The sequence below is a fragment of the Sphaerodactylus townsendi genome, linkage group LG07 (assembly GCF_021028975.2).
Source record: "Sphaerodactylus townsendi isolate TG3544 linkage group LG07, MPM_Stown_v2.3, whole genome shotgun sequence".
Classification (NCBI taxonomy): domain Eukaryota; kingdom Metazoa; phylum Chordata; class Lepidosauria; order Squamata; family Sphaerodactylidae; genus Sphaerodactylus; species Sphaerodactylus townsendi.
The window spans coordinates 27266944-27555301 of record NC_059431.1 but is presented as its reverse complement, the minus strand read 5'-3'; the positions used below and the strand labels follow the sequence as shown (position 1 = coordinate 27555301).

General features: G+C 46.8%; 3 protein-coding genes across 4 annotated transcripts; all 3 read right to left on the bottom strand.

Moving 5' to 3' along the window:
* Positions 1-101297: 101297 nt before the first annotated feature.
* ITGA2 (integrin subunit alpha 2) lies at positions 101298-168966 on the bottom strand. 2 transcript variants are annotated; one of them, XM_048502614.1, is made up of 30 exons: positions 168808-168966; positions 148320-148443; positions 144401-144510; positions 142724-142815; positions 138207-138321; positions 137061-137188; positions 135368-135516; positions 134081-134231; positions 133271-133436; positions 132529-132602; positions 130814-130952; positions 129920-130065; positions 129543-129686; positions 126734-126937; positions 124564-124700; positions 123286-123425; positions 122517-122668; positions 121546-121656; positions 119430-119512; positions 118095-118236; positions 116581-116658; positions 115701-115777; positions 115484-115567; positions 113845-113947; positions 113242-113352; positions 112795-112899; positions 110978-111091; positions 109706-109795; positions 104672-104788; positions 101298-102356 (listed from the first exon to the last, which is right to left on the bottom strand). In XM_048502614.1, the coding sequence occupies exons 1-30, from the start codon at positions 168866-168868 to the stop codon at positions 102267-102269; spliced, it is 3537 nt and encodes a 1178-aa protein (XP_048358571.1). In that variant the 5' UTR covers positions 168869-168966; the 3' UTR covers positions 101298-102266. The 2 variants fall into 2 exon arrangements, 1 of the variants encoding a protein (XP_048358571.1); XR_007244979.1 differs by lacking the exons at positions 101298-102356; positions 104672-104788 and having other exon boundaries at positions 110539-111091.
* A 9646-nt stretch (positions 168967-178612) lies between these two features.
* On the bottom strand, positions 178613-261617 carry ITGA1 (integrin subunit alpha 1). The gene is made up of 30 exons (XM_048503682.1): positions 261392-261617; positions 238726-238844; positions 238153-238265; positions 234959-235047; positions 232747-232861; positions 229838-229965; positions 227426-227574; positions 225626-225776; positions 225016-225181; positions 216493-216566; positions 214987-215125; positions 209362-209504; positions 208305-208448; positions 207364-207621; positions 205446-205576; positions 205008-205171; positions 203767-203903; positions 202836-202946; positions 202008-202093; positions 200919-201054; positions 198950-199030; positions 195918-195994; positions 194321-194410; positions 191494-191596; positions 189858-189971; positions 186919-187023; positions 185268-185372; positions 183495-183587; positions 182356-182472; positions 178613-181530 (listed from the first exon to the last, which is right to left on the bottom strand). Exons 2-30 carry the CDS (start codon positions 238797-238799, stop codon positions 181486-181488), a joined length of 3438 nt encoding a protein of 1145 aa, XP_048359639.1. The 5' UTR covers positions 238800-238844; positions 261392-261617; the 3' UTR covers positions 178613-181485.
* On the bottom strand, positions 248448-252308 carry PELO (pelota mRNA surveillance and ribosome rescue factor). Its single transcript, XM_048503683.1, has 2 exons — positions 251125-252308; positions 248448-249250 (listed from the first exon to the last, which is right to left on the bottom strand). Exons 1-2 carry the CDS (start codon positions 251848-251850, stop codon positions 248819-248821), a joined length of 1158 nt encoding a protein of 385 aa, XP_048359640.1. The 5' UTR covers positions 251851-252308; the 3' UTR covers positions 248448-248818.
* Positions 261618-288358: the final 26741 nt, after the last annotated feature.

Genomic DNA, 288358 nt, shown 5'->3' with positions numbered 1-288358 from the left:
GGGGGGTGGGGGGGGGGGGGGGTGGGGGGGGGGGGGGGTGGGGGGGGGGGGGGGTGGGGGGGGGGGGGGGTGGGGGGGGGGGGGGGTGGGGGGGGGGGGGGGTGGGGGGGGGGGGGGGTGGGGGGGGGGGGGGGTGGGGGGGGGGGGGGGTGGGGGGGGGGGGGGGTGGGGGGGGGGGGGGGTGGGGGGGGGGGGGGGTGGGGGGGGGGGGGGGTGGGGGGGGGGGGGGGTGGGGGGGGGGGGGGGTGGGGGGGGGGGGGGGTGGGGGGGGGGGGGGGTGGGGGGGGGGGGGGGTGGGGGGGGGGGGGGGTGGGGGGGGGGGGGGGTGGGGGGGGGGGGGGGTGGGGGGGGGGGGGGGTGGGGGGGGGGGGGGGTGGGGGGGGGGGGGGGTGGGGGGGGGGGGGGGTGGGGGGGGGGGGGGGTGGGGGGGGGGGGGGGTGGGGGGGGGGGGGGGTGGGGGGGGGGGGGGGTGGGGGGGGGGGGGGGTGGGGGGGGGGGGGGGTGGGGGGGGGGGGGGGTGGGGGGGGGGGGGGGTGGGGGGGGGGGGGGGTGGGGGGGGGGGGGGGTGGGGGGGGGGGGGGGTGGGGGGGGGGGGGGGTGGGGGGGGGGGGGGGTGGGGGGGGGGGGGGGTGGGGGGGGGGGGGGGTGGGGGGGGGGGGGGGTGGGGGGGGGGGGGGGTGGGGGGGGGGGGGGGTGGGGGGGGGGGGGGGTGGGGGGGGGGGGGGGTGGGGGGGGGGGGGGGTGGGGGGGGGGGGGGGTGGGGGGGGGGGGGGGTGGGGGGGGGGGGGGGTGGGGGGGGGGGGGGGTGGGGGGGGGGGGGGGTGGGGGGGGGGGGGGGTGGGGGGGGGGGGGGGTGGGGGGGGGGGGGGGTGGGGGGGGGGGGGGGTGGGGGGGGGGGGGGGTGGGGGGGGGGGGGGGTGGGGGGGGGGGGGGGTGGGGGGGGGGGGGGGTGGGGGGGGGGGGGGGTGGGGGGGGGGGGGGGTGGGGGGGGGGGGGGGTGGGGGGGGGGGGGGGTGGGGGGGGGGGGGGGTGGGGGGGGGGGGGGGTGGGGGGGGGGGGGGGTGGGGGGGGGGGGGGGTGGGGGGGGGGGGGGGTGGGGGGGGGGGGGGGTGGGGGGGGGGGGGGGTGGGGGGGGGGGGGGGTGGGGGGGGGGGGGGGTGGGGGGGGGGGGGGGTGGGGGGGGGGGGGGGTGGGGGGGGGGGGGGGTGGGGGGGGGGGGGGGTGGGGGGGGGGGGGGGTGGGGGGGGGGGGGGGTGGGGGGGGGGGGGGGTGGGGGGGGGGGGGGGTGGGGGGGGGGGGGGGTGGGGGGGGGGGGGGGTGGGGGGGGGGGGGGGTGGGGGGGGGGGGGGGTGGGGGGGGGGGGGGGTGGGGGGGGGGGGGGGTGGGGGGGGGGGGGGGTGGGGGGGGGGGGGGGTGGGGGGGGGGGGGGGTGGGGGGGGGGGGGGGTGGGGGGGGGGGGGGGTGGGGGGGGGGGGGGGTGGGGGGGGGGGGGGGTGGGGGGGGGGGGGGGTGGGGGGGGGGGGGGGTGGGGGGGGGGGGGGGTGGGGGGGGGGGGGGGTGGGGGGGGGGGGGGGTGGGGGGGGGGGGGGGTGGGGGGGGGGGGGGGTGGGGGGGGGGGGGGGTGGGGGGGGGGGGGGGTGGGGGGGGGGGGGGGTGGGGGGGGGGGGGGGTGGGGGGGGGGGGGGGTGGGGGGGGGGGGGGGTGGGGGGGGGGGGGGGTGGGGGGGGGGGGGGGTGGGGGGGGGGGGGGGTGGGGGGGGGGGGGGGTGGGGGGGGGGGGGGGTGGGGGGGGGGGGGGGTGGGGGGGGGGGGGGGTGGGGGGGGGGGGGGGTGGGGGGGGGGGGGGGTGGGGGGGGGGGGGGGTGGGGGGGGGGGGGGGTGGGGGGGGGGGGGGGTGGGGGGGGGGGGGGGTGGGGGGGGGGGGGGGTGGGGGGGGGGGGGGGTGGGGGGGGGGGGGGGTGGGGGGGGGGGGGGGTGGGGGGGGGGGGGGGTGGGGGGGGGGGGGGGTGGGGGGGGGGGGGGGTGGGGGGGGGGGGGGGTGGGGGGGGGGGGGGGTGGGGGGGGGGGGGGGTGGGGGGGGGGGGGGGTGGGGGGGGGGGGGGGTGGGGGGGGGGGGGGGTGGGGGGGGGGGGGGGTGGGGGGGGGGGGGGGTGGGGGGGGGGGGGGGTGGGGGGGGGGGGGGGTGGGGGGGGGGGGGGGTGGGGGGGGGGGGGGGTGGGGGGGGGGGGGGGTGGGGGGGGGGGGGGGTGGGGGGGGGGGGGGGTGGGGGGGGGGGGGGGTGGGGGGGGGGGGGGGTGGGGGGGGGGGGGGGTGGGGGGGGGGGGGGGTGGGGGGGGGGGGGGGTGGGGGGGGGGGGGGGTGGGGGGGGGGGGGGGTGGGGGGGGGGGGGGGTGGGGGGGGGGGGGGGTGGGGGGGGGGGGGGGTGGGGGGGGGGGGGGGTGGGGGGGGGGGGGGGTGGGGGGGGGGGGGGGTGGGGGGGGGGGGGGGTGGGGGGGGGGGGGGGTGGGGGGGGGGGGGGGTGGGGGGGGGGGGGGGTGGGGGGGGGGGGGGGTGGGGGGGGGGGGGGGTGGGGGGGGGGGGGGGTGGGGGGGGGGGGGGGTGGGGGGGGGGGGGGGTGGGGGGGGGGGGGGGTGGGGGGGGGGGGGGGTGGGGGGGGGGGGGGGTGGGGGGGGGGGGGGGTGGGGGGGGGGGGGGGTGGGGGGGGGGGGGGGTGGGGGGGGGGGGGGGTGGGGGGGGGGGGGGGTGGGGGGGGGGGGGGGTGGGGGGGGGGGGGGGTGGGGGGGGGGGGGGGTGGGGGGGGGGGGGGGTGGGGGGGGGGGGGGGTGGGGGGGGGGGGGGGTGGGGGGGGGGGGGGGTGGGGGGGGGGGGGGGTGGGGGGGGGGGGGGGTGGGGGGGGGGGGGGGTGGGGGGGGGGGGGGGTGGGGGGGGGGGGGGGTGGGGGGGGGGGGGGGTGGGGGGGGGGGGGGGTGGGGGGGGGGGGGGGTGGGGGGGGGGGGGGGTGGGGGGGGGGGGGGGTGGGGGGGGGGGGGGGTGGGGGGGGGGGGGGGTGGGGGGGGGGGGGGGTGGGGGGGGGGGGGGGTGGGGGGGGGGGGGGGTGGGGGGGGGGGGGGGTGGGGGGGGGGGGGGGTGGGGGGGGGGGGGGGTGGGGGGGGGGGGGGGTGGGGGGGGGGGGGGGTGGGGGGGGGGGGGGGTGGGGGGGGGGGGGGGTGGGGGGGGGGGGGGGTGGGGGGGGGGGGGGGTGGGGGGGGGGGGGGGTGGGGGGGGGGGGGGGTGGGGGGGGGGGGGGGTGGGGGGGGGGGGGGGTGGGGGGGGGGGGGGGTGGGGGGGGGGGGGGGTGGGGGGGGGGGGGGGTGGGGGGGGGGGGGGGTGGGGGGGGGGGGGGGTGGGGGGGGGGGGGGGTGGGGGGGGGGGGGGGTGGGGGGGGGGGGGGGTGGGGGGGGGGGGGGGTGGGGGGGGGGGGGGGTGGGGGGGGGGGGGGGTGGGGGGGGGGGGGGGTGGGGGGGGGGGGGGGTGGGGGGGGGGGGGGGTGGGGGGGGGGGGGGGTGGGGGGGGGGGGGGGTGGGGGGGGGGGGGGGTGGGGGGGGGGGGGGGTGGGGGGGGGGGGGGGTGGGGGGGGGGGGGGGTGGGGGGGGGGGGGGGTGGGGGGGGGGGGGGGTGGGGGGGGGGGGGGGTGGGGGGGGGGGGGGGTGGGGGGGGGGGGGGGTGGGGGGGGGGGGGGGTGGGGGGGGGGGGGGGTGGGGGGGGGGGGGGGTGGGGGGGGGGGGGGGTGGGGGGGGGGGGGGGTGGGGGGGGGGGGGGGTGGGGGGGGGGGGGGGTGGGGGGGGGGGGGGGTGGGGGGGGGGGGGGGTGGGGGGGGGGGGGGGTGGGGGGGGGGGGGGGTGGGGGGGGGGGGGGGTGGGGGGGGGGGGGGGTGGGGGGGGGGGGGGGTGGGGGGGGGGGGGGGTGGGGGGGGGGGGGGGTGGGGGGGGGGGGGGGTGGGGGGGGGGGGGGGTGGGGGGGGGGGGGGGTGGGGGGGGGGGGGGGTGGGGGGGGGGGGGGGTGGGGGGGGGGGGGGGTGGGGGGGGGGGGGGGTGGGGGGGGGGGGGGGTGGGGGGGGGGGGGGGTGGGGGGGGGGGGGGGTGGGGGGGGGGGGGGGTGGGGGGGGGGGGGGGTGGGGGGGGGGGGGGGTGGGGGGGGGGGGGGGTGGGGGGGGGGGGGGGTGGGGGGGGGGGGGGGTGGGGGGGGGGGGGGGTGGGGGGGGGGGGGGGTGGGGGGGGGGGGGGGTGGGGGGGGGGGGGGGTGGGGGGGGGGGGGGGTGGGGGGGGGGGGGGGTGGGGGGGGGGGGGGGTGGGGGGGGGGGGGGGTGGGGGGGGGGGGGGGTGGGGGGGGGGGGGGGTGGGGGGGGGGGGGGGTGGGGGGGGGGGGGGGTGGGGGGGGGGGGGGGTGGGGGGGGGGGGGGGTGGGGGGGGGGGGGGGTGGGGGGGGGGGGGGGTGGGGGGGGGGGGGGGTGGGGGGGGGGGGGGGTGGGGGGGGGGGGGGGTGGGGGGGGGGGGGGGTGGGGGGGGGGGGGGGTGGGGGGGGGGGGGGGTGGGGGGGGGGGGGGGTGGGGGGGGGGGGGGGTGGGGGGGGGGGGGGGTGGGGGGGGGGGGGGGTGGGGGGGGGGGGGGGTGGGGGGGGGGGGGGGTGGGGGGGGGGGGGGGTGGGGGGGGGGGGGGGTGGGGGGGGGGGGGGGTGGGGGGGGGGGGGGGTGGGGGGGGGGGGGGGTGGGGGGGGGGGGGGGTGGGGGGGGGGGGGGGTGGGGGGGGGGGGGGGTGGGGGGGGGGGGGGGTGGGGGGGGGGGGGGGTGGGGGGGGGGGGGGGTGGGGGGGGGGGGGGGTGGGGGGGGGGGGGGGTGGGGGGGGGGGGGGGTGGGGGGGGGGGGGGGTGGGGGGGGGGGGGGGTGGGGGGGGGGGGGGGTGGGGGGGGGGGGGGGTGGGGGGGGGGGGGGGTGGGGGGGGGGGGGGGTGGGGGGGGGGGGGGGTGGGGGGGGGGGGGGGTGGGGGGGGGGGGGGGTGGGGGGGGGGGGGGGTGGGGGGGGGGGGGGGTGGGGGGGGGGGGGGGTGGGGGGGGGGGGGGGTGGGGGGGGGGGGGGGTGGGGGGGGGGGGGGGTGGGGGGGGGGGGGGGTGGGGGGGGGGGGGGGTGGGGGGGGGGGGGGGTGGGGGGGGGGGGGGGTGGGGGGGGGGGGGGGTGGGGGGGGGGGGGGGTGGGGGGGGGGGGGGGTGGGGGGGGGGGGGGGTGGGGGGGGGGGGGGGTGGGGGGGGGGGGGGGTGGGGGGGGGGGGGGGTGGGGGGGGGGGGGGGTGGGGGGGGGGGGGGGTGGGGGGGGGGGGGGGTGGGGGGGGGGGGGGGTGGGGGGGGGGGGGGGTGGGGGGGGGGGGGGGTGGGGGGGGGGGGGGGTGGGGGGGGGGGGGGGTGGGGGGGGGGGGGGGTGGGGGGGGGGGGGGGTGGGGGGGGGGGGGGGTGGGGGGGGGGGGGGGTGGGGGGGGGGGGGGGTGGGGGGGGGGGGGGGTGGGGGGGGGGGGGGGTGGGGGGGGGGGGGGGTGGGGGGGGGGGGGGGTGGGGGGGGGGGGGGGTGGGGGGGGGGGGGGGTGGGGGGGGGGGGGGGTGGGGGGGGGGGGGGGTGGGGGGGGGGGGGGGTGGGGGGGGGGGGGGGTGGGGGGGGGGGGGGGTGGGGGGGGGGGGGGGTGGGGGGGGGGGGGGGTGGGGGGGGGGGGGGGTGGGGGGGGGGGGGGGTGGGGGGGGGGGGGGGTGGGGGGGGGGGGGGGTGGGGGGGGGGGGGGGTGGGGGGGGGGGGGGGTGGGGGGGGGGGGGGGTGGGGGGGGGGGGGGGTGGGGGGGGGGGGGGGTGGGGGGGGGGGGGGGTGGGGGGGGGGGGGGGTGGGGGGGGGGGGGGGTGGGGGGGGGGGGGGGTGGGGGGGGGGGGGGGTGGGGGGGGGGGGGGGTGGGGGGGGGGGGGGGTGGGGGGGGGGGGGGGTGGGGGGGGGGGGGGGTGGGGGGGGGGGGGGGTGGGGGGGGGGGGGGGTGGGGGGGGGGGGGGGTGGGGGGGGGGGGGGGTGGGGGGGGGGGGGGGTGGGGGGGGGGGGGGGTGGGGGGGGGGGGGGGTGGGGGGGGGGGGGGGTGGGGGGGGGGGGGGGTGGGGGGGGGGGGGGGTGGGGGGGGGGGGGGGTGGGGGGGGGGGGGGGTGGGGGGGGGGGGGGGTGGGGGGGGGGGGGGGTGGGGGGGGGGGGGGGTGGGGGGGGGGGGGGGTGGGGGGGGGGGGGGGTGGGGGGGGGGGGGGGTGGGGGGGGGGGGGGGTGGGGGGGGGGGGGGGTGGGGGGGGGGGGGGGTGGGGGGGGGGGGGGGTGGGGGGGGGGGGGGGTGGGGGGGGGGGGGGGTGGGGGGGGGGGGGGGTGGGGGGGGGGGGGGGTGGGGGGGGGGGGGGGTGGGGGGGGGGGGGGGTGGGGGGGGGGGGGGGTGGGGGGGGGGGGGGGTGGGGGGGGGGGGGGGTGGGGGGGGGGGGGGGTGGGGGGGGGGGGGGGTGGGGGGGGGGGGGGGTGGGGGGGGGGGGGGGTGGGGGGGGGGGGGGGTGGGGGGGGGGGGGGGTGGGGGGGGGGGGGGGTGGGGGGGGGGGGGGGTGGGGGGGGGGGGGGGTGGGGGGGGGGGGGGGTGGGGGGGGGGGGGGGTGGGGGGGGGGGGGGGTGGGGGGGGGGGGGGGTGGGGGGGGGGGGGGGTGGGGGGGGGGGGGGGTGGGGGGGGGGGGGGGTGGGGGGGGGGGGGGGTGGGGGGGGGGGGGGGTGGGGGGGGGGGGGGGTGGGGGGGGGGGGGGGTGGGGGGGGGGGGGGGTGGGGGGGGGGGGGGGTGGGGGGGGGGGGGGGTGGGGGGGGGGGGGGGTGGGGGGGGGGGGGGGTGGGGGGGGGGGGGGGTGGGGGGGGGGGGGGGTGGGGGGGGGGGGGGGTGGGGGGGGGGGGGGGTGGGGGGGGGGGGGGGTGGGGGGGGGGGGGGGTGGGGGGGGGGGGGGGTGGGGGGGGGGGGGGGTGGGGGGGGGGGGGGGTGGGGGGGGGGGGGGGTGGGGGGGGGGGGGGGTGGGGGGGGGGGGGGGTGGGGGGGGGGGGGGGTGGGGGGGGGGGGGGGTGGGGGGGGGGGGGGGTGGGGGGGGGGGGGGGTGGGGGGGGGGGGGGGTGGGGGGGGGGGGGGGTGGGGGGGGGGGGGGGTGGGGGGGGGGGGGGGTGGGGGGGGGGGGGGGTGGGGGGGGGGGGGGGTGGGGGGGGGGGGGGGTGGGGGGGGGGGGGGGTGGGGGGGGGGGGGGGTGGGGGGGGGGGGGGGTGGGGGGGGGGGGGGGTGGGGGGGGGGGGGGGTGGGGGGGGGGGGGGGTGGGGGGGGGGGGGGGTGGGGGGGGGGGGGGGTGGGGGGGGGGGGGGGTGGGGGGGGGGGGGGGTGGGGGGGGGGGGGGGTGGGGGGGGGGGGGGGTGGGGGGGGGGGGGGGTGGGGGGGGGGGGGGGTGGGGGGGGGGGGGGGTGGGGGGGGGGGGGGGTGGGGGGGGGGGGGGGTGGGGGGGGGGGGGGGTGGGGGGGGGGGGGGGTGGGGGGGGGGGGGGGTGGGGGGGGGGGGGGGTGGGGGGGGGGGGGGGTGGGGGGGGGGGGGGGTGGGGGGGGGGGGGGGTGGGGGGGGGGGGGGGTGGGGGGGGGGGGGGGTGGGGGGGGGGGGGGGTGGGGGGGGGGGGGGGTGGGGGGGGGGGGGGGTGGGGGGGGGGGGGGGTGGGGGGGGGGGGGGGTGGGGGGGGGGGGGGGTGGGGGGGGGGGGGGGTGGGGGGGGGGGGGGGTGGGGGGGGGGGGGGGTGGGGGGGGGGGGGGGTGGGGGGGGGGGGGGGTGGGGGGGGGGGGGGGTGGGGGGGGGGGGGGGTGGGGGGGGGGGGGGGTGGGGGGGGGGGGGGGTGGGGGGGGGGGGGGGTGGGGGGGGGGGGGGGTGGGGGGGGGGGGGGGTGGGGGGGGGGGGGGGTGGGGGGGGGGGGGGGTGGGGGGGGGGGGGGGTGGGGGGGGGGGGGGGTGGGGGGGGGGGGGGGTGGGGGGGGGGGGGGGTGGGGGGGGGGGGGGGTGGGGGGGGGGGGGGGTGGGGGGGGGGGGGGGTGGGGGGGGGGGGGGGTGGGGGGGGGGGGGGGTGGGGGGGGGGGGGGGTGGGGGGGGGGGGGGGTGGGGGGGGGGGGGGGTGGGGGGGGGGGGGGGTGGGGGGGGGGGGGGGTGGGGGGGGGGGGGGGTGGGGGGGGGGGGGGGTGGGGGGGGGGGGGGGTGGGGGGGGGGGGGGGTGGGGGGGGGGGGGGGTGGGGGGGGGGGGGGGTGGGGGGGGGGGGGGGTGGGGGGGGGGGGGGGTGGGGGGGGGGGGGGGTGGGGGGGGGGGGGGGTGGGGGGGGGGGGGGGTGGGGGGGGGGGGGGGTGGGGGGGGGGGGGGGTGGGGGGGGGGGGGGGTGGGGGGGGGGGGGGGTGGGGGGGGGGGGGGGTGGGGGGGGGGGGGGGTGGGGGGGGGGGGGGGTGGGGGGGGGGGGGGGTGGGGGGGGGGGGGGGTGGGGGGGGGGGGGGGTGGGGGGGGGGGGGGGTGGGGGGGGGGGGGGGTGGGGGGGGGGGGGGGTGGGGGGGGGGGGGGGTGGGGGGGGGGGGGGGTGGGGGGGGGGGGGGGTGGGGGGGGGGGGGGGTGGGGGGGGGGGGGGGTGGGGGGGGGGGGGGGTGGGGGGGGGGGGGGGTGGGGGGGGGGGGGGGTGGGGGGGGGGGGGGGTGGGGGGGGGGGGGGGTGGGGGGGGGGGGGGGTGGGGGGGGGGGGGGGTGGGGGGGGGGGGGGGTGGGGGGGGGGGGGGGTGGGGGGGGGGGGGGGTGGGGGGGGGGGGGGGTGGGGGGGGGGGGGGGTGGGGGGGGGGGGGGGTGGGGGGGGGGGGGGGTGGGGGGGGGGGGGGGTGGGGGGGGGGGGGGGTGGGGGGGGGGGGGGGTGGGGGGGGGGGGGGGTGGGGGGGGGGGGGGGTGGGGGGGGGGGGGGGTGGGGGGGGGGGGGGGTGGGGGGGGGGGGGGGTGGGGGGGGGGGGGGGTGGGGGGGGGGGGGGGTGGGGGGGGGGGGGGGTGGGGGGGGGGGGGGGTGGGGGGGGGGGGGGGTGGGGGGGGGGGGGGGTGGGGGGGGGGGGGGGTGGGGGGGGGGGGGGGTGGGGGGGGGGGGGGGTGGGGGGGGGGGGGGGTGGGGGGGGGGGGGGGTGGGGGGGGGGGGGGGTGGGGGGGGGGGGGGGTGGGGGGGGGGGGGGGTGGGGGGGGGGGGGGGTGGGGGGGGGGGGGGGTGGGGGGGGGGGGGGGTGGGGGGGGGGGGGGGTGGGGGGGGGGGGGGGTGGGGGGGGGGGGGGGTGGGGGGGGGGGGGGGTGGGGGGGGGGGGGGGTGGGGGGGGGGGGGGGTGGGGGGGGGGGGGGGTGGGGGGGGGGGGGGGTGGGGGGGGGGGGGGGTGGGGGGGGGGGGGGGTGGGGGGGGGGGGGGGTGGGGGGGGGGGGGGGTGGGGGGGGGGGGGGGTGGGGGGGGGGGGGGGTGGGGGGGGGGGGGGGTGGGGGGGGGGGGGGGTGGGGGGGGGGGGGGGTGGGGGGGGGGGGGGGTGGGGGGGGGGGGGGGTGGGGGGGGGGGGGGGTGGGGGGGGGGGGGGGTGGGGGGGGGGGGGGGTGGGGGGGGGGGGGGGTGGGGGGGGGGGGGGGTGGGGGGGGGGGGGGGTGGGGGGGGGGGGGGGTGGGGGGGGGGGGGGGTGGGGGGGGGGGGGGGTGGGGGGGGGGGGGGGTGGGGGGGGGGGGGGGTGGGGGGGGGGGGGGGTGGGGGGGGGGGGGGGTGGGGGGGGGGGGGGGTGGGGGGGGGGGGGGGTGGGGGGGGGGGGGGGTGGGGGGGGGGGGGGGTGGGGGGGGGGGGGGGTGGGGGGGGGGGGGGGTGGGGGGGGGGGGGGGTGGGGGGGGGGGGGGGTGGGGGGGGGGGGGGGTGGGGGGGGGGGGGGGTGGGGGGGGGGGGGGGTGGGGGGGGGGGGGGGTGGGGGGGGGGGGGGGTGGGGGGGGGGGGGGGTGGGGGGGGGGGGGGGTGGGGGGGGGGGGGGGTGGGGGGGGGGGGGGGTGGGGGGGGGGGGGGGTGGGGGGGGGGGGGGGTGGGGGGGGGGGGGGGTGGGGGGGGGGGGGGGTGGGGGGGGGGGGGGGTGGGGGGGGGGGGGGGTGGGGGGGGGGGGGGGTGGGGGGGGGGGGGGGTGGGGGGGGGGGGGGGTGGGGGGGGGGGGGGGTGGGGGGGGGGGGGGGTGGGGGGGGGGGGGGGTGGGGGGGGGGGGGGGTGGGGGGGGGGGGGGGTGGGGGGGGGGGGGGGTGGGGGGGGGGGGGGGTGGGGGGGGGGGGGGGTGGGGGGGGGGGGGGGTGGGGGGGGGGGGGGGTGGGGGGGGGGGGGGGTGGGGGGGGGGGGGGGTGGGGGGGGGGGGGGGTGGGGGGGGGGGGGGGTGGGGGGGGGGGGGGGTGGGGGGGGGGGGGGGTGGGGGGGGGGGGGGGTGGGGGGGGGGGGGGGTGGGGGGGGGGGGGGGTGGGGGGGGGGGGGGGTGGGGGGGGGGGGGGGTGGGGGGGGGGGGGGGTGGGGGGGGGGGGGGGTGGGGGGGGGGGGGGGTGGGGGGGGGGGGGGGTGGGGGGGGGGGGGGGTGGGGGGGGGGGGGGGTGGGGGGGGGGGGGGGTGGGGGGGGGGGGGGGTGGGGGGGGGGGGGGGTGGGGGGGGGGGGGGGTGGGGGGGGGGGGGGGTGGGGGGGGGGGGGGGTGGGGGGGGGGGGGGGTGGGGGGGGGGGGGGGTGGGGGGGGGGGGGGGTGGGGGGGGGGGGGGGTGGGGGGGGGGGGGGGTGGGGGGGGGGGGGGGTGGGGGGGGGGGGGGGTGGGGGGGGGGGGGGGTGGGGGGGGGGGGGGGTGGGGGGGGGGGGGGGTGGGGGGGGGGGGGGGTGGGGGGGGGGGGGGGTGGGGGGGGGGGGGGGTGGGGGGGGGGGGGGGTGGGGGGGGGGGGGGGTGGGGGGGGGGGGGGGTGGGGGGGGGGGGGGGTGGGGGGGGGGGGGGGTGGGGGGGGGGGGGGGTGGGGGGGGGGGGGGGTGGGGGGGGGGGGGGGTGGGGGGGGGGGGGGGTGGGGGGGGGGGGGGGTGGGGGGGGGGGGGGGTGGGGGGGGGGGGGGGTGGGGGGGGGGGGGGGTGGGGGGGGGGGGGGGTGGGGGGGGGGGGGGGTGGGGGGGGGGGGGGGTGGGGGGGGGGGGGGGTGGGGGGGGGGGGGGGTGGGGGGGGGGGGGGGTGGGGGGGGGGGGGGGTGGGGGGGGGGGGGGGTGGGGGGGGGGGGGGGTGGGGGGGGGGGGGGGTGGGGGGGGGGGGGGGTGGGGGGGGGGGGGGGTGGGGGGGGGGGGGGGTGGGGGGGGGGGGGGGTGGGGGGGGGGGGGGGTGGGGGGGGGGGGGGGTGGGGGGGGGGGGGGGTGGGGGGGGGGGGGGGTGGGGGGGGGGGGGGGTGGGGGGGGGGGGGGGTGGGGGGGGGGGGGGGTGGGGGGGGGGGGGGGTGGGGGGGGGGGGGGGTGGGGGGGGGGGGGGGTGGGGGGGGGGGGGGGTGGGGGGGGGGGGGGGTGGGGGGGGGGGGGGGTGGGGGGGGGGGGGGGTGGGGGGGGGGGGGGGTGGGGGGGGGGGGGGGTGGGGGGGGGGGGGGGTGGGGGGGGGGGGGGGTGGGGGGGGGGGGGGGTGGGGGGGGGGGGGGGTGGGGGGGGGGGGGGGTGGGGGGGGGGGGGGGTGGGGGGGGGGGGGGGTGGGGGGGGGGGGGGGTGGGGGGGGGGGGGGGTGGGGGGGGGGGGGGGTGGGGGGGGGGGGGGGTGGGGGGGGGGGGGGGTGGGGGGGGGGGGGGGTGGGGGGGGGGGGGGGTGGGGGGGGGGGGGGGTGGGGGGGGGGGGGGGTGGGGGGGGGGGGGGGTGGGGGGGGGGGGGGGTGGGGGGGGGGGGGGGTGGGGGGGGGGGGGGGTGGGGGGGGGGGGGGGTGGGGGGGGGGGGGGGTGGGGGGGGGGGGGGGTGGGGGGGGGGGGGGGTGGGGGGGGGGGGGGGTGGGGGGGGGGGGGGGTGGGGGGGGGGGGGGGTGGGGGGGGGGGGGGGTGGGGGGGGGGGGGGGTGGGGGGGGGGGGGGGTGGGGGGGGGGGGGGGTGGGGGGGGGGGGGGGTGGGGGGGGGGGGGGGTGGGGGGGGGGGGGGGTGGGGGGGGGGGGGGGTGGGGGGGGGGGGGGGTGGGGGGGGGGGGGGGTGGGGGGGGGGGGGGGTGGGGGGGGGGGGGGGTGGGGGGGGGGGGGGGTGGGGGGGGGGGGGGGTGGGGGGGGGGGGGGGTGGGGGGGGGGGGGGGTGGGGGGGGGGGGGGGTGGGGGGGGGGGGGGGTGGGGGGGGGGGGGGGTGGGGGGGGGGGGGGGTGGGGGGGGGGGGGGGTGGGGGGGGGGGGGGGTGGGGGGGGGGGGGGGTGGGGGGGGGGGGGGGTGGGGGGGGGGGGGGGTGGGGGGGGGGGGGGGTGGGGGGGGGGGGGGGTGGGGGGGGGGGGGGGTGGGGGGGGGGGGGGGTGGGGGGGGGGGGGGGTGGGGGGGGGGGGGGGTGGGGGGGGGGGGGGGTGGGGGGGGGGGGGGGTGGGGGGGGGGGGGGGTGGGGGGGGGGGGGGGTGGGGGGGGGGGGGGGTGGGGGGGGGGGGGGGTGGGGGGGGGGGGGGGTGGGGGGGGGGGGGGGTGGGGGGGGGGGGGGGTGGGGGGGGGGGGGGGTGGGGGGGGGGGGGGGTGGGGGGGGGGGGGGGTGGGGGGGGGGGGGGGTGGGGGGGGGGGGGGGTGGGGGGGGGGGGGGGTGGGGGGGGGGGGGGGTGGGGGGGGGGGGGGGTGGGGGGGGGGGGGGGTGGGGGGGGGGGGGGGTGGGGGGGGGGGGGGGTGGGGGGGGGGGGGGGTGGGGGGGGGGGGGGGTGGGGGGGGGGGGGGGTGGGGGGGGGGGGGGGTGGGGGGGGGGGGGGGTGGGGGGGGGGGGGGGTGGGGGGGGGGGGGGGTGGGGGGGGGGGGGGGTGGGGGGGGGGGGGGGTGGGGGGGGGGGGGGGTGGGGGGGGGGGGGGGTGGGGGGGGGGGGGGGTGGGGGGGGGGGGGGGTGGGGGGGGGGGGGGGTGGGGGGGGGGGGGGGTGGGGGGGGGGGGGGGTGGGGGGGGGGGGGGGTGGGGGGGGGGGGGGGTGGGGGGGGGGGGGGGTGGGGGGGGGGGGGGGTGGGGGGGGGGGGGGGTGGGGGGGGGGGGGGGTGGGGGGGGGGGGGGGTGGGGGGGGGGGGGGGTGGGGGGGGGGGGGGGTGGGGGGGGGGGGGGGTGGGGGGGGGGGGGGGTGGGGGGGGGGGGGGGTGGGGGGGGGGGGGGGTGGGGGGGGGGGGGGGTGGGGGGGGGGGGGGGTGGGGGGGGGGGGGGGTGGGGGGGGGGGGGGGTGGGGGGGGGGGGGGGTGGGGGGGGGGGGGGGTGGGGGGGGGGGGGGGTGGGGGGGGGGGGGGGTGGGGGGGGGGGGGGGTGGGGGGGGGGGGGGGTGGGGGGGGGGGGGGGTGGGGGGGGGGGGGGGTGGGGGGGGGGGGGGGTGGGGGGGGGGGGGGGTGGGGGGGGGGGGGGGTGGGGGGGGGGGGGGGTGGGGGGGGGGGGGGGTGGGGGGGGGGGGGGGTGGGGGGGGGGGGGGGTGGGGGGGGGGGGGGGTGGGGGGGGGGGGGGGTGGGGGGGGGGGGGGGTGGGGGGGGGGGGGGGTGGGGGGGGGGGGGGGTGGGGGGGGGGGGGGGTGGGGGGGGGGGGGGGTGGGGGGGGGGGGGGGTGGGGGGGGGGGGGGGTGGGGGGGGGGGGGGGTGGGGGGGGGGGGGGGTGGGGGGGGGGGGGGGTGGGGGGGGGGGGGGGTGGGGGGGGGGGGGGGTGGGGGGGGGGGGGGGTGGGGGGGGGGGGGGGTGGGGGGGGGGGGGGGTGGGGGGGGGGGGGGGTGGGGGGGGGGGGGGGTGGGGGGGGGGGGGGGTGGGGGGGGGGGGGGGTGGGGGGGGGGGGGGGTGGGGGGGGGGGGGGGTGGGGGGGGGGGGGGGTGGGGGGGGGGGGGGGTGGGGGGGGGGGGGGGTGGGGGGGGGGGGGGGTGGGGGGGGGGGGGGGTGGGGGGGGGGGGGGGTGGGGGGGGGGGGGGGTGGGGGGGGGGGGGGGTGGGGGGGGGGGGGGGTGGGGGGGGGGGGGGGTGGGGGGGGGGGGGGGTGGGGGGGGGGGGGGGTGGGGGGGGGGGGGGGTGGGGGGGGGGGGGGGTGGGGGGGGGGGGGGGTGGGGGGGGGGGGGGGTGGGGGGGGGGGGGGGTGGGGGGGGGGGGGGGTGGGGGGGGGGGGGGGTGGGGGGGGGGGGGGGTGGGGGGGGGGGGGGGTGGGGGGGGGGGGGGGTGGGGGGGGGGGGGGGTGGGGGGGGGGGGGGGTGGGGGGGGGGGGGGGTGGGGGGGGGGGGGGGTGGGGGGGGGGGGGGGTGGGGGGGGGGGGGGGTGGGGGGGGGGGGGGGTGGGGGGGGGGGGGGGTGGGGGGGGGGGGGGGTGGGGGGGGGGGGGGGTGGGGGGGGGGGGGGGTGGGGGGGGGGGGGGGTGGGGGGGGGGGGGGGTGGGGGGGGGGGGGGGTGGGGGGGGGGGGGGGTGGGGGGGGGGGGGGGTGGGGGGGGGGGGGGGTGGGGGGGGGGGGGGGTGGGGGGGGGGGGGGGTGGGGGGGGGGGGGGGTGGGGGGGGGGGGGGGTGGGGGGGGGGGGGGGTGGGGGGGGGGGGGGGTGGGGGGGGGGGGGGGTGGGGGGGGGGGGGGGTGGGGGGGGGGGGGGGTGGGGGGGGGGGGGGGTGGGGGGGGGGGGGGGTGGGGGGGGGGGGGGGTGGGGGGGGGGGGGGGTGGGGGGGGGGGGGGGTGGGGGGGGGGGGGGGTGGGGGGGGGGGGGGGTGGGGGGGGGGGGGGGTGGGGGGGGGGGGGGGTGGGGGGGGGGGGGGGTGGGGGGGGGGGGGGGTGGGGGGGGGGGGGGGTGGGGGGGGGGGGGGGTGGGGGGGGGGGGGGGTGGGGGGGGGGGGGGGTGGGGGGGGGGGGGGGTGGGGGGGGGGGGGGGTGGGGGGGGGGGGGGGTGGGGGGGGGGGGGGGTGGGGGGGGGGGGGGGTGGGGGGGGGGGGGGGTGGGGGGGGGGGGGGGTGGGGGGGGGGGGGGGTGGGGGGGGGGGGGGGTGGGGGGGGGGGGGGGTGGGGGGGGGGGGGGGTGGGGGGGGGGGGGGGTGGGGGGGGGGGGGGGTGGGGGGGGGGGGGGGTGGGGGGGGGGGGGGGTGGGGGGGGGGGGGGGTGGGGGGGGGGGGGGGTGGGGGGGGGGGGGGGTGGGGGGGGGGGGGGGTGGGGGGGGGGGGGGGTGGGGGGGGGGGGGGGTGGGGGGGGGGGGGGGTGGGGGGGGGGGGGGGTGGGGGGGGGGGGGGGTGGGGGGGGGGGGGGGTGGGGGGGGGGGGGGGTGGGGGGGGGGGGGGGTGGGGGGGGGGGGGGGTGGGGGGGGGGGGGGGTGGGGGGGGGGGGGGGTGGGGGGGGGGGGGGGTGGGGGGGGGGGGGGGTGGGGGGGGGGGGGGGTGGGGGGGGGGGGGGGTGGGGGGGGGGGGGGGTGGGGGGGGGGGGGGGTGGGGGGGGGGGGGGGTGGGGGGGGGGGGGGGTGGGGGGGGGGGGGGGTGGGGGGGGGGGGGGGTGGGGGGGGGGGGGGGTGGGGGGGGGGGGGGGTGGGGGGGGGGGGGGGTGGGGGGGGGGGGGGGTGGGGGGGGGGGGGGGTGGGGGGGGGGGGGGGTGGGGGGGGGGGGGGGTGGGGGGGGGGGGGGGTGGGGGGGGGGGGGGGTGGGGGGGGGGGGGGGTGGGGGGGGGGGGGGGTGGGGGGGGGGGGGGGTGGGGGGGGGGGGGGGTGGGGGGGGGGGGGGGTGGGGGGGGGGGGGGGTGGGGGGGGGGGGGGGTGGGGGGGGGGGGGGGTGGGGGGGGGGGGGGGTGGGGGGGGGGGGGGGTGGGGGGGGGGGGGGGTGGGGGGGGGGGGGGGTGGGGGGGGGGGGGGGTGGGGGGGGGGGGGGGTGGGGGGGGGGGGGGGTGGGGGGGGGGGGGGGTGGGGGGGGGGGGGGGTGGGGGGGGGGGGGGGTGGGGGGGGGGGGGGGTGGGGGGGGGGGGGGGTGGGGGGGGGGGGGGGTGGGGGGGGGGGGGGGTGGGGGGGGGGGGGGGTGGGGGGGGGGGGGGGTGGGGGGGGGGGGGGGTGGGGGGGGGGGGGGGTGGGGGGGGGGGGGGGTGGGGGGGGGGGGGGGTGGGGGGGGGGGGGGGTGGGGGGGGGGGGGGGTGGGGGGGGGGGGGGGTGGGGGGGGGGGGGGGTGGGGGGGGGGGGGGGTGGGGGGGGGGGGGGGTGGGGGGGGGGGGGGGTGGGGGGGGGGGGGGGTGGGGGGGGGGGGGGGTGGGGGGGGGGGGGGGTGGGGGGGGGGGGGGGTGGGGGGGGGGGGGGGTGGGGGGGGGGGGGGGTGGGGGGGGGGGGGGGTGGGGGGGGGGGGGGGTGGGGGGGGGGGGGGGTGGGGGGGGGGGGGGGTGGGGGGGGGGGGGGGTGGGGGGGGGGGGGGGTGGGGGGGGGGGGGGGTGGGGGGGGGGGGGGGTGGGGGGGGGGGGGGGTGGGGGGGGGGGGGGGTGGGGGGGGGGGGGGGTGGGGGGGGGGGGGGGTGGGGGGGGGGGGGGGTGGGGGGGGGGGGGGGTGGGGGGGGGGGGGGGTGGGGGGGGGGGGGGGTGGGGGGGGGGGGGGGTGGGGGGGGGGGGGGGTGGGGGGGGGGGGGGGTGGGGGGGGGGGGGGGTGGGGGGGGGGGGGGGTGGGGGGGGGGGGGGGTGGGGGGGGGGGGGGGTGGGGGGGGGGGGGGGTGGGGGGGGGGGGGGGTGGGGGGGGGGGGGGGTGGGGGGGGGGGGGGGTGGGGGGGGGGGGGGGTGGGGGGGGGGGGGGGTGGGGGGGGGGGGGGGTGGGGGGGGGGGGGGGTGGGGGGGGGGGGGGGTGGGGGGGGGGGGGGGTGGGGGGGGGGGGGGGTGGGGGGGGGGGGGGGTGGGGGGGGGGGGGGGTGGGGGGGGGGGGGGGTGGGGGGGGGGGGGGGTGGGGGGGGGGGGGGGTGGGGGGGGGGGGGGGTGGGGGGGGGGGGGGGTGGGGGGGGGGGGGGGTGGGGGGGGGGGGGGGTGGGGGGGGGGGGGGGTGGGGGGGGGGGGGGGTGGGGGGGGGGGGGGGTGGGGGGGGGGGGGGGTGGGGGGGGGGGGGGGTGGGGGGGGGGGGGGGTGGGGGGGGGGGGGGGTGGGGGGGGGGGGGGGTGGGGGGGGGGGGGGGTGGGGGGGGGGGGGGGTGGGGGGGGGGGGGGGTGGGGGGGGGGGGGGGTGGGGGGGGGGGGGGGTGGGGGGGGGGGGGGGTGGGGGGGGGGGGGGGTGGGGGGGGGGGGGGGTGGGGGGGGGGGGGGGTGGGGGGGGGGGGGGGTGGGGGGGGGGGGGGGTGGGGGGGGGGGGGGGTGGGGGGGGGGGGGGGTGGGGGGGGGGGGGGGTGGGGGGGGGGGGGGGTGGGGGGGGGGGGGGGTGGGGGGGGGGGGGGGTGGGGGGGGGGGGGGGTGGGGGGGGGGGGGGGTGGGGGGGGGGGGGGGTGGGGGGGGGGGGGGGTGGGGGGGGGGGGGGGTGGGGGGGGGGGGGGGTGGGGGGGGGGGGGGGTGGGGGGGGGGGGGGGTGGGGGGGGGGGGGGGTGGGGGGGGGGGGGGGTGGGGGGGGGGGGGGGTGGGGGGGGGGGGGGGTGGGGGGGGGGGGGGGTGGGGGGGGGGGGGGGTGGGGGGGGGGGGGGGTGGGGGGGGGGGGGGGTGGGGGGGGGGGGGGGTGGGGGGGGGGGGGGGTGGGGGGGGGGGGGGGTGGGGGGGGGGGGGGGTGGGGGGGGGGGGGGGTGGGGGGGGGGGGGGGTGGGGGGGGGGGGGGGTGGGGGGGGGGGGGGGTGGGGGGGGGGGGGGGTGGGGGGGGGGGGGGGTGGGGGGGGGGGGGGGTGGGGGGGGGGGGGGGTGGGGGGGGGGGGGGGTGGGGGGGGGGGGGGGTGGGGGGGGGGGGGGGTGGGGGGGGGGGGGGGTGGGGGGGGGGGGGGGTGGGGGGGGGGGGGGGTGGGGGGGGGGGGGGGTGGGGGGGGGGGGGGGTGGGGGGGGGGGGGGGTGGGGGGGGGGGGGGGTGGGGGGGGGGGGGGGTGGGGGGGGGGGGGGGTGGGGGGGGGGGGGGGTGGGGGGGGGGGGGGGTGGGGGGGGGGGGGGGTGGGGGGGGGGGGGGGTGGGGGGGGGGGGGGGTGGGGGGGGGGGGGGGTGGGGGGGGGGGGGGGTGGGGGGGGGGGGGGGTGGGGGGGGGGGGGGGTGGGGGGGGGGGGGGGTGGGGGGGGGGGGGGGTGGGGGGGGGGGGGGGTGGGGGGGGGGGGGGGTGGGGGGGGGGGGGGGTGGGGGGGGGGGGGGGTGGGGGGGGGGGGGGGTGGGGGGGGGGGGGGGTGGGGGGGGGGGGGGGTGGGGGGGGGGGGGGGTGGGGGGGGGGGGGGGTGGGGGGGGGGGGGGGTGGGGGGGGGGGGGGGTGGGGGGGGGGGGGGGTGGGGGGGGGGGGGGGTGGGGGGGGGGGGGGGTGGGGGGGGGGGGGGGTGGGGGGGGGGGGGGGTGGGGGGGGGGGGGGGTGGGGGGGGGGGGGGGTGGGGGGGGGGGGGGGTGGGGGGGGGGGGGGGTGGGGGGGGGGGGGGGTGGGGGGGGGGGGGGGTGGGGGGGGGGGGGGGTGGGGGGGGGGGGGGGTGGGGGGGGGGGGGGGTGGGGGGGGGGGGGGGTGGGGGGGGGGGGGGGTGGGGGGGGGGGGGGGTGGGGGGGGGGGGGGGTGGGGGGGGGGGGGGGTGGGGGGGGGGGGGGGTGGGGGGGGGGGGGGGTGGGGGGGGGGGGGGGTGGGGGGGGGGGGGGGTGGGGGGGGGGGGGGGTGGGGGGGGGGGGGGGTGGGGGGGGGGGGGGGTGGGGGGGGGGGGGGGTGGGGGGGGGGGGGGGTGGGGGGGGGGGGGGGTGGGGGGGGGGGGGGGTGGGGGGGGGGGGGGGTGGGGGGGGGGGGGGGTGGGGGGGGGGGGGGGTGGGGGGGGGGGGGGGTGGGGGGGGGGGGGGGTGGGGGGGGGGGGGGGTGGGGGGGGGGGGGGGTGGGGGGGGGGGGGGGTGGGGGGGGGGGGGGGTGGGGGGGGGGGGGGGTGGGGGGGGGGGGGGGTGGGGGGGGGGGGGGGTGGGGGGGGGGGGGGGTGGGGGGGGGGGGGGGTGGGGGGGGGGGGGGGTGGGGGGGGGGGGGGGTGGGGGGGGGGGGGGGTGGGGGGGGGGGGGGGTGGGGGGGGGGGGGGGTGGGGGGGGGGGGGGGTGGGGGGGGGGGGGGGTGGGGGGGGGGGGGGGTGGGGGGGGGGGGGGGTGGGGGGGGGGGGGGGTGGGGGGGGGGGGGGGTGGGGGGGGGGGGGGGTGGGGGGGGGGGGGGGTGGGGGGGGGGGGGGGTGGGGGGGGGGGGGGGTGGGGGGGGGGGGGGGTGGGGGGGGGGGGGGGTGGGGGGGGGGGGGGGTGGGGGGGGGGGGGGGTGGGGGGGGGGGGGGGTGGGGGGGGGGGGGGGTGGGGGGGGGGGGGGGTGGGGGGGGGGGGGGGTGGGGGGGGGGGGGGGTGGGGGGGGGGGGGGGTGGGGGGGGGGGGGGGTGGGGGGGGGGGGGGGTGGGGGGGGGGGGGGGTGGGGGGGGGGGGGGGTGGGGGGGGGGGGGGGTGGGGGGGGGGGGGGGTGGGGGGGGGGGGGGGTGGGGGGGGGGGGGGGTGGGGGGGGGGGGGGGTGGGGGGGGGGGGGGGTGGGGGGGGGGGGGGGTGGGGGGGGGGGGGGGTGGGGGGGGGGGGGGGTGGGGGGGGGGGGGGGTGGGGGGGGGGGGGGGTGGGGGGGGGGGGGGGTGGGGGGGGGGGGGGGTGGGGGGGGGGGGGGGTGGGGGGGGGGGGGGGTGGGGGGGGGGGGGGGTGGGGGGGGGGGGGGGTGGGGGGGGGGGGGGGTGGGGGGGGGGGGGGGTGGGGGGGGGGGGGGGTGGGGGGGGGGGGGGGTGGGGGGGGGGGGGGGTGGGGGGGGGGGGGGGTGGGGGGGGGGGGGGGTGGGGGGGGGGGGGGGTGGGGGGGGGGGGGGGTGGGGGGGGGGGGGGGTGGGGGGGGGGGGGGGTGGGGGGGGGGGGGGGTGGGGGGGGGGGGGGGTGGGGGGGGGGGGGGGTGGGGGGGGGGGGGGGTGGGGGGGGGGGGGGGTGGGGGGGGGGGGGGGTGGGGGGGGGGGGGGGTGGGGGGGGGGGGGGGTGGGGGGGGGGGGGGGTGGGGGGGGGGGGGGGTGGGGGGGGGGGGGGGTGGGGGGGGGGGGGGGTGGGGGGGGGGGGGGGTGGGGGGGGGGGGGGGTGGGGGGGGGGGGGGGTGGGGGGGGGGGGGGGTGGGGGGGGGGGGGGGTGGGGGGGGGGGGGGGTGGGGGGGGGGGGGGGTGGGGGGGGGGGGGGGTGGGGGGGGGGGGGGGTGGGGGGGGGGGGGGGTGGGGGGGGGGGGGGGTGGGGGGGGGGGGGGGTGGGGGGGGGGGGGGGTGGGGGGGGGGGGGGGTGGGGGGGGGGGGGGGTGGGGGGGGGGGGGGGTGGGGGGGGGGGGGGGTGGGGGGGGGGGGGGGTGGGGGGGGGGGGGGGTGGGGGGGGGGGGGGGTGGGGGGGGGGGGGGGTGGGGGGGGGGGGGGGTGGGGGGGGGGGGGGGTGGGGGGGGGGGGGGGTGGGGGGGGGGGGGGGTGGGGGGGGGGGGGGGTGGGGGGGGGGGGGGGTGGGGGGGGGGGGGGGTGGGGGGGGGGGGGGGTGGGGGGGGGGGGGGGTGGGGGGGGGGGGGGGTGGGGGGGGGGGGGGGTGGGGGGGGGGGGGGGTGGGGGGGGGGGGGGGTGGGGGGGGGGGGGGGTGGGGGGGGGGGGGGGTGGGGGGGGGGGGGGGTGGGGGGGGGGGGGGGTGGGGGGGGGGGGGGGTGGGGGGGGGGGGGGGTGGGGGGGGGGGGGGGTGGGGGGGGGGGGGGGTGGGGGGGGGGGGGGGTGGGGGGGGGGGGGGGTGGGGGGGGGGGGGGGTGGGGGGGGGGGGGGGTGGGGGGGGGGGGGGGTGGGGGGGGGGGGGGGTGGGGGGGGGGGGGGGTGGGGGGGGGGGGGGGTGGGGGGGGGGGGGGGTGGGGGGGGGGGGGGGTGGGGGGGGGGGGGGGTGGGGGGGGGGGGGGGTGGGGGGGGGGGGGGGTGGGGGGGGGGGGGGGTGGGGGGGGGGGGGGGTGGGGGGGGGGGGGGGTGGGGGGGGGGGGGGGTGGGGGGGGGGGGGGGTGGGGGGGGGGGGGGGTGGGGGGGGGGGGGGGTGGGGGGGGGGGGGGGTGGGGGGGGGGGGGGGTGGGGGGGGGGGGGGGTGGGGGGGGGGGGGGGTGGGGGGGGGGGGGGGTGGGGGGGGGGGGGGGTGGGGGGGGGGGGGGGTGGGGGGGGGGGGGGGTGGGGGGGGGGGGGGGTGGGGGGGGGGGGGGGTGGGGGGGGGGGGGGGTGGGGGGGGGGGGGGGTGGGGGGGGGGGGGGGTGGGGGGGGGGGGGGGTGGGGGGGGGGGGGGGTGGGGGGGGGGGGGGGTGGGGGGGGGGGGGGGTGGGGGGGGGGGGGGGTGGGGGGGGGGGGGGGTGGGGGGGGGGGGGGGTGGGGGGGGGGGGGGGTGGGGGGGGGGGGGGGTGGGGGGGGGGGGGGGTGGGGGGGGGGGGGGGTGGGGGGGGGGGGGGGTGGGGGGGGGGGGGGGTGGGGGGGGGGGGGGGTGGGGGGGGGGGGGGGTGGGGGGGGGGGGGGGTGGGGGGGGGGGGGGGTGGGGGGGGGGGGGGGTGGGGGGGGGGGGGGGTGGGGGGGGGGGGGGGTGGGGGGGGGGGGGGGTGGGGGGGGGGGGGGGTGGGGGGGGGGGGGGGTGGGGGGGGGGGGGGGTGGGGGGGGGGGGGGGTGGGGGGGGGGGGGGGTGGGGGGGGGGGGGGGTGGGGGGGGGGGGGGGTGGGGGGGGGGGGGGGTGGGGGGGGGGGGGGGTGGGGGGGGGGGGGGGTGGGGGGGGGGGGGGGTGGGGGGGGGGGGGGGTGGGGGGGGGGGGGGGTGGGGGGGGGGGGGGGTGGGGGGGGGGGGGGGTGGGGGGGGGGGGGGGTGGGGGGGGGGGGGGGTGGGGGGGGGGGGGGGTGGGGGGGGGGGGGGGTGGGGGGGGGGGGGGGTGGGGGGGGGGGGGGGTGGGGGGGGGGGGGGGTGGGGGGGGGGGGGGGTGGGGGGGGGGGGGGGTGGGGGGGGGGGGGGGTGGGGGGGGGGGGGGGTGGGGGGGGGGGGGGGTGGGGGGGGGGGGGGGTGGGGGGGGGGGGGGGTGGGGGGGGGGGGGGGTGGGGGGGGGGGGGGGTGGGGGGGGGGGGGGGTGGGGGGGGGGGGGGGTGGGGGGGGGGGGGGGTGGGGGGGGGGGGGGGTGGGGGGGGGGGGGGGTGGGGGGGGGGGGGGGTGGGGGGGGGGGGGGGTGGGGGGGGGGGGGGGTGGGGGGGGGGGGGGGTGGGGGGGGGGGGGGGTGGGGGGGGGGGGGGGTGGGGGGGGGGGGGGGTGGGGGGGGGGGGGGGTGGGGGGGGGGGGGGGTGGGGGGGGGGGGGGGTGGGGGGGGGGGGGGGTGGGGGGGGGGGGGGGTGGGGGGGGGGGGGGGTGGGGGGGGGGGGGGGTGGGGGGGGGGGGGGGTGGGGGGGGGGGGGGGTGGGGGGGGGGGGGGGTGGGGGGGGGGGGGGGTGGGGGGGGGGGGGGGTGGGGGGGGGGGGGGGTGGGGGGGGGGGGGGGTGGGGGGGGGGGGGGGTGGGGGGGGGGGGGGGTGGGGGGGGGGGGGGGTGGGGGGGGGGGGGGGTGGGGGGGGGGGGGGGTGGGGGGGGGGGGGGGTGGGGGGGGGGGGGGGTGGGGGGGGGGGGGGGTGGGGGGGGGGGGGGGTGGGGGGGGGGGGGGGTGGGGGGGGGGGGGGGTGGGGGGGGGGGGGGGTGGGGGGGGGGGGGGGTGGGGGGGGGGGGGGGTGGGGGGGGGGGGGGGTGGGGGGGGGGGGGGGTGGGGGGGGGGGGGGGTGGGGGGGGGGGGGGGTGGGGGGGGGGGGGGGTGGGGGGGGGGGGGGGTGGGGGGGGGGGGGGGTGGGGGGGGGGGGGGGTGGGGGGGGGGGGGGGTGGGGGGGGGGGGGGGTGGGGGGGGGGGGGGGTGGGGGGGGGGGGGGGTGGGGGGGGGGGGGGGTGGGGGGGGGGGGGGGTGGGGGGGGGGGGGGGTGGGGGGGGGGGGGGGTGGGGGGGGGGGGGGGTGGGGGGGGGGGGGGGTGGGGGGGGGGGGGGGTGGGGGGGGGGGGGGGTGGGGGGGGGGGGGGGTGGGGGGGGGGGGGGGTGGGGGGGGGGGGGGGTGGGGGGGGGGGGGGGTGGGGGGGGGGGGGGGTGGGGGGGGGGGGGGGTGGGGGGGGGGGGGGGTGGGGGGGGGGGGGGGTGGGGGGGGGGGGGGGTGGGGGGGGGGGGGGGTGGGGGGGGGGGGGGGTGGGGGGGGGGGGGGGTGGGGGGGGGGGGGGGTGGGGGGGGGGGGGGGTGGGGGGGGGGGGGGGTGGGGGGGGGGGGGGGTGGGGGGGGGGGGGGGTGGGGGGGGGGGGGGGTGGGGGGGGGGGGGGGTGGGGGGGGGGGGGGGTGGGGGGGGGGGGGGGTGGGGGGGGGGGGGGGTGGGGGGGGGGGGGGGTGGGGGGGGGGGGGGGTGGGGGGGGGGGGGGGTGGGGGGGGGGGGGGGTGGGGGGGGGGGGGGGTGGGGGGGGGGGGGGGTGGGGGGGGGGGGGGGTGGGGGGGGGGGGGGGTGGGGGGGGGGGGGGGTGGGGGGGGGGGGGGGTGGGGGGGGGGGGGGGTGGGGGGGGGGGGGGGTGGGGGGGGGGGGGGGTGGGGGGGGGGGGGGGTGGGGGGGGGGGGGGGTGGGGGGGGGGGGGGGTGGGGGGGGGGGGGGGTGGGGGGGGGGGGGGGTGGGGGGGGGGGGGGGTGGGGGGGGGGGGGGGTGGGGGGGGGGGGGGGTGGGGGGGGGGGGGGGTGGGGGGGGGGGGGGGTGGGGGGGGGGGGGGGTGGGGGGGGGGGGGGGTGGGGGGGGGGGGGGGTGGGGGGGGGGGGGGGTGGGGGGGGGGGGGGGTGGGGGGGGGGGGGGGTGGGGGGGGGGGGGGGTGGGGGGGGGGGGGGGTGGGGGGGGGGGGGGGTGGGGGGGGGGGGGGGTGGGGGGGGGGGGGGGTGGGGGGGGGGGGGGGTGGGGGGGGGGGGGGGTGGGGGGGGGGGGGGGTGGGGGGGGGGGGGGGTGGGGGGGGGGGGGGGTGGGGGGGGGGGGGGGTGGGGGGGGGGGGGGGTGGGGGGGGGGGGGGGTGGGGGGGGGGGGGGGTGGGGGGGGGGGGGGGTGGGGGGGGGGGGGGGTGGGGGGGGGGGGGGGTGGGGGGGGGGGGGGGTGGGGGGGGGGGGGGGTGGGGGGGGGGGGGGGTGGGGGGGGGGGGGGGTGGGGGGGGGGGGGGGTGGGGGGGGGGGGGGGTGGGGGGGGGGGGGGGTGGGGGGGGGGGGGGGTGGGGGGGGGGGGGGGTGGGGGGGGGGGGGGGTGGGGGGGGGGGGGGGTGGGGGGGGGGGGGGGTGGGGGGGGGGGGGGGTGGGGGGGGGGGGGGGTGGGGGGGGGGGGGGGTGGGGGGGGGGGGGGGTGGGGGGGGGGGGGGGTGGGGGGGGGGGGGGGTGGGGGGGGGGGGGGGTGGGGGGGGGGGGGGGTGGGGGGGGGGGGGGGTGGGGGGGGGGGGGGGTGGGGGGGGGGGGGGGTGGGGGGGGGGGGGGGTGGGGGGGGGGGGGGGTGGGGGGGGGGGGGGGTGGGGGGGGGGGGGGGTGGGGGGGGGGGGGGGTGGGGGGGGGGGGGGGTGGGGGGGGGGGGGGGTGGGGGGGGGGGGGGGTGGGGGGGGGGGGGGGTGGGGGGGGGGGGGGGTGGGGGGGGGGGGGGGTGGGGGGGGGGGGGGGTGGGGGGGGGGGGGGGTGGGGGGGGGGGGGGGTGGGGGGGGGGGGGGGTGGGGGGGGGGGGGGGTGGGGGGGGGGGGGGGTGGGGGGGGGGGGGGGTGGGGGGGGGGGGGGGTGGGGGGGGGGGGGGGTGGGGGGGGGGGGGGGTGGGGGGGGGGGGGGGTGGGGGGGGGGGGGGGTGGGGGGGGGGGGGGGTGGGGGGGGGGGGGGGTGGGGGGGGGGGGGGGTGGGGGGGGGGGGGGGTGGGGGGGGGGGGGGGTGGGGGGGGGGGGGGGTGGGGGGGGGGGGGGGTGGGGGGGGGGGGGGGTGGGGGGGGGGGGGGGTGGGGGGGGGGGGGGGTGGGGGGGGGGGGGGGTGGGGGGGGGGGGGGGTGGGGGGGGGGGGGGGTGGGGGGGGGGGGGGGTGGGGGGGGGGGGGGGTGGGGGGGGGGGGGGGTGGGGGGGGGGGGGGGTGGGGGGGGGGGGGGGTGGGGGGGGGGGGGGGTGGACTACAATTCCCATCAGCCCCTACCAGCATGGCCAATTGGCCATGCTGACAGAGGCTGATGGGAATTGTAGTTCCTGAACATCTGGAGAGCCGCAGGTTCCCTACCCCTGTGATAGAGGCTAGCCCGGTCTTGTGACTGGGAGACGAGCATTCAGCTAAAGCTCTTAAACTGCTATCAGAAGTGCTCTGCAGCTGATCTCGCTGGTGTAATCTCACATGGGACTGTACAGAGACCACGACAATGAATCAGTTTTAACATTTCTATTCACGTTGTTTCCTTATGGCAATTTAAAATATAAATTATTGAGAAATTGCATTTTTTCCCTACTGCCCAGCCCTAGTTATAAGCGAATGCATTGCTTTTTTTGCTATAAAGTGTTAAATAAGTGAAATAAAAATATAGGCTATATGTGAAATATGGTAAGACTGGCCTGCAAGTAAACTGAATTATGAAACTTGCAAATGGAGGGGCTAGGGCACCAAGATCGGACTGAGCTTATGACCTCAGGTGGACTTAATCCAGTCCTGCCGCTACGAATCTTAAGCGTTTACTATCATAGTACGTTCTATATGGGGCTATTCTTGCAGACAGCTTGGAAACTTGGTAGAAAAAATTGCCTTTTGGCAGGAACAAGACAACTGGAGCATGCTGTGATCATTTTGAGCTGCCTGGGTTACCTGTTTCCATGCTCAGCAAGTTCCCACCTGTTGTCTCCAAAGCCCTTTGGAACCTGGGAATCCCCAGAGAGCATTTATTCTGCACAAGTTATGCTCTGCTTATCCACACTTACCTGTTGTATTAACTTCTGCCACAGTGAGAACAGCTGCGGCTGCTCCTTCTCAGGCTTTTCTCAGCTGTGGCTTCAACAATGTGGAGTCTTCCTTTGGCGGTCAAGAGCATTTCTATCCTTCCTGCTTTTGAAGACCTGCAGGGTCTTGTTAAAACGGTCTTTTGGCCAGGGGCAGCTGGAGTAAATTTTGTGGTTATTAAGGCTGCTATATTTTAACCTGTTTTAGAGGATTTTTATTGATTGTGGATTTTTTTTTTTTGGTAAGCATTTTCGGTTTCTGAGTGGTTTTTAATAAATAAATAAATAAAAATGGCAAAATTACAGGAGCCCTTGTAAGCACAATGATGATCTCGAAGCATCAGCTACATCAGTGGTTCTCCACCTTCCTAATGCCGCGACCCTTTAATACAGTTCCTCATGTTGTGGTGACCCCCGACCCTCACATTTATCCATTTTACAGATGGAGAACACTGATGCAGAGAGTCTTAGGCGGCCCCTGTGAAAGGGTCGTTCGACCCCCAAAAGGGGTCCCGACCCACAGGTTGAGAACCACTGAGCTACATGGTAGGTTAGCTGAGGTAAGAGAGTTGGATCCCATCCGTGTTTGCACTGGTTAAAAATGGAATGGGTCATTCTTGAATCCTGGCATTAGAAGAATGCAGTTTTTCCTAGCCCAGAGTTAAAACTGTCTTCTGAGGCCAGACCTGATAGAACCCCGCATAAATCTGCAGCCCTGAGAGTTTATTGTCCCTTGTTACACATCTGCTCCTTCAACACACTGGAAACAGATTAAGGAGATCTGTTTATTTATTTACAATCCATATTTCTTCCTTGGAAGGGACGGCAGAGTACACAGAGTTCCTAGGCAGTATCCTACTTAGCAGTGGTATCCTGGATCAAGCCCTTGAAGCCCCAACAAGCATATGCTCATCCATTGCCTGTTCTCCTGAACTGGAAGCCATGTGGAAGTGATTGGTGAGCTGACAGTGATCCTCACTGCAGCTAAGGAGTCTGAGCCAAGTGTGCCTTGATGAACCAGCAGAGTTGGTGGGGCCTGGCTCTACTTGTTACTGGCTGTCAGCACACTCCATGGCAGCAGCACTCTAGGAAATCTCTGGCAATTACATGGCCAGTCCACTAGTGCTACCCAGGCATTTTTCAAACCCAGATTTTTGTACCTTCAGTAAAGCTGCTACATTACATGCTTTCAGACTATGGCTAGAGATGACTATATCCCACCACAAAGAAGCCATACCATGAGATAGATGGATATTCCTGACCGGCTCTTTAATTCTGTAACAAATGCCACGATTAAATCTAATTTTAGACTGAAATTATTACTCCTTTTGAACATGGCCATAAGCTGGAGGGGGTATTATTAGAAACAAATTGTGCATTCATCTTAGCAGGGAAAAAATCCACGGACAAGTCTTTTTAAGCCTGAAATGCTAGAGCATTAGAAGATTCAAATTATATTTACACACAGCTTGAAGTAATAATGACTTTTCCTCTGAACCTGAAACCTGACTTAAATTTGTATTAAATTCAAACCTGTGATTTATTGGATAAACCAAGTAATTGCCAGTGTGTGTTAAAGAGTCTACTTGACTGTTGTTATGTTTGAACATAGACGAATTTGACTCATGTCTTGCTTGGAAATCATGAGCTGTTCATGGTATCAGAATGAATTTGGTTATACCTGATTTGCACAATTGGGATCTTTAGCATTAATGGTTAAGACTGTGGCAGATACGTTGCATCAAAATAGTCATGTCTTATTGTCAACCTTCTCCCCTCCCACAAACCATGGTGATGCAAGGAAGATGTATGCACAAATCTCTGAAAGTACCAGAAATGTCTGTGGCAACAGAGAAAAGCAAACTGCTGCTGTGGATATTCTACTACCATATATACCGGCCTATAAGACGACTTTTTAGCGCAGGAAAATCTTAACAAAAGCCGGGGGTCGTCTTATAGGCCGGGCACCCCCCACCCCCTGCTCGGTCTTGCCACCGCCTAGCCCAAGGCTCTTTCCTGCTTGCTGTGCGGCTCTTGCCCGCCTGCCCGCCCGCCGCCGCCGCCACCACCGGCCCCACACATCCCCCTCGGCTCAGGCTGGCTCCAGGTTGCCCTTCAGGCAGTCAGCCTGAGCCTCTGTCTATGATTTTCTTAAAAGGGCAATTCCCCAAAGACTGCTTAAAGGGGAAAGTTTCCCCTTTAAGCAATCTTTGGGGAATTGCCCCTTTAAGAAATTCAGAGCCGGGGAAAGAGAGACTGGCGAGGAGATCTCCCCTCTTCCCCAATAGCCAGCCAGGCACCCTCCGCGCAAGAGAGGCGCTCCAGCTAGCCGCTTCCACATGCGGCCTGCAAGCTGCGGCACCCCTCGTTTCCGCCGGAGGAGCTGCCTGGTTGAATGCGGAAGTATCTCCCCTCTTCCCCGGCCAGCCAGAGGCAGCCTCCCGTGGAAGCGTCCGTGTAATCCCGTCCCGCAACAATCCACGGCTGGCCTCCACGAGGCCAAGGAAGGCCACCGAGTGCGCCCGCTGCTCTGTCCCACCCCTGCGACAATCGGTCAGCCTCCGGCGAGGCCAAGGAAGGCCGCCTGGGGTGCCGCCGCTTCTGCTCTGTCCCACCCCCAGGACAATCAGCCAGCCTCCGCCGAGGCCAAGGAAGGCCATCCGGGGTGCCGCTGCCGCCGGGGCTCTGTCCCGCCCCTGCGAAGATTGGCCTGCCTCTCCCTGAAGGCCGAGGCCACACAGGGTGTGCGCCCGCTGCCGCCTCTGCCCGCAGGGGTAGTCTTATATGGCGAGTATGTGCCGAAATCTATATTTTAACTGGAAAAGTGGGGGGGGTCGTCTTATACCCCCAGTCGTCTTGTACACCGGTATATATGGTATGTTGGCTCATCTTTAGCCTAAAAGATTGTTGCTTTTCCCCATCTAGCCACTGTCTGAGTTTAGCTGAACCGAACTTTGACTCTGAAGTGATGTGGAATTCCCCTGGGTCTGGCTGTAGAAACAAAAGGATGCTTGGAACACTCCAAAGCCAAAGTGAAGGAAATTCTCACTACCACCAGCCATCAATGTCCACAACTTCCCCATCAGCTCTGCCTAAAACTTAATCAAGAGCTAGACTTTCCCCAGCTCTGATGCATTTGAGCCATTTCCCACAGTATTGTTATCTCCTGAGAATGGAACTCTGTTTTGTCCAGGAAGATCGCCTCTCTTAGGCCCCTTCCTCACAGCACAGGGATAGCGGGTTGCAGGTGGGATAAAGTAACCCACTCTCCTGTGTTCCCGTTTGCATGCATCCGTGCAGGCAGCAAACGGAGCTTGCGGAACCAATTTGGGTTGCTGTTGCGCCTTCACACAGAGGCGCACTTATTTTGTTTTCTCCCTCCCTCTGCTCTGTAGCTACATGGAACCCTGCAGAGCGGAGAGGCAGGACCTCACCAGGGAAGTGCAGCCGATTAAAGTGCTTCCCTGCCAGCCATTTGCTTACGAGAGGCTGTAACACAAAGTAAAACAAAAGAATCACAGATAGCACAATTCTCAATAATCCAGTGTGATGTAGTGGTTAAGAGCAGGTGCACTCTAATCTGGAGAACTGGGTTTGATTCCCCACTCTGCCACTTGAGCTGTGGAAGTTTATCTGGTGAACTAAATTAGCTTGTACACTCCAACACACACCAGCTAGGTGATCTTGAGCTAGTCACAAGAGTTGGAGATTTGGACCCTTTGAATCCGCGGTTCGGACCAAACCGCGCTGATTGGGAGGGGTTCAGACAACCAGAGTCCGAACCCAGGCCATTCGAATCTTGTCTGAACCGAATCCGTGGAATTCATCCAAGCCTTTTAAAAAAAAATTAAAAAAAACAAAACACCCACCCGCAGACAGTGCCTCACTCCCACCCCAAAAGACAGGAAAAACACTGGGGGGGAACCTAGCCACCCACCTGCTGGCAGCGCCAATCTGCAACCCCCCCAAAGACCCTCCCCCCAAAACTCTCTCCTCCAAAATCCAACCCTCCCCCCCAAAAATACCCGCCACACTCACCCACAGTCGCTGCTGCTGCTGCCTCAGCAGAAATCTCCAAAGGAATGAATGCAGCAGGAACAGCATAAGGTTGGGCTGCCATATGCTACTGCTGCCAAAAAACCCCCAAAGAATCTTTGTCAAATTTCTGGGGGTGTCTGTCAGGAGTGCATTTTAAAAGGTATTGACACCAAAAGTTCAGGGTATTGTTAGGAGACTGTCCTGATTATACCCCCCAAGTTTGGTGTAGTTTGGTTCAGGGGGGGCAAGTTATGGACCCTCAAAAGAGTAGCCCCATCCCCCATTGTTTCCAGTGGGAGCTAAGGTGACCTGACATTGCTTGTCCCTCACTGTGAGTGTTAGATCCTGCCTCCTTCGACCTTTCTTCTGGAATTGGTACTTATCACTTTCCCTACAATGGCCTTTACTATTCTCATCTATCTTTCACCTCTATTTATATCCTAGGCTCCTTGTTTCTGTGTGCTTTTCCAAAGCTACATGTGTACCTTTTATTATTTTTGTTCTTTAATTAAACTGCTAAACTTCACTTAAATTCTGATGTCCTGAAGTTTTCTGAAGGGAAAAACCCCCTGTAAAACATAGGTGGGAAAGATCCCAGTTACCTCTTCTCTCACAGTGCAAGATCTGTCCCCACTAATTCCTCCGCCTAAAATGGACCTAACCTTATTAATCCGGATAACAGTGAGACTTTGAGGTGTCTCTGTCACTTTTCCTTGCTGAGCCTTACTGCCAGCTGGCAGATCTCTGGTCTTTCAGTGACAAACCATTCGTCTTAGATACAGAAAAAAAGGAACTTTTCAAGATAGTCAGCTGACCTGACACCATAGGTGAACAGCAGGGCACTGGGCATAGGAAGGAGCTGCTACTAGTGCTCCGGCTACCTTGTTTGCTTATTTAGTATATACATTGGTTCTTCTCTCCTTTGATTTATTATCACAACAAACCTCATGAAGTAGGTTAAAAGAATGTGACTGGTCTAAGGTCACTGAGTGAACTTCTTTGCAAAGTGGGGATTTGAATAAGATTTTCCCAGATTAACTAGTCCAATCTACTAACCATTCCGCACCATAGTTTTCCCTCTTACTGAAACTTTTTTTCTTCCTTGCCATTGTCATGTCCTCCCCATCTGATGCAAAATAGCATGAGAAGGAAGAGATACAAATGGATACAGACAGGAGAATACACAGGGGTGAGAGAAGATTGGGAGAAGGAAGGTAGAAGCAAAGATGGAGAAAGAGCACAGTTGCCTGTTCCTGGAAATTCTGGGGGTGGAGCCTGATGAGGGTGAGATGAGGTTTGGTGAGGGGAGGGGAGGGAATTCAATGGGGTATAATGCCATAGAGACCACCTTCCAAAGAGCAGCAGTGGCGTAGGAGGTTAAGAGCAGGAGCACTCTGATCTGGAAGAACCGGGTTTGATTCCCCACTCTGCCGCTTGAGTTGTGGAGGCTTCTCTGGGGAATTCAGATTAGCCTGTGCACTCCCACACACGCCAGCTGGGTGACCTTGGGCTAGTCACAGCTTTTCGGAGCTCTCTCAGCCCCACCCACCTCACAGGGTGTTTGTTGTGAGGGGGGAAGGGCAAGGAGATTGTCAGCCCCTTTGAGTCGCCTACAGGAGAGAAAGGGGGGATATAAATCCAAACTCTTTTCCTTCTTCTTCTCAAAGCAGCCACATTCTCCAGGTTAATTGGTTTCTACTGCCTAGAAATCAGTTGAAATATCTCAGGAGGTCTCCAGTCACTACCTGGAGGTTGGCAACCCTAAGTAAATGAGATCGACTCGAAGGAAAATATCTGAGTTGAGAGAAAAGAAGAGGAGTTCCTTTCTTTCCTTTACCAGATTTCCTGCTGAATTAGAATGAATTTCCATAGAGACCCACACAGACACCATGAACAGTGTGTGTGTGTGTGTGTGTGTGTGTGTGTGTGTGTGTGTGTGTGTGTGTGTGTGTGTGTGTGTGTGTGTGTGTGTGTGTGTGTACATCATAGACAATTTGAGGAAAAATATTCTGCTTCAAGACTGTACTGTACAGCTTCTGATCTCCTAAGCCTATATTGTGGTCTGCTGGATTTTTCAAATACACATGTTTTGATAGACACTGACAAACTATAATACAAGAAGCGCCTGGTAGCTGCCATATCTGATGTTTGGGATACATTCAGCTTTGTGGGTCCCAAAATCATATGGCCTTATTCTATTCATGTCACAAGTCAGGAACAAACAGAGTGAAGAACGAAGAATGGAGGAACAGAAGAAGGAAGTAAAAGACTGGCTATTTTAGTTAGGACAGAAGTTATTTATCTTCTGGCAACTTGATCCCACTATTTAACCCCCATGTCACAACTGGAGCCATGCACAATATTTACCTCAAAACTCAAACCTGCCTGAACTGAGCCTCCGTTCCAAGGTTCAGCAAGTTCATGAACATCAGCCAACGCTCATGAAAGTTTGGCAAACATGAGCTGAGGTTATTCACTTCGGCTGGAAGCAGACAAGCCTACTGCCCTAGATAGCCTCCCAAGCCTATTTTCTCTCCCCCACCCATAGTAAATCTCAGCTCATCCACCACCCCCTGACATCAGCCAATCACAACCGAACACAAGAGATTCCAAAGCTTCACTGGAAGAGCCGGCAAATAAAGACAGAGTGATTTCAGTCCATTGTACGCTGGTGAGGAAAAGACCTCACTCACATCCCTGTCCCTGAGGGATAATAGACACACACACACACAAGAAAACACACTGCCCCAAAAGTCTGCCAGCTCAAAAAATTAATGTTGTTGGGGAGGGAGTTGAAGAAGCACCAAAGGGAGGGCCCAGAATTAGATAATGCCGTGTGTGGATTTGGAAACAAAGTTAGGAACAGTTTACTCACAAAGGCCAAGTCATTCTACGTAATCCAAAGCATCATATTCGAGGACACTGTGGACACAATACCAATTAGTGCAGTTATAACACTGCTGCCCTATTCTCCCTTGCTCTTAAAATGGGCACTTCTTCTTGGAAGCACACGCTCCATGCCATGGTGTTGGATTGTTTTTCTTTCGTGAACTTGCAGAACAGCAAGACAGACACAGTACTGTTCAAAAATCTTTTTAGGCAGAGGAACATTAAAGGAGGAAAAATGCTAAGCATCTCTTTACAGATGTACAGACAACAGTACAACGTTCTGTAGAGAACTTACATGTTCAAAATGACACCGGAAAGTACATGATGCGCCCATGTTGGTACAAGTTAGAAAATCTGAGTCAATGCTTTAATGGGGTACCTTCTGGAACCCTACTTGAGTTCCATAATGGAAGCAAGGCAGTCTTGGTGATTTAAAATAAATAAATACATCTAAGGGCTGCCCACCCTAACCTGAATGACCCAGGCTGGTCCAGTCTCAGAAGCTAAGTAGGATCAGCCCTGGTTAGTACGGGGATGGGAGACCACCAAGAAAATCTAGAGTTGCTATGCAGGCACAGGCAGAGGCAAACAACCTCTGAATGTCTCTTGTCTCGAAAGCACTGCAGAGTTACCAAAACCTGGCTGCAATTTGATGGCATGGTACATTCACAAAAGAGCTGCTCGCGAAGTTGGAATTCAGCAGACAAATAATGTCCGTCAAAGCAGCTCTGTGCTCAGACAAGCTTTCCCTTCTCTATTGCTACTGGTTCAGTTTTAAATGCAACAGTGGCGCAGAGCATGTAGGCCACTGTGGCACGTGGAAGACAGAGTCTGCCACACTTCAGAGCTCATGCTAACACCAAAAGGTAGAAGGAAACTTCAAAATTCTGCTACAGTCATTCTTTTATTTATTTTTATTTATTTATTTGTTCCACTTTTATACCGCCCTCCCCCGAAGGGACAAGATAGGGACAAGATAAGCATTATCCCATTCTAGCTGAGCCTAATCTGAGCAAACTAAGGAGGATACAGAGTTCCAGATGAGCTGATGAGTAAACAAGAGAGCGGCTCAGTCTCAGGTGGGCAAGCCATGTCAATGAAGGTCTCTCTGCAGGGCTGCTGCCAAATTGCTTTGTCAAAGAGCCAACAGAACTAAGGAAGATCTGTGTGTAACGCTGCGGAAACATGAGTGCAGGCTGTTCTCACAGTTGCCTCCACAAAGTGATTGTAAATCTCTCAGGAAGCATAATTCGAGAAATTGTTTGGTGGTGGTGGTGGTGGTGGAGGAGGAGGAGGAGGAGGAGAGTTCTGATTTATACTCCCCACCTCTTTTGAGTATTTTGTAAGACTCAAATGGGCTTACAAACTCCTTTCCCTTCCTCTCCCCAAAACAGACACCTCATGAGGTAGGTGGGGCTGAGAGAGTTCCAGAAGAACTGTGACTAGCTCAAGGTCACCCAGCAGGAACCTAGGAGTGGGGAAACAAATCTGGTTCACCAGCTAAGAGTTCACTGCTCATGTGGAAGAGTGGAGAATTGTTGTATTGCAATGAATTAGCAGAGCAAATAATAGGGCAGAGGTGCAAGTGTGTTGTTTTGTAGAACTTTACTAGATAACAAACACATTTACACTAAATATAGGAACCCCAAACTCTTTCTATGCAAGTGCTCAGTCTGGCTATCTGTCTCTCCTTTTTTGCTGAAGGAACAAAGCAGAGATCTTTCCAGAAGCTCCTGTGATTCTAGTCATGTGGTTTCAGCAGTTAATTTCTGCTTGACTGAAAGAAGCAGGCACTTGTAAAATCCTCACAGGAATCAAACCCGGTTCTCCAGATTATAATCCACCTGCTCTTAACCAATACCCCATCCTAGCAAGTGTATGAAACACCTTGCACCTGGGAAATCTTTGTGCTGAATTAATAGACCCAATCTACAGTCATGTGTGCAGTGCATGTTTCGTTTTACTCAACCTAGAAACATGTATGAGCTGGTATGAGTTGGCCTGTGACTGGCTGTACCTGAACCCAAACCTTATGGCTTGTTCTCCAGGCCAGAGTCCTTGAGGACACTTTTCAGGACTTAAGCCAGACACTATCTATCTATCTATCTATCTATCTATCTATCTATCTATCTATCTATCTATCTATCTATCTATCTATCTATCTATCTATCTATCTATCTATCTATCTATCTATCTATCTATCTATCTATCTATCTATCTATTTATTTATCACATTTATAAACCGCCCACCCCCGAAGGGCTCTGGGTGGTATACACTAGGCCAGACACAATATCACATACGATTGGCCAAAACAACAATACACAGAATAAATAAATTAAAACAGGTTAAAACAATTTACAGAATTCATAAAACAAGCAGCATCAGTACAATATATATAACAGTAAGATTATAAGAGCATGGCGCCCGAACCCAAGGCCAGGTGGGGGATAGCAATGTAGGTTAGATGTTATATTGGGCATGCCAATGATGGAACGGCACGCAACACAGGGGCATCCCAGAGGGGGAATCTGCGGCCAGCCTCATCAAAAGTCGGGTGGAACAAAACCATTTTACAGGCCCTGCGGAATTCTCCAAGGCCCCGCAGGGCCCACACATCTGATGGAAGGGTGTTCCACCAGGTAGGGGCCAGGGCCGTAAAAGCCCTGGCCCGGGTAGAGGCCAGTTGCATCATGGAGGGGCCAGGGACCACCAGTAGATTGGCCTCTGCCGACCGCAGAGGTCTACTTGGGACATATGGGGTGAGACTAGAAGCTCAGAGTAGGAGAGCAGCAGATAGAGTTGCAAACTCTAGCATGGGAAATTCCTGGAGACTTGGGACAGTATCTGGGAAAGGTGACGTTTGGGCAATGTGCAAGTTTGGTGGAGAGACCGCAAGATGGTGTGGGACTGGGCCTTGAGCCTCTCACCCAGTAGAAAGTCCAAGCTTCACTAAAATTGGTTGGGGGAAAGGTTTTTATAAGGAGAATCACCCACAGCTACGTGACTGAAATAAGCAGTTGCTTCTGAAAATGCTGCGGAAAAGAAAACAGGCTTCTAAAATTTGGGAGTTAAAAATTATCCCTGAGTGACAGAAAGCAAAGTTGAAAACATTTAGTTCTGAGTATTTCCAAATAATGCTTCTTAGAGTTAGCAAACTGAGATTCCCACATGCAATTGTAGTTTAAAAATTGTTACTCCGGTTGGTTGTTATGACTGATAAACTTACAAAGAAAAGAAATTTCTGAAAGGAACATTTGTGCTTGGGCAAAAAAAAGATAATAAAGGGTAGGAAAACCAAAGCAGTGTGCCTTAGTTATTCATTGTGTTTGTCTTGATCATATCGAGCAGCCTGCACCATAATTCAGATTCACAACATACTAGAGCCGAGGCTTTCAGACTTTCTACCTCGAGGGAAGCCTTTACATATTGAGTTGTCTGCCAAGGAACCTCTGTGTACTGCAGCGTACTCTGAGGCACAGTTTAGGGAACACACTCAGTGGACGCTGTTAGTTTCTGTTTCTGCGTGAACTGAATGAGTCCTCTAGAGGTTTGGTTTTAATTGAGGAAGGACAGGCTTCTTAGCCTGGAGAAGGTCTCTTGAAGGTTTCTTGCCCAAGGGCAAACAGTAGTCTGGAATATTCACTCTGCTACACCCTTTCTTTTCCTGCTCTTTTCCCTATTGCCCCTCCTTTTTTCTTCTAATACTGATCATTTGCACATCTTGGACTTCCTGGGAACGTGCATTAAAAGGATGGATCCTGCATCCTCTCAAAAAGATCTGCCCATGCAGGATAGGGGGTGAAAATTCCCTCCTCCCATGGCAACCCTTTAATTCCTCTGTTCCTAGAGTTCCTAGTATCCTAGGAACAGCATCTGGAGAGAGCATTTCAAGCTGCGACAGAAGGGAAGTGATAAGTAAGCCTTGTTTATGTGCTTGGAACTACTTCCACGGATGGAGATTTTGATGGGTGCCAACCTGATATGTGCCGGAGAAAGAAGAACCCATATTGTGTTGCTCAGGTACCACTAGAGTATTCCCCATGTGATTGCTTTTTAAAAAACAAATAGGAGGCCACGCAATGGTTAAATTTCTGCTCTTTACACTCAATTTCCCTGCTTGATCAGGTTCCAGTGGTCCTACATCCTCTTCTAGAAGTTTAAGTCCATAACTCATATGAATATATGAAACTACAGCCTTATAACGAGTAATGCAATTGGTTGATCAGTGTCACTATTGTCTACTCTTGCTGGCAACAGTTCTCCAAGGACTCTGGCATAGGTCTTTTATTTCAATTCTTACTTGATCCTTTTTTTGGAGATTCTGTGGGTTGAGCTTGGGTTCATCTATATGCAAAGCAGATGCTCTAACATCAAATCCTGAGAGCCAGCGTGGTGGACCTGGTTTGTTTCCCCACTCCTACACATGAAGCCTGCTGGGTGGTCTTGGTCTAGTCACAATTCTCTCAGAACCCTCTCAGCCCCACCTACCTCCCAACGTGTCTGTTGTGGGGGGGGGGGGAAGGGAGGAGTTTATAAGTCGCTTTTTATCTCTTGCAATGCACCCTTGTGTGTGTAAATTGCTGCCAAGTTACGGCAGTAGAGTTTTGCTGCCAAGTTACCAGTAGAGTTTTCAAGGTAAGAAACTACAGAAGCTGTTTGTCATTGGTTTCCTCTGCATAGCTACCATATTATTATTTGGTGGTCTCCCATCCAAGTGCTAGCCAGGACTGACCCTGCTTAGCTTCTGAGATCTAATGAGATCAGAATAGCCTGCGCCATTTATGTCAGGGCAATGCATTATTAGGAGGGGAAAATTATTAGTGTAGAAGCTGTAGAAAATCTCTCTCTTTTTTCTTCTTCTTCCTCGCTGCTTTGATAATCCCACCTTTGGGAATGCTAGGATGAGTGTTTCTTATTGATAAAAAAAATTAGTTTGAAAAAATACAGCAAATAATGCCTTAGTTCTCTGTTTGCATCTGGTAATTGCTTCACAGTTTCCCCCTTGTCCTGTTTTAAGCAAAAACAGAGTTTTCAGAAGATGTGCAGCTTAAAGAATAAACATCTATCCAAGTTTTGAGTTTGGCTTTTGTTTTATCTTTGTTTTGTTCTGTGTCTTTTGGAATAAACAATGGATTTTTATTTTTAGTAATGCACTAAGACTTCAAAATTAGCAGGTTGCCAGAATTCTGTGACCTTCTCTTGCAGGTTATATTGCAAGTAAACAAATGCCTGTGTTTTTCTTATAGAGTCCATCTGAATACTAAAGGTTTTAGTCGGTGCTGCAGAAAGACAGCCGCCTGGTGAATTACAGTGAATTTAGGCTGACTAGAGGTCCCGCTTTTGATGGGACAGTCCCGCCTTAAAACAATTTGTCCCGCGTCCCACAGGTTTTTTCAAGTGTCCCGATTTTTGAAAGGCTGCCGCACTGCCTTCTGGGGGGCAAGGCAGTGCGGCAGCCTCCCGCACGCGTGGCTGCAGGAGCGCACGGCCTTCTGGGGCGCTCCCGTTTCCCGCCCTGTCACAGGGCGGGAAACAGGAGCGCCCCAGAAGGCCGTGCGCTCCTGCGGCCGCATGCACACGCGACCTACCTGCCCGTCCCGGTTCACAAAGGTGACCATCTGGTCACCTTAAGTTAATTGCTGAATTCAAGTATCACATGACATGATGAGCTTCCTCACAAAATTTAGGAAGTCTTCAGCATAACCACAATCTTAAGTGATATCCAGATTCAGATGATTTAAAACACGGAGGTCTGCATCTTTCTCACAAACATGGCTCTGAAACCCAGTTTATTGGGAATAAACATCCTACCCTCATCAAGTTGGGGGTGTCACATTTCACCATCATTAAGTTTTGAGGATTTATTCCATACTAACAGAACTTGTGCAAAAGATATAGGGTTGGATCCTGTCAGCTTTTCCCATGGTGAAAAAAGGCGAAAAAGATTCCATTTGAGGGATCATGGGACCTGTGTGGAATAGGGACTGTAATATGGAGGGAAATTGGTCAGATTGAGTGAAAAAATCTCAACATGGCACCATATGTAGATACTTAGATCTAGAGACTGGGGCCATCAATAGATGATACGGATCTCTCTGAGACCTGAGAAAAGACCCAGGTTTGCAGAAAAATGTGAAATCTTTTTTAAAAAAAAATACATGAGCAGTTAAACATTCACAAATGAAAGGAGTGCCTGAAGCTTTAAGGAATTAATGCCCCTTATGACTGTTGTGAGGCAGCCCAACAATACTGCCAGCCTTCCAGCCTTACTTTACTTTTGTCTTCATGGACAAAATCACACCTCTGATCTCAGGCCACACAGCATGCTGAAACAGGATTTTTTCACAATATTGAGCATCTGCTCCTGGTCTTCATAAACAACTCCTCTCAAATTTTTCCATTTTCATCTCATTAAAGCAACATATTTACATCATACTTGCTCTTCTTATTTTATTTCTTCTTCATGATCTATCAGTTAACTGAAGCCTTCATGTTATGTGAGCATTAAAGTCTCATTCTCATTTCCAACAACCCTTATCCTCCCTCGCTTTATTTTACCACATTCCCCCCATACACAGTTTCACAAAATATCCCATAGATTAAAGAAGCTTTTAAAAAAAGAACTTTCCCAAAATTATTTTTGTTCACCTGCTCCACTCAAATTGCTAGACTCAATAACACTCATCCCTACCTCTAAATAGAAAACTCAAGCTAGACAAGTATAAACGTTGTTTTGTTGAAGCAAATACATGTCGGAAAATATTCTTGAGTTCTCCCCCAAATTAATTTGTCAAAGGCTCCTTCCCCTGAGGTGATGTTGCCCATGTTGTCACTGGTATACCATGTCGCAGCACAAAAACCCCTCCAACTTTCAGTGGCTTACCCCAATTACTCATGATTTCACAGTGGCACACTCTTTACCCTACTCCCTGTTTATAGCTCGGGAAGATTGTTGTTAACTATTTCCTCTTCCTCTGTCTGGGTTCAGTTTTAATATGGGTCACCTGGCCACTGTAAATGAGCTCATGATTTTCTCCAGCAACTCTTGCAGATTAGGTCAAGGTGCTCAAGATTGGCGGCTCCTGAAACTTTGTCCTTGTCCCACCTGGAGTGCATTAGAAAGGATGAAACCAGACCACAATTTCATGTATTTATTTGTTTTATTGGAAACACCTTGAACAAAAATGAGGGATGGTTACACAGCAACCTGCGGAGAATTATATGCCTATAGAACAATAGAAAGTCTGGCAGTAGATTGAATTTATTAAAGACATCCTGGAATCCCTGTTTTAATGGATCCAAGATGAATGTCCTAAGGAATCCATGGATAGTTGACTGGGTGGTTATATCACACATGCCTGTTTCATTTCATACCTAGATCAAATCTTGCTTTTTAGCTTTAAAAACTTTCATGACCTGGGCTCTATATATTTAAATTGCTGCCTCTCCAAATATGAACCAATGTATCACCATGGAAGATCCCAGCAGCTGTGGTTAGCAGACGTGTCCCACTCACAGAAGTGCACACATCAGCTGCATGTGCCTTTGCAATTACCACACACACACACACACACACACACACACACACGATCAAATTCCCTGTGGAGATTCAGTCCTTCTTATTTGACAACTTTTAAAAGGCGTATGAAGCTTCTTCATTTTGGACAGCATTCCCAGGTTGGAACTTAGCAATTGGTTCCATCCACTAACCTTTGAGATACCTGCACTGATTTTCAGGATTTACATTGTTTGTTCCTGGTTTCAACTGGGATTATAAATTCTGTGAATTTGCAGAAAGTGCAGGAGATATGAGTTTTAACATTCTGAGCATTCCTAATATAGATAATCTTTCAAAGCTGAATGATATGTTTCCAGTTTGGGATCAGGGACACAATGAATGGGGCGAGGGAATCTAAATTCTCTGCTTTGGTTGAAGACAGCAACGGTATTTCACCTGGGTTGCCTCTCTCTCCTCCCTTCCCCCTCTTTCTCATATATAGATACTTTCCCCCACTTTATGTGAATTCTATAATGGTTTATTAATTCCAATCTTAATTTTGGCACCAGAATTTTATAGTTTTATAACTGGGATTTTAATGATTGACAGGTGATCAAAATTATAATTGGGTTATTGTTGTAAGCCACCCTGAGCCTTCAAGGGGACTGCAACCTGGAAGTCCAGTGGATGAATGGACAGACAGACAGACAGACAGACAGACAGATATTCCTTTATAGTTTCACCTGAAGCTACGCTTTCCCCACACTCTGATCAGACATGGAAAGAAAAATTGTTAGGTGCCTGAATACATGCATAAGGAAGAAGAAAAGATTTCAGTGGATGAGAGGAGGAAATTAAACTTATTGTCTCATCTTTATATAGCACTGGTGCAAATTGGAGCCCCATGTGCCTGAATTTAGCTTTGAAAGATGCTTAGAAATTTGTTTTCAACCTTGATGGAAAAACCCCTCCCCCCTTTTGGTAATGTGTGAAATGGCCCTTTATTTTGCCGTGAAGTATGTCTGGTATTGCAAATGTCACCATCTTGGAAAACATAACACTTCTGTGTGTGCTTTTTTAAAAAAAATACATCTGGTGGCCATTTATAGTGAATACCATAAAGACTTGTTCCAATTATGCACACGGATTTCCTCTTTGAAGATTAAAAAATAGGTGTTACTTCATGCCCATATAAATTCAGCCTTTATGCCTGTATAAATTCAGTTGTAAAAAGAGTCTAAACCTAGACATCTCTTACATGCTGTTACTTGTACAGGCGTATCACATATTTTAGACAGGGCTCTATTCTGAGGCTCACATTAGGCAGACATTCCCTTCTGTCTTGCTGGAAAAAAAATACAGTATTACATTATGTTAAGCCTGTAGCATACTTTTCCATAATGCATTTCTAGAACTCATTCCTGAAATTCGTTCTATGTTGTCCTGATTTCAAAAAAAAAAATGTTAAAAAAATCGCATTAATAGAAAGATACCAGTTTCGATTTCCTTTTGTGGATCCCCCCCCCCCGCCCCCAGGAAAGTGGTTTGTAAATTTTTAAATGAAATAATAAAAACAGAGTACTGGTACTGAATGTGATTTCAACTGATCGATAGGTTGGCTAAATTGTTCAGCTTAACAACGAAGAGAAGCTGAAGCAGAGATGCCCGAAACTCCTGAGGCGTACCGACAAAAAATAGCGCCTAGAACAAGACCTTATTTTTGTGTGCCCCCTGTGCCCCGCCAAGCTTGCCATGACCTGCCAGCTGCTGCTGTTCCCCCCCCCCCCACCACCCCTGCATAACCTGCATTGGCAGCCGGGAGCCTGCTGTGGGCCCGCCCCACCCCACCAGAGGAAGGTGGCTGGCTGCCAATGCAGGTTGAGCTGGGGGGGAGCGGCAGCTGGCAGATCATGGCAAACCAGCCCACGGCTTGCCATGACCTGCGACTTTGGTGTGTGGGGGGCAATATTGTGCCCCCCTCTAATCAAATGGGGCACCCAAGGACATGTGGCACCCTATGTCCCCCTGGCAGTTACGCCCCTGCTGGAGACAATTTGCTAATCTTATGGGTCTATCCATGATCAGGCTTCCTTGGTGTTTTTTAAAGGCCAAGATTCATATTACAGCTGTGACAAAAGAGATTAACAATTTAACCCTTTCCCCTCTGCACACTGTTTTTCTAGCTGGACTTTCACACATGTTTCATACTTTTACTCCCAAAACACAACACAGTTATCAGTTATTATTAAAGATGTTCATATTTTATGTCTTGTCAAAGGCTTCAACTGGTTGTGGTATGTTTTCCGGGCTGTGCGGCCGTGGTCTGGTGGATCTTGTTCCTAATGTTTCACTTGCATCTGTGGCTGACCTCTTCAGGGGTGTATCACAGAGGGAAGTCTGTTACACACTGTGTTTTATGTCTATTTCTAGGGTTGCCAGGTTTCCCCTGACCTGATGGGTGGCAGGTGGTAAATTTGCCGACATTAGGATGGGAAACTCCTGGAGATCGTGGGATGGAGTCTGGGGTGGACAGAGACCTCAGTGGGATACAAGGTCATAGAGGCCACCCCCAAAGCATCAATTTCCTCCAAGGGAAATGATCTCCATAGTCTGGAAATGAATCATAATTACGGGGAATCCCTAGATCCCACGTGGAGGCTGGCACTCCTAGATACAAAACATTACAGACCTTCAGCTAGTCTCAGTTCTCTCATAACTCTCTCGGCCTTACCTACTTCACAACTGAGCCTTCGGGGAGGGCGGTATACAAATATAATAAATAAATAAATAAGGTGTCTGCTGTGGGGAAAGGAAGAGACTCCTTAAAGGTTGAGAAAAGCGAGGAACAAATCCAATCTCTTCTTTTCTTCTTCCATTGAATAGCACACTGTATTTTACAGATGTTTCCCATATTTGGCATTGATCCTCCCAGAGCTTCCTCTCAGAGTTCACTCTGTTCTTCCAACCTGACCTTGTCGTCCATTTGTGAGAGAGTGACAACCTACTTTGGGTCTCGGCCCACAGCCTGAGGGCTCCTGTTTTAAGCAGAATTTGGTGGCAACTCTAAACGGAAGCATTTTTAAAATAGCCTGTACTGTAACCATGCACACAATTAATTAATTGTGAATTAATTATTAATATATCATTATACTTCTAAATTTATACTCCCAAAGGCACCTGGTGGGCCACTGCGAGTAGCAGACTGCTGGACTAGATGGACTCTGGTCTGATCCAGCAGGCTTTTTCTTTTGTTCTTATACTCTGATTGCCCTTCTATTGCCTGTTCTTCCAAAGAATGCATGTTTCTAAAATCCACAAACCCCCCTTAGTACATTAAGAGTAGCATTAAGTATATTAAGAGTACATTAATGTACATTAGTACATTAAGAGTAGCTAACTAGACACAGGATCATAGCTTTCACAGAATGAAACTGGCTTCTGCAGTATTTCTAAAAGAGTTTTGTTGCCTTGGTGGAATTAAACACATTTGCGCTCCAATTAACTTTGCATGGAATTGCAAAGCTAACCATGAAACTGAAAAGTCAAAACAAAGTTTTGGAAGGTTTGAACAATTGCAAGGTTAGCTGAACGAAAGAAGACACTGTGCAGAACATTGTGAAAATATGGATAGTGGCGAGCAACTGTATGTTTGGAAATTTTGGAGTTTCTGCTTGAGGAGATAATTGAAGTTTATACAAACAATAGGCTGTGATCTAACGTTTGGGCTTTTACAGACAAATGCAGACAAATCTTTACAGAGAGGGATGAGACACATGCGATGTCAAAGTAATGCTTTTCACTCATGTAATCCAGTCTGGCAAAGCTTCTTTCCATCTTTCCACCAAGTCAGACCTGTAAAAGCAATTACCTTTCATCATAAGTTGAATCAAGTTTGAAAAACTTCTGCATTTCTGAAAAGCTTTGACAAAGTTAATTGAAATCTGGGCACTGAAGAGTTTGCATTTCCTGAGATAACGTGTGTTTACAGAGGAAGTTTGTTGCTAAGTTGGCCCGGCGAACCATCCTGAATCTCTTGTTAAAGGATTTGTGTTATTTCTGTGGGTGGATCATCAGCTCATCCAATTATGATTGCAGTAAAGCCAGAAATTGTGTCATATGCTTTACTAGTTCATACCAGTTTGCACATTCCTTTCACTTCACAACACACATGCAACAAAACAAAATAAAACATTCAAACAAAAAAGCAAGAGGGTGAAAGCCCACAAAAGAAATATCCACTTTTATGGAGGGCATTTTCTCAAAAGTATTCAATTTTAATTCAGGAAAATAGACTGTCAGATATTTGATAGCATTCTATATTGGTAATACAAGAAAAAAATGTGATTTTACTTCCCCCTGTGAACATAAGAACATAAGAACTAGCCTGCTGTATCAGACCAGAGTCCATCTAGTCCAGCACTCTGCTACTTGCAGTGACCCACCAGGTGCCTTCGGGAGCTCACGTGCAGGATGTGAAAGCAATGGCCTGTGGGGATTTACTATTTATTTTTCACACACAAGTCAATGCAGGCAACCTGATATCCCATTATCTGCTAACTTTTCTCTCTTAAGTCTATGCTTAGTACTATCTTTCTAGGTTTCTTGTACCTTATGAAAGAGATCTAAGACGTTTTATAACTAATATGGACCGAAGACCCCCTTTCCCTGGTTTCCTCCCCTCCCCTAATCTAGATTTACAGTCTGTCACCCCCTCACCTTCAGCTTGTCCACTCCCCTCGCTCAGTTAATTCAACAGGAAATTGAAATAATTCCATAATCTTAGAATCTCCTCAATTACACCATCTTGCTTCTGGTTGATTCCACACAGCATAAATAAAATGGGGTGCTGTGTGGTTTCCGGGCTGTATGGCTGTGTTCTAGCAGCAGGTGAAGTTGTCAGTTGTTGTCAAAAATGTCTTTAGGATGTTATAAAAAGAACCATTTTGGCATTTTGGGTTCCTATAACACGGGAGAGCACAAGCATTGCCAGTCAAAACGGATCTTTTTTCCCCCGCCCAGTGTACTGAGCTCTTGTCAATTTCGCAGTGGTGCCTGCCATTTTGTATGCTGCAGCAGATTCTCCGAGGAGATTCCCCACTGAGGTTTCCTCTGCTTGCAGCTCTTCTGTTTGCTATTTCACTGTAAAAAGTAAATGAATAAAGTTTGTTTTGTGATGTGATTGCATCACCATAGCTTCGCAGACATCCCCCTCAAAACAAAAAAAGGCAAAACCAAACATGCATGGCATCGCTAGGCAAAACAAAAAAATGTCATCTACTTTTTACAGTGAAATAGCAAATGGATAAGCTGCAGAGAAAATCTCCATGGGGAATCTCCATGGGCCAACATGGGGAAAACAAAATGGCAGGTACAAGGGGCAGAAATGAAGTAAGAGTTTGGGCAGGAGAACTAAAGCGTTTCCTGCCTGCTAGTGTTTGTTCAGCAGGCAGGAATCAACCTGGGTTGAGGAAAAAGATTTTGGAAGAATTCGAGTTGAGAGGAATATAACAAACTGAATTTGTTTTGGAGGAGAGAGCTATACGAAGTTCTTCCCCAAAATACTTTTCATAATGTCCAAAATACATTTTTGTGCTGTGCAGAATCCACCTCTGTTTCTCTTCCCCACCAGCTCCGTTGTGGTGATATCAACACTGTATTTCTAGGAACAGCACATTGTGCAAAATCATAGGCCCCTTCCGCACACGCAAAATAATGCGTTTTCAAACCACTTTCTCAATTGTTTGTGTAACCTCAGCTTGTGGGTTCTGTGGGGCAGTACTTGGAAGGAGTTGCAAAGAACCAAATTTAAACAAAACAGTTTACTTCTCTTTACAAATAACATTAAACATCAACATTTAACATTTACAATTCAAGGTCCTGTTCAGGTTTGCATTTCAAGTCCTTATATTTACAGTCTACTGATATTGCCAAGTCCAATTCTTCTTTGCTGGTGGTTGGTTTTGAAGACTTCAAAGGCTTGGTGAACGGGATTCAAGATGATGAAGGTTCCCAGAAAACTCTCACCATTTACATACACAAAAGAAACCCTTAACAAGGTGTTAAGGGCTTATAGAAATCAAGGTCCGAGTCTGGTAGCCTTGTTCTTCTGCAAAAGAGCTCTTTCAGCCTCTCTGCTGCTCCGAGTCTCCACCCCTTACTGGGTCAACCCATTCTGGGCATGGGGGTTACATTTGCAAGTGGATTTTGCTATTCTGCACAGCTTCAAAGAGAACTGAAAGCAGTTTGAAAGTGCATTACTCTGCATGTGCGGAATGAGCCATAGTTAATTCTGAAAACAAAGATTTAAAAAACAGAACAGCAGGAGGTAAACTTGAACGAACAGGGAATATCCCTGAATTAACTCCTGGGAGAGTGGGGGACAAAAGTAAAATGAAACTGAATGTAATAGATGTGCAAGTCTAGACTGACATAATTGTTTGAAATTTGGCATTTGCATTCATTTTGAGCCCAGAAGCCTTTGAGACTATTATCATAAAGCCATACTGAATATTTATCACATAATACATCTGCACTTCTGCCTGTTTTTACACTCAGCTGTGCTCTGAAATTCCGCAGTCGAGTTTCTCTGGTTCGACAGACACTCCAGAACTTTAGAAGAGTTTGTGCTGCTCCATATATGTACAATATGAAATACATGTCCCAGTACTGAACTGGACAGGCAATTCGGTCCACACATAGAACTTTCTGTGTTCACTGCAAACTGGCCAAACTATGGCTTGAAGCCAAAGAGTCAGTGTTATAAATGGGGCTAGCAGGCCTCTGGCCTCAATCCCTAGGAGATTTGGCAGTGGGACACTGTGAGGGAAAGAGTTGATCAAAGACCCTCTCGGAAGCCCCCAGAAGTGGCACTGCAATGTCAAATGGCATCCTATATTCTGTTACAATAGTAATTCAAGCACTGATGGGATTGGATCAATATGGGTGGGAGTTTGCCTGGCAGAACCAGGAAAATTGTAAGCTTAGTTATAAATTCAGCTGTTTAGTGTGACTTGATATTTTGAGACCACCCTCCACTTTACCTACCACATGCTAACTGCAGGTGCACCTATGAAGGTTCATGCCACAGAACCCACTAAGACTCAAAAGCTCCCACACACCCCTCCCTAGTCTCTCTGCTGCTACAATTGCTAAGCCATTTTGGAATTTGTGGCCTGACATTTCTCCAGTGGTGCTGCTACACCATGTCTCTACAGACAACCACCTGACTTCCAAAAATAGGGGCGCATAGAGCAGAACTTCCGCAGATACAGCCTCGGCACAGGTGATTTAAGCTCTGTGCAACTCTGTGCAGATGTGCAGCTCTGTGCAGATGATGCAAGGAATGATCTACAAAGAGCTACAATAAGTTCATTGCCCCACTTCCTGCCCAAACCTAGTGCCTGGGCCCCAAGCCTGCTCACAAATGTTCACTTGAAAGTTAGCACAGTAATTCACGGGTATATGAGTTACATGTTCTACATGCACAGGGTAGGCTTTTAAGTGAGGGATTCAGTCTATTTTTTTATTTATTTTTATAGATAAGCATTAACAAAATAGAGGCCCATTATACGTGCTCAGTCTCCCTCGCATTCAGGCTTCAGTCCCTCTGCAGCTAATTCCCCTGAATGCACAGTGTTTAGACTTTTTCATGCTAACCCCATCTCTGACTGTCAAAGCCTCACAGTTTTTCAAATCTCTTAAAGGGCAATGTTAACTCTCCCTTCACAGAAAAAGCAAAGAACTCTGTTGTATATTCTGCCCTCCATGGGTCTTTTTCCTCTACCTGGCTGTCCTGGCCCACAAAATAGCAGGAACTTTGGCGGGGAGAGAATCAGCCAGCAGGGGGTGAGGAATGGGGGTAGAGGTGCAGAGCTGCCAGGGGATTTGCTGCTAAAGAATTCATGTTTGCCCAGGGGTGGGAATACTCCATCTCGAAGCTCCCAGCCATGCTGCAGGAGGTCAGTGAATAATGGTCCAGGGACAGAAAAATGGAATCAAATCATCAGTTCTAAAGACTAAGGCCCCTTCCGCACAGGCAAAATAATGCATTTTCAAACCACTTTCACAACTGTTTGCAAGTGGATTTTGCTATTCCGCACAGTTTCAAAGAGAACTGAAAGCAGTTTGAAAGTGCATTATTCTGCATGTGCAGAATGAGCCTAAGAGAGGAAACAAAATTATACATATAATATTACATACGAATTAAAAAGAAACAATTATTGATTGTGGACATTACTGAGTGAAAATACAGAGAAAAACACTGATGAGTGGTTAACATAAATGTCTAGATTGTTTCTCACAAAATAAAAGTTATACTGGCATATTATTGTCATCTTTCATAGCGTGGTTAAGGATTTAATTATTTTCCTTTAATCCCCGTTTCAATAGAATATCATGAAGGTTGTTGATCATTTATGTACACCGATTCAGCAATGTCCTTCACATATTACTATTTTTGTTCTTTTCTTTTTTTATGTGTGTGGAATAATATAACTGATATGCCTACCATTTTTCTTGAACTTTTCTAGTTGGTCTGCTTCCAGCAAGTTTCTGGATGTTGGTTTATCTTGTTTTGATGCTACTGGCTTGTTTTTATAGTTTGTTTTATTATTGATAATGCTTATGCTGTTTTTAAGGATTTTATGGCATTGTTTTTACTTTATGAGCCACCTCAAGTAGGTCTCTGGGGAGGAAGCATTTACATTTTCTAAATAATTAACTTAGTACTGTGCTCAACTGCAGCACCCCTGTATAGGAAGAGGCAGAAGAAGCTGACTTACTTATGGGAGGAGACAAGGTAACGGGTATATGCTCCTGATTTACACACTTTCCCCTCCATTCACCAGTTTTAAGCATTGTACACTGATTCTAAATTCGATCCTAAGCTCCTTTGTGGATTACCCTGTCATTATTCAACAAAATATTGATTGGTGACATCACTGCTTGAATCCTTAGGTCTATTAACAAATAGGTTTTCCAGAAATGAATATTCCCTGCTTCCCCCCCCCACCCCACCCCAATGAGTCCCTCAGAAACCCTTCTGAAGCAAATACCATAGCTCTCGCACAAATGTGGTTAGCCTTGGAGCCAAAGTTTGCTTTGTGCATGTATTGTAGACAGAAAAGATGACTCCTTCCAATTCCCTTTCTTTTTCTGTGTCCACTGCCCACCATGCTTACTGTAATTTTTGTTCAGTTGGATCCCCTGGACCACAGCAGAAAATGTTGGGGGCATGTAGGGGGCTTCTGAAGATCCAGTTCAAAATCTGAACTTCCATGTATGGAAGTTCAGATTCAACCAGTGGTGGGATCCAAAAATTTTCATAACAGCTTCCGATGGTGGTGGGATTCAAACGGTGGCACCACCGCACACACGCACCTCCAGTCCCTATTGGACAGGGAGATTGCTTTAGTAACCCCTTCTCGGCACTCAGAAAAAATTAGTAACCACTTCTAGAGAAGTGGTGAGAACTGGTTGGATCCCACCTCTGGATTCAACCCATGAATCATCATCATCATGTCGCCTTCCACTCAGGAACAAGTGCGAGTAGTCTTCTGAGTGTCTTCCATGCCGGTCTGGGAGGGTCACAGCCTGGGAGTTTGGGCTCCACTGCTTCGCTTTCCAAGCAGAGGCAGTTGTTTTAACTTGCCACTGTCTGTGGCAAGTTAAACAGCGTCAGGCTTCCCATGTCTAGAATTCCATCACACAACTGTTGTAGTTGCTATGAGGCAGAGGCAGTTTTGATGTGTTTTCATCACATTATCTGCTATTAGGATCATTTCCTTGTATGAAAGTTAAATTCCTCCAAGTGCTCTAGATTTAAGCAAATAAATGTCAGAGGGGTAATACTTTGTGAAGGAAGACAAAACACTGTCATGGTTTATGAATATTTAGAATACAGTTCCTTAACAGGAAGATCCATTATTCTGTGGAGTGGCTCCCAGGGGCAAGTGATGGAAACTGACTTTGCAGGATTTTTAAAACCAGACAGGAGGGAATGCCAGACAAGATACTGTAGGAAACAATCAGCCACTGGTAAAAAGGGTGGACTGCATGATCTAATCTACTTTTCCATGTCTTATTCCTATTATGCTATAATTGCTGACAGAACACAGTCAAATGTGTTGGTGGTTCAAGATCTTATTGCCGTCCATTGGCAGTGGTGGGGAGGTGAAATTATGGTCTGTATTACTCCAGGCCTATCTTGGAGATGGGCCCAGACTCTTAAAGGCTTGCAAGTCACTTTACTCATCCTTGGTTTCTCATATGTAGATTTTGTGTGTGTGTGTGTGTGTGTGTGTGTGTGTGTGTGTGTGTGTGTGTGTGTGTGTGTGTGTGTGTGTGTGTGTGTGTGTGTGTGTGTGTGTGTGTTTTCAGATTTTAAAAGGTAGAAAAATATTTATTCACATAAACCAGAACCGCTTGACTCATGCCACATTCTCAAAGGAATATGCGTTGGATCCCATAATGCCCTTTAGCTAAGAGAGGAACCTTCTGTAGAAGAAAGATCACTTTCCTTACGAAAAGAGTCATTTTCTGATTGTGAAAGAATTCCTCCAACTCCTTTCTCCACTGATGAAATCTTCTTCCCATGAAGGACAGTTCACTTGGCTGAAGAGAACAATTGGATTTGATCCAACATGCTTCTAGAGCAGCAGTTTTCTTCACTTAAGTATGCTCAACAATCCAGGCACTGAAATAAAGTAATGATGGACTTCTTCAAGGTTCAGAAATTCTCAGAATTTAGGTACGATGCAACCCAGGTTGACCACTTGCAAGTTCCAGTTATTTCAAGAAAAGAGATTATATCTGACTTTGGACTTAAAACCCTTTATAAATGGTTGTTTCCCCACTTACCTGCTGCTGCGCGCTACTCTCCCCAAGTAGCATGGGGTCCCCCGGCACTCCCCACTACAGGGGCGGCGACAACGCAGCCGCCCCAACGCTGCCGCTGTCACGCCCCCTCAGCACGCGTCATTCCTGGCAATCCTCAAAACGGTGCCTTTTGATGACGGGGTCGTGGGGAAGCCCGGGAGCATGCCAGAAATTACACACGCTGGGAGTAGCGCGCATCAACCTTTGGTCGAGGTAAGTGGGGAAACGACCAATGTTCAGTTTGGGCAGGATGATACTTTTTTGCCGTTTCACTTCAGTGTCTCTTCAGATTTTGCTGATATTCATATCATGAGGCCTCTGCATGATCACATGAAATTATTTAACTACATCCTAGTATCTTAAAAACTTCTGGAACTCTCAATTCACTGATAACCAAAACTTCGACTTCTTTATGCCTAATAAAGGTTTACTGTACTGTACTGTAACTTCGACTTCATTGGCATAATTGGGATTGATTAATAGTTAAAGACCTTATGAAACTGAATGTATGATTCAGGGAAATAAGTTGCAATGAAAATGATTTGAATTTGGCCACAAAAGCATCATAGTGTTGTAAACTGGAATTTGTATGGGTAAATGGTGAACCAAAATACAGCTCTAGAGATGCCCCCCCCTCACCCACACACACAAAAGGAACATGTAACTGCACACCATAATTAATCGTTACATGTATTCCTATCTGGCCTTCTGCCATGAGATCAGACAAGGATCTCATCAGACATCATAAACTATGCAGGGTGAGGTTAGGCCACTTTTGGATGGAAGATCTCCAAAGAAAACTCAGGTGTTACAAAGGATACTTTCTGAGATTCAGTAGATGGTGCTCTTTCCTTCCAAGTTAGCACTGAACCAAGCATATGACATGCAACTGTATTTTGCATACAAATTTTAATTTGTGAGCCAAGTAGGAAACTGTCTTCCCAATCCATTCATATAATTTAAAATCTCATATATTTCAAACTTGATCAGTTCTATTTGTTAATCCTGCAACTGGTTACACTTTAAGATGTGCATATTGCATTTGTGTCTGTTCAATAAGGGTCTTTTTACATGTGCATAAACACAAGATCATAGAATCATAGAGTTGGAAGAGACCACAAGGGCCATCTAGTCCAACCCCCAGCAATGCAGGAACACACAATCAAATCACTCCTGACAGATGGCCACTGAGCCTCTGTTTAAAAGCCTCCAAAGAGGGAGATTCCACCACATTCCGAGGTAGTGCATTCTACTGTCAAACAGCCCTGACTGTCAGGAAGTTTTTCCTGATGTTTAGGTAGAACCTCTTTTCCTTCACCTTGAATCCATTACTCCTGATCCTAGTCTCTGAGGCAGCAGAAAACAAACTTGCTCCTCTTTGACATGGCATCCCTTCAAATATTTAAACATAGCTATCATGGCCCCCCTGGAATCTTGATTTTAAAGAAAGAGAGGGAAGGGGAGGGAAGGGAAGGGAAGGAAATGCAGGTTGCAAACTCGGCAATGGAAAGATGTTTTCAATTATGACTGTTTTGTTTTTTTCAACTGGCTTTTCTTTAGCTTTGTAACCCCTCTTGACTTCCTTTTTTATTTCAAAGCATAGTAACTATTGCACATCTCTTTTGCTGGAGACTGAGCCTGCTTTACTATTTCAAAGAAAAGAAATCTTGAATTTTCAGGTTCCCTTTCCTTCTTGGGACTTGTCATTTGGGTATCTGAAAATTATTTGAGGTACTTCTTTTAAGATCATGTGCCGGATTACAGTACATCTCTCTTCACCTTAATTTATTACATAAACAGCTATACATGGAGAAAGGTAAAGTGCATGTATTACTATAACTTGGACTTCAAAGGCAAACCAGTGGGATTTTTTTTTAACCAAAATTAAGAACAGGAGTGCCCTGTGTAGATGCTTCTATATTTTTCTGTGAACCAGAATGTTTTGAATAAAGGTTTCCAATAGAAGTATTTGAAGTGTTTAGTAAAGGATGTGCATGCTCTCTAAATGCATAGCTATGGAACTTTCTTTATCTTTCTCCATCGTCCAACCACATCTTTGAGTAAAGCTGAAAGATCCTATGTACATGGATCAAATGAAACTGAACTCTAGCAAAACTGTGGGAAGGTGATTCATATCATATGATCTGGATGGGAAGGATAGGGCCACCTGTCACCAATGTCAAGTTGTATGAGTCCTATTGTCCCATTGCATGAGTATAGTATCAGCTTCCCTTTCTGGGCTGACTCAAGATGTTTGCAGTCTGCCTGGGACTTAGGATTCTAACAATGTGCAGATGTGTTTGCTATCAGCAGCAGCAAACTGGAACTCCAGTGCCACCTGAATAAATCCATTTCCTTTCAAATCCTTGATCAGCTGATATTTAAACAAGCTGAACAATTTCAAACGGAGCCAGTATGGTGTAGTGGTTAGGGGGACTCTGATCTGCAGAACCAGGTTTGATTCCCCACTCCTACACATGGAGCCCGCTGGGTGACCTTGGGTCAGTCACAGTTCTCTCAGAACTCTCTCAGCCCCAAATACATCACAAGGTGTCTGTTGGGGGAGAGGAAAGGAAGGAGTTTGTAAGCAGTTCCTTATGGTTGAGAAAAGTGGGGTATAAATCCAAACTCTTCTTCTATCACACAATACACACGTATAAGTACAGTGGTACCTCGGTTTTCGTTGGTAATCCGTTCGGCAGGAGCCGACAAAAACTGAAACCAATGAAAACCGAGGCACCATAGGGCCACCTACCTTGCAGTCCTGGGTCGCCCTCTAGTGATGCGGTTTTGACGGACAACAGGCGACGGAAATCAACTAAAACCGAGGCAATCAGCGAAAACCGAGTCACATTTTTTGCCCAGGCCATCAACGAAAACTGAAACAAATGAAAACCGAGGGCAATGAAAACCAAGGTACCACTGTACTACATGAAGAGACCAAGTTTATTGCATACCTTTTAGTCTGTCTCATTTTTTCCATGCTTCTGTCAAAGAGCATCAGGCAGAGTTCATTGTTCTGCAGTCCTGGCTAAAGGCTCATTAATCAGTACCAGGGTGGGGAAATTGTACCACCTGGCCAACCATTGTTTTTCATGTAGAGAATCAGTGGATTACTTTTTATGCCTCAGATTGGTAGTGTGTCTATCCAGTACTAAAAAGTGGAAGATCTTGTATGAAGAAGAGGTAAGATGTTATCTAGGGTGGTTATAAAGCATGATGTATCTGTATAAATGAAACTGCTCCTCTCAGGTAAGTCACATATCTCATCCTCTTCCAGCATCTGTTTCAAATAATATAGTTGACAAGAGTTCGCTTGAAAAGGAAAGCAGAGGAGAAAGAAGATGTTGATAATGAAGACAAAACCGTACACTTGCCTTTTCATTCTCTGTTGCAAAGATTCCAGCTTCCTCATTACAATAAGTGCTCTAGAACAGAAGAATCCTGTAAGGATGCAAGGTGTAAAGGAGAGACTCGGGCGAGTCATTTTGAAGTGTGCAGAGTCCATGCCTAATTAAGACCCATCCAGACAGTGCTCCTACTAGGGATCTGAATTGCTGATCTGTAGCTATCAGCTGACAGCACTCAGAAGCCAAGCGGCAGTGCTAACAATGAAAGCACTTCACATGGGCAGATTCTGCACAGCACAAATGTAATATCTTTAGAGCATTATAAAGAGCATTTTGTGGAAGAACCTCGCACAGCTCTCTCCCCTAAAACAAGTTCAGCCCATTATATTCCAGGTTTTTCAAAAGTCCCTGCAGTGTTGGCAACACAATCACCATTTCATCTCTACCAGGATGTCCTACTTCTACATTCATGGAGATGAGATTCTGTTTCCCAAAGAATAGTTTAGGGTACAGAACTGCCAAAGTCCTTCACAGATAAGTAGTTCTATGGTTGATAGAAGTCCCTCAAAGATGGCTGATAAGGCCTTCACATGCAGCCAAATGGCCTAGTATTCACTTACTGTCACTTACACTCCCTTACTGGGAGGCCCTTAAGAAATAAATGGGTTTCCTGAAAGATTCTCTCAACAGACAAATTGGCAGTGGTCCTTTGTTTTCCAGAAAATGCATCAGACAAGAACATAATAAAAATGTATACAAAGAAACGTGAAGATTCATTACTTCTTTTCCTTTTAAGTGAATTGAGACGAGAGAGAGAGAGGAAGAGCAAATGCCTCATGTTGCTTATCCCCATTCTATACCGTGGCTTGGAGATAATCAGGAAAAGCAGAGGTCTACAGGAGGCAGAGGGAACTAACTGGTAAAGTTGCTCCTGTTCTGTTAGCAGAAATTGTCTACTGGACTGAACCTCATGGGAAGTTGGGATGGCAATAATATGAAACAGCAGCCCTTCATGCTGAGATAGATGTAGGTAGACACAGGTGATAGACACAGGTCATCTGTGTTCAATGAATTTGCATATGTAAGCATGCCACTCTGACATGTGTGTGTGCAGTGCATGTGATGCCATCTGATGAGATGCATGCTTTTAGATAACCAAAAAGACCCGCAGGACTTGCATACAGTCCCTTCCAATCTGTTATTCTTCAGGCAGGTTTGCATAACAGACGCCTTAACCTTTAGGTCATGTTGTGAATGCCTCATGCTTGTTCTTTTTCTGCTAACCTTTATATTGTCCTGTTTATATGTGGTTTTGCTGGTGGTGCTCTGTAGGTTAGGGATGGATTGCATATTATTGTCCTGAAAATGCATGAACACATGAAGCTGTCTTGTACTGAGTCATAGGTGTTTATATAACTCATGGTTGCATTGCATCATATGGCTATGTAGTGTTAGGGCTGCAAAAATGATAGAGGACTTCCTAGATGACTGCTCAGTGGAACTCGTGGAAATAATCTACAAACTAATTTATGAACAGAAGTGATAATTAGAGAACTCCCCAGCTTTTCCCATCTAGTGTCTTGGACCAGAGCTCCCAATAATTTCTGACTGTACCATTATTTTATGCTACATATAAGTCAACATTAAAAACGTACCACAAGGCTTGCCTGGAACAGAGGGAAATGTTCAGTGACTGCATCTACAATCCCTGGTGACCACATGTATAACCACAAAGGTGGAAGAATAATGGATCATCATGTTCATTACCGAGCCAAAGGAAGAATCTTAAATTTGTCAAATGTAATCTACACAAACTTGCATTCTTGGAGATTCAGCCCCTTGCCAAACCCCTACCACAACCATATGTCCATCTAACTTGTTCCTGTGATAAAGAGTCAACCATTGTTCCACAGTCATAGTTTTTTTCTTCAATCCAGTCCTAAATCACATAGATTACTCTTTGAGGTTTCTATTTCTGGTAGTCAGAGGGAACAATGGGTCTCCATTTCTCAGAAAAAGCTCTTCATGAATTTGAGACTAGCAAGTTTCTTCATCCCTATCTTCCCAACTCTTCTCTTTCCCAAGCGAAACACAACTCTTATGTCACATTTTCTTGGACACTGACAGTTTTTATGGCTTATTGTTACTGTTTATACCTATGCAGTTTTACCATCTTCTGGCAATATTTAAACTCAGAAGTTTTAACCAATAAGCTAAAGATTCAAATCAAGCTAAGTTGAAAGGATTGGTTGGCAATGGCAATTATTTTCTTCCACAACTCTGGAGACCATCCTTAGGCTAAAGGAAAATAAAGAATGGTGACAATTGACCCTAACTCACTGCTAGATTGTGCATTTTTGTGAAAAGAGGACCTGATGGTTACCAATCTTGATCCTCTTTGATCTGAGATTGCAAATGCCTTAACAGACCAGGTGCTCGGGAGCAATAGCCGCAGAAGGCCATTGCTTTCACATCCTAAGAACATAAGAACATAAGAACAAGCCAGCTGGATCAGACCAGAGTCCATCTAGTCCAGCTCTCTGCTACTCGCAGTGGCCCACCAGGTGCCTTTGGGAGTTCACATGTAGGATGTGAAAGCAATGGCCTTCTGTGGCTGTTGCTCCCGAGCACCTGGACTGTTAAGGCATTTGCAATCTCAGATCAAAGAGGATCAAGATTGGTAGCCATAAATCGACTTCTCCTCCATAAATCTGTCCAAGCCCCTTTTAAAGCTATCCAGGTTAGTGGCCATCACCCACCTCCTGTGGCAGCATATTCCAAACACCAATCACACGTTGCGTGAAGAAGTGTTTCCTTTTATTGGTTCTAATTCTTCCCCCAGCATTTTTCAATGAATGCCCCTGGTTCTAGCAAGGTATTGTGAGAAAGAGAGAAAGAATTTCTCTCTGTCCAGCATTTTCTACCCATGCATAATTTTATAGACTTCAATCATTATCCCCCCCTCAGGCGTCTCCTCTCAAACTAAAAGAGTCCCCAAAGCAGGCTGCATTGCCTTTCCTCATAAAGGAAGGGTGCTGCAGTCCCTCAATCATCCTTATTTTGCTTCTCTGCGCTTTTTTCTATCTCTTCAATATCCTTTTTGAGATGTGGCGACCAGGAGCTGAACACAGTTACTCAAAGTGCGGTCGCACCACAGCTTTATATAAGGGGAGCATGACAATGCTTTGCAGTTTATTCTCAAGTTCCTTTCCTAATTATCCCCAGCATAGAGTGTTGCCTTTTTCACAGCTGCCATACATTGAGGGTTGACATTCCCATGGAACTATCAGCTTAAGGCATTAAATCCCTTTCCTGGTCTGTGACTGAGTAGCACTGACCCTGTAAGCGATGTATGTTGAAGTTTGGATTTTTTGCCCTATGTGCATCACTTTTGCATTTTGCTACATTGAACTGCATTTGCCATTTCTTAGCCCACTCACTCAATTTATCAAGGTCCGCTTGGAGCTCCTCATATGATCGCTTTGTGGTTCTCACCACCCTACATAATTTGGTATCATCTGCTAAACTTGGCCACCAGCTACCCACCCTACTTCCAGGTCATTTATGAGATGGAGGTTAAAGAGCACTGAGTTGTCCCAATCACGGATCCTTGGGGGACACCACTCCTACTATCCTCTCCATTGTGAGAATTTCCACATTTACGCCCACTTTCTTTGGCTTCCTGTTTTCTCAACCAGTGAGTTTTAATCCCATAGGAGGGACTTCCCCTCTTTATTCCTTCATTGCTTTGAGTTTTCTCAATATTAGTCTCTGGTGAGGAACTTTGTCAAAAAAAAAGCTTCTTTGGAAATACCGAAGTAGACAATGTCCACTGGTTCCCCATATCCACAATGCCTATTTACATCCTCAAAGAACTCTATTTAAGTTTAGTAAGACAGGATTTGCCTCTGCAAAGAAGCCAATGCTGACTCTTTCTCATGCGGGTTTTGCTTTTTCACCATGTTTATAATTTTATCTTGCTTGTGACAGATTCTACTAATTTACCAGGAACAGATGTCAAAACTGACTGGCCTGTAATTTCCCGGGTCCCCCTAGATCCCTTTCTTAAAAGATTGGTGTGACATTGGCCATCTTCCAGTCTTCAGGGGATGGAGCCTGATTTCAGGGATAAGTTGCATATTAAAAGTGAGAACATCAGCAATTTCATGGCTTGAGCTCTTTAAGAACTCTTGGGTGAATGCAATCTGGGCCAGGGGATTTGAGTAGCATTTGGATTTATCAATGGCTGCCAGAACTTCTTCCTTGTCTACCACTATCTTAGATTTAGTTCCTCGGATTTGCCTCCTAAAGGAAGCTTGGTTCCAGGTTTGCAGGAATTTTCCTCACCTCCTCTTGGGTGAAGACAGATGCAAAGAATTCATTCAGCTTTTCTGCAATCTCCCTGTCATCTTTTAGCACACCCTGTTCCTTTGTCATCCTAGCAGACCTACCGCTTCCCTTGCTGGCTTCCCTGCTTTTGATGTACTTGAAGAACTGTTTGTTGCTGGTTTTGATGTTCACAGCCATGCGTTCCCTCATAATCCTTTTTGCCTCCCTTACCACAGCTAACTTGCTTCTCTTTGCCACTTTCATTTGTGTTTCTCTCTGGTATTCTTTATCCAGTTAAGTTGGACTTCTACATTTTTTCTAAAGACATCTTTTTTTCCCTAATAATTTCCTCAACGTCCCTTGTTAACCATGGTGAAAGCTTTCTTTTTTTGGACCTAGGCGCTGCCTTTCCTAACCTGTGGAACACATTCCAGTTGAGCTTTTAAGTGACTGTGTTTTTTTAAAATAACCTCCAAGCATACTTGGACATTTTTTTGACTCTCTTGATTTTTCCCTTTCCCGGCTTCCTAAGCACTATCCCCTCATCTTTGAGAAATTTCCCTTTCTGAAGGAAGCCGAATGTAACTACATTAGTAGTTGTCACTTGTTCGCATGCAGAGATACTGAATCTGACAGCATTGTGGTCACTGTTCCCTATCGGCTCAACAACACTGACTTCCCGCACCAGGTCCTGGGTCCCACATAGAATTAGATCTAGCATCACCTCTCCCCTGGTTGGTTCTACAACCATCTGCTCTAAGCCACAGTCATTTAGCATATCCAGGAATGTTCTCTCCTTACTATGACCTGAACATGCATTTTTCCAGTTTATATGGGGATAGTTAAAATCGCCCATTACCACGACATTTTTGCTTTTGTTGGCCTCTCTAATTTCTTTATATTGAGCTATATTGAATATTTCTTTATATTTCTCTAATATCATGTCTAATGGTTAATCCAGGGCTGAGTAGCAGGGATCAGCATTTTGCAATCGGCTGAGTCTAGAAGGGATGAAAGCTTTTGTGTCTAATAAAAAACACTATTTGCAACAACGCTCACCTGTTCTCCCATCAATGACAGGATGCAGTACCACAGCTAGGGCTGTAAGTTCCAGGATGGGAAATTTCTGGAGATTTGGGGGCAGAGCCTGGGGAGGGCAGGGTTTGGGGAAGGGAGGGATCTCAGCAGAGCATAACGCTAAACAGTCCACCCTTCAAAGCAGCCATTTTCCCCCAGAGGAATATATCTCTGCCATCTGGAAATCAGTTGTAATTCCAGGAGATCTCTAGCTCCTACTTGGGAGCTGGCAACCCTAGACCACACGCAGTGTTTACTGAATCATCTCGTGAAAAACCCACTCCTTCCATAAATGGCAAAAGAGAAAAGTCCCCAAAGGGAACAAAAACGTCAGGTTACTAGTCTCGGATATCCATTTTTAAGCCCCTTTCCCAATGCTGCTTGCGCTTCTGGAGTGCCTCTTGTTTTTGTGTCTGATCCCCTCTCCTGCATTTTTGCAACATACGTGCCTCAAGTATTCAAATCTGGTTTGCAAAGATAGGTTCATCTGAGGCTGACATCATCGTCAGTGGAATTTCCACTGGCCCAGTGTGGTCTGAGCATAGTAGCAAGGGAAGGCTAATTCTCTGCATTTTTGTACCAAGGGCATTCCGTGAGTACTTTGCTTATATTCCACATAATCCCTTGATTTAACATAATCTATTCTTTTTATTAAAATACTGTTTTCTGTTTTGAAATAAAGCCTCTCGACTTCCTTTCCTTCCATTCTTCAGTTTGGATTACTCCCCAGTCTTCTGTTTCCCACTCCCAATTTTTACTTTGGGCTAATTACACGTCTCCCTGTGTGTATACACACACACACGCTCCCAGATAATTCCAAGTTTACTCTGATACAGATGGTATTCATCCATAGCCAGAAACACTTTCCAAAATGTACCCTAGCTCTATAAACTAGTTCAAAAAACATCTTAATGAAAACAAACACTCAAATGAAATATTACTTGGATCAAAACAAAGATTAACAAGGCTAAAAAAAATCCAAAAAACAAAACCTTGGAGCATTATAACTGGCTCCCTTTCTCTCTCCTAGATTTGGTCGTAACAATTTAATCTAGTTTATAAATGAAGGAAACAAAATAGATTGCATGACTATATTATATGATTTAATGGGGTTTGGTAATATGATATGTAACCATTTGTGTTGCATTAAAAACAGGATTTTGTCTGTCTCCCTTTAACCAAAATGCAACAGGCAGAAATGATTAATATTCTACATTAGCAAAAATACAGTTACCCATGATGGCCAACAGGGGGCACTGGTGAGTTCCTTCCAGCTAACTGATTTTCCTTATGTTGGAATTTTGCCTTTGAATGTAGGCCATGAGGGTTTTTTTTAAACCACATCAGAATTACAAACAGACTTTTTTATTACTTAAACATGTCCATTTGGTCTCTGAAAGAATATCAAAGCTATTTGTTTGTTTGACTTATTTATTTGGCTAATGTATCTGTATTATATGGTGCACTTTTATAGTGTAGCCTTAAGAGCTACTGCACTGACTGAGCCAGTCTTCTGAAGACAGGACTCAATGTGTATTCTGCAAATCTGCAATCATTTACACATGTAGAAATTAGTCCTGAGTATGGAAAAGGCTTCCAAGATGTATTAGAAACAGGACTGGCTTTCCTAAGTACTTTATTACAATCTTCAAACAAAGCTGTCTTATCCTGATGACATATAGTGATTGAAAGTGCAGTCAAGTTGAAGTTGACTTATGGCAACTCTAGAGGATTTTCAAGACAAGACATATTCAGAGGTAGTTCCCCATTGCCTTCTTCTGCATAGGAACCCTGAATTTTCTGAGCGGTCTGCTATCCAAACAGTATTCAGGACCAACCCTGCTTAGCTTCTGTAACTTAACAAGATCAGTTTAGCCTGGATCACCCAGGTCATAATTCTGGATCTGTTTTTCTTGCTTGCTTGCTTGCTTGCTTTCAAGATAAGCTCAGGACTTTAGGAGAACTATGGTGAAAATCTCAAAAACTGAAGATTTTCAGTAATGAGACTATTGCCCAGAACACAGAAGCGTACCAGGGGAAAATGGCACCTGGAGACATCTGTTCTCTGGGCGCCCCACCTCGCTACTTCTGGGGTGGGGCCTACCCCTGGCCCATGACCCAACCCCCGCCCCCTCCCGGTTGCTGGCTCTGAGCTGGCAGTCCCTTCTGCCCTTCCCTCTGGAAGGCTCTGCACTGGGGCCTTTGGGGGAGCTGGCAGCCGGGAGGGGGGCGAGGCTTGGCTTCCTTGGCCCCACTCATGTCAATGATGACTTCCTGCTGCCTTGCTGTCTTCCTGGTCTTGGGGGGGGCAATTTTGCATCCCCCACGTGACCAGATCAGTGGCGCCCGGGGACAGAGGGCGCCCCCTGACCTTAAGCAAATAAGCCCTTGCCAGAACAAGTTACCCACGTCTATGCATTACTTTCCAACACTAAGATATTACGTATTATCTGGATGCAAAATGTTGATGTGCTTTTTTTCACTGCCAAGTTATGAGTAGTTCAGTTGGGACCAGATGTGGAGGAAAGACGCAGACCCACTATATATCTAATAGCTCTGCTGTGAAAGGAGTTTTCTATTGAGGGAGGATGGGAACATGACATTGATAGGTACAGCACAACCAGTGCAAGCAAGGGATCTGTTGAGGGGTCATAATTGCAGTTCATCAACCGGAGCCTGAAACAGCAAATCTGTCCCCTTGTTTTCTCAAGCGCCCCATTTCGGGGTGCACAGAGACTTTAGAGGGAGAGATCCAGACTTCTTGAGTAGGGACATCAGCCACAATGTAGGTAAGTACAAAACAGAACAAGATGTCTCTATCCACTTTTCTGCTTGTGCATTTCTACTGTGGGCAGCTAAAGCCAGTTCTTTGGATTGGATTGCTGGAAGAAGCTGCCTCTTCCCCCCCCCCCCCCATTTTGCTTTTGGTGTCCAGGATTCAAACAATAACAGTACTATATCTGAGCCTAAGAAGACTTTACAGTTGTTCTTCTTATTCTTAAGTGATGCCTCATAGTAAACTGTGATTAAAATGGAGTGGAATTTTTCAAGCAATATGGCATGGGGTGAAATTCCCTTATTCAAACAAAAGAAGTCAAGAAGCTCAAGTATCTCTCTCTTTGGATCTCAGTCAATACAGGTTGTGACCCTGTCTGGTCTCTAAAGTGCAAGTACAATTACTCAACTGTTTTAGCACGCATGCGCCTGCAACCAGTGTTAGCCGGTTGGTTCTGTGCTGCACTGCTGAGTGGGTTCAACTACATGCAATTTTTTAAAAGAGGAACTCCCCCATGATTCATAGGGGAAGCCGGAAACCTTTGCCATCGAATGTGGGCTCCTCTGCTCAAGCAAAAAATGATGGCCTCGGCCTGCAACAGATTCAGGGGAAAGGGGAGTGTAAAAATAATTCTACACATTGTGGAATCAATTAAATGCAACACTCATGGAGAGTCGTAAGTGCACAGAGTGGGATTTATAAGGAAGACTGCGTTGATAGTTGGAACCACAGTTTAATCTGAGCTGTTTAAAACCTGGAACACGTCGGCATGGATTTTGTACAAAAGCGTCATCAGCCCTCACTGTCATTTTCAAAGAACCCTCCATTGTTTTGAAACTTCTGCAGGGGAAGTTATTTATTAAATTTATTTTTTGATATAAAACTTAATATTAAAACGAGCCTTCTATTGCCTGTTCCTGCAACATAACGAAGGGCTGGTGCTTGAATAAAATATGTTTGAAATTAGCAGGATTCAGTTTTAAAAATTAATCAAGGAACCTTCAGACTTCAAATGGTGTTGCTAACATGTACTGCCACCAAATGGAAAATGGCAGAATAGCAGCAACTGGCCTGTTCAAGGAAAAGGAATGAGGATTGTGTGTTTTTAATAAATATGACTGAATTTTTCATACGAAGATCTCCAATCTCTTTATGACTTTCTTAAACCGTCTGTAATCCCATGGCAATCCACGTGTTGTAAGTATTTGAGATGTTAATTTGGGGAGAGTTATCAGAGAAGATGAAAACATGTTTATGCTTTCTAGTTACCTTTCCATTTTGTTCAGACAAAAACTGTGTGATTAACAGGATCCCTACCACACAGGGGGAAAAGGTGATAATATATATACTTTGGGACCCTCTTCTTTACCTGCGAAATAGTCCTTATTTTTTTAGTTCAAAGAGGAAAAAGCTTGATTTGCTGCTTTTTCCACCAAGGTAGGATGCCATAGACAGGGAGTGTATCAAGTGTCACACATTCAGATGAGAGCCAGTGTAGTGTTTAAGAGCAGATGGACTCTAATCTGGAGAACTGGGTTTGATTCCCCACTCCTCCACATGACACCCACTGGGTGACCTTGGGCTATTCATAGTTCTCTCAGAACTCCGTCAACCCCGCCTACCTCACAAGGTGTCTGTTAGGAGGAGAGGAAGGGAAGGAGTTTGTAACCATTTTGAGACCCCTAATGGATGAGAAAAGCAAAGTATAAATCCAAACTTTTCTTCTTCATCTTAAGCTTTCCCATATACCTTGTATTTGGTACTCAGGTTTCATTTGGCTGCCAGCTCCAGGTTGGGAAATACCTGGTGATTTAGGTGGTGAAGCCTGAGGAGGGAAGGGGCTTCAATGGGGCATCACAACAACAAAGAACCTTTATTGGCATGACTACATTATATACACAGATCCACTTAACCAAGTAGAGAGAAGCTAAAATAAATGTACAGGTAGAGAGGCCGATGTTCAGGATTTGCTCCTAAAGCGCTGTTTTATATACAAATCCAAAAATTTGGTGACTGCATCGTTTGCATCACTACTGGGGCTGTCCAACAGAAAGGTAATCTTTTGCAAGTTTCAGTTTCAGTTTCAGTAAACCTTTATTACCGCCCAGAGCCCCTTGGGGATGGGGCGGTATAAAAATCTAAATAATAAATAAAAATAAAATAAAATATTAGGCATAAAGCTTTTGCAAGTCAGATGCATACTCTTTTTTTGAGTAGCAGGGGTGACAAGCATTTGACTCTGGGTACTGTGTAAAGTGGACAATAAAGTAAAATATGGTCTATAGAGTCAACACAATTCCCGTTGCATATGCATAGCCTTTGATGGTAAGGGGTTTTAGTGAATCTCCCTGTTGATATGGCTGATGGAAGGGCATATTGCCATAGATCAGGGGTCCCCAAACTAAGGCCCGGGGGCCAAATGTGGCCCCCTGAAGGCATTTATCCGGCCCGCCAGGCATGGCGGCGATGGCTCCATTCATGTGCAGTGGGGGCTTGAGGGAGAGGAGGAACCGGCCCCAACGGCTGTTGATTGCAGTTACATGATGGCACCCCCAAATCTCCATGAATTTTCTGACCCAGAGTTGGAAACCTTACATGTGGCAACGCCTGCTCCGCCCTTCCCTCTTGGCTACTCCATGTGTTGCTCTCAGGCTTTCCGTTCCGCCTCACTCCCATTGGCATCAGCCAGGTTGCCGAATCGCTCGCTGCTAGGGAGGAAGATACCTGATCCTGGGTTAGATGGAATGCTTCATTGGGAAAGTTCTGCTTTTTTTTTTACAGGGGAAGGTATTCCACAGCCTCCCCAACAATATTTGGAGCCCACCCTGTACTTGACATACTTTGGTCACAGTTCTAAAAATAGACCATGACTGAAAGACTGAAAGGTGAAATCAAAGATTTTACAATCATTTGTGCATAGGAATTTGTTCATAGTTTTTTTTAGTCCGGCCCTCCAACAGTCTGAGGGACAGTGAACTGGCCCCCTATTTAAAAAGTTTGGGGACCCCTGCCATAGATCCATCCTAAAAAGCAGTCATTTTTTCCCAGGTGAACTGATCACTGTTGCCTGGAGATCAGTTGCCAGAAGATCAGTTTTAGTAGCAGGAGATCTCCAGCATCTACCTTAGTTTTCTGCAATTGTGCCATATTTGATTCTTCAGTAACCAGCATAATGTCTGTCGTCTTTTTTTCTCCTAAACTGAAAATCTCCAAAGTCGTTCTCCTTTCTTCTAAGGAAGGTCCTCCAATGTCTTGATTATTTTGGTTGTTCTTCCAACACTTTTCCAGTTCAACCTTCAAAAAAAACCCAACAATCCCAGACCTTCCTCCATTAATTGTGACACTGTTGTGCATTCAATTGCATTTTGTAATAGCACAACAATGTTGAGGATGACTCTCTCCATTTTGCATTTTAGCTTCATTTGCAACATAGCCAAATATACATGATGGTGACACTGTTAAAAGAGGATGCATTATTTTTTTTTAAACAAAATGGACAGCTGATGGAAGTAAACTAGTATTCAAAAGATAAGGTTTTGTGAGACCTTTTAAGCACCTTTTCTCCCCTTTCAAAAGTCTCTCCTTCACCCCAAAATGTTCACCAAAGAAAATGTTTGTTCATTCCTGAAGATAATGTCACACATTCTTTGTATGGCTAATATCCTCGTACGGAATAAGTTGCCTGTCGATTGGTCACCATCTGTCTTCGCCACCACAGGTGACAGAAGAGGTAAAATAAGGAAACTATTTAACTTTAAATCAAGACAAAAGAGCACTTTTGGTTTTAAAATTAGAGCTGGAGTTCAGCCAGGAAATACATATGCAGACTAAACATACACCTAAATCTGAGTGGGAGAGAGTGTTTGGAAGCAAAGTTTCATTTAGCTTATTAGTCATGGTCTAACTTCCGACTTTGTGTCCAATTTAAGTAACCATTTGTGTTCAGAAATGGAGCAGGTGGGTGTCAGAATGTCTTTTGGTATGTTGCTGTTATTCAGACCAGCTTACCACTGAGACTAATTCTCAATAACATTTATATTCTTGTCTACAAGAAGTAGGGAATCTCAAGAAGTCTGCTTTCCACTAGGGGATAAGAGGATTCCCTCAGAGCCACTCCATTATTATTCTACAGTTTTCTTATGAATTTTGTTCTATTTGGTTGTCTTCTAACAAGAGAGGAACATTTCTGAAAGTTAACAATGGGATTTCATGCAAGAAAACGTTTATTCCTTTGAAATAATCAAATATATTTTAAATATTAAAGTGATGTCTTTCCTCTAAAGCAGAAAACAAAACAAAAGCTTGTATTGCCTTTTGTAATAACAGAACAAAAAAAATTCTTGGCCAATATCAAATGAAAAAACCACAAAAGACCCTTCAGACTAAATTCTTAACTGCTGGGAATCTTATTTTTGATACACAGAGGGAGTTTTTTGCTTGTAAGTCTCAGAAAAATACAAATGCATTCTTCTGAAAAGGTGCATATAAAAACACCTAAAATATTAAATACCTGGAGATTTAGGTGAGGGTGCCTAAGGAAAGTTTCAGCATACGTATACTGCAAAGTCACAAGGATTTAAACTTCTACCAAGAGAACAGTCCCCGAACAAAATCTAGTTAATCAAACTGTCCTAATTCAATACAATTAACTTGCAAGGTTTTTTCACTGTCTTTTCATGGTTTTCAGCACAGAATTTCCAAAAACAAAAGTACACAAAACACTTTTAAAATCATATTTATAAAACCCGTGACCACTAAATGGAAAGAAGAATTAGTAGCAAAGCTATATAAAATCATAAAGATCAGATCACCCTATTAATAAAAAAACATACTTCATTTCTATTTTATTTCAATTTTTAAAAACAGCTCCATTATTTACATCATAAATTTAGGAAATGTCAATTGGTGCACCTGTGCAGCAACTATGTCCCTCGCACTCACTCTTAACTGTATGGGCATCAATTATTCACGTTTTGTTAACTGACACTGCTACAAAATGCAGCAGTCCATTTGTTATGGGGGGGATAGCCAATGGGATCATGACACTACTATTACAAAGTCCCTTCCCTTCACTGGCAAGAGCCTGGGACCACAAAAGTCTGAGCAAAAGAGGAATATTCTGCTGATAGGTGCATGAGGTGTTTTTAGATGTTTTACAAAGTGTTTTAATGTCAGATTGTTTTATATTGTTGCTACCCTCTTGGGCCCTCATATGCTTGGAAGAAAGGAAGTAGTGCAAATAAATAAATATTTTTGATTTCTGTAGATGGGATGTAATAGCTACAGCTACTGTTCAAGCAGAGTTATAGAAACTGATCCAATGCATATGTGAGAGGCTGTTTCTGCAGCCAAGTTTTTGCTCTGGGAATGTACTTCTTGGCAAAGGCTCCTTGCTCAGTTCTAGTTACCTCCTGAATCGAGGTGTATTCCCACCTGCCACCACGTGCCTGCCTGGTACAATTGGGGGGGGGCACAATTTGGGGGAGGGTGCCCAGTTGCAAATTCAGTACTTGCCCCAGGCACCATTATCTGCTGGTACACATCTGGAAACCAGAGGCAACACATGGAGTTGAAGACTACATCTAGCCAGGTAAGTGAGGGGGAAAGGGTTCCCTTTTAAAAAAAAGCATTACCGTATATACTCGTGTATAAGTCGACCCGTGTATAAGTTGAGGCACCTAATTTTACCACCAAAAACTGAGAAAACTTATTGACTCGTGTATAAGTCTAGAATGGTAACTCCAAAGCAGGCAGGGGCAGGGGCAGGGGCAGGGAAGAGCCAGGGCACCCTCTCCCTACCAGATCGCCCCCCCGCCTCCTGGATCCCCACAGCAGCCCCAGCCCTTGGCTGCTCTGTCGTTTCCTTGCTTGCAAGGATCCCCTGCTTTTGGGATTAAGCAATCTTTGGAGCATTGCCCTTTTAAGAAAGATAGAGACAGGGTGCCTGGAGCACCAGCTTCCCTGAAACCGAGCCTGTAGAGCCTGCGGGGAAAGAAAAAGATGGCTGAGTGAGTGAAGGGGACGACAGGTGGTGGTGGCTTCCAGGGGCTCGCGTATAAGTCGAGGAGGGCTTTTTCAGCACAAAAAATGTGCTGAAAAACTCAACTTATCCGCAAGTATATACGGTATATATAATTTTTTTCAGTTGACGCATGACATTGTTCGTTTGTTATTGTCACATATCTCTTTTGTTTTGAATCGTATCATGCTGATTACAAAAAAAGATCCAAGTAAAACTTATTCATTCATTTAATTTTTATTCATTCATTTTTAACTGATTTATTCATAAAATATACAATGCGGCCCTCATACTGACAATTTTGAGACCTCTAATATAGTGAATGGGACTGTTATTACTATGCTATTTATATATCTAGTGGTATGGAAACATGGCCCAGGCTAGCATGATTTCATCAGATCTCAGAAGCTAAGCAAGGGTTGCTAAGTCCCCCCAGCTACTGGTAGGGGGTGGGAGAATATGATTGCCAGATCCAGGTTGGGAACCTCCTGGAAATTTAAGGATGGAACCTAGGGAGGACAGGAACCTCAGTGGAATACAATGCCATGAACTCCATCCTCTCCAGAGGATCTGACCTCTGTAGTCTGAAAATGAACTGTAATTCCAGGGGATCCTCAGAGGGCTGGCATCCTTAGGGTCAGACCCATCTAATACTTGCATGGAAGACCACCAAGGAATACCTGGGTCGCTATGCAGAGGGCGGCAATAGCAATCCACGTCTGTTAGTCTCTTGTCTTGAAAACTCTACTTGGTTGCCATAATTATTCTAATACAGGACCAGGACTGGGAGTTCCTAAAATTCTTCATTATAAAGGAAGAACCCAGTTTATAATGCTTCCACAATTCACATCATATATGTCATATCCTCCAGGCCAGCCCTTTATAAAGGTAAAGTTTCCCCTTCAGTCATGTTTGACCCTGGGGTACCACTGCAAGCAGTGATTTCATAGGCAAGCTGCTTTTGTGGGGTAGTTTGCCATTGCTTTCCCCAGCTATTCTTTACCCCCTAGCTGTGTGCTGGGTGGTCATTTACCGACCAAGGAATAGATGGCTGAGTTGACCATGAGCCAGGTACCAGGATATCTGACCCACAGGGGGCTCGAACTCCTGACTGTGTGAGTGGCAGTGCAAGCACTTAACCACTATGCCACGCGGCTCCTCAGCTCTTTATAAGCACATATAAAGGGTTGGGTTGTGGATAGTCTCCAGTTATGGGTTTGGGTTAGAAACCAGTGAATAGAAAGGGAGAATAGTAACCACTGCTCCAAAATGTTTGTTGTAAATATTTTTAGTTCTGTCACTTCTATTACTTCCCTCAACCATTACTTCTTCCTCCCTCCTAAATTTGGCTCAAGAGTGGTATCACCTTATCATGGATCATGCAGTGATGCAACCTATCTTATCAAAGTTGATTACGTGATGACATCACTTATGGCAATTGAAAGTCTGAACAAATGAAGGCAGAGCTTCCTGGACTGGTTTTTTTGTGCTGCCATCAACTCAGAAAATCACATCAAAGGGATGATGGAATAGTGCTGAATAGGCGATCAGATTTGGCTATGTGAAGATGACTGAGAGCAAGAAAAAATGAAGGTAATGCAAATCTATAGGTAAGTGGTTTTGAAGGGAGTGCTAAAAATGGTTAAAAAAGTAAAGCAGTTACCAGCACTACTGAAATTATGAGTAGCATTGGCTAAGCTCTATACGAGGCCTAGGCCAACCAAGTGCACCTGCAGTTATGTGACGTAACTCTTTCTTTTGAATGATGTAAAGGGAGTTGACTGACTCAGAATCAACACTGGTTTGTAGACTTATATCTTGGCCCAGAGGTTGAGAATGTGAAGGCAAATAGTCATGTGCTGCCCTTAGATAAACTCACGGAACAAATCAAATGAGAGTGTTGTGTAATATCATTCATTGATCGCAGGTCGCTTAACAGAAAACACTTTGATCTACAAAAACAACACTAGGGCATGCCAGGTCATTGATATGACTGAAAAACTGGATACTAAAAAGCATTTAAGTCGTAGGAACGTCCTCATGTTATTGTCATATACCAGTGATGGCGAACCTATGGCACGGGTGCCAGAGGTGGCACTCAGAGCCCTTTCTGTGGGCACACGTGCACAGAGTTCATTGTGGGGGGGGGGGCAGAAAATCACCCCACCACACATACATCTAGGCTAGTCTGGGCACAATCCTTTACCTGGGAGTAAGCTCAGTTGCTGGCAATGGGGCTTGCTTCTGAGTAAACCCTCCTAGGGTCATGATTCACCCATTCGAAGTGTTGCACGGTTGCTTCACCAAACTTACTCCCGAGTAACGTGCGCCTCGGAGCCAACCATTTTTTTAAAACTAAAACCTCAGTATTCAGGTTAAATTGCCGTGTTGGCACTTTGTGATAAATAAGAGAGTTTTGGGTTGTAATTTGGGCACTCGGTCTCAAAAAGGTTCGCCATCACTGTCATATACTCTACCTTATAATGGAGAGACTTTGTCTCCAATGGAGAAAGGTTGTTTATGCCTTTTTTAATTGGAGGAATAGCCACTTAAGTTGGAGAAAAACTTCTTATTCTGGAGGAGGGCTTCCAACTTCATGCAGCAGAGTAGTAGAATACTGGCAACTGTCTAGTTGCTAGACTTTAGTAGTAGAATACAGGCAACTGTCTAGTTGCTAGACTTTAGTAGTAGAATACAGGTTGCTGGACTTTAGTATATGATAGTACAAATATCTGACTGCGGATTGGTTCCCACAACTTCTGCATACATAAAAACCATACAGGGAATTAGATAAATGAAATAAAAATGATTTAAACACAAATATGACAGCAAAGCATTGTCAGAACACATAAGCAAAGTATATATGATATCTGGGCTCAATATGGTCAGATGGGTAAAATGGAAAAGCTTCAAATAGAGAGACAAGTCCTTCCCCTGAGAAGGCGTAAAACATCTTTTACTTTTTTTTAACCCAAAGACAATGAATCAGAGATGCCAAAGCAGTTTCAAAACACTGATGTAGAAAGCATTTGTTATGCAGTTTAGAATGTTCAAAAACTTTAAAAAAAAAGTTTCAGGGTGCTGTCACAATTTCTGTTGAGAGAACAGGTTGATAAAACATCCCTGATGTAGAGTTTAAGGATTTATAATATACAAGATTTGCATTACTCTCAATAAAGCTATAGTTTGTCAGTTATTCAAACTATTGCTAGCTATCTTTTTGTGTCTTTCACTTTTGTTAATATCTTTTGAGAAATAGCTATTCATAAATTTATATTTTAGGGGTGTTGAATTACAGTTTGTGACTTCTAACTTATGTTCTGTTCCTCTTGCAATCTCTTCCAGTTTGGTAGTTTCCCTAGTTCGTATTTATAGCATCTTGTAGTCTTGTATTGTTTGCAAATGTGCTGATATAATTAGGAAATGCTGTTTCAATAGCGTATTCACACATGTAAACTCTCCACTTCCAGACAATCCTTCCAAAGGCACCTTTCAGGGAGGAAAATGTAGTCCAGTTGCAATTAGTTTTAGCATAACCATTATGTAGTCCCTCCTGAAGACTTTGGGACCTTTCCAAATGGTTGTATTCACATATTCTACTATGATAAATTAGTTGGACCGTTTGTGTATTTTTAAGGGAAGAATTTAATAGCAATGCAATATCTTGAACTGAAAAAATAGATGTGGCTTTCTTCAAAAGTTGGTTTAATATTAACAAGTAGATCCTCCAGCTAAGAGTTGTGGCTACAAAGAGGTACTAATGCACAATACAGACATATGTTAATAAGCCCACTGCAGCCCATGTAAATCAATACATTCACCCATGTGCAATGCGGTGGAGGATCTGAAGAGCAGTTATATTATGACACATGTTAATATTTCACACTTTGAATTAATGCCATTCTGCAGAATAAAGTAAACGATTGTTTATGTTATATTAGCTTACACAGATGGAAACTATTTGGCAGATTGTGAACCAGTTTGTTAAGCTTTTTAGCAGTCTAAATACAGTCTGTTTCTCTTCAAATGGAAAGTGAGATATGCTCTTAAGAACAGTATTTAAGAAATGAGTTATAATCACTTGTTACTGCCACCTTTTTGAAAAGCAGAGATTCAAATTCTATTAACTTTGGTAACCACATCTGTTTAATTTCTCCTTGTTTGCAATTACATACGTGTGTGGTATACCCCAGTAAAACATATTAGAAGACAATTTTAGAATAATATTAAAGGAAAATTTCAGTCTTAGACCACAAGCTTCAGAAAGACTAAAACATGAAACTTCAACTGTCTCTTTAATCTTTAGAGCATGGCCGTTCAGTGTGACCATGTATTTATTTTCAGAATTTGTATCTCCCCAGGTCAGGGGGATGGGTGCCAGCCGAGGTTTCTAGGGCCTCCAGCTCCCAGTGGAACCCTCACAAGCAGTCACCAATCAGAGATCTTGGGGAATGGGATCAGTTGGTATCCATCAGCCAGCTCCAAGATGCTTGGGCCCCAGGCATCTGGTGTCCAGTTATGGGGGTGGCTCCCAGCAACCAACCCAACAGCAACATCTGGGGAAAACAGGAGCAACAGGCCCCACCCAAGCATCCATTGGGGGGTGAACTTTGGGCCCCCTGGCAACGGGGCAATCAGCAGGACAGATGGAGCAGCAGTGGCGTAAGAGGTTAAGAGCTCGTGTATCTAATCTGGAGGAACCAGGTTTGATTCCCAGCTCTGCCGTCTGAGCTGTGGAGGCTTATCTGGGGAATACAGATTAGCCTGTGCACTCCCACACACGCCAGCTGGGTGACCTTGGGCTAGTCACAGCTTTTCGGAGCTCTCTCAGCCCCACCTACCTCACAGGGTGTTTGTTGTGAGGGGGGAAGGGCAAGGAGATTGTAAGCCCCTCTGAGTCTCCTGCAGGAGAGAAAGGGGGGATATAAATCCAAACTCCTCCTCCTCCTCCTCCTCCTCCTCCTCCTCCTCCTCCTCCTCCTCCTCCTCCTCCTCCTCCTCCTCCTCCTCCTCCTCCTCCTCCTTCTTCTTCTTCTTCTTCTTCTTCTTCTTCTTCTTCTTCTTCTTCTTCTTCTTCTTCTTCTTCTTCTTCTTCTTCTTCTTCTTCTTCTTCTTCTTCTTCTTCTGTATGTCTGGGTCAGCCCCTGCCCAGCATGCCAACAGGAAGGGGACAAGCAGCTGGGGTTCCAATCCTCACTCCTCTCCTGGTGGGGCCAACAGGAAGGGGACAAGCAGCTGGGGTTCCAATCCTCACTCCTCTCCTGGTGGGGCCCCTGCAGCTGGAGCCATCTCTGCGCACCATTGGGTAGATTGGCCTATTTCCTCATGCCCCTTCACCATCATGTGGCAGCCCCAGATACCTCCATAGGCAACACTAACAATGTCTTCTTCCAGGGCATTGCTAGGACTCTCATGCAGCTCTCACAGTGCATGGGCCAACTTAGCATGCCCCCCCCAATCCTCGAGCGAAAATCAAGAAGTGGGCTCCACAGCAAGGGGGCAGGATGCCAGCCTGGGTGTGGGAGAGGTTCCTCCAGACAACAGCAAGATCCTCAGACTATCATCAGGCGATGGCGTTGAGGCTCCCACCGAGCTCGTGATCATCGCCAGAAGGACAAGAGGTTGTGCCACTGCTCTTGCCGTCGATCCCCCAGCAGCTCGTTGTCCAGTGAGTCTTCCACAGATGAGGACACTGTCCACACAGGCGCCTCTTATTGGAGAGTGGGGGAGGATGTTCCAGGGTTGCCTCATTGGTTAGCCAGTGAGCCCTGGGCCCAGTCCTCACACACAACTCTGGGGAAAGTAAGGCCAGGGACTCTCTCAGATCCCATCTACCTCACAAACCTAGGGAGTGGGCTTTAGATGGCTATTATGTGGATGTTTGCCAAGCTGGAGTTCTATTGAGAGCTAAATATACATAGCAGGGAAAGTTGTGGTGATTGTATGCCTGTAGAGGATTAGGGCTGACGAATATGTCTAGCCAGAAGTAAGTTCCACTAAATTCACTGGTATTTACTTCTAGGTACATAAGATTGCAACCAAATGCTTCAATCAGATGAATGCTTGTTTTGAAGTAAGGTGTTTGGAAAAAGTGGGAGTTATATTCTTGAATACAAGTATGCATATGGGATAGGTTAGTACGTGCTCTGCAGAAATCAGTACAGTTGCGCTGTTAATGGGGGAATCTATCGTTTCACAACTTCCACATAACTTATGTGAAATGTTGTTTCATAAAGACACGTTCAGAACGTATTTTTGACACGATGCCGCTGTTTTATGTGGAAGTGTCTTTGAGGGGGAAAATGAAGACGGGAAACGGGACATCGACCGAGCAACAGAAAAATATTGCTTGTTTGTTCGTTTCTCTTCTGCTAACAGAGACATGAATTGGTGTTTTGCAATGAGCTTCTAAACATGGTATTCCGAGGTGGGAACAGGAAAACAAACACTAGCAGAGACGTCATTACCTCCTGTGATTTGTTGACATTCTGGGAACTTTTACTCACAACAACACCAGTCTGCATAGGAGTCATTCCAATAGAAGGTTAAAAGCTTTTCATAGTCTCAAGGCCTTGTGGAGAGCCTACTAAGTTGTTAACCTCTGGTGTTACTTGCAATGAAATGACTTGCTTGCCAAGGTCCGTTTAAATTGATCCCAGCACTGATAAGAATTCCCCTAATCACTAGCTCCAGTAAGTGCCTTGTCCTTACCATGTGCCAAACAGACAGAAGTTCAGGTTGTACCAATGCAAGATAAATGGAAAGCATCCTACTTATATTAGACCTAAGAAATGGGCAGCAGAGTAGGAGATTATTGAAATGATAAATATGAAGTATTAACAATCCTCTTGAGATATTGCATTGAAAGTGTTAAAGGGGGCAAATATTCAAATATATCATAGGTACAAGAGTTAATATTCAATATTAGGGAAGTATTTTTAGAAATAATAGAAATCTCAATTGCAAGAACTTTGGTGGCACCTGGTGCCGTGCTTTTCGTGGCTAAATGTTACTGACAAACATTAGGTGGAATCATTATCATTTTACTAGTGGGGACGAACACTGGGATAGCCATGGGAGCAGCTAATGACAGGGTGAAGGGAAAAGCAAAAGTATTCCCTCTCTACTTCTACATGCTAGGAATGGGAGGACTTCTCATTTTCATCCAAAATAAATCAAGGTTTCGCGGCCAGTGTGATATAGTGGTTAAAAGCAGTGGATTCTAATCTGGAGAACCGAGTTTGATTCCCCACTCCTCCACATATGTGGCAAACTCTAATCTGGTGAACCAGGTTTGTTTCCCCACTTCTACACATATCCCTGCTGCTGACCTTGAGCTAGTCACAGTTCTTCAGAACTCTCTCAACTCCAACTATCTCACAAGGAGTTGTGGCGAGAGGAAAGGAAGGAAGGAGTTTGTAAGCTGCCTTGAGACTCCTTACAGGATAGAAAGGCGGGGTGTAAATCCAAATTCCTCCTCATCCTCTTCTTCATATCTCAAACTTAAGGAATGTGATTGGTGCATGAATGCTCTCCTAGGCAGTTCTGATGCTGAAGGGTTTGAGTAAGTGGCTCTGAGGACGTGGCAGAATTCCCGGAGCCTTGGTTCTGCTCGCGCCTGGCTGTGAGCAACCAACCAAAGCAACAGCCAATCAAAAAATTCCCCTGTATGTTAAATGGTCAGTCTGTCCCTGCCTCTCTTTCCTTGAGATATGGTTGTTCCTATAAGAATGTGTAGGCTAATTCTCAAGTAATCTATACCAATCCCTACACCAAACTGAGGACCACTTGTATATTACTTTTATTACAGGAAATAGTGTATTCCCGTTTAATTTCTTCTGTCTCCTGCCCGCCGGCACTGTGGTTTGGATCCAGGCTAAATGTTCCACTCTCAAAAATACTTTGAGCACAATAGACAATTCCTTCACCTCTCACCCACTGATATCCTGGGAATCAGGGGACCCTTTGGAACACCATGTCAAGAACATTGAGGATCGGCATCAGGAAAAGGAAATTGGTGGAAATACCCACATTCTTTCCATTAGCAAAATCTTCTGTCTGGATCTAATCCACACTTACTATGAGTTTGAGGCCATCATATAAGATGTTTGTAACCTCTGTGAGGACTGCCATTGATGCGAATCAATGTGACTGGGAGAAAAACTTGTTTTCATACTATGGCCGAGTCCTATTTATTATTCTCAGATCTGAGTTTAATATTCAACCTTCCTTTAAAATGGTAAACTGATCTCTTGGTGAAAAGAATAGTCTAGATCAGAGCTGTGTTTTGACATTTCACATATAAATGTGAAGGTGATTGTTGTAAAGGTCTGAATTATGCCCCCGCCCCCTCAAATCAACAATTCAGTTGTTCTAGGATTTTCACTGAGGTTGGTGGTAACTTCATCCCTTAATGGGAACAGAGCAAAATATTATTTCTCCAGGTTCCATGAAAAATGCTGGCTGTGTTAGAAACTTCACGAACAAAGTATCACTTTTTGTGGCTTTATTCATGTATGTGATATATATTTCATTCAGGGTACTTAGAAATTTTTTTTACAGCATTATGATTAATTTTCCATGCTGATCTTAATAAGAAAGGGGGAAAACAGAGGTTTTACTGGCCCCAACAGAACTTCAGTCTTTAGTACAATTATTGTAGGTAATAGCTATATCAGTGATTAATCATCATCATCATCATCAACAACAACAACTGGACTCAGGCTGAGTTGGATGCATTGGATAGAAAAACTCGGAAGCTTATGACAAGACACCATGACTTACTCCCACGCAGTGATACTGATAGATTATACCCTCCCAGGAGATCTGGTGGCAGAGGCTTACTGCAAGTACAGCAAACAGTGGAAGAGGAGAAACATGCACTGGCTGATTATGTAAATGAAAGTCAAGAACAGGAATCGATTGCGGTGAAGAACAGACATTTGCTGAAGACCCAGAAAACCAAACAAGAATACAGAAAAAATGTGATTAAAATGAGGACTAAAAGCTGGCACAACAATGCACTGCATAGCCAATTTCTGGAGAAGATCAAGGACAAGGTGGACAATGAAAAGACCTGGCTGTGATTAACAACTGGAACTCGAAAAAAGGAAACTATGGAACAGTAAATATTAAGCGATAAATTTTCCAAGGTGATTCACTATCGCCCTTACTGTTTATCATCATCGTGATCCCACTAACAATAATTTTAAAGAAAACAAAGTTGGAATATCAAATAGCCAGAGAGAAAAAATCTCACATTTGCTGTATATGGATGATTTGAAGCTGTACAGGAAATCAGACAGAGAAATCTAGTCACTGGTGAACACAGTCTGAATATTCAGCACAGACATTTCAATGGAGTTTGGCCTGGAAAAGTGCGCCACTGTGGCAATAAAGAGGGACAAGATCACTGAGAGTGATGAGGCTCGAATTGTAATGAAAGGCCAACAACCAGCTAAAGAAATCAACCAATTATTATTATTATTATTATGTGAAATCAACCAATAATAATAATTGATGAGTGGCTAACAACTGGAAAGACATACTTAAATCAGAAAGATCCAGTCAAAAGAACAACATCTGGAAACTGCAGGCCAATAACATGTTGTGAGCCACCTCGAGCCCTTTGGGGATGAGGCGGCCTATAAATTAAATAAATAAATAAAATAAATGATGCTCAGACTGCTCACCGGCATAACAGCAGATAACATTATGGACTTCTTGGAACCAAATAACATCTGGCCAGTGGAGCAAAAAGGGAACAAAAGAAGGAACAGAGGTACAAAAGATCAACTCCTGATAAGACAATGATAACGGAGAACTGCAAGAATCGAAGAACAAACTTGCATATGGTCTGGATCAATTATAAGAAGGCATTCGAATCACTTCCCCATAGCTGGATCATGAAATGCTTGGAAACAATTGGTGTTAGCAAAAACACTCAAATATTCACTGAGAAAATGAGACAATGAAAAACCGAACTGACAGTCAAAAATGAAAACTATGGAACAGTCAACATCAAGCAAGAAATTTCCCAAGGAGATTCACTATCGCCCTTACTGTTTGTTTGTTTATTATATTTTTAGACCACCCTCCCCAGTAGGCTCAGGGCGGTGTACATCATAATTTAATATATAAAATAAAACATAAAACAGTAATTCAGTCTGTAATTTAAAACAATCCATATGGCGACAGTTCCCTCCCCCCAATCCCATCCACAGCGGACCTGGATGACACGAGGCTCTGATGGCTATCCCGGCTGGCCAACAGCCTGGCGGAACAGGTCCGTTTTACAGGCCCTGCCTGTTTATCATTGTCATGATCCCACGAACAGTAATTTTAAAGAAAAACAAAGTTGGGATATCAAATGGCCAAAGACTTGGAAAAATCTTACATTTGCTGTGTGTGGATGACTGGAACCTCTTTGTTCCTCTCTGTCTGGAAGTTCTTTCTCAAATTTAGATGAAACTTACTTTTCCAAGATGGCAGATACAGTTATATCTATATCAGACACATAAATCCAGTCACTAGTGAACACAGTCCAAATAGTCAGCAAAAACATTTTGATGGAGTTTGGCATGGAAAAGTGCACCACTGTGGCAATAAAGAGGGGCAAGATCATTGAGAGTGATGGCATAGAAATGCCTGATGGCCAACTAATCAAGTGCAACCAAAAGGAAGCCTATAAATATCTGGGCATTTTGCAAGTGGATAGTATCAAGCACGAGCAAGTGAAGACTGTGGTCAGCAGAGAATACACCCAAAGGGTCAGGATAATGTTGAGAACTAAATTAAATGGCAGGATTGCTATTAAGGCCATCAACACCTGGGCCATATCCATCATCAGGTACACTGCAGGAATCATAAACTGGACACAGGCTGATTTGGATGCAATGGATAGAAAAACTCGGACAATGCATTTCGGGAACACTAGGGCAGCACTTGAAACATCTTCAAACTGACAAAATCAACATTTGTCAGATTCAGAAGGCAGCCCTGCTGGGATCTGCACAAATTCTACACCGATGCATTACAACTTCCTAAGCCTCTGGGTAAGGCTCAAATTGTAATGAAGGCCAACAATCAGCTAAAAAACTGGCAACTGTGATATCAAACATAATAATAAGAGTTCGGACTTATACCCTGCTCTTCTCAGCCATGAGGAGTCTCAAAGCGGTTAACAAACTCCTTCTCTTCCTCTCTCCACAACAGACACTTTGTGAGGTAGGTGGGGCTGAGAGAGGTCAGAGAGAACTGTGACTTACCCTTGTCTTTCAGCAGATTTCATGTCAAGAAGTGGGGGAGTAGATGTCCTCTGGAATTTCCAATGGTGAAGAATCCACCACCTCATAAGGGATATAATTCCAGTGTCAAATATTCCTCACTGTCAGGAAGTTCTCTTTCAAATTTAGATGAAACTTACTTTTCCAAGATGGCAGATAACAGTTATTTCTATATTTAAAATTCATGTAGCATGTTCATCTTGGTGTTTTTTGAGGTGAAATTTTTGAGGCTGATAAAGTCAAATACACTATTAGTTGTAGAGACATTTTTTCCCCTGTAGCTGCCAATTTTCAAGATGGTGGATTTTTCCCCCACATCCTTGTTGGATGCTCATATTGTTGCCAAATCATATGTTTTAGAGGTCAATAAAACCACAAATACTATTCCATCTACTGTAAAAAAAACAAAAAGTGTTTTTAAAGATTTGAAATATTTGGGGTAATGATCCCTTAATATTTTGTTCTAAGACAGTGGTGGCGAACCTATGGCACTCCAGATGTTCATGGACTACAATTCCCATCAGCCCCTGCCAGCATGGCCAATTGGCCATGCTGGCAGGGGCTGATGGAAATTGTAGTCCATGAACATCTGGAGTGCCATAGGTTCGCCACCACGGTTCTAAGAGGTACAAATATTCCACATCATGAAAGACTTTGTGTACGCAGGTTAAATAGTTAGGAATCTACACACCATGTTTTGTTCCACTTTCCCCTATATGAGACAGCTTCTGCTACCTCTCTTGGCTGGTTCTGAAAGCTGGACTGATCAACAAAAGACATTGTTTCTTTTGAATAATATTTTGGGTGCATTGTTAGAGCAAATAGCTAGGTTTCTAGCATAATTATAAGTAAACACTCTTAATCAATTTTTTAATGTCTGGTCACTGTAAATTTATTTCTGGGTATTTGTGTGTGGGGGAGTTCATTTTAATGTAGGCCATTAAAGGTTTTTGACTTGAAAATATTTTGTTCTTAAATCTTTCCTGGAATTAATGTAAAACTAAATGGCTGATAACTTCACGGATCACCTTTTCTTCTCTTTCTTAAAAATAGGTACAATATCAGTCTTTTCCCCGTTCCCTGATACCTTCTCTGTCCTCCAAGATTTTTCAAAAGTTAGAGAGAGATGTTTTGAGATGACGTCTGCTAATTCCATCAACACCTTAAGATGCAATTCCTCAGGTGCTCTCGTATAGATTTAAAGCAAGCATGTATTTTCAGACTACAGCCCTACTTATTCTATATCACCATCCCTCTACATGATCATTCTCACACTCGCCTCCCTGTGGTATACTAGTTCCTCTGCAGGAAAAAAAAATAACAAAACAAAGTAAGAATTTAAAAGTCAAGTCATTTCACCATCATTAGTTAAAACCTGTCTATTGTTTTCCCTTAATGAACCTATCATTTCCTTCCTCTTCCTTCTCTGATTTTAAAGCAAATATTTCATTAACACCTTGGCAACGTGCAGCAAAATGGCAATTCTGTTCTCATTCCAATGCCACAAACTTCTTGTTCACTTACTATGAAAAAGGGTACCCATCTTCTGTCAAAGGTTAGAGGTCATTAAATCAAGAGGAAAAACAGGCACGAGTGAAATAGCAAAGACATCAGGTGTTAGGTGAGAGAGCAAATTTAGCAGCCTAATTGCCAAAGCAAGATCTTTTTAACATATTGCTCATGAGGTGTGAATCACAAGCAAGAAAACCTTATCAAAACTGTCTGTAATAAAAAGGCTCCAATATGCTGGTTTTCCCAGCATATCTAATCTGATGCTTTTAGCCTTATAAAGAAGATGACCATTTCAGCTTCAGTCCACAACAGGGCTGAGGAGTGAGACAGCAAACAGTGCTCTTAAAAGTGGATTGTACTGTTTACAAGGTTGCCAGTTCTGGGTAGGAAGTTTTTTGGGAGATTTGGGGTGGAGCTTGGGGACAGTAGGATTTAGAGGAAGGGAAAGGTACGCAAGTAAGGTATAATATAGGGCTGCCAGCTCCGTATTTGGAAATAACTAGAAATGCTGGGGGTGGACCCTGAGGAGGGTGCAGTTTGGGGAGAAGTAGGACTTCAGTGGGCTATAATGTCATAGAGTCCACCTACAAAATTGGCCATTTTCTTCAGGTGAACTGATCTCTGTTGCCGGGAGATCTCCTGTAATCCCACGGTATCTCCATCGATTCCCCGGAGGTTGACCACTCTAGCATGATTTCATAGAGTTCACCCTCCAAAGAAGCCATTTTTTCCAAGGGAAGTGACCTCCATAGCGTAGAGATTAGTTTTAATTCTGGGAGATCCCCAGACTCCCCCCTGGAGTTTGGCAACCATGATTGTTGAACGTGGCATTCAACCAGCCCTCCTTGACAGGTATTTAGGGAAGTCAGCAGGCTTACATGCATGGTTATGTCATCTGGAATTTAGTTTCAATTTGCATTTTAACTGCTAATGATCTGAATGCAAACCTTCTGCTATTTGGATTTACATGAATGTAACCCGACTAAAAACAGCTTACACCCCACAATTCCCCTTCTGGCATGAAAGCCCACAATATTTTAACAAGTTAGCAATAAACTGAGTGGTGGGATTCTAATGAGTTAACTACCGGTTCGCCTCCCCCCCCCGCTGCTCGCCCCCTCATTGCCCACTTACTTGACTGCTGCACCCCCCTTTTGATGTTGGGTTGGGGGGAGGTGAGGAAAGGCGGCAGCTGTGGCTGGTTTGGCCCGCATGCTACTGGGCCAGCTGCCTGGTCACCAAAGGGGCTGGGCTTCTTTCACTGGCTGGATTTGGTTGGCGGCCGATTGGGCTGCGTGCTTGGGCTGGCAGTGCGATCTTCCAGGGTGGCCTTCCCGGGCTAGGTCAGGTCTCCTGGAGATCCCTGTGGGGCTGGCTGCCGATTGGTCCATGTGCCTCCGCGGCCTTGGGGGAGGCCTGCTCACACCTGGCTGCTCCGGGGATCTGAAAGCCCCATCCTTCCCCTAGGAGAGGAAAGGATGGGGCTTTTAGCACCTCAGAGCAACCGGACGATTTTAGCCACCTGTTCTCCTGAACCGGTGCGAACCGGCTGAATCCCACCACTGAATAAACCTTACTTTTATTTTGATTGGTACATCTTTATTTCTATCCCATACAAATTGGCAGGAATCAGGGACACCATTTTTAAAAAACAACTTCCACTTAGGCTGCCAACCTCATTTTGGGGCCTGGAGATCTCCTGGAGTAACAACTAGTCTCTTGATTACAAAGACCAGTTTCCCTGGAGAAAATGGCTGTTCTGGAGAGCAAAATTTCACTGAAATCTCTACTTTACCCAAACCTACCTACGCTCTACCAAACATTATCCAGGAATTTCCCAAACCAGAACTGGCAACCCTTCTCTTTTACCTAACAACGTATGTGTATGCTGAAACTGGCCCATTCTAGGCCATGAAAAGTTGCTAATTTCTACAGAGCAAACTGCTTTGTCTTTACCAGAAGTAATTTGGTTGGATTGCCAAAAGAGCAAGGCCAGATTACGTTTTTCCTTGTCAGTTGACAATTTGATCAGGGATGTCCATTATCTCCTTGCCAACCAAGGGATGGTTTCCCTATCAGCTACAAAAGTGATAGATGTCATGTCAGATACAGAGACTCAAGATCATGCAGCCCTGGGAAGAATGGAAGGAAAAATTATGCATGGTTACAAGGGGCCATGTTATTTACCCGACACATGCTGTCTTGAGCGGTGTTCAATTTGTAACAGCAGTTAATCATCCACGACTCTGACAAAAGGGAGATCACGCTTGACTACAACAAAATTAACCTCTTCTGATTCCCAGTACAGGAGATCAAAACACAAAAGGGTAAAATTCTAATTTCAGGGCTCCCAAAGTTAAATTTAACCTGAGGGAGTTGGATGGTGATCACTCTGGTTTAACAGAGCATAACTGCCCTCAAACAGGCAAACATTCCTGGATTGCGGTGTTTTGTTTTTTAACCAGCTGCATATCAAAATAAGGATCAGTCCTATTTTTTGCCAGGATGGGGTTTTCTTACCATGCAATAGAATCATTTCCCACCCTTCACTTTCTGAGTTGAGAAATTAAAAAATCCCACGTAGTCCAATCTACCGATTTCACATGGAGCTGTCCAGTTATTGCAATACATAGGATTGAAGTTTTTTCAATATTTGTTCACATGTAGATGTTAAAAACATACTTATGGCTTAACCCAGAGGGGGAGGGCCAAATCCGAATTCATTAAATGGATCATACTTCATCCTGACAGCAACTTGTAGGCTGAGAGAGAATGCCTAGGCCGTGATCACTCCATCATGCTTGCTGAGTGAAGAATTGAACCCACATGTTCTGATTCTTCTTCCAGCACCCTAATCATTATGTCTGAAGAGCCAGCCGGCTGCCTCCTAACCACCCTACACAACTAGAACTTGATATCTTTTAAAGTATGTATTTAGCTACTTCCACAAATGTGTTCAGAAAAAGCCCAATTTTCCAGTCAGCAAACTGATAGTAAGAGAGTTTGACAACATTTGCAAGACAGAGGATGGGGAAGCTTCCTTTACCAGCAAACGTTGTCAGATGCCATTAATCCCACCATTCACTTTTAAAAAGTATTTTTTTTTATATTTTCCCCCCGTACAGACACTTTGATGTGCTCAGTCCTTTTCATTCTTTTACTGCAGACCTGAATATCAACAATTTAGAATGTGGACAGCGCATCGGCTGTAAATGTGCATCACAATTGGAGCTTCAACCAGAAATCAATAGTACAGTAAATGTCAAAATGGATAAATAAGCTCCCTAGCACCTGCGTTGTTAAAGCAAGCGATGACGGCCAGCAAAACCAGGGCAAGGGCCAAGCGTATAAAGGGATATATAGGACCGTGTTCTGGCAGCAGCACAAGCTACTTTAATTGAGCATCTCGACAGGACATTAGTCAATAAAATGGACCTGTCCACCTTCCCCCACTTGTAACTTCCTGGTTGTTTTGCTTCCATCATTCATTGCAATGAAAAGACAATAAAATATGTGGCTTATGAATAAACAAGAAAGTGGGGTGATGTGTAGTGTGTAAAAAAACTCACAGAGTCTGCTTATGTCTTTGTGTCTTTTATATTATCAGCAGCAAGAACCAAATTGCAGCCAAGCATCTATAATATAGTACATTTTTATCACAACCTTAGATGAAGGAGTTTTGGGATGACATACATGATTCTTCCCTCTTCCATTTTAACCTTCCAACAATCCTGTGAGGTAGGCCAGCGCTAGGCTGAGAGAAAATGATGGTGAAGTTTGTGGTAAGCAGAGTATCTGGGTCTCTCCAGACACAATCTAAGGCCGTTCTCGCGATTTAAGTTAGAAATTCGCCACGCAGGAGTTCTGTCGGCGTGGGGAGGCTCTTCGCCGCGCATGGCGTCGCGAGCAGGCGAAAGAACGACAGGCGGCAGGCGGCTCGCGCGGAGCCTCGCGCTCCCTCCCGCTTCACTCCGCAGTGTCCTCCTGCATTAAGCCTGCGGAAGCGTGCAGCAGCCCATGCGCTGCCCTCCGACCCTGGAGGTGGGAGGACAGTGTGGCGAACTCTGTTACCAGGCGGCAATTTGTGTACAGTAGCGAGAAACCGGGAACGGAGACAGCGCCGCCCTGGGGGGAGGGAAGGGGAGTCAGGTCGCCGCTGCTGCATTGCAGCAGCGGCGCCTGTGCGAACGGCGGCCTGGGGGCTCCTTTTTTGGCGCCCCCAGGCCGTCATAAATGGGCCATGCAGAAACGGCCTAAAACTCTAACCCCTGCTCCCATTTCGTGTTTTCAAACTTAAGATACAAATATCTGTTTCTTTCTTTGAAACAGGCTTGTTAACCAACAGGCAATCCTGGAGCTCATAAGAGCATAAGGATTTACTTGTGGGATTAAAAAAAAGTATTTTAAAACGGCTTGAACATAAAGTGTTTGGGTGCACTTTCCCTATGAGGACTGGCTAAAAAAAGTGGACGTTTTAGTTCTATTAAAAAATCCTTCAATGGTTAGGGGCAGGATCGAAGTTAACAAAATTACTTCTGGGATAGACAAAGCAGCTATTTTGCTCCCTCTCCCACAATAGTTGAACTTGACCTCCCTCCCTTTCGAACTTGCAGGGCTGTAAATCAAGGACAAACAAAAGAAAGGGCTCCATGTATGTAATTAATGTATGGGATTCACTGCCACAAAAAGAAACAGAGGTGAGGCTGGCTTATGAGAGCTTTAAAAGTAGATTAGACAAAATCCAGTCGGTGAGCCCTAACTGATGCTCCTGTCCATGATGGCCAAGCATATATTTAGAGATAAGGTGCTCTAAATAAGAGGTCTTTTGCCCTTTTTGCCTTACCTGAATAAATTCTATGGGTATCTGATTGGGAAAGCAAAGTGTTGGGGAAGTTGGACTACTGGTTTGATTTGGCAGGCCTCTTCTTATGTTTTTGGTGTAAACAGTACAATATTTCATTCCTGGATAAATCAGGGAGTCCACAAGCAGAACATTTCCACCACCACCACCACCCCTGCAAATGTGTTCATAGTACCTGCTGTTCGTTGAGATACTATGGCTCCTTCCGCACATGCAGAATAATGCCCTTTCAAACAGCTCTCAGTGCTCTTTGAAGCTGTGCGGAATGGCAACATCCACTTGCAAACAGTTGTGGAAGTGGTTTGAAAACGCATTATTTTGCGTGTGCGGAAGGGGCCTCTGTGTAAAAGTAGAGGTGCTGTGTAGCAATCGTGGCTAATAACCACTGACTCTCATACAATTCTGTTTTCTAAATCCCTGCAAGCTGGTGGTCATGTCATGCAGCAGTGAATACGGTCAGTTGGTTGTGCTTTCTGTATTTTCTCTGGGTTGGCCTCATCCTACGGCCTGTTTTCTTTGGAAGGTCCTGATTTCTCATGTTACAAGCAGGAAAAAAAATCTTTGCCTTTCTGCGCTCGCCTTTACTTGTCAATATGTATAAATCAAACTCATATTCTTTAGAAGACAATCTTAAAAACAGTTGCACTGTTCTAAGTCTCTTGAAATCAGCAGTGGCATCCTAAACATGTCCACTCAATGGGGCTTACTCAGAGGTGGGATCCAACCAGTTCTCACCACTTCTCTAGAAGTGGTTACTCATTTTTTCCGAGTGCCGAGAAGGGGTTACTACAGCAACCTCCCTGCCCAATAGGGACTGGAGGTGCGTGTGTGCGGCGGCGCCACTGTTTGAATCCCACCACCATCGGAACCTGTTATTAAAATTTTTGGATCCCACCACTGGGCTTACTCCTAAGGAAGTGTTCTCAAGTTCTTTACATGTATGCAATGTATTATATCCCATCTTATCTCTTTAGCTGAGCACAACAGCAACAGGGTGTGAGAGGCTAATCTTCAACTGAGAATTTTCAGCACACTCACAAAACTACAATCCCAGAAGATGCTACGGCTGTTGCAATCCAATGCTCAGTAAATTCACTCGGAAGCAAGCTTCATCAAATCCAGTGATATTTACTCCTATCTGCCAATGCCATTTTTAAAATCTCACCACTCCTTCAAAAGCTTAGAGCAGTATGCATGAATCTCCTTTCCCTATTTCGTCAACAACCATCCAAGGTAGGTCAGTCTGAGAGAGGTCAGTCTCTCAGGAAGTGAGAAACCATTCACAAGATTGCAGCTATAATAGGCTCTAAAATCAGTCAAGAATAGGTTCTAAAATACATTACAGGAATCCTTACAAAGTAAAAGACGCTCTGCCAGGCAAAGGTCAAAAATCCATACCCAGAAGAGCTGCTTTATTTATGTCAGAGTCTCACAACTTGTAACTAAGAATGCTGCTGTGCTGCTTCTTTTTTTCTAGCAAGTTGTTTTTAAAAAATCCTATCAGGACCCCCCCTCCCCCCAAGATATTTACACATATATTACTGTAACACACACACTATTTTAAGCAGTCAAAAAATCGCAAAGGTAAACTGTTTCAACAGTAAGAAATCTGGTGCAGGTCTGATTTTACACATGAAGTGGAGAAAAAATCGGAGAGATTTGTGGTGCTATTACATATTTACATAATTACAGCATCTATATTATATCCTGTGTACAAAAAAAAAAGGCAGCGAGTATCACTCGACTTCCATGCCTACCCCAAGCTAAAGTCCTGGCCCCTGCCTGGTGGAATGCTCTCCCTCCAGCTGTCCGGACCCCGTGGGACCTTTTCAGAGGATCTAAGAAATATGTGCCCCTTCATCTTGTATGTTGTTGGTTCAAGTTCTTTGAGAGAGTTCAAACTGACAGTCAAATTCTGTAATATAGAGTGCAGTCCAGTTGTTGGGGGAGCGCTGTGGCAGTCGAGGTTGGCATGGTGAAGGCCATGCCGTGCCATCTCCAAAGGGGCTTCAGGTTGTGAGGAAAAGAGGATAAGGTGCCCATAGCCCAAACAGGTGTATGCTGCATGAAAGTGTAGCATGTGTGCTTAAAGGAGGGCTGAGACGCTGGTGGAAGCTGACTAAAGTCAAGACCACCCTCAGAAATGCCCCCAGCCTCCACCCCCCTGCGCTTGTGTCTACTTGGATGCCAGTGTAGTTCTGCAGTGGCACCCCCAGTCTGCTGTGAAGCCATCAGATGTGGCCATTTGTTCCCTCTACTGCCATAGGTACCCCTTAGCCAGTGAAGGGATAAACATGTTGGCAGAGCCTCCACCACTCCCAAAGGCCATTTGTACCCCTCACCCTCAATCTGGATTGGACTGCCCTTCTAACCTTCCTCAGAAAAGTTGCTCAGGAGCCTGAACTGTTCCTGGCTGTTCTGCTGTTGCCCAACTAACAGTTTAATTTATCATTATAACAGGTAGTTGTTGTTGCAAGTTATCTGCTTTTCTTAATTTGTTTTTGTGCCGAGTCCTACCTTGCAAAGTACAACTGAGAGATGTGCAGTTCCCGGCTAATTTAAGATTCCTAGAACATGTCCTGCCTGTTTTCGTATGTCTGTGTAGCCTTTAGCAAAAAGGCCTTGGCTTTCTATTTAGACGTCTAAAGATTAAGCTAATGTAGCTAAAAGCAACAACAAATGTCTCTTTTCACTGTCTCTGTAGTACGGTTCCCATTAGCGAAGCGAGCGTGATTGTGGCAATCTCGACTCCTCACAGAATGGAATCCCCAGAGGCTGTTCAGTACTGCATCAGTACTTTAAAAACAACAGTACCTATCTGGAAAAAGGTACATGTTTTGCAATATCTCTATTTTCTGAAATGGTATCGTAAGTTCCATGTAGGGACAGCTAGTCAGAGGGGACAACAAATTGGCTGTTTGCCAAGGGTGTACTAGCTAATAATGATCCATTAAAAAAACAACAACAGGAAACCTTTTCCACAAGATGAAAAACACACATGCTTTGTTGTCGTTCTCGTAAATGTATTTCCGCATAGTGAGAGGGGTACAGGACAAGGTCATCCGTTTTCAATGAAAAGGCTTCATATAATACTATAAATTTGTATCCGTTTACAAAAAAAGCCCACACGATGTTGCGTTTTCTGGGGGTTTTGAGACTTGGATCCAAAGTGTCCTTTCCATTGGCAGGCATTTCTGATTTGGGGGAGGGTGATTTTGGGGGAAGTTGGGGAGGGTGATTTTCCCTAGTTCTCATTGCGTCCCCCACACTTTGACCCTCTGAGGATTTAAATGGACACAATTTGGGGAGGAACAGGAGGAACAGCAGACTGCTGTGAAAGGAAAGACACCAGAAAAATCACTGTTCATGGAGTGCAGCTCCATTCACCCAGTGTAGGATCCAAGCTATATAAGATCTCAAAAAGAGTTGGCTTAAGAGAAGGGGTAGGGACAAGGAGTTACCGATTGTGTATTACCACCTTTTCTGGCAAGTTTGGGGGTAGATTAAGGATGAGATTATCACTGGGGCCAGTTAGCCGCAGCCATCTCTGCCCCGTCCTTGCCCTGCTTTGGTGCAAAAGTTGTGCAGGAAGTGCTCTTGCTTTCTGCAAGGGAAGCGAGAATCACAGGTGGGGCAAGTCAGTGACCTCCGACTGGAATGAGTCTACACAGGACTGCCTTGTTATTTGGATATTTAATGGCTTTGATACCCTTTGGTTTACGACTGCCACAATATCCAGAATTTTGGATGGATGACTTTTGCTACCTGCCCAAGATTACAGGAATACTCTGGTTTTCAAATTCCTCTCCAACAGTGGAATTGGGCGACTTTTGCAGTTGGCTTGATCGTGTTTATCTGTCGAATGCTTACACAATGTGTGATTTAAGCTACCTAAATATATGCAGGTTAAACACTTGTACTTTGTCTACTTGTGTGAGGTATCAATCCTGGCTGAGTAATAAGGGTTTGGCTCATGGATGAGTGTCCTCCAGACCAAGGGAAGCAGACAGAACCTAGTTGACCTGCTGCTAATAATGGGAGTGGGTCCCTCCCACACCCACTTTTCCATATGATTCCCAAGAGAGTATCCAGAAAAGTCCTGATACAATTTCAGCAGTTTTGCTTTTGGCAAAGATATGCAGTATAACGATCTGGACCTGATATACAACCAATCAGGAAAGAATGGAAACCAATACAATACAATATCAATGATGCAGAGGCATTTGGTTTACTAATAAATATAAAGTTCTTACATATATATAATAGACTCTAAATAAATAATTCAGTGCCTAACCATTATTAGGTGCTTGTTTCTGCATGGCCAAGCTGCGGGGGTCCGCCGGCATAAACGACACCAACGCACCCCCCGGGACCGTTTACACGGACAGTCTCAGTAGGGGTGGGGAAGATGGTGCAGCCTGTGCAGAGGCTGCGCCGTCCCCCGAACACCTTACCGTCCCCTCCGGCCTTCCGGCACGTCGCACAGGCCAGGGGACACGCCCCCCTGCCCTGCACGACAGCTCTGGAGTCGTTGGGGAAGGGGGGCATGTCCCCTGGCCTGTGCGATGCGCTGGAAGACCGGAGGGGACGGTAAGGTGTTCAGGAAAGGGGGGGGGGATGGCGCCTTCTAACTGCTGCCGTTCGCACAGCAGCGGTTGGAAGACGCTGCTTCCGAAAAAGCAGTGTCTTCGTGCCGCTGAGGGGGAGCGAGGGCGGTGCTGCTGCATGCGAACCGCTCCCTAGGGATGGCATTTTTGCCATCCCTAGAACACTGTTTATGGTCTGTGTGGAAAGGGCCTTTGAAAAGTTACTTGACTCAACTGTACTAATAATGTGACATAATATGAAATATACATGTATATATATTCTAAACGTGCAGTTTGCTCTTGGTAAAGATATGCAGTATCCTGTTGTATTTTTATTTATTTTTGTTTCTTTCTTTATTTAAAACATTAGACTTATAACAATTGTTATAAAAATATGTAAAAGAACACAATTTGGATTGCCACCATTTTTTTAAAAAAATTAAACTAGTCAAATGTGCATCTCCCACAAGGTCATATCTTGTATGTCCACCAGATAAGCTTCTTTGGTCAGTAGACATTCAGGAGGGCTGTGTTCTTTATTCCGAGGAAGAAACATATGAGAAAAGATTATCCTTCAGATATCCCATTACCAAGCCATGTAGGGCTTTAAGGGACAAAACCAACACATTGAATTTATTTGTGAATGGATCTGTAGCCAGTCTAAACCAGTCATGTGTGCTGTTAGGTGGCTACAACCAGCAGTCTAGCTGCAGCTTCCAAACGCTCTTCTAGGGTAGCCCCAGAACAGCACATTGCAGTAGTCCAACCTTAGTGTAACTAAGGCATGAATCACTATGGCTAGGTTAGACTAAGCCAAGAATGGGCACAGCTGACATACCAACTAAAGCTACGCAAAAGCAGTCCAAACCACCACAGCCACAATAGCCATATATATCACATTTCTGCACCCAAAACATCCATGCTACCATCTTGTTTTTAACAGAGAGCCCCATTCCTATGACCCAAATATTTACATGAGTTGGAGAAGGAGGGACCATCCTTCTTTGAGTTCAGATGCACACCCAGTGGATTTTCCCCCTTTTGTAATCATCCACTGGCATTTCTCAGAATACGAGTCTGGCCTGAATAGTATTCTTCTGCAAATTTTGACTCCTGCATTCTGTACTCAGTCAATGAATCTGCTGTGGATTCACGCATGAATATTGCAGGATTTTTTATGCATTGCTTTTCTGGTTTTATATTGTAAGCATTTTGCATTCTCAGAGTGTTTGCAATCCTGAGCTATGTCACCCTTTAGTACAAAAGCATTTTTTTAAAAAATCCTCATCCACATTATGAACACTACCAATCCCATATGTGAACATTCACACATATCTTTTTACCACACTATGTGAGCAGTCTTGGGTTTTCCCATGCCTTGGGCTTTCCCATGTACTTATATAGATAATTATACCATGTAAATTGGGCAATTGAAAGTATGACTGGCAGGAATCCCATGATGGCAGTGGCCCACCTATCTAAATTAGAATAGTTGCCAGCTATGCATTTTCTACCTCACACGCTAAAGTTCTTTTCTAGTGATTGCATAAGAAAATAATACATAAAGCCACTAATACCCAAAATGCTCTCTCTCAACAAAATTGAGAAATATTATTGATGCTTTGATTAGAGTGGAATAAATAGGGTAAGGGGAAAAAACGGCAATATAAAAGAAGGCTTAGTGTGAGTTTTCTAACCATTCTGTTAACTCACATTGACAGCTGAACTGTGACACTGAGCATAATGAAGTAGACAAGAATCCAGTGGCAGAGACAAACAAAATATTTGCTGGCATTGGCTTTAATGAGTTAGAAGTCATATCAGTTGTATCGATTGAAGTGAGTTCTGACTCCTGAAAGCTTATCACAGAATAGATTTTTGAGCCTTTAAGGTGACACTCCAGTAGAATTAGCTTATTAAAATGTCGTGGCACCCAGAACTACCTTATGAGTGAATTGAGCACTTGTAGCCTGTTATTTGTTGTTTTTTATCTAGTCCTGATTCATTTGGGCAAAGTTAAACTCTGAGCCACAGCTGAGTGCTTTGTTAACTTTCCCAGTTGCTGTGGGGAGCAGGGGTGGGAATGAATGGATGAGGGAATTCTTGTAGTGTCCCACCTCTTCATATGTTGTGTCTGCCTTTTCCCTTAAAATGTGAGCTGGAGAATCTCCAGTTGCACCAGCCTGTTTCTCAGCTTCAGCCATTCATATCAAACATGTAGACAAAGACATAGGTATTGTAAGTATTATTGAGATACTGTATGGGAAGTGTTTTGGACACATGAAAGCACCATAGAAATGCTAAGCATAGATGAACTTTTAGTGCTTCTTGTGACTTTTTATTATGCAATTAGGTAGGCATGGCATACAGATTTAAACACTTACTGTTGATCTAAAAACCTAACTAAACGGTTTAAGATAGATTTTGTTAGGGTCTGTTACTTCTGTCGACAAACGAGACTCATGAAGGTTTCAAGAGCTTTATTGGAACCGTGTCAGCCCAAAGCTCAGATAGCCGAAACTGAAGTTTGGCTCTCTGACCTCTGGTATATACCTGTAAGTTACAGTTTGGTTCAACTCAGTCTTGGGTTTTCCTATTTCCAATCCCCCCCAACCCTCGCATTCCCATAATATCAGCATCTTAAAGGATGGTGGGAACAGAAGCATTGTTTAAGAGTGGACGTTTAAGCTCTATTAACTAGTTACATGCGAGCAGCGGGAGGCCTCCTTCGCCTTGGGCGATGATAATGGGTGGGCCAGCTGTGACCTTGATGTGGACGTGCAAACTGCCAGGCCGAGAATGGCACAGGCCTGACAGATTTTATTATTAGTATTTATTTGCATTATTAGTGGTGAGCACACAAATTCTGCACCACGTATTGGGTTGGATCTTGCCTATTTTTTCACCCAGTTCTTCTCCTCTTTACATCCCCTGTCTCATGTGGCTTTTGTCCAAGCAGGACCTGTGAGCATCAGCATGAACTTTTGGATGATCAAAGGGTGATTCCCCACTGCAGAGTCGACACGGTTCCTTTAACTGGTACTGACTGAGGGTCGACTCTCGTTACTCCCCACAGCAACTGAGTTCAACTGGAACCGAGCTCAGAGGGCGGGACCATCTTCAATACCTCTTTCACTCCTCATTCCCAATTGGCTCTTGTTTTACAGTGGGAAACGTGAAAATGCATCCTTTAAAAAAAGTTTTTATACGTCGCAGCTACGCAGAATTGGCGCCAAAACATAGATATGTAGATTTAACAACTAAGACCATGGTCGCAGCATCGTAGCTTCGAAAATAGCAGTTAAGATAAAAAAGGCGTGCTTTTCCTGCTGCCCCAAACACAGCTCTTGAAATGGCTGAATGGGAGAGTCGCCACAGATGATTCCCCACTGTCTAGCTTCCAACTGAGTTCGACCTAGGTTTGGGGAAAAAGCTGGACCTCAGAACTGGAATCAGAAATTCCAGTTCTGAGGGGGGCAGAACTGAAACGAACCCAGGTCGAACTCAGCGGCAGTGGGGAGTTGCTGGGATGAACCTAGGTCGAACCTAGGTTGACTCGGCCAGTGGGGAATTGCCCAAAAGAGGACCAACTCCTCTTTTTTTCTTTTTAACCTAAGAAAAAGCTGGTTGGATCCATACCACTACCTTTTTGATAGGTGTGCACCAGCCATTCTCACACATACAATCAAACCTTTATTAGCGTTAAAAAAGAATAAAATAATTTTATCATCATAAAATCAATATCGCACTTATCCTGAAAAACACTTTTTGAAGGAACAATTGCTAAAAATTCTGCTACCTTCATAGTCACCTCAGGATCATTACCAACTAAAATAAATTTACTACTTTGTCCAATCTTGTTGGGGCTTGTGGAAGGGATAAATCAATTGTGCTCTTTCAAAATTTGTGCATTGGAAAATTTGTGTATGCGCTGGGGATCTGGTATCAGTAATCACTGCCAGCGCACCACTACACTTGTTTTTTGGAGCTAGATGGCAAAACTTCTTTGATTAGAGAAAAGAGCTTATGCAAATTTTTGGACAATTGGAAGTGTAAAACAGAAAAAAATAGTTAATGTTTTGTGAATTCCGAATAGAAGATTAAAAAATAGATAACATAGAAAAGCATGAAACATTAATAGTAATTAAGAATTAATTTTAAGAAAGGTAATCAGAACAAGTAATGATTTCTTCAGGGTTAATACAAATGAAATTGGGAGTCCCAGTGTTAAATGTATTTTTTGTGGGGGTTTTTTTTGTAAACTGAAAGTTATAATAATTATAAAAAACTTTAAATAAACTTTTTTGGTGCTATGAGCTTAATGAAACAGCCTTCAAAATCCTCTCAGAGAGAACATTTTGGAAAGGAAAATAGAATCAGAGTTGGAAGAGACCACAAGGGCCATGAAGTCCAACCCCCTGCCATCCAGGAACACACAAAGCACTCCTGACATATGATCATCCAGCCTCTGTTTAAAAACCTCCAAAGAAGGAGAGTCCACTACTCCCCAAGGCAGTGAATTCCACTGTTGAACAGCCCTGACAGAAAGTTCTTCCTAATGTTTAGGTGGAATCTCTTTTCCTGCACCTTGAATCCATTACTTCATGTTCTAGTCTCCGAGGCAGCAGAAAACAAGACCCCACAATGAGATCGCTGTTGTTTTTCTCCCCCTTAATTTTTACCCAGATGCTCCCAACCTGGTTCCCAGGATTTACAGAAATCAGCTTTCTTAAAGTCTAGAATGCGTGTCTGACTAGGCTTGGCATCCCCTTTCCATTGTATAATGAACGGTGTTTCTTGTGGACAGCAGGAAGGGTGGAAGAGAGAATACTAGACTTTTACAGACTTATGCAGACTTTGAGTGAATTCAAGGCTGTATGGGTGAGGTTGGATAAGGGGTAATAAATTTGATACAATGGTGCCATATGAGATATATTTTAATTGTTTATTTAATTTATACCCGGCCTTTCCTCCCAAAGTGGCTTACATCATTCTCTCTTCCACACTGTTTCACAACAACCCTGTGAGATCGGTTAGGCTGAGAGAATGTCTGGTCCAAAGTTACCCAGCAAGCTTTCATGGCAGAGTGGGGGTTCGAACCTGGAAATTCCAAATTCTAGCCCAACACTCTAACCTCTGAAAATCTTTATTGAGCTAGCGATGCACTAATTTAAAGATATGCAGCTTTCACCATACAATTGTCCTACAATGAGTAATAATGCTTGCTTTTCGTGAGCACGAAGTTGCGCAATAAACATGGTAATTGTTACAATCTTCCATACTAGAACACCTCAAGAAAAATATTTTATTATCAAAGAAAAATGATCGTCAACACATCTGCCCTATTCACAGTGACGAGGTGATCTAACTGAATACACGCGATTTATTTTTTTACTTTTCTGTAGTTGAGTATTTTGGATGTCTTACTGAGCTCTATAGAAAGCCTGTCAAGGAACAGTGAAAGTGAAAAAAAAACCAGTTAAAAGTAAATGAGATTAAGTCAATGTAATAATTAAACATGAACCCTTTCCACTCTATGCTCCCAGATTTTGGCTATGCAAGCATTTCTAGGAAGCAATGCAAAATCTGCATCAAAGCAAAATTGCTGATACAACTTCCAGAGGATAGTCAGATCCAGAGCTCTTTGGTCTCAAACTGACGGTGACCTTCACTATGAAAATTTACAAAAACAGATTTTTCTTGCAAAACTTCTGAGGGAATCTGTATTAAATCAGCATTTTGGGCAGGCATTTCATAATTTGGCCAGTAGGTGGCAGTGGAGATATTTTAATAGTAGAGAGATTTTAATGAAAATAGGACCAGGGAATTAAATGATTAAGAAAATAACACTGCCACAACAAAATCAAAGTTAAGTCTCTGTATAAAGCACAAAACAGGCATTTATCATACCTGAAATGAATACTATCTTTCCCTGTGAAGATAAATGTGATCCACTGGAGAGTTATACAAATATTTTCTAGCTTTGTAGAAACTTTATTTGCACCTCCTCATTGCAGCACAGATTTAGCTGTATTCAGATGACAAAAGTTACGAGTTCTGTGTTTAGCTGTATTCAGATGACAAAAGTTGCGAGCTCTGTGTTGGGAAACTCCTGGAGATTTGGGGGTTTGGGGACGTGAGGGACTTCAGGGAAAATAAAACCACACAGGCAACTCTCCAAAGTAGCCATTTCTGCAGAGGGACTGATGTCTGTAGTCTGGAGATCATTTGTAATACTGCAAGATCTCCAGCCTCTGCCTGGAGGTTGACAACCTTACTGTCCAATCATAGTGTATCTGCAACAGGACAGGGCACCTTGGTTGTGTATGGGGGGGGGGGAGTTTTGGCACCTCTTACAAAAAGTATGCAACATGGTTTCAGATTCACTCAAACAGATCCAATCTTTATTTCACACACTCGCTTTAAGTACATTAATTGTTTTGATTGTGGAACAAAGTGCAAAAAATATACATAACAATGGAGTCAAAACTGGTAGCACTCTCATTTGCAGCAGAAAGGGGACATGTTACTAAAGACTACATTGTACTTAAAAAACAGTGGGGAAGAAAATATTAGCCACACAGGGACAGGCACAATTGATTAGGGATATCTCTTGGGTAACCCCTTCTGAGATGAACTTAAACTGCATAAGAGTTTGTCCTTTCTCTTGTGCAATTCCCCTTTCTCGGTCTGCATGAGATACATTCCCAGGGCATTGTGAGCTTCGTGAAAAAGATACAAGCATTTCTGCTTTAAAAAGACTCATACGCACAGCTTATGTATGTAAAAATTGAAGGGTCACTGCAGGAGGACTGAATATCCTTTTTTGTTTTTGTGAAACAACCAGCAAGTCCTTTGGCTGCAGGTTTTCGGTAATTTTTATGCTTATGCCAAGTGAAGTAATGCTCTCCTTTGGAAGAAAGTAATGCTCTCATTTGGAAGAAAATAGTTAGTTTGGCCTCTTAACAACCATCCTGCCAGAGCTTCCAGGCTCTCACAAATGTCCTTTTGCTCTCTACATTGCTTGGGGGAAATCATGTGGTTTCCTGCATAATGGGTAATTTTAAAAAATCTATTTTAAAAGCTGTTTTCAAGTATTGCAATTTCAAATACTGTAGCTGTTCAATCTATTAGTTGGCAAAGTTTTCTTTCAGGGACAATGCAAATATAAAGAAAGTTAGATTTTTGGGATCCTGGGTTCCAAAACCTTTAGATTAAAATTGGTCAGACATGAATTGTCCTTAGAAAAAAAGAAATGGTGGATTTGCCCATGAGAAGACAGGAACTTGAGAACACAAACTACACATCCTTGGGTTCCTTTAACTCCTAGTTAACAGTAAAGTAGTGGTACGTCTGCCTCATCTTTTAGTAATCAGCCACCCTCCACACTGTGCCATGTGGAGAAAACACATGAACATAAGAACAAGCCAGCTGGATCAGACCAGAGTCCATCTAGTCCAGCATTCTGCTACTCGCAGCGGCCCACCAGGTGCCTTTGGGAGCTCACATGCAGGATGTGAAAGCAATGGCCTTCTGCGGCTGTTGCTCCCGATCACCTGGTCTGTTAAGGCATTTGCAATCTCAGATCAAGGAGGATCAAGATTGGTAGCCATAGATCGACTTCTCCTCCATAAATCTGTCCAAGCCCCTTTTAAAGCTATCCAGGTTAGTGGCCAGCATCACCACCTCCTGTGGCAGCATATTCCAAACACCAGTCACGTGTTGCGTGAAGAAGTGTTTCCTTTTATTAGTCCTAATTCTTCCCCCCAGCATTTTCAATGAATGCCCCCTGGTTCTAGTATTGTGAGAAAGAGAGAAAAATTTCTCTCTGTCAACATGCCTCTGAAGATTCCAGCCAGAGATGCAGGTCAAACATTAGGAACACAAAAGACCATGGACACACAGGCCAGAAAACCCACAACAGCCGGCTACCCTGATTCTTTCTTGGCATTTAACATTGCTTCAAATCCCATCTTATTAAGATAGTGCTTTTTGAGAAACTTCTAATTCCTAAATACAATTTTAAATGCCTTTTTAAAATAAAAGTACACAAGCTATGGATGCTACAGAACTACATATTTATATCACGTCTTCAGCAGGACTGTATAGGTCGTACCCATTGAAAAGTGCAATAATAGAAACATCAGTTGAAGAAAATGATCCGTGTGGCATTGTGGCCTAGTGGAATATGTGAAAAGAAACCCACCTGCATTCACATACCAGGGTTGCAAACTGTATAGCTTTTGTCAGGACGGTCTTGACAACAGTCGGACTATCATTAATCACAAACAAATTATGACAACAGGAGTGGATGATACCAATTAAGTTACAGATGCATTTTTGTGAGTCACAACAGGTTATCTATTGATGACAAACCAGGTACGTAGGTTTGCATTACAACTCAGCAACAATAGAACAGTGCGTCAGTTCAGTTATACTTGGACATAGCAAAAGGCTGCTATGCAGATGTATAGCCGGTTGCTTACCCCTCCCCATTCCACCCAGTAGCCAAGGCTACTGCCAAAGAATTATGTTAAGCCTCAGGAACAAGGCCTTGAGCATCCACTGAGCAAGCAACCAGAGCAACATATGTCTCTATACTCTTTTTAATGAAAAGATGACAGTAAATTTGTATATTAATCCACCATTTCCTTGACCTTCATTGTAGTAGAACGCTCTGCAGGGATCCTGATGCTGAACTAAAATAATCTGTTGGAAGATCACTGCGCAGAAAAGCAGTAACATACAGATTAAAAGGATTAAACAGAATAGTTTATTGGAGAACTACATTTAGGATAGGAAAGAGGGGGACAGAGATAGCTTGCTGCTACCTTGCTAACTGGGGAGAAAGGCTGTACTCAACTTCCAAGAAGCAGGATGTTAGACCTAAAAGTAACCGTCTAAGGACAGACAGGAAGTGACACATGAAGGATGGAGGGAGTCTTTAACCTTAAAGCCCTACCTAGATGGCCACGTGCCTGCCCCCTGCTGGGTCTTTTTCTCAGTTCCTTTGCATGATAGACATTGCTCTTCCAACAGTTACAGCCTTCTGAGCTCATTTCAGTCAATGGGCTTAGTATGACACACCTAGATTAAGAATTGCATTGTATGTTGCCTGTCCTTGTACACAGATGCTGCCCAGGTTCATCCAGGTGGAGGATCTTGCTGTGATCCTCTGGAGCAGTGGTTCTCAACCTTCCTAATGCCATGACTCTTTAATACAGTTCCTCACGTTGTCGTGACCCCCAACCCTAACATTTATCAATTTTACAGATGGAGAACACTGATGCAGAGAGTCTTAGGCGACCCCTGTGAAAGGTTCATTTGACCCCCAAAGGGGTCGCGACCCACAGGTTGAGAACCGCTGCTCTGGAGGATCTGGCTGTGACCCATTCAGGGATGACTCAAGTCACATCCACAGCCATTCTAGTAGCTTATGGTTCAAGATGGGCCAGAAAGTACCATCCAGAGGTCTCTACCAGCCCACTAACACACAAAATACATTTTAATGTATAGCATTTCAGGATACAGAAAGTATCAAATCATTGCATATATTAACCTCAACCCCCCCCCCCCCCCCCCAAAAAAAAAAAAAAAACATTTAGGAAATCAGTCCTATAAAATGGAAAAATTCTGAACCAGGCTTAGCCTGAGCAGTCACCTCTAAGAGGAAGAAGAGGAGTTGGAATTTATATTCCACTTTTCTCAATCATAAAAAGTCTCAAAGTGGTTTACAAATTCCTTCCCTTCCTCACCCCACAACAGACAGCATGGGAAGTAGAGAGAGTTCTGAGAGGACTGTGACTAGTCCAAGATCACCCAGCAACCTTCACGTGGAAGACCAAGGAAACAAACCTGGTTCACCAAATTAGAATCCGCTGCTCATGCGAAGGTGTGAAGAATTAAACCCGGTTCTCCAGATTACAGTCCACGGCTATTAACCACTACTACGCCATGCTGGCTCTCAAATAATGACTTCAATGGGTGAAAGCAGAGGTTTGATTAATTTACCCCCAGGACCTTTACTGGACACCCTCAGTCAGCTGCACAACAGCCTGTATTGGCTTTCATAATGGAGTCTGGCCCTTTCTTCTCCCTGCCCATATCCTGTGAGGTGAGGTGGGCTCTCTGCTGAGCGTAACCTGCATGCTGTTTGGCATACAAAATGCCAAGTTGTGACAATCTCTAGGACATATTATGAAAAGATCGCATTAGGTTTTTACATAAAATATGTTGGCTTATAGGACATTACAGCCACAATGCGACCTATTGTTTGGTCAAGCCAACAGTGACATTTTATCACCCCCACTCCAAATATCTGTACTGCTCAACATCTCAAACTGTCTTTTAAGATAGAAAGATTTTCAATAACAGAATACAGTACAGGAAGGTAAAGGAGATGAAGGTGCTGCAGTCTTCCTAGATGGGCACATGTAAACCTTGTTGCGTACCCAAATTATCTGTTTGAAATACACAGTGCATCTTTCCACACAGCACAAGCAATTAGACCACGAATGATACAAATCACCACAGCTTTTGTGACACAGTTCAGGATTTGTGCCTCTGGTCCTGCCAATTTGGAAAGGCTTATAATAAAATTCAAACGGGCTAAGAATTTTTTTTTAAACCCCTGTAAACAAAACCCCAAACTGACCAGCAGCTATTTATAAAAAGGAAACAGTCCTGTGTAAAATATTTTCATCTATAAAAAAGCATAAGACATTTTCATTATTAGAAAAAACAAGAGAGGAGTAATCCTTTACAGTAATGCAAAGGCTGAACTCGTGTCACCAGAAGCATTGTTCATGGCTCAGTAGGTTGGTGTGCATAGCCTTGGTACTGTTAAGTTCATTCCGTCTCCTTAGTGAGTTCAGTAGCTTCATCCACATCTTCCGCATCCTTTGCCATTTTTTCGTATTTTCTTTTGAAAAAGCCAAGCTGTAAAAAGTTTTCAGAAGTGTTCTTAGTGCCATAATGACGTGCTACAAAGGGTTCCTAGATCAAATCCCCAACATCTTCATCTAAATCACAGGTGTCAAACCCGTGGCCCTCCAGATGTTATGGACTACAGTTCCCATCATCCCCTGCCAGCATAATGCTGGCAGGGGATGATGGGAACTGTACTCTATAACATGGGCACATGTAAACCTTGATGCGTATCCAAATGATCTGTTTGAAATACACAGTGCATCTGGCATAATGTTGGCAGGGGGTGATGGGAACTATAGTCCATAACATCTGGAGGGCCGTGAGTTTGACACCTATGACTGCCCAGAGCCCCTTGGCGATGGGGCGGTCTACAAATCTAAACAATAAATAAATAAATGGTCTCAGGAAAGGCCTTACTGTCCTAGAGATTCTGCTCGGCCATTGTCCATCGGAGGAGACAATAGACAGGGCCAAAGTACTTATTCAAGTATAAAGTGATGGTGGAAAGTGCCGTCAAGTCACAGTTGACTTATGGCAACCCTGTAGAGGATTCAAGGCAAGAAATGTTGGGACCTGTTGCCTGCCTCTGAGAGGGCTGAGAGAGTTCTGGTTTGTTCAAGGTCACCCAGCAGGCTTCATGTGGAGGAGCAGCAAGTCAAACCCAGTTCTCCAGATTAAAGTCCGTTGCTCTTAACTGCTATACTACACTGGCCACCCAAGTTTAAGGCAGCTTCATTTTTCATAATATCAGGCTTTGAATTTGAAGAATATCCTTGCATCCTTCCCACCCAGGATGAATGTTCTTATATATCAGGGGTGGCCAACTTATGGCACTCCAGATGTTCATGGACTGCAATTCCCATCAGCCCCTGACAGCATGGTCAATTGGCCATGCTGTCAGGGGCTGATGGGAATTGTAGTCCATGAACATCTGGAGTGCCATAGGTTGGCCATCCCTGTTATATAATGTTAACTATTTATGTTTTAGGATGTTTTACTTTTTACTTTCTTTGTGTAAATCACTTGGAGAACATTTGGAGGGAACACAACCCAGTCAGAAATTTCCTGCTTTATGTCTTAAATACATTGATCTGGAGGATAACAATTGAATTACTACTGAGCATTAATCCCAAAACCGACGTCAATGTGGCAATGACTGCGTGTATAACATGAACAGCATGTCTCCATTATTAGTCAGAACCAAAAAAATAAAAGGTCCAACTGATTCGTTACAAGTGCTATTGATACACTGGTGAAAACTAAACATCAGGTTTATGTCCCAGATGACTTTCTTGTACTTCGTGATGTCTCATAGCTACAATAGGAGCAATAATAGCCCAGACTAGCCTGATTTCATCAGAGCTCAGAAGCTAAGCAGGGTTGGTACTTGGGTGGGAGACCATCAAGGAGGGTAGGGTTGCTGGGCAGAGGAAAGCAATGGCAAACCAGCTCAGCTCGTCAGATGCCTTGAAAACTTCATAAAGTGCCCACTTCATGGGGTTGCCATGGGTCAGTTACAATTCCACTGCACACTTTATCTGCACGTGGCTACTGAAAAGTCCTTCCAGAGGGACAGAATCAGTGAGGGAAACATTAGGAGAAACACCTTTGTTGAGTATTTGTTTCCCCCTCCTACTGAAGGTAAAAAGGTTAGAAGCTGCCAAAGGGCAAAATCTGATTGATTGGTTCTCAGCCTGGTTTGCAATCCTGTGCCTGTGTGTGAGCCAGTCACTGAGTCCAGAACTGGTCTGCAGTTTTATTTGTTGAAGAAATAGAAAGGTTTGAGTTTATACTCCACCTTTCTCACCTCTAAAGAGACCCAAAGGGGCCTACAAGTGCCTTTCCCCTTCATCTCTCCACAACAGACCCCTTGTGAGGTAGACGTGGCTGAGAGAGTTCTGAACGAACTGTGACCAGCCCAAGGTCACCAGCAGGAATGTAGGCATGGGTCAACAAATCTGGTTCACTAGATAAGAGTCCACCACTCATGTGGAGGGGTGGGGAATCAAACCCGGTTCTCCAGATTGGAGTCCACTGATCTTAATCGCGACACCACGTTGGCTCTCACATTGGATTGTTTATTAATCCACTTGAGGAGGTAAGTGGGGTACAAATCTTTAAATAAATAAGTAAATAGGAGCAGCAGTGGCATAGTGGCTAAGGAACAGGTGTACTCTAATCTGGAGGAACTGTGTTTGATTCCCCGTTCTGCCGCTTGAGCTGTGGAGGCTTATCTGGGGAATTCAGATTAGACTGTGCACTCCCAACACATGCCAGCTGCGTGATCTTGGGCTAGCCAAGCTAAAGTCCAAATATTTACTTACTTTCCATAAAGCAGCAACCAGTGCTATCAACAAAAGGAGACCTGCCAAGATGCTTCCTATCACAACACCAATTGGGACTTCTGCTTTTGCATCAGGCTTTATTATTGTCACTGGAATCTGAAAGAAACAACATCATTTGTTACAAAACAGAAAGTGATGTTTATTATATGACCTCACTTGGAATACTGTGTCCAGTTCTGGGCACCACAATTCAAGAAGAATATTGACAAGCTGGTGCGTGTCCAGAGGAAGGCAACCAAAATGGTAAAAGGTCTGGAATCCATGCCCTACGAGGACAGACTTAAGGGTCTCGGTATGTTTACTCTGGAGAAGAGAAGGTTAAGGGGTCACAGGAAAGCCATGTTTAAATATTTGAAGGGGTATCATGTTGAAGAGGGAGCAAGTTTGTTTTCGGCTGCCCCAGAGACTAGGACAAGGAGTACTAGATTCAAAGTACAAGAAAATAGATTCCACCTAAACATTAGGAAGAACTTCCTGTTCAACAGGAACACACTGCCTTGGAGGGTGGCGGAGTCTTCTTCTTGGAAAATTTTAAGCAGAGGCTGGATCGCCATCTGTTGAGAGAGCTTTGTGTGTTCCTGAATGGCAGGGGTTGGACTGGATGGCCTTTGTGGTCTCTTCCAACTCTATGATTCTATTAAAGCAGTATTTGCTATCTACATGCAAACCATGTGCGTTGGGAGAAAGCTACGTGATGATTAACACAGTCCTATGGTGCCTAAGGCTAATTCTTTGCCTTGGATCCAGAAAGCCTGGAACGAATGGATAAGATCAAGACAGCGCCTTCGGTAGACAAAAGGCATTTCCATTTGTATCAGGAAGGCTTCTGAATCCCATACTACACTGAAGAATTCACTGACCCATAATAGTAGCTCTTCCGGGAATGCAGAGGGAAGGAAGCTGCAATAAAAGAATCAAATTCTGCAAACAGGACTCTGCTCACGATTCTTGGGAACAAGTAGCTTTTTAATGTCCTTTATTTGAAGATTGCAGAATTTGGAAGGACTCTTACAACTAACTTACTCTGTAGTTGAGTTCTTACACATAGCTATGGTGCCCATAGGCTGGAAAATCTGAAGTGGGTGCTGAAATGAAAGAACTGCCCCTTTCTGTTCTCTCCCAAATAGTAAAAAATTCACTGAGGCACTGGCCAATTTTTCATGAATCTGATTAGAAATACAGATGTGCCTGCTGGCTTTCGAAGATATTTAGACCTTTTCAAAATATATCAAAGCCCTAAATGAGCAATGAACATTTGGAAGAACATTTTCTTTTCAAGTGCAAGATGTGTAAAGAGTTGCAATGAAACTGATGTAATTTAAATTCATGACTTGTGGGAGCTCCACCCTGAAACCACTCAGATATTTGAGACTTTATTCCTGGAATTCATTTTTATTGTTCTGGTTGGAGTGTGGATATATCTATACATTTCAACATGGCTGACATCCACATACTTTGTAACGGAACCACTGTGGTAATGATTTTAGCAGGTGGATCAGTTTCCAAATGACAGCTTTCTCTGACAAGGTAGGAGAAAATTTATATCCAAATTTCCTTTACTTAGTGACTACATTTTTAAAGTCTAATCATGGAGCAATTACATTGAACAAAATTAGCTTAAATTACATAACTTGATAGTACAGTTTGTTTCTGCATATGGAAGAAAAAATGGCCACAATCATAGACACGTTATGTATTTCCCTTCCTAGTCTGTATAGTAGAAGACCTCAGAGATCAACAGGTAAGAACATTGCTAGCTGGTCTTTCCTTTGACCTAGTCATAGTGGAATAGCTGCTGCAGAAGAGCTCCTTATCATAAAATTTGCTTACTCTCTTTTCCTAAGTTCATTATGCAGACTATATCAGGGAGGATTGTATTTTTTTTTAAAAAATACTGTGGCCAGCTGCAGTTTGCAAAGTATTTATTGTGCTGCTGGTCGCAGCTACTGAAAAGCGCCATCCCTCCCCCCTGTGACCGGTCGACCTACCGTCTCTGCGGCCGTCCGGTGCGTCGCCGAGGCCTGGGGACATGCCCCCCCTGCTCTGCGACGCTGGAGCGGTCGCACAGGGCAGGGGGCGTGTCCCCTGGCCTCGGCGATGCACCGGACAGCCGCAGAGACAGTAGGTCAACCGGGCACGGCGCAGCAATTAGTAAACTGAAAGATGGGGTGTAAATATTTTTGGCACATAGCAATGAAACATTAAAACTGCAGGTAGCTGTGTTGATGGCATCAGAAGCTACAGCAGTAAAGCACAGGGCTCTTGGTAGGACCCCAAAGTAGTCACCAAATTTTCAAAAGATTTGCACACTTTAAAGTTTACTCACTGCCTCCTGGCTTCTAGTTGTTCCTAAGTAAGAGCAAATGCTGCTGTTGCGACAGAAAGATCCCTTCGGGGATTGGGCGGTATATAAGATTTTTTTTTATTTTTTTAAAATAAACTTTATTGAAAATTTAAAAGAAGTTACAAAATTAAAAAGTATATAAGATTGATAAATAAATAAATAAATAAAAGCTAGGCCCACTTTGATAGAATGACGTGTAAGCATTATGGAAGTGATACCTATTCCCAGCTCTGAGATGTGATGAATCGTTATGTTCAGGGCAGTACACTTTTGCATTTAAGATCTTGGGGATTATCAACACTGACACTGAAGAAACTGACACTGTTAAAGATTTTCTATTCCTTATCTCAATCATCAACCAAGAGAGACTACAACCAAGAAATCAGAAAAAGACTGAGAGTGTTGGAGCTCCCATACTTTTTCCACCACAGGAAGAAAAGTAGCTGCAGAGAAAAGTTTGACATGGAACGATGCGTCTTGGGTGAAATAGTTCCTTCCCTTGGATTTTCACAATTGCAATCAAATTCACATTTATCTATGACTTCACAACAGTTAAAAAACTGTAAAACCACAGATGTATCCTCACATCTCTTGTATCTACTTGGTGCAAAATGACAATCATTGCAGTATTAGATGCTGATGATTGGTGCAGACCTCTAAAACTTTCATGACCAATCCAAAATGCTATGATTGTAATCAGGGCTGGTGTCAGCATAGCCTGAAGTGGGTAAGGTGCATGGGTGCTGAAGATCCATGGGTGCTGCCTTCCTACTTACACATCCTCTGATACCTGGACTCATTCCCTGCTTATGAGTGCTTTGTTACTTGTGCTCCCAACTTTGCATGCTGCTCAACATTGCTGGAGAAGGACTTGTGAGAGTTGCACAAAGCACCAGCATTCCTGTGGCACTGGCATTCCTGGCTGCACCCAACACCATCCAGGAAAGGACGTGCAGACAATGGTGGGCAGCTATTACTGCAGGTGATAGGAGAGCTTGCACATGGGCAGGAGAATGCTGTGCAAGTGAGAGGGGACGCTGGGGTGGATGGGCAAGAAAAGGGCCCGGTGGTAGGCATAGGGAGTCTCTGGGCATTCTCTGCCCCAGGGCCCCCAAACCTGGAATGGGCCTTAGTTGTAATTATGCAAACTTGTGTGAAGTTTCCTTATTCTGAGTCAGGTCCAGCTAGTCCAGCACTGTCTTCTCTAACAGTGTCAGGCAAAGACTGACTCTCCAAAGTCTCAGGCAAAGACTAAACTTAGAATTTTCAATTATTTATTTCTGCATTTCCACACTGCAAGTGGAATCCTATATTTGAAGACCAAAACTCTCAACAATGGTAAGATTGTTTTTCTGAAAAAAAATCATGCCAAGATAAACTTACAAACTAAAAAAAATATAAACCTATCCAACTCCAATTGTCTTTAGTCAACAGTGAAAGTTTTCCTGAAAATCCCTGGCTGTTTCCACACAGGCAAGCAAGCGTGGGTGCACTGACATAATTGTAGTTGGTGCACCCCCTGGGGCCGTTCGCATGCCATTTTGCAAATGGCCCCGGTGCCCCAGCAGCCTGCGGGGCTGCCTTCACATGGGGCACGCCGCTTTCCCCCCCCCCTCTTACCTCCTCTCGGCTGCCGTTGCTGTAGAGAGGCCAGGAAACACGCCCCTGTAGCCATGGTGATGCCTGTAGGGATGGAGGCCAGGAGGTGTGTCCCCTGGCTTCTCTACAGGGATGGCAGCCGAGAGGATGTAAGAGGGGGAAAAAAGTAGTGTGGGGAAAACTCCGCCTTCCACCCGCTGCTGTTTGCATGGCAGCAGGTGGAAGACGCTGCTTTTTAAAAAACTCGCTCACTGAGTGAGTTTTGAAAACAGCGTTTTCGCACCGCTTGAGGGGGGCGAGCACAGTGCTGCTGCAATGTAGCAGCACCAGCTGTGTGAACAGCGCCCCAGGGATGGTGTTTTTACTGTCCCTAGGGTGCTGTTTTCTGCCCGTGCAGAAACAGCCCATGTTTTAACCAGACACAGAAGTGGCAACTGAGAGTGTTTCCAGTGGAAGTGTGTTCCAAAGCCTGGACAGTATTACAGAGAAAGTGTGACTTCATGTCCACAAGATCTGACCCAGTACGGAAGGTTCTATGGAAGGGGATGTCTCATATTTTTCCAGGCATTAACCTACTACTTCTATCCAGAGGTAGACTTTGTTTAGGGTAAAGTCAATACTGTGGGAACTGAACTCGCATATCCGTTTTTTTCAAGCAGCCTTCTTTTTCACAGGACACTTAATGTGTACAGCCACCTTCCTTAGCTAAGGTTTGGAAGTTTCTGATTTCTTATACTTCTTTTTTTGGGTAAATATTAATGCTTACTGGAGCCACTTGGTACAAAGCTGGTTAAATAAAAGTATTCTGGGGAGTTTTACATTTCCTTCCAACCAAATTTTGGCATGTGAAATTAGCTGAAATGTTCATGGTAATCCTTGGCAGGTCAATCTGTTCACTTTCCAATAATTTAAAAACCCAAATGATAAATTTTATACATGCAACTAACAGCAATTTAACATTTTTATAAGGAGAAGATATAGTGTTGTGGCATGCCATGTGGTTTTTTTAACAGCGATAAAAACTATGAAATAGCATAGTAAGATTGGAGACATAAAACAGTCCTACTCACAGATAAATTATTCTCTTCATCCACAAATATATCTGAGTCATATGTATCAATCTGTGCACTTGGAGATAATTGTAACATCTGGAAATTTGACTATAATAGAAAAAATGGCAATCTACAATCAGAAACCATCTTTAATTAGTTACATGCATATCTCTCCCATCCTTCTATTCCACTGGATTTCAAATAGTTGCCTGTCTTTATTGTTCCGTTATAAAATCCATAACATATAATACATACAACCAACAATACAACTGACAACTAGCCAAAAACCCAGTTAAATGCTAAGAATGCCAACATTTCAAACATTAATAAAAACTATTACTAGAGCCAATAAAACTACAATTCACCAACTGCATGAGCAATGGTTATAAAATAAGGATATACAACAAAACCCAGAAAAATAAAAATGTGGGACCCAGTGGATTTTGTTTAGGAGAACATCTATTAATTAAGCACAGTCACAATTATTCTGGATATAGACAACTAGAGCCAACTCTAGTTCTAAAATAGAGAACTGACTTGCTAACTGGTAGCAATTAAGACATTATACAAAAATAATGTCTATTTTTTAAATGAAGACACCACAGTGCTATATTGGTTCACCTTAGGAGCCAGTTTTAATGCTAATATAGTACCCTGCAGGGATTAACTGGTAATTAAAGTGCTCCCTTCTACCTGTTCTGGAACTACCAAAGCTGATTACAGAAAGTGGTTGAAAGGGAGGTCTATGACAATGGTTCTCAACCTTCCTAATACCACGACCCTTTAATACAGTTCCTCACGTTGTGGTGAACCCCAACCATAAAATTGGTATATATAAAATATAAAAAGACCGTTTTCTGATGGTCTTAGGCGACCCCTGTGAAAGGGTCGTTCAGCCCCCAAAGGGGTCGTGACCCCCAGAACCACTGGTCTATGAGGAACCTCTGGAGATCTGATGGGTATGGGCTTGAGCTCCCTGACAGAGGAATATGATGTACAGTGATGGATGGAATAAAAGTATAGTAACAACCAGTCCAAAGACAGCATTGTGTGGCCTTTGTTCATTTTATGCGAAGTGTGTTGCACACTTCTGTCTTTAGCAGTTCAATAGGTTGGTTACAATTTTACACAGTTCATAAGTTGAATTACTTCTAAGTCAGCATGTGTGACAATAGTTTCAATCCAGCATTTATGCCAGAAGGCATGATGAAGAAATTTCTTTGCTGTTTTATTTCAAAAATATTAAATATTCAGGAATTGGTCACTCATTAAAACATGGATGTTACTCACAGCTGCAAACGTCCCATTCCAGATTCTGGTAGAAATATTAACATAATACTCAGCTTTCAGTGCAAGGTCCTTTAACTTGCATGAAATTGTTTCGCACATGATATTCTTGCAGTTCTTTCAGAAAATGAGATAAGATAATAATTTAGAACAGAAACACATCTTCTCATTACTTGAAGAATGTTCAGTATGGTAATTAACATTAGGGCATTCATAGTTTCTAGCTAAAACTTACTGCACAATTCCAGCTAGGCCTGCTCATCATCAGAACAGCCCTACTAAATTAGATGATTGATCTAGTTTACAGCATTCTGTTTCACACAGATGAACCAGAAGACCCACATCAGGGATACTTCGTTATAGTTCTGCCTTGCGTCTAAAGGAGTATGCTGTAGGGCACAGAAATTTATACTGGAATAACATTTTGTTATGCTTTTAAGGCCACAAGTATCGTGTTTAATTTTGCTGCAACAGACCAAACCCTTTGAAATTCCCAGCAACTGTCATTTAGATGTATGCTACCTCTGAACATGAGAGTCTTATATAGTAAGAATGTACATTTGGATATATCCAGTTCAAATATATATCAGAAAAAAACCCATGTAAAACACACACACAGGAAAAATGTGCACAGGAAACGCCACACTGATGTGAATGCTCACAAGAAAAGTGTGTACACAGAAAAATCTCCACATGAAGAATTGCCACTATGGAGAGTTGTCCACATGGAAAAACACCGATATATTTAATTGATATTTGAATGTGATTAAATAATATTTAAATATTCATACATATTTGGGTTCAGGAGGTGCTGGTAATGGCTGAGGTAGTGCGATTGATGTAGTTACCTGACAGAAAAAAGTGATGCCTGTTTGCTTGATTGGGCTAATGTTTTCTTGATGGCCCTCTACTGATGTGAGGAGAAATCACCCTGGATATTTATTATATCAGGATTTAGATAATATGTTTAAAATCAAAGCAAAAACTAAAGCTCCATCAGGTCCTGATCCCCAAAATTCAGGAGTTGGAATTCTCATTTAGCCAGGATGATGGGCCTCTAACTTGACACAGATGACAGGCCGAAGTGGATCTCCTCTTAGAGAGAATTCAGAATCTCCAGTTGGTGCAGAACACAGCAGCCCAGTTTCTATTGGCCACCAGGTGGAACATGAATGTCACACTCATTCTGCAGACACTCCTTGGTTTACCGATCAGTCACCGAGTTCAATTCAAGGTTTTGATTATCACCTACAAAAACTTTAATGGCCTTGGACCCCCTTACATGTAGAACCACTTCTTCTGCTGCGCTCCAATGTGACATTTTCACTAAGCCAAGCAAAGCCATCTGAAAGGGCCATCTTGCAAAAAGGTAAGATCAACAGTGGCCCATTCATATGCATTCTCAGTAGTGACTCCCACCTTCTGGCACAGCTTGCCTGAGGAAGTCTACCATTTTTCAGAATTGTGTAATTACTAGTCCTACTGCACTGGTTGTCTGGGTGCACTGTTTATGTCCTGAAATCTGCCTCGAGTCTCAGCTGGAAATGAAGACTACAGAGTAAGTAAATGAATCATGCAAAATGACCCAATTTTCCTAGTGAATATTCATCAGTGAATTCCAGCCCTTAAGAGACAGGAGCCCAACAGCAATCAGATCTGCTTGCTAATTTGAAAAAAAAAAAAAAGGGGGGGGGGTATTTGCATGCCTCATGCTATACAATACATGGCACATTCAGGCAGATCACACTATAGTTAATAATTCACTGAGTTACAAAGCAGGAGCTAAACAAATAGATTCCGAAGTTGTAAACTAAACCCACCAGCTCTTTCATGGCTTTGAAGTTTTCTTTCTGGAATGACACATCATAGGGTCGCTCGCCTATTCTAAATGGATTTATCTGTGCATCACAGGTGATGCCGCTGCCCTAGAAAGATTATGCAAAATAAATATAAAGGAGCAGAAGGAATTTTTGTACAAGTTACTACCGAACATATACACATACTATGATCCACAGAATGCGTTAGAAAAATATTTGACGTTCATGTATTCAAACCAGTATTACAAATAAATGAAAGAAGCATACTGATCCAGGACCAACAGAAACTGTCCCTGTTCTGCAGTCTCTAATGCATTATGGGAAGTTACGTCACAAGCAGCGCAGCCTCAGTCACATCATTATCAGTTCTTGATGCACTGTTTTGGTCTCATGCTGTGTACACTGTGTATGTTGTAAATGATAAGTGATGTTGGTAAACCATGGTTTCACCTGACTGGAATGCACTGCCGTCACATACATCAATGGATTGTTCCCTTCAGTTTGTTTTGGAATATGGATTTTCAAAGACGCCGTATTTACTGGAATACTTCCTCTCGTGACCTGAAAAACACAAGAGACATTTAACTAGATAAACGCTGAATTTTTAAGAAGAGAACACACACATTAGAATCTGCTGCACAGCCCTGCGGCGGCTGAACCTGGAAGTGGATGTTGCCAGGAACTATGCTGGCATCCAAGCAAATGCTGGGGGTGGGCCAGAAGGCATTTCTGGGGGTTAAGTTGACTTTCGTCAGCTTCCACTGGTGTTCCAGCCTCGGAATGCAACCCTCCGAGCCCACCACAGAAGTGTGGCATAAGCCCGTTTCCCCAATGGGGCAATTCAGGCGGCAGGAGGGTTTAAAAAAATTTCCTCCTTTCCATGCCAGAGTTTGACATCTGTGCTCTAGGGCAACTGGTCGGTAATCATATGAAAGAGGTTCCTGGATTTGATGGACCACTGTGCGGTCCTGAAGAGCTCTTCTTCTTTTCTCTAAACAAACCAATCAGGTAAATAAATCATGTATTCAGGAAACAGAGGAACCGTTTACTAACCTTGACGGAAAAATTAAATGCTGGTCCAATTTCATCATAATTGTTCACAGTGGAAGGAACACTATGATTGGAATATACCTCGTAAAAATTCATGCTGGTAACCCTGAACAAAAGCAGAAGTATTATGTTATTAGCATCATACTAATACTTAGAAGTTTAATTTTAAAATCACATTGATGGATTCCGCACAGCATATGTATAATGGTTGCAGTTGTCGTCAAGGAACTCGTTTTCTTTTTCCCATTTGCATGTGTGCTCTTCACCTATTTCAGGTAGTGATTGGAGCCCATGGAAACAACCCAGGTTGCTTTCATGCTTTCGCATGGAGAAGCGTTTCTTTTTAAATTTCTTGCAATATGCACAGCTATGCAAGCATGTAGAAATGAACCCTCGGAGCCATGCTGATCATCCCATAATACATTCAGCTGCATCTGCGTAGCTGCACATGTGCAACACACAAAAGAAAAAGAGACCTTCCTGCAACAGCTAGGCAGTAACAAATGTGTTGCTGTAAATCAGTCATACTCGCTGCCACGGGGAGAAAAGGTGCTTGGGGGACTTTGCACCCTGTGAGGCTCTCAGAGAATCTGCCCACAACCTAATGGGCGGCCTGCGCAGGATGGCAGGCAGTGGTGTGGATCTTAAAGTGAACAGCAGGAAGGGAGGGAAATAAAGTGCCTCCTGCCTGTCGTGTTCACGCGAGAGCTCCTCCAACCTGGGCTTGTGCAAAAGGATCACTGGTTTAGCGATCTTCGAAATCACGTGTTGAGGGGAATAAGATGGGCCAAACTCATTTTGTGCAAAGTCCCTCCCCCAGATAAAAAAACCCAGTTTATATAACATCCGACACCTGTTATATTTTGCCTGTGTGGAACCCACCAGTGTTGAAGTCAATGTCCAAAACATGACAGGTGTTTTGGGTGCTGTGTGGTTTCCGGGCTGTATGGCCGTGTTCTAGCAGCATTCTCTCCTGACGTTTCGCCTGCGTCTGTGGCTGGCATCTTCAGATGATCCTCTGAAGATGCCAGCCACAGGCAAGCCAACGTCGGGAAAACGTAGAATGCTTCCATAACCTTGAAACTTTAACATGCATGCTAAAGTGATAACCTCGAAACGATGAAAGTAGCGTCGACAATACATGACAGGTGTTGTTCCCTTGCAAATGCTGACATTCCCATGAGATTGGTGAATGCTCCAACATTTTCCTGACTTTTCAAACAGATTCAACTGGAATGCTTACAGTAACACTGATGTTGGTATAAGCAGTTCATAACTGTCAATAGTTGTTTTTTTAATGTCAAGAAATTGTGAATTTTTTAAATGTTCAGTGAGCCAGTGGCATAAGAGTTCCTGTGACGAAGCAGTTACAGAGCAGGACTAAGCCTGGATAGTCTCATTTACCTCACAAAGTTGCTGTGAGGATAAAATGGGTGATGGGAAAATTACAAATGCCTTGGAGAAAAGAAAAGATACATTCTATCCCTTCCTCAAAACTAAAATCCTGAGTAACTCCAACAACTGTATGAATTATACCCAAGATTTTTGCTTCAAGTTAATGAGTCAAAGTTATTTTCTGCACCCAGATGTTCATGCACCCTGACAGAATCACTGCAGAAGATCTCGGATAATTTAGGTTTACCTTGATAGGCGAAGTTCTGCATCATAACGCAGTGGAACCGTGACGTTAATCTGATTGTCTGTATCATCCTCTTCAACGCTGGCACTATATATGTCAAGCAGAAATGTATATTCTTAAAATGCTTTAATGAAACAACTGCATTTACACACCCAGCTTGGTAGTAACAGTTAGCTGTTGCTACGAGCTGCAGAAAACACATGAAAATATTATAGCTTACCTCAATGCTTGAAAATGTAGAACTGCCAGATTCTGAAGACTTTTCAAATTGAAGTCAAAATTAATATCAAATGATACCTATGCATAACAGAAATGCAATATTAAGATAATACAAGCAAAGTTACATCATTTGTCATTATAATCACAGCTTCTTTCAACCCTTATATACTAGCCTGAGCTTATGAAAGATGCTGAACATCAAACCACACTGGATTTTGCTTTCTGTGAGTCCCAAGCACAAGAGTTTGAACATCCAGTTTTTTTCTTCTCCTTAATAGAAATAAAATCTGACAGAATCCCACATAAAGAGGCAGAGGATGAACTCAGTAAGCTGCCTTATACTGAATCAGACCATTTGGTCTATTGAAGATTGGTAGTATTGCCTGCTCTGACTGGCAGTGCTTCTCCAAGATGTTTCCTATCACCTATTAACTGCACATGTCAGAGATTGAATAGGGGACCTTCTGCATGCAAGACAGATGTTCTACCATGTTCTGCCACATCCCCTTTTCATTGACACAAATGTTATACTTCTATCTTCCTATATTGGAACATGAATCTACATGATGACTATGGCATGAAATATGATTCAAATATGAAATATAAGAACATAAGAACTAGCCTGCTGGATCAGACCAGAGTCCATCTAGTCCAGCACTCTGCTACTCCAGTGGCCCACCAGGTGCCTTTGGGAGCTCACATGCAGGATGTGAAAGCAATGGCCTTCTGCTGCTGCTGCTCCTGAGCACCTGGTCTGCTAAGGCATTTGCAATCTGAGATCAAGGAGGATCAAGATTGGTAGCTATAGATCGACTTCTCCTCCATAAATCTGTCCAAGCCCTTTTTAAAGCTATCCAGGTTATATGAAATATAAGAAATACCTGTTGCCCTTCTTTAAAAACAGGATAGCTGATCTGGCAGATAGTGCTCACCCGACATGAAACTTCAGTACCATTAACCTAAAGGTAATACATAAACATCTGTACATATTGAACTATATTACAAAATCGAAGACTGCTTACATGATGATCTTTAAGGAAAGTTCATATGGCAACAATACTTGAAAGATGGTCTTGAATGTATCACATACTTGTTAGATTTGGTTCATATAGACAGCTTTAACAAATACCCTCAAATCTGTTTCAAACAAGTTAGAAGAATACTTCCTGGATGTTTATCAAACAAGAGAAACTACTGCAATGAGGAAAATGTGCGACAATAGGTAGGATACAGGGAAATGGACCCCACTAAAGAATTTCCTGATACTTTCCTATCCTTTATCATACAAACCAATGTATGTTTACCAATACAAGTAGATATGCCAAAGATCTATGCAAAAGTGGATGCTTTAGCACATGGGATGATGTACTTTCCTAATTACAGCTTCATTTCTATTCCCATACAAACCAAAACAGTCAAGTAGCTTGCATGAGATGAAGGGCAAGAAGAAGAATTGATAAAACCCACTGGAAATGAGGAGTCACAGGGCCCCCTATCATATACACTGTCTGGTGGAACAAGCACATTTCCTCCAAAACACTTCCTTGCGGCAGCTCCAGTCATCCCAACCAGCTCCAATCAGCACTTTGCACTGTTCCAAATTGGGCTCATGATGCAGAAAGACTGAAATTATGGTTAAGTTCTTCTAGGAGTATTAAAGGCATCTCATGGTACATAAAATTTATGTTATTTAAGCTGATATATATCAGCTCTTGCAATGAGAAACAGAGATTTACCTACTAAAAAATCGTAAAGGCAAAGGCAGTTACCATGGGGTGATGTCACATTACAGCCTTTGCTAGGCAGACTTTTGCCGACCTTGGAAGAATGGAAAGTTGAGTCAACCTTGAGCTGCCTACTTGAAACTAACTTCTGTTGGGATCGAACTCAGGTCGTCAGCAGAGCTTTGAATGCAGTACTGCAGTTTGCCACTCTGCCACAGGGCTCTTTTATCTACTAAAGGCAGGTGCAAGCCAGAAACAGTAAGATGTGGTTCATACTTAAAAGCAAAACCAGAGTGAATGAGACCTGGACATAGGTAGGGAATTTCTTGCTGTTCCCATCACATACAGAATTTCCTTTTTTTTAACTTTCTATATGGAGCACACAGGAGGGAAACAGAAAAGAAACCCTTGCATGATGCTATATATATGTCGAACCAATGTGACCTGTATTTATCTACTTATGTGATACATGCAACTGAACCATAAATATCTGACAACTTAATTCTACATGCATAATCTCTGTTGAAATTAACAGGAGCAATACAATAGCAAATTTGTAATTAATGCTAGTTAACTCGAGGGACCACGTACTTAAGAGAAATGGTTAATCTTGCAAAAAATTTCAAATGCCAGTGTTAGCAGGAACAAAAGAAAAATCAAAACAAACATACAGGCGCAGAAGACGAAGCAAAAAACAAGTTTTCTGAAAAAGCAATTTGAATTCTGGTGTTGTACGCATTTTCTTTCTTGTTTCTCAGTTTCACAGTGAATGTTAATCTTTTGTTCTTACTGCTGACAATAAAATGTTCTTTGCTGTTACAAGGAAGAAAAGAAAAATACTGTTCATATGGTCTGCAGTTTAACTTCAGGCTAGTGAAAGAGAACCACATGCACTAAAACAAAAAGCCAGGACTGAATCCAGCATGCAGTTAAAAGACTCAAGTCTCATGAAATCAGTGGGCCTTGAGCATACTTCATTCACAGCTTGGTGACACCTTTGATTTATCTCTATCTGAAATGTCTGCTTGCATTCATTCCAGTGACTGGTTCATCATTTATTCTGAAGGATCATGCATGCAAGAACAGTACTGACAATCACTCATATTTTGTAACAACACGGCACTCTTCGGTCCAATACTCCAGTCTAAGCCACTGACTGGAGTTAACACTGCCTAGGATTGCATTGTACATAACATACATTTTAAAAAGCCATTTCATTGGTGGTTAACAATATTGAATTGATGACCAACCCACGGTCAACCATTAAAAGCACATACATTTGCCAACTTCGAGGTGGGGCCATGGGTTCTTCTAGTGGAAATGGCACCTTTGCAAGGCAGGCACTATGGCATTGAATCCTTGCTGAGCTCCTGAGGCATCCCCCACCCAAATCTCCAGATACTTCTCAAGCCTGATGCTCACAAACTCTGAATCTCTGCACAACTTCTTAGTTCACTGCAAACAATATTCAAATCTGGTCACTATAGTTTGTACAAAGTTCAGCGTGACTCAGATCAGAAATGGTAACAATGTTTGGAAGCAGACTGCACAATTCTCGTGTAATGGAAAATGACTGTTTATTGTGAAGGAAGTAGAGGGAAGAGGTGGTAAATGTGTGTTTCAGCTTTGAGAATTTGTGTAGTGGTTAGAGTCCTGGACTAAGATTTGGGAGATCTCTGCTTTGGCATAGAAACTTGCTGAGAGATCTTAAACCAACAACACCATTTGGCCTAGTTTCCCTCACAGATGAAGGTGGGCAGAATGGTTTAAGCCATTTTGGGTATCCATTGGGATAAACGGTAAGGTATAAATGAAGTAAAAATGATAAATGAATAATATGTGAAATAAGATTCTGCATCAGTGTGCAAACTGTGCCAAAATAATTGAAACCAAATGAAATCATAGCAAAAACATTAGACATGTATTTTCTCCTTAATTTCTGTTGCTAACCAAAGTTAGAATAGTTGACCCCTATTTAAGAGAACTGAATAAACATCCCATCTTACTCATTATTTGTTTTCTGTTGAACCTCAAGAACAAGGTCAGCACTGCAGATGTCGTCTTCACCACAATCTTTAACAAATGGGATCTACAAAAATAAAAATAATAAATAAAAAGCTTTGCTCCTTCTAACATAGAATCTGACTTCTTAAAAATATCAGAAAAGGGGTACCAGTGGTGTTGCCTGTAATCAAAACAAACAAAATACAAAAGTGTGGCGTGCTTAACTGTTGTACAAATATATTTCAATTTTCTGTGACTTTCAGGGGTCTATAAATATTGGCTTGGGATACTAGTCTCCTTTTATTTGTGTTTGCCACCAACTATTCTGCCCCTGTCCCCCAATTCCTATGGCACACACCGAAAGTTTGATAAAAAGGCAGAAGTTTCTCTCATGAGTGCTATGGTACAGAGAAGGCAAAATGTGCAGGGTTTCTCTTTTTGAGTCATCTTTTTAAAGAATCAGTGCAACTGACTCTCACTCCCACTTTTCAAGAGGGCTTGGGAACAGACAGTTTCTTCTCTCCTTTGTACTGCTGCCTGCAAAAGGCAAGAAGCAGCAAAGTGCTCCTTTTGTTTCTGATAAGCTACAGACTTCAGTGCAAATGACCCTCCCTCCACCTTCTGCCACACACAGAAGAAAACAAGGGTCTGTCTTTTTTCATAAGGACTATGGAGATGATTAAAGATAATGGTCTTTCTTTCCTCTGCCAAACCACTGCTCAGAGGGAGGAGTGTGAACTACTGCTGGACATCTTTCAGACCAGAAGGAAAAAGCATTTGCAATGGTGAGTGCATTTGTGGATGCCTGGTAAGCATTCTTTTGCTTAATTTGTGCAATTTACTCTGCATTTGATAATCAAGAAGGAAGACAATGTAAGGTGCAGAAATCTCTGGAAATTCTCCTCAGCTCTTACAACTTCTGAGTTCTGATTAGGCTGAGTCCTCATTACATGATTTAAACCCAAGCTCAGACTGATATGCAAGTGAAGACACACAAAATATTCAGTTTAGCACTTGTTTGGTCTAATAATGAAAGTGAAGGATTCCCACAGATTAAGCAATCACTTCTGTAGTGTTTATACAACCCTGCCATGACCTCAGGCAATTGGGCAACACAGTAACACAGAGATACCCACTCGCTCCAGTCTTATCTGCTCACAGGACCCTCTGCTGCAGATGTGAAAAGTCACCTTCAGCAAAAGAATGTCAAACAGCAAAGGAGTCTCACACTGTTCCCTTCAGGACAGAACAGGGCCTTGGGATTTTGAATGCCTCAAATTTTACATCCATTGCAGTCATTAACAAGCTTAACATTATTAGTGAATGGTCTCTGTCTATTTCTTGAGCAGATTTAACCTTGCAATTATGCTTCAAGCTCTGCTGAATTTCAGGACTCCTTGACCATGCTCTTTTTTCTTTACCTGCTGAACCTAATGCAGTTTCGCAGGGCATGTAAGATGGAGCTATTCCACCAGGCATATGGTCGAGGCAGCTACGGTTCACATCTGAAGCCTCCCCATCATCTTATACCAACTTGTATCAATTTTTACCAACTTTATTTAACTAACTCTAAACCAATAATCTATTATTATTATTGTTGTTTAATATCACAGCTGCCAATTTTTTTAGCTGTTGGCCTTTCATTACAATTCAAGCCCCACTCAGAGGCCCAGGATGTTGCAATGTATCAGCCTATTATTATTATTGTTGTTGTTGTTTGATCCATCACTTAGGTTCCTAGGTGTGTTAGTTCTAAAACTATACTGGGCTGGAACTAGTCACCACTTAGAATTTTGGACTATGGTGATGATATATTTAAATATTTATTGTTTTTATTTTTTATGATTATTGTAAGCTGTCCAAAAGGGGAAGGGTGGGATATTAAAATGAACTGAATGAATGAATGTGCATGCACAGGAAGGATTCACACACTGTATTTGAAGAAGTGGGCTCTATTCCACAAAAGCTTTTGATTTAATAAAATAGTTCCTGCCTTCCTATTACATTTTTAGGTTGCTTTTCTGCCAAAGAAGATCAGAGTGGCACACAAAATCCATGTTTTTCCCTGGCAAATTTTGTGCTGACACAACAAGGGGTGCTGCATGTCAATATACTTACACTGTAAGTAACAGATGCAGGGGACGCTTTATCAAGAACTGGACCTGAGCCAGGATTCTTGAGGCTTATATCAATGCGCACACCAAGGGAGTTGACAACATCAGAGAGCTCCTATAGTAACACACACATACAATCAATTGATACCTGAACTGATATTCTAATTTTATTTTAAAGAAAGGGAAAAACCAATGTCCTCTTGACACCCAAATCCAGAAGTAGGGGTGCAAATCCATGTATGGAGGCAGAGAGGGGCTGCACTGGCAGATTTGCCCTCTCTGGGGTAATTACCTTGGTGGAGGAGCAAATCCACAGGCAGACAGCTGCCATGGTCCTCCACAGCAGCCAAACCTGGTGCAGAACAACATGTCAACCGTCCTGTGCCTCTATTGCCCAAGTGGGGGCATTCCGGAGGTGTGGCCAGGAGTGGAGCCAACCTGGAACACTGGTCCTGGGGGCTTGGGCTTATGCTGCTCTTTAGCATAGACCCATAGAACCCAATGAAGGTCTTTTGGGCAGTGGGGAGGCTTTTTCTGTTTTTTGCCCCCCTACACTGCTGAGAAGTCATTTTGAAGGTTATTTGGTGGCGCCAAAGTGTGTTCCGCTGCCAGGGGCTCTGAATTGGGCTGCCCAACTTAGTTATCCTGAGGCAGCAAACTGGTTGTCCTATTTCAGTCTGGGTCTATATCATAGTAGCAAGCCTCTGACAACAGCGCTGGCGGGAAGCATCAAGAGAATGCCTCAACCCCCAGTAGGGGCCCACTCTTTCTTTGACAAAAATATTATCTGCACAAAAAACAGTACATCAGGGTAAGGCATCCTGGTTTAGCTTCCTGCAAACAAAGCAGAGGCTCTACCACCATGCTACAGTCTCATCCCCAGCAAACAATTTAGCCTCCTGTTCTTGATACACAAAACTCCAACACAGATTTATTCTCATATGTCATGTGGAATAGTTGTGTAATAATATTTACCTGGATATTGAAAACATGTTCTATGCAGTTCTCCCTGAGTTGAACTGTGATGCTATTCTGCAGATACCTCTCACTGGTTTCTTTAAATAATGCTCTTGAGGTCACTCGAGAAGATAGGAGGTCAGCATCCAATGTCAGGTTGTATCTGATACCTGAGGAGATTTCAAAAGTGTAGTAGCCTTATGAAGAAGCTGTCCATGGTGTTTCAGACATACAGTCAGTGGATAGCCTTGAAAAAGGAGTCTTAAGCTAAGGTCTGCAGCTACAGAATTTAATTTCTCTGGGCTTTTCCCACGCTTTTTGCCATCTCCCCCCTCATACCACACTCTGTATCATGCCTGGTTCTGCCCCAGTCTTAGGGGAAGGTGTAACAGGCTGTAGTAGGAGGGGTGTAACCTGAGCTGTGCTTTGGGTTGGCTGGGATGAATAAAACCCACTGGTAGGATTAAGTGGTTGTAAACATCTGGTATGCACTGCAACAGCAAAGCAAATTGTCCTTCCCCAAAATATATGAATAATTTTTTATTGTACTGTCGAAGATCTTCTGAAGATGCCAGCCACAGATGCAGGTGAAACGTCAGGAGAGAATGCTGCTAGAACACGGTCTTACAGCCTGGAAACCACACAGCACCCCAATTTTTATTGATTTGAATCTAAATTTTGAGGGGGGTTGGAGAGATCCAGTATGTTTTTAGTATTCCCTTCTTCTTCATCAATAAATTAAATAGCTCTCTTCCACAACATGCTATAAAACATAAGAAGTACTTACCCACTTGATTACTTGTACTGGCAGGTCTAAACGTTGCACTGAAGCATATATTCAGAACTATTTCAGTATTCTTGTTTAGTAGGCTGATCTTCTTCGGTGTAGAAGAGGCATGTATAGACACATCAGCTATACTCTGAGACCTAAAAGAACAAATGCGTCTGACTGAATAATATTAGTAATGAGTCTCTAATACTCTCCACTATGCCATTCCTGTCTATCAGGGAACATGATACTCCTTTCCAGAGTATCATTGGTCTCTAAATCAGCTTCTGGGCCTTTTGAACTTTGCTTTACAAAAACCAAGGCTTAAACACAGCAGTATTGTGTGCTTAGTAGCCTCCAAAATGAGATTTCAGTGGGAATTCTTTTCTTAAAGCTACATATGTTTTCATTGTTCCGGGGGAGTTTTAATCCCCTAATGTATTTTTTCCTTTATATTTCAGACTTTTTTCAAACCTGGAACTTCAAATTTGTAGAGAAATCCTCCCAACTGTACCTTGTTCCCCTTTACCTATTTATTAATCCACTCTCTATGGCCCAATTCAGAATTAGGTATAGGATAACATCTGGGGAATGTTAGCCTTAATATGACACAGAGTGAGTAAGTCTATCTTCACAATTATGCACAAATCATTAGGCAAATAAAGGAAAAAATATTAAGAGTGGAAACTGAAAAATCACAAGCAGAGTTCTCTTCACAAAATGGCTTTTACACCTGTTGTGCTGCTACTGAGGAGGAAGAGATCCTCAGATCACAGGAATGCAGCCTGGAAGATGTAGCTGGAGAGAAGGACCTTTGGAAACCCCCAGACCTTCCTCACGTGAGCAAAAGACAATGGAGGAATGGATTTAACCTCAAATATACTGCCAGTTATTAAAGGTCAGTTGTATTTTGTTTTCTGTTGTAGAATCCAAATAGCACCCTTTAGTGAGTACTTGTGCTAATGAAGAAAATATTGTTCCTCAGCTTTATCTTTTGGAAGGAAGCGTTATTTCCATATGGATGTTCAATACAAAAAACTTTGGACTTGCACATTTTCACCTGTTCAGCTGCATATTTAAATTGGGTTGCTGGCACCACGCTTGTGGCAGAAGAATATGCCAATGGTACATACCTTGGGTGTTGGAATGCTAACAGTGGGTACTCGGTGTTTGCATGCTAACGCTGGATATTTAGGATTTTGTGCTGGATTTTAACTGACCAATAATGTATTGCATTTAACGTATGCATTTATTTCTTGTACTATTATATTTTACTACATTAAAATCACTACTAACCAAAGCTGAATGACATTTCCGTCACTGCCAATAGATACATCAGTAATTCCATCACCATTTAAATCATTACGGCCATCTACTGCTCTTCCAAAATACTGTAGCTGCTGGCCAAATGCAGGATCAGATCCTAGAATTTTCTGGAAAGAAAGATGATTGCAAAATATATAGATTGATCTCTGAAGAGAAAATCACACTGTTTCATCTACTATGCATTTTGAGGAATCTCCCCCACAATACCTTCCTTATGAATGAAATCATATTCATTTATTGTTTCGTTAATTAGTTACAAAACTAATATATTGAAATGGTGGAGTAAAATCCAAAATGCTTACCACATGGTATGGATATTAGTTTTTAAGGTGTCATGGGAGAGTTTTTTCCTGGTATGTATCATAAAATTACAGTGATAAAAAATGCAAAGCCACTAACACATTTTAGATGCATTTGCACTCACACAATGAAAACATACTGAAATAGAAATTATTGCTGATAATAATAAAGTGTAGCTGTGTGAGTAGCAGCCCAATCCAGGAAGGAGGGGATGACGGGACTTGTGGAATTGGTATGGGTTCGCACCAGCGTGGGTGCAAGTAAACACTACTTACTGGTGCAAGTAGCAAATTTATCAGCAGAGGGGGCAAATGTGGAGACTGCCAGCTGAAGAGCTGCGTAAGCTCAAAGCTGGATGCCAGAGCAGCTGGGGGTGGGCTAGGGGCATTCCTGGGAAATGGAACTCCCTTTAGTTGGCTTTTACAGGTCTTTTGAGAAGGGAACACACTGGCACTATTAAAAGACCTATGGGTTTTTTTCAAGTGTCTGGGGATTCTCCTTTTTTTTGCCTTCCTGTGTTGTCTGGAAGCCCTCTGGAGGCAGAATGGGAGCACTGCATCCATGGCTGCTGCAGACTCTGGATTTATTTTTGGACTTCTAAACCGCCCCATCCCCGAAGGGCTCTGGACTGTAAATTCTATAAAGTAAGCAACCACGGTGGTCAGATGATCAGACTAGGGCCTTGGAGCTTCAGTTCTGAATCCCCATTTAGTCATGGAAGCTTGCTCAGTGACCTGGGGCCAGCCACAGACTCTGAGGTCCATTATGCACGGAACACTCACCTCTGGGGACTTCACTGAGCTGTGGGGTTCTCAGGGGTCTCCTTGCATTTCTCTGTTTACATGTGAGGAGGAATCCCACTGCCTGTGGGACTTGACCACTGAACTCTCCTGGGTCTCTGCTTTCCTGGTTCGCTTAACTGTGCCAATCGACTCACTCTTAAAGTCACAGATCTAATCACACCCAGTAGTTGCAAGATTGCTGGCTTTAAATGGCTTTATCAATATTGGTGTTACTACAATTATATTAATATTGTAGTTGCTTTCTCAAAATAATCCCCTCCAAATGAAGGGGGGGCATGTCCTAGAACTGATATTCTCTTCCCCCGGTTTTACACGCACACTACACACACCACCTGTACACACCCCTGCTGCCATCGGGAGAGAGGCTTGTTATTTTGATATTTCTTGGTATTTCGATATTCCTGTATTTGATCTATCATTATTTTATAGATCTAGTATTGCACAAACACTTGAAGTTGAAATAAAGTTATACAAAGCCCTCCCAATCATCAGGGAGGGCGAAAGTAGCGCAGGGGAGGAGAGGTGGAGCCAAAATGCCCGAATCAAAGAATAACACAGGGCCATTTCTTTCATCTTTCCTGCAAAGCAGGGGGAAAGGGTTGTTCTTTGCCAGCTCTCACAACAGCAGAGATTATGGGATCTGCCACGCTGTAAGTGTGTGTGTGTGTGTGTGTCTGTGGGAAGCTATCTGTAACAGAAGCTGTGCCCCCAAAAAAATCTCCTTTCAGAGGGCAGAGCACCAAGGTACAATCGGCCGTAGTCTAACCTGCCTCATAGGATTATAATGATAAAATAGAGAGGAGGAGAAGAAAATGCTGGAAGGCTTGTTGGGTCCTCACTGGGGAGAAAGGTGAGGCATAAATAAGTAAGTAAATAAATAAATGCAGATGAATTTATTTATCAAGGTTAACAGAGAAAAGGATCTGAAAACAGGTAAGAATGAAAGGAGATATTAAACACTGTATGAGCCTCACAAAGTTCTAAACAATACAAAACAGGAAACAAACTCCTATTTGCCTGCATTCAAAAGGACTTACCTGAGAATACTTAGTATGTATTGTCCTCTGTTTGCCATTGTAAATATAAATTGCACCAGAATTTTTGTTTTCTAATGGCGCCCCAACTATCACATCACTAAAGCCATCCAAATCAATATCTGAGACAGCAGTGATGGCAGATCCATAGCGAGCATTTTCTAATCCTTGAGGACCTTCCAGAAGTTCTCGCTTACCCAAAATGCCCTATGAGAAAACATCAGAAAATGAAAGGGTGGGGCACACCATTAAAGGTTGCATTTTATTAATTCAGACTAAAATTCTTGTATCCAAATACAGTTCTTCGAAAGAGGCATGGAATTTCCTGGTTCCTACGCAGACAGAAAAAGCTGTGGAAATACTTAACTCCCTTGACTTTTGTTGTGCCAGCTATAAAGGAAGTGTTAAACGCAACTTAGAGACATGAGAACAATTTTCCATGAAGCATCTTGGCAACTGTCGCTGAACTAACTCTACCACAATGCTTGCACTGATAATTGTTGCTGTTTAAGCAGATACCAAGTTCAGCTAGCAACCATCCCTGTTGGATACCCGCATGCATGGTTCCCTTTCCGTAATCTTCTGTAAAATGCTCAGTGCTAATAACCGGTCTAGGAAAAGGAGTAAGGAACCGTATTCATCTCCTGTCACACTCTTCGTTCTCTGCAAACAGTTAACTGAAGGGATTGTAGCTGCTTCTACAGAAATCCATGAGCTACTCTGGCTATTCTGTGCAGGTGCTTTTGGTTCATGATGCCTAATGTGCAATCCTCATAGTGTGTATTAAGAGCCAGTTTGGTAACAATTAAGCCTGATTTTTTAAAGGCTTGGACTTGGTCTATCTGAAGGAGCACCTATGCCCGTATGTACCTGCCCAGGCACTGAGGACTAAGGGGGAGGCACTCCAGGTGGTAACCCTGCCCCGAGGTGCAGGGGCAGTGACACGCGAGAGGGCTTTCTCTGTGATTGCCCAGGATCTGGAATAGTCTCTCCTTAGAGATTTATCATGTGCCTACCCTTTATGGGTTTAGGCACATGGTGAAGACCTTTCTCTTCACCCAGGTATTTTGGCTATCCTCCTGAAAACCCCCTCTACAGCTGCTGGTCTGGGGGTGGGGGGAGTAGAGTTGAGATTTTTTTAATGTTATTTTATTGTTGTTTTAATTGTTATATTTTATTTATGATGTTTTTTATCATGATTTGTATTGATTTTAACCTGCGTAAGCTACTTAGAGACTCTAATACGGGGGGGGGGGGGGGATAATTATTTATAAATAAACAAACAGGGAGACCCCAATCCCTACTTAGCCATGAAGCTTTCTGCGTGACCTTGGGTTGGTCATGCTCATTGGGTTGGTGTGAAGATCAAATGGAGAAGGGAGGCAGTGGAAAGAGCTATGTATGATAGCCCAGACTCTTTAGAAGTAGAACAGGGTATAAAAGTATAAGCAGCACTGATAATTCACAAATCCAACAAAGGTTGACTTAAAAGTTTTCATTAGTGTGCAGCTCTCCTCTTGTAGAAGAAGAATGAAACAGATATTGTTAACTAGCATAATCATGGTGTGTAGAATTGATTAACTAACTCTATATAAGAACATAAGAAAGAGCCTGCTGGATCAGACCAGAGTCCATCTAGTCCAGCACTCTGCTACTCTCAGTGGCCCACCAGATGCCTTAGGGAGCTCACATGCAGGATGTGAAAGCAATGGCCTTTTGCTGCTGGTGCTCCCGAGCACCTGGTCCGCTATGGCATTTGCAACCTCAGATCAAGGAGGATCAAGATTGGTAGCCAGATATGTTATCTTTTGATATATCTTTTGATAGTAAGCACCTATTGTTCCATATGTTCTCCGCAGCAAAGATAGTGCTAGCGCGATTCTGGAAGACCAAGAAGATACCGAGTGTGGAGGAATGGAGAAGTAAGGTTCAGCAACTGTATATGATGGACAGCATTTCTTTTAATTTAAAAGACCGGCCAACTGAGGAATACTATAAAGTATGGCAGCCATGGATTAACTACTTAGCTAGAGTTAATAAAGTTTCACCGAATTTGCTAAGTGTTTAAGGTTAAATTTTCTTTTGCTCTCTCTATACCGTTTAGTTAAGAAGAAATCACTGTATATACAATTTTTGTACATTTTAATAATACTAGTCGCAAACCGATAGAGGGGAAGTCAAAGGGGTATTCAGTGGGAGGGGGAGGAGGGAAGGGTCTGTTTAAGGGATTAAGGATAAATATTAAATGTGAGTAGTAAAGCTTTGATTTTTGTAAACCTCTATATGGGAAACTCTTTTATTTTTATGTACGGACAAATGCTCTCACCTATAAATGTATGAAATATTCTTTAATACCTATTGTGAAATTGCAATAAAAATATTATCAAAAAAAAAAAAAGATTGGTAGCCAGAGATTGACTTCTCCTCCATAAATCTGTCCAAGCCCCTTTTAAAGCTATCCAGGTTAGTGGCCATCACCACTTCCTGTGGCAGCATATTCCAAAAATAAATGGTATGTTTCTCTTCCTTCGTTGACAGATTTAGGTATGCATTTAAGGTTATATTAAAATATATCACAGAACTCAGAGGCAGGGGCTTAGATTCACTAGAGTTTTTCCACAGGCAGAAGGATTTACTCTCATATAGTGCAATGTTCTCGCCTTTCCCTGCCCATAGCAGCCCAAAATGCCCTGGTAGGGGATGGGGGGTGCGGATGAGAAAGTTACACTCTGTGAGAGGTAATCCTTCCAGTTGCATAAACATTCTGGTAGATCTAAGACTGTGACTTGGAACCCTGTTACAATTTACTTGCCTTTCTGATAGAAAACAAGTAGACTCTTCCTTCTTCTTTTTTAAAGTCATTCATAAACATGGGAGCACCGATCAGCAGCACATCTGTAACTGAATCTCCATTAACGTCCACCGAACACACGACACTGCCAAAATAGGAGCCAATCTGGAATGACAAACACTTTTTAAAAGCATGTGATGCATATGACCATTCAGTGCACCCCTTCTATGCCAGTTACAATCATGCATTGCAATAAGGTTTGCACACACTGAACGTAGCATGGAAAAAGCATGGGAAATACAAGCAATGAACCGGCTTGAGCATAATGCAAAGGAACAGACCCCCTTCCCCCAAGATAGAAGTAACATGCTCAGGAAAGCTATTCATGTTACACTTGCCTGTTCTCCTCTCTGAGAGTGAACAATAGTTATTTTGCCATTGACATCCACCTCATAGACCACAACTTGACCAGTGTAGTTTGATCGCGGAGCTCCAGCAACAAAATAAAGTGAATTTTCCGATGAGGCAACAGTAACAGAATAACCTGAGGAGAAATATTGCAGTAATCAGTTGCAAGCAACAGACAATGTAGCCCTTCCATTGGCAGGAAAAATCTTGCCCCTGTGGTGCCTGGTCCGGTAATCTCTAGATTAGATTACAGCTTTTGTTTCTACCAACATGTTTTTGATGGACACCTTTAGAACAGATCCAACAATTGTTGAGTGTTTAAATGTGTATAATGTGTTAATTTGCATGAAAGGTGAACCATGCCCCACAAGCGAGCAGGTTGCATGAACTGAAGTGGATATTAACCCATGGAACGAGCAAGAAAATGTGGTGGTTCATTGTTTTGCATGGATTGATTTATACTATTTATATATAGATGGACCTACTCATTAAACTTTTCTGTTATGCTTTGAGCACTTTAGATTAAATACTTGGAATATGTATGCACTCAAGAAAGTGTTTTGAGATTGCCTAGATTCCACTATTTGCTTTTTGTGGTAAAATGTTTATATTTGTCACCTTGGGGCCTTGATTGAGTGGAAAAGCAGCACAGAAATGTTTAAAATAAATAAAACAATCAAATAAAAAGCAGATGATCACCTGACTTAAAAAAACTACAACACCTGACTGACGGAACTAGTGTTTTGTATTTTGGAAACTGTTTCCAAGTGCAACGTATTTTGTTTGTGATAGTCTTCAAAAATAAACTTTAAATTATCTCACTTTCCCTTCATTCTCTGTAAGTGATTGCATGATTTTTTGCTATCTGGAACTCCCATCCTCACCTAAATAGGAGCTCTGATCTCTGTCTTGCAAAATTTTTCCAAATGCTTGACTGGGAAATGTAATTGTTTGTTTGGATATCTCCTGGATCACTGTTCCATTCCATTCATAAGCCCCAACAGCACCTAATATCAGAGCTTCCTTAACAGGAGGGTGGAAATCAAAGTACACACAATTTAAAACAAAGCCATCTATTTTGAGACTGATTTTTAGAAACAACAGAACAGGAAACATGTAAAGTCAAGCAACATGCATCAGATACTCCCAATGTGTTTTACCAAGGACATAGATTAAGGGGGTGGGGTTTTCCTGGGTTTAAACCCCCACATCATTACATGTCCAAAGCTCTGCCCCACCCGTTTGTGGGTTTTTTTTGTATTTTAAAGTGTTTTTTTCAGTTTTTGGCCAGTAGGGGGCACAGTTTTTAGGCTAGCACCACCAAAATTGCAAGAATTTTTGGAAGACTCTCCTGATGATACAACCCAGGATTGGTGAGGTTTGGTTCAGGGAGTCCAAAGTTATGGACTCCCAAAGGAGGTGCCCCTATCCCCCATTGTTTCCAATGGGAGCTAATAGGAGATGGGGGCTACACCTTTGAGGGTCCATAATTTTGGACCCCCTAAACCAAACTTCACCAAACCTGGGTGGTATCATCAGGAGCGTCTCCTAAAGATACCCCGGAAGTGTGGTGCTGCTAGTTTAACAATTGCACCCCTGATAGCAGGCACCCCCCCTTGCCCCTGACAGCAGGCACCCCCCCATTTTCCCCAGATTCTCCTTTTAAATCCATCCCCTTCGGCATGGATTTAAAGGGAGAATCTGAGGTCCCCAGTTTAAACATTGAAAGTGATGCTGTTTCAGAGTGGGGGAGAATCCACCCCCAAATAGCATCACTTTCAATGTTGTTTTAATTGGGGACCCCAGATTCTTCCTTTAAGGTGAATTTAAAAGGAGAACCTGGGTTCCCTAGTTTAAACACCATTGAAAATGATGGTATTTGGGGGTGGATTTCAGCATCACAGCGGCCGCCCATGGGGTTGGGGTGCGCAACACTCAGATTTTGCACTGGGCTCCATTTTCCCTAACTTCACCTCTGCTCGGAAGGGAGGGCAGAAGGGACTGCTTGCTGCTGGCTGGGAGTCTGCCGTCCCTTGCCCCAATGAGTGGGTGGGGGCATGGCCCCATCCCCTGAACCCACCCCATAAAAAATCTATACCTACGTCCCTGTGTTTGATACTTAAAAATAAAAGAGGAGGGTTCAATATGGATCAGACCTTCATGCTTAACACTCTGTCTAGGCTGATCGTGCTTGAGCTAGACTGCCTGCGTGACTCCTTCCAACTCTATGATTCTCCCCTATAAAGATTATGCTGATGTAGGTGGAAACCACATTTGCTCTGTACAGAGGACTAGAGCAATATGTGAAGAAGAAATGGGGAAGTAACTCCCACAACGATCTTTTTGAGATAATTTAGGTGTGCTATACCCTGTCTCAAATTTTATTACGGTCCATATGACCTCTAATATAATTTCTGGCTTCACAATTCCCTTGTTTAGTGATTCTTTGCCATTTTGAATAAATCTGTAAAATTTCTGCTTAAAGAGAAAGTACAATCATGTGTGCAATATTTGTGTAACATGCTACATAATAATGTTAATACAGTGCAGATGGTATAGTATAAATCAATCATACATCAAGTTACAGGATACTAATTACCTTCTGTGGTGAGTAAGAAGCACTGAAACCAACTTGTGACATTTCCATCTGGAATGAATCACCTTGATGAGTACCTGGTGATGAAACAGGATTCTTGGGAATTATTCACATGCCTAATACCAAAAATTGCAAACATGTTCCATACAAGAAAGCCCTTTCGATCTCAAAAAATGTATGGAATCAACTGCATGTGCATTCAAGGATTCTAGATACCAAGAGTGATATTTAATTTTATGCCTTTGTAACAGAAACCTCCATTCAATTTTCCAAAGTAGTTTGCCACATGGCCCGGGAGAGGAGATATTGGCTGAAAGAAACAAATCCAAAGCCCTCTTGGGAATAACCTGCACGTTTCTGTAGTTCTTGGCCAATGAATGTTGAATTATTTTTCCTTCCACAAATCCCCTGCCATTTTATATTACATATATCAGGGAAGTAGAAGTCATATTTTTGTTGTATTTTTACCTGGGAATGAAACAGTATTCTAAAGCAGGGGTGTCAAACTCGTGGCCCTCCAGATGTTCATGAACTACAATTCCCATCAGTCCCTCTCAACATGAGCATTGGCTATACTGGCAAGGACTGATGGGAATTGTAGTTCATGAACATCTGGAGGGCCATGAGTTTGACATTTGTGTTTTAAAGCTTCTGAAGGTGTATAAAGAACCTGATAATAAACGAACAGAATTAGAATTTTAAAAAAATTTCAAGGAAGGCATTCTAACGAAACTGTGTTTGGTACCTTCTATGCTGAAAATTCGCTCCCCCAGTGTTCCTGCTTCTCCTAAAAGTGCATCTTCAGAGGAGACATTAAAGAAATATTTTGATGTTGGAAGACTTGCAATTCCTTTGATTTCTTGAATTAATTTTTTAGTATCTAAGTCATTTCTAGTTAAGTATCCTAATACCTAGAGGGAAAAGAGAGAAAAAAAGTCATTTTCCCTTTCATTTGAAAGCCTACAGAATTCCTTGATCTATGCAAGGCAGCTGAATAATTGTTTCTATCTCTATTTCCATCATGACTAAAATCAATGTCTACATCTCTGAGAGTGGCAGCTCAATATACAAAGGTTAACAAACAACCACATTCTCCTTGCCATGCAGAAGAATGAACTTGTATTTTTAAAAAGGGTGAAATTCCCTTTGTTTAGTCTTTTCTTTCCTCTCCACGAACACTGATGTTCACTTCAAACATTACTTTAGGGTAGAAAAAATATATGGATGCCTCTCTATGATGTCATCGTGATGGAAAATGGTTAAGACACAACAATTACTCCCAAGTTAATCATCTGGTAGAATTATGTGGCTCATTTAAGCAAATAACTATTCAATAATGAATGGAGAGAGGTAATTCGTTGACTGAGGTGAAAGTCTTATACTTGGTTCCACTCAAACTGAGCCCTGAACAGATACAATCCTCCCAAAAAACTGTCTCCAGAGTTACTGAATTCCAGGCCCGTGACTCTCATCTTTTCAAACTTCTGTAACATATGCATTTAACAAAGTGAAATCAACTAAAAATGAGCATTATAATAATAAAAACATTACATACTGCTATACCAAATCGAGTGATGTTGTCCTCATTGCATTTAGCTATCACATCTTGAAGTCTTGAGCCATCATGAGATTCACCATCGGTCACAACCACCATTACTTTAGAGGCTGTTGGCCGCCCACCGGCTTCTTTGGAGAAAGCTTCACGTCTGTATACGAACAGTAAAGTTTGCTAGATGTGAAGGCTATTTTTAATGCACATTTTCATTATTACGGTAGAACAAACTAAAGATATTTAATGCAAAGATCATAATTAGTAGGTGACAGTAGACAATGTTTATTTCATTATTTATTTTATGTTATTTATGAGACTCAAGATGACTTACATAATTTGAACACCATCAATAAGCTGAGGATAAGCAATTAAATAGGTCTAGGATTTCAAGAAAACTGAAACAAGTTACAAGTAGTAAACATACATTAAATGTTGCAATAAACTATATATTACATAAGTAGAAATATACTGCAATGAGAGCAAGATAAAGAAGAGTTTATTAATTAATGCAATTCTAAATTGTCATGAGCTCATAAGGCTGCTGACCTGGTCTACTAAGATTAGTATTGTCTGTTCAGATCAGCAGTTCTTCAGAGCCTCATGATGTTCACATCACCTGATCCTTTTCACTGGAGATATTTGGGATTGAATTTAAGAACGTGCAGGCAAAGCAGATACTCTATCACTAAATCACATCCTTCTTTAACAGATTTATTGAACAGGCACTGCCCACCCGCAAAGAGGCTTCCCAGTGGTGTGGGGAAGCTGGAAACACACAAAAAAGCCTTTCCGCAGCTGGAAAGCTCCCTCTTGGGGCTGAATGGACTTATGCCACCTTTTTGGTGGTGTAAGTCCAAAGCCCTGGCTGCCAGTACAATGAGGGCAAAGGCCAGGAGGAAGCTGACTAACATTGTCTCCTCCCTGGCGACACCTCACTATGTTAGTGGTGATGCAGGGATGCTTGCATGACATTCCACCACTGGGGAGGGCGATTGTGGATGCCTGCCAGTGGATTCGCCCCTCTGCCAGGGCAAATGTCCCATGAGGTCCAATCTGCCGGTGTACCCCTGTACCACTCCCACCAGTGGATTTGGGGCCCCCTTTTGGATGGGGCTGTAAGTTGACTTCAGTGGACTTCAAAAGGATTAACTCTGCCTAGGATGGTTAGCAGATCTGTTAGCTGTTTGAAGTGCTACAGGAATCTGGGCTGGTTTTGCAACAGCAAATTAACATGACTATTCTTCTTGAATTTGCTACCATAGGATAATAGTTATCACTGGATAAGATTACCTGGCAAAATCAATTGCTTTGAATGTATTAGTATATTCTCCTCCTCTCTGAAAGGTTTGTGACATTGCTCGTACAACATCTTCTTTATTTTTAAAAGTATTCAGCTGGAACACTACTCGTGGGTCATTGCCATACTGAATTAAGCCTACCTAAAATTAAAAAAAAGAAATGCACAAATAAAAGGTATTACAGCTAATCATATTATTAATTAAAATATTATATCTATATGTCATTTCAGACTAATTCTACTGTGTGGTATTGTGTATCACAATGTGAATAATAAAAGCCTTTTCCATTCTACAGAGATGTTACTGTGTACAAGGCAATTGCAGACAATTCCCAAATGCTTTGCTCTTGGAAAATGGTAATATTTTTCTGCTGTACTTTACAGCAGTGAAATATGCCAGGATAGCATTCTGGTGAGCATTTAGACTCATAGAACCATAGAGCTGGAATAGAACACAAGTGCCATCAAGTCCAATTTCCTGCTATGAAGAACTATACAATCAAAGCACCCCGACAGATGGCCATCCAGCCTCTGTTTAAAAATCTTCAAAGAAGGAGACTCCATCACACTCCAATGCAGTGTATTCCACTGCCAAACAGCCTTTATTATGATGAAGTTCTTCCTAATGTTTAGGTGGAATCTCTTTTCCTGCACCTTGAATCCATTACTAGTCCTAATCTTGGAGCAGCAGAAAACAAGTTTGCACTCTCTTCAACATGACATCCCTTCAAATATTTAAACATGGCTTTCATGTCACCTCCTTAATCTTCTCATCTCCAGACTAAACTTATGTAGCTCCCGAAGCTACTCCTCATGGGGCATAGAATCCAGACCTTTTACCATTTGGTCGCCCTTCTCTTGACCCGTTCCAGCTCGTCAATATCCTTCTTGAATTGTGGTGCCCAGAACTGGACATAGTATTCCAGGATAGAGTGGCAGTATTACATCCCTTGATCTAGACACTATGATCCTACAGATGCAGCCCAGAATCGCATTGGCTTTCTTGACTGTCGCATCACACTGCTAACTCATGTTTGGGTTGTAGTCTATTAAACAGATCATGTTTTGTATGAGGGCTCTGTGAACATCTGAAAGGAGGAAATGGGAAACATTGAAAGCGGATAATAAGATCTGTGGCTCAACACTGGCTCCTCTTCTTTTCTCAGGTCATTTAAACTTGAACCTGCCCAAAGGAGGAAAGGGGGCATCTGAGCCAACTTAACAAGACCTGTGACTGAGTATCTGCTACTCTTTTATACAGTTAATTCAAATCTGGGTTTGTCCACAAACATAAGCTTCAGGCACAAGTAGAAGGGTAACAGACATGGAAAAAGCCATGGCTTGACAGTAGAGTATCTGCTCAGCATGCAGATCCCCCAAGGTCTCATCACCAGCAGCTCCAGTTAAAAGGACTGCATTCTTAGAAGTTGGCACCATAGCAGGAACTGAAATATCTTATGATTAAATGTAGGTTATATGGTCTTGCCTATCAATGGTATTGTGAGTGAGTTTGTTTTGTACAGTTGATTAATAAGATAGATAATAAATAAAAATATACCACTTCTCAGATTCAAACTATGAAACTTTATGGTAAAAGGGACACTATTTTTTTTTCTTTACAGTTGACAGAATTCATAGGTGGCTAATGAAACAACATTTTTTAATTTTCTTTTAAATCCCACCCACCTGAGTGTTTGTAGGGCCTATATCCAAGCCTTGGACAAATTTTGTCAAAAAAGCACTCACAGCATTCCATGGATAAATACTGTTTGACTCATCGCATACCACCACAAGGTCTATGACCGAGGAACACTCTGCAAATGAAAGACAGAAAAAGTCGCTGTCAGATAAAATCTGGATGACATCTTAATTCATATTATGTTCAAAATCCACGGGCAAAAACAAAGAAAGGTTCTTCCTTGAGTCTTTCCAGATAACAAAAAAGACAAAAAAGACCATATCTGCATTGCCACTGATCCAGTGCTAGCACCACCACAACAAATCGCCATAGTAACCAGCACAGCCTTGTTTATTAATTTTTTTTAAAGTATGCCCTTAGCCTCAGCTTTGGGATGGCTCCCAAAAAAACAGATCTAAATAACTCAACAAAAACCATTAATAAAACATTAAAGCAATTATTATATCAAATCATTAAGATAACAAAAAACTGAAGTAACCAGAAACGTCTTAACCAGCACAGAATACAAGAAAGACCAGATCTGCCCCTCATTTGTGGAAAGAAAGACCCTATCTCTAGTAGATACCCACCACCTCTGATAGTGTGGGGAACATCCACAGAATTCTCAGGAAGCCAAGGTATACGTGTTTCCCATAATTGGAAGCCCTTCGGGGGTTGGGCGGGATATAAATTTGAAAAATAAAATAAAAAATAAAATAAAAATGACAGAGATTACACCACCAAAAATTAATAATAAAACATGAAAAATTGTGATACTCATAGCTCTACAGAAAGTGTAAGCCAAGTAAATTAAAAATTAATCAAAGTATAAGCAAAGAAGAAATGTGAGCCTTATCACGAGAGATGTTACATGCACTATCCAGTGACACAAAACCACATTCGTTAGCTCACAATCACAGTGGGTGTTTAGGACTGAGGGGGGGGGGGGGATTCCTGTTTTCACAACTAAATTCCTCACACATGCAAAAGACCAGAATTCCCATTCCAGAAGGTATGTCTTTAGGCAGCATTATGCTATGACATTTAAAATTTACAAACTGAAAAAGTTTTTGAGTAGGTACTTTCAGAAGCACACATTCTTTCTCAAGATGAAGCCATTCCTTTAAAAATGGTGTTTACATTGACTGCCTTACTTTGCAGAGCAGGTGAAAAACTTCTCATGATCTGGAAACTTGGACTGAACTCAGAACAGATTCCTGTTGCGTAGTACTGACTTCCACACTGCTGTGCCCACAAAGGACCACAAGTCTTTGAAACAGAAAACAAAACAAAAACAGTATTCTAAAAAAATGCAAAATAAAACAGACCCTACCCCACCACATTTGACAAACTGCTGAACTGTCAGAAACTATGGCCCACTCCACATGGGCCAATAAAGCTGGATTGGGGGCGGTATAAGCACCATGTTGGGTGGGAACTTCGCATGGTTCCCGCCCCTAACATGACTCCAAACCGCCCCTAACTTGCGCCATCGGCGATTCTTTTATTTTTATGGTTCAATTAGTGATTCTTTTATTTTATGGCAGAGCACAGCTGGGGCTGAGTGAATGGCTGCGGCTGTCAGCCAGTTTTAAACAGAAGAATCATATAAAAATTGAATTTTCGTATAACCTCTTCCCTGGCTCCCATCTGCAGAACCACCAGGGAAAAGCGGCCATCCCATGGCCCAGGGAGTCGGCCCTGCTTGCAGCTTCACAGGCAAGCAGGGGTGATGCGGGAGGTGGTGGGGAAAGGAAACAACTGATGCACCTCCATGTGAAGGTACATCTGTGGCCCCCGGCAGCTGCAATACTGCTGGCAACTAGAGTGTGCAAGCGGTCCTGGGGTTCCACTGAAATCAAGTATCACGGCGTGACCCCACCTCCTTGGCCCGTGCAGAAAGGGCCTATGTTCAGCGTTCACTTCACATCTCGGTCATATGTACATCAGGTGTTTTCATGGGAGGTAACACATCTGCTGCTTTGTGGGAACACTTCTATGCCTCCACTTCTTATCTCTCATCCAAAGGAAAATGAACACAGAAGCACTGCCTCTGAGGCACCTCTTGCCATTTGGAAATGTGGAGGAAGTACATAATACTATTTTGTATGTGGTGTAGGAGGTTAAGAGCTTGAGAATCTAATCTGGAGGAATCGGGTTTGATTCCCAGCTCGGCCGCCTGAGCTGTGGAGGCTTATCTGGGGAATTCAGATTAGCCCGTGCACTCCCACACGCCAGCTGGGTGACCTTGGGCTAGTCACAGCTTCTCAGAGCTCTCTCAGCCCCACCCACCTCACAGGGTGTTTGTTGTGAGGGGGGAAGGGCATGGAGATTGTAAGCCCCTTTGAGTCTCCTGCAGGAGAGAAAGGGGGGGGGGATATAAATCCAAACTCCTCTTCTTCTTTTGCCACACAGGATGATGTATGTGGCTGATGGTGAAGAAAAAATTTCAGACCTTAACAGACCATCGCTAAAATATTCAACAAACATTCAGTATTTTATAAATTTCATTAAAGCCGTCAAGGTTCATTATTTCACAGCTGTTCCAGGGAGACTTTTAATCCCTTAATAACAACAAATCTCCTAATTTCAAGCACACATTTGTTTTCGTTTAATCAAAAGAATTCTCTCCTCAGTACCTGAATATTGATCAACTATAACCACAAATATAAACTCATCTCTTAAGTAATTTCTTTCAGTCTGCATCTGACCAGAAGATGGCACCAATCTTAACATTTTACCAACAAAAATGAAAAAGGTGAGAATTTCTATTTCACATATCTACAAATATCTTGGAGTATACAAGGTGAACAAAATCCTTCAAGAAATGTATGACGTATTACATGGGCTATATTAAAAAAATGAGTATTGCATTCGTAATGTTTGTTTCTACAGAGAAGACTGTCTTTTGCATATAGTGTTGTTGAAGGATTGATCCTGGGGTGTCTAGGCAGGTGCTACTCTTTAAAGGAAGCATCTGCAGTGATTGCGTGCATTGTGAGTAAGGTGTCAAGGTATGCCTCACCTGGAAAAGTTAGCATTGCCCATGATGACTCATCAGATAAAGAACATGGTGTTAGATTATTCGCATGTGATTGTTTGCATGGAGCTTTTCCATGAAAGCCTGTTGATGAAGTGGCCAGAGGGATCCAAAGAATGATTGATCACAAGACCAAACAAGGGCAGTGCAAGATCTTCAAGGATAGTGTAGCAGAAGACTTGAATGGGGGTGCAAGAAGAGAAAACACCCCATTATTTCCCTTCTTTCACCCTCCCCCCTAGTCTCTGTGGAAACAGAGTGCTTATGTAAACCACTTGGATCACAGGCTGGAAAGACTCCACTGATATTGGATCAAAGGCAAGAGTGTAGATATTAAGATATTTCCAGGCAGATTCAAAGCCAAGGGCACATGGAGGCAGAGTTCTAGCAAGGATCAGCTGAAGGCATTCCCTGGCATTCATTGGTCTCCCATCCAAGCACTAACCAAGGCTGACCCTGAGATCTGATGAGATCAGGCTAGCCTTAGCCATCCAGATCAGGCTGTCTTTGTAATGGTATCACAATCTACACAATCTCAGCCCTTTGGAGAAAGGGCAGGATATTAAATAAATGAACAAACAAACAAACTTTTCAACACATCTGCTTGTTACAGTTCCCATAGTACAGGTTTGGATTTTAAATATCTGCAGTATGGGAAGTGCCGTGCATAATGCAAGCAAATCATAAGGGATATGTTTTTCTTGCAGCTTCAGCATGTAAACTGAAAATACGGGATGTGTTTTTTTTCCAGAACTATGCAAATAGCAAGCTCTAAAAGGTTTCTTCATTACTAAGCACACACAATATTTCTAAAGAGCTTCAAAAATAAATGAAAACGTAAATACTGCCCAAAGTTATGGATGATCATGTTGAACCTGGTTAGCTTCACACACACCAGCTGGGTGACCTTGGGCTAGTCACAGCTTCTCAGAGCTCTCTCAGCCCCACCCACCTCACAGGGTGTTTGTTGTTAGGGGGGAAGGGCAAGGAGATTGTAAACCCCTTTGAGTCTCCTACAGGAGAGAAAGGGGAGATATAAATCCATACCCCTCCTCCTCCTACAAAGCTACATTATATGGTTTCAGACTATGCTCTCATGGATGGTAATGTTGTGATGTGGGGGAACAGATATAATGGAATGAGTAGTTTTTGCAGTTTGTTTGTTTTTAAATCTTTCAACTATCCTAACTTTCCTGTTGGGAAAGGTGGGATAGCAGGACTTAAACAAACAAATCCAAGCTTGGATAGGAAACTGAAGATAGGTACTGAAGATAAAAGCAGGTCCAAAGTGAGCCAAGGAAAGAGTGTATTCTATATAAACTTTGGCCGTTTCCGCACCCGGAAGCGAGAAATATGGCTACCGTCGTGGCAGCGGAAAAAAGAACACTTGCCATAGCGAGGCGTTCCTTGCACGCCAAGAAGCTTGGCCCGTGAGGTGCGCATTCGCTGCCCGTCAGCGAAAACGCTTAAACCGCTGCCCGAAGACGCTGTATTCAGAAAACGCATTTAAACCACTCTTTTCCCCATGTGACGCATGCGGCGAGCGCGACTTTCAGGTCGCGAACAGCCGCCACGTGAGCCGATCCTCAAATGGCTTCTGCCAAAGCGCATCTCCCCGCAGGTAGCGAATGGCGGCCATTTTGGGAGGGATGAACTGCTCCAGCGGCCATGATGGTGAGGTCAGCAGCCGCTTTCGCATGGCGCTTCGTCGCGTAACCGACCGCCCATTTATCTGCGGGGCTGCGGGCGCCCGCCAGATTCCGCCTGTCTGTCGCGAACGCTTTTTTTGGAGGCGTGCAGCAATTTCGCGGCGTCATCGGCGTTAAGCTGCTTTTTTGGCCGTGCGGAAACGGCCATAGAGACTGGGGGGAAAAAAATCAAAATATATTTAAATATACAAAAGCACATTAGACAGGATCCAGTCAGCTTTTTTGATCAATCTCCCCTCTTTAATACTTAATACTCCTTAATACAGTCCTAAACATGGCTGTTGTCCAGTCAAGACTGATCATCCCAAATGTAGCCTTTTGGGTGGTCAAAGGGGGGGGGGAACTAGTTGAATCCAACCAGTTAAATGTAAATAGCAAATCTATTTATTTAGATAAACAGTGGGTTGCATCCTATCACTCAGGTCAACTTAGGTATATATGAAGTTGTCTTATACATTGGCCCATCAAGATCACTATTCTCTGTTCAGACTAGCAGTAGCTACCCATGGGCTCAGACTGAGGGATTTCACATCACTTACTACCTGACCTTTTAACTGGAGATGCCAGGAATTGACCCTGGGACATTTTGAATGCCAAGCAGATGCGCTACCACTAAGCCACAGACCCCTCACCAAGTGTGAAGTCTTCCTCAAACATCTCAAGCAGACCAAGAGCCTCTTCCAGTGCAGAAAGGTTCATAGAGATGGAGGGAGACTCCCCAGTTAGCTGACTGGAATGGGATATTGAACATTTGGGTCCTTGCAGCAAGCAGAACTGGAAGAAGACACCACCAATACTGGAATGGATCCACACCGCACATTGCCTTTTCATTCAATACATCATCAATAGACAAAAGGCTACTTTTTAATCATGGATTGAGAACAAATATTATGCTTTTATTACATACATCTCCAGCACTTACCAAAAATCCCCCTGTTCTTGAGTTTCTTATCAAGGTTAGTCCCAGATTCATATTCTCCTTTATCTCAGTAACATTTGGGATGCTTGCAAAATCTGAAAAGCCACAGTACATTGTAAATTCCAGAAACACTTCAAGGTACTATTTTAAACCTATAAATTGTGTGCTGCTTACACATGTTCAAAGGTATCTTCCTACCTATGTCCACTATGATGAATTCATGTGATTTCTTAATAAGTATCTCATGTGAAAATTAAGGGAACGCATTGACATTCTGTGATAACTAGTGTACATTTAAAGAACCTCATTTTTCCGGTAACTCCCAGAGGAAGTTAGACTTTCTGTAGGATCTTACTGTTTAGATTACTACTTGTGGCTGAAATAAGATGATTTTAAAAAAATTAATTATAGTCTACCAGTATCAGATCATTATCCTGTATGAACATCCAATACAAGTTAAAATATCTCCTGAGAAAATGTTCACTTTCAGGCCCCTTCCGCACACGCAAAATAATGCGTTTTCAAACCACTTTCACAACTGTTTGCAAGTGGATTTTGCCATTCCGCACAGCTTCAAAGAACACTGAAAGCAGTTTGAAAGTGCATTATTCTGCATGTGCGGAATGAGCCTCAGAATCAGTAACTGCAATCCTACTCCTTAAACACACACAACTTCTGCTCCCAAGCACAGAATTCAGTGACTGGCATTAAAAATCCGTGCATCAATCTTCATGTGACTGAGATGGTGTGCCAAAAGATTAGTCCAGTCCCTGGCAGCAGTGATGGATCTTGCTGAGGATTCACACACCAATAGTTCCAAAACAAAATGGTCATTTGAATACGCCATCAGTCCCTCAATGAAAGCAAGGCCTTTTCTGAACAAGTTGCTTAAACTTTTCAAGAATGTTTTCCAAAAAAAACCCCTTAATGATGTTTGTCTGCGCTCACCTTCACAACATTTGTAGGTTCTTTTCTTCCTCCAAACTGTGGCTGATACAGCTACAGGAATCTGTATGGTGGGGAAGGGAGGAAACACATTCCTTCCTTCCACTTCTCAAGACTCTAGCTGAGGCTTCTTTCCCTGCACGTACTCTTCCACATGAGTAGTAGACAGACTCTAATCTAGTGAACCAGGTTTGATTCCTCACTCCTCCACAGGAAGCTTGTTAGGTGACTTTCGGCTAGCCACAGTTCTCTTGGAACTCTCTCAGTCCCATCTACCTCACAGGGTATCTGTTGTAGGGACCAGACAATTGTAAGCATCTTTGAGTTTTAAATGATACCGTTTGTGCCAGTATTGGTTTTATACTGTCTGATTGTTGTGGTTTTATTGATGTTTGCCACCCTGAGCCCTGTGGGAAGGGCAGGATATAAATTGAAAAATAAGTAAAATTAATAAAATTAATTATCCAGCTTTCGTACCCATACATAGTAATTAGGAAATACTGGGGCATTCATGAACTTGATCTTGGTTGCCAATGACACCTCCTTTCTCTTAAGAATCTTTTCTAGCTCCTTCGTGACTGCCCTTCCCAGTCTCAATCTCCTTTTAATTTCTTGGTTGCAGTCTCCTTTTGATTGATGATGGTCCTACTTCATAAAGTTCTTCATAAAAATGTTTTCTCGGCTATCTGCCTTAATTCACTCATGAAAATATAGCATGTTAATATTATAACTTACTCTGTAAATTCATCTTTAAACATTCATTGTTTTGCTGATTAACAGCACACTTATAGATGTCTCCCATTCTATTTTTTGGATATCCACTCCAGGGTGAGCCAACAAGTAACCTGAAAACATAACACAGTATTCATAAAAAGCCTTCAAGCTAAAAAAAGAAACTTTTAAAAGATGGATAGCCCTTCAAATAAGAGCCTCAGTAAAGAGAAATGTTTTGGTATGGCACCCAAAAGACACTAAACCAGGTAACGGGGAGGGTATTCCAAAGGTGAAAGGCCACCACTGGAAAAACCCTGTCTCCAGTTGTAGGCAGGGGCACAGAGAACATGTTTTGGGGAAGAACATCTTAAATGGCAGGCTGGACTGTCCTGAAGGAAATGGTCCTTCATGTACCCTCACCCAAACACTTTATCCTCAAACAATCTGGGAGGTAGATTATGCTGTAACTGGTACAAGATGATTCATATTTGAACCTGTGTATCCCTAATCCTAGCTCAATATCTTTAACCACTTGACTATACCATACTGGCTGTGAAATGCTGACAAGAATATATTTCCATGACATGAAATGGAAGGTGCGCTATGAGTTCACCTGAAGACTCCATCTAAACAGCTCCAACCAGTACACACTATCAAGAATTGCAAACCACTGAGTTCATTGGTGTTTACTCCTAAAAAAGTGTACCTAGAACAGCAGTCTAATTCCAACAACTTAATGTAAGAGCTCACATTACTATTAAATTGACCTTTATGGTAGATTGTTGACTGACTGCTGAGGGTGCAGATCAAAGAAACTGGCACAAAATTATTGGGTTCACCAGATGGCTCAATGGGGAGGCTTTGCAAACCAACAATAATCTAGACTTATGTCCACGAGGAGCTTTAAGGAGAATTTATTTTTATTCATTTTATTCCCTGCCCTTCCTGACCAAGGTCTCCCTCCCTGCCGGGCATTATTTCCAGAAATCTTAAGGACATGTTTGCTATAGGGAAAATATCCCCAATAGATGCTGGAAATTCCAAAGTATTATTATTCTATTTTGTCTCTGAAATTATACAATTAAATGTCTGCCTGCACCAGCGTTATCTTGTAATGATAGCTTGCATTTAACAGATGTAGATGAAGCATATTATTTTCACAGGTACCCAAAGAGAAAACAGCTGCAACTAACTGCTCACTTCTCTTATGTAATATAGCCATGGGGGGGGGGGGAGGAGCTGCCTGGATTGCTCCATTTCACTGCTAGTCTGCAACTGAGAAGATCCACCCTTTCCTCAATACTATAAATACACATCCTGGCATTTACCGACATAATCGTGTAAAGTAAGAAAAGACAATCGGTTGGATCCAGACAACTTATTGACGTAATTCTTTTACTAACTACAAGCCCTGCCTTGCATGGCTTTTAAGAACATAAGAACAAGCCAGCTGGATCAGACCAAAGTCCATCTAGTCCAGCTCTCTGCTACTCGCAGTGGCCCACCAGGTGCCTTTGGGAGCTCACATGTAGGATGTGAACGCAATGGCCTTCTGAATATATTTGCTCCCGATCACCTATGGTCTGCTAAGGCATTTGCAATCTCAGATCAAGGAGGATCAAGATTGGTAGCCATAAATCGACTTCTCCTCCATAAATCTGTCCAAGCCCCTTTTAAAGCTATCCAGGTTAGTGGCCATCACCACCTCCTGTGGCAGCCTATTCCAAACACCAATCACACGTTGCGTGAAGAAGTGTTTCCTTTTATTAGTCCTAATTCTTCCCCCCAGCATTTTCAATGGATGCCCCCTGGTTCTAGTATTGTGAGAAAGAGAGAAAAATTTCTCTCTGTCAACATTTTCTACCCCATGCATAATTTTGTAGATTTCAATCATATCCCCCCTCAGCCGCCTCCTCTCCAAACTAAAGAGTCCCAAACGCTGCAGCCTCTCCTCATAGGGAAGGTGCTCCAGTCCCTCAATCATTGTTGTTACCCTTCTCTGCACTTTTTCTATCTCCTCAATATCCTTTTTGAGAGTCCTGTCCCTGTGACTATGTGACTATGCAGCTCCCATGATTACCAGAAAAAGTGGCTGAGATTTAGCTTGGCTGCCATTGCTGCCCGGGGGAAGGGCGAGGAGAGGGGCAGGCTCAGAGCCGGCATCCAGCCCAGCACGGGGCTGGGCCACCCACCTGCCAGCGTGAGTGAGTAATGTGCCTGGAGGAGGCGAGGTCATAGCCTTATATGGGCAGGCTGGCACATCCTGTGCCTTTCTTGCTCAAGCACCAATGGCTTCTCCCGCCCTTCCTCCCCTGTGGGTCTGAGTTTTTTGTTGTTGGCATTCTGATTACGGTGAATGTTGTTGTTATTTGCATTTCATCTGTCACAGCCAGGCAGGTTGCGCATGGGGGCTGATCTGTTCAGGGGAGGAAGAGCCTGCGTGATGGCCCTCCCTGTTTGGTGGGGGCCTCCATAAGAGGCCTGGCGGTGGAAAGAGACTGTGAACCACATGTCGAGGCAGGGGCTGCTGGTAGCTCGCACCCCCTGGTAGCAAGGGGAGTTCATCCAGAGGTCAGCATCTAGATGCCTCCCACTATCTTGCTGCTCCAGGCTTGGTGTTCCCCCCCATGCATCAGGTTGGGGGAAAGTTATTACTGTGGGACAGCAGACATGGCATCCCCTATGCTACACCTCTGCTTCCTTTTGCCAGCACACCAATAAAATGCCTGTGGTCAAACTTTACCCACACAATGGGTTTTCTGTGTCTCCTTCTGCACCCACGGACCGCTTTCTCCCCTCCTCGGGCAGCAATAGCCATTGCCTGCATTTTCTACCAGCAGAAAAGCTGCTTGCATCTAACCCAATGTGTAATCCTAAACATTTGTTTCTACTCATGCTGAGTAATTGTGATGGACAGCAGCTCCCTGGCACATCTCCTTTATGATTTTCACAGTACCCATTTTCACTATATTTACAAACAACAATCAAATCATCCCATCCCCCCCTCCCCTCCCCCCCCGCCATGCTTCTGTTGATTGATTAATTTGGCAATATCTCTTAAGCAGAAAAACATAAATCATCTTGAATTCCATGGTTTTAATAGCATATTTTGTACAATTTTTAAATTTTCATGAAGAAAATTATATATAAAATGCCAGGAAACAGTACAAAATACAAACCGGGGGGGCGGGGGGGGAGTAAGAGTCATTATGAGGCTGGTTCAGATAGCTGATTTTTAAAAAAACTCAAATTATTTTCATTTCAATTCAACCTTTAATGGTATGTAACTCAAATTATTTTTGCATATCTAGGAATCCCTCAAATAGGCAGACCCTTTTCTCTTGCCTGAAACAGTCCCATTGTTGCCTTAATTTTCCATTCAAGGTGGAAAAACAAATCATAGTAGGACAGCTGAACCTCTCATTTTAAAAATAAGCCATTCTGTATATGACTTTTTAAAAACAAAGTCATTATCTAACTTGACCATCTAGGTACTTGCTTCTAATTGGGCTGTTAACACAAACTTCCTACCCTGCCTTTGACAATACCAATACGTTAGTGACAAAACTGAAACACTCCTTTGGAGAATTATTAGTCAGCTTTCTAAACATCCTGCCAATGAATGTTCTTGCCAGTAGGTCTGAATTTAAAAGGGTGTGAAACTGCAAACACAGAGACAAATGAAGGGAACAGACAGTGGGTGGAACTGGATCAAAGTGTAACATGAGTTATCTAGAAAAGGTTTAATTATGATGTAGCCAAAAATGGGTGCAGCAAGAAATCAACTTTGCAGCCTATAGCGACTTTTTTTCTATTACCTGATTGGGCCTTGTCATGTAATGATTGAAATATGGGCCACATTAAAATAAAATTTCATAAGTACAAGGCTTTAGGTTTCCCTTCTCACTCTGAATGAAGAATTTTTTTAAAAAATGCTTACCATTTGCCTTCTTGGTTTAAAAGCTGCTGAACTATATATCCAAACTGCTCACTTGAGGGTCCAGAGAATACTTTTGCTCCTTGGAGTCCAATATTGTATGCTCTGCAGAAGTTTTGAAGAATGCCTATTACAAGGAAGAACAATACTGCTGTAAAAATCAATTAAGCAAGGAAATGGATTTTGTTGATGTACTCTCTTCTCGTCATGCCAATTCTGCCCCTTCGCACCTTATTTAGGTGTCACTTTTATGTATTCTATATTTCTACAACTATGGCATATGTGGGCAGGAACTGGCATTATGACAGAAAGCATATTGAGAATCTCAGTGGTTTTTAAAACAGCAAGTTCCTAGCAAAGAAGATGAGTTGGTATTTATACTTTTCTCTACTGAAAGAAGTCTCAAAGCAGCTTGTAATTATCTTCCCTTCCCCTCCCCATTACTGGCACCTTATGAGGTAGAAAAGGCTACAGAGTTCTGAGACAACTGTGACTAGCCCAAGCAGGCTTCATGGGGAGCATCAGTAATGGAGGGTTCTGATCTACTTTCATGCTATTGTTGCATAGTAAAATCAAGTGGCAGCTGATGGGTTAAACCTCTTCCTTCTTTCCTTTCATGGTCCCAACACAAACTGAGGTGGCATGAGCCTGCAATGTACATGTTATGGATGGACCAAAATGCATGTTCTTTGTCTCATCTGTATGAAGTTTAAATAATGATAAGCTCTAGTTCAACCCCAGCTCAGTATATATTACGGTAAAGACTACTTTATAACTAATCATGCAATTTCAAAATACTTAGAAGAATTTCAGAGTATTTTACTACGATATTTTGTCATTCAATGGCAAGATGTACAGCAACAGTTTTTTAAAGGATTACAGATTAACAATACAGGAAGAACCCATAAGCATTTTAGCACGAATCATTCCATCTCGAGATGACGGTAGACGCAGTTAGACACAAATGAAATCCTTTTACCTTTATAAGTGAGTCTGGTTTCCAGGCATTTTATTTTGCACGGACGGAGATTGTTTTCAGTCTGTATGCAAAATAGAAATGGAAATTTAAAGACAGGAGTTGAACAAAATCAAAAGAATTCTGAACTTAAGTGTGAGCACTTTATATTTTGAAAGCATGGTGCAAATGAGCCCCAATTCAATCTAAAAGCTCACTGGTATTGCCCATATGTGTGTCACAGACATAATTATCAGACCTACTTTACAGAGGAACACAATGCCATCTTTACTTTGGCTGATTCCGCCGGTAAAAAACAGCGGTGTGAAAGCGTTTGAAAACGAGTATAAATAGCACACACCGTTTAAACCCATTTTCTCATTTTCACACGTTTTCACGCTGTTTTGGCCCATCACGGAATCCGACGCGCCAAGAGATCAGCCCAAATGAAATCCACGACCAATCGCTGCGCCAAAATAATGCACTTTCAAGCTGCTTTCCTGGCTGTTTTGCCATTCATGCAACTGAGCCACCGAGCAGCTTCGAAGTGCATTATTCTGCGTGTCTTGGAATAACCAATATTCACTACTATCATTCGTAGAAGATCTATGGGAATTTTGCCTTCAAAAACATCAATCATCTTTGGACTGTGAGAGGAGCATTTTAGAAGTAGTCACGACCAAGGGATGTATATTCAGTGAGTGCAAAAGACAATTTTAAGTGCTTATAAAAACAAAGAATCAGTGTGGTGCTGTGGTTAAGACCAGGTAGACTCTAGCCTCGGAAACTGGGTTTGATTCTCCACTCCTCTACCTGAGCAGTGAATTTTCTGGTCTGGTGAACTGGATTTGTTTCCCCTCTTTCCCTTTGAAGCCTGCCTGGTTGACCCTTGGGCTGGATTGCAGTTTGCAGAATTTCATTTGCCCATACCTCACCACAAAGATGTCTGTTGTAGAGAGATGGGAAGAAAGGAGCGTCCTTACAGACTGTGAAAAAAACTAAAAGGCCGTTTCGCCGCGGGCAGAAAATGGCGGCCTGGAGATGGTAAAAACGCCGTCTCCAGGCATACCATTTACGAGGCGCAGCAAAGCGCCAGCAGCGCCCTAAGCGCCATGCGCCCGACTGGGTGGCGTTTCCCCGACTTCCTGGCATTCGCTTTTTGAAGCGCCGCGTGACTATGCGAGGCGAGCGGCAGCGGCTTCCATCGACTCCCCACCCGGCACTCACAGCGATACCTGGGCCTCCCGGTAAGCGAGGAGCCTGGGGAACCGCAGCTCTACCCTCGCGCCTTCGAGGCGGCGCAGGTCGAAGGGGGCGTGTCCCCAGGAAACATCCCTTGCCCGACAGCGCCGAACAAAATTAACGAAATGGAAACATCCGGGTTGTGCGGGCGCTTGCGCTCAGCGGCGCCCGACTGCCATACTCTTCCGGGGACTTAATCATTGCGGGGCCAGTCCCAGCGTCTTCGAGGTCAGCGCGAGATGTAACCCAGCCATTTCAAGCTGCCGTAGGGAAAGCGGCCTAAAGCTGAGTCTGCGAAGGAGCAGATCAACACAACGTTTTTCAATGGGCACCAGACCAGTCTTCTACATAATTTCTCAATATTCCCCCTTGCAACAGTTGTGACTGCTTACAAATTTTTACTGTCATTTTGTAACTTTGTAAGGTTTGATTACTATAATTTTTTTGAATATAACCACTGGGTTCCTGGCAGGAATTTTTAAAAAATGGATTGAGAAAGCTAAAGTTGCTAAGACTTGAAACATTCAGACCTGTTTGGGGAAATTGGGACATTTTAATCAGAAAATAGACTGGCTGATTAGGGTTTTCCAGACTTCATGGCTGTGGTCCACTGCGTTTAGCTTCAAACTAACTAGAATACAGACTGTTTACTGATAAAGAGGTTCCTGGACTATACAGTACGTTTGCCATTCCTCTGCAAGTCAAGGTCCCAGTGCTTGTTATGTTTTGGACTGAAACTGAAACTTTTTCTTTACCAATTGAGGAAATGCTTCATGAAGGTCACATCTTCGTTCCCCCTATCAGCAGAAACCCTTCCACCTAATGTCATACAATCTTTTCCTCAAAAGCTGTAGAAACTGTAGCACTGTAGCAGGCAATTACTTGAGTATTGATTTCCTTCAATCTTACTGATCGGCTAACCCATGAAACCATAGAATTGGCATGACTACCTAAATTATACAAATGTTAATTTAATTGAAATTATTTTTAAAAATCCCATTAAGTCTCAGGCATCTGATTAGTTTCAGAATTCAGAAGCTGAACATCTACAACATAGGCTTAGATATTAACAGCTAATTATGAATTTATAAGTGGTTAAGACTTGTACGATGAAGCATCACGTTATGACATGTAACAGCCACCATAGACGATAGGCTACCATAAATAGCATTCATATCTCCTGTTAACTTTAACAATAGGAAACAATTAAGATTATGAGAATAGCTCTGCTGGATCAGAGCAGGGGTCCACCTAATCTAGAGTTCTGTTTCATAACCAGTTGCCCAAGAGTACTCACAAAAAGGGCACAGGAGCCAAGGTCTTCCCCTCATGTTGTCTCTAGAACTTTTTTCCAGAAGTTTGCTGTCCCTGAATACAGAGATTCCCTATAATCACCATGGCGATACTTCATAAATTGGACTAATCCCATTAAATCCATCTATAATGCAATGAATACATGAAGCTGTTTTAAACTAAGGCCGTTTCTGCACGGCCATTTACACCATGCCGGCAGGAGTTCTGTCGTCGTGGTGAAGCTCTGCTCATATGCAAGCGTCGCGAGCGAACAACGGGGAGGCCGGCAGAAGGCAGGAAAACAAAGCGCGGAGGGCATGTGCGCTCTCCATGCCCCACTTACGGTGTCCTCCTCATAGCCCCTGGAGGTGGGAGGACAGTGTGAAGCGAGGTTCGCGACGCCCGCCAGGCGACGAAGAGGACACCGTGAAATTAGGCGGGGGAGGGAGAAAGCGTCTTCCAGTAGGCGCGGTTCGCGCAGCATGCCACCGGGAAGACGATCCCTCTAACAACAACCCTTTAAAGGGTTGTTGTTTAGGGCGGCTTGACGCCGCCCTGGGGGGAGGGAAGAGGCGTCAGGTCGCCGCTGCTGCGTTGCAGCAGCGGCGCCTGTGCGAACGGCGGCCTGGGGGCGCCTTTTTTGGAGCCCCCAGGCCGTCGTAAACGGCCGTGCAGATACGGCCCGAGTGATGGTTGATCAAGGTTAGTATTATCTACTTTATGAAGCAGCAACTTTCCAGAGTAGGTCGTTCACATCACCTACTACTGATCCCTTAAGCTGAATTTGGTACTTTCTGCCTGCAAAACAGATGCTTGGTCACAGAGTCATGATATCTCCTTAATTTATGTATCCAATTGCAAGTAATGATGTAATTTGATGGATATTCAGGAATGCACATGCAAGCTACATACTAATTCTGAACATGTTAATTGAAACCTGTAAATAAAACCAATGGACATGCAAATATATGCACTCAGGATCTGTTGCACATGAACACAGATCCCCCCACAGCACATACATTCACTTTTCAGGGTGTACAAATCTGATACATTTCCAAGATGGTCAATTCTGCTACATGCATTTATTGTGTGTGACAAAGGGCTATGGTGTACATTGACAATCTCACATCATTCTTTGAAAATATGTACTTCTTAGGTCCCTAAGTTTAATTCCCTGTTTGTCAGCCCCTGAATTCTTTGTAAAACCACAGCAAAAGAGGCTCCTTTTCTATATTTTGACCACCACCTATGTTACCAGGGGACAAATATAAATGTCAAAAAGTTATTAACATCCCTTGCCAACAGAGCAGAAGTCAGTTTACACCATTAACTTCAAGAGTCACTTCAAGACTATTAACATTAAAAGGCTACCCTGAGAACTAAACATATGAAACATTCCAATTTGTAAATTGTATTATGACAAATCGAGAGCCTGCATGGTATAGCTTTATTGTTGTGATTGTGAGAGCTTATGATTGTGAGAACTAATATGGTACAGTGGTTAAAAACAGCAGATTCTAATCTGGAGAACTGGGTTTGATTCCTCATTCCTACACATGAAACCAGCTGAATGACCATGGGCTAGTCACAGTTCTCTTAGAACTCCATAAGCACCACCTGCTTCAGAAGATGTCCATTGTAGGGAGGGAAAGGGAAAGTAATTGTAAACTGCTTTAGGGCTCCTTAAAGACAGAGAAGCAGGCTGTAATAACCAATTATTTCAGTATATAGGTCCTAAGTCATGAATTTCATAACCAGCCATTATATTGGACTCAGAAGCAAACTGGTAGCTAGTGTACTCTATGAAGATGGTCAAGATGGTCAAATCTCAATGGTCAAGATGGTCAAATCTGATACATTTCCAATACTTTCATTTCTGATACATTTCTGATACTTTCAGTTATCTTCTGAAAATAACAAGGATATCAACCTTCTGAACTAACTACAGTTCCAGGCTGTGTTCAAGGGCAGTCCAACATAGAACACATTACAGTAATACATCCATGAGATTACAAAAGGATAGATCAGTGTGACAAGTGAGTATAAGAAAGGAATGGATGAACAAAATGAAGATGACAGAAGGAAATCTTGTCCATTATACTAGACTGCTTTTAAAACAGTGAGGCTGGGAACATGAGCACCCCCAAGTTCTTAATCTACTCTGCAAATGCCAACTCTATCATATCCAGGTTTGGAGATTCAGATGCAACAAATACCAGATTCGGCCCGAATCTGGGTGAATTCGGACCAAAATTGGCCGAATATGTCCTGCCTGAATATGAATGAATCTGAATGCAAGGTATTCAGGCTGTTTTGGGATATTTTTGGGTTTTTTTGCGTTTTGGCATGCAGGGGGTGCATACCCTGAAATTTTAGTACCACTACCTTTAAAAATGCACCCCTGACAGGCACCCCAAGATATTTGCTCAGATTCTCTGCTTTGCAGTGCCTTGGTTCCATTGTAGCCAATGGGGAATTTCTGAGTGTGTAAGCAGGCTGCACATTTTTTAAGATTGAGGCACTAGACTTTCAAGGTGGCTCCAGGAGGCCCTCCTGGTAATAGTATCCAAGCTTGCTTCTGGGGGTGGGGTGGGCGGGTTGAGAGAGTTCTGAGAGCTCAGCCAGCAGGCTTCATGTGCAGGAGCGGGGAAACAAAATAAGCTTTTTGGGGGCCCATAAAATTGAACCTCCAGAAGCAAAGTTCACCAAGCCTGGATGCTATTACCAGGAGGGCCTCCTGGAGCCACCACTAGCTTTAAAAATGCGCCCCCAGCAGGCCAAAATGTGAAAAAACACCAAAAATACAAAAAAAAATCAGAGGGACCTGAATTTTTCAGGTATACCCAAATATTCGGGTATATCCGAATATGTTATTTGTATTATTCGGGCATACAGATAATTTTATGCCTGAATAAATCCGAATTTCTAGGATATTGATCAAGCCTAATCACATCTACTACAAGAGGATCCAATCCCTCTAGAACATAAGCCTTCTCAATGATCATCAGATCTGTCTTGTCCGGTTTTAGGTTCAGCCTGTTTAACTGTAGTCACCTGACCATTGTGTTGAAACAACAATTCAGACAATTATTATGTATAAAAAAAGGGATTTCCAACAAGATCCTGTAGCTGATCTGGACTCAGCATGGTTCACTGTGAGGTCTGACTTAACTGACCACAATTTGTCAGTCAACCGGACATTTGTAATATCCTGGGCACAGAAACAATGACACAGAAAATAAGTCTTCCTTGCTTTGTGGTGGCAAAGCAATAAACAGAAAAAGAAACAATCCTGGAGTTTAGTTATTTACATCTGGTATGCTAACTGGAGTTTGTTGCATTGATCATAGTTTCAGCAAAGCATAGTACACTGTAAAAATCACAGTCACAGTAGCAGTGGTTAGATTCTACACTACAGCAAACATCCATCTATTTACACAGTAATACTGTAGAAATAATTTGAAAGTGAACTTTTTTGGTCTCTTCCTGACTATTTATAACTTCACAAATCTATGGAAAGTAGTCTGCCAAATGCAATACAGTCCCATTTTGTTCTTTCATTCAGTCTAGAATCTTTTTTCTGTCTTAAACATTTGAATTAAGCTGCAACAGTCAGGAAAAGATATCCTGATGCAGAAAAAGAAATAAACAGCCAAGTTTGCTTCAGTCCTATTTTGAGCCCGAAAATGAATAAAAGTTTCTTCTATTTTTTATTTATATTAACAGAACTCTGGTCAGTACAAATGATGCAACAATGTTTCACGTATACAGTGATCCAGTACAGTAATATTTTGATCCTACTGATCTTTCAATACAACTTACACATGCTCAAGTATCATGAAATTAAAAACTATATAATGTTTGTTGTACCTTTTCTGGAATGTATACATTTAAAATGTTTTGCCAGGCAAAGTTTTATTATGTAATTAACATGATTTAGTTATTCATTAGTTCTGTAGAAGGGCTCAGAGCAGTTCATATACAAATATTTCACAATAAAACACTGCATACATTCATCAAATCTAATCTTATGGCTTTACACATAAGCCTGGTGTGGAGGGAGCTATTTAGAAACCTAGCAAAATAACACACACAAGAAAACAGAAAAAGAAACATAAAAGGAAGGAAGGCCAGCTAAGATAACACCGTTGCTGCCCTCGTCCAGAAAGGCCTGGTGGAACATCTCTGTCCTACAGGCCCTGCGGAACTGAGATAAACTCCAATTAGCCTGAAGGCATGAAGTTAAAATTACTGTTCACCAAAAGAAGGCAATAAATTGGGAAATGTGGAAGGGGAAGAATGTCCATTTGTATTTTAAACTGTAAGGAAGTTTGAGGACATTGTGGCTAAAAGCAGGAGATAAATTTAATAAATTATTAATTAAAATTGTAAATGCTATTTTACATACTGCTTAAATAACCAAATTTCTACAGCAAACAGTTTGTGTTCACTAAGATGGCAATATGGCAATACTTATGCTCATCCCAGGCCCAGAACCCAATTTAAAAAAAGCAGGACTAAACGGTTCTTTTGAGGGTCCATTTGGGGGGGGGGGAACCATAAAAATATATTGTGTGCTTGATATGCTGGTAGCACTTATCGAACAACATGTAAGCATACACACACACTGTAAGGTAGTCAATCTCCAGATATGTCTTGGAATGGCCAGGTGGTAGAATATCTGGTTTGCATGCAGGAAGTCCTAAGATGAGGTGATGTGAACTACCACAGCCTTGAAAAGCCACTGTCCTGTCAGTCTGAATAATCAATGCTGACTTTGATGGACCCATGGTCTGATCCAATATAAGTCCTCCTGGATTTAAAATCAAGCTCCAAGCTTTGCATGTGTAGATGCCAACGAGGTGTAGCTGGCTTACAGCAACACCAGCATGAAGCTTTCAAGGCAAATGAGAAGCAGATGTATTGCCACTGCCTCCCTCTGCAGAGTCTTCCTTGGTGGTCTCCCTTCCAAGTGCTGACCCTGCTTAGCTTCCAAGATCTGACAAGATCAGGTTATACCAGACCTGGGCATTATACGGCCTGCGGGCCACATCCGGCCCGCTGGATGACCCTGACTGGCCCCCCCTGCCGTGCTGGGGAGCAAGGCGCCTTTGAAAGCCCCGCAGAAGCTGGCTGCCGGCTTCTGCGGGGCTTTCAAAAGCGCCTCGCCCCCTGCCTTGCTGGGGAGCGAGGCGCCTTTTAAAGCCCCGCAGAAGCTGGTTGCCTTGGCTGCCGGCTTCTGCGGGGCTTTCAAAAGCGCCTCACCCCCCTGCCTTTTGGCCCGGCCCTCCATAATATTTTCTGTTTCTTATGGAAAAAATAATTGCCCACCCCTGGGTTATACCATGGTGCTGTGCCCCATTACAATCTCCACTTGTCTTGGAGGAAATGGACACAATAAGCCAACAAGGGGAAGAAACTCTGTGTAGGCACAGAATCAATTCTACAAACCCCTATCAATTTTACTCAAAAGCAGTGCCACAGCACACAGTTATCCACAATACCAAATTTATTCAGAAGTGGTACCATAACATACAATTATTCTTTTTCAAATCTTGTAAGCATCATATACTTAAACACACTAGCAATGAGGCCCATCGTACGAACAAATACAACAGGTTCTAGAAAACTGTTGCCGTGTTGGCACCCACTGAAGGTTTACAGATCCCCCACCCTTCCCTCTCACACACACAGGCAGGCTTCCCTAACTTTTCAAACAGGCTCTCCTTTCTCAGATTTCCTCCTCCACACACAGAGACACCAATGTCTGTAAAACAGACATTAAAATGTGCAGAAGCACATATTAAAATGAAAAAAATGTAAATGATTCAGGCTTTTTACACATTTTTGAAATGTGTCTCTTATTCACCAACATTGAAAAATATTATTGTGATCATCACACTGAAACAAAAGAAAAAATGACATGAGAAAAAGGAGACTACAGCACAGATTGCTGCCGGTACTCCTCACATCCCACCTTTGGGAACTGTGTGGTGCTCAGGTGCCTGGTGGTGGGGATGCGCAGAGTTCCAAAATGTTGCCAAGGCACTTTCAGAGCATGTTGCCATAAACTAACTGTATCTTGAATGTGAATTAATGATTTAAAATCAGGGTGTGCAGCACAGATTCTTCTTTATTTAGGTTGTATCCTTCCCCATTTCCTTTTTCCTGGCAGCACAGTCGTTTGCATGAATAGCCGGAAGAAGACCCAATAAAGTTCAATGGTGCTGACTCCCAGGTAAGTATGCTTAGAATTGCTAAACACAATGGGCCTTTGCATTAACATTCAAAGGATTGCACTGCAAACCCTTTACAAACATGAATGTTTTCCAGCAGAATATAATTTGCAAAGTGTTTGCTCTTGGCTAAACATCTTGCTTGTTTATGTTTAGTATGCACTGCACTGCACCAGTGGGTACCCTTAATGAGCTCCACTGCCAGATTGAACCAGAACGTCTCAGTGATTTACTGTGTGAATCTATTTCTTCTGTACCCAGAAACTTCTGAAAGATCCCAATGCTCTTCATCCAACTGTGTTGTTTTAAAATGGATTTGTCTTAAAATGTGTGTTACTTAGAAGGTAAGGGCAGCAGTTTCATTTTTAAAAAATCAGTTTTGCTTCTGATTTCCTACTGGCGCACGCCTGGGCTTCCCCATGACCCCGCTCTGCGCGGGGTCATCAAAAGCGCCGTTTGGAAGAGCGCCAGGAATGATGCGCGCTGAGGGGGCGCGACAGTGGCAGCGTTGGGGCAGCTGCGTTGTCGCTGCTCCTTTAGTGGGGAGTGCCGGGGGATCACACGCTACTTGCCTACAGTAGTGCGGAGCAGAAGGTAAGCGGGAAAATGCCCAATAATACTGGAGGAGGTACTGTGATGGCCTGCAGCTTGCAAGAGGTTAGATTGTTATTATATTTCTATTTCTTCGAGGAAGTAAGCTTTGAGTTGCAGATGGCTAGCTTTTTATAGCAAAAATCCTGCCAAACAAGTTGGTCAGGGAGTTTCAGTGATGTGTAGTCTGTTTTTATTCATTTGAAATAAGTCTCGTTAGGTTTAACAGGAATGTGCTCATGAACATATAAATCTGCCTTGCACTGTGTCAAACCACTGGACCCTCTACCTTAGCATTATTTACTCCGACTAGTGGGGGACTTCAGAGGTTTACTCACAGATTGTTCCTAGTCCTGGTACCTGAGATTCTGTCGCATGGAGCGGCCTGCATCTGAACATAGAAACTACAAGAAAAGTATAAGCTCTGCCGCTAAGTTATGGCCCATCAGCTTATCTAGGAAAACAGATTCTGAAAAAGCAAACTCAGATCTGTGAATTGATGCCACAAAAAAAAGAGGGGGGGGGGGAAATCTTTATGGTGTCACATAATCTCTTATCCTCGGAAAACTGGCTATTCCTTTTCACTTTTGCAACAAATTCTTTGGACAGGATTTGACTAAACACTGTCTTTGCTCCTGCAACTGAAAATACCTTTAAAAAAAAAAACAAGTTCAAACACTATACAGTTTGTATGGGTTTTTTGTTGTTATTTTTACGTAGAATGAACTTCTTTATGAGAGAAATAGATGATCCAATCTTATATAGTTGAGGTGGCCATATTACCATCTGGCATTCTTTCTTTATCTTTCTCTTCTTTCTCTATCTTTTCCTTCAGGATATATTTGAGTTTATCTCACCCCTACCGGAATTTTATATCTTGCCTCTTGGATTGAATAGGTGCAACTGATTAGAACTACTAGAATGTTTTAATATTTGTAGCTGTTTTTATGTTTTAGATCAATGTTTCTTCCTCTTTAAAGTAATTTTTCATATGAAAAGTTTAAAGAATTGAATTTTTTTATGAACACAGTTGTATAAACTTCAGTTAGCCTAGGAATTATCTCATGATATAAGTAATAACGTTCTGGGATTAGACTTTCTTCACAGCTGGCTGGAGGAAGACAATCACTGGTTACGGAGTGTAGAAACATTTTGCTAATCCTGTCTGCAGTTCCAGCAGGCAGCCCCTAGTAGAAACTTTGCTGTGAAGCTAATTTTGCCCATGTTTGATGCAGGCAATCCCCGTGCCTGCATGCACACACATTCCACTAGCACTATGTGTAATTCATTCAATCCACAAAACAGAAGCCTTTTCCAAATGTCCTCATGAATGAGGAAGAACTGTTTGTATGGGTGACAAAAACATCTTCTGAATACCCTTTTAAGGATTCTTTAGTTGCCACTTCTAACAATATTAACATATAAAACAAGACAGCCACCACACGTGTTTCTGGTTGATAATAAATTGTGTCATCTCAAGGGCACTTGTCCCAAGCTTATTTCTCCATGCTGTCTGCTTTCTCACAAGGGTACAATACATTCCCTGGCCACTTGTCTGCTGTTGTCTCCAATTTTGTAAGCTGTTTATTTTTATTTTTTAAAAAATGGTTTGAACTGAGTTACTATTTAGGGGTTTCAGCCTTCATTGTCTGCTCATTACAACTCTGGCTGATTCCGCACACGCAAAATAATGCACTTTCAAGCTGCTTTCACAACTGTTTTTGCCATTCCGCACAGCTTCAAAGAGCCCTGAAAGCAGCTTGAAAGTGCATTATTCTGCGTGTGCGGAATCAGCCTCTGTTTCCTCTTCTGTTTACTGATGTCAATGAAAATACACTTTCCTCAAACTGAGCCAATTAGCACTATTACTGTATATCTATTAGGAATAATGCCTAATGATACAGTGATATAGCAGTATAACAGTACAAATGTCAACCAAAAATATGGTAACCACAGCAATCAATTCAGAGGTGGGCAACAAGCCGTCATATTACTTTTCTAATCAACAAGAAAAGAATGCTGCTCAGTTGCAGTCATGAAAAAAACACAGTCATCTCCAACTTACACATAGACTTGGGTACGTTGAGTTGGGACACAACCAATTTGAAAACCAAAACCCAGATTTTTTTTTAAAAAAAATGTCCTATAGAAACAGATTGGTAGCACAATACGGGCGGGGGGGGGGGGGGCCTTGCATCCGGCTCTGGATGCAGCACGGGTTTTCATCGGTGTTAATACTGTCTCCAGGGCTCTTATGCTGGTGGAAGGGTAAATCCATTGGTGCACAGTTGTGGCAGTGCCTTGGGATACCTGGCCGTAACACCTGGCCTCGTGCCAGCGCTTGAACACCATCTTCAGCGAGGTAGGTATTTGGGGTGTTGCCAACCTTAGTCAGCCTCCAGACCCCTCTCAGCTCCCATATGCTGGTGGAGCTGCCGATGGAGACATGCTGCAATTTTCACGGTGTATCTCTATTCTCCTCTATGGGAAGTTAAAGGTTTTTTTAAAAAAAAACAAAAACAAAAACTTTTTAGGGCTTCCTGTGCCATGGGAAAGCCCTGTGGAGTGAGTAGAGTGGTGCTCAAGTGATGCTATCCTTATCTGGCTCAGCTCTGGACTGAACTGTAAGTCACCATGAAACTAATAAACACATACTTGTCACTTGATCAGCTTTGGCCACTAAAAATTATTGTTAGATGTGCTTAAACCTTCAGGTTCAAATGAGCTCAATGACAGAATTTGCTAAATAAGTGTATTATGAATATGCACAGATATATGTAGCTGGCTATAAGCAAATTACTTAGAAATGTATCTGGTAATTTACCACTAATTTTGGGATACAGCCCAAACATAAACACCTATGATCTCCTTTTCAGAGGTATATGCCCTGTTGATGAACCTGCCTATGTAACTAGCTGCCAAGTTATAGGAAGAAAAATGAACCCTGATATGGATTATGGTAGTTTAATGCTAGATTGTTACGAAAGCAAGTACCAAGTTGAAGGCTACAATCCTATCCACACTTAAAGGTAAAGTTTGCTATTGAGTGGTAACCAACTCAAGGCCACCCCATGAAGTTCCACCCAATAAGCTTTTCAAGGCAAGAGATGAACAGAGGTGGTTGGCCATTACCTTCTGCACAGCAGCCCCTGCCTTCCTTGGTGGTCTCCCATCCAAATATCAACCCTACTTAGCTTCCAAGCTCTGATGAGGTTAGGCCAGTTTGAGCTATTAGGGCTGCTATATTTACTAGGAAATAAATCCTCCTGAACTCAGTGGGTCTTCGTTCTACATGAGATGAAGCTGCCACTTTATACATGTGTCTTTCCTACTAACAATGGTGTTTTCTTCTCCTAACCCTCATGAACCAGGCAAGAGTCCTTGTATGGAAGGAAAATGACACCGTTGGCATGAAAGCAGAGGCATAGCAAGGGGGGAAAGTGCCCGGTGCACCGGTGCATCCTCCGCCCCTTCCTCGGAACACCCCCGTCATGCCCCCACAGGGGCGCACGCTCAGTGCGTCGTGCGCCCTTCCACCCCCTTGGAGCTATGCCTCTGCTTGAAAGTTTCATACAATACAACCCAAAAGATTACATTAAGAGCTGGGCTAATTATGTATCATTGCAGCATGTGTCTACTGTTATAAAGATATATTGTTATCCCATTTATTATAGACTAGGAACAAATGCATACATTTTTTGTAATGTGCATCTGCCTCTACTATATCAAATAACTGATTTGGCTCAATCCTTAAAGAAACCTTATTTCAAGTGTATCCCAATAACATAAATATTTTACCTTTGTTTTTCCAAAACAATACTTGTGATTGTGATTGTAACTTGGTGAAGGTTCTGAGAAAACTCTGCTACAACATCCCATCTTCCACAACACAGAATCATAATACCCAGGATTCCATGGAAAAGAAGTGACTGGTAAGCTAATAACATTTATAATGTTGGATATGCCTCCAAATTTGAACTCTTATTATGCAACGAAGAACTCTTATTATGCAAAATCATTTGTACAAGCACTTAAAGCATAGAGATAATGATCTTTCTCACTTCCATGACTGATAATGAAATGTCACTCCAAAATCCCTTTCAAGCAACTTAACTAATTTGATCAGAAACTGTAGAGTCAGAGCAAACACTTCATTCATTTACTTTCTTGCTGAGGCTCAACAAAAATAGCAAAATTTTGCAATAAGAACAAAGTAAAACACATAGTAAACAATGTAATAAGACAAGGGATTAAAATAGAAATGAGTGCAGTAATACATAAATTGCATAATTATCTTTCTCTTACTTCATTCTGCACTCTCTCTGTATAAAGGATCAGTAGTAATTTTGATGATTAAACACAGAACTAGCAACTGCCTTGTGTATGTATGAGCTGTTTAACAGTTTGTGAAAATGTCCCAAATACAATCAAACAATGCTGGTATGGAGCTGCATGAGCAACTCTGATAGGAACGCAGCTTGTGTCCTGTCTGCCTTTTAGCATGGTAACCATGGCAATGGTAACAAGCCTGCACAAAACCCAACAAAGGAAACCTTGAAATGAGTAAGTGAAAATGACAACAGCGAACTGAGTATGTTCAAGACTTTTATGAGAGCTCGGTCTGGCTTCCTGGTGCCTCTCCCCCCGCCCCCCTGCCGCCGCCCATAAAAACCCAACAAGAAACCAGAAACCCATGGATGTATTCCTTATTTAGTTGCTTTGAAATACTTGTTAATGAACTCATATCTAAAACCAAATGTTATTAAAACAGAAGTAGTTTTTGAACTTAGCTCTCTGCACAACACGAAAATATGTGTTGTTTTTAACATGTTATATAGTTACAAGTTTAATGATAAGTGGACTTCTCTAACGATAATAAGTGGACTTCCCTGTAGCTAAATCTGCTATGTCCACTTAGGCAAATAATACTGATTGGCTGAAGAATACTCAATAATTTTCCTTCCTTAATCCACTTACTTCTGTTTACAGACTGTGTTACTGACTAGACAGTCAGGAAAACCAGAAAAGGTTACCTGTGTGCTTTGGGGGATTCCAATTAAATGAAGCTAGAATAACAGCCATGCCGGGCCCCTACTTTGTTCAAAGGTGGCTAATAATTACTATTAAAACTCCTCAATTAAAGTACCACATCTGCTCTTTCCAGTTGTGTAATTTCACCTGACATGTATGTCAGACAGCATTTTGACAAGTCCAGATCCTTGCTCATTTTTGTCCATTTGTTCTCATCATGCACAATGTATACTGTATTAATGGCAACTATTTTCTTACTCAAAGTATGGGTGGAACATGGCATAATGGTTACAGTGTGGGGGAACCAGGTTCAAGTCCCCACTCTGCAAATAGAGGCTTGCTCGGTGACCTTGGGCCTATTACACACTCTCAGCCTACTTTACAGGGTTGTTGTTGAGGACAAAATGGAAGAGGGGAGAAAAACTGCTCCCTAAAGCCCTTTTTGGCTTGCTCCCATTGGATGGGGCTGTCTGAAAGTTTTGCTTACGTTTAGTGCAGAAGCAAGAGAATCTTTCATTCCTTTGCAGTCACTGCAAACTAATTGCTTTAATGCTGATGATGAATCTCAAATGGAAAATCATTGCATTTTGTACTATGAATTATTAAGCAGCACAAACACATGTGTGCACGCATTCTCCTTTCCTGCAGCTCTCACAATCTTCCCCAAACAACTAAATTCTGCTGACTTTGTGTTGTCATCATTGGTGCTCAGTTGCTCTAGACCAAGCTTCAGCTGGTTTTTTCAAAAGCGTTTTGAACCAGAGAATAGAAGACAGATTAGGGAAAAATACAGCGACAACTTTTCATGGTCTGATGAGTCAGCCTTTTTAAAATTATCATAGAACTGTCGGCATGCCATAATTCTGTTCAAAAGTTAATGTCTTTGTAGCTGATTCCACTCCCTCTAGTACTACATTCCGTAATGTTTCCCATAGTTACTAAAGGAACAAGTTTGAACTTATCGCAGGTAACATGTTTTTGTATTCTTTCCAATCCCTCAGTAAATGCAGCAGAAATAATACAATCCTTTTTTACAACCTGTGAGTGTTGGGGAGGGAGATGTCATGAGAACTGAATGTCACAGCCTACTGTCCCCAGAAAAAAAGTGTAAAGTTTCTTTACATCTTTAGAAATACAACACAGTTCAGATTTCCACACCCAGGCCGAAAGAGGATTGTGAAGGGTAAATTACACACAAGGGCTCATTCTGCACACGCAAAATAATGCACTTTCAAGCTGCTTTCACAACTGTTTTTGCCATTCCACACAGCTTCAAAGAGCCCTGAAAGCAGCTTGAAAGTGAATTATTCTGCGTGTGCGGAATCAGCCAAGGTTAGTAGTTTTAAAGTTATTCAAATATAGTAGTGGTGAAGTTGGAAAACATGTTTCTTAAATATAGAACTGTGTTATCATAGTGCCCTAAAATTCCCATAATGCAAATCCAGGGAATGAAAGTGAGAAAGGTTTGCTTAAAGATCTGAGTTCAAAACTGAATGGAACTCAGACTTCTGGAACATTTCTACTCAGGTCCATTTAGTCAATGGGTCTTATTCCTAGGATCATATTCATAGGACTGTAACCAACCGACAAGCCACTTTCCTGCCATACCACCAGCCTCTGAAGAAACAAGTAAACATAATCAGTGAAATCCTAAGCAGCGTTATTACTTTAAAAGCCTATCAGCTTTAACCGACTCGAAAGGGGGGGTAACTCTATTAGGATAATTCCATATGTCAGCAGTGGTGTAAATTGAGGATTTAGGCAAACTGTGCTTTAATGCTGGCACCAAATCCAGAGTTAAGTAGAAATCTTGGTGTTTTCAATTTGCGATGACAAAGTATTATTTTAGACTGGTTGCGAGAATTTGTACTCCAGAAAGAAAGGTGTGGAAACAGGACCATGTGATCCTGTCACCCAATCAGCAGCATTATAACTGTACAAGCCAACTTCTTTGGATTAAGAGCCGGCATGGTGTAGTGGTTAAGAGCAGTGGACTCTAATGTGGTGAACCAGGTTTGTTTCCCTTCTCCACAGGAAGCCTCCTGGGTGACCTTGGATCAGTCACAGTTCTCTCTGAACTCTCTCAGCCCAACCTACCTCTTTGTGAGGAGAGGAAGGAATTTGTAAGCTGTTTTAAGACTCCTTGCAGTTGAAAAAAGCAGGGTAAAAATTCAAACTCATTGTCTTCTCTTCCTAATTATAACTCTTTCTTTTTACAAATAAACAGTAACCACCACACAGATTTTTTTTAAAAAAACCTGCAGAATTGGACCAGCTCTAGATACCATTTAGGAACTGTAAACTCAAGAAAACATACCAGATTGTAGAAAGCTAAGATTTTATGCCAAAAATAAAGAGGGAAAGTCTCTCAAAACTTTCACAGCTATGTCTGTGTAGAAACAGAAATAGAAAGAGCCTAGAGTTCCTTGCTACCTAAGATCTTGCCACATACTTGTGGGATCTTGGTCACACTTTTGGGTTGCCATGGCATCCCTTTGCAATGCCATGGCCTCTATGCCATGTTGTATTTGGGGAATCTGAAGAAGAGTCAACTCAGGCTCCTTCTGCACATGCAGAATAATGCACTTTCAATGAACTTTGCAGCTGGATTTTACTGTGCAAAATAGCAAAATCCACTTGCAAACAATTGTGAAAGTGAATTGAAAGTGCATTATTCTGCAGGTGCAAAAGGAACCTCAGCTGGAAGCTGATGTTTGGTACAGATAACTAAATCTGAAAACACCACACAAAATGCGGGCCTTGGCTTGCTCAGAGGATGCTCAGAATGCCACAACTAAGGGAAAGACTCTTTACATTCTTTAGCTTTTATGGAGAAGCACCAACATCAAATTCTAGAGCTGGGAGGGCAAGGAGGTGAAAGAGAAGGAAATGGAAGAAAGCAGACCAAGTGGTGGGGGAAGGGCACTGTCATGGAGAAAGCAAAGTCATCATGGGGGGCACAGCCACACTTAGAGGGGGGAACAGGGTGATGAAGAACATTTTTGGTTCTGGTGGGTTTTCCGGACTGTGTGGCTATGGTCTGGTGGATCTTGTTCCTAACGTTTTGCCTGCATCTGTGGCTGGCATCTTCAGAGGTGTATCACAGAGGGAAGTCTGTTACACACAGTGGACACAGTGTGTAACAGACTTCCCTCTGTGATACACCTCTGAAGATGCAGCCACAGATGCAGGCGAAACGTTAGGAACAAGATCCACCAGATCACTGCCATGCAGCCTGGAAAACCCACTACAACCAGTTGAATCCGTGAAAGCCTTCAACAATACAAGAAAACGTTTGTTTGAAATTAATGTCATGGGTCCTAGTCTTGTAGTAGCAGATGGACATGGCACAAGACATGTGCTTGCCATAAGATGCTTAATTTTACATAGTGGGGACAATAGTGGAAGAAGATGGAAGGGAGTATGAACTGGATTAATCTGCATCACATAAACTAAGGCTTAGACTAAGCAAGGGATGAGGACGAAGATGTTCTGGCTCACAGAAAAATGCAGCAGGGATTTGGAGGAAGAGAGGCGGTTGCTGAAACACTGTTCTCCATAGTATTAATTTCTAAAATGAGGAGTACCAAGGTTGAAGAATGTTTAGAAGCACTGCTCATCCTTGGTCGCAGTGACTAGCAGTGCTGCTCAGTGGTGAGAGCATGTCTGACACTGGAGATTGACAAGGTAGGGGAAGTTGCTTCCTAGGATCCTGACACCAAAATGGTGGTGGATAGAGAATCTCTAAATTCTAATGAATTGGGACAAGATGTTCTACAACATTGCTCCTGGGCCGAGATGAAGATGCCTCTTACACATAGCACTGAAAGTTGGGAGATGAAGGTTTTTTTCATTAAAAAAAATTAGGTAGCTTGGCTTAGTTAAAGGAGTCATCCAGACATAGGACTCTGGAATGCTTTGGACATCTCTTCACCATCATTATCTTGATAGAAGCCCACCACCTCCAACCTTGCCAAGCTCAGCGAAGAACAGCACTCTGTACATGTTCAAAGGCATTCCTTTCCATTGCTTCAGGTTTAACAGAAATGCATTGCTGAGTACATAATACTTTTGCATCAGATGGAATTACACTGTCGTTTTGGTGGTTTGATATTAAACGACAACATACTTTATTCCACATCCTCTTTATGGGCTACATGATACCAAAATTAGCAAGGCCACTCACCTCCCTTGGAAGTAGAAGCTGTTAATGCTTGTTATGTAGTGGTTAGGGTATATGTTGTAACCCTAGTCAAATTTCACTCCATCCTTCTAGTCGTTCGCAAATCTCAAGCAAACCACCTCTTTCAATTTCCGCCCCAAAGTCTGCAGCATGAAGAATATGATGCTGGCTCACCTTACAATGCAAGTGTGAATTCCGGACAGCTAGTCACATTTGTCTTTTGCAATAAAATAGCACAGGAAACTAACACAATTTATTCCGGACTAAAGCTTTGTAAGTCGGAGCTCATTTTGTCAGATGCACTGAAGTGTTCATCTGTCATCTGTGTTTATACTCAGCTGTCCTTGAAAGTCTATTGGATCAGAATTTCTGCATCCCATCACCCTAGGTGTGTGTGGGGGGGGAGACACCCCCTCTAAATGCAACCCTCTGTCCTTCTGCATGCTTTATGAAGAATGGGCATTTATGCATCTGCTGAACTCTCACTCACAAAAGCTTCTACTGGAATCCATGCTTGTCTTAAAGGCGCCACTTTAAACTTTATTTTATTTACTTTATTTTAATACTGCCATAAGAATTCCTGAGACAATAAGTGTGATGTATATGCAACAGGTGGAAGAGGCTATCTAAACTGCCAAGCAGGGCTGTAATAAAGAGGGACACAGAAGGCTCTGGTGTAAGAACCCCATTCCTTTCCGGCTATTCCAGAGTTTATTGTCTACAAGATTAAAAACCGCACCTGCGCCGTTCAGAGAGCCAATAACTTCCAAGTTCCAACTCTCAATGGAAAAACTCGCCAATGGATGCTGTTCCTCCATTGGCGAGAAATGGGACTTCGAAGTGCGTAAAACTAGAGCAGACCGTGCGCTCTGGCACTTTGGAAAAAGTTCCCCTCACAGGAGCTCCAGCCCCAACGAGCAACAGAAAGCCTCCCACCTGCTCGAAAGGAAAGCCACTTACCTTGAGTAAGGAGCAGCAGGACCACACAGCCCCAGTCTCTTCCTGAGCCCATTGCTCCCATAGAGGTGCGGAAGGATCTCAAGTAGACGGAAACGGCGCAAGGCGCTGCCCGGGAGCTGCAGAGGGAACTGAGCACCCGAAGCGAAGAAGCGATGGAAGGGCTGGGCGAGCGCGCGCTCACCAGCTCCACCTACTCCCGGCCACCTCCGTTGCGCTCCCTAAGGGGCAAGCCGAGACAAACCCTCTGTGGACCGCCTGGCTCCCTCCCACCCCCGCAGGCGCCTCCTCCTTTTCTTTTTGTCCTCCCGTAGAAGAGCAAAGCCCCTGTACTTCCCGCCACAACCGCACAAGTGGCGAAAGACTGTGCAAAGTCGCCTCTTACCTGCCTCAACGCTAAAGCCTTCTTCGCCCATCGTTAGCTGCTCAGGGAGTCTCCTGCTTTGCTGGCTCCCAGGTGGAGTTCTAAGCGACCTCCAACCTGCGTGGAAATAAATGGAGCAGCAGACCGCCCCCCCAGCCAGAACATTTTCGGGGGGGGGGGCAAATGAGTTCAGTGGTGGTCCCCCCACATTATTCATTGTCTTTATTACACACACACACACACCTTTTAAAATTAGGACACTTCAGCCCTGCTAACTGCCGATTCTGTTCTAGCCAACTGCATAGAGAATTCACATCTGGAAGATTTATGAGAGGATTCACACATTTGGCCGATTAAGCACAACATCTTTGCTGCGTAGGGGAGGCCAGGGTTCGCTGCAGCAAGATTTCTTGTATGGACATATTTTCTGGAGTCCCGCTTTCACTTTCCGCTATCTTCAGGGCAAACATGGCATTATTTAAATCTTGCTTTGTCACCAGAGCAGGACAGATTTGCCAGTGGGCACAACTTTGCCCTGGACAGCCACGACATCCATGGGACAGCTATGGTTTTTATGTTTAGGAGGGCGCTGATACACCACATGGACTTAGCTTGCTCCCTCAGTGGTGAGGGAGAAGATGTGACTTTAGGAGCATTTCCACCCTCCCAATTAAACTGAATAGTATGAATGTCTATTCTGATTGGCAGCAGCTCTCTGAAATGTGAGTAAAAAGATCTGTCATACCATCTGATCCATTTGGGGATCGGGCGGTATAGAAATTGAATTAATAATAATAATAATAATAATAATAATAATAATAATAATAATAATAATAATAATAATAATAATAACTGGAGATACCAGAGTGAGAACCTGGGAACTCCTGCAAGCAGAGATGCTCAAACAGTGAGCTATGGCCCCTAATTCCAAGGAAAGTCTGCTCCTCAAAAGCTGGAGTTTCAAAAAAAGAATTTCAGTAGGAAATGAAACAATAAATGCTAAGGGTAAAGTTAACCACCATGAGTTGAGCCTGAAAACACACAAATAATCAATGGAACTGTCTCAGATTAGTGTGACATCCTCCCCCTGGCTGTCTTCAGCCAAAAAGAAAACAGGTATGTTTTCCACCCACTGAAATTTGAAAGCTGTCTTGAAGGACAGCTCCATACAGAACTCATTATGGTAGTCAAGTTGAGTCTAGACAACATGAAAGCCTTTAGGACAAGGAAAGTTTGGGAAAAAATAGCACGCACATTACTTGCAACAAAGCTCACTCAAATTTCCATCAGCACCACACCCAACCTCTTTGCTGAATCATCTAATAAAAGGCTCACACATTCATAATTGGCAAAGCAATTGTTTTCAAAACATCAACCTTCCTGACCAGTATCACCACCTTCTGAACTGCTGGATGATTGTAAGTCATTCTGAGACTCCTTAAAGGTAGAGAAAAAGCAGGGTATAAACACCCTTCTTCTTCTTCTTCTTCTTCTTCTTCTTCTTCTTCTTCTTCTTCTTCTTCTTCTTCTTCTTCTTCTTCTTCTTCTTCTTCTTCTTCTTCTTCTTCTTCTTCTTCTTCTTCTTCTTCTTCTTCTTCTTCTTCTTCTTCTTCTGTCCCTCAATAACTTGAAGTGATCCGCCAGGGTGACCAACACTGCATCCATCCCAAAACCAAGTCTGAAACTAGAATGAAAAGAATCAAAGGCAGATGCATTATCCAAAATATCTGTTCTGTCACCACCTGCTCAGTTACAGAGCAGGCGAGAGAAGATTTGCAACTGCCCATTCCTAGTAATGCCAGTGCCACTTCATCAACTGCAGTGGTACTGCTATGTAATTGGCAGTGCAATGATATGACATCTTTCTAATTACATGATTTCTGACTAGCTAGATCCATATTGTGAAGATGAACAGGAATGGGAGCTTATGGGCTACAAGAGAAGGGAAATTCCATAGTTGTAAAAAGTATATATATGGAAGAGTTTAGCATCACCCTAAATCCATTTGTGTCCTTCAAATATTTATGGGTAAAACTTTTTCTCAGTCTGTTGAGTCAAAGAGGAAACTTTTCAGCTGTACATTATACCCTTTTGTTTCTGATGAGAACTTACAAGAGAAAGAGGGGGGAAAGAACCCCATCATACATTTTCTATTGCTGTGCTGTGAGTGTGTTAAATGCCCCCAACCTGTTTCCAACTCAAAGCAACCCTATGTATTAATGACCTCCAAAACATCCTATCATTAACAGGTCTTGCAAACAGGGCTTCTTTCATAGAGTCAGTGCATCTCATGTTGGGTCTTCCTCTTTCTCTGCAGCCTTTAGCTTTTCCTACCATTATTGTCTTTTCCAATTACTCTTGTCTTCTAATATGACCAAAGTACGATAACCTCAGTTTAGCCATTTTAGCTTATAAGGACAATTTAGGGTTGATTTGATCTTGTACCTACTTATTTGTCTTTTGGGACTCAAACTCTTGTGCCACTCCAGGTTTACTTAAATATATGATGAGCTGTGGGAACCAGCAAATGTAAACTTTAAAATGCAAATAAAGTTTCATTCATAGCAGAAATGAATCCAGAAAGTATTCTAGGTTAACTGTGGCCCCTTCTGTGCATGCAAAATAATGCATTTTCAAACCACTTTTACAACTGTTTGCAAGTGGATTTTGCTATTCCGCACAGCTTCAAAGAGAATTGAAAGCAGTTTGAAAGTGCATTATTCTGCATGTGCAGAAGGAGCCTGTCTCTGATATATGGCTTTGAATGATAATTCACTATGTACTTGGGTATTTCTGTTTCCTGTAGTTCTGGTGCTTACCTTTTAAGCAGCCATGCCTAACTAAACAGTTGTAACCCTCCTTAGAACACATTTAACTTGCCCTTAGTGGCTGTTACCCAGAAATGTAAATCTTCTCCCTAAATTACCATATTAATTCTTAAGTCTAGCAAAGCCAACTCATCTTAATTTGTATAGCATAACTGCATGGATAATATATAGTAAAGAAGAGACACCAGATCTCTGAGGCTCGTTCCGCACATGCAGAATAATGCACTTTCAAACTGCTTTCAGTGCTCTTTGAAGCTGTTTGGAATAGCAAAATCCACTTGCAAACAGTTGTGAAAGTGGTTTGAAAACGCATTATTTTGCGTGAGCGGAAGGGGCCATAGTAAAAAACCCACAGGGAATTTTGCCCTTGAAGAAGAGTATGGGTTTGTACTTCCCCCCTACCCCACTCTCCTGTAGGGAGATTCAAAGGGGCTCACAAACTCCTTTCACTTCCTCTCCCCACAGCAGGCACCTGGGTAGGTCAGTGGGACTGAGGGAGTTCCAAAGACCTGTGACTAGCCCAAGGTCACCCAGCATACAGAAACAAATCTGGTTCACCAGATAACACTCTGATACTCATGTGGAGGAGTGGGGAATCACTATTAACCTGCTATTAACCACTACACCAAAAAAGTTTAATCTATGACAAAAGAAGTAGGAACTATCAAGCTTCTTACACATGGGACTCAGGTAAAAAGACCAACCCAGCATGTCTGTACATACACCTATGTAAAAGAGTAAACATGCTCAGACAAGCCAAACAGTAAACCATCTTTACATTTCAACATAGTTCTCTTGATGAGCCTAAGGACATGAAATGAACTAATCTGTCTCCCACTTCCTCTCTTCATCAGGAATTCTAGCTGATGGCATCATCCCTACAGTTTTGGGGAAATAGTCCTGAATCTCTGCTCCTATGAATATGTGCTCCATTGTTCTAGTGCAGGGGTCCCCAAACTAAGGACCGGGGGCCAAATGTGGCCCCCTGAAGGCATTTATCCGGCCCGCCAGGCATGGCGGCGATGGCTCCATTCATGTGCAGTGGGGGCTTGAGGGAGAGGAGGAACCGGCCCCAACGGCTGTTGATTGCAGTTACATGATGGCACCCCCAAATCTCCATGAGTTTTCTGACCCAGAGTTGGAAACCTTACATGTGGCAACGCCTGCTCCGCCCTTCCCTCTTGGCTACTCCATGTGTTGCTCTCAGGCTTTCCGTTCCGCCTCACTCCCATTGGCATCAGCCAGGCTGGCAAATCGCTCGCTGCTAGGGAGGAAGATACCTGATCCTGGGTTAGATGGAATGCTTCATTGGGAAAGTTCTGCTTTTTTTTTTTACAGGGGAAGGTATTCCACAGCCTCCCCAACAATATTTGGAGCCCACCCTGTACTTCACATACTTTGGTCACTGTTCTAAAAATAGACCATGACTGAAAGACTGAAAGGTGAAATCAAACATTTTACAATCATTTGTGCATAGGAATTTGTGCATAGTTTTTTTTAGTCCGGCCCTCCAACAGTCTGAGGGACAGTGAACTGGCCCCCTATTTAAAAAGTTTGGGGACCCCTGTTCTAGTGCATGATGCTGAGAATGGGATTGGTGATCCTTAAATGGGGTTCATGTGTATTTTGTAGACCACACCTGATCTAGCCAGCAATTGCCCACTTCTGAGTGCATGTTGGGTGACAGGAATTAGATGAATGGGCTCAGGCATTAAGGCTGTGTTTATATTCAGCCTTCATTTGTTATTTTAATGTTGGGTCTATAGCCTGAAATAAGAATAGCTCAGATATTGACAGATGGCATTTCCCTCCTGAAAGGGTTAATGGATTTCTAATCACAGTGTTTTTTTCTTGACATCTTTTTTTAGCGTGCGCGCGCACACGCACGCACACTGACAAATTGCTTGTATTTTTTATGGTTAGAACAAAAAGGTCCTCCCCTTTCTAATGATCACATCCTGCATAAGAGAGCAGGATAGAATCATTTACATATGGTGATAGTTTTCTTATCTGATAAAGCTGCCCTGGAGGCACAATTTATAAAATGATTCATCGTGCAGTAATACAAGTGTGCCAACTTCTTTCTTCCAAGGAATGTTGATAACAGCGTGGGGGAGGCCCGTGAATCATTTCCAAAATAGATCCGGAAGTGAACACTCAAGGATTCCTGCCATGATAACCCTTAATATGGAAGGTTACAGACAGGATGTGGCAATAACAATTTGTCATTTTTACAACCGAAACTGCTCTCTACTATAATCCAACAACGCAAGAAAGTGCAGCTTCTTAATTATTTCTTGTTACACTATTTCTTAACTACTTCCAATTATGTGGAAATATCAAAAACATGGGAAAATTCCACCCCCTCCTCTGCATAGCTCATCACGACAGTGGAAGATCAAAATAGACTATATCTATGTCAGTATTAGGGGCAGCTGCAGGTCAAAGCTTGTGACATAATTAACAAGGTGTGACACAACCTATGAAATGTCTGAACATTCGTTATTTTATGTTAGAGGCTGAATGATTCATGCTGTCCAACAGGGGCAGTACCCTTGAAACTCACAAACAAAAGTAACAAGCTTAGAAAACTTATATTTGAGAGCCAGTGTGGTGTAGTGGTTACAGTGTCAGACTAAGATCTGGAAGAACCAGGTTCAAATCCCCTCTTTGCCATGAAAGCTCCTGGATGACCTTGGACCAGTCACTCCCTCTTTGCCTAACCTACCTCACAGTGTTGTTAAAAGGATAAAATGGAGGAAAGGAGAATGAGCCCACATTGGGGAAGGAAGGTGGAGTATAAATGAAATAAATATTTTCTCCTTCATTTGCTAGCAACAAGGCTTCTCTAAAGCTACTAAACCTCTATAGTCTAACAGTATGACTGGCCCTCTCTGTCTCTCTTTTCCGAATTTTCATTACTTTTATTTCAGCTGTGTTTGAAACACTCTGAATTTCGCCAGTCCAGGGAACAGTCTAGTAGAACTGCTGTTCCTACTTGCCCTCCCAGCTGAATTCATGGAAGGAAAGTACATCTCTGAAGATGCCAGCCACAGATGCAGGCAAAACGTTAGGAATAATATCTTATCTACCAGACCATGGCCACACAGCCCAGAAAACCCACAACAACCAGTAAGTATGAGATGTTTGGGGGATATTTAGAAAAAAGATTCAAGTATCCTCACGTTTCAAATGCTCCAGGGCTTGCTTATTATACAAAGTGCTGCATCAGACATATATTTGCTGCTCACAGATTTTAAAAAACTTTTTATGCTTCAAAATGGTTTTCATGTTCCTGTGTGGTTACTTTTTAATACAAAAGTATACAGGGAAAACTGTAAAACCGTAGTTCAAGAATTTCTTACTTTTGTCATAAAGGCCAACACACTTCCCGGATTTCAAAAGTACAGCCTCTGAATAATGAGGTTTCCTTTGTTTACCATGGCTAGGAGACTTTCATGGACCTAGAATAATATAACTAATCAATCTGACCTTCCCATGTGTAAATCTCACACTCTGCTTTCATTGGTGAACCAACTGTCTATACAGTGAAACATGCTGGTAAAACACACCATTTTGTTTTGCACATATGCTCTTCCGCGTGGAAGGGAGAGGACCTAAATGTGAATATTCAAATATGCCTTAGAGTTTGCAGTGTGCCCTGGCATAGACGCCATGTACATGGAAGACATGAAAATGAGTTCATGTGCTGTGTGTAGAACATGTGGCAATCAGGGTCACAAATGAGCATGGGTAGGCTCCACTTCAACAACCTGTTCAAAACAATAATAAAAATAGTTGCACAAATAGTTTACACAAGCAGGGGCTGTGTGCGTAGGGGCATGTAAGGCCCAATTCATACCAGGGGATGTTAACATGGAGACTAAGGCTCATTCCGCACATGCAGAATAATGCACTTTCAAACTGCTTTCAGTGCTCTTTGAAGCTGTGCAGAATAGCAAAATCCACTTGCAAACAGTTGTGAAAGTGGTTCGAAAACGCATTATTTTGCGTGTGCGGAAGGGGCCTAAGAGATGGCGATAAGACCAGATCCCACAGTTCACATTTCACTTTCTCAGCTTCAGAGCCCGTCACTGAGGATGACAACAGAATAGCTGTGGATGTCTATCAAAGCCCTCTGAATACTCAAGATAAGTATTATTATTATGACTACACCAGAGATTGTGCAATAGTGGAAAAAGATGACTAAGGTAAATACGTGATTCCTTGCCCTTGTAACAAAAACAGTTTGTCTCAGTGGGGATGAGATTTAAGTCAACAGCGATTTCTCAAGAGAAGACCAAAAACTAATCTTACAAGTCAAACTGTCTAGACTTTCTGCTAACATACATTGACTAAAGAAAAGGTTTTACTGTAAATTTCCAAGAAGATTGCACAATTGTATTAGTAATACATACATACATACAGTGTCTATAAAAGGAGAAAACAAATATTGAACATGAACTTATTGGTTGTTACAACCACATTTAGTCTTTCTGGCCTATCTCTACACTAAAACATGAGTCAGAAAAGGATTCCGCACGGTAGAAATAGAACAGGCTGAGGTAGGAAAATATTCTGTTTTGAGTAAGTACTTCGCACAGGTCCCTCCCCGAAAATGGGATTGGTCCGTTATATTTCCCTCAACCTGGGTTTTTCAAAAATCTCTAAACTAGTGATCTTTTTTACCCAAACCCAGGTTGAACCTGCTTCTGAGTGAACAGTATGGGCACCAGATGCCCATTTTTCCTGCCTGCTGTCTGTTTTCCCACCTTCCTTACATCATTTCAGTTCCATTTCTGCTGAGTTGCCGCTAGCCATTTTGTGAATGCTGTGGGCTGATTCTCTCACAGCCTGCCATTTCCCAAATGTCCCCCAAGCATGTTTTCTCCCCATGGCAGTGATTGTCTGTGTCATTTCATCCATATTTGTACAGGAATGCATTCATAACCCTTGGGCCATTGCAAGCAATGGGTGCATTTCCTTTAAAAAAATGGGGGGGGGTTTCAAATTATGTAGCTATGCAGATGCACACCTTTGAATGGACGTTTCTTGTGGATGGGACATGTTGCTTTGCTCCCTTTTTGGACAATTTTTTATTTTACATGTGTTGTGGTTTAAATGCTGTAAACTTTTTTTTCCACACTGGAGAAATGGGAGGAGGTTTTGCTTGGTTGCTGTAGAGTCTTGGTTGCTGTAGAATTGGAAGAGTTCCCTTAGTGGCCAATCAGAATGAAGGAAAAACAGGATGGTTCCGTGGATTCAAATGTTTGTTGGGGTGGTAACAGGTTCATGCGAAGGGGCAAGAAAAAAACATAATTCAGGAACTACTGGTATATATTCCTTGGTTATGTTCTGGATAGCCTGATTTCAGGAGATCTTGGAAGCTAAGCAGGGTCAACCCTAGTCAGTATTTGGAGGGAGACCACCGACCACCACAGAGGCAGGCAATGGCAAAGCACCTCTGAATGTCTCTTGCCTTTAAAATGAAACAACACTCATGGGGAAATCTGTCAACCAAGGATAGTGAAGAAGGAAGATGGGAGGGGCATGCTAAATGGAAGCAAGGAACTAGAAACTAGAAACAGTAAACAGTAACAGTGCTGAAACATCTTCATTTAGCCACATCAGGTCTGATAAATGTAGAAGCAGGAGAACATTTTGTACAGCAAAACATTTTGATAGTGCAGAAGAAAAACAACATACATGGGATGTGAGGAAAAGATAGTAATTCTCAAGAGATAAGCACTAGATATCAGTACTGAGTCTATTTGGAGAATGCAAATCAAATGGTCTTTAGTCGGACTCCCTTGGATTGTGAATGCAGCCAGGCCATGATGCTATGCACAGTAGTTTGAAAATGAGCTCTGTTAAAATAAATGGGACATCCTTAGGAAGTGATCCCAGTTCAGCTAATTTAGTACTGCTAAATTAGCAATATTATTTAGGTACTGTCTCTGTTGCAAGCTTCTATTGAGCGTAGCAGTATTTTCATTACTCACCAGTTGGTTTCATGTGTGTTTAAACAATTCTTCAAGTCATCAGAAGAGGGCTGCAGCTTTTAGAGGGCCTGCTTATACTCCAGATTACTTTACTCCACTGGATCCCTAATACAGGTTCTTATAGATTAAAACAGGCTGGATCCCACAGATCTGTGGTGCGAGCAGAAAATGCCTCCACTTCAAGAAAGCTGACAGAATGTCTTGCATCAGACAAAGGCTCCATCTAATAGAGAAAAGTGCCTGTGCTAGCAGAATGGATCCGTGTGATCCAACCCATTTATTTATTTATTTGTTTGTTTGTTTGACTTCTATACTGCCCACCCCCGGAGGGCTCTGAGCGGTGGTAACCCTTCATCTCAAATCATCTCAAATCTGACCCATTTTCTTTTTTTAGACACTTTTCATATAATCAGACTCTTTGAAGCTATGGGAGGACAATATTTCATGATGTTTTAAGAAAGTAAACCACCACTACCACCACCCAGAAATATATAGAAATCGTGTGATTGTGACAAATGCCATCTGTGAGCAACTACCATTTCCAGGATTGTGGGAACTTATTCTATAAGTTGTGTACTGGCGAACAAGGAAAAAGACCAAAACCAGAGATACAATGACATTAGAATTTGTGTTTTAGTAACAAATACGGTTTGCAATGTGCAAGATTCTTTCCTCAAAATGGTTATCAGCATTTCCAAAATTCCAGTGGTATTAGCACATTAATAAACAACAATTAGTTAAAGTGTTTCTTTGTCTATTTAGAGAGTGTGTATAAGCACCAAAATGTTTGAAAAGATGACTAAAATGAACTATTGAAAATTTGGTCACCCTTTCACCCAGGAGCCAGCAGGGAAGTTAAAATGGGCCTGGGACAAGCCCGGTTAATAGCCTTTAACAGGCAGCACTGCAGGGCCCGTGAACTCAATGGCCCTACCAATGGACGCTGGCTTACTGTCATCCCACAAACTGGGTGCAGTGCAGGAGGAGATAATTAGTGAGCTGAGGCTGATCACCAGTGAAGGGTCTAAGCCAAGAAGCCCCCAAAGCACTGGCAGAGTTGCTGGTGCTCAGCCATCAGTAGCTATCTGGGCCCACCAGGAAATCTCCCTATAAATTAAATGGCCGATTCAAACGATCTCATATTTGCAAGTCCATCAAATCTGCATAATTGAGGCTAGACAAAAGCAGCCAAGGAAAATGATGGAGGATGCTAGAAATGACTGTTTGGTCACCACATGATGAGGGATTTACAGTTAGTCAGAATTTTTTCTAATGAATCAAGGTAATTCATAAACATACTCAATTATTTCTGTCATCCAGGAAAGGTCTGAAACAGTTTTCTTAGAAAGAGATCCTCTTTCCAGTTGAGGATCTTCAGAAAGTAAGAGAGGCATACATTTCTTTCTGTTTCCAATTTGTAGGGCGGCCGTCCTACAATTTTAAATGGCTACCTAAATTTGGAAGGAAAGATCCTTACAGTGAAGGGGTACAGCTGCTGAATATTTTATACCAGTTGGAAGAGGAAAACCTCTAGAAATGTGTTTTCTACTGAAATTATAAATTTACATAACATGACTGACTTTAATTCCTCAATTAAATTGAATTATGACTCAATTCAAGGTTTTAGAATCACGATAGAATGGAATTCAAATGTGATATTTTATGTGCATCACGAAAAGGGAATCCTGCCTTTTTGGAAATAGCTCCCACTGCATTTTCGTACACATTTATTAATCTGAAGCTCAGCACCATCCATGGCACAATGTAATTAAAGGCTTAACAAAGTGTGAACTTGTAGCCTTTGATATTCTTTGTTGCAAGATTCTCTGCTAGCAGATTTTAAATATCTATCTGTTCAGGAGCTCTTCAGCCACTCCACAGCTTCCCCCCAGCTGCAATGCATGGAAGAGGAAATAAGTTTTGGAAGCCTCACCAAACAGTTGGGGCAAAACAGGTACAGCATGTGAATACTTTTGTTCGCATATAGACATACCCTCCACTGATTTTACTGAGGAGGAAAGAGAAACAGTTCAGATACAACCAAGTGAGAACAGAAAAATCACAGTTACACCTGGAAATATGTCTGTTAAGGAGCATTACTTGGATCCATCATGATGCTTGCAAAATGGAATTTTCTTTCACCCCACTTTCTGCTCCAACCCTTGAAAGCTGCCCCTGAGACTTGGAGAGTGCCCCCTGTGAAACTATCAGATATGATGTTGGGATTGCAGCAGAACGTGGACTCAGTAAGAATTGGGAATCTTACCTTGCATGAACAGAAAAGCTTTCCATTTGCACAAAGACATATTGGGATCTAAGCCACTATCCTTGGGGCAACAAATGAATTTTGTTTCACAAAGTAGCTTCTACACCTCAGTATGCACATCATACAAACAGAAAATGTCACAGGGGTAGCATGCTCAGTGCAAAGTTAGGCAAGTATTGCCCGCTATCTAATCCCACACTAGCCCTGTTCGGACATCACAGTAACTGTATGAACAAACCAAGTACAGTGTACACTTCATACATGCATCAAGTAGTTCTCATGTTATACTCAACACAAGTACAGCTGAACATATAATTTATCCAGGTACTCATCCCTGGTTTCAAATGCAACATGAATGCATGTTGATTCTTTCCTTACAAACAGATACATGCATGTATTTGCATCATGTAACATGTGAACAGGGCTACTGCATGTTGGCGAAGGAGTGAAGCTTTTTTGGTCCAGATGCATAGCTCAAATGGACACTATGTGAGCATAACAGAATGAGATAAGGAACATAAGCTTACTGATGCACCCATTTTGTTCATTTTTTTTACCTTGTTTGGAAAATAATAACTTTGACTAGTTGATTTCTTTTCTACAGGGGGATGATTTAAAAACAACAACAACAAGTTTGTAGAATTGTTTCTCCTAGACATCAAGATATTGTCCTAAACCCATTATTTGTAAGTATATCCTATATTTTCAGTATAATGCACTTCTAGCTTTGTATTTTTGGAATCAAAGCCCCAAAAACCCAAAAGACATAAATGTTAATGACAGCCTGAATCAAGAGAACTACTTTGGGAAAGTGACTGATTCCCGCTCAAACCAGTGGAATTTTTGACCTTATTTCTTTGAATAGCAAACCCCTCCAAGAAAAATCACTCTGCACATGTACCTGGGAAATGGATGGTTGAGAAACAAAAGTCCAAAGCCTCCCACACCACCCCATGTTAGCTGCACTGAATCCTAATTCAGTCTGTGCCCAGAAATAAAATCAAAATATGTTTCTTCTATCCAACTCGAGCTCCAGTTCGTTTTCATTTCTTTCCTTTTTGGCATTAGGCACGTTGGTTATTCTGTGCTGATGTGCGAGGAAGCTTTGTGGCTTTCTATGGATGACACTAGATTTGGCATTTTCTGGTCACATTTCTGAGGCAGACCTGAGAGCGGATCACTGTAGAATTGATACAGTTTATTTTGTAGTAATTTCCCTCCTCATTTCTCCATTTTCTTTCTTAATGGCCTGTTGAAAAATCCAGCCTACAAAGAGGAGGGATAAATAACAACATTAGAGTCTGTTTTGGAATGTACAGACCTGTATTGCTTACTTTTGCATTGCTTACAATTTTATTTTATTATCTTTATTTTATCACTGAAAACAGTATTTGTTAAGGGTGGTTAGACAGCTCTGCTGGAGATCCCCAGCTCACTCACAGGACAGAAGGAAATATTTTTAAAACAGTTTATACTGCTTTGCCATCTAAATGCTTTGCCATTGCGTTTAGTTGTTCTGTTGAACACAGAGGAAGGAAAAAGAAAAATGCATCTCTCTGTCAGCTTATTGTCATCAACATGCAGTGCTTTCTGAATATTGTATCTGTTGCTCTACTGCATCAACAATGCCATGCTTCAGTGGTGCTAACAGCAGTTGAATTAACACTAGTTCATTGTGCTGTTCTTCAGATACTGATGCATGATATAAAATAATGCAGACAAATGACATCTATTTTCTGTAAGGCACTGGCTTCTTCCTTTAGCTTTGAGCAGGCTGCCCACTTGTGGTCAAATGCATGACAACACAGAGATATTTACTACAAAGGCTATCACCAGGACGTCACTCTTATGCATTGGGGGTTGAATCTTTTTTGTCAAATGTGAAACTTTCCTGTGATAGGCATCTTCAGAAAGCTGGTCCTTCCATCACTGGAAGGTTCCTCACTTCGTGGAAACAAAAAATGATATCCAACCTACTATGCTTCAACTGTAACTTGCTAGCATATCAAGTGCAAAAGGAGCAATCAGGTCTTTATTGTTAATGATTCTCCCATAATTAATCTCAGTGATTCTTCAAGACACTTATCTTACCTTCCACAATGCAAATATAAGTAGTGTAAGAATCAGAAGTCCAGCAAAAACACTCAGCAGAATAACCCACAATGGAATCCGGCCAGGAAGAAGCTCTCTTATAACCTTAATAACGATCTGAAAATTGTTAAAATGGTAGAAAAATTATTTCTATAAAATAGGAATAATGGAATAGAGACTAATCACATCTGTAATTACTGTGGCTTCATTTTTGGGGATCTAGTATTGTATAATCATTGACAATAACTTATGCTGAGAAAGAAAACGTTTAATATTTAGATGGTATATGAATAATGAGTTGGACAAGAATTCACATTGTAGTCACATTGTTTCAGATGTTAATTTTTCTTTTGTTTGCAGAAGTATCAATCAATTGGTTGCTATAATAATACAGAAACGCAGCCAGACTTACACTTTTGTGACAAGAAAGCCACAGATTGGCAGCTTTGCAATATGCATAGAGGGTTTTGCCAGGAAGTGGGGTGGAAATTGAATTAATAGCAGCAACAGCTCAAGAATAGCAAGGGGAAGAATTTGCAAAGTGGTCAGCTTGTGCATGTGTATATTTTTAGAACTGGGCTGTAAATTTATACAGCTAAAGTAGTCACATTTTATTAACTCATGGGGTGACATCACATCACGACATTTACTTGGCAGACTATGTTTACGGGGTGGTTTGCCATTCCCCATTGCCTTCCTCAGTCATCTACACTTTACCCTCAGCAAGATGGGTACTCATTTTACCAACTTCAGAAGGATGGAAGGTTGAGTCAACCTTGAGCTGACTACCTGAAACTGACTTTGTTGGGATCAAACTCAGGTCATGGGTAGAGATTGGCCTGTCGTACTGCAGCTTACACTCTGTGCCATGGGGCCAGTGGCATAGTGCCAAGGGGGCAAGGGGTGTGCGACGCACCAGGCGCGTGCCAATGCGGGGGTGTGGCAGGGGCACACACATGCTCCAGGTGCAGTTCCCCCTTACTCTGGCCCTGCATGGGGCTCTTGATAAATGTATAGCAATGCAAATATTATATATGCTTACTTCAAATATCCCTTAGTATTATGGGCTAAAGCCTTAACTTTGATTTAACAGATTTGTAGATTAAGATTTCAGTACGTAGGAAACTGATGAGACTTACCTCTCTTTTTTCATCATCTTTTTTCAAGATCAGTGATGAATTTTCACTCCTCAGTAATGCTGTTACAATAACTTCAGAATTGTGAATACTTGCCTAGATACAAAATGATGAACCCATTTAAACTCAATTTAACAAACCTTTAAATCACCAAAATAAATCAGGGTAAGATTTCTGTTTGTGAGAAGATGGGGGAGAAAAACCACACATGCGAACAACACCAGTAGGGAAAATGGTCAGTAGGAAAACCATAAGGAGATCATCTTAATTGCAACAACTCAAATCAGAGTTCGGTGTAGAAGGGAGAGGAAGATTAACCTGCTTTTCAAAATCACCAAGTTACTGGCTTTGGAAGGAAAATAGGCAGGAAAAAAAGCAATGCCCTTTATGCCTCCTTTATTTGATACTATTTCAAGAGATAAAAACATGTGAGATTGTTCATGTCCTTAGTCTCAATGAATACTGCACCTGTTTTTTTCTTCTTTTTTTAAGTCTGGGGAGAACAGATCATGGGTATTTTAGCATCTCATCTATTGGGCCCTTAAAATCGTGGAATCATAAAATTGGTTCCTGAGGAGATGTTCAAAGATGGCAAGTGCTATGCAGCTGGAGACACAGACCCCTAGGTAACTCTTCTTGGCCTTGCTAATCTACTTCCTTCTTCCAGCCAAGGCGCCCTCCTGCAGGACTTTCCCATTCCTTCTCTTCCCTCCCCCGCTCCCATTTTCAAAGACAGCAACAATAGCAACAGTGAGTTTTGGGCATGTGAGACTTCTGGAGGGAGTTAGAGCACATTCTAAACTTTCACAGCTTGAGAAAAGTTGGGGTGGGGGTGGTGACTGCTAATGGTTTAAAAATGCCTGATGTCCCCCTTTCTCTCCCCCCCCACCTTGTGGTCTGCTGAGTTGAATGGGTTGGAGGGGCTCTATTCTTCTCCTCCCCCCACCTCCTCCACTTTAAACTGGAAGATGTGTTATGCTTGGCTTTGCCAAAGGCCACAAGTAGACCAGGACTCTCATCTGATTGGCATGGTATTCCCCAAAGAGCCTGATTCTACACCTTGGGAAAGGGAGAGGGGAAAATTGTAGAGAGCCTATCCATCAAGTCACTTCTGACTTATGAATCAATGACCTCCAAAACATCTCATTAACAGCCTTGCTCAGGTCATGCAAACTGAGGGCCATGGCTTCCTTTATTAAGTCAATCCCATGGTAGTTCTTCTCTTTTCCTACAGTCTTCAACATTTCCTAACATTATTGTCTTTTCCAGTGGCTCTTGTCTTCTCATAATGTGGCCAAAGTATCATAGCCTCAGCTTAGTTATTGTAGCTTCTAGTAGTATAATTACTAAATAAAGCTTTTCTTGGGCTGTAGTTTATCAGGCTGTGAAGGAGCATGAAGTTTGTTTGGTGTTTTCTATGTCAAAATTATGTGTGTCGCATTTTAAAAATGTCCAGAAAAAGGTTAGGCTGAAAAACTTTCTCTGGGTTGGGTTTTATGTGTACAAAGGGGTTGCAGGGATATTCAAACATTACAGGTAGATAAAATAATTTAAAAGTGTAATTATTCATACACGTCCAAGGAAGTCCAGGATCCTGACACACAGGCAGGTGATGGCAAACCACCTCTGAACTTCTGTTCCCTTGAAAACCCTATGAGTTCACCATGAGTTGGCTGTGAATTGATGGCAAAAGATATCTATGCCAATCTATATGCATATACAATAGAATAAGAATTATAATGGCATAATGTCCTTGCAGACCTTGTGATGACTCACCATTATAAAAGTAGGTTTCCAGAGTCGGACTGAAATGTTCACCTGAGTTACATCGGATGGGGCCAGAGTACAGTTAATGGTTGTACACTCATAGGAATCGCAGTCCTGTTTGAAGAGTCATGACACAAATTATAAATGAAATGTAAAACATGGCTGTCCAAAATTACCTGTTTCCAAAGGTCCTAACAGTGGTCTTTCCCTCATTGCTACCATTGGCATACTTTCTGTTAGCACCAACATCCTTCAAAAGACATTTACCAGTTATGAGTTCATTCCTTATTTGATAAATAAATGTCCGAACTAATGAGGCAGAAATCATGACATAATTTTCTTTGTTAAACTATGTGCAGTCATCTTTTTTCCTTTCACATTATCAATAATAATGAGAGGAGTCAGGTTTTTAATCAGCAAAGCTGATCAGGGATTGAGGGATCCCTTATTGCATTCCAATGCAACCCCAAATCCAAATCTCAGCTGTGCATGCAATTTGCCCCTGAGCTTTCACATAAACACATAGCTGATTCTAAACGTTCTGGTAGCAGACCTCTATTAATTTCAGTCAAGTTAAGACTTCAAGTTTCATGGAGTCTTGTTTAGACCTGTGATGTCAAAAAGTGGAATACAAATTTGTGAATTACAACACTTCATTGAGAAAGTGCCTTTGGCTGTTTTCTGTGGTAGCACACACTTACTGACAGACCTATCAGTCATCTAACTATGATAACTAAATGGACTCTCCATATTCAGATGCAGTGTAGACTGGCATATCAATTGCTGCTGGGGGATCAAAAGCAAGAGAGGTTTTGACTCTCCCAGCTACATCTGGCTGGCCAATATTGGAGAAAAGGTGATGGCCTAGATTGGGGTATCATGACACCTACCAACAGCCAAGTGCTTTTAAGAAGTGATTGGAGTTTTCCCCCAGTGGGGCTTCTGATTAGCCTTTGAAAATCTGATTGGCTATGGTAGATTTTTTAAAAATTGCTATGGCAGCAATTGCTACCACATCACAAGGATCTTCACTGTGTAACTGAAGGTAGACTGCATGTATGCAAGAGCAGCAGTGGCGTAGGAGGTTAATAGCTCGTGTATCTAATCTGGAGGAACAGGGTTTGATTCCCAGCTCTGCCGCCTGAGCTGTGGAGGCTTATCTGGGGAATTCAGATTAGCCTGTACGCTCCCACACACGCCAGCTGGGTGACCTTGGGCGAGTCACAGCTTCTTGGAGCTCTCTCAGCCCCACCTACCTCACAGGGTGTTTGTTGTGAGGGGAGAAGGGAAAGGAGATTGTAAGCCCCTTTGAGTCTCCTGCAGGAGAGAAAGGGGGGATATAAATCCAAACTCCTCCTCCTCCTCCTCCTCCTCCTTCTTCTTCTTCTTCATTTTGAAAGGTATTCTGTTCAACATAACTTCTGCCTGAAATGCTGACGAGTTACTATTAAAGTTATTCATTACCTCACTACCTGATATTCTGTGGTTTGTTCTGCCTCCTGTGGCAGCCATTTTGTGGTTGAGCCTATCACCTTGTGTCAGAAATTCAAAGATGCCTGTAGGCTCGTAAGAATTGGGCCCGTCTGGCCTAGATGAATCTGATCCAAGATGGCATTCAGTTCAAGTTACGTCATGCAAACCAATGTTTAGAAATACTTACGACAACTGGATCCCTTAGGGGCTCTTTTTTCCTTGATGTTATGAGGGGCTGACCACCATCAATCATTAATACATCTATGGGGTGACTTCTTCGGCAGACTGCATTCTAATAGTGGGGAAAAAATCAGAACTCTTATTGTCAGTGAAACAATCTGAGTAAAGTATTTGGGATCATTTGATTTGACAAACAATGTAATATTGGTCCATTCTGCACAGCCCAAACAAAATGCTGTGAGGCAGGAAATAAAATGTTTTTTTCTTTGTGGAATTTCACAATGTTTTTAGCTCAAAATGTTTTATTTCCACCATCACAACAATTTATTTGCAACCTGTTTCCTAGTGCTTCTTTTTCTGAAAACATTTTGAAAATACTTTCATTTGTTATGCAATCTTGTTAAGTTTCCCATGACTTCCAGATGTTCTCATCGGTGCCTTTTTCTGAGCTTGCACAGGCCATCTTGTGCTGTATTATCATCAGGTTTTTTTTATTTTGGGGGAACTTGTCTCTGTAGCTTCAAAAACACAACTCCTAGAGAATCACAGCATGAGACCTTGAAGCTTTGTAGCATTTGATCCACAGATCTTTTTTTTAAAAGACCACAAAATGGCGGACAGGAATTGTTTCAACCGAGTGAGTGCGAGCAATCAAAGGGGGATTTAAAATGTTTTGCAAACATTTTCAAAACATTTTCATTGGCTTGTGCATGATATCTTGCTTATGTATACTTATAGGAAGGAAAACTATGCAGGTAAAGAATCAGAAAAATATTAATTAAAAAAGCAATATTAATAGAAAGAGCAATATAATCAGTGTTCCTATCATTAGGAAAAGTTACTATTTTTTAAATCACAGTTCCACAATCAACAAATATAAACAATGTTTGGAGGACATTCATATACATAAAAACTATTCACACTATAAGAATGCTGGTGAAACAGTAGTTTCGTTCTATAAAATTATTACAGAATTATCATTGATTATGTGGCCTAACATCAACCTGATCCTTGTGGGACCCTTGGTGGCTGACAATATAAATAAAACATTTTTAAAAGCACAATACAACAATTACAAAACCCATAAAAGACACAGTTTAAAAACTCCAATGAGGACTTCCAATAATATAAGCTGAATCAATCAAAAAACACTCCCAAATAAAACTGTATTCAAATACTTCCTGAAGTTTAACAGTGAGGGGACCAGGCACACTTTCCTGGAGAATTTGTTCCATAATTAAGGGCTGTCTCAGAAAAGGCCCTCCCTCAAGTACCCACCAAAAAAATTGGTGGGACAGTCAGGAGGCCTCTCCCTGTGATCTTTATTCCTGGGCAGGAATTTATGGGATAAGATGGTCCTTCAGTTACTGTGGTCCCAAACCATGTAGGTCATTAAGACACCAGTTCCCAAACATTTTGGTATAATGACACACAAGTTTAAATTTACTTGTTATAGCAAGTCACTGATTTAGTGTCACATGGGCCCTTTCCGCATGGGCCATTAACAGCGCCTTGGGGATGGCAAAAGAGGTCTAGGGACACGCCCCCCCCACCCTGTGATGCCGGAGCGGTCGCGCAGGGCAGGGGGCGTGTCCCCAGGCCTCGGCAACACGCCGGACGGCCACGGCGACAGTAGGTCGACCGGGCGACGGCACTCTGCGGCACCGTCTTCCCGGTTGTTTCTGGGACCGTTACGTTACGTAAACGGGTCCCAGGGGAAATTAGGTTGGCTACGTCATGTACGCTTCGACCTAACCCCAATGCGTAACTTTACGTCTTGAGGAAAGCGGTCATGGATTCTGAACACAGGTTTTTTGACAGTCATTGTTTTCATGCATTTTGGCTGCAACTTTAGCTATTTTACAGCCCTTAAGTTAACCAAGCAAAAACTTACTAATGCACCTATGTTGAATTTTTTGAAATATTTATTGTATTTACAGAAGTTATTCTCAGTTTCTTCATGCTTATGGAAGAACACAACTATCTGACTGACGGTTGTAGCTCGATGGGCTACAAAAATTATATGTACAGAAAACAGATCTTGTTGAATCTTGATGACTACCAGATCTACTTATTGGTTGGCTATTTAAAATTTAATCTAAAAAATAGCACAAAGAATTACTACATCTCTTCCACATCCCTGTAAGAATGCACAATCCTATACTGTCTACATTGAACTGCACTTACTCCTAGGCAAGTGGGCATAAGAATGCTTTGTAAGAAAACCTCACTGAATTAAATAGGATTTAAAGAAGAAGAGAAGAAGAGTTGGATTTATATCCCCCCTTCCTCAAGGAGACTCAAAGGGGCTGACAATCTCCTTTCCCTTCCCCCTTCCCCCACCCCCACAACAAACACCCTGTGAGGGAGGGGGGCTGAGAGAGCTCAGAAGAATTGTGACTAGCCCAAGGTCACTAAGCCTCCACAGCTCAAGCGGCAGAGCGGGGAATCAAATTCCTCCAGATTAGAGTACACCTGCTCTTAACCACTACACTACTGCTGGGGATTTGGCCTCACCTGGGCATACACAGCCAAGTTTTCAGTCCCACCACCCCATATACATCTCCTCAAAAGCAGAGACTGAGAAAGAAAAACCTGGAAAAGAGGTTAGGGCTTATTTGGGTTGCTCCGTAGTTAGCTGAAATGTTCAGATTTCAAACTTCAAGCACCTTTCTCTTACTATTCCATTTGACTTCAGTGGAACATTTCTCTTTCTGGGAGAACTAGTCCAGTGTAGATGTGACTAAGGCATCAATAACTGTGGCTGGATTTGACTGACCCAGGAATGGAAGCAGTTGATGATACACCAGTCAGAGATGGGCAAACACACTCTCTTCCTCATAAGGAGATATGGAAGGTATTGTCATTCAAAACTGGAAATGCATACAGTGATAATTAAAACTAGACATTGTTGTTGACGAATGTTATTTTCTACATTTTACTTACCTCTGTGAATGATAGCCTAGTCAGGTACAGAATAGGGTTGTGGACTGAAGTCAAGTTAGGGAATGAAATTTGCAGTGTAAGTTCTGGCACTGGAAAATGTTCACCTTTCACAATCTATGGACAAGAAGAATGATGCTCATTCAGACTTATCAAATACTTTCTTTTGTTGACAGTCTTTTCATTCTGTACTAATGTGTTTATCAGTGTAACAGGAAGTACAGTCCTGTCCCACTGTTTAGTAGAATCCCACTGTTAGACATACCCAAATCATGCAACAATATATCCTGACAAATTATTCGGGAGAAGAAAGCAGTTTAGTTCAAAATATGATGAAGAATAAGCAAATGAAAAGAACTCAAGGAAAGTGTGCCTAGAGCCATATTATTACCTGACTGTTGAAGATTTCTGCAGCACCACTAACTTCTCTCAATGAAATGCATTTTAATTCCACCCTTTCTCTAAAGAGCCCCCATTTCATCCTCACAACAATCCTGTCAGAATGATTAGGGGTGTGTGAGAGCAATTGGTACAAGGACACCTAGCAAGCTTACTGGGTGTAGGAGAGACCTCAGTGAAGTATAATGTCACGAAGTTCATCCCTATATTTCCTCCCAGGGAGCTGATCTCTGCAGTCTGGAAATCCATTGTAATTCCAGGGGATCTCTAGACCCCAGCTAGAAGTTGGCAATCCTAATTCAGTAATTATCTAATTAAACCCTAAAAAGATTAAAGAGAACAAAAGGAGTGATTTAACCCCCTCTCTCCTCCTAATAGCAGTCTCCTAAGTCACATGGCTATTACTTCCTTCCAGCCACGACCCTGGCTATAAACTTTACTGGGATCAGAAATGGTTGCTTAGGGGAGGAGAAAGTCAAGAAGCTCAAATTTCCTTGCTCGCACGGTCCTTGCGCTTGATCCAACCCAACACCTTTTTTTTTCAATTTAATTTGGAATAAATTGAAGAGGCCTTGGAGCTTTCCTGTGAATTCTTTGACCTGCCACTAGACTATCTCCTCCCCCATTTGCTGAAATGGAGCCTTGCTGTTTGGGGTAATCTTGTCATCTTGGGATACATTCTAATCTGTGGCTGAAAAACTAATGCCACATTTCTAAGAGAGGAAAGAAAAATAAAAGAACATGCCAATTATTAGAACATTACTGGAATGGAATGGAAAGGCAACACATGCAAGAAGACAGCATACAATAAACCATTTCTTTCTGAGATTGGTGTTAATCATTCAATGAGGAGATTCATTTTTGTTATCCATATTGCTCACGTCTCCCCTTTTATAATATATTAGGATTTCTTATTATATTTTGAAATCCAGATGGTTTATATTATCATTTTCTTCTGATAGAATAGCAAAAACCACCGGACAAGATATGTAAAGCTAATGGTTTCAGGTATTCCCCCTCACCCCCAGCAATAAGTACATAAGGAAACAAATAAACAGAATAGTATTATAAGTCGGAACATGAACTGTATATAGTCACACTGGAATAGTAACTGAGCACCTGGAAAGAAAGATGTTATTATCCTATGAGCTTGAATGATAAAATATTAGCCTTGTATAATCTAGCACATATTGTTATATTACAAGAACATTAATAGAAAACTGTGTGTGCTTTTACTTACCGAATAGCTGATGTTAATTTCATCCCCAATATCATCAGGAGAATTGATAACAGGAGGAATTGTCTCATTCGCAGCAATAATGACATGAGAGAAAATGGGGTCCCTTGAAAAATAATACGAATTTCATGAAGCTATTTGGCATTTGCATGTCTCCATAATTCTTACAACATCCAGTAACATAGGTCAGTAAAATATCCATATTGTAGACAAAAGAGCAAGGTTAATGAATGCAAAACTATTTTACACAATCATGAAAGAAAACGATGATCAACAACACATGTGAAATTACTGCCCTAATCTTCTAAACAACAGTGATGTTGCAACCTTATTTTACTTTATGCAGTTTTCTGAATAATCAAGACTTTTGCCATACATGTGAATTTTAAAAATTGTATTTGCTTCATTTATACCCTGCATTTTCTCCCCAATGTTAACTCAAAGCAGCTGATGTTGTTCTCCATTTTATCCTAACAACAGCCCTGCGAGGCAGGTTAGGTTGAGAGTGTGTGAATGGCTCGAGTTCCCCAAGCAATCTTCCTTGGCAGAGCGGAGATTTGATCTTGTATCCTTCTGGTCCTGGACTGACATTCCACCCTGTACCACACTGTTTTTCAATGTTTTTTAAAAAGTGTTTGTCTAGTTCAAACCTGAATAGAGGGATTCATTCAATTTGGATTCAGCTGGTAGATGTCTGGGGCACGAAGATGATCATAAAGCATCCCTGCTCACTTTGCTGCCAGCACATTACAGGGGCGAACCTAGGCAAACTGGAGCCCGGGGACAAAACCTGAGTTTGGCGCCCCCCCCCCCCCCGCGAATGGGCGGCCACCCTCCCCCACCATGAACAAACAATTATTTTTTGCACCAGCTCACAAAACACCTCCCACTCCCAGCAGAACATACATGGCTCTCTCCCCACCAACTCTTTTCCTAATTTCCTAATCACAACAACCCTATGAGGTAGGTTGTTAGCCTGAGAAACAACTCCAAGCCAGTGCAAGTGGATATTAACCATGTAAACCTCTCACAAACCACCCCCAGCAAAACATTTACCAAACAAATGTCAGCATCATTTGCCTGGGATGGCTGAATGCTGTGGGCATCAGGTTCACCTTCAACTTGGTGCCCACAGCATTTTAGCAAATTTGGTTGGTTCCTTTCAGGAGACTCACACCAGCAGCCCTGCAGGAAATGCCCCCACCCAGAGCAAGACCCCAACCACAGTGCCTCCCATTGAAACCTCTACCACAGAGCCATCTGGAGCATGGAAACAAAATAAGCCTTTTGGGGGTCCATAAAATTGAACCCTCAGAAGCAAAGGTCTCTATGCCTGGATGCTATTACCAGGAGGGCCTCCTGAGCCACCTTGAAAGTCTGGTGCCTCTGTCTTCAAAAATGTGCAGCCTGCCTACACACTCAGAAATTCCCCATTGGCTACAATGGAGCAAAGTCACTGCAAAACAAAGAATCTTGGGCAACTTTCCTGGGGTGCCTGTAAGGGGTGTATTTTTAAAGCTAGTGACACCAAAATTTCAGGGTATCATCTGGTAACTATTCTTATGATACCACCCAAGTTTGGTGAAGTTAGGTTCAGGGGGAGCAAAGTTATGGTCCCTCAAATGGGTAGCCCCAATCTCCTGTTAGCTCCCATTGAAAACAATGGGGATGGGGGCACCCTCTTTTGGGGTCCATAACTTTGCTTCCCCTGAACCAAACATCACCAAACTTGGGTGGTATCATCAAGACAGTCTCTGAATGGTACCCTGAAAATTTGGTGTTGCTAGCCTTAACAATGCGCCCCCTGCAGGCCAAAACGTAAAAAACACTAAAAAAATAAAAAATCACACAAACGACCCTGAAATGGTGGCGCCCCCCCATGTGACCAAATGGGGGGCGCCCGGGGACATAGGGTACCCCCTGTCCCTAGGCAGAAACGCCACTGGCACATTAGTTGCTTTGGCAGAATTCTGGTGTGGGTTCTCATGTCAGGTGTTTATGCAACTAGGCGTCTTAATTCGACTCAACATAACGTACTGCCTTCACCCATCCAAACCCACCTAAAAGTCATCTCCTGAGGTCCTAGTTCAGTTGCTCCTGTCACTTGAGGCTAGATGGGTGACAGTCCAAGAACTTTTGAACACCCTCCCCAGGGAACCTTGGCTCTCTTTATCAATGTCATTGGTCAGTATGTGGATAGGGAGGGGGAAGGAGACGGAAAGATCTGGATGTGACCCAATTCTGGGGGGAAGGGTAGGGAGGGAAAGGAAGGAGAGGGCCTGGCATCTGGTTGTGGCCCACCCACCCTGAGGGGGAAGAAGGAGGGGCCCGTCATCTGGTCCTGTCATCGGGTTGTTAACGACTGAACTGGTTGTTAAAAGCCCCCTCACTCCCTCTACCCTGGGAAAGGGAGTAACAATGAGGCTTTTAGTACCAGCACAGGGCAGGGAGAAGAGCTCTGACTTGGCTCTCCTTCCCTCCCTGGGGTCCCTGGGCGGGGAGGAGACATCGCGAGCTGGGAGGCGCTGGGGGTGGGGTGGGGGGAGGTGGCCAGGAAGGACGGGGGACCTGGCCGGCCCAATCTGTGGCCAGCCAACCCCCCGCGGGACCTCTGGAGGTCACCTGAGGCCCTGCTAGAGGTAGCCCAGGCCTCCCTGGCACTGCCCTAGCCTGGGAAAGCCACTGCCGTGCAGTCTGCTGGCGGTGGCATTCCTGGGTTAGGGCAGTGGCTGGGAGGCCTGGGCAACCTCTAGCAGGGCCTCTGGTGGCCGCAGCCCTGCTGGACTCTGTGGTGAACTAGAAAAACAAACAAACAAGGAAGCACCAATACCTTGAAAACACCAATCCACTTTCATATTTTGCTGATATCGTGATGCTGCCTCTGTTGTCGAAAAGGGTATCATCATGCTCTTCACTGTCACTAAGCAGAAAAGTGATTTAGATATAGAGTATGCAATTCATCCATTACATCTGGGCTCAGATTTGCTAGAGTGGCATGCTTGGTATTGGTTAGAAACATGATCCATTTATTGGAAGATGATATCCCAAATCATATTTTCATGTCACTACTACTGCTTCAAGGATATTGTATGCGCAGAAATGGAGAGATGAAAAAATACAACAAAGAAAGACAGGATATGGAAAATCACAGGATATTCAGAAATAGCAAAATTAACAACTTTGTTGAGGGACAGTAGTACAGAGAAGTTTGCAGAAAACTGGAATGTACTAAAAATATGGCAGAAAAGACATAATTGCAGATGTGTTTGAGATTTAAAAGAAAACAGCCGAATGAATTAGAATATTAGTAATAGTAAAGTGTGAAATTGATAAATCCTAGAATGGATTAGAATTCATCAAAGAGATAGTGGGATGTCACTCTATGGTTTTATGGTGTTTAGTTAGTTATAATAGGTTGTGTTTAGTTATCGTAAAAGTTATGTTTCAATGTTTCTTGTGTTGCTTTTTGTATTTTTAGTTTTATTTTGTATTAATGTAATGGTAGATGTGAATGTGTATGTGTTTTTTCATGTTGAGAAAATAAAAAATGTATTACAAAAATGATCCATTTTAAAAAATTGTAAATGAAATAGGTATATCCAATAAAAATGGCATTTTAGGCTAAAATCCAAATGAGGTTAGTAAAGGATTCGTATAGATAAGAAATAGGTATACCAGCCAAGAAGGAACTCTGATGTCTATAATTTACAGTTACAGCTGTATTTAGGGTTGCCAAACTCCAGATTTTGGGGGCGGGGGGGTGGAAATTTCCTGGAATTACAACTGATCTCTAAATGATAGAAGTCACTCCCCTGTAGAAAATTGCTGCTTTGGAGGATGGACTCTATGACATTACATCCTGCTGAGGTTACCACGTCCCCTCAAAATCTCATCTTCCCCAGGTTCAACCCCCAAATCTCCAGGTATTTTCCCACCCAGAGTTGGCAACTGTAACGCACACACACAGCTCTACAGGGAGGGGTCAGGTCACAGCTGAAAGCCCAGGCACACCCCACTAACACGTACACACAAGCTCTTCAAGCAATTCCTGTCAGGAAAATGTACACTGCCACCTTTTTGAGGGAAAACGGAATTCTGAGAGGCTTCTTAACAACTTGGCATATCAACATATTGACCTGCAACTTGAACTTTGACTTTAAATTGTGTTAAAGGATACTAATTTCATAGTTTTATGCAGCTATAAAATCCTGTTCATTTGCACCACAAATTAACAGCGGTTTCTTTAATCCTGTTAATTTGTTCTTTTTCATGGCATTTATGGCTACTGGTCATTTCTAAAAGCTTGAGGTATGATTATTTGGAGTGAAACACACCAAAGAATATCTCATTTGGTAATAACAGTAATTCAGGTGGTTGATAAATCTGTTACTGAATACAAATACATACAAATAACAATTGGGACTAACCTTGTGACAGACAATTGAATAGTAGTATTTTCCAGGAGAAGAGACACATTGAACTGGAATACTATATTGAAGGAAATCTAAATGGAAAAGTCATTAAAATTAATCAATAATATGCAAGAGGTTGTAAACAATGCTAATAGAATGTAACATGATGCCACTCCCCCACGTATAGGAACCAGAAAAAGGTTGCGCTACCATAAATTAACTAAATAATAGTTTTTTTCTTGTACACATAAATAGGATTGCCAACTTGGAGTAGTAAAAACCTGGAGATTTGAGGGTATAGCCTGGCAAGAGGAGGGTTTGGGGTGGGGGGTGGGGACCTTCGCAAGGTATAATGGCATAGAGTTCATTTTCTCCAGGGAAAGTGATCTCTGTATTGTGGAGATCCGTTGTGATTCTGGGAGATCTCCAAGATCCACTTGGAGGCAGGCCATCGTAGCACAAATTCATAAAACAGTTAAAAACCAAATCCTCCTAGATGTATTCAAATCACCATATATAAACAATGCAGTCTTGTAACACACATAAAACCACTGTGACTAGATATGTTTTGGCTGAAAGGCCATCCTCGGTGGTCTCAGAAAATACGTACACACGTGCACTAAGAAATATACAGTTATTTTTCAAGCCTGAGTAGGTTGCACGTTAAACCGTATATATTATAATAAGGGCTCCAAGATTTTTTAAAAATCAGTCTGAACTTATCTAGGACTGACAATCAATCTGGTAAGAATGGGAAGTATGAGTCTTTGTTGCTTTATGCAGGGACACAAGTTACACATAGAACTATAGCCATAAGCAGTATGGTTACAGCATGCAGATTGATGAGGACTCCTATACGAATTCCTCAGAATAAATTTAAGTTTGTTTGGGGTTTTTGTTGTTGTTTTGACTCAATATAAATATTATATTTTTGGCATCCACAGGTTGTAAACTAATAGAAATATTACAGTCTTTCCAGATGGGGGAGCCAGATCTTTTCTTTCCTGCTGAATATAACCTATTCAGTACCTTGATGTAAAGTCAGCAGTGTGATATTGTTTTTTTTAAATCATAGTTGTATGTTGCTGTGACATTTAAATATTTTAAAGAAGTAATATCCTTTCCCCACTTAATGGATGGAAGGTGTCCTTTCCTCCAAGAGCTAACATGAGGATATTTTCTAGTTTTCTAGTTCTAGGGGGGATATAAATCCAAACTCCTCCTCCTCCTCCTCCTCCTCCTCTTCTTCTTCTTCTTCTTCTTCTTCTTCTTCTTCTTCTTCTTCTTCTTCTTCTTCTTCTTCTTCTTCTTCTTCTTCTTCTTCTTCTTCTTCTTCTTCTTCTTCTTCTTCTTCTTCTTCTTCTTCTTCTTCTTCTTCTTCTTCTTCTTCTTCTTCTTCTTCTTCTTCTTCTTCTTCTTCTTCTTCTTCTTCTCAAAGCACTACATCATACCGCTTCTCTATACATAAACTGTTTATACTTCAGATTCAGCATAGCTGAGAACTGTGCGAAGCAAAGGAAAACATTTCGAATATGAAAATGAGAAGCAGAATTGTTCTGTTCATGGTATAAATGAAAAAAATAACCACTTCATTTTCTGTCAACTGGAGGTTGTGCATTGGATTCAACCAACTCTTTCACTCAGTCTTACCCAGTTCCCTTCCATAATGCAACCACCCCCCCTCCCAGTTTTTGAAAATGTAGGTTTCATGATATCCTTTAGTGGGACCGTCTTTCCATTTTGGTGGGACCATCTTTCCTTTTTATAGTTACAGGAAAGCAGGCTGGATCGAACCTACTGTGTATGTTTATCAGTGCATAATAAGAGTAGAATCAGATAGTAAAATAATACTGTAATATAAGATATGCATTTTATTTCACTTAATGGGGCTAATTTCAACTTGAAACATGTCTGAATTTATAAATATTAGTTTGAAGTAGTTTTGTGTAGACATTTGTTTGGAATTAGCAAAGGATACCGTGGGCTATGAAAACGTATCCCATGAACCATACAGAAAGAATCTACAACTGGGTAAGAATGTTAACTTTAAAGTCTCTGGTTATAGTTCTCATCTGATTTATATACAGTGTGAAGAGAATGAGTTGTGGGAAAGTTTGCTGTCAGCCAATTTATTGTCAAGAGAGCTGAGCCAGGTCACACAATGAGGATATGGGAATGCGACTTCTGAAAAGCCTCAGATACAGTGGAATGTCGCTTTATAAACAGAGCAATGGGCTATACTGTTAATGTAAAGGCTGAGAACAATACTTGATGATAGGAGGTTATAAGAGTGGTTGCTGTCAGTCTCCTGGCCCTGGGGTCTTGCCAGACAATCAAGGTGAAGACAGAAATAATATCTGAACAGCAGTCACACTGAGGTTTTTCTGCCTGTAGTATGATCCTAGCTTCTCATTGCTCCTATATCTTTTTCCAGTTTGAGTTTCACACACCTTGTAGAGTGCCTGCTTATTTATTAAGTGGGAGACAGGCATTTCCCTCAGGGAAGCCATCGGTTGTAGGATATCATATTTCCCAGCACTCCGACTGTGATATATTGATGCTGGGAAAACAAGACTTTTTCCTCTACTAGTATGTATATGTCCACGTGTGCATACACAGCTGAGACTTGATAGGTTGCCTGGTATATGATTGTCACAGATTATTGTCACAGATGGATAATAATATTTCATCATAATATATATCATTATTTAAAGGCCCTGAACTCTCCTGGCACTGTATAAAGTATCTTGAAAATGAACAACACTCTGCCTGCAGGTTTAAACTTCATACTACTACTAATGATGATGGTTTAACACTACCTTCAAAAAGCCTGCCCATGAACAGGGGGAGAAATAATGGCCTGACAGCAAAGGCACTGGACAGTGTAGGAATTACCCTGGTTTTCCAGTCGGATAATGGTGTTAGACCACTACCCAGGCTCTTTATGTGTCCTGGCTTGGAGGGCCAACCACTGCAAAAAGGAACAGTACTCGCTGACATAGGGAAACTACAATAAAGTCAAACCAGCCAAATACACAAAATCTTACCTCCTCTCCAGGTGTTAGGAAGGGGTAACCCACTTTACAGGTGATGTTCAGCCCAAATTCACAGCTATCTTTTTGAATCCTCTGGCCAGAAAATGACAAAATAATTTTTTTAAATTTAAAACAAAAATCAAAATAATACAAACAGAAACAAAATACTAGGTATCATGCAATTATAGGTCATGCAAAAACTATTCTCAGCCCACAAGTGAGGCATCTGAGCCCTGCACAGAGAGAGACAATATAAGTAAGGTTATGTATAAGTAAGATTATGGATAACATAGGCTGCAGTGGCAAAACTTTGAGGCTCAGCTTCTGGGAAATCCCACTCACTCACATGCCCCACAAAGAGGGTAAGATAACTTGTCCAAAGAAGCAGCTTTTTGGGTGCCATTAGAAAGGAACACAATATCCACTGTTTGCTTTATGATTCTATTTTGCCAGCAAAAGGGTGACATCTGGGCTTCTTCCTCAGGGATCATTATGAACTGAACCATTTGTGTGGACCTTATTGTTACCAGACCAAGCCATGGGATGGGATGGAGGGACTCTGTTTTTAAGACAACAGTGTCTCTACTCATCCTGCCAACCCTTGGGGTGTCTAGCAGTTCTGGGCCAAAAAGGGGGGCTCATTTTCTGCATTAGCTAGTGTACCCACAAAGACAGCAAATCTTCTCTGGATTTGCTCTCACCCAAACTTGCCTTGCATAATAGCCTGCCGCTCACTTCCTAAAGGGATTAAAACCAAGATAATGCCTGCCTTGGAACCCCCATCTCTAGCCCTAGATTATCTGTCTTACTAAAGACAAAAAACCTGCTAATATGATTGCCCCCAGTGTCCTGCTGGTGCCTTTCTGATCTTAAACTTCTTCCTCTGACTAATTACTCTAAAGACCACCTTTATTTGCATCTCACTGTCTTGTAGCCATGATTAAATCACTCCCTGGCCTCGCCAATTAATGCTAAACACAAAACATTAAGCTTGATTACTCTACCTGACAACATAAGTGTCACCACTTAATTTGGTCACTTTTCTCCTGTATTTCCCTGAAAAGGCAGAACTCCCCTTTGTTTTGGGAGATTAAGGGTGCTCTCCATAATTATGAGGGTCTCTTTTTTCCTCTAAGAAGTCCACTCCTGCAGTTGCCAGTGTTCAATATCTCTGGACACCCTTTTGTCAATTGATATTGTGCTCGCATTGTTTCTTCTACCAGAGATAGCACAGGTCATTCAGATCTGTTCGTCGGACCATTCTACTCCAAGATCTGGTGCAGTATTGCCCTGAAAATTCTCCCAATTCCCTCCATCTATTCCAGACCTATCCACTCAAGGCTCTCTATATCCTAGGACTATGTGGGTGTTCTGATGCTTTGATTATTGTGTGATTGTATGTTTATTATTTTCTCTTAATGAAATTGTTACATTTGATTTCCTCTCCTATGGATTTCTTGCAAAAACAGCTTTCTGTAAAAGTTGACAACAAAGATTCCGAGTTTGCCCGGCCCCTCATTAAGCCAAGAATCAGCTCTCATTAATTTCCCAACTCTAAAAGGGACACCTTTGCGGATGAAGTTAATTCTCAATGAGGTAATAAACCTATGCCTGGATGAAACCCCTTCTGATGGCAAGTGAGGGCTCCCATGTTTTAATATCCTTCCATTCAAAAAATGATATCCACATGGACAACTAGACAGCATGAAGAAGGCATATAGCTGATCAGCCTTCCTGGAATCCAGCTTTATATTTTTAGAGAGGTTTCTTAAGTGAAAGGCATGGAGAATAATTCAACCATGTAAGTATATTCCTGCAGTGCAAAGTGCTCAGGGCCAGACATAGGTTTATCAGAGCAGTGATATCCAGTTCTTTGAATGCATAGGAAACCACTTAATAAGTATGCATACACTCCCAGACTGAGCTTGAGCAAATGAACATGCTCCCACCCCATTGTAATATAATGCATAGAAATACGTACCTCAGTTCCAACAAAAATAATATTTGCAGGATATTGAACTATGACTCTTGTATTATAGGCACTGTCTCCTTTATTCCGAACAAGCAGATGGACTGGGAATTTGTAATTACTTGACTTGATGACAATCGTAGAAGTACTGCAAAATGTTAAAAATTGGGTAATAATTTTTTTAAATCTTTTTTTTCAGTTATAACTTTCACTGCTCCAGAAAGATACAAGAAGTGTTATTAGAAAGAGATATAAAAGACTGAATGAATTGGTAGAATCCATCCATTTACAGACTCATGTCACAAAAAAGCATCTTTATGGAAGAATTTACAGGAGATGAATGAGTGCTGCCAAATACAGTAATCCACATGTTGTTCTCTCTTCCTGATAAATATCTCAAACTATGAAACAAAAAGTCCCAGAGTTGGAAGGGGCCTTATATACTATTTGGTCCAAGATATCCAGAGCTACAAGATATCTTCATGCAAGATATCCAGAGCTACAGATTTCTGACAAAATGGCCATCTAGCTTCTAAGTGAAGATATTCAGTACAGGAGAGCCAGCTCGCCATCAAGGAAAATTGTGATTCTTCAAAAACCCAGGCTGGGGGGGGGGGGGCGGGAGTAGGGCAGACCCAGTTTAGGAGTGGGGACCATGCGAAGTTCCCCCCCCACACACACCAGGTTTAACCTGTTGTTGTCCTGAGTTTATTGGCCCGTGCGGAAAGGGCCTCAGTGAGATCAAGCAGAAAAGCTGGTGACCTTCAATGTCAGGGAACCACAATAAAAGCAAAAGAAACTTAAGAACTGTTTGAAAAGTAGTGTAGAATATCTGCAAGATAACTACAAAAAATAAATATAAATTAATACAGGGTGACATCCAAGCTATCCTTCTGCTCATGGATGGTGCTCTTCCTATCCTGGAAGGACTCCTTCCTTGAAGAGAACAGGGCTTTTGGATCCAGTCCCTTGTTTAGAACCCAACCCATTAAAACCTGGGCAAACTAGATCAAATTTGCTTGATACCTAAAGTATAATAACAAATGCATTAATTCATTATTTATTTAGGCAAGGGTATTTAAAAAGTTTCAGCTGATTTACCTGTCTCTTTCCAGTCTTGCATCAGCAGTCAGTTGCAGATCTGTAATGCATTTCTCTTTTTTCCCACAATCTTTTGTGAATGGAATCTGCAAGGCATTAGTTATGAAGAAGACTTGGTCATTATGCCTTGCTTTTCTCATTTGTAAGGAGTCTTAAAGCAGCTTACAATAACTCCCCCTCCCTGCATAACACGTACCTTGTTAGGTAGGTGAGTATGAGAGAGTTTCGAGAGAACTGTGACTGGCCCAAGGTCACTCAGGAGGTTTCATGTGGGGGAGTGGGGAATCAGACCTGGTTCTCCAGGTTAGAGTCCAGTGCTCATGTGGAGAAATGAGGGTTACACGTAGTTCTCCAAATTAGAGTCTGCCACTTTTAGCCACTACACTACACTGTAGTAGAGAAAGATTACAATGTACAATTTCAAACCTCTACTTTGACTCTTGTCTTGTGCTGTACAAAGAATGGTCTGCAGCCTTTGCTTGTCTGTTAACCAAATGACTATAATATACTTCCCATATGGCTTTACAATCTTGTTGCATGCAAGAGAAGCATTTCATTTTGAAAATATCTCTTTCTGACATTTTTGTACACATTGTTTATTTTCAAAACTGAAAAATGATACCAGCATGTCTTGGAAACCACTAATCTATATGGTAAACTATGGCTTTAGAATGTGGATCTAAATATCTGCACAGTGGGGCCATGTAAGATGGAAAGTCTGTCAATCTAGATAAGTCCCAGTGTTGGCAGAGAAATCTCAAAACTTAACTTCTGTGAACACTTGATAGTTTAATAGAAATATCATGCATTCCCCAAACGGTGACTTACATAGTCGAATATCGACTTTGGCAGATCAGCATCAAGAATAGCACCACTCTCAGGGTCAGAAAAATTGAACTCTAGCAAAACCTTCACAGAGTCGCGAAAGTCAGGTTTGCTCTACAGGTAAAGGAAATCAAAGCACTCATTGCAACTTTCATTACTTCCAGTGATCGATATGTTTTTAAAAGGACAACATTCCGAAAATAAATTACTTGCTGTTTGGTAAAGTTAGTAGTAATCATAACATTCAAATTTCATGAGACAACACAAAAGTTTCAGGTGGATGGCTATGTTGGTCTACAATAAAACAGCCTGATTCGAGTCCAATAGCACCTCAGAGACCAACAAGATTTCCAGGCATAGGCTATTGAGAGTCAAAGCTCCCTTTGAAAGATAGCAAAGCAAAAAGAGTCATTTTCCTAAAATAAAGCTCCTGTCTAAACATTTTGAGATACATGTGACTGCCATCCCCTCCACCATTTCACCTGGAGCATGTCCAGAAATGTGTGGTGTGATATTATTGCATTTACTAGTCTCCCATCCCCATTCTCAACAAGGATTGTTTTCTGATCAAGGGGAAATTTGGTTTCCAATCTAGTTTGCTAGTTTGCTACAACATAAGCAAAGGTTAACCAGGCTATACATTTTTGGTGCTTGCAATTTCTGCCTTTGAAAAATAATTATATTTACACAAACTGGTACAATCTTGACAGAAATTTGAATGGAACCTGTGTTGCCATCTGCTCACAAAAGAACACGGAGGTCTAGGAGAATACTGTCCACACTCAGATCAGTATTTACTCTCTATAGTAGAGCTTTTTGATTATCACTTTTGAATGTAGGGATCCTTTACAAATCAATTTGGCATAAATTTTATACAAATCAAATGAGAACTACAGTGGGAAAATAGAATAGCTGCTTTATATGATTTACTTGCCAACATGTAGAAGGTATGATTAATACATTCTGACCCATTGACTGTGATATTTTTTTGTATCTTCCGTTCTTGGGTTCCTGTGAAAAAACTCCGAGATGACTTCCTTTGTGCATCAAGTGTGAGCCAATACTGGATATCTAGGGAAACAATATAGGAAGGAGAGGTTCGTAGGGGTGAGCAACTTTTGTTTTGTTTGGTAAATTTTGTCTTGTCATTAAAAGACCTGAAAATTATTGGTAAAGCCGTAAAAGGTGATACAGGGTATTGGCTTTCTCAGCTTTTTCAATAATTTTTGGATTTTTAAAGCTGAATCTGCATATTAAGCCTCTCACTTCTGAATGCAGCTGCCGGAGATTTGGAGGAATTCTGATCTAAGCAGGCAGCCCTGCTGGCTGCTGCCCCCAATTGCAGAGCTAACAATTGGCTCTGCAATACGAGTGGGGGGGGGGGCTATTGATTGCAGAGAGCAGAACTGGAGTCACAGCCTCCCTCCCCAGTTTGGGCTCAGTGCCTGGGAAGGACAGGAGACGAAACTGGAAGACATGTTGCTAGAGTATCTGCCCTCCAAATGTGCCATTTCCTTCAGGTGAACTGATCTCTGTGGTCTGGAGATCAGCTATAATTCCTCCCAAAAACCCTCCAGGCCCCACCTGGAGGTTGGCAAACCATTCTGACCAGGGAGTAGCAGGAGAGAAAGTAGAAGTCATCAACACATTCCAATTGGTTTGAATTTTTTAGGCTAGATCACCCAGACTTCTCTTTCTATGTTATGTCCGTCCTGAGGGTGGTCTCCAAATAGTACTGCAAACCTTCAAGTGGACCCTGGAGGTTTCCTGCACAATAGAGATCAGTTTCCCTGGATAAAGTGCCGTTTTGGAGGGTGGAATCTATGGAGTTATACTCCACTGAGGTTTCTCTCCTATCCAAAGCCTGCTCTATCCCAGCTCCATCCCCTAATCTCCAGGGATTCCCCAAACTGTAGTTGCTTCTCCCAACTATTGCTTGGGCAGAGTTTAAAATAACCCAGTGTTACAGCAGCGGGCATATATTCACGAGTGTCAATATTTAGCATCCAATTCTAAGGCATTTTGACAATTTCTGTTTCACTTTTCTTGCAGTATATTAAGCTATAAAGCAATTTAACTTGTTTGTTTCTAAAGAGCAGCTCCAGAGCAACTGCAGTCAGAATAGCAGACAGCTGCTCATAGCAAACTTCTGTAATGTGGACAATATCTATTTACCCCTTGCATAAATTGTATCCTCCTTTGACTTCAGTCGGACTTCAAAACAAATTGTGCTGTTAATGGACACGTTTTTTCTTTGAGTGCCATTGCTTATCTTCTGTATATTAATTGTGCTGGGCATAAAATTCATGGAAGCATTTATCTCAGCAACGTCTCGAGTCCTAATAAAGCGTACAATAATGAACATATTAGAACATACTCATAATAATTCTAGCATTTTAGCCATGGGCATTCTTGGATTATCTTGATTTGCCATCTAACTCCTTCACCAATCTACTGTCTGCCCCCCCCCCCCCCCCGGCAATAGTTTATTACTGAAGGAATATTAAGACTCAGTCCCAGCCTAGTCTATATAGATACTCTAAAACAAGTTTACTTTACATTTCCCAATGGTTCCTGACAATGTCATTCCTGCTTAAATTTGAGCATACATACCAGAAGAGGGCTGCCCCACCAAGGCCTCCAATGGTGACATCTGTCAGTCCATCACCATTTAAATCCATTTTGCCATCTATAGACTGACCAAAAAATTTCATTTTTTCCCCATCTCCACCTGATGCAATGCGCTGTGGAAGTACAATATTGTGGCTTCAGTCAACAGGGAATCAAGTTGAAGAATATACATGTCTGAATGATGACATTCACCAAATTTGGTACATTTCCTAAGATGTGAATGAAACCAATTCATCCTCAAAGTGCTATTACAGATAAAAACCCATGTTTTGGTGAACTATAGTTGGGGTTGCCAGGTATCCCCTGCCAACTGGTGGGAGTTGGTGTGTGTGTGTGTGGCGGGGGTGGGGGTAGGGGTGTCTCTCACCAGGTAAAAACTAGGCCTGGGGCTCTATGGTAGAAGCTGTTTTTTACCACAGAATTTTTGCCAAAATATCAGAGTCTCACAACATTGCAACATGGCAATGTCACTTCCAGAAATGATATCATCATGCCCACAAGCAGGCTGAATATTAATATGGTAAGGCTCCCACTGGCAGGCTGAATGATGTAAGGGAGGATCCCTGGACCTCAATGGGGTTCAGCCAACCCTAACTATAGTTGTGATGTTCTCCTGGTCAAGGCCACATTGCTGTTGTTCTTCCATCACCTACTTCAGTGGAGGGCCTGCAAGTCCTCAGACTGGAATGGGGAGGCAGTTGCACCACCTTGTTCTTTCTTCTTCCATATCCTCTTCTCTTACACGCTGCCTAAGCAGGGATATTTTCCCCTCTTGGCCTGCTGCAGATCCTCCTTAAATAGGCCACTTTTCTAATCCCCTCTGGTAGCTATCCACCCTTCTACCTCTTCACTAACCTAAAAGTGTCCTGAAGCACTGCCTCAGCCCTGGCATATCCAACCCACAAAGGAAAAAAAAACCTTGTTAATGTATTTGCCCCAAGTGTTCCTGACAGTGTTGTATTACTCCAACACGTCTTCCTCTGACTAATCTCTCTCTAACGACCATGTCATTTACATTGTAATTGTTATAGAAACGGTAATTTCACCAGTTTCCCTCCATCTTCAGGCATTCCCGAGCTTGGTCCTTCAAGTTAATACCTCAACCATTAGATTAATGACTCAGCATGCAAGGTGGATGTCTGCCTCTTGTCTTTCCCTGGAAAGGTAGGACTGCTCTTTGTCCTAGGAGATTCAGGGTCACTCTGCATAACCCTGAGGGTTCCCTTTTCCCTATAAGAAACCTCCTCTCTCAGTAGCCAATGTTCTGTATCTCTGGAAAGCTCTCTGTCTGTTGATACTCTTGATATTCAATGCATTGTTCTTTTTTCTACCAGAGCTAAGAACAAGTTGCTCAGCTCCATTTATCAGACAATTCTGCTCCAAGACCAGATGACTATAACCCATATTCCCCCCAATTCCCTTCATCTATTCCAAACCTATCCACAGAACACTGCTTATATCCTAGGTTTGTGTGTTCTGTTCTTGATTATTGTGTGTTCTGCCTTGTGTGTTCTGCCTTGATTATTGAATGCTTGTGTACCCCTATTATCCCCAAATAAAATTATTGACTTCATTTTGTTCTCCTGTGGATTTCTTGCAAAAGCTGAGTTTTGTAAACATAAACAACAAAGATCTCAAGCTTTCCCAACCTTTTGTTAAGCCAAGAGTCTGCTCTAGCTAATTCCCATAGTCTAAAAGGGACAAACTCCCACCATTTCGAGTAACAGATCAAGCAGGGCTTTTAAAAAATGTTCTTATGTTTGGCTTGTCTCAGTCAATGTGAGCTGCCCCTGCAAATTCAGAATAGGTCCTGTCACTGGTTTCCATTAGTACAAAAGTCCCACTATGATCAATAATTGCAGTCCTCATACCTGGAGAATTGCTGAATGTTATGCCCTACCTGTGCATAATCTTTCCTTATGTTGCTTCCATTGCCATGGTAAATATACACAGCTCCACGATGGTCATCTTCTAGAGGAGCTCCTATGACTACATCATTAAACCCATCAAGATTGAGGTCCTTTACTGGAGCAATTGAGGTCCCAAAACGAGCCCCACAAGGTTCATTCTTCTTGTGATTTGTGCAGCTTTTGTCTCTCAGTACTGAACAGCATGTTTGCTTGGCTGGCTCAAGGCTCATCTGATATTCAAACCTTGTCTGTGAATATCAAACAAGTTGGTTTCCATTGACTGTACACGACAAATAAAATTCCCTACATATCCTTATTCCCAAACATGCAATGTAAGCAGGGCATCCTTAGGTTGCTTTTCTTTGTGGATGCTAAATTGGATATCAACCCAATAGTCTAATTTTTTATCCAAGTCTTTCTTCAGGAAGCTGAAAGAATCTTTAGAGAACCTTGTTGTTCAGAGTAGTAAACTAAAGTACTGCAATGCAAGCTCTGCTCACTACCTGAGTTCGATCCCTATGGAAGTCAGGTTCAGCTAGCCAGCTCAAGGTTGTCTCAAACTTTCATCCTTTCAAGGTTGGTAAAATTAGTATCCAGCTTCCAGGGGGAAACGTTCAGATGACTGAGGAAGGCAATGGTAAACCACCCCAAAAACATAGTCTGCCTAGTAGATGTCATGATATGACATCAGCCCATGGGTCAGTAACGACCTGGTGCTTGCCTGGGGGACTACCTTTACCCTAAAAGTGGGTTGATGATTCTTCCTTCCCTATTTTGTCCTCACCACAACCCTGTGAGGTAGTTTAGTCTGACTGAAAGTGATTTGTTCAACATCACCCAAAAAACTTTCATGACAGAGCAGGCATTTCAACCCAGATCTCCCAGCCATTCTAACTATAACAGTGGATCTCAATTACTCCCAATTACTTACTTCATTCAAAGAATACACATACACCTTTCCTTGTTCTTCTTTTTCAGTTCCCATGTACATAGGAGCGCCCACAAGCAGAAGATCAGTAAATGTGTCGTTATTGATGTCAACAGTTGTGATAACACTTCCAAAATATGAGCCAATCTGTAAACATTTACAACATAGTGATCCATCATATATTTCCAATAGTTAGGAATTTAGAAATTCAACGTGGTCTTAGTATATTAATGCTACACATCTAACCATAATAAACGTTCAATGAAACACAGCAAAATAATGCTAAGTGGAACTGCCTGGTGGGACACGATTCCATCAGCTGTGTGGGCCCTGCGGGATCTTAGTGATTTCCGCAGGGCCTGTAAGACTGCATTGTTCCACTGGGCTTTTGGGGAGGCCAGCCGCAGATTGGATGCCCCCATGTTATGTGCCGTACCATCATCAGCATTACCAATGTGACATCTTTTTGGTATTGTCTGTCCCCTCCCGGCCTTGGGATCGGGCGCCATCATCAGTATCATCAGTATTATTTTTATTGGGTTTGGAATGCTGCTATCTTATATTAAGTTGAGTTACGAATTTTAATTATTTATTAATTATTTATTGCGCACTATTGTTTTTAGTTGTTGTTCTGTTGTACACCGCCCAGAGCCCTTCGGGGATGGGTGGTTTATCAAGTTTAATAAATAATAATAATAAAATAATAATAAGTAATGTTTAAAATACAGAGTGAAAGCTCTATATACAACCCTAACATTTGAGCAATTATGACTGTCCTTATTTGAAGAGTTACAATTGCACAAATAGGAGTCACATAGAAGTATCATTCTATAATTGGAATCTTTATGTGACTCTTGTCAGTTTCAGTGGGGGAGAGTTACCAAAATTATGAATCGTGTCCATTTGCAGAATTAAAACAGTGTGTGTGCCAATGCACATTGTTTGTCCAAGAATCTGAACTCCTTTCACACATGGATAATGAGAGATTGTTATATCTAATATGTGATAAAAGTATAGATTACATTTCAAGTGGTGTTTTTATTGCCACAAACACACTTACTTGTTCTCCACTTAATTGCTGGATAATTTCAATATCTTCATCTGTCTTTCTATAAATGACAACTTGTCCAGTGTGATTATATCGAGGTTGGCCAGCAATGTATAGTACATCTCCAGGCAGTGAGGCAGAATTTACTTCATATCCTTTAAAAAAAATGGATATAGCATTTATTCACATAATATTTTGACTATAACTATTTGTGTTTTCTTTTTGTGAAAAAGCCCCCACCCAAGACTTATTAATGTCACTGGCACAGGCCAAAGGTGATAATTAATTAGTTCTATCAAACTACATCAAAATATACAAAAGAGCATGTATGTGTGAATTCTGTTTCCCCTTCACAAAGTCATAAGAACATAAGAACATAAGAACAAGCCAGCTGGATCAGACCAAAGTCCATCTAGTCCAGCTCTCTGCTACTCGCAGTGGCCCACCAGGTGCCTTTGGGAGCTCACATGTAGGATGTGAACGCAATGGCCTTCTGCGGCTGTTGCTCCCGATCACCTGGTCTGTTAAGGCATTTGCAATCTCAGATCAAAGAGGATCAAGATTGGTAGCCATAAATCGACTTCTCCTCCATAAATCTGTCCAAGCCCCTTTTAGAAGCTATCCAGGTTAGTGGCCATCACCACCTCCTGTGGCAGCATATTCCAAACACCAATCACACGTTATGAAGAAGTGTTTCCTCTTTATTAGTCCTTAATTCTCCCCAGCCTTTTCAATGAATGCCCCTGGTTCTAGTATATTGTGAGAAAGAGAGAAAAATTTCTCTCTGTCAACATTTTCTACCCCATGCATAATTTTGTAGACTTCAATCATATCCCCCTCAGCCGCCTCCTCTCCAAACTAAAGAGTCCCAAACGCTGCAGCCTCTCCTCATAGGGAAGGTGTACTCCAGTCCCTCAATCATCCTTTGTTGCCCTTTCTCTCGCACTTTTTCTATCTCCTCAATATCCTTTTTGAGATGCGGCGACCAGAACTGGACACAGTACTCCAAGTGCGGTCGCACCACTGCTTTATATAAGGGCATGACAATCTTTGCAGTTTTATTCTCAATTCCTTCTCTAATGATCCCCAGCATAGAGTTTGCCTTTTTCACAGCTGCCATGCATTGAGTTGACATTCCCATGGAACTATCAACTAAGACGCCTAAATCCCTTTCCTGGTCTGTGACTGATAGCACTTTAACCCCTGTAGCTACGTGTATGTGTGAAGCTTGGATTTTTTGCCCCTATGTGCATCACTTTACATTTTGCTACATTGAACTGCATTTGCCATTTCTGAGCCCACTCACCTAATTTATCAAGGTCTGCTTGGAGCTCTTCGCAATCCTTTGTGGTTCTCACCACCCTACATAATTTGGTATCATCTGCAAATTTGGCCACCACGCTACCCACCCCTACTTCCAGGTCATTTATGAATAGGTTAAAGAGCACTGGTCCCAAAACGGATCCTTGGGGGACACCACTCCCGACATCTCTCCATTGTGAGAACTTCCCATTTACACCCACTCTTTGTTTCCTGTTTCTCAACCAGTTTTTAATCCATAGGAGGACTTCCCCTCTTATTCCTTCATTGCTGAGTTTTCTCAATAGTCTCTGGTGAGGAACTTTGTCAAAAGCCTTTTGGAAATCCAAGTAGACAATGTCCACCGGTTCACCCCTGTCCACATGCCTGTTTACACCCTCAAAGAACTCTAGTAAGTAATCTTACAGACAGGATTTGCCTCTGCAAAAACCATGCTGACTCTTTCTCAGCAGGTCTTCCTTTTCTACATGTTTTATAATTTTATCTTTAATGATAGATTCTACTAATTTACCAGGAACAGATGTCAAACTGACTGGCCTGTAATTTCCCGGGTCCCCCCTAGATCCTTTCTTAAAGATTGGTGTGACATTGGCCATCTTCCAGTCTTCAGGGATGGAGCCTGATTTCAGGGATAAGTTGCATATTAAAAGTTGAGGAAGATCGAAAAGCAATTTCATGCTTTCTTGAGCTCTTTAAGAACTCTTGGGTGAATGCAATCTGGGCCAGGGGATTTGGTAACATTTAGTTTATCAATGGCTCCCAGAACTTCTTCCTTGTCTACCACTATCTTCGCTAGTTCCTCGGATTCGCCTCCTAAGAAGCTTGGTTCAGGTGCAGGAATGTTCCTCACCTCCTCTTGGGTGAAGACAGATGCAAAGAATTCATTCAGCTTCTCTGCAATCTCCTGCCATCTTTAGCACACCCTTTGTTCCTTTGTCATCTAACGGGCCTACCGCTTCCCCTTGCTGGCTTCCCTCTGCTTTTGATGTACTTGAAGAACTGTTTGTTGCTGGTCTTGATGTTCGCGAGCCATGCGTTCCTCATAATCCTTTTTTTTTGCCTCCCCTTTACAGCTAACTTCTGCTTCTCTTTTGCCACCATTTGTGTTCCTCTCATATTCTTCATCAGCCAAACTGGACTTCCATTTTTGAAGAAAAAAGACATTTTTCTTTTTTCTGATAATTTTGTCAACCTCCTTTGTTAACCATGGTGGCTTTCTTTTGGACTGGGTGCTGCCTTTCCTAACCTGTGGAACACATTCCAGCTGAGCTTTTATTACTGTGTTTTTAAATAACCTCCAAGCATCCTGGACAGTTTTGACTCTCTTAATTTTCCCTTTCAGCTTCCTACGCACTTATCCCCCTCACCTTTGAGAAATTTCCCTTCTTGAAGGCTAATGTAACTACATTTCAGAAGTTGCCACTTGTTCGCATACTCGAGAAACTGAATCTGACAGAATTGTAGTCGCGGTTCCCTATCGGCTCAACAACACTGACTTCCCGTGACCAGGTCCTGGGTCCTACATATGGAAATTAGATCTAGGATCACCTCTCCCCTGGTTGGTTCCACAACCATCTGCTCTAAGCCACAGTCATTTGCCAGTATATCCAGGAATGCTCTCTCCTTACTATGACCTGAACATGCATTTTTTCCAGTTTATATGGGGATAGTTAAAATCACCCATTACCACTACATTTTTGTTTTTGTTGGCCTCTCTAATTTCTTTTTCCATCTCAGAATCCTCTTGTGCACTTTGGTCAGGGGGACGATAATATATTCCTAATATTAAACTGTCCTTCACACCTGGTATTGATATCCACAGTGATTCTGTAGGGGAACCAGCTCCCCTTGCATTGTCTATTTTATGTGACACTATGCTCTCTTTTATGTAAAGGGCAACTCCACCCCCAATGCGCCCTGTCCTATCCTTCCTATAGAGCCTGTAGCCTGGTATAACAGCATCCCACTGGTTCTCCTCATTCCACCATGTCTCTGTAATGCCCACTATATCAAAGTCCTCCTTCAAAACTCTGTACTCTAGCTCCCCCATTTTAGGTCGAATGCTTCTACTATTAACATAGAGACACCTGTATACCCTGTCTCTGTCCTTAACCTGGGATTTATGTGCTTTACCCTCAAGTCTTTTGTAGACACTATCCCTTGTCACATGCACATTGCTATGTTCCTCGCTTGTATGTGGTTGATTTAGAAAAACCTCCCTCTCTGTCTGCATCCCCATAGATACTGTATTCCGAACCGAAGTCACCTCAGCTCCTGTCGGCTTTCCCCCAGTGATCAGTTTAAAAGCTGTTCTGCCACCTTTTTAATGTTGAGCACCAGCAGCCTGGTTCCTCTTTGGTTAAGATGAAGCCCGTCCCGTTTGTACAGGCCTACCTTGTCCCAAAAGGTTCCCCAGTCCATGGAAGTTGGGTGAAAACGGAGAAACTGTGATAGAGGACAGAGAGAAAGCTGAAAGGTTCAGTGCCTATTTTGTCTCAGTTTTTTCCCTGAAGAAGACAATAGGTTTATCTAGAATTGGTAGTAGGTAAAGCATGGCATCCAGGATGCTGATTGACATGGGCAAAGAGGATGTTGAGAAGCACCTGGCTAAAGTGGATGACTACTAATCCACTTGGCCATATGTTGTGCATCCAAGAGTGTTCAAATAACTTTCTAGGGAACTTGCAAAGCCTTTGTCCATTATCTTCAAGACCACCTGGAGGACAGGAGATGTCTCACAACACTGGGGAGGGCAAATATTATCTGAAACTTCAAAAAAGGGAGGAGGGATGACCCAGGAAACTGCAGGCCAGTCATTTTGACCTCTATCCCAGGGAAGATACCTGAGCAGATTTTAAAGGGGTCAGTCTACAAGAATTTGAGGACAACTTGGTGATCTGTGAAAGTCCGTATGGATTTGTTTCAAGGGGTACAGAAGGTTGTAGTGGGATGGAGAGACAGAGAAGCTGACTTCCCCAAGCGCAGTTCTGCATGTGCTGCTTATGATCCGAGGCCATATCCTAAAATTTTCTTTTGTCATATCTGCTTGCAGTTCCAATGTAATGTCATTTTTTATATGTTATTTATTTACTGGTACATTTGTAATATGAACATTTGAAGTTGCCTTATATCTTTGATCGGTCCAATCTTGCCAGAAGAAGGGAAGTTTCCGAGGATCTCAGACAGGTAAAGATTGATTGAAATATTTATTGGCTTGACAACACTACATGCAAAAGGGATCTAGGAGTCTTAGTAGACCATAAACTAAACATGAGTCAGCAGTGTGATGCAGCAGTCAAGAAAGCTAATGCAATTTTGGGCTGTATCAATAGGAGTATAGTGTCAAGATCGAGGAATGTAATTGAGCTTGTTTGGAGGTTCTAGCAGGGGAGCACAGCTATCGTATACCCTTGACCGAAGAACAGTACACTCCTTCTATCTGGGATGGTCGTCCTCTTCCACCGAGCGCGCAGCTTCGGGAGGGACGCACATGGAGCGGTGAGGGAGGTAGGGGACACCCGCCTAGCCAGCCAGATCAGCCGAATCAACCCTGGCGATCAATGGGGTGACAGATGTCGCAGCCAGATCGCCCTCACATCCGAATGTAATTGTACCTCTCTATTCTGCATTGGTTAGACCTCATCTGGAATATTGAATATTGTGTACAGTTCTGGGCACCGCAATTCAAGAAGGATATTGACAAGCTGGAACATGTCCAGAGGAGGGCAACCAAAATGGTTAAAGGTCTGGAGTCCATGCCCTACAAGGAGAGAGTTAGGGAGCTGGGGATGTTTAGTCTGGAGAAGCGAAGGTTAAGGGGGGACATGATAGCTATGTTTAAATAATTGAAGGGATGGCATGTTGAACAGGGAGCAAGCTTGTTTTTTGCTGCCTTGGAGACTAGGACACGGAGTAATAGATTTAAGGTGCAGGAAAAGAGATTCCACCTAAACATTAGGAAGAACTTCCCAACCGTCAGGGCTGTTCGACAGTGGAATTCTCTGCCTCAGAGAGTGGTGGAGTCTCCTTCTTTGGAGGTTTTTAAACAGAGGCTGAATGAACATATTTTGGGAGTGCTTTGATTGTGTGTTACTGCATTGCAGGGTGTTGGATTTGATGGCCCTAGGGGTCTCTTCCAACTCTGTGAGTCTATTATGCTATTTGCTGCCTGGCACTTTTAAATGGAGATGCAGTTGAACCTGGAACCTTCTGCATGCAAAGCAGATGCTATCCTGCTAAGTCATGGCTTTCCGCCTGTCATTAGAACAAGATATAGGGCTGAAAAATAAGAATTCTGAACCGGAATATTCCACTCACCTAAATAAGCTGCAAGAGGTGCATTTCCTTCTGAAGCTTTATAAAATGAATCATTTCCGGGGGTAAAGACAGTATCTTTCAGCATGATGACAGTCCCATTCCAATCATAAGCTCCAACTGCTCCAAGCATGATCCAGTCCTCACATATCAAGAGAGAATTTCTTTATATGCAAAATTCAATAAAGTATTTGTACTACCAGTGCAATCCTAAACAGAGAAGACCTTTTCTAAATCCACTGAAGGGTGTAGTTTTAAGATGGTACTGTCAATCATGCTTTAGTCCCTGGCAGTGTTTCATAATGCCAGTGTCATAATGTGGTCTTCAACGAAAGAAAGTTAACTTGTAGTGCAATCCAAAACAATGGTTCATCCTAATGAATCTACTGAAGTCAATGGTTTTAAGTTGTTTTATGTTGTACACCGCCCAGAGCCCTCTGGGGATGGGGCGGTATATCAAATCAAATCAAATCAATAAATAAATAAAATTAAGAAGGATTAGAGCTCTAGTGATAACATCAGATGAACTCAAGGATCTTCCACCAGTGTTGATGGCAATTTCATAATAGATGCAGGGGCTACTGAGTTTACATATTTTTAGTCCTCAAGCTATGCCTGAAAATCTGGCCTTGGATTCCATGAAGGGTTCTTGGGCATGGTGATTTTCACTAGTTCCCCACTTATTGCAAACCATCAACTTCTCCTGGTGTTCATGGGGACCTCCTACCTACAGGAATAGCATTTCTGGAGCTATTTTGGGCTGCAGCAGGGAAGCCACCCTTCATGGATGGAAATTTCAGCTAGCAGTTTGGAAGGCGCACTTTCATGCTAGCACCATGGTAATTTTACCAGAAGACATTTTTGTATCTTAACTCTCCCCACTGTTTGAGGGGAAATATACAAAATATTGCAACATTTTCCCATGGGAAAAATTAGCAGCTGAGGGGCACTGAGATTATAAAAGTGGAATGAGAATATGATTTTCTCTTCCCTCCTTCACCATATACAGTGCAATCCTGATCTCATTCAGCTTCCATCATGGCTGGGAATGTGCAGTTATTTATTTCATTTCTACCCCACCTTTCTCATCAATGGTACGTGATGTGGCTTGTGTTATTCTTCTCTTCTTTTTATTGTCACAGCAACTGTGTGAAATATGGCAAGCTGAGAGTGTATGACTTTCCCAAGATCTGCCAATAAGCTGCCTTGGCAGATTTGGACATGGATCTCCCAGATCCTAACCCAATACTATAACCACTTCACCCCTCTGGGAGCACAAAATTAACTTGCAGACATCATACCTAGTCAATTTCTTGTAGTATTTGTTTGATGCAATTGTACAGATTGTCTGGGGTTTGACTGACAGGAGGTATCATCAATGAAATCGGTTGAGAGGCATTTCTCATTTTTTTAACAGATATATTCTGTTTCTAAAACATATCACTATCTGTCCAAGGATATTCCATGAACAATAAAACATTTTTTAAAGTTACAATCTGCTCAGTTTACCTGGGAGTAATGAGCACTGAAACCAGCTTGAGACATTTCCATTTCAAAAGAGGATGCCAGTTGGTCTTGTGTTGCTGTAAAAGACAAAATTTTCAGTAGTTTAACATGCATGGCTCTAAATGGTACAATGATATCAATAGTTTGAAAGGCAGAAATGAGGCTTCAAGTGGTATTCTATGCAGAGTCACGCCCATTTAAACAACACACTTCAGTAGACTTACAAGAATGTAACTCTCTGTTTAGAATTGCACTCTGGATATTAAAAATATCCAGGCTGGGTGCAATAACTAGAACAGACATTTTCCGTTAATAGAAATGTTGACATTTTTCCAACTCTATCCAGTAGAAAATACATTGGAAGTCTTTGATCTCAATTTGTTCGCCCACATTCCATTCGTTCCAAACAGACACTGGATCCATTATTCCTCTGGCCGCCAAGCCATATTCATTTAAAATGGCTGTCTGCTAGCTTAATTGCAGGGTGCATCAAAACTCATAAGGATGAAGAGTTATAAATGTGCACAACTCTCCTGAAGATTTTCACTGGTTTTATCAAATCTCTTTTTGTTTTTCTTTAAATTAATTAGATGTTTTGCCTGATGCATGGATCACCCTCCCCTATGCAGCGCCATTTTTCCTTCCTGTTAACTCCTTGTCAATAAATACCTCCGGCTATGGCCAAAATATTTTACCCACAAACAAGTTGTTGCGTGTTTATTGGGACAGGGGGCTAATGTTAACTTGAGCCCACAAGATCCCTTCTCGGTCTGAGCCTGCAATTCTCATTAGGTGAAACTCAATGGCAATCAATCACAAAACCTCGTCTTTCCTCCCTTGGATGCCTCACCTTTCCAAATCAGCCCTGAAATTCTGCTTTAGAGAACACTCAGTAACAGTCCTAAGAAAGAGGAGTTCATTTTTTTTCTATCAAAAATGTACTAGTGGAAACAGAGATCCCGGCAAGTCAACTGGGAGCACCTTACTGATTTGAAAATTTCATTTAGGCTGGGAAAAGACCAATGTTTCTCAGAGAGCTGGTATGACAAATGCACATGGTGTATCAGTCCTTTCTGTCATCACAACTGTTGTCTCTGCTGAAAATGGTTTTGCAGGTTTTTGAAAAACTGCAAATCCTTGAAAAACCTGGTCAGCCAGACTAATGATGTCAAATGAAGAAATTTATAAACCATGAGCAAGCATGTCTGTGTCAAATTACCTGCTATCTCCTGAACCAGCTAGTGCTTGACATAGGCTGGATACCAAAGAGAAGAAAGCTCTGAATGACAAGAACAAGGGGTACAGGGTACCAGAGGTCTAAAAAATAATTGTAGAAGCATAACCCCCCCCCCAAAAGGTATATATGTAATTCAAAAGGTATATATATAACTCAAAAATTGCAAAATGTAATGGAGAATACAAGACATGAATGGAAATGAATAGAAACACCATCAAAAGATTTACAAGCCAAATACAGCAAATAACAATTTCAATACAGATATCATATACTATTTCAGTATGGCAATTCTATAAAAAGTTTTACAAGCTAGAGAAATCCATACACAAAAGAAAGGATGCCAGCTAATTTCCTGTTTTGATGTATGAATCTTTATAAGTCATAAATAACCTTGCACTGGTTAATTTGGAAGCAAAAAAATCAAATTCATAGTATGTAGTGTGGTATAATTTCAAAAGACAAACATTATGGCTCCTACCAAAAGATCAATCTATATGAGTATCGTACATGCATGAATGAGAACGCTGCTTTCCTAAGCATATTGTTTTCTCTTTTGACAAGTGAAATAACTTGTGTGTACTTGGCATGGCAATTTGGTGAAACAACTGCATTGCAGTAAAATAAACTTAAATTTTGAATCTGCATGACATAGATAATGCCCTTTTCTTCAGGTAATGAAATTTCAGTGCAAACGAACGCTACTCATTCGTCAAGGAGCAGAAGAAATATAAATATAGATGTATTCTTTGTTCCAATTTTCAGCAGTCTTGGACTGCACGTGTTCAAAAGCTGTTTACTTTACTTTCATTCAGCAAATGTCATGGAATGAGATATTAGAAGAATTTATTGGGGAGAAAAATCAGCAAACTATGGCTTGAATCCAGTCATCTGCAAACAGAGCTCCATCCATGAAGAAGTTCTTTTACCACCTCCTCCCTTCATGCTGTGCCCTGGGGAAAGCTGCTGCTGAAGGTTGGGAGACCCTTGGGAATGACATGGGATGTGGCAAGGGGACTGCACGAGGAAGGGAGAATTAACAGAAACTGTTCTGACTCTTGTGTAAGTGGAAACTTCCTGCTCACGTGAAGGGGAGCAGGTTGGGTCTAATCCTGTTAATGGTTAGAATGACTAGACCTACTATGCATTACTAGTTATTAATTATTAATATTTTTAATTGCATTGGAAAATAACTCATGTAATCACAGGATCTTGTCCTGACATCCAGCCTGTGGAGAACTGGAGCCTCAGTTATCAACACAAACCTAACAAGCCGATTTACTAATATCTGATGAAGGGAGCTTCGACCATGGAAATCTTGTTGATCTTTAAGGAATTACTGAACTCCAATCTTGCCCTAGTACAGTATTTTGCTCAGCAGACCAACATGGCTATCCACTTGAAATCCTTTATATTTAGTCTCGTCCCGTGCTACAAGACCTCTGCCAAACATGCCCCAGGTTAGTCTGACACACTGACCATTACACCATGCTTTGACTTCTTTGACAATATAAAATGCATAATTCATAACTTCGCATAGATAATAGTATTATTTGACACTTTTATGAATGTTTATCTTGCAGCAATTAAAATTATGCAATAAAAGGATTAATGACTCCATGATATTAAGCATCTTCAGGACCACATCTCCCATATTGGTTTATGGTTTATGGTTTATTAGATTTGTATACCGCCCTCCCCTAGAGGGCTCATATTGCCCTACAAGGTCCCTCCAGTCATCGGAGGGGAACCTCCTGGTGGTCCCCGGCCCAAGGGACTTTCTAGTGATGTCAGGGCCTGCAGGAACTATATCAATTCTGCAGGGCCTGTAAGACATGGCTGTTTCACCAAGCCTTTTCTAACTAGCCAGCTGGATCGATTGAATCCAGTATAATATCTTTCGATCTCCAGGGGGAGGGATAATGGGATGGATGTACCTATACTAATTATCATCTCCGCATTTTTAAATTATTGGTTAGTATTTATATTTTAATGTGATTGTTTATGGAATTTTTTAAAACTTTGTTGTAACCCGCCCAGAGCCCTTCGAGGATTGGGTGGGATAAAAGTCCAATAAATAAATAAAATAAAAAAAAATTTTTTTATTATTACAATAAATTATTTTATTTTATTATTTTATTTTATTATTCCAATAAATTATTTTATTATTTTTAATTGTATTATTTATTGTACTTTTTTAAACAAAATAATAATTTTATTATTTCATTTTATTATTTTATTTTATTATTACAAGAAAAAAATAAAAGAAAGAATGCCATCAAACCTTCTATTGGCATAATAAATAATACAGATAAGTAGTGATCCCAGAGTAATACAATAATGGTTGCAACTTAATGACATAACACAGGTACTTAGCCATCGTTTCAGAGATAGCGGAAGAATAATTGTTTAAAAGATAAGATTTTTTTAAAAAAATAGTTTATTTAAATTTTGTTAATACAATGTGAAGAGATATCATGAAATGAGTGACAATTTATAAAGAAATAGTTTGACAGTTTATAGAGAAATAATAACAGATATATATAATGTATCAGTTGTCTAATAGAGAGGGTCTAACATTTCCCCTCTGTCCCTAATTACCTGTTCAATACAGAATTTATGTTATAGAAATTAAAAAAGAAAAAGAAGAAGAAAAGAGCCCTTGATCACCTTAAACCCCTACTGTGATGACTTCCCCTTGATCTCTTACAATATAGTTAAAAGATAAGATTTTTTTTTGTTGGTCTGATAGACCTTCTTTATTAATGAGTAGAGGGGTCACCAAGTTGGACCTGACTGTCTTATAAAATGGGCAATGTAGAAGCATATGAATTACAGATTCTGCTTCATGCTATTAAGAAATACCGGTAAGCCATCTCCCAATATGAATTTTCTCTGTTCACAATGCAAACTTCTTGCCTGCATTTGAAAATGAAAGTCATCCTGCACCATTTCTGTTTGGCTGTAAAGGCTGGGGGTTGATAAGGCTAATAGCCACTGTTTGGTGCATGCTCAGAAGATGCTTTAACACATTGCTTGACCTGAATAAGCCAGTTCTGATTACTGAAACTGATTTGAACTCAAGAAGATCCATGCCCCTAAATAAGGAGCATGTGTGAGTAGCCAGTTGTGTTTCAAGATTCTATGACACATACACAGCTGGAAAGGGTGTGTTGCACGGTTGCCTAGGCAACATGCTATTCCTCCCCTCCCCCCATACTTGCACTAAAATTCCCAAGGGCACCGCAAGAGCATTCAAGTTTTTTTTTTTTTAAACCATGTGAGCAAGTTTAGATGAGTATTTTTATTTTTAGTATTTGAAATGCCGCTTGCAATTGGTGGTTCAATTATGATTCAAGCTGCAAAAAGATGACTTATCAGCAAAAATGATTAAATATGTCTCTAGTTGAAATGCAGAAAGAAATGATTAAATGGGGCTTGGATAAAAATATTTTTCCATTTGTCATTTTAGGCAGTTGCGTGAAAGAGTTTTAAATTGTCCTAAATTACAAGCTTTCAGTCAGTGTTGAAAATCTGGTATCTTTTGTTCAAAAATTAGCACTTACCCCCAAATTAAAAGAGCGTAATCTCCAAAAATGAAACTGCCTTTCTTTTATGCAGTCTGTTCTGCCTGGTGTCACTTGTGTCTCTTATAGCCAAAGCAAATGAGAGCAGAATTTCAGAGCCTGCAACACTTGAAAGTAACATATTTCTTGTGTATGATACTACTCAGGAGCCATGTTTGATATTTGGAAACATTCACCACAATGTGGGTGAGTATGAGAAAAGGCCATCTCTGGCCCTTTCCGCACGGGCCAAAAACGGCAGCCTGGGGGCAGCAAAAACGCCGTCCCCAGGGAGCCATTCGCACAGGCAGTGCTGCTGAAACGCAGCAGCGCCGACCTGGCTCCCCTTCCCTTCCCCTAGGGGGGCGTCAGGCCGCCCTCAAAAACACCGCTTCGAACTGCAGGTTTTTGAGTAAACAGCGTGTTCCCGGTGGCGCGGTGCAAACGGCACCACCGGGAACACGCTGTTTACCCCGTCCCTCTCCCACTTACCTCGTCGCCGTCATCGCCCTGCTGGCCTCCTAAGACCCTTTCTCGCTGTCCTCCGACCCCTGGAGGTCGGAGGGCAGTGTGGGCGGGGCTTAGGAGGCCAGCAGGGTGACGGTACGGCTGGCTTAATTTCCCAGGTAAGTAGGAGAGGTGGATGGGGGAAGAGGCATGGCTCTCGATGCAAGGAGCCTCCTGCGCCAGCCTTCTGTGGGGGGGCCGCTTCGCAGATGCTCACGTCGCGTAACGGCCCCCATCCCCTTCCCACCCGGCACAGAATTCCTGCCGGTGTGAGGGCACACGGAGGCCCGTGCAGAAAGGGCCTCTATTTTAATATTTTACTCTCCTTAGCACTTGTTTAATTAAACTGAAGAAGTCAGAGATTCAAATCTCATTTTCCATGCCTTATCACTGGATATGATCCAGCATGTGCATATAGGGGGTGGGAAGTACTATGCATGGAGTCCAAGGGTTTCTCTGATAGCTTTTTCCATGGCAGCCAGCCACACTGCTGAAGAGGCAAGCCACATTTCAATCTGCAAAGAAACTCCCATTTTTGGCAGCATGAGTAGCTGCCATGGAAACAGCAAAAGAAATCTGTTGTTTTCCCCTTCCGCACAGATAACAAATGCAGCCCAAATGTAAAAGTGAAGAACGAACACTTTTCACAAGCCAAGAAGGAATATACATAACCTTTAATTGATCCAAGATGCACGACTGGGAAGCGGTCGACCCACATTTTGTTTCTTACCAGTGCAATAACTCTAAGGAGCTATCTAGTGACTTGTTTGCAATGAAATGCTAGCTCATATGTTGTCAGAAATGATTTCCTACATAGATGGTCTCTTTTGACATTGAAGCAAATTTTCTCTTTATAAGCAAGCTCAATATTATTACCCAGGGAAAACTGAGATGCTTGCATATGAAGTATACACAGATGTTTTCCCTGTTAGAGAGTACAGTCATTTACAAATTACTCTGACTCCTGCCTTTTTAAAAGCATCAGTCAGTCATTAAATATTGTATAGAAAACAGAATTTGCAGTCTAAGGACATAGCAAGTGATGTTTCAAAAGAGAAGCAAGGTTTGGTTTGTAGCTGAAATAGCTCAAGTCCACAATAGCCCACAAACATGGAAACAGGAAGGCACGAGGCTCAACATTGTGCATCGTGCCAGACACCCATGCTTGATTTGTCTAACATTTTTAAACATTGAAAAAAAACCAATAGCTGCAAAGAGCCCAAACTGGATTGGGTCCACGCTTCTGGGGGAAGGAGTAGTTAAGCCTTTCCTGCCACGTTTCCCCCCTTCCCAATAGATAATTATCATCTCCATTAACTATTAACTGTGTATGGAAGAGAGACTTGTAGTCCATACAGAGGCGTAGCAAGGGGGGAAAGCACCCAGTGCACTGGAACGCCCCTGGAACCCCCTCGCCACACCCCCACAGGGGGGCACACCCGGTGCATCGCCCCCCTGCCTGCCCCCTTGGAACTACGCCTCTGAGTGCATGGCTGATCGCAACTAGCAGGCTGTGCTTGTTTCTGGAGAATTTGGATTGCAAGAACAATGCCAAGAAGAAAGGGTTAACCTCCCTGGTTCCCTGTCTCCCCAAACACTACTTAGTGTTTAATTGTGGCAATTCTATCGCTGATTTTCCTGCTTACTTAATTAAACTTAATTTAATTCAGTGGTTTTCTTAGCTGGGATCCATCAGAGAATCTCTGCAGACAGAGAGAACGTTCTAATCTCCCCATCTCCCACTGCATCCTAAAATGTCTCTCCAGATGCTGCTCTTGGCAGATAAGAGTCTCTGGGCCTTTCCCCACTCCCTTCCATCCCCCCTATGAAACCACAATAAGAAACAGCTGCACTCTAGCGCGCGGCATCCTAGGCGTCTTCCCAGGAGTCCTCCGCGCACCCTGCACGGCTCTGTGGCGGAATTGGGGAGCCAAAAGGCAAGATTCGGAAGGAGTTGGGCCTGGGATGCCGTGGCGCCTAAGGGGGGGCCACGACCTGAAGCGGCTAGCGTCGGGGCGGTGGCCAAGCGCTGTGGCCGCCCCTGCCGTGGGGAGGGAGGAGGAATCCCGCGCTACTCTCCTCAAGTAGTGCGGGGCTTACGGTAAGTGGGGAAAGGCCCTCTGATGGACAGCTACTGGGGCATTTGGGGCTGCACCAGTAAGGGAGAGGAAAGAAGATTGCCTTCTGTCTGTGGAAATGCTTCTGGGAATCCAAATCATTGTATGCTTTATTTTAAATGTAATCTGTTTTGAACAATTAATTTGGAGACATATCAGAAATACATTCCAAGAGGTGTGCTTCTGAGGTATACAGGGGCCCCATTAAGATTGGTGTCATGGCCCAGCCAAGTTCAGCTGATTTTGAGGATTCAGATGAGGAGCCAGATGGTGACATGGTGCTCCAACCTCAGCTGGCAGTAGTGGAGCCACAGGAGGAGGTGGCCCCTGTGTTGTCAGACCCAGGGGCACAACGGGCAACCAGCACAGAGGCTGTGGGCTCAGACCCTGAGCCACAGCCAGGAACCAGGAAAACCTTGCTGGTGGTCTGGTCCTAGACACAGGGTCAGAGCTTTTTTGGACCTGGAGCCGACCTGGTGAAATGCTTTGTCTACAAAGACACAGGCCCTGCGGGATCTTGTTTAATTCTGCAGGGTCTGGAAGATGGAGACATTCCATTAGGCCTATGGCTGAGGCAGCAACTATTACATTGTCCCTCCCCTCCCAAAGCATCTTTATATTTGTTCTTATTTTGGTTCTTATCTTATCTTTACTTTTATTTTTATGTGTTTTACTTATGTTAATTTAGATATTGTTAAGCTTGGTCAATGTTTTAGCAGGGTTTTTCTTCCTTAATCGGTCCCCAGGTGGTGAATATAGTTGTACTACAGAGCCAGAGATATTGTTATTTGTAGTTTTTAATGTATATACATGTTGAGTGTTTAATAGGTTAAGTTGTTAGCTGTGCGGAGCCAACCTTGATCAGAAGGGAGCAGGATGGAGGGCCAATAAACAAACAAACAAACAAACAAACAAAAGCTGAATCCAGAAATTTTAGAGTCAGGCTAAAGAATGTTTGAGGAGGGAAAAAAGAAATACATTCCAAAATCATCCTATTTTGATTAAGGTAGATAATGGCAATATTCAATACCAGGCAATCTTTTTCATGCTGTAATTGCACTGTAGGAAGTCACTGAAATTCAAGAAAGGAGGGGGGAATTACCTTCCAGGGCAAATATTCTCTCTCCAAGAGCTTCCACAATATTAACCAGAGCAAATTCATCAGAGACATTGAAGAAATGTTTTTCAGTTGGTTGACTTGCAATTGATTTTATTTCCTCAATAAATTTCTCAGTGCTTAGATTCCCTCTGTTGTAGGAGCCCAGAATCTAAGGAATAAAAAAGCCAAGAGGATATTTGAGTCACAAACTGTGTGTTTCACAGTCCTTGCCATAGCATTGACAACTTCACATCACTTCTTTGAAACACTTGTAGTCACTCTAGAGAACAGCAGTGGAGTCTTTAGGGAATATCTAGGGAATATTTAGGGACGATCTGAGTTGCGTGAAGGGGGCTTGCCTTTCTTTCACTTCACTGAGGCACTTGACAGGATGTCCAGCTACCCAAAGAAAGGCCATGGAGGCCCCAGACACAGGCAATAGCACAACTTTGTTGGGACTTCAATGTAATAATTTTCTGAATGTTTTTTTTAAAAATGGATGGGAACTGCACATTCCCACCCTGGAATTCCCACCCTGGAATTGCATATTTATTGTGCAACATATTTAAAGAGTGGTGGTGATTTCTTTATAGTCTGATAACACTTCACTTACAGCAATTGAGTATCTCTGTATGTTATCGTTTTCACAATCCTCTATCACTCTTTTCAGTTGAAAATTGTCATGAGATTCTCCATCAGTCACAATCACCATTACTTTTTGTACCCCTCGGCGTGCGCCTCGAGCTTCTGTAAAAGCTTCCTTCCTAAAGAGGCAGAGAAAGAGCAAGAAGAGCCTCAGGAAGAAACTGCAAATGTCCTGTAAACCAAGAATTCCAATCAATTACAAATAACAAATTGTAAATTACAAACAACAAATTAGGAGAGCATGTTGCCATCATGAAACTCAAGAGCATCTATGGAACACCAAGAGAACTCTTGTCTGCCAAGAGATAAAAGAGGTGGAGGAGGAAGGAAGGAAGGAAGGAAGGAAGGAAGGAAGGAAGGAAGGAAGGAAGGAAGGAAGGAAGGAAGGAAGGAAGGAAGGAAGGAAGGAAGGAAGGAAGGAAGGAAGGAAGGAAGGAAGGAAGGAAGGAAGGAAGGAAGGAAGGAAGGAAACCCTTCCTACAATACACAAGGATTCAAAAGAGAAGAGCTGCCCCCTTTCTTTGAGTGACCTGGGGTAGTTATATAAGAAGCCCATCATTATCTCCTGATTTACAATCTGATCACAAAACTTGGACTTCCCAGCCAGCACTTCTGTAAATCCAAACATTTGGTTGGATCCAGCCAGCTTTTTTGTTCTTCCCCAGTTCTCCTTCTTACATCAATCCCTGTCCCACATGGTTCTTGTCCATGCAGCACCCACAATTCCCAGCGTAATTCCCTCAAAGAATACCCTTTCCTTCCTTTTTCATCACTGGAAAAGCTGGTTATATCCAACCCATAGTCTTTACCAGTCTCCTTCACATTCTTGTGAACATGGCTGTTAATTTAATAATTTTAATTGATTATCCATAAGCTTTTTGTTCAACAATTTAAATACATTTGCATATGACCAAACCCTCAGTATAAGTCCCTTTTCCATACAGCATTAATAGTGATTAATCACATTACAATGAACAAAGCTTACAGCCTTGCTTTCAGAGTCTGTGGAATCGCTGTGGAATTTGTGGAATCGCTGATAGTGCTAACCTATATAGAATTACACCATTGTACTGTATGCATATTGGGCCAGAGTCAGCAGAATACCCCACATTGGGATGACCATTCTACATATAATGAGTTTAGCTAAACCATGGTTTGAGTGACCTCTGAACTGATCCAATGAGACCGAGAGCTGAAGTAATGTAAAGGCAACTGCTCCATGAATAGAAACAAACTCTTATTCTTGATTGCTTCTTCCTTTTACTTCATTTCAGTAACTTTGTAAGGAACAGGATGAATAAGGAGTAAAAAAAAAAGTGCTTTGAAGATTAAACACTGTCTCCGGTGGGAAAAAAAGAAAAAAAAAAGAATTACACCATTGTAAATCTACTGACTTCAATGACCCTAGAACAATGGTTCTCAAACTGTGGGTCGCGACCCCTTTGGGGGTCGAACGACCCTTTCACAGGGGTCTCCTAAGACTCTCTGCATCAGTGTTCTCCATCTGTAAAATGAATAAATGTTAGGGTTGGGGGTCACCACAACATGAGGAACTGTATTAAAGGGTCGCGGCATTAGGAAGGTTGAGAACCATGCCCTAGAAGGATGCAACTGCTGATGAAGACACGGTTAGCATCACAGTATATCAACTGATGTGAAAATTAATTGGTGAATCACAATAATATGCATGCTTTGGAAAATCCAAGATGGTGGCTGATACAGTAAGTCAGACATGTAACATTTACTTTGCAATTTTTTTATGGCCTACCTTGCTGTATCAATTCCAAGAGCTGTCATAGTTTGACGACCTTTTCTCTGAACAATGGCATTTGCTGCAGCAAGCACATCTTCTGTTGTTGTGTAAGTGTTGAGGTTAAACTCATGTGTTACATTTTCTCCATATTGAACAATTCCAACCTGAAACACATACTTTTCTGCTTAAATTACCTTTCTAGTGGATGACTCTTTAGCTCTTTTCAGACTTTTTGTGAAATCATGGTGTGTGAGTGTGTGTGTATCCTAGAGATTTGGCAGGGCTGGGGGATATATATGCATTACAGTTGACTGGAAGAAGATAACTTGGTTAACCACTGAGGTTTTCAACTACCACTCTAGTTCCCTCAGCATATTAATCAAGGTCTATCACAGTACAATGGATCTCTCAGCACAAAAGATGCCTACTTAGTTTCATCCCTAGCAAAAGACTCCAGTTACATAACCATTTTGAGCTAACCTTTCCCCCCTCACATGACTCTGGACTGTTGGAAGTTATTTCCAATGCTCTGTTTTTTGTTGCGTTACCAAAACTGCCCCAGCATGCCTCCTTCTCACTCCACTCTTTCCTTTTCTTTCTTTACTTAGAGAAGTTCCCATGACATGGAATGCCCTTCACCATACCTCCTGCCAATCAGGAAGCTTATCTGAATTCCCTTATCTGAATTCCCTCACCTCATCTGAATTCCCCTCTCACTCCCAAGCCCAGGAACATCCAATGCTGTGCATATTACTCAGTTATAAATCTTATAATTGATTATAGAATCCTTCCTAAAAAGCATGCATCATGCTCTGCTCTGCCTAACTGGGACTGCCAAACATCCCGAGTTTCAGTTCCCTTGTACTGCTCAGTCCTGCATTGCAAGGCAGATTCAAAGATATTGATTGTTTGAGCACAATGATCAGCTGCTCTTTCTTTCAAGCTTGCCTTTCTTCACTTAGCAAAAGAAAATGAATCCTTAATATCTGTGTTATAAGTCAGCAGCTCTTAGGTACGAGAGGTGGTAGATGGATGGTTTCTGTCTTTTGCTTGGCTATTTTAGTGTGAAATCAGGATACAGACAGAGTAGTGGTTGCAATAGTACAAAACACGTCTGACATTCATGAGTCTGATCACACTGGATAACAATATGAGCTTGTAACGAATGCACTCATTTCTGATTTGTCATGTGCACACAGTTGATGGCAGCTGCCCGTTCCATTGTAAATTCGGCAGAACAAATGTGGGTTGGTGTAATTTTCACAGTCATGTGGAAGTCACTGAATTCCCCATCAACTTTTCTTTTTAAAAAAATAGGAAACAAAGAGGGGAAAGAGTCATTTCTGTCATCTCCATTTGCTTTAATGCTATGGGAGACTCTTGACTAGGGACAATCAACATAAGTTCCATTAGCATACTATTTCATGGCTTGCTTTGATATCCCAGTTGCAAAGCTCAGCTCAGCCATAGGGGTGATAATATACACCAATCTGGCATAGTTCTTGCTCTCTCATTAAATGTCCCATAACAGTTAGATACTGAAGATCAACCTGGGCTCCACAGTTTTTATCTCATCTTACATTTTATTGGTGAAACAGTTTGCATCCTAAGTGTGTATAAATGTGCTCCCCAGTTGGTTTCACAACCCATCCCTTTTAGCACAAAACTCTTTGTTCAACAGCAGTCATGGATGTCACTTGAACTGAAGAATGCAAAAGCTGCACTCAGAGTAGCACAGCACAGATGTTCTGTACTGTTACCAAAATTAATAGGATATTACTGTGACTGTCCAAGTGCAACCCCCCTCCCCTGAAGTCATGAGAGAATAACATTAACATGAGACTCGATATGTGTTTTATTTCATGTCTAGACCTGACCAATCCAATCCCAGGACAAACTACAGCAAGTTATATCTTCTTCATGAGATTGCTGATTCAGGTTCCTGAAGATTGTGTGCCTTTTAAGTGGCATGAGGGCTAGATAACACCAAGCAGAGGGGAGGAATGAAGAAAAAAATGATGTAATGAAATCCTTTTGTACGTAAGCGTCCAGCAAAGAATCGTATCCTGACATCCCCAAATAAAAAACGATTAGGAGATATGAAAGATGTCTACCGGAGATTTTAGAGAGCTATTGCCAAGGGAAAGAGGAAAATGTTGACTTTGAAGTCTTCGACAATACATTGACTTTGATAGATCAGTGCTCTAACTCAGTATTAGACAGCTTCATGTTTGTTCTTGAGACACTTTTCTAGTTGCCTTTGATAGCTTCACATCTTAGCTGATTAAACTAAGAAGGTATGGGAACCTTCCCATCATTCCAGCATGTTGAAATGCATGTGTCCATAACATAAATATCATTGAGGTTACAACTCTCTGTCTTTTTAAAAACACAGACATGTGGAATAAAACTTCTGCATCAACCTACCTGAGTCTGTTGTGGACCTATATCCATATTCTGCAGCAGCCGGTTCAAAAACAGTGTCACGCTCTCCCAAGGGTAAATGCTGTTAGAGCCATCAAGTACTATGACAAGGTCCAGCTCAGTCTGGCATTCTGGAACACGAATCATGGGGTTGTAAGGAAATATCCAGTGCAGTATCACAATGATAATGTGAAGTATTTTGTACTGACACTACGAGTGCGGTACTCAAATGAAAGGAAACACCTTTGCATCTCAGTGAAACTTATTCAGGTAAATATGCTAAACAGTACAACCTCAGTGCATTAGGCAAAATCAATTGTTTAGAGTCTTCCTCCTCAAACCAATGCCATCTATTCTTTTGGAGTACATGCAAGGACAGCTGTGGAAATTCTGTGCAAGAAGTCTGAAAGCAGCAGCTGTATAAAAGACAGGCTCAATTCCTTTCCTTCCTAGAGCAGACAATCAAACCGCATCTTCGTTTAAAAATACATAGATTACTAGAAAAATAGAAGTACAGAGCAAGAATGCATCAGTAGTCTAACCATTTCCCAAGCAAAATTCTCCACCTTTTGTACAGCACAGAGAGAGTATGGGTATGGCATAAAAAGGTGTTTAGAAGAAAAATGTTCTAAATATAACTATAGTAAGGAAGATCCAGAGCAGAGAAAAACCCAGGAGCAAAAGCTGGTTTATGTAACTCTCTGTCAGTGTATATGTGTGTAAAGTGCCATCAAGTCCCGGCTGGCTTATCGTGATCCCATAGCGTTGTCAAGGAAAGAGACATTCAGGGATGGTTTGCCATTGACTGCCTCCACATCATGACCGTGGTATTTCTTGGAGGCTGCCCTGCTTAGCTTCTGGGACCAGGCTAGTGTAAGCCAATGTTAACTATAGTCCGTCACAATATAAATGCAGATATATCAGTGGATGGTCGTCAATTCTGGTGGATTTTGCATTCAAAATGGGAGAAGGGAATATAGGAAGCTGATGAGTTATATCACATCTGGACCTTATCTTTAGCCACATATTACAAGGGGAAACTGAAATGTTTCACAAGGTTTAGAAGAGTTGGTTTTTATACCCCACTTTTCTCTATCTTTAAGGAGTCTTGAAGTAGCTTACAATCACCTTCCCTCCCCACTGACAACAGGCACCTTGTGAGGTAGGTGAGGCTGAGAGAGTTTTGAGAGAACTGTGACTAGCCCAAGGTCACCCAGCAGGCTTCATGTGGAGGTGTGGGGAATCAGACCTGATTCTCTAGAGCAGGGGTAGGGAACCTGTGGCTCTCCAGATGTTCAGGAACTACAATTCCCATCAGCCCCTACCAGCATGGCCAATTGGCCATGCTGACAGAAACTGATAGAGGAATTGGTGGACCCTAATTTTGAACATCTGGGAAAACCGCAGGTTCCCTATTCCACCTGCTCTAGAGAATCTGTCCCACTCTCTAAATCCACTGCACTGTGCTGACTAGGACATTCTTTATGCTCTTTCCCCCCCAATAAACAAAATATGAGCTAAGCATTAAAAAGTGTGATTATGCTGGCGCTTTAATATCGCAGTCTCCTTAAACTGCCCAAAATCTGGGTCCTGATCTCCCAGCCTCTCAAATGACACTGCCATGTGTAGAAAGGACCAAAATGGTTTACATGCGTAAGGGAAAAATTATGAATCCTCTGAATTGGTCCTAAGTCAAGAAAAAAAGCTGCTCTTGCTTTTCCCCTCCCCAAGGGTGACTCAGACAGAGCAAAGACATATGGTCAATCTGGCTTCATTTATACTTGTACTCGGCCAAAATTTAGAAAGATGAGAGGAAAAAGAAGGAGCAAAGCCACATGTTCCTGAAGCATGTTTCCTGAGAAAGGGAGGTTTGGGAAATAAAATAATCCTGAAAAACATGGAAAGCAAGCTGGGAAAGGAAAAGGAAATGTCCATGGCATCTCGCTTCGAAGTCTGGTCAAGACATAAAAAGTGGTTAAGTGCGCATAGATGCTTGGAAATGGCACAGACCTTCTTTAGTGAGGCAGGTAGACAAGCATTGGAGTAGTTCTTTTTAAATCAATGTGTGTAAGTTCTAGCAACTGAAAATGCATATTATCTATCTGATAAAGCTCCCACCAGTCATTTTGAAGTCTATTATTAATATGGCAATAAGATAGGCTGGACCAGATAGTCAGCTTTTGTGCAGGATAATTACTACAACAAAACAATTTGTCTCAAGCGTCCAGTCTTTTCAAATATTCCGAGTTTTGAAAGGCTGCCGACTGCCTTCTACAGCCTTCCTATGGAGCAAGGCGAGTCTTGGCAGCCTCCAGCCTTGAAGCAGGAGGAGGCGCCCAGAGGCCGCGAAGGCTGGCACCCCAAGTGCAGCATCATGCCGCAATTCAGCTCTCTACCATACCTGCCCATCCCGGTTCACAAAGGTGACCATCTGGTCAGCTTAATATAAGACCAAAGTGAACCCACCCTTTTCTAGCTATATAATGCAGAACCTTGTCTGAAATAAAATCTCTATAGAGGCGCTCTCTTGCTCTGAAGTAGAGGTAACAAAAGTGATCTATGAGAAGATTGAAAGAAATTGTGTTCTAGATCTACACAGCTATACCATCCTAAGCCCAAGGACTTCAGGGGTGCACCGTTTTGTAGGATTGCACTAGATCACCGAAGATTATTGTTTTAGCACTAAAAATAGCTCATGACATAGCATCCCAAACACTGTTTATGCGAAAATGAATTCCAGAGGTAGCAAGCTATTAGCTTATACACTGATGATGATAACATTTACTTAACTTGGTCATGTTAGTAGCCTTGACAAATAGCTTAGGCTCTTGGTATGCCTCTGTGTATACATCTGTCTTTCTCAAGGCTCAGTACTTTCAACACATACAAGAAAAAACCTCTTCTGCACATACCTTTCACGGATGGGGCAACAGAGTTTACAACTTTAAAAGTGGAGCTGATGTTAGAACAGATGCCGGTTGTGTAATGCAAACGTCCACATTTGTAAGCATACAGAGGCCCACATGCCTTCAATAAGGAGAAAATGTTACAGTTTAAATAATTAAGCATCCTAGAACTTCCTAATAATTATGTTTATTTTTTTAAACGAAGACTAGGAATATCCTTGCTGAGGCATGAAAGAGCAATGTAAAACACATGACAAATCAAAGTGATGTTACATTTCAGGAAGTTCTGTTGTGGTAAAGAGATCATCTTCACATGATTAACATTGGCTAGCTTGCACCACTGATGTTGTCAGAACCAGATTTTGGGGGCAGAGATACAGACACAATAGTGCCCCCCCCCAAGCAGCTGTGGTGTCACATTTGAAGTATAACTTACCATCTAAAGCAGGGGTCTGCAACCTGGGGCTCTCCAGATGTTCCTGAACTACAATTCCCATCAGCCCCTGCCAGCATGACCAGTTGGCCATGCTGGCAGGGGTTGATGGGATTTGTAGTCCATAAACATCTGGAGAGCCGCAGGTTGCAGACCTCTGATCTAAAGGGTGGTGCCCGTAACACCATTTGAAGTCCCAAATTACCTGACTGCAACTTCTCTGGTTTCACATGTCCTGTGTCATGAGGGAAACTTGGGTGGGGAAAACAACTGGGAAGTTCTTACGCTCATAACACCCAAATTTAGAGTGTTTCAAAATTAATCTCCCCTCCATAGGGTTGCCAGCTGTGCATTGGAAAATACCTCAGAAGCAAGCCTTTATTGGCATAGACAGCAGTACAACAATAATAAAAACAGGTTAAAACCATATACAATACAGGATATACATGTTAGGATCAGAAGGAAATCTCTACTGGCATTTAGTGCTATTTCCAGGAGAAAGTCTGCCACTATCATACAGAGAGAAGGATCAGGGTTGTCCAATAGGTAGTGTAATCTTAAGAAAATCGGGGAGATCAGGGTAAAATGTATAAGGAGATAAGAGGATTCACATACTTTGGATCTGATTTCCTTGAATCTGAGAACAGTGGAAGTGCAATTGTGTGGGGCCAGAGATTCTAACTGAGACCATCGTTACATGGGTCACAAATCTTTTTAGCCTTTTCTTGCTTATTAAATCTGCCAGTGTAGCAAGGCAGAAGACATAACATTGAACCTTGGTATGGAGCATTACTGGCTCTCCCTTTGAAACAGGGTTTATTAAGCAATACAGATAGTGTGTAAAGTGGCCCCGTTCAAATGGGAGAGAAAAAAAATACAGGGGAGAACATGCGTTTTTCTTGGCTCGCGGTGATTAGGGTGGAGAACTCTCTATCCAATAGTTGGACCTTTTAGAATTTCCTATAAAGCTTCTGAATAGGACAAAAGGGCAAAGTGAGATCCACTGATGACAGTCCGATAGAGAGGCAATTTTTTCTCTACTAATTATATGGGAAAACCAGGGGGTTGGAATGGAGTGTCAGAAGAGCGAGCCAGTGAGAGGACCAAGGGGAGTTACAGTCGAGAAAAAAATGAATTTGCAGCCAGGAATCTAAGAAAGTCCTCCAACCCAGCTGCCATGTGGAAAATACCGTAGAGATTTGGGGTGTGGGGAGATTGAGAAAGGCGTGAGGGCTTTGGGCAGGGACCTCAGTGGGGCATAATGCATAATGTTTACCTTATAAAACAGGCATTTTCTCCAGGGGAACTGATTTCTATGACTTTGGGTCCAGTTATAATTCCAGGAGATCTCCAGTGCAATACCGCCCAAAAAACTCACTGCCCCTCCCCAGTGGCCAGCATTGGAATTGCCACAGTAATGAGAATAGATGTTGAGGCATCAACCTGGAAATTGCTTTCACGTATATTGGATAATGCGTTTTTAATACACTCTTCAGCCATCATTTGCAAATAGATTTTCCTGTTCCACACAGGAAAACCAAATTGCAGACGAGTGCTAAAGTGCACTGAAATTGCTTAGACTGAGGCTGCTCACTGTTGGGACCTCACCGGCACGCTGGACAAGGGGAGAAAGAGGAAGGGGACATATTGAGGGTGAGTGGAGTGAGGAAGCTAATGGGAGTCTGATTTCCCTTTCACCCCAAATCCTGGAAGGTCCCTCTCTTGTAAATTGTATTTATAAGTATAAGATTTCTTTATATTTATAGACAATGCTTATTTTCTCACCAAAAATCCTCCTTTGGGATTTGTCACTAAAGTCGCTCCAAGAGTCATGTTCTCCTTTACTTCTGTAACTTGAGGAATGGATATATCATCTATAAATAGATCAACATTTTAAAGGGTGGGAGAAACAAGATGTTAAATCACACAGTGATTTCTCTAAACCAAAACATCCCATCGTTAGATCAAAATTCAGTTAATTTCTATTTCCCTTCCTCCTCTACGTTCCCCTTCAACTAGCGCTCAGATGAACCAGTCCAACTCCTGGCTTTCATCCCAGATATTTTGTTACGGGATGCTGGTTCACATATTTTTCATGACCCTCGGAGAATGTCACGACAACAATTCAGTGACAGTGGCAGATAAGCAGTCGCAAATCTTGTTCATTAGAAGAAACAGTCTATGTGATTTGATATTGCTCGTGGTAAATACATCATTTTATATGATAATATATTGGCAATGTATGCAGTTTTCCAGCGAGTGAAATAATTGTAGGAAAGGATACATATTAGATTAGAATCCACATCACTTTCTCTATTGATAAAGTGCATCCTGCAAGCAGATGCTTTTATTGCCAAAATGGTTTGAAAGAAGGCAGAAGAGGCTTACTGCTGATAGGGGAGAGACCCTGGAAGCTTGCAGGAAATCACTTCTTCCCTTGAATCTATTTATTTATGTAAAATATCTATATCCCACTTTAACTCCTTAGACTCAAGACAGCTAACAATGCAACATTCTGGGACTTGGACAATATATACCCTACTTAATATTCCCCTCCCACTTGACACAGCATGTAACATAGGCTGACCAGACGTCCCGCTTTTGGCGGGACCGTCCCTGCCAAATGCTTGTCCGTGTCCGGGTTCTTCAAGTATCGCGATTTTTTTGGGAGGCTGCCGCACTGCCTACCAGAGCGCCAAGGCAGTGTGGCAGCCTCAAGTGCCCGGCGCCAGGAAGCATCTCGCAGCGGCCATGACGCCGACCTTCACCAGGGCTTGCTTTACGCCCGTCATCTCCTGCGGCAGCGTCGCGGCGTACCTTCACAGAAGACTTGCGTGTTTCGCCCTGTGACACAGGTGTAACACACTTCTCTCTGTGATACACGCACCTCTGAAGATGCCTGCCACAGGTGCAGGTGAAACGTTAGGAACAAGATCTACCAGACCACGGCCACACGGCCTGGAAAACCCACAACCACCAATGCAACAACCATTTGCATAGATGCAAACAACAGAATAAACAAAAACCAAACAATCCATTAAGACATAAAACCAATGCACAGATTAAAATGCAGCTGATGCAGCCAGCTCTCCAAAGACAGTTTATCCACTCTCAAATACCCTCTGAAATAAAACTGTCTTACATGCCTTTCTAGATGAAATGAGTCAAGATGCCCTCTGTGCACACTCTGGACCTACCATAGAGAAAGGCTGTGAGCACCACATGGAGAAGATAATTAGAATAATTGTAGTTGGCATATGGGGGTTCTCCTCCCACCCAGACCAGGAGAAGGAATTTGATATTCCATTTAGTCTCGTGTTTTAAAAGAAGAAAAGAGGATTGTGGACACAGATGCATATGGGGAAGCATTTGTGTTAGAGTTGGGCAGTGTCAGAGGTGTTGGATCTCAGCTGCCACACTGCAGGAATTGCTTCAGTTCCCTCCATGTGCCACCCTTGTTTCCATGACTGTTTCTCCATGTGGTTGGGCATGTCCATTTGTGTGTGTGTGTGTGTGGGAGCCTAAATATGCAAACCAGTATGAAATGGCACCTGTGCACTAACAACAGAATAAACACCCATAATGCATTTCAAACATGGCTCCCACAGCAGTACGAAAATCTCCCTACTACAGTGCTGCTCCTGAGAACCTTCATTTCTATTTGGAGAAATTGGAGAAATCTGAGAATTTCTGAGAAATCTGAGGGGGGAATCAGCCAAAACCAGCCAAAATCACTTCATACTTCCCACAGAAACTCTCGGCATAAACGTTGCGAGGCACCAGAGGTGGCAAAGAACCCCAGGCACCACTCCTGCAGGTGAAGGGCATGTTCGGCTGTCCTCCCCCCCTCAGGAAGAAGAACTGGAGGAGCACTGTGCTACCTGCCTCTTTCTTCTGCACATCTCCCCTCCCAGTCTTCTCCTCAGTGCCCCCTGATTCCACCATGCTGCTCAGCACAGCTTCAAGGACTGATAAAGTTGCACTGGCGCAGCAGAGTCAGAGTGAGGGAATCCTCCGGTTGAGGATTCCTCCACCCAGACTGTCACCCCCCCCCCATCTGCTCTCCCAGCATGGGGCAGTGGAGTCTGGGCAGGGGAAGTGGGGAAGGCTTGTGGAGGATGTGCTAAGGTGGCAGAGTCCATGTGGACCTTTCTCTTTCCCCCCTTCTCTTTCCCCCTCTCTTTCCTTCTTTCCCTCCTTCTCCCTTCCCCCCCCCCCTCTTTCCTTCTCTCCATTTCAGTTAGCACAACTAGTGTATTTGCTTTTAACCCCCTCTTGACTTCATTGCCCCAGTGTGGAGGCCATATTGGGGCAATGAAGTGTTTGCAAATTCAGTGCTTGCCCCATTTTCTGTAGCTACCCACCTGACTCTAGGCAGTATCCAAGCCATATATTTTTACATGGAGATTAAAATGTTGCATGCAAACTGTAATGAATTGCAAAAAAAAAGGGCTGTGAAAATATTTACTGACCCCTCGCATCCTGGACATAAACTGTTTCAACTCTTACCCTCCTACTTGTCGCTACAGAGCACTGCACACCAGGAACAACTAGACATAAAGAACAGTTTTTTTTTCGAATGCCATCACTCTGTTAAACAAATAATTCCTGAAGTAATGTCAAACTATTTATTATATATTTATTATATAATTGCTGCACTACTTTTTCATCATTCTATTACCATCTCCTCCCAATTATGACTGTATGACTATAGCCTGTGCTGACATTTCATTTTATTTTATGATTTTACATTTTATGTTTTTATTACTATTGATTGTTTCCTGATTGCTTACTAGACCTATGTGACAATCATTAAGTGCTGTACCTTATGATTCTTGACAAATGTATTTTCTTTTATGTACACTGAGAGCATATGCACCGGAGACAAATTCCTTGTGTGTCCAATCACACTTGGCCAATAAAGATTCTATTCTATTCTATTCTATTCTATTCTGCTAATTCACTGTTCACTGTCTTACTTGGCAAATTCAGCTTCATGCACGGTGAACCATGGTTCTTTCCCACATGGCATTTATAGACATCTCCTGTTCGGTTCTGAGGTTGACCAGCTAAAGGCGACCCAATCAGCACCCTGGAAAATGAAAATAACCATGTTAATCTTCACGACACAGCACAGAAATTTTTACTGGCCGTGGATTTGCCGCCCCCTTTGATTCTCGGTTTTCTGCCAAGTCCTCTCCCGAGCCTAGGATCGGGCGCCGCCAATAAAGTTTCATGTGCTGCTGCTACTGTATTTTAAACAATTTTAATGCTTATATACTTATTTTATTATTGTACTTTATATGTTTCCTATTGGCCTCTGTTCAACGCTCAGAGCCCTTCGGGGATTGGGCGGTATAAGAAAACCAATAAATAATAATAATGATAATAAATAATATATAGGTTAAAAACTGGTATTTTAAAGTTATATGAAGTTAGTTATTTAAACCTAAATATATGTAGAACAAATAGAACAACAGACATATCCGTAACAGAAAATGGGGAAAGCTTAAACAGGGATGGGGGAGGAGGATAGTAATAAAAGCCCTCACCATTTTCCTTCTTCATTTTCAAACTGCTGAACAGTATATCCAAACATATCCTCCACAGGGCCACTGAAGGTCATAGTGTCTTTCACGTCAACATTGAATTGCAGAAAGATGCAGCAGACCTGATTTTTAAAAAAGAAGCATACAACAGAATATGAATTCTTGGCTTAAAAAGAAGCCAGGACAATTAGTAGTCATTTATGTATGTATGTATGTATGTATGCATGCATGCATGCATGCATGCATGCATTTATCTATCTATCTATCTATCTATCTATCTATCTATCTATCTATCTATCTATCTATCTATCTATCTATCTATCTATCTATCTATCTATCTATCTATCATCTATCTATCTATCATCATCATCTATCATCTATCATCATCTATCATCATCTATCTATCTATCTATCTATCTATCTATCTATCTATCTATCTATCTATCTATTTAGACCGCCCTCCCCAGTAGGCTCAGGGCAGTGTACATCACAATTAAAACATAAAATATAAAACAGTAGTTCAAGCTGTAATTTAAAACAATCAATATGGCGACAGTTCCCTCCCCCCAACCCCATCCATGGGGGCCTGGATGACATGAGGGTCTGATGGCTATCCCGGCTGGCCAAAAACCTTGAAAATAGACTAATTATCCTGGGGGGGAAATGCTACTAATGATACCTGGTATAGGCAATTTGGATCACAGTGCATTTGTACATTATGCATAATTTCTTTTTTCCCTATTATTTGTTTTTGCTGAGTCTGGCCACCTGGGATTGGGACGTGAAAACTGGATTGGGTTAGGGGTACTGGGGGAGAGGCAGGGTTGTAACCCTTTCTTCTGATTCCGTTTCCCCATCCATAACTTCCCCAGCTTGGCAATAAAGTGCTGCTAGATTAGTATTTGTTTCCATAGAAAAAGGTCACCAGGAAGAAGAGATAAAAGCCACTCTGCCTCAATACCAGCCTCCTTTTTCAAAATGCATCTTCAGTGGTTCACAAAAAGTCCTACAAAAAAACCCACAGAAACACAGATGTAGTTCCAACAGTCTGCTACCTCAGAATGTGTGCTGATATGATTCCTTCACACCACCTGCAAAGACTACACTGAGCCAGCAGCAGCCTGCGACCACTTTAACGTAATGACTACACTACTGAATTTGGACTTTAGAGACTTGGAGGTTAAAATTTCTGCTCGTTTACAGATCCTCCAAAGTGAACTTATTTTAATGAGCACTTTTTAGTATAAATAATTTCAAAAGGTTATTGTGAGTGTAAATTGGGGGAATGATCAATGTACGCTACCCTGAGCTCCTCAGAAGAAGGTCAAAGCTAATGTAATGTCCTGAAGTGAAACGACACAGCTGGAGAAGAAAATCTTTCTCATATAGAGTGGAATCTGGAAGATTCAGTCTGTGGTTTTTCATGAGTTCTGCTCCAGTCAGGTTAATGAACTGAATTAGTCTGTGACCTTCATCATCTAAGAGAACTTTGGCAGCCGGTGGCTGGTGCCTGGCAGGAGATGGGAGGATAGTAACATGGAGGGAGCAGTTGTATTAATGGTGGAACACCATTTCTAGTGTGAACCTAGAAGTGATGTCACGCTACTCTGGGATTCAACATAACCTCTATGGTTTTACTGTATATCATAATGTTGCAGGGAGAAACAGTGTGATGTAGTGGTTAAAGTGTTGGGCTAGGATCTGGGAACCTCAGGTTCAAAATGGAAACCTGATGGATGACTTTGAGACATTCACACACACTCACCTGCCTTGATCTGGGCAAACAATTGGATGGGAGACCTCCAAGGAATAGCAGGGGCATGTTGTGGAGGCAGGCAATGGCAAACCATCTCTGAATGTCACTTGAGGGCAACCCCTCCCCCCAAAAAACATCTCACTGCTGAATTGAAGCTTCTGAGATCCTTTCAAAGTAGGTAGCCACATGAACAATGATTATGGCAGTCCAATCTGGAGATTATAGTAGCACAGATCAGAATATTTGTGGTCAGTCTCATCAAATGGGAAACATGGAAAACAACATTGTACCTATTCAACTATGGGACAATGTAATGCAGGAATTCCCAAGGCACCTTTGGAATTTTAATCTGCGTCCACTCCCCACAAGCTGTTTCTTGGCTGCCATTTTGTGGTTGTTCTGTTTTTTTTAAACTCTTTCTTAGATTGGTAGCTATGAAGCTTCAAAGCCTCATGCTGCAATTCTCTAGGGGTCGTGTCTATGTAGAAACTAGACACAACCAGTGGTGGGATTCAAATAATTTAACAACTGGTTGTTTACAAGCACCATTTTAACAACCAGTTCTGCCGAAGTGGTGCGAACCAACTGAATCCAACCACTGGACACAACCTCCTAAAATTGAACAAACAAAAAAACCTGATGGAGATGCAGTATGAGATCAATATAACAATCTATTGATAGATCGATAGATTGACATAAAAAAGGTGAACTATTAAAGAAAAGTCTTGAATACAGCATCTGTATGCTTTGCCCAAAATTGTTTTGTGTGGATTATGTTCACTGCAGAAGAGTGTCTCTCATAAATTGTTGTAGAAATGAAATGATGATGGGATTCATACTCCATTTTATGGGGCCATGATAAACAGTGGCATATCTGCCAGAGGGACGTGGGTGGCCAAGTGAACTTGGGTGCCCTAAATTAGATCGTGGGGGGCCCCCAATGGGCCCGTGGCAGGCTCCCGGCCCGGCCCCGCCAGGCTGCTCCTTCAGCCAGCAGGGCCAGGCCTGCGGCAGGCTCTCAGCTCAGCTGCTTCTGTATACGTCTTTAAATTGGTAAAAAAACCTGATCCATTGCTTGTAAACAAAGCTGATTGGATCTATTTAGTGCTAATACAATCCTCTGATAAAATAGCAAAACAAGCAAGAAGGAATTGTTTTTAAGTTATTGAACAACCAGGTGATCAGGAGAAGCCTTTTTTTTTACAGAAGCTTGCCTCCTATAGAGAAAGTGACTTTAGTGTGGTTTATTCTTACAAAAAAGAAAAAAACCACTGTAGAAGATATTCCATACACTGAACACAACTGGAATGATTGTCATTCGGGAGGAAAGAACACTCTTGAGACATCAAAGTTTTGTTTCTATTGGATAAGCCAGTTCTGCAGCATAATCTTGTGTGACTAAGAAACAGAATAGATATACAGAGATAACAGGCTTACAGACCAATCCATTTGTGGGGGAGGAGGGCTGAATGGCCACTGGAGTCAGCACAAGCTCACGCCAATGTGTTTACCCGCTCGGCCAGCATAAATGCACGTACGGCTGCTGGGAAGGCAAATAAGGCAGCTGCCCATCACCCTGGTGATGCCTGACTTGCTTTTGGCTGCCGCTTCCACAGCTGTGCCAACATAATGTGAAGGCTGATGCAGCTAGGGTGTTCCAGTGGTGTTCCTGGAGGCGGAACCAATATTAGTCAGCTCACATGGGGCTTTGACTACAGAAACCCCAGCAGCAGGGTGGCATAAGTCCATTTAGTCCCATGGAGAGCTTTTCGGGAGGGGGCAGGTTGGTTTTTTGTTTTGCTTTGCTTTTTATACCTCCATGTGGTGCTGGAAGACCCCCTAGAGGTGATGGAATGGTGAGGCAGCAGCACTGTCCCCAGGCGCCTTGAGCTGTGGATTGGGCCACCCATCTTTAATGGCTAGAGAGCAAGCCTAATCCACACACATATGGTAGTATCCCAGAATGAATACAAATTCTCTTTCTCCCACAAGCAGATAACTTTCATTCACTCCCATGAGGGCATAATGCTTGGAGGTACTTTTGTGAGGGCGTGAATGCACATGTATGTCCTGGGTACCAGGGCTGCAAACTCAAGGCTGGGATATTCCTGGAGGTTTGAGTGTGGAACCTGGGAAGGGCTTCATGCAGGAAGGGGAGGGACCTCATTGGGTATAATGCCACAGTGTGCCCACCCTTAAAAACAGCTGTTTTCTCCAGCAGAACTGATCTGTGTAGCCCAGACAACAATGGTAATTTGGTGCAATCCCCAGGCCTCATCAAGAGTTTAACAACTACCCTTATGGACTCTTGCAACACACAAGGCTTTTGTTAGAGCCCAAGCTTAGATGGATATACACAAGGGCTCGTTGTAATTCCTTCCCTTGTTCTGTACTCCAAGGGAGGTTTCTTAAAATTGACTTGCAAGAGCGGAAATGCCCCCACTGTACTATAGTGGTGCAATCCATGGAACACATAATGCTTAACAGCCCAAATACGAAGAAGCTAGGACCAGGCTTTTGACTCTTCTTCCTGCTAAGTTTAAAGAACATGTTGTTGGGAAGGTTGCATTCCTACTAAACAACTCTTCTTCTCTGATTTTAAATTCTGTAGCTAGGTTCATACTTAGGAACTTTGGAATATGCTTTCTACTGTGGTGGTTTTATGTATAGAACATCTGTCTGGATAATGCTGGTTGTTATATTGGTTTTATGCCTAATAAAGGTTTTATGTATGTATGTAAGGCTTTTGTTAACACCCACCTTTTTGCCTATGATATCCGGGGACACCCTTGGAGGTTTGAATAACATTCAAGGTGTAACATTCCTTTCTCACAGGACACAGTGCGTAACAGACTTCCTTCTGTGATAACACCTCTGAAGATGCCAGCCACAGATGCAGGCGAAACGTTAGGAACAAGATCGCCAGATCTAAACCCGCAGCATTGAAAACCACAACCAGTTTGTCTTGTTGATAAAACATTGGCCCTTTCATGGGCCTCTATGTATTATGCCGGCAAGAATTCTGCGGTGGGGGTGGGCTCGCCATGGCGTCTGTGACTAACGAAACGGCGCAGGAGGCGTCGCCGCGGAGCAGCCTCTTCCCTGCCCTCTCCCACTTACCTCATGGCACAGCCGTGCCCTGCTGGCCTCCTATAAGCCGCCCAGCGCCCTCAGGCCTCCAGGGGCTGGAGGACGAGGAGAACCTTAGGAAGGACCCAGCAGAGGCTGGCAACGACGAAGAAGATGGGAGAGAAGCTGCTTCCAGCCGGTGCGTTTGCACTGCGCCGCCCGGGGAACACGCTGTTTTCTCAAAGCAACACTAGCGGGTGTTTGAGGCGACTGCCCTGAGAGAGGGAAGGGGAGGCCAGGCCTGTCGCGGCAAGCCTGGGGAGCGTTTTTGCCGTCCCCAGGCCGCCGTTTTTGGCCCTTGCAGAAAGGGCCATTGTTATAAAGTCACAGTCTATAGGAAAGGTTGTTGATATTTGAAAACCTGCCTGATGTCCCAGCAACACCAGTGTTCAGCTATTTAAAAAGCCATAACAAGAGTTTATTTGAGATGTTGTGGGTTGTGTGGCTGTGGTCTGATAGTTTTTACACCTAACATTTCACCCACATCTGCTCAGGCATCTTCAGAGGCATGTCACAGTAAGAAGTGTTTTTCTCCATGGAAATGTAGGGTGATTGTGTGGTGGGGTACATGTTTTGTTCATCTCACAAGTGATGGGGTGGGGGTGGTGTTATATGTATTTGCATGGGTCTGAATGGAGTTAATTTGCAGTTGCTTTTGAATGTCTCTGGTCTTTGGTTTTGGTGTTTTTGTTATCAGTAGACAAGTATTGTTGTTTTTCAGACTCTTTTTGTTGAAACTGTCCAGGTGTTTGTGGATTTCCATGGCTTCCATGTGAAATCTGACTCCATCACCCAGTTGACTCTGGCCATGAAAACCTTTGACAATACAAAGAGATCATTTCGCTCTGCATTTTATATTTATTTAAAACATTTATTAGCCACCTCTTTTCCCTTGAAGAACTCAAGGCAACATACAGTGTAACAGTGGACTAAAATCTAGTATAGCAAATAAAACTTTCTAAAAAAGCTTTTAGCTTTTCAGCTACCGGATTCGCATATTTATTTCCTATAGGTCATACAAAGAACTTTTGTTGAACTTTACTTCCAGCTTTTTACCCCTTAACCTTTGCAAAATAAGAAATTGACTTTCTGGTAAATTTCCAAACAACAAAATAACTACATGAGAATTCTTTTTTTGAAGAGTAGACAATTGTCCAATACAGCAAAAACAGAACTAATACCATACAAATGTACCAGATCCAGTAACAGAGACAAGTTTGAATCTCACTGAAGGTTTTGTTCAAATTCAGCAAATTAAAAGCTGGAGCTTATGAAGTTATTTGCATTGCTCATAGCTTTAGAATGCTGTGGCTAACAGGCAAACCTAGCCAATCATGGCTTAGCTGATTTTTTCAGTGCTGCTGTAACTGAGTATTTGGAGATACCTTTCCCAAACACAGAACTCTAGGGGACTGAATAAACACAGTAAGACAAATGGCTCTCACATATTCAGCTCAGAACAAAATGACTGATGTTAAAGGTAGGGCAGGGTTCTGGTGTGGAGCTAGTGCAGTTTTGCAAAGCAAAACAGACCATATGGGGTCATCTCAAATTTGAAAAATGCATTCTGACAGTAGTTCAAACTAGTCCTATGAAAGATATAGGATTGGATCCAGCCAGTAAACCTTTCTTCAAGCTCTTCCTTATTATAACCTCTGTCACAAGTGGCTGTGGAACGTGTAACCCTTACAATTCCTAACACAACCTTTTTTTTGGTGGTCAAAGGGAACTCCTTCCTTCATTTCTGATCAGAAGAAAAGCTAACTGGATCCAACAGTTTATAAGACAGTCCCATTGGAGGGTTAATGCCTTTGTAGCTTGTGGAAGTGTTTGGTAACGAAGTCATCACTAGCCTTCTCAAAATGCATGTCAAGTGATTTACACTTGAAAGTAAAATGCAGGGCTTATCAGCTTTAGAATTGTTTGAAGAGCCAGTATGGTGTAGTGGTTAAGAACAGGTGGACTCACATCTGGTAACCAGATTTGCTTCCACGCTCCTATGTTCCTGATGGGCGAGTCACAGTTCTTCGGAACTCTCTCAGCCCCACCTACCTGTCTTCTGTGGGGAGAGGAAGAGAAAGGAGTTTGTAAGCCACCTTGAGTCTCCTTACAGGAGAAAAAAGGTGGGGTATAAATCCAAAATCTTCTTCTTAAAATATTCCTCTCCCTCCACTCACACATTATTCCAACCGTGGCAGGGATTCTATACATCAATCTGAGGAGGTTCCCCAAACAGAATGGGAAATATCACATTTCCTTGGCAGCATTTTAAATGGGAAAATTTGAAATTTTGTGGTGTTGGAAGAAAGGCTCCAATGAAACACCTTCTCTTTCAGAATGAGTAAAAAGCTTTAGAAGACAAGCTTCTGTGGTTTAAAAAAACTGAGAATATGAAGACCCTTATACAAAACTAACTACTGTACTAACAATGACAAACCAGTTCAAATACACTGTGCTGGAGTAAAAGGTCTCCTCAGCCCAGTCCTCTATTTCCTTCAGTAAATTACCTACAACTGCCCAAATCCGGAGGCCACTTTAGCTTTTGCCCACAAAATGCCTAATGGCTCTGATCAGTCCCCTATCAGGTACTTTTAATGTTCCCCAGTTAGTGATAAGATCACAATGGGTTGCCGAGTTAGTTTGTCTGTAGGAGTAGAAAAGAGGGGCGGCCCCATCCAAAACACCAGGCACCTGGATGTGATGCCACAACTGAACTGGGCAGTGGTGTACTAGGCCTAAATGGTGCCTGGGGGGCATGACTGGCTCCCAGCACCCCACTTATGGGAGCAAGCAGGGAGGGCGGGACTTGGGGGCAGCTTGGATGGGTGCTGGCGGCAGGCCAGCTCCTGGTCTGACCTGATGCCATGGGACCCACCTGGACTGCCCACCACTCTCCCTGCAGGCCAGCTCTTGCCCTCCCCTGGGGAAGGCAGGATCAGCCTGAAGGGAGACCGGGGGCTTGGTGGTGGGCAGCTCGGGTGGGTGCCACTATGGTAGGCCAGCTCCTCCCCTCCCCAGCCTCCTTGGGGGGGGGGAGGGGAGCTGGCCTGCAGCCGCAGCGAACAGCTCAGCTGGCTTGGGGTGCCCCGGCATGGGGGAGCAGCCAGTCTCTGGCTGGAGTCACCACACTCTTGAGGAGAGGCCAGGTGCAGGTTGAGAGTCGGTGGCAGCCTCCCACATGTGAGCGGTGTGTGCCCGGGACATGGGATACCCCATGTCCCCATTAGCAGTACGCCACTGACCAACAGGACCCACAGAGGCTTTCTGGTGGCGTGGGGAGGTTGCAAACACAAAAAAGTCTCCCTGCCACTGGAAAGCTCCCATTGGGCTTAATGGACTTAAGCCACTGGGTACAACGGGGGCAACAGCTGGGAGGAAGCTGACTAGTGTCGGCTCCTCCCCTGGCCATGCCCCCAGACTGCCCCTGCAGGTACTCTAGAGTGGCATTCAGTCTGAAGTGAGCTGTAACTCACAAACTCATACCCTGCCAAAATTTTTGTTAGTTTTTAAGGTGCTACTGGACTCTTTTCTAGAGGTTTTAAACGTCATCAGGTTAGCCTCATGCATTACATATAAACACAGCATTCCATTATGCATTCAGATCTGAATATTGTGTGCATGGGGCTATAGTGTGTGAGACTAATTACCAGTAATAGTGGAACCCTCCAGTGCTGAAAGTAATACTCCACAATGTAAGCTTACAAAGAAGTAAAACAATTATATTTTATGATAGAGCAATTCAAGTCACAGGGATGCAAAAAATGTTAATTAGCTTTCTTAAAAATCAAGTTTGCACTGATCAGGACAATATTTGGAAAGGCAATCTACATCAGGCAATTCTTAAAAATCGAAGTGCCCAAGATAAGTCAGACAAGAGAGTTTGGCAGCGTTAACCTTGTTCATTAAACTGCTTTTCATTTTTAAAAAAGTCAGATAAGAGACTCCACAGACTGTTTTTATCCCTTCTGTTGCTGAAGGATTTTAACAACCTTGGCACATCAACACAACTGCGACCTTCATGGGACCTGAACAGTTCAGTCTTCTCCTGGCAGAAATTTTAAAGCAGTAACTTTTCTCAGATGAATTGCTGTTTACTGATCTCATAGATTAACTTTTGCAATCTTCCAGAGTTAATTATAAGAACCCAGAAAGCCTGGTAGAAGAAGAGTTTTGATTTATACCCCCCCATATAAATCTGTATTTATGGCTCTGCCCCCCCATATAAAAATAACTTTTGCAAACTTCCAGAGTTAATTATAAGAACCCTGGAAAGCCAGGTAGAAGAAGAAGAAGAGGAGGAGTTTGGATTTATACTCCTGTACAAGACTCAGAGGCCCCTTCCGCACACGCAAAATAATGCGTTTTCAAACCACTTTCACAACTGTTTGCAAGTGGATTTTGCCATTCCGCACAGCTTCAAAGAGCACTGAAAGCAGTTTGAAAGTGCATTATTCAGCATGTGCGGAATGAGCCAAAGGTGCTTACAATTTCTTTTCCCTCCCCCCCTGGACAACAAACACCCTGTGAAGTGGGTGGGGCTGAAAAGCGCCCAGTTATGTTTTTTTTGAGTGCTGTGGTTTCGGGCTGTATGGCGTCTTCTGTATTCTCTCGGCGTTTGCATGCATCTGTGGCTGGCATCTTCAGAGGATCCTCTGAAGATGCCAGCCTGATCTGCATCAAGGCATCACTGCTAAGTACTGTTTCCATATTTCAATACAACAAAATTCGACCATAAGAAAGCGCAGCCGACAATACGCGGATTTATGATTTGAAACAGGTTCTCATGAGGCCAAAAGGGATATTTATCAGTATTGATATCAGAAAATACCTCAGACAGACATTTTTTCCCCTGGTTTTGCTTTATTTTGTTGTACGTCATCTGCAAACCGTCAATTATGTTTACTGTTAAGATACATAGTTCATTCAAAATACAGTCCACAGAGACAAACCCAATGTTTTTTGTAATCAGCTTTTGCCAGCAGAGATCTACATCTTTGCACCAGTTACCATCATAATCAGCAACACAGCAAGGGAAATAGATAAATATGCTGCAACGAGCACTGTGCCAAATGCTCACCCATACAGTCACTTGCAAAAATACTGTCCTCAAAAGTTATTTGTAAGGCACAGTACAAAGGCTCACAATATGTTGGAGAAGAATCTCCCAAACGCTGTAGTCTTCTTGTGATATCAGAAGAAGAAAAGGTGTCATCAATCGTCTTCAGAACTAGATTCATCTTCTTGGTCAGAAAGCTCAGCAACGGGAAAACGCAAGATGGCGGCTACACCTGTAAGTTGCCCAAGCTGCTCGCCAGACACATGAAGGCTAGAGAAGATGCGAACGGTACCCATGTTGTCACGCACACTATCAACTAGCCTGACGTAACGACTCCGAGTAGCTACATCTTGATGCCTAAAGAGTTCATCGCTGATCAACAACGTATCAATCGCCATTGCCTCATTGGCCTGTTCCACATGCTTGAGACCATAAAATGCCCGGTCAGGCTCATGTTGTAGCATCTTGTAGAAATCATCTAAGGCTTTAACTTCCGCAGCAGCTTTAGTATCAGCGAGTCGACTGGTTACTGCTGGGTCACATAGAGCTTCTTTCAATGCATATTTATGTCCGGAGGAAGAGTGTACCTACAGTAAGAAAAACCACAGAAAAATACTGACCACTTTTTAAGAGTCTTCTCTCTCTTTATAGTACTAATTTTTTAGTTTCTTTGAAGCTAGTTGGTACACACACACACACACATACACACAGACAGGGAGAGAGTCTGGATTTTATGTTCAGATATCACAGAAATGCAAGACTGAATCTTACTATTAGAATTTTGTCCCAGCCTTGCCTAGTTAGAAAGAGAACAAACAGTTTTTTCCAGCATTCACCCCCACCCCAATAATGATGCTCTTCACTATTTTGAACAATAGGTTTTAATTAGCACAATTCTTAATAGTAGTTGCCCATAAACAGCTTACACTTCAGAATCCTTTCTGGCTGCTAACAATTTGCATCTGTAGCAATCAGAAGTTAAGAATACATAAGAGGCAACTTCAGTGGTTATATTTATTTCATGTTATTTTGCATGAACCAAGACAGGATGGATTTTAATCAAATATGTTTTTAATAAGATGTAATTTATTATTTATTGTGGTTGCTGATTTTGTTTGTTGTTGACTGGTACACCGCCCAGAGCCCTTAGGAGATGGGGCGGTATATCAATTCAATTCAATTCAAATCAATTCATTCATTCAATCAATAAACTAAACACACCAGTCATTGCTTCAGGCAGATTTCTATTTGCTAGATTTAGTAATAGTTTCTAATGTTGACTAAACATATTCACAAAACTAGCCTAAAAGTTTTTACAACCTATCTTGAACTTCAGAGGCCTCCTTTTCCTTTGTTCAAACACACACAAGTGAAGTAAAGTTAAACGAAAGTTATGTTAGCTGTACCTATGATAACATCCCAAAGGTTTGGCCTTCTTCACGACTAACATGCTAAACCAAGTTCCAGAAGCATGTTTAACATTATGCCAAAAGCTTTAGTACTCCCATGTTTGGCCTACTACTCATAGGTCTGTAGGTACTTATGTACTGATTTTCCAGCTCCTTGTTCTATCACAGTCAAACAGCCCAATCCACAGGCAGGGGAGGGGGAGTGGTGACTCCTAGGGGCAGTGCAGACCTGTGCCAGAGGACTTGCCCTCCCTGGGGCACTTGCACTGGAGGAGCAGCAAATACACCAGCAAAGAGGTGAATATACCTGTGGTGGCTGCTGCAACTTGCCAGAATGCCTGGGCCTGGCAGTGCCACATCAGTGCCCCCATGGTGCTGCCAGTCCCGTTGACACAGTGGAGGTGTGGTGGTGTTCCTGATAGTGCAGCTGATGTTAGCTTCCGCCCCAGGTTTGTGGCCAGTCACACCGCAGCCCTGGGCTTGGAAGTCCTATGGAGGTCTTTCTGACAACAGGGGATTTTCTCCCTTCCCATGCCACCAGAAAGCCCTCTGGAGACAGTAGGGTGGCGCTGAAGCAGTGCCATCCCTGGCCACCCAGGGCTCTGGCTTGGGCTGTAAAGTTTGAACAATTTTTTAATTCACACACACACACACACACACACAAACAGAAAAGGGGGACGCTAAGCTTACAATAGAGAAACTGATCAGACTATCATGTTATCATTTCTTACATATTTACTGCTATGATACCATTTGTCCTACACTGCTTATTACCTCAGTTCTGAATGAGCTTACATATCTGTGAGTTACACTAAATTAAAAGTAAATTCAGTGGGATTTACTTCAAAGAATGTATGTTTAGGATCAAAGCCTTAAGTGACAAGCTTTTCAAATACAGGTATTCTCCCACTCCGTTGATGTATGCTTGACATTACCTTTCCCAAGAAGACTAAATAAGTTAGGAAGAATAACAGACCAACTGAATAGCAGACTGCTTTATCACATTCATCAGCCATTCCATGTTTTGCATACAATTTTTGAGTTATATTTACCTGCAAGAATTTTGAGCGATTCTCCAGCAACAGTTTGTTGTCTGTCTTCACTGCTTGCTGGAACATGTAGTCACAGAACTGCTCCCTCACAAAGCCTGGGCTGGCCACAAGCACACACTTTATAATATCAAAGGAGATGTGACGCTGAATTGCTTGCATCACTTGGTCGTAGAATCTCTCCAGCGCTCGGTCATGTTGACTGCAATTTCCTTTCCGCTTTCTAGGGATGTTCACCTCAATCTTGGCTCGGGTCAGGGTCATGCTTGGGGTCACCAGACAGACGTGGGCCAACCCTTCCTGCATCACCACCGCAGCCACGTCGGCACTGAAGGCCGGATCGCAAGCTTGCTCAATCCTTTCCAGCACCACACTGTCCCACTGCTTCTTCGCCAAGGTGAACTGACGGTTGGGCTCCAGCTCAATGGTGTGGTAGGCTCCCATCTTGACATACTCATTTTCCTGGATGTTGGTACCTTTGACACGCAACTGGCACGCCTGCGAATCAAAGTCGATGCCCTGAACACAGACCGTGAGCGTGGTACGGATGCGGTTGCTGCCCACGCTGCCTGTGGAAGACTCCGTCTGCACCTTGCGAATGGTGGAAGCTCGCAAGCTGTCACCCACCCGCAGTAGATTGTAGGTGTGCCACATGTCTTCGGCGTCTTCAGGGATGAGGGTCACCTGCCCTGCGTTGTCTTTTTCAATGTCCTTCCGCACCAGCTTCATCCTGGCTTTGCTCAGGGACCTGCTGAAACAGCAAAGCACCACTCTGCAAGAGTTCCTAGAAGCCTCCTGCCCCAAAGCAGGGAAAGGGGAAGATATATAGGAGGGTGCCACACACAGGGGTCCTGATACGGGGCCTGCTGTAGCCGCAACTGCCCAGTCTGCGGTCACAGGTGCTTAATTTCTTGAATGGCGGCACAGGAGAAGGAATAACCTGGAGACCCCCAGTCAGACGCGATTGGAAGCTTTCCCATCATGAGACTTCGCAGTGGAAAGTGGAATCTTCTCGGTACCTGGGGAAAAATGGTGATTTTTGCCGCTTTCGGTTAACCTCCAGAACCCCGGCCACCCACCATCTAGAATAGTCACACTCCCTCCTCTGCGCCTGCGCGCCGCCGGTGATCTCATAGGAGGAAACGCCAAGCGCAAACGTCGCCAACCTCTTCCCCTCCACCCTCTCATTGTAAGCATGCGTACTTTGACGTCGCCGTTCGACACAAGAGGCGTTACCAGCCTTTCGCAGCGTTAAGGCGCATGCGTGAAGCTCTGTGGCGCGTCAGTCTGGGGATTCCTTTCGACGGCAAGGAGACGTTCATAGAAAACCGAAAAGCGCGTGCGCATAATGGAAAGCCGGCTGATCACCGTCATTTTGTCGGCGGCAAACTGCGCACGCGCGAAACGCATTTCTTTGCCTTTGGGAAGGTTGGGGATCTGCATGTTTTCTCGTGATTCTCGGCGTACAAAAGCCTTCTGTCCCAGCTGGGATGGCTATTGCAATGCAACTTAATTATTAATAGTGAAAATTTCACTGTAGTGAAACTCGATGGGGTCTACTTTTGAGTAAGCATGCATAAGTGCAGGTTGAACTGCTATAGTTTTGCCCCCATTAAGGTTCGTGGGATTTACGTCCGAATAAGTATGTACGAGTGCGTTCTGCTTGGCTAAAATCTACGCACTCTTCCCTGGGAATAAAATTGCATTCGACGAGACTTCCGCTTCTAACAAAGCTAAGAAAATGCATACTGTGATTGCACAAAGTTCTTTCTGGAAGAACTGACATTTCTAAATTCTTGGAATGGTTGTTAAATTTGCAACTGGGGAGAAAGATGAGAAGGAACGAGGCTTGTTCTGACCACTCACATGCAGTCTCCTCTAGAAAAGCAGAATCGAAGTGCTGCTTTCGAGAGTCAGACAAGTGGACTGTTGCCAACCTCCAGGTGGGGCCTGGAGATCTCTATCAGTTACAAGTGTTTCCAGGGTTGATTAATTCCTGGGGGATATACTACAAGGGGTGGCAGGATTGCCCATTGGAAACTATGGGAGAGGCTGGAGGGCCTATTTGAAGTAATGGGAAACAGGAATGCCAATTGACATTCATGGGCTCTATTGAAATGTATACAGCACAAAAAATGTAGTCCAAATAATAAATGAATATTCAGTGCTTCCTAAGTATCTGGTCAGTTTTGTATCTGTGACGTTTAACTGAATACATTTATTGTGCAATGTTCAGAAAGTAGTTGCAAGTCTTTTGGCTCATTTTTAAAGTACAAACCATGTAACGAAAATGTTAGACATATGCAAAATATGTTAATAAAGACTTTGCATTACTACCTCCTTTCAGCTAAAGGAATATTAGTAAAACATTAGAAGCTGCTACACTCATATTGAAGCACCTCTGTATTTCTTTTAAAAGCTATCTGTAGCTTGTCAGAAAACAAAAGTTCTGTTACAAACCCTGTGCATTAATAAATTCTTCTCTAATTGGTTAGGTTTACAAATCCTTAATTTGCACGATTGTTCAGATTCCTATAGCACATAAAGACCTTGCATTCTTTTCTGCTTGCAAGTGTGTGTGTGTGTTTTTAATTAAACGTCTTCACAGTGTCCTAACAGGAAAATGATCTGGGGCCACTTTTCTCTGGATTCTCCAAAACAAAAAACTTGGATGATGGAATAGAGGGCATGCTAATCAAATTTGCAGAAGACACCATATTAGAAGGAATAGCTAGTACCCCAGAGGACAGGGTTCGAATTCAAAATGACCTGGACAGATTAGAGAGCTGGGCCAAAACTAACAAAATGAATTTAAACGGAGATACATTTAAGAAACTACACTTAGGCAGAAAAAAACCTGAAATGCACAGATATAGGGTGGGTAACACCTGGCTTGACAACAGTACATGGGAAAGGCATCTGGGAGTCTTAGTAGACCAAAAACTGAACATGAGTCAGCAGTTTGACGTGGCAGCCAAGAAAGCTAATACAATTCTGGGCTGTATCCATAGGAGTATAGTGTCTAGATTGAGGGACATAATAGTACCACCCTATTCTGCATTGGTCAGACCTCAGCTGGAATACTGTGTCCAGTTCTGGACACCACAATTCAAGAAGGATACTGACAAGCTAGACTGGGTCCAGAGGAGGGCAATCAAAATGGTAAAAGGTGTGGATTTCATGCCCAAAAATGAGAGACATAGGGAGCTGGGTATGTTTACTCTGGAGAAGAGAAGGTTAAAAGGGGTGACATGATAACCATGTTTAAATATTTGAAGGGATGTCATATTGAAGATGGAGCAAGCTTGTTTTGTGCTGCTCCAGAGACTAGGACAAGGAGTAATGGGTTCAAGGTACTGGAAAAGAGATTCTACCTAAACATTAGGAAGAACCTCCTGACAGTAAGGGCTGTTTGACAGTGGAAAACAGTGCCTTGGAGTGTGGTGGAGTCTCTTTCTTTGGAGGTGTTTAAACAGAGGCTGGATGGCCATTTGTCAGCAGTGCTATGATTGAGTCTTTCTGTATGGCAGGGGGTTCGACTCTATGGCCCTTGTGGTCTCTTCCAATTCTGATTCTACCTCACCATAGATATACTCATGGAGCAGAGAAATAACTCAAGTTTTAAAATGTTGGAAATTATTAATATTAGATATGTTAAAATGTTTTCCTGTAACATGCATAAAAGTTTGTTTTAGGTGTCTAGTATCTTAGGTTCAAACCATAGTTTTTAGTTCCAAATTTTTTTTTAAAAGCTTTGTAAGGGAACCATTCTGGTGTGAGATATTCAGTGGGGAAAAGAGAAGCAGTGAATCTACGCTTCATGTCAAAGTCTGCTTTCAAGATCTGGATGTTTTACTACTGTGAAGTGCAAAGATTTCTACTATCATGGGCAAAAACAATTTGGTGGGATCTTTTCTACTCCAAGGCCCTTTCATGGAGCCAAAAAACGGCTGACACAGAGTAAAAGCGCCCTTCCCACAGGCCGCCACAGTCCTGGCCCGGAAACGTTACGCTTAGCAGCGCCGACCTGACTGCCCTCCCTCCCCAGAGGCGTCAGGCCGCTATAACAACAACCCTTTGGGGGAAAGTGTCTTCCGGCAGTGCCGAACTGCGCCCGCCCGGGGTGCTGCCTGTATCTCCTGCCCGATCCCACTCACCTTGTCCCGTGCATTAAGCCTGCTGGCCATGAAGCCCATACGCTGTCTCCACGGCCGAGGAGGTGAGGAGAAGGCAGCGATGGTGGCTCCCAGTAAGCGTGGGAGTGCAGGCGAAAAAAGCTGACGCGATGTGAACGCCTGCCGTTGCCCAGAGCCTCTGCTGAGGGCGATCCAGCATCGCGTGCATCGCGGCGGCCTTAGACCTCCACGCCCGGCGGAGGAATTCTCGCCCGGCGATGGAAGCGACAGGGAGAAACGTCGCGAGAAGCATTGCAAGATACATTGGAATTTGACTCAGCATAGAATGATACCTCAAATATAATATCGGTAAGATTTTATATGTAATTTGTTTCATATAGCATTATGGGAAGTACTGAACAGGAGATCAAAGAAACTTGCTTAGCAAAAAATGACCTCACATGGCAGACTTTTCTTATTTCTGTTATGGTCTGTTTGATGCATAGCGCCTGTCTTAAAGCAATGTCATTTTAACAAAAGTGGAAATGCATAGATTGTCTACCTGTAGCCCTGTTCTTCACCCAAACTGATGTACGCAAAATAATTATTTCTGTGCTGTTAAATACATTGAATATGTGGATTGTAAGGTTGAAAAAAAGAAGCTTTTTAAAACAAATCTATTAGCTTGTTTTGCAGTGGACTATAATTTTGAAGTTGCTTAGAAGACAGACAATGGACCTTCTGTATTTAGGAGCAGAATTTGGCCTTTTAAACAGAAAATCATTCAAACATAGGCTTATATTCTGTCTTGCTACCAATTCAAAAGCCACAGTTAAAAATATGTATTTTTAGACCTTACAAATTCACATTCTGATGTCTTTGTTTTCCAAGAGAGGGCAAGGATTGTTGGAAGTGAACCTAAAGCTAACTGGCCAGTCTTTAAATATGTGTGGTAAAAAGTAAGTTAGTTTCAATGGGACTTCCTAGAAACAATGTCTAGGATAGGACCAACTGTTCTAGAGGTGACAATAGTGTATTTGTTCCACCTTTTGTAGGATCAACAGGATCATTTCTAAACCACAGCCTCTTGGACCCCTTCCGCACACGCAAAATAATGCGTTTTCAAACCACTTTCACAACTGTTTGCAAGTGGATTTTGCCATTCTGCACAGCTTCAAAGAGCACTGAAAGCAGTTTGAAAGTGCATTATTCTGCATGTGCAGAATGAGCCTAAGTCTGTCTTGATGTTAAACTGCAATATGTTAAACTGCAACACAAGCTAGATTCATTTCTGCATGGAAGGAAGGTTAACATGGATTCCATGTAAAACAGAAAATGTGTTAAACCGGATTAGCTTTAGGGCTGATTTACACAATTGTTAATCACTGGGTACTCACAGTGAGAACTTTCCTGTATGGATAAAACAGAGGAGAATGATGTAAACTGCTTTGGGTCCCCACTGGGGGAAAGTCAAGGCATAAATGAAGAAAATAAAGTAAAATAACTGTATGACTGAATGCCGAATGAATTCAGTATTAAAAACCAGGTTTGGGATCCAGACTAAATTGGCAATTTCTACCTGTCCCACTCTTGCTTCAGATCTCTCTCATGCAGAGCTGCCAATCTCCAAGTGGAGATCTCCTTCTATTACAATTGGTCTACAGACAATCATGGTCAGTTCCTAGAGAAAATGTCTGCTCTGGAGGGTAGACTTTATAGCATTATACTCTGCTGAGGTCCCTTCCCTCCGTAAACCCCACCCACCCAGGCCTCATCCCCCAAATCTCCAGGGATTTCCCAACCAAGAGCTGACAACCCTAGCCTCATGTCATTCTTCAGGACCATGATACCTCAAGACAGGATTTCATGAAGACCAGTGGGCTGCAGCAGAAGCAGAGAAGACAGGAAGAATACATCTGACAGATGGAAAATTTAGTGCGGATTCAACTCTGGGACCACAATTTGGAAAAGGCAGCTGTGTACATGTGAAGTTTTCCATGTGTGGTTGTGAGGTTTCCCCATGTCTGGTTTTCATGACTACTGCCTGTTTATACTACAGAGAGAAAAATAAGGAATCCAGATGGTTTCTGTATGTTTTCTCCATGGGTCAAATAGCAGATCTGAGACTGACTGAAGTCAGAAATGGTCCTGGGGCGTGGGTGTTTAACATACCATCTTCCCTGCTGTTTGTATCTGTGAATCTACCAATGCATGTCTAGGTTGGTTCTAAGGTGTAAAATCAGACAGTTCAACCAGAACAGCCATGTTGCCTCCAAACTGGTGTTTTTCAAAGGAGTCAGTTCACACACTTAGTTACCACTCATCGATTGTTTAGCAATCAACTGATGAAACATCAAATTATGGCCATACTTAAGTGCCAACCCTCATTAGTGATTGTAAGAAATTCTCATATTCTGCTCCTTTCTTCAGGAGTGGCCTACATGGATCCTACCAAAGAGAAGGATTAACTGCAGAACGCCGCACTGGAATATACCATTCTCTGTTCTCCACCAACTTCCCAGGATTTCAGAGATAGCTGATAACCAGCAAAGCATACACATAAACTCTTGGCTAACATTTCTTTCTGTATGTGAACTGAAGATTTGTGTAGCCCAGGGGTAGGGAACCTGCGGCTCTCCAGATGTTCAGGAACTACAATTCCCATCAGCCCCTACCAGCATGGCCAATTGGCCATGCTGACAGGCTGATGGGGATTATGGACTATCAGAGAACACCCTAATACAATGTAACACAAAACCAATTATGTCCATTATCAAATTCTGTGACAGACGAGTCAAGGCCAGTGAGGGTGAACCTTTTGGGCTTGAAGTGTCAAAAGTTTGGAAAATACCTAACTTAACTCTGCTAGCATGTCACTCAACCCACCCCCCCACCCCACCCCCCAAAAGAGAAACAATTATTTACATATTCATTTCTTAAAAGAAAATAGTTGTTAGGTGTTGGTGAACACTGGTGTTTCACCAAAAACACTGTGGTGTGTCACCTTTGACATACATGGCATAGGTTCAGCATCACAGGTCTAGGCACTGTTACTGGACTGTATAAAAAGGAAAGCAAAATAACTTGGGTTATCCTGTTCCTAGTTGTGAATCCTCAGTGGTCAATTAATAGAGTCAGTGGCACAACAAAAGTATTTTTAAAAACTGTGGAACCATGAATCATTAAAGTACTTTCTCAGAATTCACCCTTACGTTTAGTTCTATTTCATTTGCCCAACGGCAGTGAAATCTGCTCTTCTGTAGTTACATTTTGTTCTCATTTATCCCTTGTTTGTTTATTTTTTGCTTCTTCCATCTTTCTTCCTGTCCATTCCCTGTTAACAATGGTAAATTCCTCGGGGGCAGGGACATGTCTCTCCAGCTTTTTCTATGAAGTGCTTGGCACAGTTTTCTTATTCGAGATATGTATGCCCAGCTTTTCTGTCAGTTTAGATCATCAGACCTCCCTCCTCCATTTCATTTTCACAATAAGGTCTGTTAGGCTGAGAGTGTACGATGGCTCAAATTCACCTGGCACGTTTCATGACAGAGTGGGGATTTGAACATGGAACTGCCAGATCTGGCACTCAAAACATTACACCATGATTGTTTACTTGATGATGTTGGATTAATAGCATATATAGAATAATCATTCCCTGAGGACAGATAATGAAAATTCCTTCATCTTACAACATCGTCTCAGTAGCTTTTTGGCTCCTGGCCTAGGCTTCCGTGGTCTGTCTTAATCTGAACTTGTTCTTTTCATCCCCATAATGAGGCAAACCAGCCTTTTACCCCAGCTCTCTGTTTTTCTCCTCTCTTTGGCTTGACCCATCATTCCCGTTAGGTTACATCCCCTGAAATGACTTTTCTTTTTATGTGGCATTTCCTCTTGCTCATTTCCTGGGTCCTGTTGACTCATTCCCATCCTTAATTTGTCCTCTCCTTTCCCCTGAATCCTTGTCCCTCTGCAGTTACCAGGGTAGGGTCCCTTTCCTGGTTAAGAAATGCTTGACAGAGGCAAGGTGGCCTTAGCTATCATACTGCCATAACAGTCATATCATTTATTTACTGCAAATGATTTTGCGCCAACCTACCTTTAAAAAATCCTATCCATACTATGTTAACCACATACAACTTTGAAATCTTGTACTTTTTTCCCCTTCCTGCCTATTCCAAAGATTGGCTTACCTTTGCATTGAGGTATTCTGCTTATGGTGTTTGTTTGTTTTTTGCACCAGCACCTGTGCAAGTTCAAATTTTGCATTAGTTTGTCCAGTGCATATGTGCGTGTGTGTGGGAGGGGCTCTTGCTAGATACTTCCTCCACTGTGGCTGGATCCTGCTCCAACTGAGAGAGGGGCTTAAAATTAGTGAAGCCATTGCATGAACCTGGCTTGTTCTGAGTCAGACCATTGGTCTATCAAGGCCAGTACTGTACACTCTGATTGGCAGCTGCCCTCCAGGATCTCAGAATGAGGGCTTTCACGTGACCTATTTTTACCTGATCTTAACTGGAGATACCAGGGATTGAACCTGAGACCTTCTATGTGCAAAGTAGACGTTCTACCACAGAGCCATGGCCCCATCAAGAGAGCAGAAAGTAGTGAAGGATCCTTATACTGTGCCTGGACCCAGCCCTAGCTGAAAACCCTTCCTTCCAAAGGTCATCGTTGGAGAAATGAGAGAGAGTGAAGCAGTCTGTCCCCTCCTATTATTCTTGGGAGCAGCTTCATCTGAGAATCCCGTCCACCCCGAATATATGTATTTTGTCAGTAAAGCTTTTTTTCTTTTTTTTTTTTTTTTTTGTTTTCTTTTTTTTTTTTTTTTTTTTTTTTTTTTTTTTATTTTTTTTTAAAACATTTAAAAATTTTTTATTTTTCTGTTTTTTTTTTTTTTTTTTTTTTTTTTTTTTTTTTTTTTTTTTTTTTTTTATATTATTATCGCAACCCCCTTGAGGACCAATTATGGCTGAAAATTAGGATAGAAATGCAATAAATATAATCACGAGATAAATATGATAAATGTAATCTGGAAGTGGACTATCAGAACAATTCATGAGCTGCAAAGAAACAGCCACTGCTACTGGTGTGTAGAAAGTTTACCATGCTATAATTTTGGAAGTTATAATAATAGGATGTAGCATGCAAAGCATAATAATAGGATGTAGCATCCTAATAATAGGATGTAGCATGCAATGGTTTTTATTACCATTGTTGTGATCATTGTAACCCGGCATTCATGCAACTCCTATGTGTTCATTTCCAAAGGATATCCCTCCTCCTCCTCCCCAGCAAAAAGTACCAATAAAAGCTGGAAACGTTAAACTGCTTGGTGTTACATAGTTGTTACATTAAAAGAAATAAAACCACACTGTTGGAAGTGGTTTGTGAACTGCAGCCAAACATTTCAAAAGAGATGGGCCACAGAAAACATCTTTTCCCTTTGGGTGATTTCTATAAGGTTTCCTGATGTCTTTTAGCAATTGTCAAGACTGCTTTGTGCGAGCTTCGCCCACATAATTCTGCAGAGCTGTACCTCAGAGACCTACGAAGTATTCGGCAATTACAATTGTTTGCATTTCCTCTCTTGCGCCTCTCTCCCCCCATTTCCATTTCCTTGAGTTCCAGCACTCCACACAGAAACAGAATATCTGGGTTTCTCTGCATCTGTGTCGCTTTAAGAAGTCTTCAAGAACATGAAATTTCACACGTTATCAGAGTATATACAGGCCAGCTCCCCCACAGTTAGCTGGGGACCTGTCATATAACCCTTCCAATAACTATATACGTTATCAACAAAATATTAAAATCAACAAGTGGACAAGAGCAAACATCATCAACCAATTCATTCCCATCCTTAATCCAGATGCTGGATTCATGATCTCCCCTTTCCCACTGAAATTCTTCCCTTCCAATCTTTTTTTTTAATTCCAAAATCACAGCTCATGTTGCAGTCTCTATAGAACCGCTAGTGGTAACACTGACTCAGAACTCCCAGGGATTGGCTTGGGAAAAAATCAAACTGAAAAAGAAGAGGGAATGATGAATTGCTTGATTTTGGAGAACCTCAAAAGAAACTCTCTCTCTCTCTCTCTCTCTCTCTCTTGGTTTGGCAGATACGAAGGATCAGAAAGAAGAGAAATACATGTTCTCACCTGGCAGGACCAAGCCTAGGACAGCGACACCAGGGATGCTGATAGGACAGGAGCCCATGACTGCGATGCAACCAAAACCGGAGCTGCAGAAATGCAAACTTGAGCAGCGACAGGGACAACTCACTTGTTCACCAGGCGGCTGCCGACTTTCCAGCACTGCTTCTCTGGCTGCTACTGGTCCCCTTCTGTATTAAGCAGCAACAGCAGCCAGCCAGGCATTTCCTGTTTGTTGTTCAAGCCCTTTAAGACTCTCCCCCCCTTTACACATCAGGATGAATTGTCCCCCCCTTACTTACTCCCACCCCCTGTCCTATCCCAAGTGGGCTCTGGGCCTTTGAAATCCCCACGTGGCAAGATCCCAGAGCTGAGAAACATGTACAAATAAAGTCAGATTTTAAACAGCTAGTGCTTAGGCTGAAGTCTGCAGGCTGAAAAGCGAACCTTAAAGGGACATCTCTGTGCTTATAATTAATGGGTGTCTCCGGCTACCAGCTAACCACTACCAAATACCGACACCAAAAAAGCAGGCTGTGTCCCCCCCCCCCCCTCCTTGTAAAAGTCTGCTCCTAAACATTCTCATCCTTGTGAGAAACAAATCAAAGAGAGATCTTTGTCGGACGTGTGTATTAAATCCAGATTACAAGGCACTTATAAATGGAGGTTGCCGGTTACTGGTCTAATTTTATTCCACTAATACCAGTCTAGAAAAATGTGTCAATTTTGATCTGTAAAATAAGCCTCCAGCAACAAGTAGGATCAAACTTCTTGTGGCGAGACTGCACATTCTCTTATGTTGTATCCATATGTGATTAACAACTTGGACGATTGTTTTATTAGTAACAGTTCAGACTAACGTTTTGAATTCCCAGATTGCATTATAACAAGCGTTGTGGCTTTGCTGGAAACAATAAATTACTGTCTTTCATCCTCAGTCATTTGCTGTAAATTGGGAATATCTGAGGCCACAGGACTGGGATGAACAATGTTGCAAGCAAGAGGATCTCTAAGGAATCGCAGGAAAGAAGAACAATTTGAAAACCCCACTTACTCTGTGCCTCCAGCTCCTAAGAAGTATTCAAACATCTGCAAGATGAACACTTGTCAGGGATGCTTTTGGCTGATCCTGCACTGAGCAAGGGGTTGGGCTATGACCTGTATGGCCCTTCTATGATTCTGTGTTATCTAAACTCTCAGGATGCTGAGGAGCAGCAGTGGCGTAGGAGGTTAAGAGCTCGTGTATCTAATCTGGAGGAACCAGGGTTGATTCCCAGCTCTGCGGCCTGAGCTGTGGAGGCTTATCTGGGGAATTCAGATTAGCCTGTACACTTCCACACACGCCAGCTGGGTGACCTTGGGCTAGTCACAGCTTCTCGGAGCTCTCTCTGCCCCACCTACCTCACAAGGTGTTTGTTGTGAGGGGAAGAGGCAGGAGACTGTAAAGCCTTTGAGGTCTCCTGCAGGGAGAGAAAGGGGGGATATAAATCCAAACTCCTCCTCCTCCTCCTCCTCCTCCTCCTCCTCCTCCTCCTCCTCCTCTTCTTCTTCTTCTTCTTCTTCTTCTTCTTCTTCTTCTTCTTCTTCTTCTTCTTCTTCTTCTTCTTCTTCTTCTTCTTCTTCTTCTTCTTCTTCTTCTTCTTCTTCTTCTTCTTCTTCTTCTTCTTCTTCTTCTTCCTCCTCCTCCCCCTTCCCATCATAGCTGCTTTCAACATTCTTATCAGGTTGGTTTCGGGCTCTTTTTGGTTAATTTACAAAGGCATTTTGCTGCATACCTGGGGAGTTTTTTCTGCTTTTCTTGTGGACAATCTGGTTGGCTGCTTCCATCATCCATAGGTTAGTGTTAGATACATCCGTAACTCTAGATCTTTGCTTGGAAATTACATTTTAAGAAGATATATACATATGCTGGCCCCATTCCTAGACCTGCTGAGAACTTGCAGAGGCCTCTTGAACTAACCTCCTTGCAGTGTAAAGAGCAATAGAAGTTGTTTGAAAGTGCTTCCTTTTCTAGTCCTGTTTCTCACTCACTGCCTGAGTCTCCTCAATCACAGGAGTGAGCCAACAAGTTTTGTCAGGGGAGAATGATGAATGAGCATTTGTCATAGTCCTTCTTCATGTGTGGGGACATCTTAAATAATCTCCTCTGGAATATACTGAGATACATACTAATGTATGTGTCTTTTGGATTAAGGACTGTGATGGAGGCTCTTGAGGAATAGGGCTTTTATTTATTATTTACGTTATCTATAGTTCACCATTTTCACAGGAACATAAGGTGGATTACACCTAGTGAGTCAGTACAATCAATCAAATAGGACATTTTGTAACCAGTGCATTAGGATTTTAGGAACCCAGAAGCATAGCTAGGAAAAATGGAACCCCAGGGCAAAATCTGAGTTTTGAACACACACGCACGCACGCACGCACGCACGCACGCACGCACGCACGCACGCACACACACACACACACACACACCCCCGTATGGGTAGCTACCCTCCCCTACCAAAGGCCATCCTCCCCCACTACAACCAAAGAACAATTTTTTGCACCAGGTTATCTCAAAGCCACCATCACATTATAGAACATGTCCCAACTCCCAAATCTGAACACAGCAATGGGCCATGCCAGACATCAGAAATAATATTTTTTTTTACTTTTTCAAAATGCTTTCAAAATGTTTAACAACTGTTATAACATTTAAAAGTGTTTGAAGTGTCATATGACTTAAAATGATTTCAAAATGTTTTATTACTGCTGTGAATAATGTTTTATTACCCTCCACTCATTCCTTTCAATTTCTCCCAAGCATTGCCAGAAATAATAACCAATTTGGATTAATATCAAATCTGCCCAGGTAAGGCACAGTACAAGCAAGCCTGAATTTCCATCTTTTCCTATTTCACACTTGTATCTACAAGAACTCCAAGTACTGCAGATTCATCCTCTAGTTGCTAAGGGTGCAGCCCCTGGATGACCCAAAGGTTCTTCCCAGAGAGAGAGAGAGAGAGAGAGAGAGAGAGAGAGAGAGAGATTCAGAGGCAGTAAACCTCTGAATACCAGTGCCAAGAGGCAACATCAGACTTTGGTCTCTATGCCTTTTTGTTGTACCTCAGGGAGTTTACTGTGGGGAGTTTACTCTAACCATTCCAACACATTACTCTCTACAATCCCAGATGCAGAGAAATTATGAACAGCTATGTGTTTGTGTCCCCTGCTCTTTTTTCTAGGCTCCTTTGTTTACAATTTGAACATCACAAACAAGCAGTGGTGACATTAAAACATTGAAAATATAGCTATTATTAAAACATCCTATATTGTGCAGAACTAGGGTTGCCTGCTCCAGACTGGAAAATACCTGGAGATTTTCAAGGTGAAACCCGAGGAAGGGGGTTCAGAATGAGGACAGACTTCAGTGGAGTGTAATGCAGAATCTACCATACAAAGTTGCCATTTTCTCCTGGAGAACTGATATCTGTACCTGAAAATCATTTGTAACTCCAGGAGATCTCCAGTCACCATCTGGAGGTTGGAACAATGTATGACTTGCACTCCTTAGCGAACTATTATGTATCTGACATTCATTCCACTATCTACAGTGAAAAAACATTTTATGCACTTACTTTGAGAGACACAGTATTATAAAATTATCTGCCAAAAGCTATACCAAAACCAAAAAGGCTTAAAGATAGATCTTTTTCAAGTGGAATCAAGTATGCAACACCTACATCACATACATGTACCTGCATACTTTTTTAAACTATATGACTTGTGCATAATATAATAAAACTACTAACTAAAACTTTGCAAGTTCAATTGTTCAAGTTTCATGGCTGGATGTATTCTAACATTTATGAGATTATTTTGTAAACTTGGCAGATTCTGAATCTCCAAAGTTTATGCTGCCTGTGTGCTGTTTGCATAATGCAGTTTTACAGTGCTAAACAGTTAACTAGCAAGGGATTTTGATATTCAATGCATTAAAGATCTCATGCAAATGCATTTCATAGATATCATACTGTGCTTTTTGTGCCCCCCACGTGACTCCCACAGAGGGCACCCGGGACATTTGTTCCCGGATGTCCCTGTGGGAGCTTTGCCACTGCTGGAACCACTACAAAAAATGGAAGCATAGCATAAGTATTCACACAACATATTAAGCTGAATAGAGATTACCCAATAGGATCCTAATACAATAAGCTATACACAGCAGTACAGATCATAGTCCCAGTGATTTAACCAGGTAAGTCTATGAACCATTTTGTACAGTGCAACTTTAATTACCTGCCCAGAAAAGCCCTCTTGGAAAGTGGAGACCAGGATGGTAGGAGCTTCCCTGATTTACTTGGGAAGCTGTCCCACAAGGTGGTAGCCACAATGGTGAAAGTACATCTCCAGAAATCAGTAACATTGTCATGTTGGAGCACAGGGAGAGAGGTGGTCCTGCAAATAAGAGGGCCGAGGCCATGAAGGGCTTTGTGTATGATAGCCAATTTCTGAAACTGAGCCTGGTAACAAATGGGCTGCCAAGGAAGCATCTGCACAATGGAACTAATATGCATGCTTCATCTAGCTCTGCTAACATCTGAACTGTAGCATTCTGGACCAACTGGAGTTTCCTACATTGGCTCATGTCTGCTAGCTGTCAATTCTTATTCTTGATTATCCTTTCCATTTTACTGGCAGGATACTGAGGAAGAAAATGATACTGTGATGAGCATGACCACCTGGACTCCTCTGCGCATGGATCTATCACAAATTTGGTTCAAGCATTGCCTGATGGGAGCCAGGGACAATAGGACCTCTCTCTTCAAAAAGCCAGTGCCACAATCCACATAATACCTTTTTTCGGACCTGTCCAATGACACATAACTATTATGTAGTATTTGTTGTAATTAGTTGACTTTATATTTTGTATATGGGAAAGCCTCTGGGTCTGTTCAGGATCCTATTCAGGTTGATTCAATGGGGCTTGCTCCCAGGAAAGTGCTCAGGGTTGCAATTTTAAGGAAAGATGCCTGGGACTGAATTTGAAAGTTTGCAATGCAAACCTCATGCTTTAGCATTGTCCTTCTCCAGCCAAATGCTTCTCAGTCCCACAAAAAAAAAGAGAGCACAGGACTAGTTAGGATGCTGGAGGTAAGCCCTTTATCTGATATTTCTGGTCAGTTCCTTTTTGGGAACAAAATCATTTAGGTGGCGTGACAGTAGCAAAATATTTAGTGGGAGCATACCAGTGGAAGCCGAAGAAACTGCTGATATATTTTTGACAAAGAGGGCCAGAGTGAAGATTCATGTGCTACTAATGGAATAATTTACCCTATATGGGAAAATGTCTTTTCTAACGTTGTTGTTTTAGAAAATTATTTTCATGCTTTCAAAAGTAATGGTTAGGAGAAAAAATGCAATTTGTTTGCTGAATCCCAGACCGTGATTCCAGTGGCAGGAGTGATTTTGTTTTAATCCACCTTTTTGAAATTCCATTCATTTCAGGAACTCAGCAAAGTAACGGGAATCAGAGATAGCGACAGAGAGTTATGCAGCTGCTGATGGTGAAATGCCTTTGCAAGGAACAAGAAGCTGTCCCTGAGATTCAGATAATATTCTGCTGGCTGCAGGAATGTCTGGAATATAACGGTTAAGAGCTGTGGACTCTAATCTTGAAAGCTGGGTTTGAGTCCCCACTCCTGCGCATGAGCGGTGGACTCTAATCTGACGAACCAGGTTTGTTTCCCCGCTCCTCCACATAAAACTTGCTGGGTAACCTTGGCCCAGTTGCAGTTCTCTCAGAACTCTCTCAGCCCTGCCTACCTCACAAGATGTTTGTTGTGGGGGAGGGGAAGGCAATTGTAAGCCACTCTGAGACTCATTAAAAGTTGAGAAAAGTGGGGTTTAAATCTTACCTCCTCTTTGCTTCTAATATGGTCTTGCATATTTGCAGATAACCCAGATATTATTCATCACACCCTAGGCTTTCTCATCCAAAGGAAGCCAGTGCTGCAGTCCTATGGACAAATGCTTGGAAGAAACTGTCATTGAGATTATTACTTCCCAATAAATATGCATACTGCCAGGCTTCACACTCTGGATTTTGTCTCAAGCAGTGCCTTCTGCAGTGCCACGCAGACTGTTCTGATGTTCTTAGAGTTCTTGGCAAAGTACAAAGAAGTGCCTTAACTCCACTTGAGCTCTCGGAATCCTTTTCAAGGTCCTTTTAACTCTTTCTGGAAATTTTCCAAAACCACTGCTGCATAAACCTTTGGATAATATTCATCTTGCATGGAACATACACACAATATTTATGTCCTACGTATGTTATATGGTTGGTTCAGAGGTATGCTCTTTGGCTTGCAATTTTTTTTCACCCTCTTCTGTGAAATGTCACTATGAATCACTCCCTTCTGGTCACTTTCCTTTCCAAAATACTACTCCACCAGCAATGTCTTTGATCTTACTAGCAGGGCTCTGTGTTATTGTTTGCAAAACAGCGGGAGCTAAGATCATGTATTTTTGCACTCCCGCAACAGGACAAAACTCAAGACTACATTTATCTCAAGTATCTGAAGAGAGTGCGCTTATTAATGACTCTTTTCACCCAAACCCTCCTGAGCTAGAGCCAAGATTTTGTTGAATAATCGGAAGTTCATGAAATTTTCCTCTGTTCCTTTGAGAGTAATAAAGTACTGCTGCTAATGACCACGTCCCAGTTGAAATGTGCTTTCTATTTCTGGCTTGGGTTTTATGAGAACTCGTTGAACCAGTTTTATGTATGTCAGTGCCATAGAAGTGGCAATTTCCACAAAGCTGCAAATGTTTAAGATCAAATTACAATACTCTGCTTTGATTGTGTCCCAGGATGTGAATCTTTTCTTTTTATGGAAAAAGGTTGAAGAAAGTAAAGGAAAATTCTACTACTCTGTTTGTTTGTTAATGTATTTATTTTCAACCCTGAAAAGGGCCCCAGGTTTGCATAAAATTTTGAAATCTTAAAAAACAAGTACACACTGCGGGTGCCTGTAGCTTTAAACAATGGATTTCCTCAATGGCTGTTGCTGGGCGACCACAGATTCCAGCCTTCTGTTTCTATGAGTAAGGTGCGGGGGGAGGGGTGGGGGAGGAGTACTTTCCAGGTCTATCTTGGCCTTTGATGGAGGACTCATTGGAGCCATCTCCAGGTTGGGAAGCTCCTGGACATTTTATGATGAAGTCTGAGGAGGGCATTTTAATATCTGAACTTACTGCTGCATGTATATGTGAGATTATGTAGTTCTTAAAGAAACAACTTCAATAATAGTGGCTGGTCCAAGAACATTCTTCTATGTCCATATCGTCTTCCCTGTTGGTTCGTAATTATGATTTCGACTCATACATAGCTGCTTACAAAAGTTAATAGAGCCACATTATTATAGAAGTGTGCCAATTTTCTGAGAATGTTTTGTCTGTAGGAGCAAACCAATCATCCCAACCCAATTAAGAATTCAATCGTTACTTCTTCAAGACTTTTACATTGTACATTGGTCATTTCACAAAATTAAGCTTCAAATTATTTGGGGTACTGCAAAATGTTATTATCATGGGGTCCAGGGGTGCATAAGAACATATGAAGTGCTTGCTGTCGGGAATACCCTGCTCAATTATATAGTAAAATTGTTTTTTATCTTATGTTGTAAATTGCTTTGAATACCTGTCATCCATGAGGCAGTTAACTAATGTTCTAATTAAATAAATAAAATGTGCAAAAATTGACAAATCACAACAAAAGTAGATTAAAATATGTTGATATCAAGTGCTTTTCCTTTTAATGACCCCCTGCATTAGTTGTACAGATATAATTGATATAAGATTAGGGATAGAAATGCTTTGTTGTTGTTGTTGTTGTTGCTAAAATGTGACTTGCACAAGTAATTAGAAAGATGAACATCAGCTAGTCCAGAGTAGCAGAAGGCATCCAGCAAGGGAATGAGGAACAGTCATGGTATCATGTCCATTCATTCTACCACCACCACCTGCCGCCAGCCCTGAACCAGCAGATGAAAGTCAGGCAGATGCTCCCAACCTTCCAAGATCACCTTCAGAGCGATGTAGGAAGAGGATGAGAATGGAGCTGCAAACTAGGCAACACAGTGTTTGCCTCCTGCCTTGGCAGCAGTCATTGCAGGACTGTCACTGAAGCACTGGGAGCAGGGCTATAAAAGGCTCTTGGGAGTTGCTGTAGAGCATGGTTGCAATGAGTATAGCAAACGCACAACTACCCACTACTCCTCTGACTGAGACTCTGAAACCTGACCTTGGACTGGAAAGTGTTGTTTGCTTAACTGCTGGAAGCCTGACCTCTGTACTGAATGACTCTGCCTCCTGGAACACCCCTTGCCTTCACTGCTTCAAAGAATCAAGCAGGATGATGTAACGTGACCTATTGCTCACAGCCTGCAGATCAGTATACAGGAGGTTTCCCATCATAGCAATCCTGGCCATCCCACAGTACCCTTTCTCAAAATCCCCAGAGTGCTCACAGGCTGTACAAGGTTGGAGAGCTAGATGCCCCAGGATGCTCACAAGTTGGGCATGGCCAACCCCGTCATTTTCCTCCAGCATTTTCCAACAAACTGAAGTCGCGGTGGAGGTTAGGCCTTAGTCAGTCTTACCTGGTCCTTCAGGAGAGTCATCTCAGCATGTTTTATCATGTTAAAAATTGCAGATTCAGGCCATTTGTTTGTCATTGGGCATCCTATTAATACCCATTTCTGCCCCTATACTGGCTTCTCAACGTTATGTTTCTTAAACTGCTAAACTAAACAAAACCTTTCAGTCCTGGCGAAAAAATAAACAAGGAAATAAAACTGCCCGTATTCCCTTCTCCTGTACTCTGTCCTCGTTCTCAACAGTCTTTATTCATACCTAAACAGTGTTTGATTTATGAATGACTCGAATAGTGTTTTCATAAATGAATTTCATTTTTATTATTCTGCCTTTATTTCTCTCTTCCTGTCATGTTCTCTGATTCAACTAAATCCTCATTTTATTACCAAGAGGAGATGTGTTTGGTGGCAGATTATCTGTTCCAATATCAAAAGAGAATCTTTCCCCCCTCTCTGTTTTGAAACACCATTCATCACAATGGAACTTGAGCACCTCAGCTTTGTAACTAATCCTTCATATAGCTACATCCCTGGTCATTAAACACACAACATGAGTCTTAAAAGGCAAGTTTGAATGCACTTTGATGCTTTGCTATAATCATTTTATTGCCCCGGCAATGGGTGTCCAGATAGCTATCACGGGGATCTCTTCTCCTTGATGCACGGCTACCATAAAACAGGCATTTAGTTTATATGAACTAAAAGCATTTGGGAACTGTAGGCAGGATGTCAGACCATCAGCAGCACTGTACAACAAGGAAAAATATGTTCTGTATTTTTTTCAGCTGGAATCTGTGTGATGCTTGTTTATCCCTTTGTTAGGAATATTATTCAAAAGACCCCAAAATTCTTCCACAGTACAGTTAGCATGAACTGTACACGGCATCCATAGTGAAAGGAAGAAAGCATGTCCTTATAGTCTGAGGTCAGCTAAGAAGAATGGAGGCAGCAAATATTTTGTGGGTCTGCCAAAAATGGGAAATCTACAGACTAGTCTTTTTTTCTTTTTTTCCCAGGAGAAAGCATAAACAATAATCCAGCTCCTTGAAGAAATGGAAGAAACATCCAGTGGTGGGATCCAAAAATTTTAGTAACAGGTTCCCATGGTGGTACGATTCAAACTGTGGTGTAGCGCCAATGGGGCTGGGCGGGGCACGACGGGGGCGTGGCCGGGCATTCCGGGGGCAGGGCATTCCTGGGCGGGGCTGTGGCAAGGATACAGCCGCTGCGCCGGTCCTTGGGTGGGAAACGAATGCACGCAGGCGCAGGCTGCCACGCATGCCAGTGCACCTCCTGCTAGACTGCTTCAAGTTCTGTGCACTACTGCTGAGAGGAGGGGCGTAACTAAGGCAAAAATCACGTGGCAAAATTACCAATTAGTAGCCCCCTCTCGGCACACACAAATAATTAGTAACCTACTCTCGGGAACCTGTGAGAACCTGCTGGATCCCACCTCTGGAAACATCCAAAGGAACCAAACATCTCAAAGGTGTAACTATACATTACATGAAACATTTTTCCGCAGGTCCTCCTCCAGTCATATCCCAAGGATTTTCACTCAGATATCAGCTCCCGAACATGTCAGGCCTGATTTGGATCCACACCATGGTGTGTGCAGACAAGGGGATTCAGGCTTTTTTGTCCCATGCTGGTTTCCTACCCGGAAATGGCCCCAAGAAGATGCTATTTCCTCCATTGGGAAAACATTTGTGTACCCCATCAGTAAACATCACAGTTATTAGGATGTAAACTCTGTATACAACTATAGAACTTCTTTAGGGTGGGACTGAGATGGCTAAACTGGGCTTTATTTAGGGCTCAGAGAAATAGAAAGAACCAAACTGAGGCACCATTTGAATTAAACAGCTACTGTTTCTCTTGCTGCTGCAGCCACAATTAGTGATGTAATAGAATTTGCTAGGTAATCCACTTAATGGTGGCTGAGATTTCACAGTGCTACATTATGAAATCTCCTTTTCTAAAGTTGTAGTGTAGAATCTCTTCCACAGCTTTTTTTTTTTAAAGTTTGTGATTTTTCTACAAAGATGACAATTCTCTCCAGGTTTCTCTAAACATCTCCCCTTTCCAAATGTAGATCTGCACATTAACAAGTGTGTTCAGGCTCAGATATTTTTACTGGAATTCTGTAAATTGCCTTAAAAACAATTTCTTAAGAGGCAGGCTTGATACAAATGAATAAATGCATGGACAGATTTAAGTTGCATTCACCAAAGCTGGAAGATGGGAAATGGTTGTGCAGGGATGCTTTCAAGTCTAAAATTATGTCCTGTGGCACAATTACAGAATGACCATTTCTCTCAGTCTTCTGAATATTGCCTCTGTCATTTAAAAAGTTTCCAAGAGACCTTGAAAGTATGCAAGCAATGATTGCTCATATCTCAGGGTGTGTGCAGGTGAAGACAGTGTTTCTAGTGGTCAGGAGGTAAAGCTTCTGGATTTTATGTATTCCTTTCCTGTGGCTGGCAGAAGTGGAGTTAAGCCAGTGATGGTGAACCTTTTAGAGACCGAGTGCCAGGGGCGGAGCAAGGGGAAACTGCATCCAGGGCATGTGTGCGCCCTATGCCCCTGCCACACCCGTCTGCCCCCATCCTGCCCTGGAACACCTGTGGAACGCCCCAAAACACCCCCATCACACCCCCGGAATGCCCTCGCCATGCCCCTGCAGGGGCATGCACCCAGTGCATTGTGCACCCCTCATCCCCTTGGTGTTATGCCACTGCAGAGTGCCCAAATTGGGACAACAGCGAACATGCCCACAAAAAGGGCTCCGAATGCTACCTCTGGCACGCGTGCCATAGGTTCGCCACCACTGAGTTAAGCAAACATCCTTTCCTGTGGATAGCAGAAGTGGAGTTGTGCAAACTAAAAACATATTTGCAAACATGTCTTATTTGCATGATACTATTTTTTTCTTCCACAACATATGAAGGTTGCCTCAACAGGAAGTTTTTGATTGTTGCCACTATGGCTATGCCGAAGACTGAATGCAGCCATTAAAGATGTTTGCAGAGTAATGGCTGTGTTCCTGGGCAACTCACTTATAGGACAGTATTTAATGTCTTTCCTAAATTGTCCAGCCTCTGTTCATGATAATCTCATGGAGAAATGCCATAGGTAAACAAACTGAAGCCCATATTTGGCATGCTGTTAACAAGAGGAAACCTATCGCACAGGAAATGTTGCCAAGCAACCTAGTTCTGGAGTCCTTTTTTGAACTTTCTGCTGTTTTTACAGATGGCTTGTTCACACAAACAAGCTAAACAAGGGTGTGATCCCCCCCTCCCCATCAAAGAAGCCCCTGTGGTGGGGCAAAAGGGGAGGACAATCTTGACCATTTCTTTCAAAGAGGAGTCGTTGCCTGCCCTCATATGGAGCAATTGCAGAGTAGGCTGAACTTTGCACAGCGCCTAAGAGGAAAGCAAGGAGACTGAGAAGCTGTGTTTAGTCTTTTGGATCTTTTCATGCTTTTGAGATGTCTGAGCATATCAGTGTTAATTATTTCCTGTCAGGTGTCTGGGTCCCTCACAGGTTAGTGGAGTGGTGGCACCTGCAATGAGCAGCCTCTTTCCCACAGAAAGTTCCGAGGCCTTGCTGAGTAGATTTTCCCTCTGAGCCTACATTTCCCTGATACCATCCAAAGTAGGATTACCATTTTTTTCAGTGGCAATGGGCACCACCACACTCCCCAGTCTTTATGATCTTTAACATAGAGATTGGGGGAGTTCACAGAGTGTCACCTGGAAGTTTTGTTACGGTCAGCAATTTGTAGAGTGGGGGTGGGTGGGATTATAGGCTTTATAGGAATATATGATATAGAAGGAAATAGTAGAGGAAGTGATATAACCCTCCAAATCAAGTCCTTGGACAAGAATGGGGACAGTCAAAAAAACATAGCATTGCCAAAGTTTTGGTGTTTCCTAAAAAGGACTGATGTCACTTATGGGTTTATCATCTCCATCTGCTTGACAGCCATTCTTAAAAAAACAAAACAATGGGAGTGGTGGCTGATAGCAGGGGTAAGAGTAAAGGATCACCCACCCCGATAATTGAACTGGCTACCTGAGCCAAAGCTTTTGCCTGTTCCAGGACTGAAAGGGGTACGCGTGAAGGAGGGTGTGTGGGGGCTTGAGTGGTCCTTGGAAGGAACTACCCATCCACAACCCATCCATAACAAAACTCTACATGCTCTCACCACCCTTCCTGCAACATACCTCCATATCGCACCTATTTAGTGTATGCTGTGCTTATGTTCGCCTTTCATGCAGCAGCTGTTGATGTGTATGGAGTTTGTTCCTAATTCTGTCAATTGTAGCTAGCTTGGTTGGTCAGTTTTGGGAATTCTAAACTTTCTTTGAAGAAAAATATTAATATTTTTGAAGGAAATTTTTGAGAAGGGAATCAATGGAAAATGCATGCTTTAAATGCAAAAAATTCTTGATTTAATCCTTGGCACCTCAAGTAGGATCCCTAGTAGTTCTGCTAATGGACTTTTTTCTGCCTAAAAAGCGCCAGAGCCCAATACATTACTGTAGTCAATGTATCAATGATTTTCCTTGGTTAAAGGCATATGTACATTTGATTATAGAACTGTGTATGGATAGGGTTGCCAGACAGGATTTGGGGGTATAGTATCCCATGAAAAAAATTAAAACTAAAATCTTGTCTGCTTACAGAAAGTTCTGACCATAAAGGTCCTGGTGATTCCTAGAGCAACTGTTGACATTTCTGTGTAGCTCTAGACATTGCCAGGAACTCTGTGCTTAGAACATCCAGTAAGTACATGAGGCCTTATTTTTCTTGCTAATTTTTCTATCCAAAATGATTTTCTCCTCATTTGATCCCAGTTTTACCCACCCTTCAGCTACTCAGAAAATGACATGAGTAGCTCTAGCAATCACCAGGTTAGAACTTCTAAGCAGATGAGGCCTAATTTTCTCTTGAATTTTTCTCTCTAGGATGATTGTGTCCCCCTCCTTTTGGTCCAGTCCCCCCAATAATCAGGTGACCATAAACAGATAAGGAGATATCTCACCAGTGGCATATCTGCCCAGGGACAGGGGGTACCCTCTGTCCCCAGGCAGCACTAATCTGGTCACATGGGGGCGCAAAATTGGCCCCCCATGCGACCAGGAAGATGGCAAGGCAGCAGGAAGTCCTCGTCATCTTTGGGCACCCTTGGCCCTGCCCATGCTATCAACATGGGCAGGGCCAAGGAAGCCCAAGGACACCGTCCCCCAATCCTCACCCCCCCTCCATGCTCCCAGTCGGCTCCCAGCTCCCAGCCGGCTGCCCAAAAAAACAACACATATCAACTGTCCCAGTATCAGGCTGAGCAAGGATACAAAGAAAGATGAAAACACACAATCCTCTTTCCCTGGACTTTATTCTTATTCTTGTGATGTGTTTGGTAGGATAGGCTACTAAAATCTGAAGTTGCAGCATTCCCAACAACTCTGTAGTGTAAGGTCAGTGACTTTGAGGACCAATTCTGGGATGCATAGCATTTCTTCACACATTGCAAGTACGGTATCTAAATATAAACATTTGTTTTGGGAAGAAAGGGGATAAACGGAAGTTAATTGTCCAGAATTCTTCAAGAGGGTGTTTGCTTTTTCTTTTGCTGTACATTGTTCCCATTTTAAATATTTGTGGCGTTACCCCAAACAACTGAGGCGTACTGTTTTACCACCACACATTTTATGCATGTTTTGTTCAATGAAAATTTTGGGGAACTATTTCCTAGTTAATTTGCATTTTATATGAATAACAAATCTGGATATTTCAACATAAATGGAATAGAATAGACGGAAATAGAGGGATTTTTAAAAGGGACACTTGTTAAAAAAAATCTCGGGCCGTTTCCGCACGAATGCGGAAGCGGCCGGGTCGGCGTTTTCGACGCTGACCCCATGACGCTGGGACCGTCCGCACGGACGGTCCTAGAAAGAGCCGGGCAGCCAGCGCCGCAGAGCGCTGGCACCCGGCCGACCCGGCATGTCCCCAGGCCTCCGGCGCGTCACCGAGGCCTGGGGACACGCCCCCTGCCGGGGAACAAGGTAAGTGCCGGGTGGGGGAGGGGTCTCAAAGCCACTGCCGTTCACTTGGCAGCGGCTTTGAGGCGGCATTTCCCCAACAAGAGCGCTTCCGAGCGCTCTGGGGAAACACCGGCTTCGCTGCGGTCGGGTGGCACGAGGGCGGCGCGGCTGCAATGCAGCTGCGCCCCCTGTGCGAATGGCGGCCTGGAGACGGCGTTTTTGCCGTCTCCAGGCTGCCATTAAATGCCCGTGCGGAAACGGCCTTTGTTAATGAAACTTTCCTTATCACATTTGGGCAGCATTCCTACACTTGGGCATCCGAAAAGATGGAAATTGACCCTTGGTATATGCATTGCCCCTCTTATGGAGGTGCTCCCAGGAAAGTTTATTTAGTATTGGATTCATCAGCATAGTGAGTAACAAACTTGCAGAGAAGTATTATTCAGTACTCACAGGTACTACGTTGCTTTGCTGGTATTTCCACTGATTCCAACATGGATATTCATCCCTTGTCTGCTATCATTCACCAACCATGGCTACAATGAGCTGAGGTATGTCCCAACAACAGTGCTTTGGTACCCAAATTTTAGACCCAAGAAGTCCTCTTATCTCCCTGTTTTTTTTCTTTTAGAAGGGAGACTGCTGTTCACCTGGTACCAGCATTACATCCTGTGAATAATGCATTTGCCCATACTCGACATGTACAAGGAAGTCAGCAATAAGAGCAACCTTCCTGTTTCTAGCTCAGTTAGGCATGTATTCCAGCAATTCTTAGAGCCCATGTCTCTGCTTTCAGATATAATGTATAATGGTTTGAACTCCAAATCTGAAAGCTTTTCTGTTGTTATGGCGAAAGGTTTGCCTGGGTGTTCACTAAAAGCAAACACAAATTAATGGGGCAAAGATAGTAAATGACCAAACCACCAAAGAAAAATTCAGTTTGGTAGGAAATAAAACTGAAATTGACAATATTTGACAGATGAATTTCACTTTAGAGCAAATTCCTATTGGAAGTTTACCAGGCAGCCATGTTTATTTTTATGTAACCATTTCTTTGGGAAGGAAGGCAACATGGTATACCCCAATTTGGTCAGCTCTCAGAAGCTAAGCAGGGTCAGTATAGGATTAGGTTCTGTGGAGAAAGGCAATGGTAAACCACCTCTGCTTCTCACTTGCCTTGAAAGACTCTTGCTCTGGTTGCCATAACTCAGTTGCAACTGAATAACATTTACATATGTACACAACCATCTCTGTGATCCTCCATTGATTTATGAGTGACTTGGTAGTTTAAAGGAGCTGGTGATTACTAATATATGAAAGGAGAGAAGAATCCACCCTTCTTTTGATCTTAGCTCTTGCAACATCGACTCTTCTTCCTGTTTGTAGTTCTAAGCTCTTTACATTTTGCTTGAAATGAGCATGCTCAGAATTAATGTGTGTGTGGGTGTGTTTAGCAACGAATGAAGCAGTCCTTAAGGAGGATTCATTTATGGGTTGTTCCATTCATGTTTCCCCAAGCATCTATAGAAGATCCAGTTTGACTGAAGCCCTGATCCAACTCGGTGTAATCTGATAAATCCCTTAACAATTCATGTACACAGAACCTGCTTTTACAGAGATTTGAATTTTTTTTTTTAAAAAAAATTGACTGCCTGATCAGTTGTTATAGTCTTATTCACTCTTATTTCTTTCCAACATATTTTTTGCCTTGATAACTACGGCACAGCTTTGTGCTTCACCCCCGCTTCTTAGCAATAGATAGCCTTTGTCCATTGTCAATGAGTCCAGCCAAGCAGGAAACATGGAATCATAAGGCCCTCTCTTTGAAATCCAGCCAATTCTGTTTTTGAATAAGAAAGTGGAGCTGTGATAGATTTGATTTAATCAGCTTCCTCTGCATCCTTTCCCTTGGTATCTTTGCTTCAGTGAGAAAGTTATTCTCACCATAAATCTGCCTAGCTAAGCTTGTTAGCTGGCATTTATGTAAACTTTCTCCTATTTTTGTTACATAAGCTTGCCTGTATCTATATTTTTTATTTATATTATTTTTGCATTATATATACATACATACATACATACATACATACGTACGTACGTACGTACGTATGTATGTATATACACATAAGTATGTGTATGTATGTGTAAATACATGTATGTGTGTGTGTGTGTGTATATATATAAAGTATGTATGTATGTTTGTACGTTTGTATGTATGTGTATATATCTATATAAAGTATGTATGTATGAACGTATGTATGTGTGTGTACATCTCTCTCTCTCTCTCTATATATATATATATATATATATACACATATATACATATACATATACATATATACACACACACACACACACACACACACACACACACACACACACACACACACACACACACATATAGAACCCGGTTCCTTCAGATTAGATACACGAGCTCTTAACCTCCACTGCCACTGAGAGGGAGGGGTGGCATCAGAGATGGGATCCAGCAGTTTCTCACAGGTTCCCGAGAGTAGGTTACTAATTATTTGTGTGTGCCGAGAGGGGGTTACTAATTGGTGATTTTGTCACGTGATTTTTGCCTTAGTTACGCCCCTTCTCTCAGAAGTAGCGCGCAGAACTTGAAGCAGTCTAGCAGGAGGTGCACCAGCGTGCGTGGCAGCCTGCGCCTGCGTGCATTCGTTTCCCACCCAAGGACTGGCACAGCGGCTGCGTCCTTGCCACAGCCCCACCCAGTAATGCCCCGCCCCTGGAATGGCCGATCACGCCCCCGTCGTGCCCCGCCCAGCCCCATTGGCGCTATGCCACAGTTTGAATCCCGCCACCATGGGAACCTGTTACTAAAATTTTTGGATCCCACCACTGGGTGGCATGCAAGGGAAGAGAGGGAGGGAGAGGAAAGGGAAGGGAAGGTGGGGGAGGCATGCAAGGGAAGAGAAGTGAGAGAGGGGAGACAGTGAGCTGTGGCATGCAAGGGAGGGGAGGCAGGGGGCCCTACATCTTGATATGACCCACCCACCCTAGCGGAGGGAAAGGGAAGGGAGGGAGGGGGAGGGGTGGCATGCAAGGGAAGAGAAGTGAGGGAGGGAAGAGAGTGAGGGGTGGCATGCAAGGGAGGGGAGGCAGGGGCCCAGCATCTTGATATGACCCACCTACCCTAGCGGAGGGAAAGGGAAGGGAGGGAGGGGGGGCCTGCAAGGGAAGAGAAGTGAGGGAGGGGAGACAGTGAGGGGTTGCATGCAAGGGAGGGGAGGCAGGGGGCCCAGCATCTTGATATGACCCACCCACCCTAGCGAAGGAAAAGGGAAGGGAGGGGGGGGGAGGGGTGGCATGCAAAGGAAGAGAAGGGAGGGAGGGAAGAGAGTGAGGGGCGACTTGCAAGGGAGGGGAGGGAGGGGCCAGGCACCCTAGATTCCCTGAATACTGCAGTTACAGTTAAGAAAACCAGGCACGCATTACTCAGGAGTAAGCTCAGTATAGCAACCATGACATACTTTGAATGGCTATGTCGCACCCGTCAGAGTGTTTCCTCAGAAGCGACACCCATTGCCACCAACCAAACTTACTCCCAGGTAAAGGATCATGACCAGCCAGCCTAGATGTGTGGGAGGGGAGGGCCTTTTCTTCCCCCCCCCCCAAGGAATGCGGGCATACACATCACTGACATCGCACAGTATCAGGCTGCATGTTTGCATGAGCATGTACTGCTGGCCTCTGCAATTGATTTGCTGCTACTGTTCCTTTCCCATTTCACCACAATAAGCCACAGCAACGCGTGGCCGGGCCACGCTAGTATATATATAAAAAGCTTTCCGTGTATGTGTTGATGACAGGGTACCTCAGTAACTGCTGGGCCAATTCTTCTGAAAATTCCCAGCCACTATAGTCAGTCAGGCGAGAGTGTTTTCAGATGTTCACATACCTGAAATTTCATACCTGGCCCAGGTAAAAATGTTTTTTTCCTGGCGCTCCCTGGTGAAGGACAGGGAGGGGCCTGTGTGTAACTGTCACCCTTAGAATGTTCGTGCCCTTAGAATGTTCACTCAGATGGCAAAAGATGAGCAGTGGAAGCAGCACATAGGCAGTAATTCGAGTGGAAGTGAAACACATACACACACATACACACGAGGGAGAGGGGAGGAGGAGGAGGAGGAGGAGAAGAAGAGGAAGAGGAAGAGGAGGAGGAGGAGTTTGGATTTATATCCCCCCTTTCTCTCCTGTAGGAGACTCAAAGGGGCTTACAATCTCCTTGCCCTTCCCCCTCACAACAAACACCCTGTGAGGTAGGTGGGGCTGAGAGAGCTCCGAGAAGCTGTGACTAGCCCAAGGTCACCCAGATGGCATGTGTGGGAGTGTACAGGCTACTCTGAATTCCCCAGATAAGCCTCCACAGCTCAGGCGGCAGAGCGGAGAATCAAACCCAGTTCCTTCAGATTAGATACCACGAGCTCTTAACCTCCACTGCCACTGAGAGGGAGGGTGGCATCAGAGATGGGATCCAGCAGTTTCTCACAGGTTCGAGAGTAGGTTACTAATTATTTGTGTGTGCCGAGAGGTTACTAATTGGTGATTTTGTCACGTGATTTTTGCCTTGATTCGCCCTTCTCTCAGAAGTAGCGCGCAGAACTTGAAGCAGTCTAGCAGGAGGTGCACCAGCGTCGTGGCAGCCTAAGCCTGCGTGCATTCGTTTCCCACCCGGGACCGGCACAGCGGCTGCGTCCTTGCCCACAGCCCGCCAGTAATGCCCCGCCCCCGGAATGCCCGGCCACGGCCCTGTCGTGCCCCGCCCAGACCCATTGGCGCTACGCTGAATCATGGGAACCTGTTACTAAAATTTTTGGATCCCACCACTGGGTGGCATGCAAGGAAGAGAAGTGAGAGGGGAGACAGTGAGGCTGTGGCATGCAAGGGAGGGGAGGCAGGGGGCCCAGCATCTTGATATGACCCACCCACCCTAGCAGAGGGAAAGGGAAGGGAGGGAGGGGGAGGGGTGGCATGCAAAAAAAGAGAAGGGAGGGAGGGAAGAGAGTGAGGGTGACTTGCAAGGGACGGGAGGGAGGGGCCAGGCACCCTAGATTCCCTGAATACTGCAGTTACAGTTAAGAAAACCAGGCACGCATTACTCAGGAGTAAGCTCAGCACAGCAACCATGACATACTTTGAATGGCTGCGTCGCACCTGTCAGAGGGTTTCCTCAGAAGTGACACCCATTGCCACCAACCAAACTTACTCCCAGGTAAAGGATCATGACCAGCCAGCCTAGATGTGTGGGAGGGGTGTCTTTCCATTCCCAAGGAATGCGAGGGCACACACACATCACTGACATCGCACAGTATCAGGCTGCGTGTTTGCATGAGCACGTACTGCTGGCCTCTGCAATTGATTTGCTGCTACTGTTCCTTTCCCATTTCACCACAATAAGCCACAGCAACGCATGGCCGGGCTACGCTAGTGTGTGTATATGTATATGTATATGTATATGTATATGTATATGTATATGTATATGTATATGTATATATATGTATGTATGTACCGTGTTTCCCCGATTATTAGACAGTGTCTTATATTATTTTTTGCTCCCAAAGATGTGCTATGTCTTATTTTCAGGGGATGTCTTATTTTTCTGTGTTCTGTTCATCGGGAATGCTTCCAAACAAAAACTTTGCTATGTCTTACTTTCGGGGGATGCCTTATATTTCGCACTTCAGCAAAACCTCTACTATGTCTTATTTTTAGGGGATGTCTTATATTCGGGGAAACAGGGTATGTATGTGTGTATGTGTGTGTGTGTGTGTGTGTGTGTGTGTGTGTGTGTGTATAATGTATGTATGCATGCATGTATGTATGTATGCATGCATGTATGTATGTGTATATATATAATGTATGTATGTATGTATGTATGTATGTATGTATGTATGTATGTATGTGTGCGTGTGTGCGCGCACACGCACGCACGCGCACACACATACAATGCCGGCATCTTTGGAGATTTGCTGGGACTTTTCCTAATTCTATCTGAATTCCCAGTGTTTTTGATGTAAATCATTTCAAAACATCCTGAAAAGATTTGGGTTGCTGGACTTTATGTCTCTTTGACACAAACCCTCAACACATTCTTCCTAGGCCATGTTATATATAGAATGGTTGCCAACTGTTATAACCAAATGGTTATTCGCTGTTTTTATGAGTTTTAAGCTATTTTATGGGATGGAGCTTATGTATTTATATTTGTATGACCGCTCCTGTTGATGTTCAAATAATGTTGTTCACCGCCCGGAGCCCTTCGGGGATCGGGCGGTATATAAATTTAAGAAATAAATAAATAAATAAATAAATAAACTTTGGGTTGGAAAATTCCTGGATATTTGGGGCTAGAGCCTGCGGAGATCAGGGATAGAAGGGACATTAGTGGGGTGTGATGCCATTGAATTACCCTCCAAAACATCCCTTTTCTTCAGAGGAGGAGATTTCTGCAGTCTGGAGATCAGTTGTAACTCTAGGAACTCTCCAGACTCTGTCTGGCAACATTAAATATAGCTTCTATCAATGGTATTCGTATCATAAAGATGTTCCTTATTTCATTAGGTTTCTGATATGCCCAGTATATCTTTGCTTTTGTATAACGTCAAGCACTGCAGCTGTTCTGGCTTAAGTCAGAGGCAGGAACACCTGTATTTGGTTTCCTTCTCTAAGCACCTCGGAATATACGTATATTGTCCTTTCACCCTTGGGTCTCCTTAAACAATTGTTATTCGAAATTTTCTTGCACACTCTTACTGTCAAGGTCTAGCTACCCCCATCTAGATTACCTAGATTTCTAATGAAGTGAATCACTCTTCATTGATTGGAACAGAGGGTAGGAGAGTCAAAATTCAAAATGTAATATGAGGAAATCACAAACACTTTGAACCAGTCTGAAATGCACTGGGAAACAATCTACCTTTTATCTATCTCCCGTCTTTGGCTACATGTATTTATTTCATTTTTACACCACCTTTCCTCACAACATGGACCAAAGCAGCTTGCATTATTTTCCTGTCCTTTTTATCTGCACAACAACCCTGCGAGGTGAGGCTGAAAGTATGTGACCCAAAATCACCCAGTTAACTTCCACAGGAAGACAGGAGATTAAATCTGGGTCTCCCAACCCTACTCTGAAGCTCTAACTACTATACCACACTGGCTTTCATAAGATGGTTGCTGTTGAAAAGTAGCAAGCAGCCAGGCCTAGTTGGATCATGCAGGTTGAGTGGTATCAAGGTGGCTGTCAGGCCTAGGTTTGCCAACCCCCGGGGGAACCTGGGGATCCCTCAGAATTACAACTGAACACCAGATAACAGAGATCTGTCTGCTTGGAGGAAATGACTGTTTTGGAAGATGGACTCTATAACATATCCTGCCAAAGCCCTCACCCTCCCCAAACTGTGGCCTCCTCAAACACCCTCACAAAATCTCCAGGAATTTCCCAATCAGAAGTTGGCAACCTTAGCCAGGCCTACTCCCAGTTTAGGGTTGTCATTACCCCACCAGTGGCAGGGGATTCCTTACTCTGTGTCCCCTCCCCCCCAGTGACATTCAGCTGGGTGGCGGGGAACTTACTAATTGCAAAAGGCGGCTGGAGGGAAGCTGACACCAATTCACCAACATCACTTCCAAAAGTGATGTCTTGACGTTGCTGACAATCATGAGGAGGCTGGGATATTTAGGCAAAACTCCATGGTAAAATGGCTTCTACCACAGAGTTTTTGCACAGATACCAGAGTGTCCCTGCAATTGTTGGGGATATGATGACATCATTTTGGAAGTAACCTTGGTACATTACCAGCCTCTCTCAGGTCTCCCTTTGCAACTAGTAAGTCCCCCTCCCCAAATCCCCCACCAGTTTTTTTGGGGGGGGGGGCAGGGATATCTCACATCCCTATCCCAACGTGTCCTTTCTTGAAGGCCAAATTAGGCCAGGAAAGCGCACTGCCCCCTCCTGTCTTTCCCTGATAGAAATAAGCCTGGAGTTTTAAAGGACAATTACATAAACCTGATGTAGTCTTTGCTGTATAATTTAAGAATATTCCTCTTTTCTTTTAAAAAAGGTTAAATAGAAGATTTATTTACTGCTTTTAGTTATGGAAATTTTACTAAGAGCTCCCATATTTTTTCATACATTTTAAAAAACAGAATAGTAATACTGTATGACTCTTCTGTACTCTCCAACACCTGTTAAAGTCTGTTAATGAACAGCATGCAAACTGTTTTTATTCTAAATAGATTTATTGTCAGTTGCTGCTGCAATGGTAGATGTTCTGTTTTTGGAGGGAGGAGGCAGGAGGCAGGAAAAAGTGTGTTTACCAGTTTTAATTTTTTTAATTATTTTTTCAACACTCCCAATTAGCCTATGAAGATTTGCATCAATATACAGAAAACCAAGAAAGCATCATCATCAAGATCTATGAGTAAATCTGACCAGGGATTCTTTTTCTCTGATGTAAGTGGGACCTCTTGGCTTCATGATTTATGAACATTTCAAAGTACAAAGACATCTCTCTGCTTGTGGGTCCTATTTGGCAACAGATGGGGGGAAAGCCTGAATAGATTTTATTTCACTGCCCCTCCCCCACAAATATCAAGTTCTAAAGTTTCAGCCTGATCTTTTGCATCTTAAAATTCACTTTGTCTTTGTGTCATCATGCTACATTTTTAGGCAGCAACATTTATTTATTTATTTTATTTTATTATTGCATTTATAAACCGCCCCATCCCCTGGGGGCTCTGGGTGGTGAACAACAGATATTATAAACAATGTAGCAATAACAATAACATTTAAAATCAGTAACGTCATTAAATGTATAAAATTACATAAAATTACAGCGTTCCGTATAAACCATATGGCGTCCAGCATTAAAATCAGGGGCACATTTACACTTCAGTTGGCCACCATAGCCTGTCAGATTGCTCCAGAACAAACAACAGGGATCCAGAAAGTTTCCTGAGCTCATGGGCACCTAGTAATGATTTTTAATGCTCTTTTTCAGCAGCAGGTTCTTTTACTATGACACAAATTGATTTTGAAATGCAAATGCCCTCACTTTGAAATGTGGCTTGGGGGAGGGATTGCTGTTGGAGAAACAGAAAACCGCCTTCAAGGAAGCCCCTGTGGCTACCTGGAACGATTCGCATGGTGCTTTGGATTCAGGCATCAGTAATTCTAGGAAGTTAATTCACTGCCCTTTACTCAAGTGCAACCCAGTGTTTCAGGTTCAGGCCAACATTTTTCTCCCCTGCTTGTTTGAGAAACTATCTAGCAATGGCATACATATATTCACCAGAAGACAGAAAGCATGCTTCTAACTCTTTAAAGTTAGAAGAAGTGCTTTGGCACAACATCTGCATCTTGTTAGATGTCATTTCCCCGTTTCCTGGACTGGATAGTGTCTCTGGCTACTGCTCCTGTAATCTTCCTCCTACACGATCTTCCTTTTTCATGGTCTTTCTGTTTCATGGTCCTCACGTCCTTCTGCACTTTGGTAAGTATTCATTTTACTTTGAAGTGAGAGTGAGCAGCATTTGTATGCTATGGAAAGGAGAATATGAGTAATAAGCACTCTGGTCATATGTCACTGCAACGGTTCCAGAAACAGCATGTATTTTAATCACAGAGATTTTGGGAATAATGTCTCTTCACTGTTTACATGTCAATTACAATTCCATTCTCACCCTTGACTATAAAATATGTTTTACCTATTGTCATCATTTATTTATTGCTAATGGCCATAGGTTGTTGCAATCTTGGCATAAAATATATCAAGTTTTTTTTTAAAATGGCCATACAAAAGCCATGCAATTCTCAAAACGTCAAAAATTATAATGAGAAAGACAATAGAATTCAGATTATCTTTCCATGAAAACAAATTTAAAACTCAACAAAATAGTGCAGTTTACACCCTAATGAGAAACATCTTTACCTCAAAGTTTCATAGCCTCCACTGCATACAGACCATATTTGACTTATTAAATGCGCCTCCCATCTTTTTGCCATTTTGGAATTCAGAATTGTTTCCATAGGATTCCCAGCTCTGGCCCTTTCCGCACACTCGCAGATCCGAGCCTCCGCTGGCATAATTTATTCCAGCGAGGCTCGGGGGCCGTTCGCACACTAGTATGCGAGCGGCTGGCACTTCCCCCTCAGCTGGAGAGGCGGATCCATACGGAGCTGCCTCTGGTCACCCCCCTCCACTCACCATCCCGTCCTTTGTCGCTCTGGAGGGCTGCAGCGACCCGCCCACACTGCCCTCTGACCTCCCGGGGTTGGAAGGCAGCATGGGCGGGGCTCTGCAGACCTCCATAGCGACAAAGGACAGGACGGTGAGTGGAGGTGAGGGGGAAAGCAGCGTCTTCCCTCTGGTGCTGTTTGCACCGTGCCAACGGGAAGACAGTGCTTTAGAAAAACCTCACTAGTTTTGCGGCCAGGCCCCCACCATAAGCTAACATAGGACCAGTTCATAATTCACAAATGTAAACACTTGGATTGATTATGTAACAAAAAGGCCTTGATTCTGTTTGACAAAAGACTGGATCTTTTACCCTCAAACTACTTCCCCTCTGACTTGTTAAACTGAATACTATGAAGTACACTGTAATTCTTCTATTGATATGATTTATTACTTTTCTTCTAATTGGGTGCTCTTTGCCCCACTTCTTTATGTGGGAATGGATCTTGCCAGCTTTTGTGTTGGTGCAAGAGGGAGGGCCTCTTTCAACCTTCCTCAGAAGACAAAGCTATAGATCATGGGACCAAAATGGAACAAAATAAGCCACTGAGGAGAAGGCTCAGTGGAGTGGTAGATTGGGCACAATTGCTCTTATGCTAACAAAAACTCTAACAGCATCTAACTCATTGACACACAATTTTATTTTATAGTCAGCAAATGCTAGCAGAGGCGTAGCTAGGCCATACTGCACCTGGTACACATTCTGTGTTTTCTGCCCCCCCTGCAGTGCCCCTCCCACTCCCCCCACACACTTACCTTAGTTCAGCCTGAAAGTGCAGGCTGGAAAAAGCAACCTGTTCACTTGAGGCTGAAAACGGCCTGGTGGGAACTACACTTCCCAGGAGACCTTGGAGACCCCACCCCAAGGCGTGTGCCTGGTGCAATGTGTACCCCCCTGCCCAGTGGTGGGATTCAAATATTTTAACAACAGGTTCCAATGGTGGTGGGATTCAAATAATGACTGTTAAAAAGTATTTAAAATATTCTTAATATCACTTTTTATTTTAAGTATTAAAAATATTAATACTTAATAAAAATATTGTATTTAAAAAATGAAAAAGAAAATTTTAACAACAGGTTCTACAGAACCTTCAGAACCCCCTGAATCCCACCTCTGCCCCTGCCCCCTCATAGCTCCGCCTCTGAATGCTAGTAATTGGCTCTGTATCCAGAAACTTATTTTTATCTCTGCAGGTCTTTTGTCATGCTTTGCTAAAATGTGTCCAATAACCTAAGGTTTTGGTCATCCCAACCTTTTTAAGCCATCCGCCCACACCCAAATCTGCCAGCAATATGCAAGATCTGAGGTTTCTGTCAATTGGGGTATTCAAATCAACATGGTTTGTGTGTGAGAGTCCCAGTATTTATTTATCATTTAGAGCACAGGTGTCAAACTTGTGGCCCTCCAGATGTTATGGAGGGTTGCGAGTTTGACACCTGTGATTTAGAGCAACTTCAGGGAACAATAATTGAAGTGACATGTTCACAGCAAGATAAATTCCCAACACTATCATAGGTAAGTCAAATCTTCCCTAACAGGGTTCCACAATGGATTATTTAAATATCTAAACAACCTGCAGGGAAGGATATATATTTCAGTGGCCCTTGAAACATACTTCTTAACCCACCTGGAATGAGGAGTTCTGAGCCAAAAGGTATCAGAAGTGTTAAGTACCTTCTCTGCCTCAGACAACCCAAGAATTAAAAAAAACTTTACAGAAAAAAGGTTTATAATCCTCAGTCTCAATTTCCAGAGAACAAGGGAAGAATAACTGATAGGCTTTCTTGAATTTGTTTGTCAGTTCCTGCTAGAACGTCAAGGAATTTAGTCCATAAACATGCAAAAATTTCCAGAGAAATATTAATTAAAAATGTTACTGTGTGGTGAGTATTATGATGCAGCAAACCCAAGTGTTTCAGGGATTACAGCAACAGCCCAGATTCTATCCAAAGTTCCCATCTTGATATTTCCAAATATAGCTGAATTTAGACATATGAAGAATGTCTGATGTTTGTTCT

Excerpts from the sequence above, each read along its gene's own strand:
- ITGA2 (XM_048502614.1), bottom strand. The coding sequence starts at position 168,868 with ATGGGAGCAATGGGCTCAGGAAGAGACTGGGGCTGTGTGGTCCTGCTG. Across the intron at positions 148,444-168,807 it reads CCTGCTGCTCCTTACTCAAG|GCATTCTTCAAAACTTCTGC; the intron begins GTAAGTGGCTTT and ends TCCTTGTAATAG. Across the intron at positions 129,687-129,919 it reads ACTCTCAGAGAGGAGAACAG|ATTGGCTCCTATTTTGGCAG; the intron begins GCAAGTGTAACA and ends TTGTCATTCCAG.
- ITGA1 (XM_048503682.1), bottom strand. The coding sequence starts at position 238,799 with ATGACCTTCAGTGGCCCTGTGGAGGATATGTTTGGATATACTGTTCAG. Across the intron at positions 205,172-205,445 it reads GGTGGGGCAGCCCTCTTCTG|GACTCGAGACGTTGCTGAGA; the intron begins GTATGTATGCTC and ends ACGCTTTATTAG. Across the intron at positions 181,531-182,355 it reads TTATATTTGCATTGTGGAAG|GCTGGATTTTTCAACAGGCC; the intron begins GTAAGATAAGTG and ends TCCTCTTTGTAG.
- PELO (XM_048503683.1), bottom strand. The coding sequence starts at position 251,850 with ATGAAGCTGGTGCGGAAGGACATTGAAAAAGACAACGCAGGGCAGGTG. Across the intron at positions 249,251-251,124 it reads ATCGCTCAAAATTCTTGCAG|GTACACTCTTCCTCCGGACA; the intron begins GTAAATATAACT and ends TTCTTACTGTAG.